This window comes from Sorex fumeus, unplaced genomic scaffold, assembly GCF_029834395.1.
Source record: "Sorex fumeus unplaced genomic scaffold, SorFum_2.1 ptg000111l, whole genome shotgun sequence".
Classification (NCBI taxonomy): domain Eukaryota; kingdom Metazoa; phylum Chordata; class Mammalia; order Eulipotyphla; family Soricidae; genus Sorex; species Sorex fumeus.
The window spans coordinates 7830071-8104337 of record NW_026606168.1 but is presented as its reverse complement, the minus strand read 5'-3'; the positions used below and the strand labels follow the sequence as shown (position 1 = coordinate 8104337).

At 41.1% G+C, this 274267-nt stretch overlaps 2 protein-coding genes and 1 pseudogene across 3 annotated transcripts; 2 read left to right on the top strand and 1 right to left on the bottom strand.

The window, feature by feature from the left end:
- Window positions 1-62042: 62042 nt before the first annotated feature.
- GALK2 (galactokinase 2) lies at window positions 62043-207311 on the bottom strand. Its single transcript, XM_056135382.1, has 10 exons — window positions 207204-207311; window positions 202447-202535; window positions 192323-192446; window positions 187548-187638; window positions 183456-183602; window positions 134176-134274; window positions 132665-132817; window positions 115005-115215; window positions 77018-77219; window positions 62043-62603 (listed from the first exon to the last, which is right to left on the bottom strand). Exons 1-10 carry the CDS (start codon window positions 207254-207256, stop codon window positions 62396-62398), a joined length of 1377 nt encoding a protein of 458 aa, XP_055991357.1. The 5' UTR covers window positions 207257-207311; the 3' UTR covers window positions 62043-62395.
- A 6287-nt stretch (window positions 207312-213598) lies between these two features.
- Window positions 213599-256741, top strand: COPS2 (COP9 signalosome subunit 2). Of its 2 annotated transcripts, none has more exons than XM_056135368.1 (13): window positions 213599-213712; window positions 231256-231369; window positions 232352-232429; window positions 235991-236116; window positions 238314-238403; window positions 238519-238596; window positions 241466-241640; window positions 242108-242286; window positions 242388-242440; window positions 247544-247641; window positions 250538-250620; window positions 251920-251978; window positions 253952-256741. In XM_056135368.1, exons 1-13 carry the CDS (start codon window positions 213659-213661, stop codon window positions 254094-254096), a joined length of 1332 nt encoding a protein of 443 aa, XP_055991343.1. In that variant the 5' UTR covers window positions 213599-213658; the 3' UTR covers window positions 254097-256741. The 2 variants fall into 2 exon arrangements, with proteins under 2 accessions (XP_055991343.1, XP_055991342.1); XM_056135367.1 differs by having other exon boundaries at window positions 238293-238403.
- Window positions 256742-273654: 16913 nt separating this feature from the next.
- LOC130043128 (uncharacterized) lies at window positions 273655-273754 on the top strand (annotated as a pseudogene).
- The last annotated feature ends 513 nt before the right edge of the window (window positions 273755-274267 follow it).

Genomic DNA, 274267 nt, shown 5'->3' with positions numbered 1-274267 from the left:
TACTCCTTTTGCTTGTACCCAGGCTTATATAATTGCTATGACCTTATTAAATAGTAAACTGTTCCTTTATCCTGGGTTTTTTTTTCTGTTGTTTGTCCCTGAAAAAAATAATAGCCAAACTTCGTGATTGGAAAGGGAAATAAGGAAGGGAAGGTAAATCTCATGAACACTTCCTGGCTTGATTAATTTTAGTCAAGCCTATATAATTCTGTTTGCTTGTTTTTAACTTCCTTTTATTTTTTCCACTTTATTTAAACACAAAATTTATCATGATGTTTTGTTACAGGCATTTTATATTCCAACACCAATCCCACCACCACTGTCTCCTTCCCCCCACCATTGTCTCGATTTTCCCAACCATCCCTCAAACCTACCCCTTTAGCAGGCCCACAGTAATTTATTATATATTTCTTGTTACCACTAAATGTCTGATGCAATGATCACAAAATGTTTCCATAGAAGAAAATGAGTGAAGTTGTTGTATTTCACTACGGGGACATTAAGCATTTATCTGCAGGTTTACTAAGCTGTTGTTGCAAGTTCAGCCTTCTGTGTTAATGTTTCTGTAGTCGAGATTGGCTGGATTTTTACATTACATTCCCATCCAATCTCGTATTATGCTGGGATGTTAGTATTCTAGAGTTTGAAGATGTCATGTGGTTGCAAATGCAGCTGCGTGCTCCAGAAAATTCAGAATATTTAATTAGGTAGTCTGGCCCAGAGTCTGCCAAGGCTTTAGTAGGATGAGAGCTGGCCCATCCCCCTCTATACCCATTTTAAAGAGTTGTGTTATGTTTTCTAAAAAAAAAAGGAAAAAAGAAAGCATGAAATGTCTTTGAGAAGTAGTCTAGGTAACATAGAGCCCACAGACCAAAGAACATTAAAAATAAAGTCTATTTAAGTAGCCAAACTCCTACAGTTCTGGTTGCAACCGAGAATCCAGCAGAACCAGAAAAGCTTCAGAGAGTAATAACTGCTCTTTGTATTTAAACAGAGGGGTCCATACTCCAAGATCTATAAATCACTCACAAACTCAACAACTAAAAAATGCAGTGACACCATTCACAAATGGAATGGAACAAGGAGATAAACTGACATTGTCCCAAAGAAGGTGTATGAATGGTCTACAGGCATATGAAAGAGCATTCATCATCACTCATGATTAGGGAAATGCCAATCAAAACACTGGAGTAACATCTTCCACTAGTGAGATTGGCACACACCAAAAGCCTAGAAACCATCAGTGTTTGAGGGGTAGTAGTAAGAAAAGAACATTCATTCACTATTGGGAATGTCATCTGGTCCAGCTTCTATGAAAGGCAATATGGAGATATACCGAAAAATTAGGAACTGAACTCCCATGTGATCAGTAATACTACTACTTAGCATCTATTTCCAAAACACAAAAACATTAATTTTAAAGGATAAATGTACACCTATGGAAACGACCCAAATACACAACTACAGATGACTGGATCAAGAAATGATAGTATATCTACACAATGGAACAGCATGCAGTTCTAAGAAAGAATAAAATCATATGATTTGCAGCAACATGGATGGAACTAAAGGATATTATGCTAAGTGAAATCAGTCAAAAAGAAAGGAATAGATACGGAATTATCTCACTCAAATCTGAGGGCCTAAAGATACAGTAAGGTAGCAACAAAAAACCAAAGGCAACACAGTGGAAGAACTATCCATACTATAGAGTTGGGAATGGAAGAAAGGGAGGGGTATTGAGGTCCTGAAGGGAGGCAGGTGGGTGCACTGGTGGTGGATATGGTGCTGGAATTATGTGCTTGGGAAACCACCAGTAATATTATTTTAAATCAAAGAACTTCAATCATAACAATAAACAGAGATGCCCAAAACCAGAGCTTCCCATGTTTTAAAGGAAATCTGGAAGCAGCGAAGAGCCTTTTATTTTTTTTAATTTAATTTTATTTTTGTAAGGTTGTTCATAGTAATTTATTACATTCAATATTCCAGCACCAATCCCATCACCATTACACCACTATTATTTCGAATTTTCCCAACCAACACCCAAGCCTTCCCCAATAGAAGCCCTAAATAATTAATTTTGTATTGCTTTTTATGAATCATTCTCTAAAAGTGATCAAAAGAGAGGTTTCCTTAGACTAAAATGTATGTTGTATCTCACCCTGGAGCCATTAAGCCCTTGTATAAGAGATCACTAACATGTTGTTACAGGTGGAGACTCTATGCTAATTTTTTTATTGAGATTAGTTGCCTTCTTCTTTACTTCCTATCCAATGTGGTGTGCTACTTCTGGTACATTTGTGGTATAGAGTATGAGATGTTGCATGGCAGCATTCACCTCAGGAATTCTAAAATTTTAAATAAGGTGGTACAGTTTGAGTTAAAATTTTAACTGAATGGTGATTTGGGGGTCTGGATGCTTCTCTGCAGCTTGTTGATCTCTTCCAAGATTTATTTGTGAGTCTCTGATCACGGTTGGTTAATGAGATTATATTGTGAACAGAGACAGTTTGTGGATGTGAATGTCAGGCTCTCAGAACAGAGGAGTGGGAGGAACTCGCTCATCCCCGACTCCATAAAAACCTGGAGATTTAGGTCACAAAACCCGCATACCTGAGTTTTTCAACAGATTCACTCATGGATGAGACTCATCCGAGCCTAAGGAGACTGGCCATGAGCAGAGGAGCCACTGAATTTGGGAGATTTTCGACTGTGGAGGCCCTATTACAGACTTAAAGAACTATTTGGCTAGTCATTGAACACCAAAAGTAACCAGAAAAAAAATACAAATGACTGAAGAATCCCTTGCCTTTCATCCTGAAAGCCCTCAAACCCTATTTCATCTTAAAGCAGAAAAGTGAAACTCACGAATTAAACATTTTATCATCTAGTGGGAAGATGAAATTCTCAAAATTCAAACTTAGTTGAACATTAATTTATGTGTTGTTCCTTTTACATTTGAGACTGTGGTACCACACTGATTTCTATTACATTCCCACATTATTTTCTCCCAGTGGATTTATCTTCGTCTTCTCTTTTGTTGCCTCTTTTCCATTGTTTTAACCTCAACTTTGGATCATGCCATTCAATGAATATTACCTCCTTTACTCATCCACTTAATAAATATTTATCAAATAGTTACTTGGTGCCAGATGCTGTCCTAGACTTTTGGAGATACAATCATGAATATGCCAAAAGTGGTCTCTGCCCTTTACTGAATGTGCATTCCATTGAGAGAACAAACATAAACACGTAGATCTGTGCTGTGCGTAAAGGAAGTAGTAGGTGGGGATTATGGAGAGAGATGGGGGGATATGTCAGATACAAAGAAAAGGTTATAGGAGGTAGTGGGATAAATGGGAAAATATTTATTTCAAATAATAAAGGTCTATCTGAAGACATAAATTCTAAGCTCCCTCCAACAGAAATTCTTTTGGTGTGTTATAAGAACTAGAAGGTAGCCAGTGTGAATGGAAGTTTAAGAGCACTGGGTAGAGGAGTAAAAGATAATTGAAACAAAAGTAATAGACAGGGGTCAGGTCATAAAGAACTTGGAATGTCTAATAATCAAACTTTGGGTTTGTCCTAAGTGAAATAGGAAACTGGAGTGTAAAATTGATGGACCTGCTCAAAGATAGTTGTTTAGACTCTGGAGTAAATCCCAAAAGTAATTGAGCAAGTCGCTATAAATCTGCCATTGTGTTTAAGCTGTGCTTACTCTTGGCATAATGCCCTAACATCTTAAAACTAACTGTATATAAGATTCAAAGTCTGAGTCACATGCTCAAAACTTTGGAATGCCTATGACTCAACTATATAAATATCTCAGTGTACTCTTTGTGTCTCTGTCTATAAACATTTGTTTTATTTAATTTTCTATATATTAAAAGTTCTCCAAAATTCTTTTTTTTTTAATTTTATTGAATGACCGTGAGAAAGTTACAAGCTTTCATGTTTGGGTTACAGTCACACAATGATCAAACACCCATCCCTCCACCAGTGCACATTCCCCACCACCAACCTCCCCAGAATACCCCCCACCCTCTTCCCACCTCCTTGGCAGACAATATTCCCCATACTCTCTCTCTACTTTTGGGGAGTATGGTTTGCAATACAGACACTGAGAGGTCATCATGTTTGGTCCATTATCTACTTTCGGCACATATCTCCCATCCTGACTGATTCCTCCAGCCATCACTTTTTTAGTGATCCCTTCCTTATTCCAGCTACCTTCTCCCCTCCGCTCTTGATGCAGGCTTCTACCTATGGGGCAATCCTCCTGACCCTTGTATCAATTATCCTTGGGTGTCCGCTTCATGTTATGTTATTCTATACCACACAAATGAGTGCAGTCCTTCTATGTCTGTCCCTCTCTTTCTGACTCATTTCACTTAGCATGAAACTCTCTATGTCTATCCTCTTATAAGCAAATTTCAGACTCCATCTCTCCTAATAGCTGCACAGTATTCCATTGTGTAGATGTACCAAAGTTTCTTTAACTAGTCATCTGTTTTAGGACACTTGGGTTTTTTCCAGATTTTGGCTATTGTGAACAATGCTGCAATGAACATATAGGTACAGATGTCATTTCTACTGTGCTTTTTTGCATCCTTGGGATATATTCCCAGAAGTGATATTGAGGAATCATACGGAAGCTCAATTTCTAGTTTTTGAAGTAACTGTCCATATTGTTTTCCAAAAAGGCTGGACCAGTTGGCATTCCCATCAACAGTGAAAGAGCGTCCCTTTTTCCCCACATCCACACCAGCACTGGTTGCTTTTGTTCTTTTGAATGTGTGCCAGACTCTGTGGTGTGAGATGATATCTCATTGTTGTTTTGATTTGCATCTCCCTGATGGCTAGTGATGTGGAGCATTTTTTCATGTGCCTTTTGGCCATTTGTATTTCTTTTTTGAGGAAACTTTTGTTCATTTCATCCCCCCATTTTTTGATAGGGTTGGAGGTTTTTTCCTGTACAATTCTACTAGTGTCTTGTATATCCTGGATATTAATTTCTTACCAGATGGGTATTGGGTAAATATTCTTTCCCATTCTGTGGGCTCTTTTTGTATTTTGGTCACTGGTTCCTTTGAAGTTCAGAAGCTTCTTAGTTTGATGTAATCCCATTTGTTTATGTTTGCTTCAACTTGCATGGTCAGTGCTCTTTCATCCCTAAAGATGCTTTTAGCTTCAATGTCATGTACATTTTCCTCTATGTACCTTATGGATTCATGTCTGATATTGAGGTCTTTAATCCACTTTGATCTGACTTTTGTGCATGGCATTAGACAGAGGTCAGAGTTCATTTTTTTTTGCAGGTAGCTATCCAGTTTTCCCAACACCACTTGTTGAAGAGACTTTCCTTGTTCCACTTCACATTTCTTGCTCCGTTGTCAAAAAGTAAGTGGCCATATATTTGCGGGTCTGTGACAGAATATTCAAGTCTGTTCCATTGGTCTGCAGGTCTGTTTCTAGCCCAATACCATGCTGTTTTAATTACTACTGCTTTGTAGTAGAGTTTGAAGTTAGGGAAGGTGATGCCACCCATCTATGTGTGTGTTTTCATTATAATTAGGAAATGTTTAATTATGAAGACATAATTATTTAAGTTAATATTGATTGCAGGGATTCCTATTAAATTGAAACGTGATTTTTGACAAAAAAAATCAATGTATTTTTTTCAGTGCTGTACGTTGGTGCCCAGTTTGGGCACCCTACTCCACTGTAACAGTTTAGAAACGTTATAATGGATGTGGACAGGTTTAATGTTATAATTGATATATAATACAATAATACAATATATAATATATAATGGATATATAATACATAATGGATATAATATACAGTTATAATGGATGTGGACTTCATTCCTAGAAGTGGAAATGTTATTACTTCATTCCTAGAAGAACATCTTGAAAAATTCAAATGTCTTATGTATTGCTTGACTTAATTGTCAATATTTGATTCCATATTTGTTGTCCACATAGCAAGCAGCAAAATGAAGGCCAAAACTGGCAATAAAAATTTTTAATGTCTCACAGATTTCAATGTGCTAAATAAAAGTTGTTTAATTTTCAAATCAATAGATTTTAAACTATGACTTTTTAGCACCAGGTGAATTTTTCAAAAGTGAGAATATTATATCGAATAAAGAAAATTTTGATAATAAAGAAGTTAAAGATAGGTTTGAGTTCAATATCTCTAGTACAAAAATACATTCTCAAAAAGTGAGATACCAGGGTCCAGAGAGATAGTATAACAGGTAAAGGTGCTTGCCTTATATGTGGTCAACACAGATCATATCTCTGGAATCCCATATGATTCTTCATGCTTGCCAGGAGTGTTCACTGAGCACAGAGCCAAGAGTAAGCCCTGAGAATAGCCAGTATGGATCCAAAACAAACAATAGCCAGGTTCCAGTTTAGACAGAAACTTGTGGAAAATTTGTGGCTCACAAATAATTTATGAATAAGAAAATAAAGGTCCTTGACTTCTCTTAAAACTAAGTATTATTGTTATATATTTATCATACCATATTATCATACATTTATAATATTTTACTTCACTGGTTTAATATTAACTCGGATATATTGACTCTCATTCTTCTAATCAGTTCTAACATTATCAATTCTCCCACAACTTTTTCACACGATTCTTCCTATTATAACTTTCCCATCCTAAATCAAGTAAGTTTTGTCTCTCATGTCAACTCTTTTCTTAATCCATCTCTTTTCCTTACATCTCTCTTCTCCAACCTCCAATCTAGTTTTTGTTGCTATCAAGTTAATCTCCTCAAAGCATAGTTATAACAATATTATTTTTCTGCTCAATTGTCTTCATAACACCCTCATCTGGCTTCTTTTCTGATGACCAAATATGTCCTATTTGTCACCTCCTCTTTGATCTTCATCACCAAACACTAGACTCTCTTGAAGTAGGTTGCAATGAGGGAAGATTCATCTGCTCCCCTACTTTTCCTTTTGGTAAGGAAGTGAAATAATAGGGAAGAACTTCTTACAGATCTTCTCCTTATTTCTATATTTTCTCTTCTAATCTCTTGCATCTTCATCTACATGAGGGACTGTAAGCAATTATTGGATATATCCTTGGAAATTTTGCATATTGAGTTTTCAAGGGTGCAGTAAAATATTGTTTTATTTAGTTGACTTTAAAGTTCTTTTAACTACAGTATTTCCTCTCGGAGAGCCCGGCAAGCTACCAAGAGTATTCTGCCCGCATGGCAGAGCCCGGCAAGCTACCCGTGACATATTTGATATGCCAAAAACAGTAACAATAATGAGGCTCATTCCCCTGACCCTGAAATAACCCCCAATACGCTATTGGACTACACTAGCATGCAACAGGGACAAATGGAGTCATTACTGGCACCTGCTCGAGCAAATCAATGACCAACGGGATGACAAGTGATACAAGTGATACAAGTGATTTATTTGACTAGCTTAGCTAAATATTTTACTTAACATTGTATTTACATGGTAGTCAATATGATAATGATGTATAGTAAGTGAGCAAGGTTTTTTGACTTCACGGAGCTAAATTTTGAAAACAATACAGATAACAAACATGAAAATTTCAGGAGAATGATATTACAGAAGGAACTAAATAGGTAACTTTAGAAACAATAAAAAGACAGGCAGAAAAGGATGGTTGGGGGAACACTTTTCTGGGAAAGGTGTTTCTGACATTTAAGATGAGGGCCTAGAGAAGAAAAATGAGCTACTAATGGAGTGAGAGGGCCACAGAGGGCTGGAGCTTGCCTAGCATGCAGTAGACCCAGGTGTGATCCCCAGCACCACATATAGTATCTTAAGCTCCATCAGGAGTTATCCCTCAGCACAAATCTAGGAGTAATCCCTGAGCATTGCCAGATGTGGTCCAACAACAACAACAAAAGTGTGGTTGAAGAACATTCCAGATAAAGGTAACAGGGAAAACAAAGATCTTAAGGTGAATATGAGTTGGTATGTTCTAAACTAAACTAAAAGATGATTTTATAATTGGATCATAGTGAATAAGGTGAAAGATATCACAGCGTTGTATGTAGAATCTTGGTAGCAATCAATTGTAGGAACATTGAATTTGATTCTAAAGGTCTTTCTGTAGCACTGTCCTCCCATTGTTCATCAATTTGCTCAAGAGGGTACCAATAACGTCTCTATTGTTAGAGTTGTTGTTACTGTTTTTGGCATATTGAATACGCCACGGTGAGCTTGCCAGGCTCTGCTGTGCAAGCATGATACTCTCGGTAGCTTTTCGGGTAGCTTGAGAGGGATGGAGGACTCAAACCCAGGTCAACCTTGTGCAAGGCAAACACCCTACCCGCTGTGCTAAAGGTCATGTGTGAATAATGTGATCATTCTGAAAAATTTGTGTATAATGGTTTAAAGGTAGCTAAAATTGAAGTGAGAGAACCACTTAAAAGTATAATCCAGTATAGTCTGCATAAAATCCAAATTGGAGATGGTGTCACTTTAAACTAGGATCATAGCAGGGAGATGAAAAGAAGCGGACAGAAAGGAGCTGGAGACAGAGCTTGATGACAGGTACAATGTTGGAAGAGCAAAGCCTTAATTACAGTTATCTGACACTTGTAACTGGATAAGTAATAGTGCCACATGCAAAGCAAAGGGCATCTGGGAAAATATCAGTATGGGAGGCAAAAAGCAGGCAAGTGCAAAGATTTCATTAGAGAAGTACTATTACCCAAAGCCCGACTTTGAAGTATGAATCAGAATCCTATTCCCTTGTTATGAAAAATAGAAAGCATTCTGAAAATAGATTATTACAAAAGTGTGGAAGTAGAAGCATAATCTCCTTTTAAAGAAATTATGTGCACAAATAAGTCTTTTCATGAAAGTAATAAGTATGTATTTTGATGAACTAATAATGTCAATAACATTTTATTTTCTCTTTTTTCTAATTAAGAATGTATGATAACCACAATTTTCTAGGCTCCCGTATTATATTACATGAAATTATCAAAAGTTAAGATGTTACTAATCTTAAGTATAAAACTTTCATTCTTTTACTTCATAAAAAATGGGTTTTGATGTTGTCAAAATATAGACTCATAGTGTCAGTCAATTCTTGTGACACTGAGGAAGAAGTTATTAGCAATAGCATTTTAAAAAGAAGTCAACATGGGGGCCAGAGAGATAGTACGGCAGGTAAAGTGCTTACCTTGTACATGGCCAACATGAGTTTGATCCTCAGTATCCCACATGGCCCCCTGAACATCGTCAGGAGTAATTCCTCTGTGCAGAGCCAGGAGTAACCCCTAAACATCGATGGGTGTGGACCCCATCCCCCAAAAAAGTCAACACAGTATTCACTTTGTTAATTAAGACAAAAAATTTTCTATGGCATATATTTTCTTCCATAGAAATATTTTCATTTTTATTTTTCATTATCATTGGATTACAATATTATGACATGTGGGGCCTTGGCTTCACTTTCCCTATGAATGTAATTGCCACATCACCACCAAAGTTCCAGTGCCATTCCACCCCCAAGAAATTTCCCTGTCTTTATTCTTCCTGTTTCATCCTCCCTCTTCACTCTGGTAACTACCATAATTTTCACTGATTAGAGAAGTTAATTCTATTAATGTTTTCCAGTGCATTTGCTTTAGTGATTCATATTCTACCTATGAAGAAACCCATCCTATGGTTGCCTTTCACTTCCTTCCTCACTTCACAATCACCAATTGTTTTGTCCCAAAGGACACAATTTCATCTTTTTGCAAGGCAGCACAGTATTTCATTGATTATATAAAAAAGTGTTCTTTGACCTGTTTACACCTACGCACCAGCACCTGTCCTGCATTTTGGTCCAAAGACTGGCAATTATAACCAAGATGGTAGAAAGTGCTTTTCAACTTTCTACTCCTGTGGACTAGCACTGTTCTGCAGACTGGCCAATAAGAAGATAAAGCGAATAAGGAGATAGAATCATAGTAGATAGAGTCCATAGCCTCAGCTTCTTTATCCAGTCATTTAATTAATCTGATTCCAAGTTTTGGCTATTGTGAATAACGCTGCTATGAGTATGTGGGTGCAAATATCCATTTGAGTTTTCATGGTCTTGTGAGTGGCATAGCTAAATCATATGCAATTTCCTTTTTAAAAAAAGAATTGCCTCTCATCCCCCAAAGTAGTTGCACCAAATTGCTCTCCCACAAACAGTTTTCAGAGTTCCATTATCTCCACATCCTCTTCGCTTTTGGAATTGTTTCCAATTGCTTGGCTAATGGCCATTCTCATCAAGGTGAGGTGAGCTCACATAGTGGTTTTGACTTTTCTTTCCCTATGGATAGGTGGTGTTGGGCTTCCTGCTGTAGGAGTGTTGTTATTTTTATTAGCATACACAGCATATTATACAATGAAAAGAACACATCACAATAATAAAAATCGTTGGCTGACACCAATGAAATATGACTAATTTTGAAAGGAGAGACTATCATAGTGGCCAAAACCAAGATGGACTAATTTCTTTCTAAGTTTTTGCTTCATGTGATAGTTTTGATTTCCTCACTTAAGAGGCTCAGAAGTTGAAAGCATAGCTCCATATGTTTAGAAAGCTGCTGAATAAAAAATTTAATTATAACATATATACATAGATGTATTGCAATGGCAAGTATCAAATTCAGGGCCTCAAACATTCAAGGCAAGTAATAGATATAAAGTTAGATAGATAGATATTTCTAGCCATGTAATATACTTTTAAATAAATTCTCTGTTAATTCAGTTCTGTATATGTAATAAATCAAACTAAAACCTGGATTAATTGAGCCAATAAAAAAAACAAAAAAACTTATCAGCTTACGTGATTTGCCACCCAATGTCTCTTCTGCAGACCACAGCACCCAAAAGGAGAGATAGAACAAAAGGGAGTGCCCTGACACAGAGGCAGGGTGGGATGGGGATTGGGGGGTTGGGAGGGATACTGGGATTGGTGGCAGTGGAGAATGGGCACTGGTGGTGGGATGGGTACTCGATCATTGCATAACTGAAACCCAAGCACAACAACTTGTAAGTCTACAACTGTATCTCATGGTGTTTCACTAATAAAAAAAAAGAAAAAAAAAGAATGATAGGAGAAATACCTTCACAAACTTGGAATTAATTCTCAATAGACAAAAAACACTAGTGAATTAATAAATCATATATATGAAATTATATGACTTTAATTAAAATAAAATTTGTTTAAAATTAAAAAAACTTATCAGCTTATCTGAAAATATAATGTCAAAATACTGAAAGATGTTTTAAAGTTTCTTCAGTATTTAAAAATTCCATGACAATTGATTTTTTCCAACTAAGTTGTCTGTGAAGTAAAATAACTTTCTAACCAGTTTCTACTGAATGGCAACAAATGATAAATTAAAGAACTCCAAATAAATGAAATTTTTACTATATTTTAAATTATTTAAAGATAGAATGATTTATTAGGGTAATGTTAATTTTGTTATTTTTGCCTGGATAAATAAAATTAAAAAGTATAATTCTACTTTTTAGTAATATTAAAGGAGTGATTAAAGGCTAGTTCAAAAATGTTAATGAAATTATTTATGAAGGATTGCTCCCTTCCCTTGGTTGCCTTCTTCATGTCTTCCATTCCATTCTGTTCCACACAGAATGTTGACATACTGTGGTAATAAATATACTTTTTTTCTATTATAATCAAATATAAAACCAGGAAGCAATCTCAGAAGCATCCAAAACATTATTGTTCTTTTTATCCCTCAAAAAAGATGGAAGAGAAGGGATGAAAATATAAAAGTTATGGATTATTTTACCACATCTAGACATGACATACTTCAAATGTAATAATTTTTCTTTCATTTGTGCCACTCACCTCATTAGTACTTATTATTCCTTTTAGACTAAGAAACCATCTTGTCCATTTTTCATTTTTCTGATTCACAGGTAAAATCAAATTAGCTTTTTTCCTAACAATACCAGATATTTACAAGTATATAGGAATTTTTTACCTCTGTTTTTGTCTGTTTGGATTCTGAAACTGTGTCTTATCTCTCAATCCTCCTTTCCTTTCTCTCTGTATTCTTTTCTCTTTATAATTCTTTACCTGTCTCTATCTCTCTCTTTTCAAATTTCTAGAAACTCCCTTAGTTCATTCTTATATTAATTTTCTACTTGTTTGCCATTCTTTTAGTCTTGTCTTGAAAAGCACATTTGTTTTCTATTAAAAGCAGAATTCTTCTGAGAATAGTTTCTTATTATATAAGACAAACAGTTCTCAAATAATATCCCATAATGGTGAAAACTCTGGTAATTTAAATTTTTATCCAATAATTTAAAAAGAACTATTCATGTAGTCTAACACGATGATTTTTTTAAAGATAAAGTGTGTTAAGGTGGATTTTGTATGAGTAATCATTCAAATAAAGTTAATATTTGGAAAATAATTTTTCCAAAATGAGAAATCTTGGAAACTAATCATGGAAAATGATTCACACTTTCATTAGCAATTCATTTTTGAGAGTTCATAAGTTAAACAACACACACAAGGTGCTATAGGAGCAAAGCAACAGCAAAATTCTGTACTGAAAAAGAGATGACAAAATAATTGGAAGTTCTAAGAAAGAAAAAATAAGCATTAAAGCAGAATTAAATTGAAAAATAGTTACAAAACTGTGGGCAATACGAGAGGACATGGTGTTAAGAGGTGAAGAATTTCGGGATTCAAATTACTTATTTGCAGTCAGACATAACTGGATTTGAGTTATTGTTCTGTATAATTTTGCGGTGTAGAAAAGTTACTTAATGTCTTTGAATCCATCATATGTAGTAGAATATTGACAATAACCACTTAAGAACAAAATAAGAGTTCTGCATGGTAGGTGGCATTATACTAGGAGATCTGTACTGGGCATTCCAGTATTTCTACTGTTGAAAAGAGTAGAAAAAAGATAGAGACCAGTTGCAAGAATCAAATAGGGTGTTTTGAAGACTTGTGAGTTTTGAATGAGGTATATGTTTATATCATTCTAGTAGCAGCAGGAAGGAAGCTCATGCATGCAGATAATCCTAAAAGAGACAAGAGCACAGGGGCTGGAGCAATAGCACAGCGGCCTCCCAAGCGGCCAACCCGGGTTTGATTCCCAGCAACCCATATGGTCCCCCGAGCACCGCCAGGAGTAATTTCTGAGTGCAGAACCAGGAGTAACACCTGTGCATCGCCAGGTGTGACCCAAAAAGAAAAAAGATAAGAAACAAGAGTACAGAAATGTTTACACCTGAAATGAACCAAAAAATATAAAAGCAGAAATGAATAAAATAAGAAACATAGAAGTTACTCTGCTGACATATATCTCTATTTCTGAAATACTTACACAGCAGTATATAAGACAGCTTTCTAAGCACTTTGAAACTTAAACCAGTATATTCCAAATTAACTTGGGTATTCTTATCCTTGAAACCTCATTTCTTCAAGTACGAAGAACTTCAGGTGAAGTAGTCCATTGAAATCACTGATTCAAAAGCAAGCAATACTTAAGCACCCTGACCCCAGTCTAGAGAGAAACTTGCTGAGAGAGAACATCTACCTTGTTTCAGAGGAAATTCACTGTTTTTCATTCTTAACCTCATCTTTAATTCACTCACTGTGAGGCAAGAATGGCAAATATTTGGAAAAAAACACAAAAAAGATGAATCAAGGAGAGAAAACACAGAAGTCAAGTAAATTTGCTAATGTATCTTATTCTTCTTACCAAAAAAGCCATAATCTCCTAGAAAAGTTAAAAATGAAAGGAAAATTATAATACTATGTAAATATTCACCAAAAGAAAAACAGTTTTATATTATACAAAAATTAATAGAATAGAGAATTTAAAAGAACAGAGATTCCTTACCAAAAATGAAATCAACAGAAGGCATAATCATTGTGACTATGTACCAAATACATTGCCTAGAAATAAAGCAGAAATGTTTAGATTCTCAATAATTAACTGATGTCACCACTTTTAACTTAAAATCCACACAATTTTAGTCTTTCTTACATTCTAACTAAATCTGACAAATATATAGCATAGAAACATTAGCAAGTTTAACATATATGTGTTTATGTTCCCAGGTGTATATGGAGCACTGAATTCAACACGTCTGAACTCTGCCTCCCTTTAAAACTTCTGAGTCACGTGAAACATTTCCAAAATGTTTCCACTAGTTAAACCATAAATGAAGCCCACCAATACATACATCTTCTTATCTTTCTACCATCCTTCATTCTACAGATTTCCCCAATTTCTTCTAACCCTAATTTAATAATTTAGTCAATAATTTTACTTATTTCTTTGTGTTAATCTTCAACACCTTCCAATTTTCCACTTTGTCAATTAGTTGACGAAGCAAAACCAATTAAAGACAGTGCCCCACCTTTTTCATCCTTAGAAATTTACATCAAGATATACACAGAGAAAACAGAAAATATATGACCATGGGAATCAGTCTCATTTTTTAATCATAATCATATAATTCAAATGGCTTTTAATTTTGCCAGACAAAATCATTCTGTATTCCTTAATACTTTATTTCCTTCCATATAGACTGCTTATTTTATTTTCTTATTTCCACATAGACTATTATTTCCACTTTCATCTCTACAAATTTTCTCTACCCAAATTCTCAGTCTTAGGTAATGATTTTGCTTTCTACTCAAAGAGGAACTGAAAGCAATGTGAATCTCAGCAGACCCCCACTATCAAAACTACCCAATTACCAACACTAACTGTTGGCAATATTCTCTGCTTTTCCTCCCTTGCTTCTAGAGTCCCAGCACATTGCAAATATAATTTTCGTGACTCCTTTAGTGTGTCTGGTATTGGTTTTCATGGTATCATTTTATGGCTGTGGGCATAGTTCCATTGGAGAGTGCAGCTGCAGCTCTGTGTAGCTCTATAATATCTCTCCTTCATTAATCACAAGCTGACTCTGTGGGCCAGTAGTATTTCCATATCCATACCTACTTAATCAAGACCTGTATTTAAAAAGAGCACTGCTGGGGGCCAGAGTAATATTACAATGTGTAGGGTTCTTGCCTTGCAGGTGGCTGACAAAGGTTTGATCCCCAGCACTCCTTATGATTCCCCAAGCACTGCCAGGAGTGATCACTGAGCACAGAGCCAGAACTAAGCCCTGAGCACTGCTGGTGTGGCCCCAACTCCCTGTACGAACATGAACTAATTGACAAATCTCCACTTTTGCTCTCTCAAGTAATAGGTGGCTGCTAGATGTGGCCCAAACCCCAACCACAAAGAGCACTGCTGTATCTATCATCTGCTCTTTCCCATGCGCTCTCTACTGTAATAGAGTTGTACCAATTATTTTAAAAATAAAATTGATCCCTAGTCATGTTATAGTTCTTAGTCTTTCTCCCTAAGAAAGTATCATTAAAAAATACAGGTCTTTTCAAGTTTCAACTAACTAGGTTGAATCAAATCAACCTTCAAAATTCTGTAGTGTCTTGTGGTCTTGCTTCTGATGCTATTTCATCTCTTGATATATGATTTGATTAACTTTGGATTCACTTACTCTCAGTAGTCAGGGTCAGAGCTTAGTGGTAGCCAGATCAAAGAATTTGGAAATACCAACCTTATAAGAGACAGTTCTTAGTCTAACATTCACTTTATTAATTTCTCATTCACTTAGAAATAGTTTGTTTTAATTAAAAGCAGAACCAACTTTTGCAAATTTGATCTCGGGATATGGACTTATTTTAAATCGTATTGTTAGTGGCAAACATTGAAAATCCTCTCATAGAAGAAGTTTGAGAGCCTATAATTTATTTTTTTTAAATAATGGGATAAAAATGCTAGTTTCTTTGTTCAGTACAGAAGTCTAACTTACAGTAAACATTCTGATGGAAAGATTTGGGTGAAAGGGTGGGGAACTGACACTGTGTCACAAGGGCTTCTGCTAACATTTTTCCTATTAGAGAACAATGACCCTTATGAAGAGGAAATGATATGGTTAAGCTATACACCCTCCATTGAACATGACATGAAGAGGAAAACACAAAGATAGCTCATGAGCTTTTTTCTCCTCCACATGAAAAACCTTTATTTCATCTACCTTTGACCTCTCCCTACACATTTTGAAAGAAACATATGCACTTCATGCAATTCAACTTTGACCTGACCAAAATATTGCTCTTTTACCTCTTTGATTTATTTCAAGGTTTGGCTGGGGTTGAAATGGATAAATCTCCACTTTAGCTCTCTTGAATAAGAGGAGGTGACTACACATTCTTTAATTCCTGCCTGTTCATCATTTTCATTGTGTTTGGGCCACTCCATTTCTGTTTCTATTACACAAGTGTCCATTCAACAAACAAAAAGTCAAGAGCCCTTGGAAAAAATACTGAAATTATTGGATGACAGTAAGTTAAAAAGATGTAATTGCTTTCAACTTCCAATAAGCTATAATGTTACCTTTCTCTTCTACAATTCTCCTTCTCCTCTCCTAAACAATTCACATAATGAAATTTATGACAGTTTGAAATAATTAGACTCATTAACAACTTTATGATTTAAGGGGGAAAACCACATCACTGAAATCATTTGTTAAGTAACTATAGTATTTAAATGAATTAGTAATTACCCACCAATTATTTTAATCATCCTCAAAGATTTGAATTCAATGCATTATTTCCTGACAGACACATAGTAGAAAAATCTGTTTGCACTAGGCTAATCACTGCATCTTAATCTCCTTTGCTCTTTTTCATATTCTCAGAATATTACCTAAAGTGACCTTGGCTGCTACCAGGGTGGTCTTCTCATAGTTCTACCCATGAAGTTGTTTCCCAACCTCACCCAAATGTACACTCCATTGCCCCAAATTCGTTTTCCATGTCTGAACTCCTTCAGACACTGTTCAGTATTTTTTATTTTTGTGTCACATCCAGTGATGCTCAGGGGTTACTCCTGGCTCATGCACTCAGGAATTAGTCCTGGCGGTGCTTGAGGGACCATATGGAATGCTGGGAATTGAATCTGGGTTGGCCGCCTGCAAGGCAAACACCTTCACCGCTATGCTATTGCTCCAGTCCCACTGTTCAATTTTTCAGTGAGCCTTTTCTAACAATCTCATCCTTTAAATCATCCTAAAAGTTGAATTTCTGAGAACCAGAAGATGGTTCAGAGGCTAAAAATACTGCTTTATGAGCCTGAATCCCTGAGTTCCATTCTAGGTACCACCACAAGCACCAAGCCTGATCCCAGCAGCTTTGCTGTTTGTGCCTGGCAGGGCTTCTGTTTATGCCTGGAAGATCTGCTGCCCAAGATTTCTCAGCACAAGTGATTTCAGGATGCACTATCATCTTGTATGTGTGAGTACCACAAGTAAAAGTGGTGTGAGCCTGCTTTCTCATTTCTATAAGTATATAATATTAAACCCATGTCTCTAACTGGTCCCTTCCGAGTGCTTTCTTTGAAACTGATAGTCATTAAATTATAGCTCTGGTCTTACACCATTATACTTATTACCAGTGTACAAAAGTGGTGAAGAACAGAATTGGACTTTCAGTAATAAACTGAGTGTAGTATATACACATTTGTTTTTTCAGACATGTCATCTGAAACTTAAACATAATGTTACAATGCAGTTTCCCTATTTACCCATCTCCTTTGCCAACTTCTGGTAACCAATAATTGGTCTTGTAGTCCAAAAGTTAGATTTTCCTTTATTTAATGGCATCTTTTTTTTTCTTTTTGGGTCACACCAGGCGATGCACAGGGGTTACTCCTGGCTCTTCACTCAGGAATTACTCCTGGCAGTGCTCAGGAAACCATATGGGATGCTGGGGATTGAACCCAGGTTGGCCATGTGCAAGGTCCTATCTGCTGTGCTATCGCTCCAGCCCCAAATGGCATCTTTTCTCTCTCTCTCTCTTTCTTCTCTCTCTCTCTCTCTCTCTCTCTCTCTCTCTCTCTCTCTCTCTCTCTCTCTGTCACATATGACTGAAATAATGTTTGTTTTCTCCATCTGGATTATAGCACTGAGAAGTATACCCTCTAGGTTCATCCATATTTTTGAAAATGGTGGGATTTCCTCTTATTATTTTAATAGCCAAGTAGCATTCTCTTGTGGATATATGTCGTGTCTTCTTTATGAATTCAGTTATTTGTGAGCACTGACGCTCTTTTCAGTTCTTGGCTCTTAAAAAGAATAGGAGTAAACATAGGAATACATACATCTCTTCAAGTTCGTGGTTTTTGTATTTGGAATATAGTTGAATCATATAGAATTTCTAATTTTTTCATTCTAACATATTACTTTCCAAATGGCTGCACAAATTTACATTACCATCATTTGTTCTCAAGGTTTAACATCATTTGAATAATAGCCGTTCTCACAGGTGTAAGGTGATACTTCATGTCATTTTGATCTGCATTTCCCTGTAAAAGATGATAGCCATCTTCTTTTTTTTTGAACATGTTAAAATTTATTTTACCTTTAGATAACCATCTTCTGTGATAAGAAGATATGCCTAGGGGCTGGAGCAATAGCACAGTGGGTAGGGCGTTTGCCTTGCATGCAGCTGACGGGTTCGATTCCCTGCATCCCATATGGTCCTCTGAGTTACCGCCAGGTGTAATTACTGAGTGCAGAGCCAGGAGTAACCCCTGTGCATTGCCACAGGGGCTTTTGGTGACCCAAAAAGCAAAAAAAAAAAAAAAAAGATATGCCTAGTGTTTATCTCTTTGTCTTCTTTGCAGAAATGTCTTCAGATTTTCTGTTCATTTTTAAAAATTGGATTATTATTTTGTTGCTATTGTTAACATTTATTTTTTTAAATATTTTATATTTTTTGGTTATATCTCCTTGTCAGTGGTATAATGTAAAATATCTTAAAAGGTAGAATATTTTTTAAAATACAAGTTTCTTTTAATGTACTGTTTAATTTTATTTGCTAAAATTTTTACATCTATATTATTTAAAGGTACCATATTTGATAGGGTTCAAATATGGTTTGAACCATGGAAACACCTGCAAGGGCTATTAGAGGCCGCCGCCCTAAAAGCCTCTATCCATCTCGGACAGCCTGGCAAGCTACCAAGAGTGTCCCGCCCATACGACAGAGCCTGGCAAGCTATTACAGGCATACTCGATATGCCAAAACCAGTAAATACAATAGATTTCATTCCCCTGACCCTGAAAGAGCCACGGATGTGGCAGCGTTAAGAAGGATGAGGAAAGAGTAGCTGATAAAATCTCAAGGCCGAACTAGGCTGCTGAAACGAAGAAATACAAAAATGACTGTACTTTCAATGCATGTACGCTGGCATCGGATACATCCATCGAAGACCTGATGGTACAAGCGCGAAAGATCAAGTACGACAACATTAGTCTGACCAAGATGAGAAGGCAACAATCACATTATGCTGTTTTTGATACTGGAGAAGAGCTGTTCCTCAGAACATGCGACAAAAGAGGCATCGGTGGTGTCGAGTCCTTGTCAAACCGAACTTCTCCAAAAGCATTGATTCATTTGAATGCAAATTGAATGATTACACCTGAATAGATCTGGCTCAGTTCCAGAAGTTTCTATCTTCATTGTCTATGCACAAACATCCAAGTATGGTGAAGGAGAAATTGAGAAGTTCTACATGGAGCAGGAGAACTTCTATAAAGAAGACCACACCTTCTACAAGATAATTGTTGATGATTTTAATGCCTAGATAGGACTGAGAAGGTCAGCCGAAGAACTCCACATCGGAAACCATGGCCTAGAATGAAACGAATAGGGTGAGAGACTGAGTTCATCATGTCGACCAAGACCTTCCATGATAACTCACAGTTCCAGAAGGCCGAACTTAAACGTTGGACATGGGAGTCTCCCGATGGATGGTTCCACAATGAAATTGATCACTTGATCATTTGATCCCTTGACTTCCTGTTAATCGTCAATTTGCTCGAGAGGGCGCCAGTAACGTTTCCATTTGTCCGTGTCACCTGCTAGTGTAGCCCAATGGCGTCGGTTCGTTCTAAGAACGCGAAGAGCCTCAAACTGGTCGTTCATGATCTTGATGAAGAAGTCTAACCATCTGGTAGGTGGGCATCCACGGGGTCTTTTGACGTCCCGTAGAATCCAGTGAGTAACAGCTCTAGTCCAGCTGTCGTCTCTAAATCTCATTGCGTGTTCAGCTCATCTCATTTTTGATGCCTTGGCAAAGGAGACAGCATCCCTGATTCTTGATCGTTGATGGAGGTCAGATTTCTGGATTCTTTCTCTCATTTGAGTGAAATGTGATACTTCAAGCATAGCTCTTTCGATTCCTCTTTGGGAGACCCAAATAGCGTTCTCTTCCTGTTTGTGTAGGGCCCAGGTCTCTGAGGCGTATGTTAATGCAGGAAGAACAGTGGAATCAAAGAGATGTGCCCAGAGCCAGAGTTTCTTCATCCTCTTAGCTATTTCTTCGATGCTCTTAATGGCGTTCCAAGCCGCTCTCTTCCTCCTGCACAACTCAGGTGCCAGGTGATTCATCATGTTGACTTCTCGACCTAGGTACACATAACTGTTGCATTCAGAGTTGATTGTTCTGTTGAGAGCAAAAAGAGCATCAGGAACGAGGCTGTTTCTCATAAACATTGTCTTCGTAAGATTTAGCTGTAGTCCGACCTTTCCACACTCACGGTCAAAGTCGGCCAGCATTTGTGTCGCTTGGCTAATGTTTGGTGTTATTAGAACAATGTCATCAGCAAAATGGAGGTGGATAGTTGCCGACCATCTTATCTTCACTCCCATTTCTTCCCATTCCAGTTATTGCATGATGTTCTCGAGGGTGGCACTGAAGAGTTTCCGTGAAATGGTATCACCCTGCCGCACCCCTCTCTTGACATCGATGTTTACTTCTTTGTACAATGGTGAGATCCTGGTAGTGAATCCGTAATACAGCTCACAGAGGATCCTGATGTATTGAGTTTGAATGCCCTGATTGGCTAGGGCTTCAATGACCGCTTCCATCTCAACAGAATCAAAGGCCTTCTTTAAATCAATGAACGTTAGACAGAGCGGCATCTTGAACTCCCGAGAAACCTCAACGAGCTTGGTTACCATGTGGATATGGTCGATGGTGCTGAATTCTTTGCGGAACCCGGCTTGCTCGCATGGTTTTCCTTCATCTAGTGTTCTACCAATCCTATTCAGGATGACTCGAGTGAACAGCTTGTAGATGACAGAAAATAGGCAGATCAGGCAATAGTTGTCAATGTCGTGGATGTTTCCCTTCTTGTACAGTAGTACAATCTTGCTGGTTTTCCATTGGGACGGAAACCTGCATTCAGACAGGTAGTGTGTGAAGAGCTGAGCCAGCATATTGATGAGTATTGATGGCAGGTTCTTCAGGTGTTCAGGTCTAACCTTGTCTGGGCCGGGTGCTGTTCGTTTCTTTACCGACGAAATGGCGTGTCAGATTTTGGAAGGGAGAACATTGGGAACGGCATATCCATCCTGTGGACTTTGGTATGTGGGCAGGTGGACATGGCTATCGAAGAGATATGAGTAGAAGTCATGGATAATCTTCTCCATTGCCCTTCTGGAAGATGTGATAGATCCACCAGGACGTCGGAAGGCAGTCATTTTGGTCATGCAGTTGGCGAAGGACAAGTGGGTGTTACGAAAGCTTTTCCTGGCTTCTGCTCCATCTGCCAGCACTGCTGCTCTTCTCTCTTTGAAGTCTTCCTTGATTACATCTCTGCACTGCTTTGTGAGCTCAGACGTTCACTTGCGGTTGCTTGAGGCATGCGCCAAACCACGTTGGTGAATAAGCTCAAGAGTTTTCAAAGACAAGCACATTTTTTCGCTATCTCTCTCTTGGCATTCCTCGCACAATCCTGGAGGTGCTGAACCAGTCGATCGTATTCCTCGTCAATGTTGTCAACAATGGCATCTTCCCATGTTGCAGCAATAATGCCAAAGAGCTCCCAGTTGGTGGTCGTTCTGGGAGTTCTCTTCTTAAATTTTGCAGCCCTTTCTCCCCCTCTATGAAGTAGAATTTTGCATGAAGGAGACGGTGGTCCTATCCTGTTTGGAATTTTGGGACAACAGTGACATCAGTCAGGCAAAACCATCGATTGAATATGATGTGGTCTATTTCGTTGTGGAACCATCCACCAGGAGACTCCCATGTCCAACATTTAGATTCGGCCTTCTGGAACTGTGAGTTACCATGCATGGTCTTGGTCGACATGATAAACTCAGACAGTCTCTCACCCTGTTTGTTCCATTCTAGGCCATGGGTCCCAATGTGGAGTTCTTCGGCTGATTTTCTCCGTCCTATCTTGGCATTAAAATCACCCACAATGATCTTGTAGAAGGTGTGGTCTTCTTTAAGAACTTCTCCAGTTCCATGTAGAACTTCTCAATGTCTCCTTCATCATAATTGGATGTTGGTGCGTAGACAACGAAGATAGAAACTGCCGGCAGTGAGCCACATCTATTCAAATGTAAATATCCAATTCGGGTTGTTAGGCATTCTAATGAATCAATGCTCATAGACAAGTTTGTGTTGACAAGGACACGGAAGCCTCCAATGCCTCTTTGATCGCATGGTCCGAGGAACGATTCTTCTCCAGTGTCGAAAACCGCGTGATGTGATTATCTACCTCCACTACCCAGCCACTGCCACGCTCCAGCATGCTTTCCAGATGATCCAGCTGAGACTCACGCACGACTGAAACCCCACAGAACAAGATAAGCAGAATTCTGAGACCTTGGACTCCAGGCTCAACAGAGCCGGGGACAGAGATTCTCTTTTTGCTCCCACCAATCACAGGTGACAAAGTGATTAAAATCAGGAGCCTCACCCTACCCTGACCTGTCTGCTTCCACCAACCGCCAGAGACCCAGGGATTGGATTGCGCACAAAAGACCCACACTACCCCTACCGGTACCAGATAAATACCTCATCGGCAGACCTCCACTACCTCCCCTACCCAGCCGCCACCACGCTCTGGGACACTTTCCAGACCGCGCAGCTGCTTTGCAGCTGCGCAACACATTATAAGGCACTTAATATCCACCTTCCAGAATTACTGTACCTTATTTGATAGGGTTCAAATGTTCATGGAAACACCTACAAGGGCAATTAGAGGCCGCCCCAAAAGCCTCTATCACTCTCGGAGAGCCTGGCAAATCTACCAAGAGTATTCTGCCTGCACAGCAGAGCCTGGAAAGCTATCCTTTGTGTATTCGATATGCCAAAACCAGTAATTACAAAGGGTCTCATTCCCCTGACCCTGAAGGCGTCAGCAATATGGCAGCATTGAGAAGGATGAGAAAGGAGAGGCTGATAAAATCTCAAGGCCGATCTAGGCTGCCAAAATGAAGGAAGACAAAAATGATCGTCTGTACTTTCAATGCACGTACGCTAGCATAGGATGCATCCATCGAGGACCTGATGGTACAAGTGCGAAAGATCAAGTACGACATCATTGGTCTGACCGAGACAAGAAGGCACAATGAAATTGACCACATCATATTCAATCAACGGTCTTGCCTGACCAATGTCGCTGTTGTCCCAAAATATTGAACGAGATAGGACCACCGTCTCCTTCACGCAAAATTCTACTTCACGGAGCGGGGAGAAAGGGCTGCAAAGTTTAAGAAGAGAACTCCCAGAATGACCACCAACTGGGAGCTCATTGGCATTATTGCTGCAGCATGAGAAGATGCCATCGTTGACAACATTGACGAGGAATACAATTGACTGGTTAAGCACCTCCATGATTGTGCGAGGAATGCCAAGAGAGAGATAGCCAAAAAAAAACACCTGTCTTCGAAAACTCTTGAACTATTCACCAACATGGTTTGGCGCAAGCCTCAGGCAACTGCAAGCAAACATCCAAGCTCGCAAAACAATGCAGAGAAGCGATAAAGGAAGACTTCAAAGAGAGAAGCGCAGCAGTGCTGGCAGATGGAGAAGAAGCCAGGAAAAGCATTCACAACACCTGCCTGTCCTTTGCCAACTACAAGACCAAGATGACTGCCCTCCAATGTCCTGGTGGATCTATCACATCTTCCAGAAGGGCAATGAAGAAGATTATCCATGACTTCTACTCGGATCTCCTTGATAGCCACGTCAACCTGCCCACATACCAAATTCCGCAGGATGAATATGTCATTCCCAATGTTCTCCCTTCCAAAATCCAACATGTCATTTCATCGGTAAAGAAGCGAAACACACCAGCCCAGACAAGGTCAGACCCGAACATCTGAAGAATCTAATGATACTCATCAATACACTGGCTCAGCTCTTAACATGCTACCTGTCTGAATGCAAGGTTTTGTCCCAAGGGAAAACCAGCAGGACTGTTCTACTGTACAAAAAAGGAGACATCCACGACATTGACAACTATCACTCGATCTGCCTATTGTCTGTTATCTACAAGCTGTTCACTCCAGTCATCCTGAATAGGATTGGCAGAACACTAGATGAAGGACAACCATGTGTGCAAGCCAGGTTCCGCAAAGGATTCAGCACCATCGACCATATCCACACAATAACCAAGCTCATTAAGGTTTCTCAGGAGTTCAAGATGCTGCTCTGTCTAATGTTCATTGATTTAAAGAAGGCCCTTGATTCTGTTGAGATGGACGAAGTCATCAAAGCCCTAGCCAATCAGGGCATTCAAACTCAGTACATCAGGATCCTTCGTGAGCTGTATTACAGATTCACTACCAGGATCTCACCATTCTACAAAGAAGTGATCATCCATGTCAAGAGAGGGGTTTGGCAGGATGATACCATTTCACCGAAACTCTTTAGTGCCACCTTGAGAACGTCATGGAATGGGAAGGTATGGAAGTGAACTACACCACCTCCACTTTGCTGATGACATTGTTCTAATAACGCCAAACATTAGCCAAGAGGCACAAATGCTGACCGACTTCTACTGTGAGTGTGGAAATGTTGGACTATAGCTGAATCTCACATAGAAAATGTTTATGAGAAACGGTCTCGTTCCTGACGTTCCATTCACTCTCAACGGAATGAACATCTCCAAATGTAACAGTTATGTGTACCTGGGTCGAGAAGTCAACATGACGAATGACCTGGCACAGGTGGAAGAGAGCAGCTTGGAATACCTTCAAGAGCATCAAAGAAATAGCAAAGAGGACAAAGAACCTCTGGCTCCAGGCACACCTCTTCGATTCCACTGTTCTTTCTGCATTAACATACGCCTCAGAGACCTGGGCCCTACAAAAACAGGATGAGAATGCTATTCATGTCTCCCAAAGAGGAATCGAAAGAGCTTTGCTTGGAGTATCACGCTACACTCAAATGAGAGAAAGAATTTGGAGTTCCGACCTCTGTGGATGGTCAAGAATCAGGGATGCTGTTTGCCAAGGCATTGAAAATCAAATGGGCTGGACATGTAATCAGATTTAGAGACGACCGCTGGACAAGAGCCATTACCCGCTGGATTCCACAGGACGTCAAAAGATCGTGTGGTCGCCCACCTACAAGATGGTCAGACTTTTTCATCAAGACCCTGAACAATTGATTTGAGGCTCTTCGTGTTCCTAGAATGAGCAGACGCCATTGGGCTACACTAGCATGCGATAGGGATGAATGGAGACGTTACTGGCGCCTGCTTGAGCAAATCATTGAGTAACTGGATGTCAAGTGATCCAGTGATATTATTAAAGATAGAGGGATAGCACAGCGGTAGGGCGTTTGCCTTGCACGCAGCCAACATGGCCGACCCGAGTTCGATTCCTCCACCCCTCTCGGAGAGCCCGGCAAGCTACCAAGAGTATCTCGCCTGCACGGCAGAGCCTGGCAAGCTACCCATGACATATTCGATATGCCAAACACAGTAACAACAAAATCTCCAATGGAGACGTTACTGGGCCCGCTCGAGCAAATCGATGATCAATGTGAGGGCCTTTACTTACTTACTTATTTAATATATCTTGACAGTACTTCCTGTACTAAGAAATGGAAACAGTGAAACATTAATTCCTTATGTTGTACTAAATTAATGTTAGAGGAAAAGTGTCTAGTGGTTTCCTATTAATTACAATGTTAGCTGTAGTATTTATATGATTAGCTTTTTTATTTGTTTTGAAGAAATTTTCTACTATATCTACTAAATGGAAGTTTTATATTGAATGTGAAACTTCGCCAAATGTGATAATTTTTTTTTATACAGGAGTACTGCTATTTATTCAGCCACTGATTAGCTGATTGAATTGGGCATAAACTCCACCTTACTTTTTTTTCCCATAGTTTTATTTATTTCTTTTTTCTTCTTATGTTTATTTATAGAATCACTGTGGGAAAAGTTACTAAGTTTTCAGATTTAAGTCTCGGTCATACAATGATCAAACACCTCTCCCTTCACCAGGACTCATTTTTCACCACCAAGAATCCCAATATATACCCCTCCCACCCCTGCCAATGCCTGTGAGGCAGATAATTTCCACTTAACTCTTCTCTACATTGATTACATTCATTGTTTCAACAAAAGATGCACGATTATTGTTTAGAATTCCCCCCCCCCCCCAACAATCAGAATTGCTGAAAAGGCATTGTGAAATACTTTGTTTTCTATAGCTGGTTATGAGAATCATATAATCTCGCATGGCCGCAAAAGTGGGCTCATGATTTGGGATTTCTGCAAAGAGCCAGATAATCAAGAGATTGGTTTCTGTCCATCTGGTGTTATGGCTGTGCAGAGAGCCGCTCGTGGTGGGCAACTCGTGATCTCGGCAGGGCGTGAAGGACAAGCTGGTACCGCCCCCCTTCCCATGAGACTGCAGTTGTCCCGTCACCACTGGCTCATACCTGGCTTTCCTATAAGCTCTGAGGCTGCGGCCACCTTGCTGTGGCGGGGGGGGGGGGGGGGGGGCGGAAGCATGGCGCTGTAGTTTAACAAATGGTCCATTCACTTTTCTGCCACAAGCCGCTGGGCTCTGGACTAAGTCCTTTTTCTTCTGGAGCCATGATTGTGCTGGAGAGCCGCTTGTGGAGGGCAACTTGTGACCTCAGTAGGGCGTGAAGGACGAGTCGGTACTGCCCCCCCTTCCCATGAGACTGCAGTTGCCCCATCACACTGACTCATACCTGGCTTTCCAATAAGCTCTGAGGCGGTGGCCACCTTGCTGCCAGGGGGGGGAAAAGGCGGAAGGGAGCAACACCCTTTCTCTCCCAGGGAGGCATGGCGCTGTAGTTTAACAAATGGTCCATTCATTTTTCTGCCATAAGCTGCCGAGCTCTGGATTAAGTCCTTTTGCCTCTGGAACCATGGCCATGCTGGAGAACCGCTTGTGGGGGGCAACTTGTGACCTCAGTAGGGCGTGAAGAATGAGCTAGTACCATCCCCCCTTCCCATGAGACTGCAGTTTCCTCATCACCACTGGCTCATACCTGGCTTTCCAATAAGCTCTGAGGTGGCAACCACTTTATATGCGGTCCAGATGCATTTCTGCCAAAAGCCGCTGGGTTTTGAGATTTGTTTCTGAGTCTCTGGTATCATGGCCATTAATTAGCTTGATCAGGAGCCAGAGAGGTTATTTGTAGGCTGTGACTCGGGCTCTCAATGGGATGGGGAGGAAAGGGCCGGTTCCACCCCCATCTGGTGAGGCCCCGCGTGTCTCTCATCACTGCGGGCCCAAACCTGACTGTCCAGTGGCCTCTGGAGGATGGTGGTCACCGGGACGCCAAGGGGAACAGGCCAAGGCACGAAACCTATTCCCACCTGGAGTGGCCCGGCACCAATAACCTACTGCAGGAACAGAGGCATTTCTACCAAAAGCCTTTGGGTTCTGAGATTCATTTCTGAGTCTCTGGGATCATGGCCGTTAAGCAGTTCGATCAGGAGGCCATGCCTCCAATTATATAGCTGAGCTGGAGGTGATTCGTGGGTGTGTCTTCCACATACCTTTGGCTGTTTACTTTCTTGGTAAACTTTGTCCCAAGTTTTTGGGGTCTGTCCAAAGGCACAGAAGCAATTCTGGGGTATCTGGAAGTCTGACGGTGCCATCAGGCTGCTGATGCACTCACCTCACAGGTACAGATTGACCTGCTGGCACCATACCCCCATGAGATGATTTTTGAGATTATTTATTATTGGTGGGTCTTCTGTTGAAATTATGTGGTTTCTTTATTTCATTCTGTTAATACATGAAGTTGATTTATTTGCTTGTGTTAAATAAATTTTGCATCCCATGGATCTTAGTTTGTCATAATGTATAACTTTTATTGCATGCTGTCTTCACATTGCAAGAGGAGGCTTTGGTATCCTTGTCCATCTTTTTCATAAACTGATGACACACCCAGATAAGTAAACAATTGGTATTTTCTTCTGCAGTCAGGGTAAATATGCATGAGTGTACCCAGGGAGAGTCTGATCTGATAAGTCTTCTGGTAAACGATGCAATGGTGTCAAAATCTAGTACAAGCCTCTCTGGTTATCATTTTGCTCGATTCTATGTTATTTATTTCTCACCTTTTTTTAAAAAATTTTTTATAGTTTTATTTATTGAATCATCGTGAGAGCAGTTACAAAGCCGAGTCACGAAACCTATTCCCACCTGGGTTGGCCCAGTGCCAGTAACCTACTGCAGGGACGGGACGCATTTTTGCCAAATGCCACTGGGTTTCTAGATTTCTTTCTGAGTCTCTGGGATTATGTCTATTAAACGGCTTGATCAGGAGCCAGAGAGGCCGTTCCTGGGCGGCTACTCAGGGTCTCGTTTGGGTGGGAAGGAAAGGGTCGGCTCCACCCCCATTCCATGAGGTCCTGCATGTCTCGTCACTGCTGGCCCAAACCTGATTGTCCAATGGCCTCTGCTGGATGGCGGCCACCGAGCCGCCAGCGGGGAGCAGGCAGAGGGACAGCATTCTTTTCCCTCTGGGGTGGCCCAGCGGCAGTTACCTACTGCGAGGGCTGGATGCATTTCTGCCAAAAGCCGCTGGGTTTTGAGATTTGTTTCTGAGTCTCTGGGGTCATGGTCATTAAGCAGCTTAATCAGGAGCTAGAGAGACCGTTCATGGGCAGCGACTCGGGGTCTCGTTGGGGTGGGGAGGAAAGAGCCAGCTCCACCCACATCCCGTGAGGCTCCGCATGTCTCGTCACTGCTGGCCCAAACCTGACTATCCAGTGGTCTGGAGGATGGTGGCCACTGGGCCCTCAGGGGGAACAGGCGAAGGCACGAAACATATTCCCACCTGGGGTGGCCCAGTGCCAGTAACCTACTGCAGGGACCGAACACATTTCTGCCAAAAGCCATTGAGTTTCGAGATCTGTTTATGAGTCTCTGGGATCATGGCCATTAAGCAGTTCAATCAGGAACCAGAGAGGCCATGCCTCCAATTATATAGCTGAGCCCAAGGTGGCGTGTGGGTGTGTCTCCCATGTAAATAACTTTTAGCTGTTTACTTTCTTGGTAAACTTTGTCCCAAGTTTTTGGGGTCTGGCCAAAGGCACAGCAGCAATTTGGGGGTATCTGGAAGTCTGAAGGTGCCATCTGGCTGCTGATGCCCTCACCTCACAGGTACAGACTGACCTGCTGGCGGGACCATACCCCCTTTATGTTATTTTTAATAATAGTTGGCTATTATTATTTTCTTTTTAATAAAAGATATACATAATTTACTAAAACATGCTTCTTTAAAATACGGTGACTCATTTTTGCCCATTTTTTAATTTTAATTGAATCAGTGATATACACATTTACAAAGCTGTTTATTGTTGGATTTCAGTCATATAATGTTCCAAAACCCGTTCCTTCACCAGTGTGCTTTTCCCACAACCAATGGTCCCAGTTTCCCTGCCCCCTCCACCATCCCACCACCTGCTACTATGAACTATGGAAGGCACTTTTCCTCTCTCTCTCTCTCTCTCTCTCTCTCTCTCTCTCTCTCTCTCTCTCTCTCTCTCCTTTTTCTCTATCTCTCCTTTTGGTTTTCCAATACAGATAATGAAAGATTATCAGGTATCAGGTATAACCCTTTACCTATGCCCTTCACCCCACACACTCACACTCTTATGGCAAGCTTTCAACCATTGATCTGTCCTCCTTGCCTCTGTTTACCCTCACCTAGGATAATTAGTCTCATGCTATATGTGTGTGTGTGTGTGTATCCAACAAATGAATACAGTCATTCTATACCTTTCCCTCTTCTTCTGACTCATTTTCACTCAGCATGATACTCTCAATGTCAATCCATTTATAAGCAAATTTTATGACTTCATTCTTCCTAACAGCTGCATAGTATTCCATTGTGTAAATGTATCATAATTTCTTTAACCATTTGTCTGTTCTCCAGTACTCAGGTTGTTTCCAGATTCTGGATATTATGAATAGTGCTGCAATGAACATAGACGTGCAGATGTCATTTCTGCTATGTGTTTTTGTGGCTCTGGGGTTTATTCCCAGAAGTGGTGTTGCTGGATTATATGGAAGCTCAATTTCCTGTTTTTTTGAGTAATACAGTATTGTTTTCCAAAAAACCTGGCCAAGTTGGCATTTCCACAATGAGTGAGAGTCCTTTTCTCCCTGCATCCACACCAGCACTGGTTGCTCTTGTTCTTTTTGATGTGTGCCAGTCTCTGTGGTGTAAGGTGATATCTCATTGTTGTTCTGATTTGCATCTCCCTGATAATTAGTGATGTAGATAATTTTTTATGTGCCTTTTGGCCATTTGAATTTCTTCTTTGAAGAACTTTTTTGTCCAATTCCTCTCTCCATTTTTCGATGGGGTTCGATTTTTTTTCTTGTAAAGTTCTACCAGTGTCCTATATAACTTTGATATTAACCCTTTATCGGGTGGGTATTGGGTAAATAATTTTTCCCATTCCATGGGATATCTTTGTATCTTAAACCATTTTTTTTTGAGATGCGGAAGCTTCTTAGTTTTATGTAGTACCATTTGTTTATCTTTGTTTCCACTTGCTTGGTCAGTGGTGTTTCAAGATGCCTTGAGCTTCAATCTCATGGAGGGTTTTGCCTATGTTTTCTTCCATGTACCTTATGGATTCAGGTCTGACGTTGAGGTCTTTAATCCATTTTGATCTGACCTTTGTGCATGGCATTAGACATTAGAAAAAAGTCTGAGTTCATTTTTTTACATGTAGCTGTTCCGTTTTCTCAGCACTGCTTTTTTGAAGAGACTTTCTTTGCTCCACTTCATACTTCTTGCTCCCTTATCAAAGATTAAATGTTCATATATTTATTGATATATTATCTACATAATGCTTTGGGGAGTATTGCCATTTTTATAGTATTAATTCTTCTAATCCATGACCAATGGTTGTGACTTCATTTCCTTGTATCCTCTTTTATTTCTTGGAGTAGGGTTTTACAGTTTTCTTTATATTGGTCCTTTACCCCTCTAGTTAAGATAATTCTGAGGTACTTGATTTTCTGAGGAACAATTGTTAATGAAATTGGTTTCCCCCCCAATATTTCTTTCTTCTCTTTCATTATTTGAATATAGGAAAGTCATGGACTTCTGGGGATTGATTTTTTTAGCCTCCCACTCTACTGTATATATATATATATATATATATATACATATATATTATATACATACATACATACATACATACATACATACATATTGTTTCTAGGAGCTTTTTGGCAAAGTCTTTAGGAGTCTGCCATCTGCAAATAGTGAGAACTTGACTTCTTCCTTTCCTATCTGGATGCCTTTGATAGCTTTCTCTTGCCTAATAGCTGTGGCAACAACCTCCAGTACTATATTGAATAGAAGTGGCAAGAGTGGACAACCTTTTCTTGTACCTGTTCTTAGAGGAAAGTTTTTTAGTTTTTCCTCACTGAGGACAATGCTTACTGTCGGTTTGTGGTAGATGGCTTTGACTCTGTTGAGGAAAGTTTCTTCAACTCCCATTTTGTTGAGAGTTTTTTTTATCATGAACTGGTTGCTGGATCTTGTCAATGCCTTTTCTGCATCTATTGATATGATCATATGGTTTTTATCTTTTCTTTTATTTATATGGTGTATTATGTTGCCTGACTTGCGAATATTAAATTATCCTTGCATCCCTAGGATGAATCATAATTGGAGTGACTCTTGTTTTAAAGCTTGAATATTATGGAATGTGGACTCAGAAATTAAAGATCCAAGTCTGTACCTATCACTCATGTTTAGTTAATGATAGGTGATTTAGACAAGCCACAGTTTCCTACATTTTATTTTCTTATTTAAAAGTTGTGAAAAATATTTTTCAGCTCACAAAGCTGTGAGGATAGCAGGTGGTAATGTAAGTGAATGAATATTGTAAACTCTCAAGTCCTATTACATAAAAATGAGGTAAAATATTCATTCCCTCTAACTGGGGCAAACTAAAAGAGTACTATAACCTTCCCTCATGCACCTTTCCCTCTCTTTGTTTTCAGGGTATGTTGCTAGGAGAAAAAAGAAAAAGGAAATATCATGCCTTTCGAAAAGATAATAACAATAAAATTAAAGGTTTTTTTTTTCTATTCTAGCTATACATGCCAATATAAAGATTTTAGAAGACCCAAAAGCGCATACAATGTTTGCATTACAGGATAAAGAAACAGTTTCAAGACACACAACAAAGGTTTGGAATATGGCTACTAAAATAATTTTTTAAATTTAGAATACAATTAGTTGAGCAGCTTTACATAAACAATATTGGTTAATACAGTCTTGATATATATTTTAGAAAAAAGATGATAGTCAAATACATTTATTCACCACTTGTAAATTTTATTATTCTTAAGACTTGAATGCTCATTTTTATCATGTTCAGAAAGATGTCTCCAAGTGGAGAATCTACAGAATACAAAGCTTTTTTGTTTCAGTTAAGATTTGATGAAGTCATTGAATGGAATGTTAGACAATGAAGTTTTTAAGTTTTTTAGTATCAATTGCTAAAATGTCTGAATTATCTAGAGAAGTCTGATTATTGTTTTAAAATTTAAAATAAGCTTTATAAAAATTTCTTTTGTTGGAGACTTGAGAGGTAGTATAGCAGGTATGGCTATGGCTGACCAAGGTCTGCTCCTTCACTCTCTATCAGTCCCTACCTGGCCCAACTCTCCAGCTGAGAATGTCGTTTTCATTAGCTATGTAGTAGTCACAAAGATTGGATAGATTATGAATATATTAAAAAGCCGAAAGATCACTGCAGGCTAGAAAATTGGCCTGCTGTTAGAAGAGACCCTATTGGGGACTAGAACGATAGCACAGTAGGTAGGCCTTACACTCGGCTGACCTGGGTTCTATACCTGATATCCCATACGGTCCCCCGAGCACCGCCAGAAGTGATTCCTGAGTGCAAAGCCAGGAGTAAGCTCTCTGCATCACCAGGTTTAACCCCCCACCCCACCCCAAATAAAAGGAAGAAGAAGAGACCCTATTTTTATGGGGGAAATTAAAAGGATGGATTTATAATAGCATAAATATAAAGGTAATAAAGTCTTGGGGCCAGGGTGATAGTACAGCAGGAACGGCGCTTGCCTTGCACATGATTGACTCAGGTTCAATCCCCAACACCTCAGTATCCAGGACTGATCCCTGAGTGCAGAGCCAGGAGTAATCCCTGAACACTGCTGAATGTGTCTCCTCCGAACAAACAAAAATTTTAATTATAAAACCTTGTTGAAAGGGATCTGAAAATATTTAGAAACTTTTTTACATCAAGCTGTATGTATTATCACAGTATAATGTTGTCGACCCTAATGTCTTTTGTTTTGTTGTTTATTTAAAAAAATAAGCGCTCTACTGAGTAGATAATAACTGTGTATATGGGATATACTCTATACTGACTAGATAATAACTGTGTATTCTTTTCACTGGAAATCCTGCATTGTAAAAGCACAAGTAAACCGAAGTGCTATGAGCACAAAATAATCAGGATAATTAGGGACTCTGAGTTATAATGTTTGAACAAAGATTAAAACATTTAAAGACTTCTAGAAGAAAAAATTCTGGAAGCCATGATAATTATTTACAAATAAATTGAGAGGTATTGGAGGCAGGATTAGACTTTCTGTGTGGCTCAAAAAATGTTTTTTATCCTGCTCCCGTCCCCCTCAAAAAAATCCAAATAGATTTAACTTTTACCAATAGGTGAATGCTATAGGGAGAAAGATTTCAGTTCAACATGAGAAAAATGTTTTAAAGCTCTGGAAGGACACACATTCCTGCCTCAAAAATCTAAATTCAGATTTCTCGTCATTGCCAGCAACCTTCCTTCAATAAATTAACTAAAACTAGGACACCAAAACCATCCCTTAGAAATTCTGGTCCATCCCTTGTGACCCTTCAAAAGTGTATAAGTTTACTTGATTCTTCAGATTTAGTATTAGGTTGGTTTTTAACTATAAAATTCTTGTTCCATAGAATATCAGTGTTCTTAACAACTTCATCCATTTTTTATAGGGGCTGGAGTGATAGCACAGTGGTAGGGCGTTTGCCTTGCACACAGCCGGCCCGGCCGAGCTGGGTTCAATTTCTCCACCCCTCTCGGAGAGCCCGGCACAATGCCGAGAGTATCTCACCAGCACGGCAAAGCCTGGCAAGCTACCCGTGATGTATTCAATATGCCAAACACAGTAACAACAAGTCTCACGATGGAGATGTTACTGGGGCCCGCTCGAGCAAATCGATGACCAACGGAGGACAGTGCAGTGTAGAATGAAAGCAATATTATTTTTATTCATTGTTTTTATTATCTAGGTTAGGCAAATATTTACATGTCTTCAGCAGGAGTTCTTTGAGAATCGAGGTCTTCTGCTTTCCAGTATCCTAGAAAATTACCATAGTTCTACAAAATACTCAATTTACATTTTATATCTAGTGCTGCTCTTGTCTGATTGAATGATCTTTTTAAAATGAGGGATGCTCCTTGTGTGTTCATTGCAGCGCTGTTTACAATATCTAGAATCTGGAAAAAATCTGAGTGCCTGAAAGCAGATGACTGGTTAAAGAAACTTTGGTACCTCTACACAGTGGAGTACTATGTAGCTGTTAGAAAAGATGAAGTCATGAAATTTATATACAAGTGGTACTATATGGAAGTCATGAAATTTATATACTAGTGGTACTATATGGAAAGTATCATGCGAAGAGAAATGAGTCAGAAAGAGAGGGACAGACACAGAAAGATTGATTCATCTGGGGAACATAAAGCAGCAGAATAGGAGGCTAACATCCAAGAATAGCCGAGATAAGTACCAGGAGGTTTACTCCATAGCTTGGAGGCCAGCCGCACATGCTAGGGGAAAAGGCAGCTCAGATAGAGAAGAGAGCACCAAATAAAGGGTGTTCGGAGGATCCTCCCAGGATGGGAAAAGCATGCTGAGAGTAGACTCTAGACCAAACATGATTGCGACTCAATGCCTCTAAACCAGAGCACCCAAAAAGAGAGAGAACAAAAGGTAATGCCCTGATACAGAGGCAGGGTGGGTTGGGGGGGATGGGGGTGGGAGGGATACTGGGATCAGTGGTGGTGGAGAATGAGCACTGGTAGAGGGATGGGTGTTCGATCATTGTATAACTGAAACCCAAGCACAAAAATTTGTAAGTCTACAACTGTACCTCATGGTGTTTCACTAATAAAAATTAAAATAAAATAAGATAAAATAAAAACTTAAACATAAAATAAAATGAGGGAGGCTCATAGAGGAAAAGCAATGTATAAATTGTGGGGTTTTTTTCCAAGTTGGCTGACAAATATAAGGACAATTATAAAAGCATCTTTTTTTCCCTTGAACTTCAGCAAGAATTTCTATCTTGCAGTACCCAGGTTAGAAACCATGGGAAATGTCATTAACACTCTTTCTGGACAGACAATTCCTTTTAATCAAGACAGCTTGATCTGATTTTGTGCGTTTTAATTTTTTTTTTCTTTTTTGGGTCACACCTGGCGATGCTCAGGGTTTACTCCTGGCTCTGCAGTCAGGAATCACTCCTGGTGGTGCTTGGGGGACCATATGGGATGCTGGAAATCGAACCCAGGTTGGCTGCGTGCAAGGCAAATGCCCTACCCACTGTGCTATCGCTCCAGCCCCCTAATCTTTTTTAAAGAGCATGTTAGACAAACTCTAAAGTGAATTTCCTGAGTTGTTAGATGAAGGAAATTTTTTACATCATTAAAAATACATATGATACTAACATTGTTCTCACCATCAAAGGTCTGTTTTTGATGATGATGATCCCACTGTTTGAAACGATTCTGGAGCATCTGTAAGACGAGGGCATGGAATTTCATTCAGCATAGTGAGAGGGGAGAGGAGATGGGTAGAGAGTAGAAATGAGAAAAAGAAAATGGGAGAGAGAAAAAGAGACTTTATGTCTTAGGAAAAACAAATAAGAATAAAATCCTATTTCCAAAAAAAAAGAAAAAACATAATGGGAGATCTGATTCACACAACTGAGTTGTGGAGGGTGGAGGAGGGCTTGAAAGGGAGGAGTGTTGGATCCTTGGCAAAGGAAGGTGAGTACATTGGTGATGACATGGTGTTAGATTATGTACATGAGAAATCATCATTAACAGTATTGTAAATCATAGAATCTCAACCAATTAAAAATAAAAAATAGAAAAATCATGCAAAAAATAAATTTAAAAAAAAGTTACGATTAGTATTTTGTTTTCCCCTTTAATATAATAAATTTAATACATTTAATCTGATACTTCTAAATTACTTCAATACATTTCAAATTATGGTGTCATAGTATATATAATTTCAACACATAATCAAATAAATAAAAGCAGCACTGTAGCATAGCACTGTACTCCCATTGTTCATTGATTCATTGGGCACCAGCAATGTCTCCATTGTGAGACCCGTTGTCACTGTTTTGTGGCATATCGAACATGCCACAGGTAGCCTGCCAGGCCTTGCCATGTAGGTGAGACACTCTCGGTAGCCTTCTGGGCTCTCTGAGAGGGGCAGAGGAATCAAATCCGGGTCTGCCGCGCGCAAGGCAAATGCCCTACCAGCTGTGCTATTGCTCCAGCCCATATGTTGTGGTAATTATGGAAAATGGGTAGGGAGTGTTTTATGATGTGTTGGCTTCATGGCCACATGGTCTGGAGAGGGCCTGGAGCATGGCAGCGGTTGGGTCGTCGTGGAGGTCGGCTGCCAGGGTTGGGTCCCTTGGGGTGGGGAGGGCTCTCACCCACCCTTCTCTGGGGTGCCCTGAGTGAAAACAGCGTGGCGTGGAGTCCAGTGGCATGGTTATGGGAGCCTCATTTTATGCTCCCTTCTGGGAGAAGTAGCCATGATTTTTAATGCTAAAAAAGCATAAAAAATGATAACAAGGGGCTGGAGCAATAGCACAGCGGGGAGGGCATTTGCCTTCCACCAGACCAACCCAGGTTCGATTCCCAGCATCCCATATGGTTCCCCCGAGCACTGCCAGGAGTAATTCCTGAGTGCAGAGCCAGGAGTAACCCCTGAGCATTGCCGGATGTGACCCAAAAAGGGAAAAAAAAAGCTAATTTCCTCTAAGGAGGTATAATAAAAAATAAATGTAAATAACAAATTTTCCATCAAGGCATTACAAAACTTGAGGAAAGACTAAACATACACAGGATTACTGTATTGACTTTGTACCCTACAAGAAGTCAAGAATGGAATCACGATACAAATATATTTGTGGTAATTGTTTCGTTAACAAAATATTCATGGCTCACAGTGGTTTGTTTGGTTTTTAATTTATTTAATCAGGATGAAATGACTGGCTTTTAGGAATACTGTGTTTCAACACCTTCACCAATGTTTACTTCCCTCTACCAAAGGTGGAGGGGGGGCAGGGGGGAATTTATTTCCCACCCTCTTTTAAAGATATTTTTCTGGATATATTTTGCAGTGTGGTTTACTATACTGTTGCTGATACAACCCTTTACCACCTTTTGGCTCCACCTCCTCCTCCAGGTTGAACACTTTGATCCACCATAGTCATTGCCCCCAGAATATCAGTTCTCATGCTCTTTATTTCTATTTTCTTTGGGCATTGTTATTCCCCCATTATGCTTCCTTATACTCTGCATAGGCACTCCATGCCAGGCTGTTTTCACTTGGGGCACCCTAAAGTGGGGCGGGTGAGAGCCCTCCCCGCCCCAAGGGACCCAGCCCTGGCAGCCGACCTCCACTACCCAACTGCCACCACACTCCAGGCTGCTTTCCGGACCGCACAGCACATTATAAGACACTTCCTACCCATTTTATATAATTACCACATCATATTTAATGGGGTTCATCCAGTAGGCAACAAATCATAGAGAGAAATATATAAATATATGCCTCTCAGAGAGCCTGGCAGGTTACCAAGAGTATTCCACCCTCACAGGCAGAGCCTGGCGAGCTCCCTGTGGCATATTTGATATGCCAAAACCAGTAATGACAACAGGTCTTATTCCACTGACCCTGAAAGGGCTTCCAATCTTGGGAAAAGATTAGTGAGAAGAAGCTGCTAAAATCTCAGCCCTGGGAGGAATAGAGATGTTACTGGCGCCCGCTCGAGTAAACTGACGAACAATGGGATGACGGTGATACAGTGATACAGATATTCAGACTCACACGTTTGGGGGATGTAGTTTGTTTTATTATTTAGTTTTTGTTGGGGATCACACCCAACTGTGCTCTGGTCTTACTCCTGGCTCTGTACCCAGGGATCACTGGAGGACCACATCCAGGTTGAGGGGCTTATATGGGGCCAGTTGTGTACAAGGCAAATGCCTTGTTCTATCTCTCTAGGCCCTAAACTCACACTTTTGTAAATTCCTTTAATTAAGGAGACACATTGAAGAATTTTCTTTTATTCATTGTATTGTCCGAAGCAGTAGTTTTATGTATAGTTATAATGCAGTTCTATTTTATTTACTGTTCTTTTAAAACACACATTTTTTTTCTTTTCAATAGTCTCATCCTGTTGGCCTTGGTCCAGAGTTCAATCGTTTTGTCCTCAAAACAGGAGTTCAGAGTCCACTAATTCTGTATTATCTTAAGACACATGACATAGTTGGCACTTCTAAAGTTCTTCAGAAAAACAAGATTACATTATCTGAAATATATAAAGAGCCATATCCTTTATAAAAGCTTTGTTTTTACATGGTCTACTAGGAAACATGTAAGACTTTTGATGATGTATCAATTCAGAAAAAAATTGCTACAAGTCTTTAAAAATGCCTTTATTTATTATGTTAGAAAGCATATTTGCAGTATGTTTGGCTAAAGAATTCTTATTTGGGATTTAAGAGTGAGATTTTGCATGTAAGAAAAATAGAACAAATATAAAACCCAAGAACTTGGTGTATTTTAGCTCCTTAGCAGAAGACGGTCTTTACAACTCTATTATTCAGTGTTCAATTTCACACATCTGTCACAGGTGTAGGTCATAGGCCCAAGCAGCATTGTATTGTTGCAGTTGAGCTTGAATACTTGAACCTCTGGCCCAGTTAGCTGAGGACCACTGGGAGTGGTTCCCAGGCCCCCTGAATACAACTTGAGACCATAAAAAAATTATGGTTTAGAAGTGAATCTTAAGCGATAGTACAGTGGGTAGGGCGTTTGTCTTGCATGCGACTGACCCGGGTTCGATTCCCAGGATCCCATATGGTCCCCTGAGCACCGCCAGGAGTAATTCCTGAGTGCTGAACCAGGAGTGACCCCTGAGCATCGCCAGGTGTGACCCCCAAAAGCAAAAAAAAAAAAGGGAAACTTGAAGGGCATCTAAAAATCGTCCACAATATATTACTTTTATTCTTTCCTTTCCAAGGAAAGGAAATCATTTATTAGGCACCATGATTTCAGTATTGTCCATAATAAAATTTCAGGAATTTAATGCTCCAACTTCAAATTTACCACCAAGTGTCATCATCCCTCCACCTATGTTCCAAGGTCGTTCCTCTTTCCTTGGGAATTCTTTTTCCCCTTAATGTTTTATATTTTGAGCAAAAATGGACGTCATAATAATCCCTTATATTTGAAGATATATATTTAACTAAAATTTATTTACTCAGTCCTACATGAAATCACCTTAGCAATTTTTCTGAAGACATTTTTCTAAAAGACTCTGCACATTGTATTTCAAAACTTGAATATTTTTTATCCTTTCTTAAGTAAGCTCAAATACAGAATATTATACTTGATAAAAGCACTTTTTAAATCAGTCTTATGGAAAGATGCATTTAAAAATAAATTAACTACCACATGTAAGCGTGTAGGGTGTTTGCCTTGCACGTGGCCGACCTGGGTTTGATTCCTCTGTGCCTCTTGGAGAGCCCGGCAAACTACCGAGAGTATCCTGCCCTGCCTGGCAAGCTCCCCTTGGCGTATTCGATGTGCTAAAAACAGTAACAACAAGTCACACAATGGAGACATTACTGGTGCCTGCTCGAGCAAATCGGCAAACAACTGGAGGACAGTGCTACAGTGCTACCATATGTAAGATATCATTTGAGTTCAGGTAATTTGACAAAAGCACAAGGAGGAGAATCAGTTCATTGTCTATGTTTTAGAATTTCTCTACTTATAGACCAGAGATGCAGAAAGCATAGCATTAAAATAAGCATTTCGTGTTACATACACATATGTACATGATCTCACCATCATGCAGACATTTGGCATGTCAAGACTGCCCAGAGGGATTATTTAAAATCCAAACTGAAAATAATATGGGAGATATCAATATTTATTCCAGCATTTAAAAGAAACTATACAAGGAAATCACCCATTGTGAATTATGTCATGTGAGAAATAAATAGTCAATGTTTTAAAAAATACAAGTAAAAGAGGAGAACTACCAGTGAAGCATGAAGGGTCCTGGCTCTGCTTGATGCCTGCTTCAGCGCCATGCACTGAGTCAAGCAGGAAACTTCAGAGCTGTGTGCAAAGTCTTTCTAATTTTATTTGTAAAAAAATTTCTAATAATCTTTGTGACACAGCCATACATCATTTTTTTCCTCACTAGTATGTGAATAATCATTTGTAAGTTTCCATGAAAATTACTGCCAATTACACTTTTTATTTCCTGGCAGACATTTCAACTAAGGAACCATATGGAACCCAGGGAACCATATGGAACCCAGGTTGACCCAGTGCAAGGTAAGACATCAAGCATCTGGTAGTCACATTTTAAAATAAATGAGCTTGGGGCCGGAGTGATAGTACAGTGGATAGGTAGGGTGTTTTCCTTGCACGCGGCCAACCTGGGTTGATTCCCCGGGATCCGATATGGTCCCACCAAGCACTGCTAGGAAAAATTCCTGAGTGCAGAGCCAGGAGTAACCCCTGAGCATCGCTGGGTGTGACTAAAAAAGCAATAGATAAATTAAATAAATAAATAAATAAAAAAATAAAATGTGCTACCTGGGTGAGAGGGGGTTTTATATTCCAAACTCCTCTGTCTAGTTGTTTTTCCAATAAAGGTAAAGTCAAACTATTTTCCCCTTCACTGCTAAAATAATCTGGATGAAGAGAACAGTAGAACCTATTTTGTTGGGAAGTTTGTTTCATTGCTAAGAAGATTGTATTCCAAAACTTTATTGTATTCCTCACTTTCCACAATAGGGGTGTAGATGTTACAATTACTATCTGTTCATGAAACTTTTCATATAACAGGAACCAGATGTCCATTGCTATAAGCAGGATGGTCTTGATGAAAACACCTGGCCCTGAAATCTGGTGGCACTAATATCAGCACAATAGTGATAAGTGATCCAATAGCAGGGACAGGAAATGGTGCTTTCAGGGACAGAGTCCTACCAAAGTGCTATGGTAGCAGAGGGGAACATCTTTACATATTTTTTTGGCTTTTTGGGTCACACCCAGTGATGCTCAGGGGTTACTTCTGGCTCTGCACTCAGGAATCACTTCTGGCGGTGCTCGGGGGACCATATGGGATGCTGGGGATCGGACCCTGGTCGGCAGTGTGCAGGGCAAATGCCTTACCCTCTGTACTATTGCTCCCACCCCCATCTTTATGTAATTTGAGACTATCCTACAGTAAAGGAGCACAGGTTACTAGACTTTAATAATAATCCTGAAACCTGCTTTTATGTAGTTCTTCTGTTACCCTCTTTTAAAATTGTCTGTCCTTGGGGCGGCCAGAGAGATAGAATTATGGGTAGGGTACTCTCCTTCCACTAGGTCAACCTGGGTTCCATATGGTTCCCTGACCCTGCCAGAATTCCTAGGCTCAGAGTCTAGAGTAAGTCCTAAGCCCAAGAAACTAACCATAAAATTGCCTGTTCTTGTCTCTGATCCCTAATAACTCCTTAAGACCAATCATCATGCCTTACCATCTTTGTTTCTCTCTGTCTACTAAGTCTTGGAAAATTCACTGACTGCTTTTCATTAAATCTCTATGTAATTTTGTAAACCGCAGTACCCCAAATAAAATTAAATTTAAAAAATTTTCAAGATAAAGAAAATAAGAGTGACACACAGACACACAGAGAGAGAGAGAGAGAGAGAGAGAGAGAGAGAGAGAGAGAGAAGTGTGCTTTACTAGACTCAGATATGAGCTAGGACACAACCACAGGCTGTGGCAGAAAGGACAGGGCCAGAGTTCCCACCTCATTAAAAGCCCATTTACACTTGCTACTTAGAACCTTTCTCCCAGGCAGTTAGCAGAGACCAGGCTGAGGGTGCCTGGCATAAGGCCAGTGATCTCCAGTGCCTCAGAAACCATAGACTGAAGGCATGCCTGTGCATGGTTAAAAGGTGGCTAAGAAGATAACTCAATGGACTGAACGTGTGTTTCGCAGGATGAAACCCCTAGTTTCATTCCCCTCCCCCCGCAGTGGAACTTCAGGGTGCCCCAAGCACACTGAGTTGGGAATAGATCAAAGTACCACCAAAACAAAGCACTATGGCACTGTAGCACTGTCCCTTGTTCATTGGTTAGCTCGATCGGACACCGTAACGTCTCCATTGTAAAACTTCTTGTTACTGTTTTGGGCATATCGAATATGCCATGGGGAGATTGTCAGGCTCTGCCGTGCGGGTGGGATACTCTTGGTAGCTTGCCGGGCTCTCCAAGAGGAACGGAGGAATTGAACCCGGGTTGGCCGCATGCAAGGCAAACACCCTACCCACGGTGCTATCGCTCCAGTCCAAAAACAAACCAAAAAGTGAGGGTCAGACTTTTTAGCTTTATATTTACCAATTTGCTGCTTTTGTTTCTTCTCCAGCCCCAAATTGCTCTTATTTATTTTCTCAAATCATCTTTATTGAGGTACTGGGATTTACAACACTATTGATCATACTTTTCATGCATATATCATTCCAATACCATACTCAAATTGCTGCAAAAAGTGAAAAAGAAAAGTCTCAACAAAGGAAAACTATAGAATTTCTGAATCTATGAAATGCTAGCAGACTATGAATGGGCAGGTTAATTGGACACAATTTAAAGAGGTCTGGTGGGTATTGTCTTCTGCAGTCCTTATGAAACATATGATTCATCTTCACACCTGGAACAGACTTTCACGACTGGGAAGCCCAGGCAGGGATCCGTCTGTCTGCACTTTCTCCAAGGTGTCAAATTGGGAATTTTTCCTTAACCATAAGCATATCACGCCACCTTTTCCAACTTATCGTGATGTTGTAAAGGAGGCCAAAGAGCAATTCGCAAGGAACCTCGAGGACTTAAATTTGTAAGTTGATGGTATGCTATTGTTAAATATAAAATCAGAGACACATGTAGACTGGAGGTGATCTTAGAAATCAGACTCCATGAAGTTCCTTGTTCTACTAAGGAGACGGTCAAGTCTGATCAGTTCATACACTCAGAAATTTTAGTTTATTTATTTTTAATGTAGACAAAAGCCACAACTGTTAATATAATTTGAGAGTTGAAATGTATTAGATAACAAAGCTCCAATATTAAAATTGATAAGTATAAAAAAATCCATTCTTCTGTGAAAATTATTAAATCTCATCAGGGAGTCATTAAGTCCTTATCTAAGAATGTATTGTTGCTAGTTGAGCCTGCTGTGTTATTGTTTTTGTTTGTTGAGATTAGTTGGCTTCAATATTACTTTCCCATCTAATTCAGTGTGTTCCTACTGGAATTTCAGTATTGGGGATTAGGAAGTGTACATGGCTGCAGGATCCAAAGGCTTCAGGATCTATGGTTGGCCATGAGTGAAACGACCAAGTTGAGCCGTTGGCCTGTTGCAGTGGTGAGGTGTGGGTGCAGTTGCCAGGACTTCAGCAGGGTGGGTATTCAGCTCACCCACCTTCTGAGGGTGCCCCAGAGTTTTCAGCCATGGGGACCAATGTGTCCATGAATTTTAGCTGCTTGACTTACATCTCCTCAGAGAGTCATGGTTAGTATAGCAGGACTGGTGGGTGAGCCAACATGGCGGCAGCTGTGGGAGGTGGGCCTACACTCAGAGTCTTGGGGATTGGTTTGTGTTTGTGGCCACACCTGATGATGCTCAGTGCTTACTCCCAGCTTTGTGCTCAGGGATCATCCTGACTGGCTCAGGGGACCATATGGGGTACTGGGGATCAAATGCATGCAGGCTGGCCACAGGCAAGGCAAGAACCCTACCTACTATTTTTCTGGCCCCAAGACTAAAACCACTTACATTTTTGGGTAAAGTGTTAGGGTTGTATGTGTCAGAGATTAGTCTAACACAGGGATTGGAAAGAAAGAAGTTTTGGTGTGATCTGGTTGGGGGTGTACATCAATATGGAGAGAGCAAGAGAAAGCACCAAGAGTAGAGATGGAAGAACTGTCCATTTACAAAGGTAAGTTCTGGGAAAAACAGAAGGTTGTTGGCTGTGATGGTTCCCTAGTTCCCAGTCTCGGCCACTGGGGTGGAATTCTGAAATATTTAGCACAGCAGGTAGGGCGTTTGCCTTGCACGCAACCAACACGGCTGACCCGAGTTCGATTCCTCCACCCCTCTTGGAGAGCCCAGCAAGCAACCAAAGCCTGGCGAGCTACCCATGATGTATTCGATATGCCAAACACAGTAACAATTCTCACGTTACTGGGCCCGCTCGAGCAAATAGATGAACAACAGGAGGACAGTGACAGTTTCTCACTGAAAATAATTTCAAGGTTGTTGGGATTTGGTGTGTGTGGGGGGGGGGGGTAGTTGTTCTTCTGAAAACAAAATAATTGTTTTACACATTTTTAAAAAAATTAGACACCATGATTTTTCACATAGACAAGGTTTAGCATACAGTGTTTCCAACAACACCCCACCAGAGTCTGTGTCCCTCCACCATGGTCCTAGGTTCCCTCTCAGCCTTCCTCCTCATTCAGCCAACTTGCAAGTTGACTCTCAGGATCTGTTATCCTTATTCAGTCCCGGACTATCTTTATTTGCCACTTAGAACAAAAATGTCCTTACCAGTATTTGTCCTTACCAGTTTGTTGTGCTTAATAATTCACATTAATTAATCAAGAGAATTTAATTTATATTTAGATTAACTGATTTAGATTAATTAATCTAATCATTTATATTAATCATTTATATTAATCATTTAGATAGAGCACAACACACTGTGGTGGCCAATTGTGTCGGGACACTAGAAATGGCATCTGGGACAATGTCCATCTGCTGTCCTGAGAGCAAATTGACAGGGTCCAAGTCTTCTGTCCTTGATAGCAAGGTTACTATTTAAAGGTTTTATTGTTCTGAAGTGGAGAAAAGATGGGTATACTCCTTTTTAGGTACCTTTTGCTGACCTAGTGAGTAGGTAGGACCAAAGCCTGAGCCTCTGCTTCCCATGGGCCCCTGGTCCTCACACAACACCCCAGCACATGAGCATGTGTACCTCAATACTCACCCACTCACATGTGAGCCCTCTCTCTCCTCCCCTCTCCCTCTTCCTTTCTCCCTCTCTTCCTCTCCCTCCTTCTTTCCCTCCCTCCCTCCTCCACTCTCACCTTTCATTTTTCCTCTCTCTTTTTTCTCTGTCTCTATTTCTGACTCTGCTGTCTCTCCCCTACCCCTGCCCCTGCCCCTTGGAGTGTCTCTGGTTGATAAGCAGCATGGGACTTGGACCCTGTCAGAGGTCCCTGTGGAAGCAGCAGGAATTCCAGACCACACTCTGTGGTCTTGGGTAGGGCATGTGTTATAGGAGGTGTGTGGAGGGAATCCCACACCAGCCAGAGTGCAGGGAGGAACTGTAAGGGGCTGGTTTCTAAGTTTTTTTTTTTTAAATCAGTGTAATGTTGATCTATTCTTTCCCAAACAGGAATGCCTAGTTTATTTTAAATTTTAACTTCAAACCTTGATTTTATAGGGTAAAGCAGGAAATTGATGAAGATATAAAATTCCTAAAACAACGGCAGAGAGAAATTAACAAAACACTTTATAGGTTTGTTTCTTAATTAACTTTGCTATGCTTTAAAACATTTTCATTGAACAAATGTGTGACATCAAACACAATGGATTAATTAGGGGAAAAAGACAACAAATAACTGCAGAAAGTCCTCTCTTCATCCCGAATGCCCTGCCGGTCTTCTTCCCATCCCAAGTCAGTTAACCCACCAGCATTCGAACCCAGGACTTGGCTTTCACCGTGCAAGCACCCCAGGCATCCTCTAGGGTGCTGGGACAAAAGCAGCCCTGAGCCTCTGTCTCTTCCTCTTTGTCCCCAATGCCCTGCTGGTCTTCTTCCCCATCCAGCCTTTACCTCCCCACACACCAGGTTCCTGTGGGGTGTAGCCTCTTCAGAAGTAGGAGTGACTTCTGCAGAAGTGGGAGTGCCTAATTTCAGGCGGGCCAATGCTCACGTGGCCACAGTTAGTTTACTCCTACCAAGAAATCTAGTGGAACATCTCAGTTCCCATACCTAACCACCAACATGAAGAAACAACACAAATCCCCATCACGTGGGGACAGAGATGAAAAGAGTCCAGAAGCTCCAGTAGGTGCTACTCACCTAAAGGACCTCTCTGAGATAGAATTCAGATATGAAGTCATGAAGATGTTCAATGAACTCAATAAAACAGCTAGAAAGATATCCAGTAACATGACAGAAAAAGTCGAACAAATTATGGGAAAAAATGAGAGCAGAAATGTCACAAATAAAAGACTCGGTAGATGAAATAAAAAACTCAGTCTGTGCCCTCAACAGTAGAATGACCATAGCTGAGGACAGAATCAGTGAGCTGGAAGATCAGCTGCACCAAGCCAACAGACAACAACAAACAATGGCAAGAGACCTTAAAATAGCTCTAGAGTGAATCAGACTCCAAGGAGATGATTCCAAGAGGAACAATATTAGAATCATTGGAGTATCAGAAGCTCAGGGAAACAATCCCAATGAAAGATCCACGATTAAACAAATCATTGCTGAAAAATTCCCAGAGCTGGACAGTGCAGCCATTCGGGTTCAAGGAGCCCGAAGGGTGCCAGCTGAAAGAGACCTTAACAAAAACACTCCAAGACATATCATAGTTAGAATGATCGATGCCGCTGATAGAGACACAATACTGCAAGCAGCAAGGGAAAATAAGCAAATCGCATACAAAGGAGCACCCCTTAGATTCACAGCAGACCTATCAGAGGAAACCCTCCAAGCCCGAAGGCAATGGTGGGATATAGTAAAAAACTCACTAAAATGAATGCTTCACCAAGAATACTCTATCCGGCTAAACTCTTACTCAAAGTTGAAGGAACGGCACACTGTTTTCTAGATAAAAAGCAACTCAGGAACTTCACAGACTCAAAACCAAACCTAAAAGAAAGGCTAAAGGGGCTACTATAAGACAAGACAAACCCTACAAGCACAACACACCCTTACATAAAGATGACACAAAACCCCATAACAATAATCTCTCTCAATGTCAATGGTCTAAATTCACCAATTAAGAGATACAGAGTGGAAATGGATTCAGAGACAGAACCCAACATTCTGCTGCCTACAAGAAACTCATCTCAACAGTCAGAGCAAACACAGACTCAAAGTTAAAGGATGGAAAACAATCCTGCAAGCCAACAGCCCCCTCAAAAAAGCTGGGGTGGTCATACTAGTATCCGACAACATTAATCTCAACTTGAAAAATTTCACATTGAAAAAGATTAGAAGGGACAGTGAAGGCTATTTTCTATTCATCAAGGGATATGTACAACAGGAAAAAAACATACTCTTAAATGTATATGCATCTAATGAGGGAACAGCTAAATATTTAAAACAACTGCTAACGGATTTTAAAGAGGACATTGCTAGCAACACAATAGTAGCCGGAGACTTCAACATTGCCTTATCACCTTTGGATAGATCAACAGGAACAAAACTCAGCAAGGAAACATTGGCTTTGAAAGAAGAAATAGGAGAAGGCTTATAGACCTATACAGGGCACTACACCCCAAAAAGAAAGAGTACACATTCTTCTCCAGTGCACACAGAACATTTTCTAAAACAGACCATGTGTTAGGACACAAAACATAACTCAATAGAATCAGGAAGATAGAAATAGTATCAACAATCTTTTCAGACCACAATGCACTGAGAACAGAAGTGAATCACACACAGACACTGAGAACCAAATCAAACACCTGGAAATTAAATAACTCAATGTTGAACAACAAGTGGATCAGGAAGGAAGTCAAGGACAAAATCAAAAGATACCTGGAAAGAAATGAGAATGAAGACACGAGCTACCAGAACCTATGGGATACAGTGAAAGCCATGTTAAGGGGAAAATTTATAGCTCTGCAAGCACTTCTCAGGAAGGAAGAAAGGGCCCACATAAACAACTTGAATTCACAGCTCAAGATCTTAGAAAAAGATCAACAAAAGGAGCCCAAATCAGGCAGAAGGAAAGAGATCATAAAACTTAAGAGCAGGCATGATTGCCACTCAATTCCTCTTTTGCAAACCACAACAAAAAGGAGAGAGAGAAAAATGGGAATGCCCTGCCACAGAGGCAGGGTGGGATGGGAGGGATGGGAGGTGGGAGGGATACTGGGACCCGTGGTGGTGGAAAATGGGAACTGGTGAAGGGATGGGTACTTGATCATTGTATAACTGAAACCCAAGCACAAAAATTTGTAAGTCTACAACTGTACCTCATGGTGTTTCACTAATAAAAATTTTAAAAAAAAAGAAAACTTAGAGCAGAAAATCAATGACATGGGAACCAAAGAAACAATCCGAAAGATCAATGAAACCAAGAGCTGGTTCTTTGAGAAAATAAATAAGATAGATAAACCACTAGCAACATTCACAAAGAAAGAGAGAGAAAGAACCTTATTAAACCAAATCAGAAATGAGAAGGGGGATATCACAACAGAAATTTAAAAAAATCAAAAGATCATCAGAGACTACTTTGAAAGTCTGTATGCCACGAAACAAGAGAACTCAGAAGAAATAGATAAATTCCTAGATTCGTATAATCTCCCAATGCTGAATCAAGAAGATCTAGAAACATCAAGGAAATTGAAACTGTAATCAAAAATCTTCCCACAAACAATAGCCCAGGTTCAGATGGATTCACTAGCAAATTTTTCCAAACATTTAAAGAGGACCTTCTGCAAGTTCTTCTCAAGCTTTTACAGGAAATTGAAGAAACGGAAACTTTCCCAGTTTCTATGAAGCCCATATCTCTCTCATACCAAAAAGAAACAAAGACAGTACAAGGGAAAAAAAAAACTATAGGCCGATATCCCTGATGAACACGGATGCGACGATTCTCAACAAAACACTAGCAAATAGAATTCAACAACTCATCAAATAGATCATACACCATGACCAAGTGGGATTCATCCCAGGGATGCAAGGATGGTTTAACATTCGGAAATCAATCAACATAATCCATCATATCAACAAAAGAAAAGATAAAAAAATCATATGATCATATCAATAGCTGCAGAGAAAGCATTTGACAAGATCCAGCACCCGTTTAAGATGAAAACCCTCGCCAAAATGGGGATAGAGGGGACTTCCCTCAATATAGTTAAAGCCATCTACCACAAGCCTACAGCAAGCATCATCCTCAATGGGGAAAAAGTGAGAGCCTTTCCCCTTAGATCAGGGACGAGACAAGGATGCCCACTCTCTCCACTGCTGTTCAATATAGTACTGAAAGTACTTGCAATAGCGATCAGGCAAGAAGAAGATATTAAGGGCATCCAGGGAAGAAAGGAAGAAATCAAGCTCTCACTATTCGCAGATGATATGATACTATATTTAGAGAACCATATAATCTCTACCAAGAAACTCCTAGAAATAATAGACTTATACAGTAAAGTTGCAGGCTATAAAATCAATACCCAAAAGTCTATGGCTTTCCTATATGCAAATAGTGAGAGAGAAGAAAGTGACATGAAAAAAACAATCCCGTTCACAATTGTGCCCCAGAAAATCAACTACCTAGGAATTAGCTTAACTAAGGAAGTAAAGGACCTGTACAAAGAAAACTACAAAACGCTACTTCAGGAAATAAAAGAGAACACGAGGAAATGAAAAGATATCCCCTGCTCATGGATTGGGAGAATTAACATTTTAAAAATGGCAATACTTCCCAAAGCACTGTACAAATTCAATGCGATCCCCATAACAATACTCATGACATTGTTCAAAGAAATGGAACAAACACTCCTGAAATTCATATGGAACAATAAGCACCCACGAATAGCTAAAGCAATTCTTGGGAAAAAGGAAATGGGAGGAATCAACCTCCCTAATTTCAAACTCTACTACAAAGCAGTAATAATTCAAACAGCATGGTACTCGAACAAAGGCAGAGCTGCAGACCAATGGCACAGGGTTGAATATACTGATATCTCCCCTCAAGCATATGCTCATCTAATCTTCGATAAGGGAGCAAGAAATGTGGAGTGGAGCAAGGAAAGCCTCTTTAACTAATTGTGCTGGCAAAACTGTCTGCCTAATACCATGTACAAAAGTAAGATGATTAGAGACCTCAACATCAGACCGGAATCCATAAGGTACATGAAGACAAAGTGGGCAAAACCCTCCATGATATTGAAGCTAATAGTATCTTCAAAGATGTCACACCACTGGCCAAGCAAGTGAAAACAGAGATAGACAAATGGCACTATCTTAAACTAAGAAGCTTCTGCCCCTCAAAAGAAACAGTGACCAAAATACAAAGATAGTCTACAGAATGGGAAAGGATATTCGCCCAATACACATCCGACAAGGGGTTGATATCAAGGATATCACTGGTTGAACTCCACAAGAAGAAAACGCCCAACCCCATCAAAAAATGGGGCGACAAAATGAACAGAAACTTTCTCAAAGAAGAAATCTGAATGGCTAAAAGGCACATGAGAAAATATTCTACATCATTAATCATCAGGGAGATGCAGATCAAAACAACAATGAGATATCATTTCACACCACAGAGACTGGCCCACATCCAAAAAAAGCAGCTGGTGTTGGCGCGGATGTGGCGAGAAAGGGACCCTCCTCCATTGTTGGTGGAAATCCCGACTGGTTCAGCCCTTTTGGAAAACAGTATGAACGATTCTCAAAAAATTAGAAATTGAGCTCCCATTTGACCCAGCAATACCACTCCTGGGAATATATCCTGATCACGATCACGATCACGACCACCCTGTTGTTCATCGATTGCCTCGAGCAGGTGCCAGTAACGTCTTCTTCGTCCTAGCCCTGAGATTTTATTTTTTTTAAAAGTGCCATATTCAAGGCTTTTTCAGGGTTAGGAGAATGAGACCCATCATTGTTACTGGTATTTGGCATATTGGGTATACCACGGGGAGTTTGCCAGACTCTGCCGTGTGGGCAGGTTACATTTGGTAGCCTGTCAGTTTGTCCAAAGTAGGAATGAGATGATAAGATGTCACGCGGCCTAGGAGAATCTGCCTTGTTCTCTCCCGGGAGCTGAGTGTGATAATCTCTGGATCCTGGCCGTTGTTGGAGTTACACGGCAGTTGGTGGGTGTAACTGTCTAGTTACTGGCAGGTCCAGTCCCAAACCGTGCAGGCTTGGAGATCTCAGCCCCGGGTCCCACACGCCTGGGTTCCTCTGCCAGTTCTTTTATGCGTGAGGCTCATCCAAGTGTGTGGAGAGTGGTCCCAGCATATCCCGGAGAAGCAAAAAAGTATAGTCGAAGTGACATCTGCACTTGTTTGTTCATTGCAGCACTGTTTACAGTATCTAGAATCTGGAAAAAACCTGAAAGCCCAAGAACAGATGACTGGTTAAAGAAACTCTGGTACATCTACACAATGGAGTACTATGTAGCTGTTAGAAAAGATGAAGTCATGAAATTTATATACAAATGGTACTACATGGAAAGTATCATGCTAAGTGAAATGAGTCAGAAAGAGAGGACAGACATAGAAAAATTGCATTCATCTGGGGAACATAAAGTGACAAAATAGAAGACTAACACCTAAGAATAGCAGAGTACCAGGTTTTAAGTACCAGGAGGTTTACTTCATGGCTTGGAGGCCAACCACACATGCTGGGGGAAAAGACAGCTCAGATAGAGAAGGGAGGGCCAAATAAAGGGTGTTGGGAGGGTCCTCCCGGGATGGGAGATGCGTGCTGAGAGTAGACTCTAAACCGAACATGATTGCCACTCAATGCCTCTTTTGCAAATCACAGCACCCAGAAGGAGAGAGAGAGAGAGAGAGAGAGAGAGAGAGAGAGAGAGAGAGAGAGAGAGAGAGAGAGAGAGAACAAGGGGGAATGCCCTGCCACAGAGGCAGGGTGGTATGGGGAGGTGGGGGGGGGGTAGGGATACTGGGATCAGTGGTGGTTGAGAATGGGCACTGGTGGAGGGGTGGGTATTCGATCATTGTATAACTGAAACCTACGCACAAAAATTTGTAAATCTACAACTGTACCTCATGGTGCTTCGAAAAACTGCACCAAGGCTTTGTCCTCCACAGTCCATCCGAAGTAATACACCAGCTTTTCTAACTCACATCAACTCTTGAAAATTAAGTTAGCTGCTGAATGTTTTATCTTTAACTCTACCAGCTATTAAGACTCAGCTGAAGTCTTTTGAAATATCAGCAGCAAAGGGATGGGTGGTGCAGAGTGATAGGACAGTGTATAGGGCACTTGCTTTGTACACACCTGACTCAGAGTCAATCCCTGGCACCCTATATGGTCCCCCAATCCCACCAGGAGTGGATCCCTGAGCACAGAGCCAGGGGCAAGCCCTGAGTACCACCAGGTGTGGCCCCAAATCAAACAAAAAAACAGAGTATAGAGGTTAAGGCGCTTGCCTTACATGCCACCCATTGTGGTTCGGGTCCCCTGCACCTCATCTCGGCTCCGGAGTAAGCATGCCTTCTCTCAGGAAGATGTCAGCTAGAAAAACAACCTACTGAGCTGACCTTTCCCGAGCTGATTCTTTGTTCTCTTGCTCTTCCCCTCCAAGTATAAAAATTGTCTCTACTGAAACAAGGAAAATCAAAACAGATTCATTTGCTTCATCTATTGTAAGTAGAAAATCTATGAAGTACTGAGACTGGACTGGAGTGATAGCACAGCGGGTAGGGCGTTTGTCTTGCACACGGCCAACCCCAGTTCTATTCCTCCACCCTTCTTAGAGAGCCCGGCAAGTTACCGAGAGTGTCTCGCCCTCACTGCAAAGCCTGGCAAGCTTCCCCGGGACATATTTGATATGCCAAAAACAGTAACAACAAGTATCACAATGGAGATGTTACTGGTGCCCGCTGGAGCAAATTGATGAACAATGGAAGGACAGTGCTACAGTTCAGTGCTACGGTGCTACTGAGACTAGCCCACTTATTCCATTGTATACACAAGCACAAGAATAAGAATCACTTGAGATCCCTCCTCAACAAGACCAGGGGGAGCAGCCCCGGGCAGTGGGGCTGCTGCTCCCCTGCTCATCACTGTCCTGGGTCTTAGCTCATTTTCCACCAAAAATCTTTTTGTTTTTTCTTTCACAGGACCTGAATTATAAGATCTAATTTCAGGTAACTTTTTGTAGATTTCCAAAAACTAAATCTACATAGAATAGGATTTCTCAAATTGAGGAAAAGAATGTGGAAGTTTTTTAAAGCAACTCAAGAAGCACTCAAATGCATTTCATCCTGTGGCACAGAGTTAGGGAAAAAGCAATAATGCCTCATTTGACTATTTAATTGGGAATTATCACATGCTTGTTAAATTTCTAGGCAGTCTATAAGTGTCTAATCTTTTTTAAGAGAAAGAAATGGAGAGGAAAAGCAATAGAAAACATGAGGACCAGGTAGTGGTGACAGTTTGCAAACTTTTTTCTGCTTCTTGGGTCACACCTGGCGATGCACAGGGGTAACTCCTAGCATTTGCACTCAGAAATTACTCCTGAAAGTGTTTGGGGGACCATATGGGATGCTGGGTATCGAACCTGGGTCAGCCATGTGCAAGACAAATGCCCTATCTGCTGTGCTATAGCTCCAGCCCCAAGTTTGCAAACTTTGGGAGTGTCTTAAAATACTCCAATACCTGAATTGTATTTAAAATTCAAAAATGTGACTTGAATAGTATGACACATTTCAATAAAAATATTATTTAAAAAAGACAGTGATTGTAAATTAGAAGGTTAGTTGAATGATGGGTTGATTTTAATAAAGTGCACAGAGCCAGATTCAAGGGATGATTTAGGATTTGAGATTCTAAGGATTATGAAGAAAGAGAGATTTTGAGTGTTTTTAATAAACCTGGGGGAAGAGACCCAAACTTTAAAAGTCAAATTTCAAAAAAGTGAAGAAAGACAGACCCAAAGGGTAAGCAGGAGTAAACAGAAAACTCAGTTCAGGAAATGATAGAGTAGCAAATGAATTGGTGGTGGGGGGGGGGGGCAGCACTGTCAGTCACAGAGCTTTAAAGCAAGAGAACCCTAACAGGGAGCTCTACTGTGTGCTCTTAAGGGTACCTTAGACCAAAATCTAAAGACACCTAAAAGAGTCCATAGCACTTCAGCAAAATATATTTTGAACTTACAGAAACTCTTAATTCTTACAAAAAAATTTTTGGAGGGGAATGCTTAAATGTTTAAAATGTTTCCCTTGTAATGCCCTGCCAGAGAGGCAGGGTGGGATGAGGGGGATGGGGGGTGGGAGGGATACTGGGATCCGTGGTGGTGGGAAATGGGCTCTGGTGGAGGGATGGGTATTTGATCATTGTATAATTGAAACCCAAGCACAAAAATTTGTAAGTCTACAACTGTACCTCATGGTGTTTCACGAATAAAATTTTTTTTAAAAAAGCTTAATTATAAAATACATAAAGTGCACAGAAATAAAGCATACAACTTGATTATTTAAAAAAAATAAAATGTTTCCCTTGAAAATTGTTAGTGAAATCAACAGCCATATGCCCATTTCATTTTTTTTCTCATCTGTATTTCTCTTGCTAATGCTTCTCCCTTGTCCCAAATCTCTGGTCTTCCTAGCCTAGCCTACCTGTCTCTCCCCTCATCCACAGATCTTTGGGAAGTTTCTGTTGCCTCCTGAATTCAATTATTCAGATTCTTCATAATTATTTATTCAGAGAGGGCTTGTGACAGAAATCATAAATTCTCGGATTCCTGCTCTCAGTGAGCAACCCACTCTAGCATTTTCAATCTTTTCTTGCTTCCCCAGCTATTCCTTTTCCATGTTCATTTCTCTCACTCTTATCTTCCCACTAAAACTCCCTGAAGTCTGTTCTACTGCTTGTTGAGCAGAACTGGTTCAGGAAATATTCTGGGCACCTTCTCACTGAAGAGACTGCTTGCTAAGATGCAGTGAGAGGCACTGAGGACCATGGTCATACTGCTCGAATTCAAATCCTGTTACATGCTACTTTTTGACGGTGTGCACTTGTCTAAGGCTATTTCCTCAGTTATCACAGAGGAGTAGAGGATTACAGTACTACCTAATTCTGAAGATTATTGTGAGGGTAAATGAATTTATGTAATGTGCTGTCCAATGCATAGCAAATTAAATACTTCATAAAAGTTGGCTATGAACTGTTGTCATTTGAATACAGTTTGGGACCTAATTTTCTTTGTTTTATGATTAGACTTCAAGAAAAGGCTTTGAAGGAACCGTATAAAACAATGGCTGAGTTTGAAGACTTTCTATATTCACTGGTATGTTTTCTTTTTAAAAAATACTAAGAATTTGGGGGCTGGAGTGGTAGCACAGCGGGTAGGGCGTTTGCCTTGTACGCAGCCAACATGGCCAACACAGGTTCGATTCCCAGCATCCTATATGATCCCCCGAGCACCGCCAGGAGTGATTCCTGAGTGCATGAGTCAGGAGTAACCCCTGAGCATCGCTGGGTGTGACCCAAAAAGCAAAAAAAAAAAAAATACTAAGAATTTATTGTCAAGCTTCTCTGATAACAGATGGGACCATTTTAATAGTAATATGTGATATCACACCCAAGTTAAAGTGACAGAATGGAATGTATTGATAAATATTCTTATATACTAATATAAAATGGAATGTTATTAACACATAACTGTATAAGAGAAAATGTATATATTGCCTAATATAGTATATATATTAGACATGCATGTATGCAATGTAATATAGCATGGTATAATACTGTGTTTTAGAACATATTAATCTTAATTCTTGTTTAAAATTTGTTAATCACTGGGGCTGGAGCAATAGCGTGGCGGGTAGGGTGTTTGCCTTGCACACAGCCAACATGGGAGACCCGGGTTCGATTCCCAGCATCCCATATGGTCCCCCGAGCACAGCCAGGAGTAATTCCTGAGTGCATGAGCCAGGAGTAACCCCTGAGCATCACTGGTGTGACCCAAAAAGCAAAAAAAAAAATTTGTTAATCACCCACATGCACACTTAGAATAATCTCTATTTTAAAACTGCATGCTCTTCTTTCCATTCCTGGCACTGGCCAGGGTTTAGTTTATGCAAATGAAGACTTTCAAAAACAGTCAGTATTAAAATACATATTTTTTGATATTTGAAATATTTTATTTTTAATCAATAATTCAACAAAGGGCTGGAGTGATAGCACAGCAGGTAGGGCATTTTCCTTGCATGCAGCCAACATGGCCGACCCGAGTTTGATTCCTCTGCCCCTCTCAGAGAGCCCGGCAAGCTACTGAGAGTATCTTGCCCGCACGGCAAAGCCTGGCAAGCTACTCATGACGTATCCCATATGCCAAACACAGTAACAAGTCTCACTATGTTACTGGGCCCACTCGAGCAAATCGATGAACAATGGGAAGACAGTGAATTCAACAAAACATTGGCTTCTGGTTGAATGGCTCCCTTAATTAACAGATGTAATAAGGACAAAGAAAACATAGAAAAAAGAAGATACTTCTCCACCTTTCCAGATTTGTCACTCTCTTCAATGACTTGTCTCCTCTTGAATAGCTTGTGGAAAATATGGTTAAATCTCTTTAGGGCCCTCTTCCCTCTCAGAGGAAAGACAATGTAGAGAATGGTTAATAGAGTGGTTAATTTATGTTTATTATTTTAAAATAATAAATCCAAAGGCTAAACTTTTGTTTTGGTGGGGAGGGGACACATCCAGTGGTGCTTAGGACTAATTCCTGGCTCTGTACTCAGGAATCATTCCTAGTGGGCTTGGGGTACTGTATGGAATGCTGGGGGTCCCACCCAGGTTGGCCATATGCAAGACAAGCACTCAGCCCATTGTATTCTCTCTCTCTCTCTCTCTCTCTCTCTCTCTCTCTCTCTCTCTCTCTCTCTCTCTCTCTCTCTCTCTGACCTCCCGAGGTTGGAAGAAGGGATAGGAGAGAGCTTTCACTTGAAAATCTAAAGCAACTCCCATTGCCTAATTAGCGTAAGATCAAGAAGAGGAATCAAAACTAATCAAACTCCCATATGAGCCAGGAAAGTAATAGAAAAAAGAAAAACTGGGTACATATTAGTAAGCCAATAGGGCATTCTTTACTTACACACACGCACACACACAAAAGAATTCTTTTCTCCCATTTGTATTGGTCTCTCTTCCGATAGAGACACGCACACATAGAAATGTTTATTGTGCGTAAGGTAACAGCTGGGGAAGAGTGCTGGGAAAGGCTAGCCCCGTGCTGACAGGCTATCAGAGAAAGCACATGGAGCTGTGACAGCGTCGCACAGCCGACAGGTCTTATGCACACTGGGAGTCGGGGCCGCCCAGGTGATTGCTGTTTGTTTGCAGGAATGGAAGCCCAGGGCTGATCAGATCTTCTACCATCAGCAATCTTCATTTCTGTCTAAAATCTTCCTGATTTGGATTCCAAGTTTTGAAAATATCAGGTGGGAGGGGGTGAGGTGGGACAGGGGACATGAAACGAAATTTCTCCAGGCCAGATGTGGCCTCTGTTTGGGCAGCTGCTTCCCGGCTCTAAACGCTGCGATAACACAGCAGGCAGGGCGTTTGCTTTGCACGCAGTCGACCCAGGTTCAATTCCCAGTATCCCATATGGTCCCCCGAGCACCACCAGGAGTAACTCGTGAGTGCAGAGCCAGGAGTAACCCCTGAGCATCACCGGGTGTGACCCAAAAAGCAAAAAAAGAATTAAAAAATAAAAAAATAAATGCTGCCTAATTTTGTAGCTCTTCAAAAGCTACAGGCAGTCTTATTCTCAAGTATATGCTGAGGCAAGTTTCTCACTCCTACAGACCCTTCTGAACATGCCATGTTTACCCATATTCATATACTTAGGTCATCTACAGTCTTTCTCTCCAGCTTCCAAATTCTACTCATCCTTCGGGGCATGCTCAAATTCCGTCTTCCGTATGAGGCTTTTTTTTCCAGTGACTCTAGCCCTCTCCTTTCCAAACAAAGTCTGTTATCACTCATAATGTCTAGACTAATACTTGGTGATGGTTTGATAGAAAAATAGTTCGGTTTCTTCAAACCAAACACCAAGAGAAATATGACCTGACTTCGAACAACCAAATCTTCCAAAGCAGAATGCATCATGGAAATTTTTACTCACCTATTACAAAGAAGGAATCTAATGGTGAAAAATGCAAATAAAATAGCAAAGCAATGGCAAGGGCCTTTGTTTTTTCTACAGTGATCCAGTTATCCCTAAATAATTACATATTGACAAATCTTTTGTAGAAAATAGCAAGCCATTAAAAAAACTGAGGAGGGGCTGAAGCAACATTACAATATTAAGCAGTTTAAGGTGCTTGCCTTGCATGGGGCCTACCTGAATTTTTTTTTTCTTTTTGGGTCACACCCAGCAATGCACAGGGGTTACTCCTGGCTCTACACTCAGGAATTACTATTGGCGGTGCTTGGGGGACCATATAGAATGCTGGGAATCAAACTCTGGTCTGTCGCATGCAAGGCAAATGCTCTACGCGCTGTGCCCTAACTCCAACCCCCTACCTGGATTTGATCCCCAGCATCCCATATGGTCCCCTGAGCTCAACAGGAGGGATCCCTCAGCACAGAGTCAAGAGTAAGCTCTTGGCACTGCCTAGTGGGGCCCAAACACCAAATAAAAATTTAAAAGAATTATAATTTTAAATCAATTAAGATTATGTATTGTAAAAAAAAAACAACCTAAAAAATATTTCAACAAAATTGACTCACACTTTCTAAATTATTTGGCTAGTAACAATGAAAATGTGACAGAAGTTTGTCTTAGAATAGATTTACCAGTACTTTATTTCTCAAGATTTGATATTTAAATTCAGGACACACAGTGAGAACACTGTGTGTCCTGAATGTAATGCCTTGAGCTGGGAAGAGCTCCAGTGTAGTGCTGACCTTGCAGTCTGAGACCCCGAATTCATCGAGCCCTTGAATGTGGCCTGAATACTTCACTGTCTGGTTCTGTGTCATTGGGAGTAGCCTTGAGACCACCTGAGTACTGCATGGGATGCCCCGTATTTTTTTTTAAGTAATGCACATATAAGAGCTTAAAAAATATGCAACACAGGGCTTAGGAGTGCAACTCACCTGGAGAACACTTGCCTTGAGACCCTGGGTTTGATCCCTGGCAATGCAGAAATAAACAAGTCATAGAGTAAATATCCCCTGATGCTGGAGCGATAGCACAGAGGTAGGGCATTTGCCTTGTGTGCAGCTGGCCGGCAGAGCCAGGTTCAATTCCTCCGCCCCTCTTGGAGAGCCCAGCAAGCTACTGAGAGTATCTCACTTGCACAGCTAAGCCTGGCAAGCTACCTGTGACGTATTAGATATGCCAAACACAGTAACAACAAGTCTCACAATGGAGATGTTACTGGGCCCGCTCGAGCAAATTGGTGAACAATGGGAGGATAGTGCAGTGCAGATATTTAAATGTTTTTGACAAAAAACAGTACAATGTTGTTGTTTTATACCTCTGGTGTTGCTGAACCATGCCCACCATGCCCACCAGAATGCCAGGATCCTTCCACCATTATCCCAAGGCTCTTTCCCTCTCACTGCCCATCCCCACACTCTCAGACCACAGTTCTACTGGTTGGATCTCAGGGTTGTTTCTACTGGGGACAGTTTATTCATGCGTTTTGTTTTTTTACACTTCTCAAACCAATGAGATCATCTGGTAAGTTTATCTTTTCTTTCTGAATTACTACACTTACACGACTTTCTCTGATTCTATCCAAGTTGCAGCAAACTGCAAAATTTCCTTTCTCACAGCTGGGTAGTATTCCACTGTATACCTGTACCACAATTTCTTTATCCACTCATCTGTTGTTGGACACCTGAGTTGTTTGCAGGTCTTGGTTTTGGTAAATAATGCGATGAACATAGGGTTCATACTTCTTTGGATTAATGTTTTTGTGTTTTTGAGTAGATGCCCAGGAGGGGAGTTACAGTTTCCCAGTATTTTATATGTGACTATTTTCCTTTGGAATAGATTACAACCAGTTTTTCCTTACCCTCTCTGAAACAACAGTTCAAATTGATAATATCCTATCTTTGTGGTGCACATTAACCAGCAAAAACAACCATAGAATAATAGAAAACTGTGACAATTTCCTGAATAATTCATGCCTTAAGATCAGTGCTGTCTCACTTATCAGCTTATATCAACAAAATGCTTTTTGGTCTGTCTTCATATACTTTACGTAATTCACATAATTGAGTGATAGCACAGCAGGTAGGGCATTTGCCTTGCACGTGGTCAACCCCGATTCGATTCCTCCATCCCTCTCAGAGCCTGGCAAGTTACCGAGAGTATACCCACATGGCAGAGCCTGGCGAGCTCCCTGTGGCATATTCGATATGCCAAAAACAGTAACAACAAGTCTCACAATGGAGATGTTACTGGTGCCCACTCGAGCAAATCCATGAACAATGGGGGGACAGTACTATAGACAGTGCTCTTTCATAGAATAGAAAATCCTCCTATATTTTAGCTGTAAGAAAAAATATCATTCATTTACCATTGCCGCATATCCAGATATTGCTGTCCAGTTCTGAGGAACACATACACACAGGTACCTACCAACATCAACCCCCATTTCAGATCCACTTTACTCTTTCATAACTCTTACCCGCACCTCCCAACCTGTTAGTCCACATATGTGCACTAAACTGGCCAGACAGGGTTTAAGGAAAGGGAGATGGGGAAGTTCTTGAACAGTTAGCATGCCTTGTGAATCTCTGCAGCATGTGGGAATTGGTAGTGCACAGGCAGGAAGAAAGTGAATTCATGAGCAGATTGGTAATCTGAATTGTCTTCCAGATATTCCTCAATTTCAATCTGAGTAGATATAAAGATTTGAAGTGTCTTACATTTAAGTTTCTCTGTTACATGACAGGAAGCTGAAGACAAAAGAATTGAAAATGTGATATAGCATGATTAAGACAATTTTTTAATGAGGCTGGGATTTTCATCATAAATTGACCTTTCACTGAAAAAAATTTAAGTGAAATTTCTTATTTGTTGATTGAGTGGTCCTCACATTCAAGTAAATGATGTCCTGGAATATTTTGTGATTCCTTAACATAATGTATTTTATATTATTTTAGCAGTGTCCTACAGCTTATATCGAGAGCAAACTCGATATTTTTGCATCACTATCACCATCTTCATCAATTATAGAAGACTACAACCTTGAAGAATTGCAAAAGAAGTCGGGATTAAATAATTAAGAATGTTGCATACATGCAGTTGTACTGGTTTAATTGCAGCAATATGTTTTATTCAAGGGCAATCCATGAGGTCAGTATTGAATGCTTTTTACCATTCATTTTAAAAGCAATAAATCTCAGTAAACCATCCTTAAGAGATCTGTCCAAGAATACTTTTGGCTCTTACTGGTAGAAAACATATTTTAAAATGGAAAAATAATCATTATGAAGCATAGAGAGCTTTCAACCATTTCTTTGGAAACAAATCTTGATAATAGCAACCATTCATCATAATACAAAACAGAAAGAGGATTAATTTACTGTGGCATACAAAGTCTTGCCAGTTTCTAAATGCCCTAAATAGTTTCTCTGAGATAGTTTGCATCGTTTAGGCCTCAAGGAAAACCAAAGCCCCACCTCCAGGTTTGGTGGCAAACAAACTCTGCTTCTCAGGTGCTAATCCTCGATTGCTTCTCTGATAATAAGCTTCATGGACATTTGCTAGGAAGCTGGACAGCTTGTCAGCAGGCACTATTGATACTGTACAGCCACCCCATCCTGCTCCGGTAAGTCGAGATCCTTGAGCCCCAAACTTCCTGAAACAATGAGAAAAAAGAAAAGAAATTAAAACCTTTAAGTGCAAGTGAGAACAATTTTCTTGGTGCTTACAGAACACAGAAGCTGCTCAAGTATACATAGTTCAAATGCCTGAAATTATAACATTTTACACTGCTTAAAAAAGCTTATCTAAAATTTAATTGTACCTAAAACTGATACTGGTTCTGACTCTAAGCCCTAAATGTTAGCAGTATGCCAAATTGATGAGGGCTCCACTGTTGTCTTGATTTAAAAAAACAACAATAACAAAAAAAGCTCCACTTGAAAATTTAAATAACAAGCCTAAAAATGATCAGGAGAAGATGTCTGAAAATTTTAAAAATAAAATAAAATAATTAATTAAAAATTTAAAAATTTTAAAAAATTTAAAAAAATTTTAAAAAGAAGAAAAATAGGCAATGGACATGATCAACATTATAAATCAGAAACTTTTTCCAAATATGGCATACAAAAATGTGAAATGCAAAGTCACTTGTACAAGTGAGGACTTTCTCCAGTGGCTATTCTTTTTTTTTTTTTTTTTGCCTTTTGGGTCACACCCGATGATGCACAGGGGTTACTCCTGGTTCTGCACTCAGGAATTACTCCTGGCGCTGCTCGGGGGACCATATGAGATGCTGGGGATTGAACCTGGGTCAGCCCCGTGCAAGGCAAACGCCCTACCCACTGTACTATCGCTCCAGCCCTACAGTGGCTATTCTTTAAGGCTGGCTATTCTACATGAAAGAATTGGTGCCCTCCAAGAGACAGCTGAGATTTGTGTTGACTAAGTTTGTTAACAAAGAACATGTTATTAAACTCTAGGTCAATTTGTCTATTTAATATCTAATGGGAAGCGATACAGACCATCCTGCAGATGGGGGTGGGCGGGGTGGGGATACACATGCCTCTCCAGGTTCCTGTGTCTTTGAGAGCTGACAGTTCAACTGAGAAGTTACCATCAGACAAAATGTGTGATTGGAATGGAAAAACTCTATAATCCACCACACATCGTCATTAACCAGGTACAGTTTCAAACCTAAGATTTATACCAAAGTGAAAGACCCTATACAAAGAATTGTTCATCTTTAAAAGGTATCTGGATTTAAAAAAAAATACGTACTTCCAATTCTTCCTGATAAAATTTACTACAAATTTATATCCAACTAAAAACTCTAGGGGTTGGAGCAATAGCACAGTGGGTAGGGCATTTGCCTTACACGTGGCCGACCAGGGTTCAATTCCCAGCATTCCATATGGTCCCCTGAGCACTGCCAAGGGTAATTCCTGAGTGCAGAGCCAGGAGCGATGCCTGTATATCGCTGTGTGTGACCCAAAAAGTCAAACAAAACAAACAAACAAAAACCCTCTATAACTAACATAGCACAATTTCTCCGTTTTCCCATCTAAATTAGCAATTTTTTCTTGGAAAATATCAGTAGACCTTACAGGCATCAGAATTATTATGTAACAGTAATTAATTTTACCCTCAATGATTTTCTCTATTGATTTCATTTATCATCTGTTTCATTCATTAAAATGTGGTTTTCCAGTGAAAATAGATATTTAATTTAAAAAGCTGCTTGTGAATAAATAAGGATTACTCAGCTCCTGTCCTATGACACAAAAATTTAACTGAGCCTATTGTGTAGAAAAGTTTCTTTGTCCCTGGGATTCAAGGATTATTCTGAGTTCCTACACTGACAACAAACCAGTTTGCGATCTGGCACTTAAACACACACACACACACACACACACACACACATACACACATAGAGACACACACATGAACCTTGGACCCAAGCAACCTGCTGCAGAGATGGCTCTGGACTTTGCAATAGGCACTTTCGCCGGACCACTCCAGACGGGGGCAGGTGCCATCCCTTTGCCTGCTCCCTAGGAATCCCAGCGGTGGCCATCTTCTAGAAGTCAGTGACAAGCTCCAGGTATGGGTGGCAGTGGCTGCAAACATCAGGCCTCACGGGACAGGGGAGAAGTGGGCCCTTCTCCTTCCCTCAGCCCCAGTGGGACTCTGAGATGACACCCACATACAGCCACCATCTACATAAGCTCCCACACGACCATGATTCAGAGACACACACATGAATCTTGGAAGCGAGCAACTTGCTGCAGAGATCTCTCCAGACCCTAATTATTAAAATTTTAGAATTCCTAGAATGTGCAGCCGCTCTCTGCGCAACATCATATTTTATCCATAACAAGCAATACAGAACAAATTGTCTAGCGTTGCCTTTTTGGCAGGTAAGAGTGGTGGTGGGACTGGTATCAAAATATCGAATGGAACCAAAGTAGCGCTGTAGCACTGTCCTCCCGCTGTTCATCAATTGCTCGAGCAGGCACCAGTAACGTCTCCATTGTGAGACTTGTTACTGTTTTTGTTTTTTTTTACATTTCTTTTTTTTTTTATAATTTATTTCTTTATTGCATCACTGTGGGAAAAGTTACAGAGCTTTCGGGTTTAGGTCTCAGTCATGTAAATATCAAACACATTTCCCTTTACCAATACTTATTTTTAACCGCGAACCCCAATAGAACCCCACCTCCCACCCCTCCCAATTCCTGTGAGGCAGATGAGTTCTAGTTAATACTCTATCTACTTTGACTAGATACATTGTTTCGATAGAAGATGCACAATTATTGTTTAGAGTTTACGACCCCCCCCCCCAATCAGACATGCTGAAAAAGCGTTATGAAATGATTTGATTTCTACAGCTGGGTTCAAGAATTAAATGTTGTCACGGCCGTGCGGTTTTGGATTTCTGCTATTTTACTTATTAATCCTGGAAGTATTTCTATTAAAAGTTAGATAGTTAAGAGATTGGTTTCTGTGCTCTGGAGTCGTGGCCGTGCCGGAGAGCCGCTCGTGGGGGGCAGCTGGTGACCTCGGTCGGGCGTGAAGGACGGCCCATTACGCCCCCCTTCCCATGAGGTCCCTGCCGCCCCCACCCCCGGCTCAAACCTGCTGTCCACAAGGCTCCCGTGCGGCCGCCATCTTTCTTTCCAGAGAGGATTGGGCGAATGGGTTGTTACTGTTTTTGGCATATCAAATACGCCACGGGGAGCTTGCCAGGTTCTGCCATGGGATACTCTCGGTAGCTTGTCGGGCTCTCTGAAAGGGACAGAGGAATTGAACCCGGGTCGGCTGCGTGCAAGGCAAATGCCCTACCCACTGTGCTATCGCTCCAGCCCAAACCAAAGTAGAGAGAGAGTACTGTGCAAATTGTCTGCCACACAGGCAGGGGAAGGTGTGGAATGAGGGGGCTGGGGGGCAGGCTACTGAGAATTTTGGTGATGGAAAACATGCACTGGTGAAGGGATGGGTGTTTGATGATTATATGACTGAAGCTCAAACATGAAAGCTTGTTACTGTACCTCACACTGAATCAATAAAAAGGGGGGGGACCACATATAGATCATGCTGGAAAAATAGCACAGGGGCTAAGGTGCTTGTCTTATACCCCATTGACTGTGATGAAATCCCCAGCACCATATATGGTTCTCTCCAGGCACTACCAGAGATGGTTCCTGAGCATCACAGAGTGTGGTCCACAGACCCAAAACAAATAAACAACAACAAAAGGTCACAGGCAGTCACATCAAACTATTTATTCTTCTGGAAGCTGCTAAGAAAAGCTGAGGTGTCACTAAAACATTTCTGGAAGATCCTAAAATTTAGGAGTCCACACTGACTGTGGCATGGTCTTGAAAACAATGTGCTTTCTCTACGCGACTTTCTAAGACCCCAAATCTGTATTTTGCATGGTCTTCACATGACTTTGAGACATATTTTCTTACACTTTCTCACGTGAATGGTTTTTGAAAGCTGTGGTTTCAAAACTGAACCTAAAGAAAGCTGAGAAACTAACTGGCTGCAAAGCACATAGGAATTGTGCCAGAGGGCCTATTTTCCTGAGTCTCCTGCCAGTTTCCAGAGAGCAGAAGCCAGAAGTCTTTCTAGGTAAATGCACTCACTTCTGAGTCTCCAGAGCTGCTCTGTCACCACCCTGCCTACTGCAGAGGAAAACGGACTGGATTGCATCAACTGCATGGTCTGAAATCATTAGGTCTCAGAGTCCCCAATACAGAAAGAGACGCACTATTATAAATAACCTTCTGCCCCTGAGTCAATGACACTCCTGATCACAAATCGGAGGGCTGCCCTAGGAGCTAGTCAGCAAGCAGTCCACCCTGCTCTCCACACCCAAAGTAGAAAGGTCCTGTCTGCAGACATATATTCAGAGTGCTTAATATGCCCTTTGGGATATGCCATGAAACTCCAAAAGAGATCCAACAGTTAGAGAAATGACGAATACTTGAGCCAAGTGTGTTTTCACCTTTGCATGTTTTCCCCTGGGAGAGTGGGGAAGACATTAAATATATAGCTCCTGAACTATTAGGGAATATAAGAGTTATGAAAACTCAAATCCTGAAATTCCCTGAATACGATGTGCAAGGATTGATCAAAACTGCACAAGCAGGGCTGAAGTGATAGTACAGCGGGTGGGGTGCTTGCCTTGCATGACTCCAACCAGGATGCCATCTCCAGTATCCCAGATGGTCCTCAATAGGAGTGATCCCTGAGCACAGAGCAAGAAGTATGTCCTGAGCACCACCAAGTATGGTCAAAACAAACAAACAAACAAAACACAAATAGACTCTACCTTAAAAGAAAACCTTTAACTACATGGGCTGGAGCTATAGCACAGCGGGTAGGGCATTTGCCTTGCAAGCAGCTGACTGGGCCAACCCAGCTTCGATTCCTCCACCCCTCTTGGAGAGCCTGGCAAGCTACCGAAGTATCTTGCCCGCATGGCAAAGCCTGGCAAGCTCCCTGTGATGTATTCGATATGCCAAACACAGTAACAACAAGTCTCACAATGGAGACGTTACTGGGCCCACTCGAGCAAATCGATGAAAAAATCAGTGACAGTGACAGTGACAGTGATCTACAACACAGATTAAGAAGAAAGACGGATAGTATAAAGAATGTTCCCTTTGATCTCCTGGTACTTATCTCGACTATTCTTGGGTGTTTGTCTCCCATTCTGTTTCTTTATATTCCCCAGATGAGTGCAGTCTTTCTATGTCTGTCCCTCTCTTTCTGGCTCATTTCACTTAGAATGATACTTTCCATGTAGAACCACTTGTATGTAAATTTCATGACTTCATCTTTTCTAACAGCTGCATAGTATTCCATTGCGTAGATGTACCAAAGTTTCTTTAGCCAGCCATCTGTTGTTGGGCACTCGGGTTTTTTTCCGAATTTTGGCTATTGTGAACAGTGCAGCAATGAACATACAAGTGCAGATGTCATTTTGACAGCTTGGAAGTTGGCAGTACATGCTGGGGGGAAAAAGCTGCTCAGATAGAAAAGGGAACACCAAGTAAAGGATGTTTGAAGGATTTGCTCGGGATGTGAGATGCGTGCTCAAAGTAGACTATAGACTGAACACAATGATCACTCAATACCTCTATTGCAAACCACTACACCCTAAAGGAAAGAGAGAGCAAAAGGGAATGCCCTGCCACAGAGGAGGGATGGGATGGGGGGGATATGGTAGAGGGGTGGGAGGGCTACTGGGATCACTGGTGGTGGAGAATGGGCACTGGTGGAGGGATGGGTATTCTATCATTGTATAACTGAAACCCAAGCACAAAAATTTATAAGCCTACAACTGTACCTCATGGTGTTTCACTAATAAAAATATATAAATAAATAAATTAAAATAAAATAAATTAAAAAAAGAATGTTCCCTTTGATCCCTGCATGACTTAAGAATATAATTAAATAATTTTCCGAACCTCCCTCTCAATATAACCCGCCTAAAAGGTCTTGTTCACTTGTTTTGGGCCCATATTGATGCGTAGCCAAGAACTACTCATGGATCAGTGCCTGGGGGTTGCTTCTGGTGGTACTCAGGGTACCATATGGTACTGGGGTCAAACGTGGATTTCCAGCATGCAAAGTATGCACCCACACCGCTGAGCTATCTTTCTGGCCCTAAAACATCCTTCTTTTAAATGAACTGATAATAAAGCACCTGCTAAGGTAAAAGGCACAGGACAGAGACTGGATAGAGACGAGATCTAGTCAAAGAAACCCAACCTTAAATGATCACTCTGGTCAAGAACTGAGTGCTGAAAATAGGTAAAGAGATATACATGATAACCTTCCAGTACCTGTATTGCAAACCCCAATGCCCAAAAGGTGAGAGAGAGAGAGAGAGAGAGAGAGAGAGAGAAGAAAAGTGGGGGTGGGGGGCAGGAGGGAAACTGGGGAAAATCGGTGGCACACTGGCAAAGGAACAGGTGATAAAACATGGTATAACTGAAACCCAGAACAACTTTGTAACTGTGTATCTCATGGCGATTCAATTAAATATATATATATATATTTAAAAACAATCACAAAACTTTAAAATATAAATAAATAAAACCCAACCTTGCTACACTATAAGGAAGGAAAGCAAGAGGTTTTCCTTTCTATTTCAATTAAATTCTACTTATTTTAAAATAAGTATACAGTTATATACTATAAAGTGAATACTGTATCAATTATTTCAGAAAATCTTGACTCAGATACAATTATATCTAACTCCCTAACCCTCATTCAACATAATTTCATATATTTGGTGGTTTCCAATGAATGGTTGATTATCAATAAATGATTATAATATCTGCTTTAAAATATCTATATATATATATTCAGACCACTTTTTTATTGTTAGAGAGACATTAAGTGTCAAAGTTAGATAACTTTAATTAGGTAAAGTATAATAATGAAGGGAGAAGTTGATGCTTACTCAAATATAATTTATCTCTTTTAACTGAAAAACACAAAAAAAGCAACTCTTAGACTCTATGAAAAATATGGGTCCCAGAGGGCAAGGAAAAGGTGAGTGAGAGGAATGACAAAAAGGGTCATTTATGTTACCCTAATGGCAAAGGAGCTTTGGGAGAGGGTGTGGTGAGATATATACACATACAGAGGGTTTTAAACTCTACTCCTGAAACTTTATGATACTGTAAGCCGATGGTAATTAAATTTGTTAAAAATAAAAGGTGGAGAAACAGTCAAAACAAAGAGATAGACATCTCACACCACAGAGACTGACACACATCCAAAACAACAAAAGCAACTGGTATTGTCATGGATGTGGGGAGAAAGAGACTCCTTCACTGCTGGTGGGAATGCCGACTGGTTCAGGCTTTTTGGAAAATAATATGGACGGTTCTCAAAAAACTAGAAACTTAGCTCCCATTTGACCCAGCAATACCACTTCTGGGAATATATCCTGGAGATGCAAAAAAAGTACAGTAAAAATGACATCTGCATGTGTATGTCTATTGCAGCACGATTTACAATAGCCTGAATCTGGAAAAAGCCCAAGTGCCTGAGAACAGATGACTGGTTAAATAAACTTTGGTGTACCTACACAATAGAATACCATACAGAAAAGATGTTATTAAAAGATGAAATTATGAAATTTGCATATAAGTGAATGAACATGGAGAGTATCATGCTAAGTGAAATGAGTCAGAAAGAGAGGGACAGACATGGTATGACTAAAACGCAAGCATGAAAGTTTATAAGTCTGTAACTGTACCCCACGGTGATTCACTAATTAAAAAAAAAAGAGATATGGAATGGCTGCACTCGTTTGTGGAATATAAAGTAACATAATAGGAGACTAACACCTAAGGATAGTAGAGATAAGGGTGAGGAGGTTTGTTCCATAGCTTGGAAGCTGGTCTCACATGCTGAGGGTGGGGTGGGGAGGTGTGGGGAGGGAAGGCAGCTGGGATAGAGAAGGGATGATTGGAGGACTCGCTTGGGATGGTAGATATGTGCTGAAGGTATACTACTATGGACCAAACATGATGGCTGCTTAGTACCTGTATTGCAAGCCATAACACCCAAAAGGAGAGAAAAGAGGGAATGTGCCTGCCACAGAGGCAGGGGGTAGGAAGGTGTGGGGTTGGTGGGAGGGATACTGGGAACATTGGTAGTGGAGAATGGGAACTGGTGGAGGGATGGGTACTTGAGCATTGTATGACTGAAATGCAATCATGAAAGTTTTTAAGTCTGTAACTGTATTTCATGGTGATTCATTAAAATACATTTTTAAAAAATAACACAAAGAGATAGAAACACAGAGGGTATAGTATATACCAGAAATCGCACATACCCAAATATTGGTAGCATGTGAGGTACACTGGCTCAGAAGAAACCAGCAGAGATCAATTCATCTAGGACAGTCAACTCTGTGGTAAGGAATTTAGATTCTGGGGACATGGGAGGCTTTTATAGTGACAGGAAAGATATGTCTTTAGAAATAACTTTAGTAACTGAGTGAATGATTAAATTAGAACAAGAGGGGACTTTTTAAAAATAAAATACATATATATATATTTTAAATAACAAAATGCAAATTTAAGAAATGGCTTGATTTTAAATTATAACTTAACAACTGTGAAACCAACTCAGTTATATGTGTGGTAGGCAGTACTATATAGGCAAGTATGTGTGTATAACTACAAGCATTTAGTAATATGCAGAATGTATTCTCTATGTGGAAGGACTTCTAAGTTCTGTTCTAAAATCTAGGATCATCTGGCAAAAATCTTAGGAAAATATAGATATTCCAGAATAATTACTATGATTTTTGGGGGAAAATTTTTGGTTCCAACTTATTCTATAAAATTCTACTGCAATAAGGTTTAAAACTAAAATACAAAGAATCATACTAAAGGTTTTTGCATACAAACACTGAAAACATGGATATGTCCTTCCACATAAAAATACAGTAGGTGAAGGGAGGGAAACTGGAGAGATAGTATAGTCGGAGGGGTGCTAGCCTTGCATGCAGGCAACCCAGTTTGATTCTTAGTACCTCATATGGTCTCCTGAGCCCATCAGAACTGACCCCTAAGCACTGCCAGGAGTTAGCAATTTCTTTCAAAAATAAACAAAAGCAATAAAGGACCAGAGAGAAATTTGGGTAATGTGCTTGCTTTGCAGGCAGTTGACCCCCATTCAATCCCCAACACCACATGTGGTCCCTTGAGCCCCACCAATAGTGATCCCCTGAACACAGAGCCAAGTGTTACCCCAGAGCACTGCTAGGTGTGACTCAACCACCCCCCTCCATATAATAAACACTCTCAGAAACATTCATTTAGTTAAAATTTTAGACTTTGCCTATCCTATAATTATTTTTCCATATACCTTTAGTGTGGGGCTGGAGCGATAGCACAGCGGGTAGGACGTTTGCCTCTCACGTGGCCGACCTGGGTTCAATTCCTCCATAACTTTCTAGAGAGCCCGGCAAGCTATGGAGAGTATCTCGCCTGCACGGCAGAGCCTAGCAAGCTCCCCGTGGCATATTCGATATACCAAAAACAGTACAACAAGTTTCACAATGGAGATGTTAACTGGTGCCCGCTCGAACAAATCGATGAACACCGGGAGGACAGTTCTTCAGTGCTACCTTTTGTGTGTAAGTTATTGCTTGTGTAAAATTATAATTTTAAATGCACGTATATTTATATAATTATTTAACGAATTATTTAATAGAATATAATTATTCTATTTAATGAATCGAGGCAATGAGCAGACGGCCCAAAGAGAAGTGAGCATCTAAGGGTGGCGGAAGTGGCTCTCTCCATTTTTCTTGGAAAACTGTGCAGATTAGTACTTAGCATTGGAAGGAAAGCATTCAACTGTGGATTTGCATCTCAGTCTCCTCAGTTCTGACCTGTTAGGAGAATGGATGTAGGAAGCAGAGCAATGTGGCTGTTGAATAAAGTGCTGGAAAGACTTCTGAGGAAGATAGCCAACTAACTGCTGGAACCTTTGTTGCTTGATTAAATTGTGTTATTCATCTTCTTCCTTCATAGCTTGGGCAATAAATAATTTTTCTCGGGCAGAGCTAGAACTCAGCCTTCCTCACATTGAGCCTCGCTTTCCTCTCCTTTGCCCACAGAGCAATGAATCTTCTCTAATTTCAGTAAGTGTCAAAGTAGAAATAAAAGGCATTAGCTACTTTTTCTTAAGTATAACCAGGGAAACCGATAGCAAATGAGTTTTCTCACATACAATTAGTCAGTTTCAAAATTGTTTTGTGTTCTCAATAAATTCTACTTTAAATTGTAGACATTTCTTAAAGTTTACATTTTACTGATTAAAAACATAATTGAGAAAGCTTCATCTTTTTCCTTCTTTATTATACTTTGTTTCATATAATTGAAGTTTTCTAGCATTAATTAATTTAAAAATAAATAACAAACAGCCAAACTGCATAAGGGTAGTTTTCTTCTCCCTCCCTTGTCTTGTCTTTGGATTCTAAACTGATTTTCTCTTAAGACTACAATTAAAAAAATTTTTTTATAATTAAAAAAAAAAGCAAGCATTTTGTTTGCTGTGGTCTCTTCTATTCTCTCAACCCCTAATCCCCTCTGTGTACTTGGGTCATGAAGCAGCTTCCTATGAGATGCCCTATAGTTACCTTACAGTATCCTCTGAACAGCCAAGCACAATCACAATAGGATTTAGCTTGTATATAAAATGACCTGAGTATCAGAGGCATCAGAGTCCTTCAATTAGGCTGCTTTCTCATGCAGGCAGGCCTTCAGAAAAACTAAGGAAATTTTCAAGTGCCACAAGTAAACCTACAGATTGTCTTCAAGGTCTTTCCCTCTGAGCATGCTTCAGTTTCCACCTTCTCACCTCTGGTCTCTGGGAGGTGACCATCTACTCGCCCACCCAGTCTTCATCAGACCCTCCTTATGGTACTAATCTCTCTCATGGGACCAGGGAATCACGGTAGTACTGATAATTCTTAGACTAAAAAATACTCTATCCGATGCGAAATTTATGGCAGCAGTGGCCCTTATATCACTTTGCCAAGGCCCTTCCCAGTACCTGCAGTACTTTTTCTGCCAGGTGAGAGAGTCTCAGTGTCAGGAAGAACTACAGTGAGTGCATTCATTTTCCACTTGAACTTGAAATTTTTTTTATTGTAACGTTTTCTCTTCCTACTCCTCACCTTGTGTTTTGTTTCAGGGGCACCCTGGTGGTGCTCAGAGACTATTCCCCCCAGTGCTGCTGGGTACTATGCAGACCTTGGAATTGAACCCAGGCCTCCCATATGCAAAACATAAACAACTGAGCTGTCTCTCTGGCCCCCTTTAGCCTTTCATTCTTTTTCACCATCACATGTTACCGTGTCTTGCATTCTTCTATTCTCCTCATGCATCTCTCTACAACCCCACTAAAGAGACCGCCAGAACTTTGGAAATGGAGTTTAGATTTCAGTTTCACAGGCAACACAGACAGTCTTTGAAAAAGTATTTCTAGACTTGAAGGGAGGAATAGTGTCCATGTTACACTGTCTATTTTATTCCCCTGGGTATCCTCATCTGAGGTGCTCTGTCACTGACAATCTTTCAAAAACCACAATCAACCTAGATAATTAGGAGAGTATTATCTGGTGGGTACAGTGGCAGCAAAGAAAAACTGAGAAGCTTAAGGAGTAGAAAATAATTCCAGCCAATATTTTCCACATGCCAAAAGATAGTCTTCCAATAACGGAAACTCAACCCCTATATGTCTATAAATAAGTAGAAACTAATTTAAATACTTAGTTGATTTGCCAAACAAAAACAGGATGAAAAAGAATAAAGCTCCAGAAACTAGACCCAAATGAATTTTCCTCAGAACCACATCACAATAGATGAAAACAGGCTGAGCAGAAATGTTTAAGCTGCCATGAAGAAACGAGTTTTCCAAACCAAGTCCTTTCCTTGATATTTGCAGCCTAAACCATGTTTTAGACACAATCACTATGTAAATTTTCACTCAAACCCTTTTTTAAAAAAATACATAGTCTTGGGGAATACCAGAAGGGGAGAGAGAGAGAGAGAGAGAGAGAGAGAGAGAGAGAGAGAGAGAGAGAGAGAGAGAGAGAGAGAGAGAGAAAGTAGAGAGCATTAAAACCAGGCAAGAGTCCAAAATCACAGAGCTCGGAAGGAAAACAGAAAGAGTTAGAATTCAACCCTCTTAACTTGCAGCCTACTTTTCATCCAACTCAAGGAACTGCTCCCCTGCTCAAAGTGACTTTGCTCACAGTTCAAACGCTGCAGATAGTGAAAACCGAAGCCTCCACCTTTACATTTTCAAATGAAGGCCAGTAATCACGTCTTAGAATAACTAAGGTGAGAAAGGCAGAATCAGAATCGCAAAACGCTGCCTGTGAGCCAGGCTCTCCTGCAGGATGCTAACTGCTTCAAATCACTGAACTTCTTCATGCCTTCCGGAGCCCGCAGGCCTCTTCCTGCTTTCCCAGATTGTGGTCTTATAAAAGAATTTTTACTTCGAAATGTGAGGTCTGGCTTCCAACACTGTGACTTTTACAAGAGGCGGGGAGGCTGGGGGAAAGCGAGGAGGAAATTTTCTCAAGTCAGAAACCAAACATCATCTCACCGTGATCCTTCTCTTCCCCGCCCTCGCCCCCCAACGGCCTGGAGCCTACATCCAGGCATACTGTACCTGGCATCACACTGTTTAGCACTTCCACAGTGCCTTCCTCTACTCAAAGCCTGACTCCTTTCTCCCCCCACCGCGCCAGAGGCCCAAGTGGTATGACTCCCACTCCATTCCCCGCATCTCTGACTATGCTCTCCTTTTCCGGCCCTCCAACCACATGGGTCCTGCAGCTACTCACTCGTGTTGCGCCAGCCACATATCCACCTCAGGGCCCGTGCACTTGCTGCTCTCATCTCTTCACTTCCTTCAAGTCTCTGCTCAAATAGCATCTCCTCAGAGAGACCTGCTTTGACCAGGCCAAATACCAACTACCACCCAACCCTGGTACTCTCTTCCCCCTTCTTAGCCTGCCCCCACAGGCATTAACCACTGCCACTGTTTCTTCTATACTATCATTTCCCTCCTTCCTTGATGAGAAATATAAGCTCCGGAAGAGCAAGAGTACTGATTGATCCTTAGAGAAAAGAGAGCTTGTAAGAGAATCCTGAGAAGCTGTCAAAGGTGCCTCCACTTTTCAGGAAGGATTCAAATTCCCCCTGCTGCCTTCCAGGCAAAGATGCTTCTTCCTGATTTCTGCACAAATCATTCTACTTCCTTTTACTTCCAGACTGAACAATATTTGTCCCCTCTATTTACTGGGCCCTTGATATTTTCAGAAAAGAGCATTTATAATGAAACTAACTGTGGAAGGCTTTTTGGCAATTAGTGAGCAAGCCCTGACGTCAGCATAGTAATTCTCATCAATACTATGACCAAGTCTGGACAAGTTGGATTACACATGCCACTTATGATCAGTGGAACTACTTGATTTAAACTTTTCAGGCTGGGAGTGTGGCAATGAGTAAAGCAAGCCACAGGCGCCAAGTTGTTAATTATATTTTCATTACTAATTGATGCAGTTCTGTATTATCTTTGCAGAGTGGAAAGAGCATTGGGCCAACGTGGCCTAATTTTCCTTTCAGTTCTCCTAAGATCTATGAGAGCCCTCGTCGAGAAAGGCCCTTCCATTCTATTCACCGTTCATTCACAAGCAATTGCATGATGCTCCAAGCATTGTAAGGGCTTTCCCCTATACATTTCTATCTCAACAGACCCACTATTAACTTGCCTTTCTTAGTCCTTATTTTTCCCAAGATGCCTAACTTAAACCTCAAAGGCCAGCAATGCCAGCTCTCTGGACATCTCATTCAACAGCCTTCTGCATCGTACCTCCTATCAAGCTTGAGGCCTCTTTCCGTTTTCTACCTCTTCTTGAAAAAAAGGAGCTAAACTTAGGACACCAGACAGGAATGCTGGCAAACCTGCTGTTGAGTGACACCAGTGATTAAAAATATCATGAGAGTAACAACTGGGCCTATGAAAAAACACCTCTCAGAAATGCCTACTCATCCAAAAATGGAAATGTTTTCTGATGGAGTTGTGAACCAGCTCCAAACCTCATGAAACCATTGTGCCTGACTCCAACCTCTCTGTCCTTCAGCTGTTCAGTAGGAAACAAGTTCAGCGTTCTCTCCATCATAGATGGCCTCTCACATAAGAAGTGGGAAGGAGGGGCTGGAGCAATAGCACAGCAGGTAGGGTGTTTGTCTTGCAAGCAGCCGACCCAGGTTCGATTCCCAGCATCCCACATGGTCCCCTGAGCACCGCCAGAGGTTAATTCCTGAGTGCAGAGCCAGGAGTAACCCCTGTGCATCACCAGCTATGGTCCAAAAAGAAAAAAAAATAAATGGAAAGGACCTTCTGTCACCTCAATTATGAAAACGCTGCAGATATGTCATTTGTTTAACATTTCCGTTGATAGTGGCATCCCCTGACCCCTCGACCACACTGCTCCTTCATCCTCACCGGCAGATGTCCACTAGCTGGTCCAGCTCAGGGCAGCTGCACTCAAACATGTCCCGGCAGCTTGTGTGGCTCTGGTTCATTAACTCTCCCAGCAGCTGGAGTGTGTTGTTGGGGGCTTCTTCACAGATCTTCTTAAACTGGAGCACCCGTGCAGCCTCGCTGTACACATGCTGTGCCCGCTGGTAGAGTTTGAAGAGTAGCACTTAGGAAGGAAGAAGGGGGAAGTCAAGGTTAGAAATAGCTGCTGGACAAGCCACTGCCAAGAAAAATACACATATGGAGAGTGAGGGAGGTTCAAGGAGAAGAGCATGTTCTACGTGTGCATGACTCTGGGTTCTCTCCTTGGTGTCATAGAGCACCCCAAGCACTTCTGGGTAGATACTAGGTGTATAATGTATACACATATAATATATATATTAAATACATATTTTAATATATGCTAAATGTAGATATTGGGACTGGAGCTACAGTACAGCAGGTAAGGCATTTGCCTTGAATGCGGCCAACCTGGGTTCGATTCCCAGCATCCTATACAGTCCCCCTAGCACTGCCAGGAGTAACTTCTGAGTGCAGAGCCAGGAGTAACCCCTGAGCATCACTAGGTGTGACCAAAAAGCATAAATAAGTAAATAAATAAATGTAGATATTGAGGCCTTCTCTTTTAGTTCCTGTTATCAATGCCTTAGAGTTTATTTATTTGGTTTGGGCGCTAATTCATTACTTCTCAGGGCTTACTAGTGGCTCTGTGCTCAGTGATCACTCTTGGCAGGGCTCAGGGCACACATATGCAGTGCCAGGGATCAAACGTGGCTCCAGCTCCCCACTTTTTTTAAGTTGTCTGATTCTCTTTTAGTTAGGAACATATATTTCTATCCTCTCTCTGCTGATCATTATTTACTATGATTTCAATTTTTAAATAATAACTCTTTAAAATTGTTTTTTAAAAAAAAGACCTTTCAACCCCAATTCATGCTAACCCCAGAGCCATCAGCCTCTCCTTCCTCATCGTTCTTAATGCTGCAGTATTGGGGGCTCTTTCAGGGTCAGGGGAATGAGACCCATTGTATTTACTGTTTTTGGCATATCAAATACAGAGCCTGGCAAGCTATCTGTGGTATATTCGATATGCCAAACTACTCCAAATTAGGAAATTTTCCTGTCACTTCACTCTATCAAGCTTCCTTTTTTTTTTTTACTTTTTGGGTCACACCCAGCAGTGCTCAGGGGTTAGTCCTGGCTCTGCCCTCAGGAATTATTCCTGGCGGTGCTTGGGGGACCATATGAGATGCTGGGGATCAAACCGGGGTCGGCCGAATGCAAGGCAAATGCCCTGCCTGTTGTACTATAGCTACAGCCCTTATTAAGCCTCTTTTTATTTTCTACATCCCCCCCTTTTTTGTGGGGTAAGGTCATACTATTAATGCTCAGGGGATACTCCTGGCTCTGCCATCAGAAATTATACTCCTGGCAGTGCTTGGGGTACCATAAGGGATGCAGAGTCTTGAACCCAGGTCAGCTGCATGCAAGGCAAATGCTCTTCTGCTGTATTATCACTCTGGTCCTATCTTCTATAGTAGATAACCTTCTTCTCTGATTTTTTAAATTACTGAATCACATAAGATACACAGTTACAATGTTCACGATTTGGTTTCACTCACGCAACATTCCATCACCTGTTCCTTCACCCACCACCAATGTCCCCAGTTTCCTTTCCTTTCCCTCCCCCATCCCCCCTCCTCTTTTATGCACTTCCAATAAAGGGGAGTGGGTGAACACTATTGATTGAGTTTAAAGCAAGCAGGGCAATAAAACAAGGGTTAAGATGTTCTCAGGTTATCAGGCACATCCTCGGCACGCCCTCCTGACATTCCACATCAGTAACCCCTTCCATGGGGCCATCTTCCTCATTGCTTTGCCTGTTCCCCTTGTGTCCCTAACTTTCACCCTCTTTATAATTTTTTTCTTATTTTCTGCTAAAATAAATAATTCTTCAGAATATATACATGCCTCTCTCTTCATACCCACAAGCTCTGGTGGGTATGAACAGACAGAATTGTCAGTATAAATATGTCCACTAGTCCTTTCTGGGGGGACATGTTCGGTAAGAATGCTGCTCTGAGGTCAGATGTCCTTATCTGTTCTGTTTCTGCATTTTTCTGGACATGTGATCTTAAGGCATATCCTTTAGCTGAGCCTCCTTCTCTTCTCTATTAATCACATCACACTACCCCCACCCACCCACCCCCGCCGCCCAGGCTGAAATGGTTGGAATCTACCACAGGTGTGTGTGGGGTGGAGGATAGGTAAGATAGAGAAGGGACCAGTATGACAATAGTTAAAAATGATCACGTTGGACAAGAACTGAGTGTTGAAAGTGGGTAAGGGGATATAGACGACAACAATTCAGCATCTGTATTACAAACCACAATGTCCAAAAGAGAGAGAGAGAGAGAGAGAGAGAGAGAGAGAGAGAGAGAGAGAGAAGAAAAGTGCCTGCCATAGGGGCAGGCAAGGGGTGGGGGGTGGGGGTCGATGGGAGGGAAACTGGGGACATTGGTGATGGGAAATTACATGGGTGCAGGGACGGGTGTTGGAATACTGTATGACTGAAACCTAATCATAAACAGCTTTTTAAGGATCTATCTCACAATGATTCAATATAAATAAATAAATAAATGAAATAAATGCCTCAATGTCATGCAGAATGTTGCTTATGTTTTCCTTATATACCTTATGGACTCACAACTCTTTCTAATGCCATGAACAAACATCAAATACAAATAGATTAAATAGCTCAAAAAATAAAAAAATATAGCAAATAAAATAAAATTAGACTTTGAGGAGCTAGAGAGGTAATACAGCGAATAAGGCACATCTGAATGACCCTATTTCAATCCCTATTTCATTCTCCATTCTTCTCAAAGAGCCCGGCAAGCTACCGAGAGTATCCCGCCTGCACGGCAGAGCCTGGCAAGCTCCCCGTGGCATATTCAATATGCCAAAAACAGTAACAATAACGGGTCTCATTCCCCTAGCCCTGAAAGAGCCTCCAATATGGCACCATTGGGAAGAACGAGTAAGGAGAGGCTGCTAAAATCCCAGGGCTGGGACGAATGGAGACGTTACTGGCACCTGCTCGAGCAAATCAATGAACAACAGGAACTGAGTGTTGAAAGTGGGTAAGGGGATATAGACGACAACCATTCAGCATCTGTATTACAAACCACAATGTCCAAAAGGAGAGAGAGAGAGAGAGAGAGAGAGAGAGAGAGAGAGAGAGAGAGAGAAGAAAAGTGCCTGCCATACAGTGATACAGTGATTTCAATCCCTGGTATCACATATGATCCCCTGAGAGTACAGGAGTAGTTCCAGAGTACCACTGGGCATTATCAGACTCCAAATAAAATAAAATATTCATTGAAATCTTTGGCATATGTCAAAATTTCCATTTTATACTTGTCTATTCTCTTTTTTTTGTCTGTTCTCTTTTAATTCTAAACATTAATCCCTTGTTTGATAAGTAATTTGCAGTATTTTCCTATTTGATGTGCTACCCTTTTACTGTTAAAATCTTTTGATGCTTAATCTTTTTTAAAAATCCTGGTACCCTGCTAAAATAAAATTACTGCTCTTAAAACTCATCTACGGTGGAGAGATAATACTGCAGATGATGTGGTCCTGGTTTGAATCCTAGCCCTATAGAGTCCCCTGAGCACTGCCAGATGCAGTCCAAGCCTCCTCTCCACCTTGCTCCAGGGCAAAAAGATCCTTTGGGCTCTAACATTTTAATTCTATGAAGTTCAACCTCCAGACACGGAGACTTACTGCCACCCATCCATACTATATTTTATAAAGAAGATGCAAACACCATTCACACCTCATTTCTATTCTCTGCCTTCCTACATGCCATTCGCTATGCCAGGAAACTGACTTGTATAAATTATACCAGTGCATTCCCTTGCCCTGTTGATCCGAGAACGGAGAACTTCCTCGGCCAAGGTGTTACCGAGGCCACCAGAAACCCTTGCGCTCTCCCGAACCCAGCACACCATCTCGCCTTAGACAGCATGTGGCTCAGCACGCCAGGCGTGGAACTCCACACGTGATCCCTGCTGAAACCCTACGCATGATTCCTGCTGGTCATTGCCAGCTGTTTTGCAAGATTCTGACAGAATGGCATCGGCAGGGGCACGGAGAAACAGAGGGGGCGGCCAGTCGCCACTTGCCCCGGACTGGCTGAATCACAGCGCTGTGGGGCATGGAGCCGGGGAAGAAGTGCGCGTGGTGGCTCAGCCACTGCAAGGTGCTGCCCACCAACCACCGGGTTCGCGCAGATATTCGACCTGGCACAGACCTTTCGCGATGGGGTCCTGTTCTGCCAGCGGCTCAACAACCTCCTGGGCGCACTTCATCAACCTCAAGGAGATCAACTTGAGGCCGCAGATGTCCCAGGTGTGCCCAGAGATGCAGGCAGGTGGGTGTTTGTCAGTGTACAGATGGTTACAACATGCCAGTCGCCCAAAATCTTGCATTTGGTAGACTGGGAACATCTGTAAAGGTGATTAGAGGCCACCCCAAAAGCCTCCATCCCTCTCGGAGAGCCCCGCAAACTACTAAGAGTATCCCGCCCTCGCGGCACAGCCTGGCAAGCTACCTGTGGTGTATTCGATAAGCCAAACACAGTAACAATAGTAAAAATAACTGCTCTTCGTGTTCCTGAAGTGAGCAGACACCATTGGGATACTAGCATGCAACAGGGAGAATGGAGACGTTACTGGCACCTGCTCGAGCAAATCAATGAGCAACGGGGACAACAAGTGATCCCTGGCTCTCTTCTTGCAGAGTCTGGAGCTGGGACTGTCCATTTACCACAGGACACTTAATCTCTTCTTGCAGAGTCTGCTTGGAGCTGGGACTGTCCATTTACTGCTTAAAACAGCCTTTCACTTTCCTGCAGGGACTGCCTCCAGAAACTACTTTTTCAGAAATGTTTACATTCAACTTAGGAACCAAGACATTCTTTTATATGCTTTGCATACTCTGCCCTATGTTTTAATATATCATACATAGCTTTAGATTTTTATATGCTCTACATATTTTGCTTGTCCACATCCTCCTACTTCTTGTGGACAGCCAAAACTAGAGGTAGCAAATAGCCACTTTTTTTTAATTTCTGCAAATGTTCACTGATGTTAAAGGTTGAGCTGGCTTTCCTATAATAAAGAAAAGCTTTCTTTCAAAGTTTCTCAACTGAGTCATGTTAGGAATTTAAGTTTACTTTTAACTGCTAGCATTAATAAAATGCAAATTTGTGTTAATTTTCCTACTGGCGTTCAAAGACTTAACTCCAGTCATCAAATCTAATCAGTTCCTCTTTTGCAATCTGTAGGGTAACCCTCCCTCCCTTCTATTCCCACTGTCATAGCTCAAATTTGCACTTATTCCCATTCCCATTTGGACTATTTTGCAGCAGCCACCCAATTGATTGTCCTGTCTCAATTTCTCCTCTCACCAAGCCACTTTGAGGTTGAGCTGAACTGCCAGATTGAGTCCCTGCCACACAGTTTTACTCAGATTACTACCCAAAACCTTTATAGCTTATAGGTCAGAGAGACAACTCAATAGAGTGGAAGTAAATGCTTTGTACACAGGAGGTATGGCTCAATCTCTTGTACCTCATGGCCCCCCAAATACACCAGGAGTGACCCCTGAGTACCCCCTGGGTGTGGCCCAAAAAATAAACAAACAAAAAAACATTTTTCACTCACCATGCTCAGTGGCAATAGGAATTTATCAAAACTGGCCTCTGCAGTTCCCCAAGCACACCAGATTTCAAGGTATATTCACTAGTTGACAAAGAAAAGGCAATAGCTGCTTGCCTTTTCTCTGTGTCTAAACGTTGCCTCTTTCAGAAGGTTCCATTTAACTTACATCTTCATGAAATTACCTCAACTTCAGTCTTTTGGCCTTAAATTTGTTCCACACTTTCAGTCTGACACTCTTGAACTTTTCATGCACTTGCCATAGGGCTTATTTCTCATATCTCTGCAAAGTTTGCCAACCATCAAAGAGAGAAACCAGGTCTTCTAGATCCATTCGTTCTACCATGGCAGCCTCTCACTGGCAGAGGTCAGCTAATACAATCAAGAAATTATTTTTCTTTCTTTTTTGGGGGGGAGGGATGGTAAAGGTAGGACTTGAGCCACACCCAAATGTGTGTGGGGGTCACTCCTGGCAATGCTTGGGGAACCATATGTCATGCTGGGGATTGAACCGGTGTTGGGCATATGCAAGGCAAGAACCTAAACTTCTGTACTATTTCTTGAGTTCCTCCTACGAGATTACTTTTAATCATGGTTCAAAATTAAGATACTTTTATCTAGGAATTAGGGAGATGATACAATAGGGGGCTGGACTGTATACAGCAGATAGAGCACCTGACTTGCATATGGCTGACTTCAAGCATCCCATATGGTCCTCCGGGCTCACCAGGAGTGGTTCCTGAGTGCAGAACTAGGAATAACCCCTGAGCACTGCTGATGTGCCTCCTCCCCCTCCCCCCAAAAAAAGTTTAAAAAAAGATAGTTTCATCTAGGAATTGTTTAAAAAACAGTAACAGTACTCAGATTACTAAAATCTAAGATGATTTTTGCTATTGAATTAGCAACTACTAATATCAAGCATGAATGGAAAAAAAAGAAAATGAGAAATACAAAGATGAAAGTAGGTGGGAATAAAGAAAATGTTTTGTTTTGGGCCCAGGTATCAAAATAACCCAAAGGAGAAAATGGCATACAAACATCCATTACTGGCACATAATGTCAGCAAAACTGTCTAAAGAAACAGCAAAAGTGGACTTAGCTATGAAAAACTCCTCAAAGGTCCTGCATAGAAAAGGTAAAAGATGAGCCACTGACAAGCACGACAGTCCTGAAACAGTACCAATAGCTTTATGCATGTAAATATAAACAGGTTGTAAAATATTACATTTAGAAAGAAGTAAGAGGGGCTGGCGATATAGTACAGTGGGTAGGGCATTTAGCTTGCATGTGTCCAACCTGAATTCAATCCCCAGAACCGTATATGGTCTCCTGAGACCCACCAGGACTGATTGGAGTGTAGAGCTAGAAGTAAACCCTTATTTAGCACCTGTAGGTATAGTCCCCACCCCCCAAAAAAAGGAAAAAAGAAAAGGAAGGGAGATAACTTTTGTAACTATAAGATTGTTTGTGTTGCTTTGGTTTTTTTTATTATTGTTTATTTAACAGTATTTCTATTTAGTGAATTGTGGTGGTGAATTGTGGTGATGGTAGTGGTTTTTGCATGTAGTGCCAGAGATTTCACCCAGGGCCTCCGACATGCTCTATATGTGGTGGGGCCTCCAGATGCTCTACCACATACCCAGTCCCTAAAATTGTTCTTTTTCTGTTGAGATTGGTATAATAAAGTATTTTAAATGCTTGCTTTAGGACTCCATATGTTTCAGTTTTACTTCTGAGCTATTTTACCTCTCATAAACATAGGTCAAGTTACAAAATCTGGGCATGGGGGTGGAAAGTAATGGGGAGTTATTAGTTCATTTTTACTGTAAAATCCCATGGATGAAGAAATCGTCTAGTTTCCAGGCAGAGTAAAGCAACATCCACCCTGATCATAAAGCAGTGTTACTCAGCTGATAAATCACTGGACTCTGCTCCAGTGTGCAAAGGCTTTTTCCCCCAAACTTTGAATTCCAAAAAAGTTCATGTGAAATTTAATGGACAATGGAGAAAAATACTCTATAAACCTAACTAGACTGAACAGTTTCAGCATTTTGTACTTTTTTGCATCAACTGATATTTTGCTGAAGTGCTTGAAAATATATTACAAATGTGGCTTATGTCCCTACCTATTCAATTTTGCATCTGTAATTTAAAGGTATATCCTTGCATAAAATCTGTATCATGATCATCTAAGAAAATGCCAGTGGTTTATTATATCACACAGTCAGTCCGTATTTAAATTTTCTCAATTATTTAGATATCTGGTGTCAATTTAACCAGGTCTCAAAATTCATACATTATATTCAATCATATATTTACTCTCTTTTAGTAACAATTTAGAGTGATTGTGCAACTGTATCTCATGGTGATTCAATAAAATAACATTTTTTAAAAAATTACAGTGATTGTTGACACTCTGAATTCTCAGTTTCAGAGCCCTAGACTGTAAGAAAATATCCCTTAGGAAGAATATGCTTGGGTTCTCTCCTAGGATTTCACGTTATTTTGGTATTGACTATTCTAAAGTAGAAACTGTCCAGAGACCTATCTTATATGAAATCCAAAGACTGAATTTTTGATATGGGACAAGAAATGGTCAGAAGACATTACAGGTCACCAGTCCAGGCCCCTTCTGGTATAATCTCTATTGCAGAGTATTTCACAGAACACTTGTGATCAGGAATGTCTAACGGGAACCCTCGAGAGGTCTTCTGAAGGTACATGAGATACTATCATGCTCATGCTCCCAGAACAGTAGTAACTCAGATGAGGGAGAAGGCAGAAAGGGCACCTGTTTTCAATTGTGAAAGAAAAACCTTGCCAATGGCTCCAAAGATTTGGAGACCACCCTTTGGGAAGGAAAGCAGGTCTGTGTTGGCTGGCCATTACAAAAACTCTCAATCCAGGTTTCCCACTTGTCATGTACTGCTCTCCTTGGGTCTCTGTTGTGTGGATATAAAAATCAAAAGCAAGAGAATATGAAACTGTCCATAATAACTGTCTTCTCTGTCCAGTTAACTTTAATACTGGATGCTCTAGCTGTCTCTAAGCTTTTATAATCCTTGACAGCAATTTTTTAATAAAAGATAAAGGAAGTTGCTTCTTACTATGTTTATTGCAGGTGTGATTGCTTTAAATTTTAATATGTAATGCTAGGTTGCATTTCTTACAATACTATTAGTTTCCTATTCCTATCCACAGGATAAAAAATGCTTCAAAGCTGGATACAGCACATGACTTTGCAATACTGGCTTTTTTCAGTCTTAGATAACTCCTGAATCTTATCCTGAAATGATGACACAGATTCTGGGATCTAAATGATCATGGTCATAGACTTTTTTTTGTTTTTTCTCTTTGGGCCATGCCTGACGATGCTCAGGGGTTACTCCTGGCTCTGCACTCAGCAATTACTCTTTGCGGTGCTCGGGGAACCATATGGGATGCTAGAAATCGAACCCGGGTTGGCCGCGTGCAAGGCAAACGCCCTACCCGTTGTGCTATTGCTCCAGCCCTCCCAGTCATAGACTTTTAAACATCAAAGTTGGGTAAATAGTTCTGTTTAAAATTATTCTATTTTTAGCTCTAAGCTTACCTTATTGTTTCTAACATTCTTGCTAGGCCTCAAGTCCATGTCTGAGAGTCCCTGTCTTGGGGCCACTGCAGTAGCTATTTTGTTGACCTGAAACGCTTTTCCATATCATGGGTGGCTGGACACCGGTCCTTGTCATTATTGTCTCAGATGTAAAATCTTCAAGGAGACCTTCCCTCAACTCCAGTCTAGGGTAACCCTTTCACATACACTTTCTCCTCATTCCTTCATTCTATTTTATCCTTCATTACTCATCACTGCCTAATTTCTTTATATGTCCATGTATTGGTTTTATCTCCTACTGCAGAGTGTCAGCTTTGGGCCAGCAAGGGCCTTGTCTAATTTCTTCACTATTCTATCCTCAGTAGCTAAAATCAACGTTGTTTGGTTTCTTGCCCATGTAACCTAACTTCATGGAAAGTCAGCTAAGAAAATAATTATGAGATAAATGCAATAGGGAATATAGAAAAAAATTCTATTGTGTCAACTTATGTTTACTAGCACCTTCACCAAAAAGTGGTAAAAATTTACTGAAATAAGGTTTGGTAAGTGAGTTTACAAGTAATAAATATCCAAAGTATACCTGAGACCCAGTATCACATATGACTAATAATTATTAATATTGCATTTTGCTTCACAAATGTGAAAGAAAAAGAGATTTATAAGACAAGTGTAAATAAAAGAGAAGAAATTGATAATATAACCAATATACGTTATTTTTACCTTTTATATTATTCTTGTAACAAGGAGGTATTTACTAACTTCAATCTTAAAATGAAGACTGTGGGGACCCAAAGTAAGTGGGTAAGGCGTTTGCCTTGCACACAGCAGACCTAGGTTCACTTTCCACCACCCCATCTGATCCCCTGGTGGAGTCCTGCAAGGAGTGAGCCCTGAGCAAAGCCCTGTGTGCCCCCATCAAAAATCTAAAATATAGAAAGAATAAAGCAAATGAAGACTGTAAGTCTTTATGATCAGAAACTCTCTAATTAATGACTCCAAACAGGGCAGAAATAACTTGTATCTGATGTGAGAAAGGATGAGAGCATGTCTATCACAGAAGAAACCTCACATGGGGACCAGTTTCCTCCTGAAAAAAAAGGGGGGGGGGCAGTAAGTCAATTTTCAATCCTTAAAAAAGCCCCACTGATTTCAATTCAAACTCAACATTCAGCCTCCTTTTCTAGCATGCTTCTGCTAGGAGTGACAGCGACAGCACTCAGAGAGCTGACCACCTAGCCACAATTACCAACTGCTCTCCTTGAGACCCTGGTATGTGTCCGGCATGGAGCTGCAAAGGACAGAAAAGACCTGCCCTACAGAAGCCCTGCCTTCCAATGGAAGCAGCCACAAAACAATGAGACGACTGGACAGCAGCAACTTCGGCGAAGAGCCGAGGGCTAGGGATGAATGCTACAGATGCACAAAGAAGCTGGGGCTTTGGTGGGGCAAAAGAGTGATAGGAAGTATCTTGAGAAAAGATTTTGCACCCCAGAGCTCCTCGACTGTGAAGACACATGCCTGTGCTGAGAAAGGGGAGAGTGTTTACCAGCCTGAAGAGAGCTACTGACCCGAACCAAGGCAGCTGCTCTGCGGCTAGGGCATTAACTTCCTCCCAAAGGTCACATACTAGCCATCTTCGTCTACATCCAGTCACAGTGAGGCTTTCTTTCCCCACAGAATTGTTTCTTTTATGTTGGGAAACTTTATGTAATAAAAAAAATCTATATTTCTGCTTTCCCTTGAGAAACTGAAAGGTCTGGTGGCACTAAACCATTTCTCACACAGCAGCTGCTGGTTAGAGCCCCATTCAGACAGGGCACGCACTCTTCATTGCCATGCGGTTCCCATCATTTCCAGTTATCTGATGCTCAGCCCGCCTCACAGGGTTTAATGCCGGCCTGGTCCCTGTAGGCATCGTGTGTGGGAATGCTGCTGCCATAAAACTTTCATAACAGGATTCTTGGCTGGAGAGGGAAGAGTGGTCAATTCTAGTGGATTGTCATGCCATAATGAGCTACTTACTGTTACTAATAAATGTCACTTCTATTAGGTACCCAGATAGTTCTGTATTGAGAACAAGTCTATCCTCTCATAACTTCTTTGGTCTTAGTTATATTATCTAGATATTTGTAAATATAAGCATAAAAACTCTAGGAAAAAATGTCATGACTTCAACTTCTCACACACTTAGGAGAACACACTATGTGCCAGTTTTAATACTAAGGAAACAGAATTGAATAGGAAATTTTTTTTTTAAGTAGTAAGAGTCTCAGGACCAGAAAGAGAGAGTTCAGCTTTGCATCCATCAAAACCGGGTTAGATCCCTAGCATCCCATATAATCTCCTGGAGTACCACCAGGAATTCTCCCTGAGTGCAGAGCCAGGATTAAATGCTGGGCACTGCTGGGTGTGTTCCAAAAACAAATCCAGAACAGGAATTATTAAGATTCTCATAAAAGACAAGTGGGAACAGGACAAAAGACAAGGAAACACTCACAAACAATAGGTAGATGAGCAAATGGCATGGCCTTATAGAAAACAGTATGGGGATTCCTTAGAAAATTAACACTAGAAACTACCATATGATCCAGCAACCCCCTTTCTATAGAACCAAAAGAATTCCAAACAAGATCTTAAAGAGAAACTAACACTCTCATATTTACTAAATCCCCATTCCCAAAAAGACTGTGAAAGTAACCAAACGTACACTGAAAGTTAGATGAAACTGTGGTATATACATATAACAGAATATCGTTCAGTTTTTTTTTTAAAAATGGGTATTGGAACACTGTATGACTGAAACCAAATAATAAATGTAACTGTGCATCTCACAGTGATTCAATTTTTTAAAAATGAAGTAACTTCTGCAATGTGTGATAATATGAATAGACTTTAAGGACATTATACCAGTGAAATAAGCCAGATAAAGAAAGATAAGAACTGGATGATTCTATTATATGAGGCTACTAAAATACTAAAACCCCTAAAACCAAAGACTGGGACGTGGTTTCCAGGAGATGAGAGGAAGAAAATGGAGGATTTGTTCATCTACTGGCATCACAGTTGAGCTAAATAAAACAAAGAAGTTCTAGATATCTACTATACAACATTGTATGTAAGTCAATATTACTCTATTGCACACATAAAATTTGTTAAGAGGTGAGATCCCACAGAAGAAGAAGAAGAAGAAGAAGAAGAAGAAGAAGAAGAAGAAGAAGAAGAAGAAGAAGAAGAAGAGGAGGAGGAGGAGGAGGAGGAGGAAGGAGGAGGAGGAGGAGGAAGAGGAGGAGAAGGAGGAGGAGGAATAATAGTCTTGGGTAGAACTTGTTAAATAAAAACAAACAAAAGGAAACAGATGTTAAGGCAGCTCTTCACAGCTAAACTGATGGCACAAAGCCAATAGGGCGTGCTGATCTGAGTTAAACAGAAAACAGAGCCTGAGGTTTGGGTACAAGTAGTGGATGGTCCTGGGCACTTTGGTGGTAATGGGTATAGTTACTCTGAACATCAATACCATATATATGTGTGTGTGTGTGTGTGTGTGTGTGTGTGTGTGTGTGTGTGTGTGTGTATGTATATATGTATATATGCACAAGTAGCAGAAATCCAGAAAGCAAGACCAAAGAAGAAGAAAATGAGATAAGAAAAAGGTCTTGAAATTCTTGCTTGGTAGTGGCAGCGCTGACACAGCAATGCTTCCACCAGCATGTTGTGACACCAGTGGTGGTGTCCACCACCATCACCCCATGATCCCTTTCCCCTTCCACCTCAGCCTCTTCACTTCTCAGCTATATTGTCCAAGTGTCAGGATTTGTTTCCATTGGACCTTGTCTAATCCATTTCTCTGTTTCTTTTTTTTTATCTGTGTGAGCGAGGTCATTCAGTATTTTGTCTTTTTCTGAGTCACTTCACTTAGCAGGACACCTTCCAATTTCATCCAAGCTGCAGCACATTGCAAGATTTTTATCTTTCTTCATAGCTGAGTACTGTTCTGTTATATACGTATACCACAATTTCTTGATCTGCTCATCTGTCGTTGCCATGTGGGCTGCTTCTAGATCCTGGCTACTGTAAATAGTGCTACAGTGAACACAAGAGTGCATATGTCCTTTTGGATTAGTGTCTGTATTCTTGGGTGTGGATGCCCAGAAACAGAATCTCTGGGTCATATGGAAGTTCTATTCATAATTTTTTGAGAATTCTCCAAACCATTTTCCAAAGAGGCTAAATCAGCCATTAGTCCCACCAACAGTGAATGCGAGTTCTTTTTCTAACCATATCCCAATCAGTTGTGATATTGCAATAAAAAATTAATGTAATGTAGAAAGGAAATTATACAAACACATACACAGACACATATATCTATCTATCTATATATATATATATATATATATATATATAGAGAGAGAGAGAGAGAGAGAGAGAGATAGCAGACTGACCCAGGGCTTGTAGTTTTTGATGATGTGAAACTCCTTTCTAAAAGCTTCTACTCTGCTTTGATTAAGCAAAAACTTCAAAAACCCCATTAGTTAAGAATACACATTTGAAACCACCTTGTCTAATACCTTTTTTTCTTATGACCATATTAAAGGGCTCTCCCTGGTGATGTTTCTCTGCTACATTCTTTATGTACAATGTATGATTATGCATTTCTATTGTATGGTCTTCAATGGCATATATTAACAATTCCCCTTCATAAATATGTATGATTTCCTCTGGAAAAGTCCTAAATATACACAAAATATTATGGCAACCCAACAATACTTGTCATAAAGCATTACTTTCTCTTCCTTTCTCCAAATCTCGCTCTACAATCTGTGCTGGAAAAAGTTGCTTCCCAACTAACTATAAACTGTTTCTTTGCCAGTAAAGTTACTCTTCTATGAAAGAGGTGATGTGGCTGGAGAGACAGTACAGCAGGTATGGATCTTGCCTTGCACACAGCGAACCCGGGTTTGTTCCCTAGCATCCCATATAGTTCCCCAAGCACTACCAGGAGTAATTCCTGAGTGCAGAACCAGGGGTAACCCCTGAGCATCCCTGGAGTGGCCCTCCCCCAAAAAAGTAAAGGGGAGAAAAGTCAATAATGGGTGCGTAGTGAGCAGTTTACCACTGTGAATACATCTTGCTCAAATTCTTGCCAAAAAAACAAAGATGATTGCATTCTCTGAGGCCAATAGCACTTTGATCCCCAAAACTTAAAAGGATGGTGTACCAAGAAAGAAAAAAAAGTAAGGAAGGAAAGAAGGAAGGTAGAAAAATGAAAGAAGAAACGAAAGAAAAGAAGGAAGAAAGAAAAAGAAAAAGAAAGAAAGAAAAAGAAAGAAAGAAAGAAAGAAAGGAAAGAAAGAAAGAAAGAAAGAAAATCACACCAATATCTAATATCTCTGTTAGAACATACATGCCAAAATTCTCAATAAATATTGGCAATTTGAAATTAGAAAATCATTAATTATTTGGAGCCAAGTGATAGCTTTCCCAAGATGCAAAGATGAATTCAAAGATGATATTTAAATTAACTAATGTAATATAACCAAATCAACAAAAAAGATAAAAATAATATTAAGGAATGTTTTAAACTCATTTAGAAAGACTTGATATACATTTATAATAAAAACTTAATAATTTGGAAATAGAAGGAACATAGCACTGTAGCACTGTCCTCCCATTGTTCATCGATTTGCTCAAGCGGGCCCAGTAATGTCTCCATTGTGAGACTTCTTACTGTGTTTGGCATATTGAATACATCACGGGTAGCTTGCCAGGCTTTGCCATGTGGGCGAGATACTCTCAGTAGCTTGTTGGGCTCTCCAAGAGGCGCGGAGGAATCGAACCAGGGATGGCCGTATGCAAGGCAAACACCCTACCTGCTGTGCTATTGAGGGGAAAAGTGGAGATACCACATAAATTACTTCAAATCATTCTGCAAATTTATTTTTCTTTGAATCATTCTATTTTCCCAGGCAAGTAATATCATTTTTCTTGCGAGTTTATGAAACTCTTATATTTATGTTTATTTTTCTCTTGTCAGAAAGAAATGTTTCCTCCTTGCCTATACCAAAATGTCTAATTATAGGCAGTTTAAAGTCAGTACATTTTAGATTTTCCTTAAAAGAATTAGCTCTAAATTTTCTCTTTAAAACACAATTTCTGGCCTGGAGAGATAGTACAGAAGGTAGGACACTTGCCATGAATGTGATCAAGTGGGGTTCAATCGCCGACACCCCATATGGTCCCCCACAGCCCACCAGGCGCAGTCTCGGAACACAGAGCCAGGAGAAAGCCCTGAGCACCACCAGGTGAGGCTCCCCTCCCCCCACCCAAAAAACTCAAACAATATTCACATTGTTCTGAAACAAGTCAACTATTATTAGTAACACCTCAATCATACCTTAGTATAATAAAGGCAATAAATCTGACAGATGCACAGCTAAAATCATACTCGGTGGGTGAAAAAGACTGAAAGCTACACCTCTAAGATCTGAAACAAAACAAGAATGTGCATTATCAACTCTGGAGTTCAGCATTCTAGGCAGAGCTAAGCAAGGAAAAAGCTATGAAATGGGTCCAAATTGGAAAAGTAGCTAAAACTGTTGTTATTTGCAGATAACATGCAAAGAAAGTTCAAAGAATTCACCCAGAAGACCTACTGGAAATGATTACTAAGTTCAATACTGTAGCAGGATACAAAACTAACATGCTGCATTTTTTCTTTTCCTTTCCTCTTCCCTTTCCTCCCTTTGATAATGAGGTGATAATGGCCAGGGATCACAGGTACATTTGACTGTGGTGCCCACACACTCAGAGATGGTACCTGAGCAGGCCTGAGAGAACTCAGCACTGCCCATAGCAGTTATTGGCTTTGAGCATCATCACAAACCATAGATATCCCCAGAGCAAGCCCCAGTCTGACGGGAAATCAGTCTCTCACTTACAGAAAATGTTAGACAGGCCTTAGAGTCTCAAAACTGGAAGAGAAAGGAAGTACATTATTTTGTACATACAGGTGAGTTGGTTTTCCTCATAGGGCTATGGCACTTTGGGATGAAGGATGGTGAAGGGAGAGGAGCACATTCCTTTAGTTGCAGTGTTTGCACACATGCTTACCAAGAATTGCACTCATACTCATCGTGTTCACACGCATTCTGGCTGTAGTGTTTGCCAGGCTGTAGTATAGTCAGAAATTGTTTGCAGTGCCAGAGATCACATACAGACAGCAGTACTACCAGAATGGTGTTCAGTGCAAAACCTGTAACAATTCTACATACACCAAAAAAATAGTTAGAGAAGGCAAAATCAGGAAAACAAATCCATTTCTGATTATATATATATATATATATATATTACAACTCTAGTAATTCCAACAAGAGGAAGTGAGAAACTTATCCCCCTAAAAACTTTAGGACACTGTCAAAATAAACAGACAATAAAGAAATTGAAAGCTACCTCATGTTCACACACTAGAAAAATAAACATTGTTAAGTTGTCCATCTTATTAAAGAAATGTGTAGATTCACTGCAATCCTATTAAAACATGAATGGTAGTTTTCAAGGCACTGGAGCACTGTAGCACTGTCGTCCCATTGTTCATCAATTTGCTCGAGTGGGCATCAGTAATGTATCCATTGTGAGACTTGTTGTTACTGTTTTTGGCATATCGAATACACCAAGGGTCTCTTGCCAGGCTCTGCTGTGCAGGCAGGATACTCTCGGTAGCTTGGCAGGCTCTCCAAGAGGGACGGAGGAATCGAACCCAGGTCAGCCATGTGAAGGCAAATGCCCTACCAGCTGTTCTATCACTCCAGCCCAGTTTTCAAGGCAGCAAAACAATTCTAAATTTTGTACAAAGCCACAAAAGATCTCAGACCGCCAGAGGAATACTGAAAGAAAATAAGAATAAAATAGAGGCACCATGATCCCTGATTTGATGTGGAAGGGAGGAGAGGGCTCCCAAGCAGTGCTCAGAAGATTCACCCACCCCCACCCCTACCTTATAGTTCTCAGTTTGACTGATGGGCTCAACCCTGTGGCACTGCTCTGGGACTTCTGGTGCTAGACATTGCCCAGACCACCCCAGCAATGCCCTCAAGAGCCAAATGCAGCAATACTCCAGGGCTGCAAGCAAAAAAAAAAAAAAATGTACCCCTCAGAACGGATCTTCCCTTCCCCGCAAAAAAAAAAAAAACAGATTATTATAGAATCTCAAACACAAAAATTAAGTGGTTAACTAGTGATTCTTTGCTTTTTAGGGTTATACTTTTAAGAATCAAATGTTTAAGTTATGGACCCTCTTCCCCATCTGAATGTACAAATATTCAAAATCCTACATAAAATACAACACGGATTCCATAGAATTATGCTTGAAGCCAGGTTAATAATTCCATTTAGAGGCAAGAGAGATGCCCTACAGCAGGTAGGACACCTGCCTTGCCCATGGTTGACCCAGGTTTGATCCCCAAGCCCCAACAGGAATTTGATCCCTAACCTCAGAGTCCAGGGTAAGTCCTGAGCACCACCAGAGGTGACACCAAAACAAAGAAAAAGAGAATACCAGTTAGAAATAATAAATCTATCATAGATTTTAGCACTTCTATTAGACAGAATTGTTAATGGCTACTAACAGAAACAATCAGAATAATTTGATCAAGGTAGGAAATTATTTTGGAGTATCAGGGAGCTCATGAAATCTATAAGGATTACATAGTCCCATCTTTTATTACAATATAAGAAACCAGGTAAATATGGGTCAGAAGCCAAGAGAAGCAGAGAACAAGGAACAGTACAGGGGTAGAGCAATAGTATAGCGAGTAGGCAGTTTGCCTTGCACACAGCTGACCCAGGTTCAATCCCCGGCATCCCACATGGTCCCTCAAGAACCACCAGAAGTAATTCCTGAGTGCAGAGCCAGGAGTAACCCCTCAGCATCGCTGGGTGTGACCCAAAAAAGCAAAGAAAAAATAAAAAGAAACACTTCAAAAGTTCATCCACGAGTCAAGATATGTCAGATTACAGATCCTTTATCAGTGGATTCTGCACTTGCTAATACTCAAGGTTCCAGACATAAACACCTGTCCGGACACCAGGGCAGCTCAGGACCCTTACAGTCAGGTGACAATAACCTGAAGAGGCAAGACTGACCCCTCGCAGACTTTTACCGATAGAAATACCAGATTTACCTTGCCCCACAGGCAGTGAAAAGCACAACTTTATTAGCATTTAATCTTTTCCCCAGATCAACAACCAAACAATCCATCTCTCCTTCCAGGATTTACTTTCAAGAATCCTTCACAGATTCTTTCTCTTAACACACGTTTGTCTATACATGCCCTTCCAAAAGAGTCCACCACCACCCCCTCCCCACCAGGTCCCAATCTAGTCTCAGAATCAGTTTAATGGGTATAAATTAGAGCTGCATCCGTGCCTCCTCGTTCTCAGTACTGTGAGTTTCTTCATGTTGCCTTATCATCAAATTGCACAAAGACTGAGGATATAGAACACACTGGTTTTCAGCTAACAAGAGAAAAAGTATAGAAGGAAAAGGAAAATAAATATTTTGGGAATCAATCTTAGCTTGGATAAAGACTTCATCTCGGGATGAGTAATCAACGCAAAATAAATAAATATGCTGGTCTGAAAGAATTGGAAACCTTTATCATGTAAGTTTATAATTAATCTTTCTGAGACTCTCCCACCCCCAAAGTACTTTCCCACTGTTTGGGTGAGGGGCTAAAAACAGTTGTGGCTTTAGCTGTCTTTACACAATCATGTAGCTGCACGCTACTGTCCAGTTCCTCTGCATAACAGAAAACTCCACAGGGATAAACCATGAGTTGGTTTCCAAGAACAGCAATCCAGAGGTAGATGGGTAAAACCACTTCAGAATCCACTCCAGAATTCTCTGTTTTCCTATGCAGCTAAGTTATAATAAGTCCCTGCTCTAAGGCATAGAATCTGTGGAGTATTTAAGCAGGAGAATGGAAAAAACACCATATAATCCTCATTGAAGTTGGACTGTGGTTTCAAATTTATTTTCCTAGTAATAATATTTTTCATAAATTTGAAGTTTCTGAAATGGTCAAACCCACAAAAAATAAACTGCTGTTTTCAGCCACATTAGTATCCCATTCCCAGGCTGCAAAGACTAAATTAAATTAGAATTTTACAGTTAAAAGGGAAAAAAATCTTTAACTACCTGCTTTTAAAAGCAAAACCACTGATGAAAAATACATACATGCACTTTCAACACAAACCACATTAATCCGTGGAAAACTACATTCCAAGAGACATTTGTGAATATTTTCAATCCACAGCATAATGCCATCTCATACGTGGAGAATAGTGGCACTCCATATGTTTATAGCTTTCCTTTCTCAGTTTCCCAAGAGTAATAGAAGGGAATACTGTGTCCTTAGCAATTGTATTCTGATCTAAGAACCTTTATCTTGTTTGCTGTAGTCACCCTGGCCTGTACTTTATACTCTGGCAAGGTACTATGTCCTATGAACTCCAGCGGCACTCAAATAAGACAGAACCCATCTCCCTACTTTCTCCCCTTTTTGATACTCTTGTTTTGCTGGTTCAGGTTCTTATCATCCCATGTCAAAACTATTGCACTTCTAACTTCTCCTTCTCTCATCGAATCAAGCAGTACCAGCTCCCAACTTGCTGTTTTAATTGTGGCATTCCCAAATATTTCAGTGCATCAAACATTGTCATATTTTCCTGTTGCTCAATAAATTAAGATCCCCACTTCCAATCCATTTAAGACACACTGAATGTGCTGAATGTGCTGAATCTCTTTCCTACCTCTTCAGTGTGTTTGTGCTATTCCTGGTGTAGATGCTCTGCACCATCACTGTTTACTTAAGAGTAGGGTAGAAGCCCAGATTCTATATCTAAAAGGCCCAGGCTGGTTCTATAACCCCGGAATCAGTTTGAAAGTAGGCCCAGATGCCACTTCTTCCATGAAGCTCTCCAAGAACACTGCAGTCCCTGATTATTTTATGTCTCCTTCTGATTACAATTATCAGTGCTCTAGAAGACCAGAAAATATCCTTCTTTGTCTATATAATTTCCTTAGAAGTTATTGAAGAAAGTATGTTCTCAGGAAATTCTTTGCATGCAGAAGATTTCAGTTTTACCCCCAGCTCCACACACAAGCACCACCTAAGTGATCCTCAAGCACCAGACTGGGAGTATCCCTTGAAAATCAACAGGTCTGGCCCCAAAACCAAAATATGGGAGGTGGGTAGGAATGAAGGCAAAGGAAATGAATGACTAATACCAAACAGGAGATAGTTTTGAGACCACGTCTTAAGATTATAGGATAATAGTCACCTGAGAAAATACCATGTTAACTCTGTAAGACAGGAGAGAAAGAAATAAACCCTAAGACTAAGGTGGCTTTCACCAACATGCAAACAAAATGCCAACATGAGAGAAATGTGTAAGACAAAAAGAAGTCACAGTGTGTCCTTGGTCAAGAGCAATATTTACTATCCCAGATGTCTATAAAGAACATCAACTTCATGTTTTTGTATGGGAGAATACATTGGTTTTCATTCTTATCACCAACATCTGCTGGGATGAGACTATTAGTCCCACAGAAGCATGAAGTGTGATGATCCAAGCTCCCCTATACTCTCCACTCATGGGAACACTGCACTTCCTCAACTTGGAGTGCTCATCACATCCACAGGACCTGCTTAGATCAGTGCAAGGAAACTAGAAATCACGAACATCTCTATCAGGTTCTTAGTGCCAGTGAGTGTTAGCAACGGACCCTTCTTCCAGTCAGAGTGGTCACTGGTCAACTCAGATGGGGCCCCCCTGAGCCTAGGTCTCCAATCACCACTGACAAATGGATCTTCCCCGAATTTGTGCTGGATCCACAGAGCGAGACATACATAAACTTCTGTCAGAAAAACTACTAACTCGAAATTGTTGTTGCCAAAGCACAAGTCCCTGTGAACACATTGACATAAGGGAGAATCGCTTTGGCCAAAATGAAAGATTTAACTAAAAGAAAATCACGTTTGAATACAAGAAAATGTCTGTTTCTATGGAAACCTAAAAATGTGGGAATGAAAACAGAAGTAGCAAAAAAGAAAAGAAGGAGTGGCAAGAGTGTGTTCTCCTGGGCAGATGAAGAGAATAGAAGCTGTTTCCCTAATTGGAACCAGCAGAGGGACCAGAGGGACGCCCGGGCTCACAGTGAGACGTCAGCTAGCCTCAGATCCTCAGAACCCTCCAAGCAGAGTGTCTGATAAATTTATGGCTGATCCTCTGACAATTTCATCTCTCAGAAGGCAGAGATACATCCTGAACAAATGCATGTGATCTTAGCCAGAAGGCCAAGAAGTGATACATCCTTGACAAAAGCAAAAAGAATGTTGAACAATGTCAAGAATATAGTCTAGGGGCTGGAGCAATAGCACAGTGGGTAAGGCATTTGCCTTGCATGCAGCTGATCTGGGTTCAATCCCCGGCATTGCGTACGTTCCCCCAAACACTGCTAGGAGTAATTCCTGAGTGAAGAGCCAGGCGTGATCCCTGAGGATCTCAGGGTGTGACTCAAAAAGAAAAAAAAAGAATATATCCCATATTTATGAAGAAATAGATATAATTAAAAGTTTCCAAAGTGTTCTTTTCCTTCCTGCACCTTGAGGCAGCTATGAATGTCAGGGTCAGCAAGACCAGGGCCAGGTAAGCAGCTGCAGCTGAGGAGTGGGATGAGAACTGCAGGCTCAGGGCCATGGAGACCAGCAGGGCAGAGAGCACAGGTGGCAGAGGAGCTGAGGAACCCTGGGGGACCTGACCCAGAAGACAGTAGTGATGGTAACAACCAGAGTTAAAAGATCACACTCAGGAACAATGAGCAAATAGATAACTGCTGGCAAGAGGAGAAGGCATGTTTTTTGTTTGTTTGTTTGTTTGTTTGTTTGGCTTTCTGGGTCACACCACCCAGCATTGCACAGGGGCTACTCCTGGCTCTGCACTCAGGAGTCACTCCTGGCGGTGCTCAGGGGACCATATGGAATGCTGGGAATTGAATCCGGGTCAACTGCATGCAAGGCAAATGCCCTACCCGCTGTGCTATGGCTCCAGTACCCGAAGGCATGTTTTTGTTGACTCTCAGTAGGGTCCAGGTGGCACCCAACCACTGGCTCACTTTGTTAACCGGGAGCACTGTCAGATCCCCTGCACCTCCATGTCCCATTGGCTCCTCTGACTTTGGGGTCAGGTTCATAATTAGCTTCTCCTGCAGGACACTGATTTGACACAGCTGGTGATCTGGTGGTGAGGAGGGTCTGAGGCAGCTGTCATGGATTCCAGCTTGTCGTGCTTCCTCTACTTCTTATCTACCACTGATCCCTTTTCTGTCGATTACCAGCTCTAGCATTTCTTTCCAAGGGATTTCAGACTCCAGCACTAATATAAGTAAAGATACAGTCTTGTATAAACTCTTGAAACAGATGCTACTATCCCATGTCATCCAATTTTTTTTTTTGGACGTGAGAGGGAGGGGTTGGTGCCATACCCAGGGGTGCTCAGGGCTTACTCCTGTCTCTGCCTCTATGCTCAGGGATCACTCCTAGAAGTATTCAAAAGAACCCAATCTCTCTCTCTCTGTCTCTCTCTCTCTCTCTCTCTCTCTCTCTCTCTCTCTCTCTCTCTCTCTCTCTCTCCCCCTCTCCCTCTCCTTCCCCCCCTTCAAATCTTTTTCTGGGTCAGAGAGCTAGTACAAGGTATAAGGTACTTGCCTTGCATGCAGCCAGCCCCACTTTGATCCCCTCTGTGTACAGTCTCTGAGCACAGCAGGTATGGCCCAACACCCACTCACCCACTCCAATTCTCTCTCTGATGAAACTCTTCCAAATACAGCACCTGATCACATACACAGTGATTAAAATTGTATAGGAAAAGAAAGCTCTAGAGTGATATTATGTGGGGACTAATCCTGACTGTGCTGGTGTGAGCTGAGGTAAAATGTCTCATTCTGTTCCTTAGGTCTCTTCTCTGAAAAATAGCAAAATACTGGAACTGACTTTATGGGAAGTTCCTAGTAGTTAAACTAACTGGAGCCAGTTCCCATAACTTAAGTTCAAATTCAAACCATATATGGGCTAGAGAGATAGTTTAGGAGGCAGGCGGGCACGATTTGCATGCATGAGGCCCACTTTCCATTCCCAGAACCACAGGGTCCCCTTAGCACTGCAGGGTTGGCATATACACAAACTTTAAACACATATGTCTGGTACTGTATTTCATTTACATGGATTTGAAGTGCTCCAAGGAAAAAGTACGTGTGTGGGTTCAAAGACAGCTATAAAAAGCATTGAGATGCAACTTAAAATATTCCATTAGCTGGAAAACTTTGGTATCACTGCTTGATTACAGAATGAAAAAGGTATATTCTGCATGTTAATTAACAGTTATGTCAATGAACATAAACCTAGTTAGTACTGTAAGGCAGCTTTCTCTTTTGAACAGAATTTCAAGCTGGAAAACCTACCAAAAACTTCCTTATTCTTTAGGAGCTGTCTAATTTGGGGGAGTTGACTCAAATCAACAGTGTGAAAAGTTTAGGAGGGTGGGGGAGAGCAGGAAGGAATGGCAATGAACACACAGATATTTGAATGCATTTTGACAGTTTACAATCTCACAAAGGATTGTTTCAGGCAGGTATTCTAGCCATCAGGACCATATAAATAAACAAATACAGCAAATGCTTTTGAATTTATTTACAAGTGTTTGGCATATAACAAGTGCTTAATGACTATTATAACTTAATAAATATTATAATAGTTAATGCCATTAACTATTATGTAGTGTAGCATTATAGCACTATCCTCCTGTTGTTCATAGATTTGCTCGAGCGGGCACCAGTAACATCTCCATTGTGAAACTTGTTGTTACTGTTTTTGGCATATTGAATAAGCCACGGGGAGCTTGCCAGGCTCTGCTGTGCAGGCGGAATACTCTTGGTAGCTGCTGGGCTCTTTGAGAGGGACAGAGGAATCAAACTCAGGTCGGCCACGTGCAAGGCAAATGCCCTATATTATAATTACATATTGTAATGTACATTGTAATATATAGTTGTTAGTCCTATTAAAATACTTTTAACTGATGTTTTTAAAAGTCAGATACTACCATCTTTTAGCTAGACTTTGCGTTCTATTTCTTCTCCAAATTGACAGAAGAAATTTTAACTCATTTATTCACTTAGCAAATGTTGGGTACTATAGAAATATAGAGATACACAAAACACATTTTTAGGATATAAATACAGTGATAATATGGTGCCTCATGTATCACATTTAGAACTTCTGACTCATTCAGGGTTTATTTATGGGAAATTCCACTAGAGTAAGAAACTATATGAGTTTCATGGTAGGCTGAAAAAAGTTTCCAGTTTATTTTCAGTGTATCCATGAGGCTGCTGTTGCTAGAGAGGTAGGTTTCTCTTCTCCCTTTCCAGCAGCATATAGGGCTCATTCTGAAGCTGAGGAATCTGCATACAGGAGGACTTTCCTAGAGAAAGGGAAACTCTCTTCCTTGGGAAAGAGGCCCAGAGAGTCTCCGACAGAGACAAATGTTCAATCTCATTGGTCTAAGTTTCTACCACATCCTGTGAGGCTGACCATATCCAAATCACATTAAGTCAAGAAACTTGGCACTCAAGGATTTGAAGATACAGAATATGAAGGGTGGTCAAGTCCATGGCTTCACTGTGAGCCTGTCTTGGTCCAAGATGGTCAATATTTCAGAGAACTACAGGAGCCAACCCCTCCTTGAAATGTGTTTCAAACATTTGTTTCATTATAGCTCTTTCAAAACTCTCACACAAGTAGATGAAAGTTCCATAGTTCTGCTTTTGTGGCTCCAGAATGGCCTCAGGAGTCTGAACCCGGGCCACCATGACTACCCTTGTGCAATGAGAGAAAGATTCTGAGCTCCAGACCACCCATCAGAGGGACAAAGCACACAGCATCAGTATGATTCCCACACTCTGGTACCGGACAGTTCTGCAGAAGTTGAACTGTTTGAACATATCATGTCCTTAAAATCATAAAGTATATTTAGAGGTTTTTAAAATATTTACAGTGAACCAGTGAATATGGGGTATAATGCACACACATCTTAAAGAAAAGGAAGGAAGCCTAATCTTTCTTGTTTGTTTGTTTTGGGGTCACACCAGCCAATGCACAGAGGTTACTCCTGGCTTTGCACTCAGAAATTACTCCCAGCAGTGCTCGGGGGACCATATGGGATGCTAGGAATCGAACCTGGGTCGGCCATGTGCAAGGCAAATGCCCTACCCGCTGTGCTATCGCTCCAGCCCCAGGAAGCCTAATCTTTAGTTTGAAGTTTGAAACATACACATATTAATTAAACACACACACACAGGTTGGAACCTTTTTCTTTTAATTTCAGTATTTTTTAATTTTATCTTTATGGGATTTTTTTTTTGCTTTTTGGGTCACACCTGGTGATGATCAGGGGTGATTTCTAGCTCTGCACTCAGGAATTACTCCTGGTGGTGCTTCAGGGACCATATGGGATGCTGGGGATCAAACCTGGGTCAGCCACATGCAAGGCAAATGCGCTAGCCACTGTACTATTGCTCCGGCACCACATTGGAATCTTTATTCTTAGCATTTTCCTGCCTTCCACAGTCATATAGTTGAGAAGCCAAAAGAAATTGAGAGGAGGAGAAGTAGAAATATGACAGAAGAGGGAAAGGGAAAAAGAACCATGTAAAAGCAAATCTTCCTAAGCCAGAGAACACAATAAGTAAGGTGCTTGTCTTGCAAGTAGTCAACCCAGGTTTGAACCCTGGCACTGCATACAGTCTCCCCAACACCAGTAGTAGTCATCTCTTAGCATAAAGTAAGGACACCCAAGTGCTGCCGAAAATTAAAAATAAAGCAAACATTTCCTACACTTAGCTTCCTAAACAACATAGCATGCTATTTTATGTGCCTAAGAAAAAGTCATTTGATTTGTTTTCTTATTCTGTGTTTCATTAAATCTTATCTTGAAAAAATGAAACAGACAAAATAAGAAAGACTTATTTTTGACCCAGATGGATTCTCTAGTGAATTCTTCCAAATCTTTAGAGAAGTCTTACTCTCAATCCTTTTTAAGTTTTTCCAGGAAATTGAAGAATCAGAAACACTTTCAAACAGTTCATATGAACCAATATCACCCTGATACCAAAAGTAAACAGAGATACTACAAAGAAAGATAATCACAGGCCGATATCCTTGATGAACACAGATGCAAAGATCCTCAATAAAATCCTAGCAAACAGAATCCAACAACTCATCAAAAAGATTATACACCATGACCATGTAGGATTTATCCCGGGGATGCAAGGACGGTTTAACATTTGCAAGTCAATCAACATAAAAACTCATATCAATAAAAGAAAAGATAAAAACCATATGATCATATCAACAGACACAGAGAAAGCATTTGACAAGATCCAGCACCTGTTTATGATAAAAACTCTCAGCAAAATGGGTATGAAGAAACTCTCTTCAATACAGCCAAAGCCATCTACCACAAGCCCAGAGCAAGCATCATTCTCACTGGGTAGAAACTAAAAGCCTTCCCTCTAAGATAGGTGACAAGACAAGGTTGTTCACTCTCACTACTCCTATTCAATATAGTACTGGAAGTTCTTGCCATAGCAGTTAGGCAAGAAAAATATATAAAGGGCATACAGATAGAGAAGGAAGAGGTCAAACTATCACTATTTGTGGACGATACGATAATATATTTAGAAAATCCTAAAGATTCTCCCAAAAAGCTCCTAGAAACAATAGGTTTGTATAGTAAAGTGACAGGCTACAAAATCAAAGCCCAAAAGTCAATGCTTTCCTATATACAAACAATAAAAATAAAGATATTTTAAAAAAACAATCCCATTCACAATAGTGCCTCAGAAAATCAAGTACCTTGGAATCAGCTTAACTAAAGAGGTGAAGGACCTATACAAAGAAAATACAAAACACAACCTCAAGAAATAAAAGAGGACACTAGGAAATGGAGACACATCCCCTGCTCATGGATAGGGAGGATTAACATTATCAAAAAGGTAATACTCCCTAAAGCACTATACAGATTTAATGTGGTTCCTATAAGGATACCCATAATATTCTTCAAAGAAATAAAATACTCCTGAAACTCATATGGAACAATAAACCTCCACGAATAGCTAAAGCAATCCTTGGGTAAAAGAAGAACAATAAACCTCCACAAATAGCTAAAGCAATCCTTGGGTAAAAAAAGGTGACATCACCTTCCCAACTTCAAACTGTACTACAAAGCAGTGGTAATTAAAACAGTATGGTATTGGGCTAGAAACAGACCTGCAGACCAATGGAACAGAGTTGTATATACTGTAACAGACTCTCAACTATATGATCACTTAATCTTTGATAAAGGAGCAAGAAATGTGAGGTGGAACAAAAAAAGCCTCTTCAACAAATGGTGCTGGGAAAACTGGACAGCTACCTGCAAAAAAGTGATCTCTGACCTCTGTCTAATGCCAGGCACAAAAGTCAGATCAAAGTGGATTAAAAGACCTCAATATCAGACCTGAACCCATAGGTACATGGAGGATACTGTAGGCAGAACCCTCCAAGATATTGAAGCTAAAAACATCTTTAAGGATGAAACAACACTGACCATGCAAGTGGAAGCAAACATCAACAAACATAAACAACCCGAGTGCCTGAGAACAGATGACTGGTTAAAGAAACTTTGGTACATCAACACAATAGAATACTATGCAGCTGTTAGGAGAGATGAAGTCATGAAATTTGCTTATAAGTGGATGGTCATGGAGAGTATCATGCTAAGTGAAGTGAGTCAGAAAGAGAGGGACAAACATAGAATGATGCACTCATTTGTGGAATAAAAAATAAGAATATGAGACTGACATCCAAAGACAGTAGAGGCAAGGACCAGGAATATTGCTGCATGGTAGAAGTCTGCCTCATGAGCTGAGGGAGAAGGCAGCTGGAATAGAGAAGGGATCACTAAGTCAATGATAATTGGATGGATCGTTCAGGATGGGAGATGTGTGCTGGAAGTAGATAAAGGACCAAATGTGATAGCCTTCGATATTGCAAACCATAATGTCCAAAAGTAGAGAGAGAGTATAAGGGAAATTGTCTGCCACAGAGGCAGGGGGATGTTTGGGATGGGGGTCATGGGATACTGGGGACATCGGTGGTGGAAAATGTGCACTGGTGGAGGAATGGGTGTTTGATCACCGTATGACTGAAACTCAAACATGAAAGCTTTGTATCCCATGGTGATTCATCAAAAACAATTTTTAAGACTCATTTTATATGATTTTATAATCACACAAATATAAGGATTCATACCCAACCAATATTAATTAATTCTAAGAAAGTTGATAATTCTACTTAGAATTTTTCTTTTTAAAAATTTCTTCTAGGCATTTTATGAAAAACTTTTAATTTTTTAAAAGAATTTCAACGGAATATTTTGAGATCATAGAACTTTGTGCCTGATATCTTATAAACTATTCATTTTATTAAAAATTGGGTTGATTTACAGTACTGTTAACTATAGGGTTTCAAGCATACAGTGATCCACACCACACCCTCCATCCACTCTGTCTCAGGGTCCCCACTATCCACCCTGGCCTCCTCCCCACCTTGGTAAGTTTAGTTCTGTAGACCATTCCTCATTTCTGTCGATCATTTCTTAGAACATTGTCTTTGATCATTTTTATCCCTATACTATGTACAAACTATTTTTACATCACTTAAATACCTGAGAATAATTAGGTACCTCTAAAATTTTTCACTCAGTTAAAAAAAAGACACTTTTTAGAGATAACTGAAATAATCTATGTGTGTCATACATTTATCAAATGAGAAAATTTAATTTCACAGTTATATAACACAACACCTTGTTTATATTCTAAATTTTCTTCTTAAACTAAGCAAGCTACTAGATGCAATGGCATCTTCTACCTTATAAAGTCAAAGCACTAGAATGCAAAGCAGTGCAAAGGAAACTCTTTCCACACCAAAAATCCCTATCTCCATACCCTCTTTTCCCTTGTAAGAGCCAAGCAAAGTCCAAATTCAGTATCATCCCCCTTACATGATACAGGATTGCAAAGGTTGGTTTATTAATATGCTAAAATTAAAAAAATAACAGCAGTAAGAGTATTTCATTAAATCAGAAGACCACCATTAGCAGCCTGATGGTGCCTTTAGACTTTCATATACCCCCAAGTTGCTGCTGTGACTTTGGCCAGACCCCAACAACTTGAGGCCAAGTTTACCAAGAAATTAAATGGCCAAAAGTTAGGTATGTGGGAGACATACCCACAAACCATCTTTGGATCAGCTATATAAGCTCAACACAGGAAGAGTAAAGGTTGGAATGGTTGGGGCGGGGGGCGGTAATACTGGGGATTTTGGTGATAGAAAATGTGCACAGGTGAAGGGATGGGTGTTTGATGATTGTATGACTGAAGATCAAACATGAAAGCTTTGTAACTATCTCATGGTGAATTAAAAAAAGAGGGGAAATAACAATAAATAATAAAATAAAATTAACATTCAGAATAGAATAAAAAAAGTAATGTGGAGATTGGCCACTGTCCAGATCACATGGCTGCTCCTCATAAAAGAGCAAAGCGTGAGGCCTCATCACCATGCCACTGGACTCCGCACCGGGCTGTTTCACACGGGGAGCCTCAAAAGGGGGCGGGTGAGAGCCCTCCCCACCGCAAGAGACCTTCACAACCCAACCTCCACCACACTCAAGGCCGCCCCCACGTGCTCGGGTCGAGCCTCAAACACGAGAGCAGTCCTACGGAAGCCAGGTAATGTGGAACTTTGTGACTTTGGACTCTGGGATCAACAGAACCAGGAGTGATGATCCTCTGCCCGCTTTCCCCAGTCCTCGGCAACACAGGAGTCACACCCAAAGTTACCTCCTGCCAGTTCCAGACAATCTCATCATCGGCCGCAGTCCAGATTACATGCGTGCTTCTCCCGAAAGGGAGCATAACATGAGGCCCCTATAACCATGCCACCAGACTCCACGCCAGTTGTTTCACATAGGGTGCCCCAGAGGGGGCAGATGAGAGCTCTCCTCGCCCAAAAGACCAGCTCCGGCAGCCAAAAACTTCCACAACCCAACCACCCCCACGCTCTCGGTCCGAACCTCACATATGAGTAAACATAATCCTGGACCATAAGGCCGCAAAAGCAGCTGTGCGACACATCATAAAACACTCCTTACTCATTCTCCATAATTCCCACACCACATTTGATGGGGTTCAGATAGTAGGCAACAAATCATAGAGGGAAATATATATATATGCATATATACATAATTTCAGATATATATACACCAAAGCTCACATCACCCAAACTTTAACAACATGTTAGTCACATCCTATAGAATGTCTTAATGGCTCCTGACAAAATAGAACAATCTTCACACTGCTTCCTATATGAACACTTCTTTGTAAGTATGTTCTTCATAACAGACAATATAAAATATATTCTTTCGGTTGCGTTTTGGGACAGGGATTGGGGGCCTGGGATGGAAACATCCCTAATTTGGTGGTGGGAAGGTGTAAGGGTGGTGGATTGGTGTTTGGATATTGAATGTAATCAAACATTGTGAACTAACTTATAAAATTAAAAAAATTTTAAGAAAAGTAATGTGAGCTCATGCCCAATTCAATCAGCTTAATCAATGGCTGAAAAAATAGCAGTGTTCCTACATTATAAAAAAAATGAGAAGACTAGGATTTGAGATCTGATTCTAGCTCATTCTACTGCTACAATCTTGACAAATCACGTAGCTCTCACTGACCTCAATTTCCTCATCTGTGAAGTGAAGATAACTTTGCCCCAGGTTTCTTGTGAGATTCAAATCAGATGATGTGGGTGAAAAGTAATGTGTAAACTATAAAGTAAATAACACGTTTTCCTAAAGAGCAGTCTAATGCCAGTATCCTGTGCTTGCTCAAAAGTCATGATCACGCGTGACTTTGAAAGTCGCCAGATCCAAACAAATTAGTCAGCTGCTGGCCAGCACTTTGTCAGCATGTGGTCACAGGCAAAGTTGGTAATCCACTCAATGAGAATCAGATCCAGCACTGCACAGTTCTGGGTACTCCAACAGGAATACTCGCAATCACATCTCTCTTTCTTAAAATAATCACTCTTCCTTAAACTAGTGCCCAAACCACCTCACCCATTCCCTAACCTCAATTTCCATTTAGTTCCTTGTGGACTTCTGTTTACTGTCCAACTGAATGCCTTAATTTAGCTCCTGTGCTAGATGTATGTGCTCATCCTCATGGCCCTGACCCAAAGCTTCACCTTTCCTTCTTAAATCACAAGAGAAAATACCTCTTCCAAGCCAACCTGACCCCAGAGAGTGCACCACACTTCTAGATAATTCCCACTTCTGGAAAGACCCTACAATAATCTCTGAGTTATTACTTGTCAGTTCCTAGTCATAGACTATAGCTACTCTCTTTCTTTCTTTCTTTCTTTCTTTCTTTCTTTCTTTCTCTTTCTTTTTCCGTTTTGCTGTTTAAGAAATACCAATATATTTAAGATGTAATTCACAGTGTAAGAAGATATTTGCTTCAAATATTTTGTATATAACAAGTATTAAGCAGGTAAGGGGGGGAATATCTGATTACCATAAAATTTGTATGCATTTTCTAAAGATTTCTGAAATCTTTTAAAACACAGTATTCATTTTTTAAAAAAATAATGTAGGAGTACTGCTATTTGTTCAGCCATTGATTAAGCTGATTGAATTGGGCATGAACTCCACATGACTTTTTTTTTAAATTGTATTACTGTGAGATAGAGTTACAAAACTTTTGTGTTTGAAATTCAGCCATACAATGATGGAACACCCATCCCTCCACCAGTGCACATTTTCTACCACCCACATCCCAGTCCTCACCCTGCCACTATGGCAGACAATTTCCCAATACTTTCTCTATTTGCTCGAGCGGGCCCAGTAACGTCTCCATTGGAGACTTTGTTGTTACTGTGTCTGGCATATCGAATACGTCACGGGGAGCTTGCCAGGCTCTGCCGTGTGGGCGAGATACTCTCGGTAGCTTGCCGGGCTCTCCGAGAGGGGCGGAGGAATCGAACTCGGGTCGGCCATGTTGGCCGCTTGTAAGGCGAACGCCCTACCCGCAGTGCTACAGTAACAACTTTCTCTATAAATTTGGGTATTATGATTTACTCAAAATGTCCCACCACCTACCTGCCTACCTGCCAGGGGCAGACACCAGATAATTTATTTTCCATTGCTATTTTTGAATATCATGAGAGCTTGCACAGCTGTGATTGTACATGTAAATTTCTAAATTGTAAATGGTTGGGTTCCAGAGACATCTCTGTAGGGCACTAATTGATTTTGGGATTCAACTGGAGTCTCTGGGCCAGGGCTATTAGCGTGCTAAGATGGCACTCAGAGGCAAACTGGGGGCGACAGTCAGTCAGCTGGGTGGATGGGACAGCCAGGGAGGGACAGCCAGAGATTCAGTCCTGGAACCCGCACACCTGGGCCATGATTGTGGAAGCTCTTGGTCACCGGCATTCCCCCGGAAGATTATAGCTATTCTAAACAACTTTTAAGAGATATGAGGATTTTGCAGTTTGTGAGTTGTATATAATTAAATGTATATAATTTTAATGGCCTCTATGAATTTATAAGCCTAATTATTATAAGTTTGGGAAAAGTAAATGAAAACTACATATGGACCTTTAGTATTGTGGTTAGTTTAGCAGAAACTAGAAGGTACAGATTGAGTTAAGCATCTCTCCCTACATTATCAGCTCAAGGTCAATATATTCCAACTCAAGTCATATACAGGTAAAGAAAACAATTTTGGCATATAGAAAACATCATATTCTGTGTTCCTTTGGTCAGACTCCAGCTGAATCTCACGAAGACAATGTTTATGAGAAACAGTCTCGTTCCTGACGTTCCATTCGCTCTCAAAGGAAAGACCATCTCTAAATGCAACAGTTATGTGTACCTAGGTCAAGAAGTCAACATGATGAATCACCTGGCATCTGAGTTGCGTAGGAGGAAGAGAGCAGCTTGGATCGCCTTCAAGAGCATCAAAGAAATAGCTAAGAGGATGAAGAACCTCTGGCTCCGGGTACATCTCTTCGATTCCACTGTTCTTCCTGCATTAACATACGCCTCAGAGACCTGGGCCCTAGGAAAACAGGATGAGAACTCTCTTTGGGTCTCCCAAAGAGGAATCAAAAGAGCTGTGCTTGGAGTATCATATTTCACTCAAATGAGAGAAAGAATCTGGAGTTCCAATCTCCGTTGACAGTCAAGAATCAGGGACACTGTCTCATTTGCCAAGGCATCGAAAATCAGATGGACTGGACACGTAATGAGATATGGAAATGACCGCTGGACTAAAGCCATTACCGACTGGATTCCACAGGACATCAAAAGACTACGTGGCTGCCCACCTACAAGATGGTCAAATTTCTTCGTCAAGACCTTGAATGATCAGTTTGAGGCTCTTCGTGTTCCTAGAATGAACAGACGCCATTGGACTACACTAGCACGCAACAGGGACAAATGGAGACAGTACTGGTGCCCGCTGGAGCAAATCGATGATTAATGAGAAGTCAAGTGATCAAGTGATCTGTGTTCCTTTGAAAACATCATGAATTATGATAATGGGAAAATTTTTTCAACTAGGCATGTTAAAGTGTAGATGCCTAGAATAAAAAGGGCAATAGCACCCACCCTCTGTGGGGTGTGGAGAGGTGATATTATCATCTTTGCCTCCAATCACACAAAGCCACAGAGCCACACTCAATAAGAATCATGTTTTCCAATGTGCTAGGATTAAAATGTGCTTAAGGTCTTTCTTAGAACAACTAAAGCACAAAATCAGAAGAACCTAATCAACAATATAAAAAAGTTAGATCCCCAAAGTTATAACTGAGTGCCAAGAAAATTCAATTGGAAATTTGGCTGAGGCTAGTCTCTAGTGACTCAAGAGAATAAATCAAGAGACATTTATCTAGGAAAGTCTAGAATCCCACCAACTAATTCATTGCCATAGAGGGTTGTTTTTTATTTAATTTCAAAAGCTATCCCCTTTGAGGACAATAGAATTACAGAATGGATTCATTCATTTAACATAGATTTATTGAGTGCAAAAATATATAAGCCAATTATAGAAAGTGATACAAGTGTGCAGCAGGGAAGTTGTTTTAGATAGTGAAGTAAAATTAAGCATCATTTTTATAAGAACAATGAAATCATTGTTCTTGTAAAAATTAATAATAAGTGAATAAATGTATACACTTATTGCACTGCATGTACTGTGACTAGAAAAATAACCTTTTGAGAGAGAGAACAAAAGGGAATGCCCTGCCACAAAGGCAGGGTGGGAGGGGGGAGATGGGGGGTGGGAGGTATACTGGGACCCGTGGTGGTGGAAAATGAGCACTGGTGGAGGGATGAGTACTTGATCATTGTATAATTGAAACCCAAGCACAAAAATTTGTAAGTTTACAACTGCACTTCATGGTGTTTCACTAATAAAAATTTTAAAAAAGAAAAATACCTTTTTTGTTTTCCAAGATTTCTGAGAAATTAACTTATTAAAAATTGTGAAAAAGAAGAGGAGTGCTGGAGCAAGAGTACAGCAGGTAGGGCACTTGCCTTGCAGGTTGGTTCAATCCTTAGCATCCCATATGGTCACCTGAGCATGCTAGGGGTGATTCCTGAATGCAGAGCCAGGAGTAAGCCCTGAGCTTAGGTATGGCCCCCCAAACAAACAAGTTAAAAAAGAAGAGAAAGAAAAATAGGTAGAAGCAGAGGGAAATAAATAATGTAAGTAAAGAGAAAGAGAGTCAGTTGTAATTTAAAACGATAAGAAAATATAAGCATTACTTGAGCTTCTAATAAGTTAGGAACTGTATTTCAGAAAGGGATCCAATCAGAAAAAGACAGTAGTATTCAGGATTAAAACATCAAAGACAAAACCATCCTTTTATTTAAAAAGTGGAAAGGCAAGACAAAAACGTCCATGTGGACTCAAAGGAGTATTAGGATAGAACAGAATTCAGGTGAAATTGAAAATAAGTAAACTTAACACTTAAGAAATGAGGTAGCTCTACTGCAACCACAATACTCATAAGAAAAGAGATAGAGCAAAAGGGAATGCCCTGACACAGAGGTGGGGGGGCGGGGGGGAATACCAGAATCATTGGTGGTGGAGAATGGGCACTGATGAAGGGATGGGTACTCGATCATTGTATGACTGAAACATAAGCATGAAAGTTTGTAAGTCTGTAACTGTATCCCATGGTAATTCATAAAATAAAATAAAATAAAAAGAAATGAGGTAGCAGTGAAGCTTCAAAGATTCTATTCTAAAAGTGATCTCAAAAAAAAAGTGATCTTATGAAAATACTGTTTTCAAGAAGACAATTTGACAGTAAGTAATCTCAATTTTACTAAGTTTCCTTCACCACTTAGTAAAATCTCTCAAATCTAATTATATAACCTGGATATTTACATGTCTACAATCTTTATCTAAATGCTTTGCCATATCACCAGATGACTCAAATATATTATTAAATGAATTCCACATCTTGAACTAAAATTAGTTCCCAAGCTATAATTCCCTAACTTAGTATCTATGTCATGACCTTCCTTAACTTCTTTTTCCTCTACTTCCCTTTCTTTCTTCCCTTCTTTCCTAGACACGGGTAATTATCTATTTCAATTTGAACTCCCCTTTACAATATCAAGAATCAATCCTTTGTAATATCTACCAATAATCTTCTACTTCGTTTAAAAATAGCACAGTGGGTAGGGCATTTGCCTTGCATGAAGCCAACTGGTCCGCCCAGGTTCCATTCCTCCGCCCCTCTCAGAGAGCCTGGCAAGCTATCGAGAGTATCTCGCCCACATGGCAAAGCCTGGCAAGCTATCTGTGATGTATTCGATACGCCAAACACAGTAACAAGTCTCACAATGTTACTGGGCCCACTAAAGCTACTCGATGAACAATGGGAAGACAGTGCTACAGTGCTAATCTTCTATTTCAGGCTCTTCTTCCCTCAATGCATGGAACTATAAACTCCTAATGGCCGTTCTTTTTGGCTTCCAATTCACGCTACATATAATACATCTTTAGTACATGCTTTCAAATGGTCCTTTCCTAGTGTCTGCTCAGATTCTACTTTTTGCCTGGAATGCCTGCTATTCCTGTTAGCCTACAGGTCTATAAATTCCTTTTAAGATCTAGGTAAATTAGAGCCAATATAAATCAACTTAGAAACAATTTCTTTAGGCATTTAGTACTCTATCCTCTACAGTCTCAGGACTCTTCACAAAATTACCCTTTTACTACAGGTATTATTTATTGTGACCATTATGTGGCACTCTCCCTCTGGGACTCCAGGTCACTATGAAATAGAAATTATATCCTGCTCATCTTTATGCCCTAGCATCCAGCACAATACTCAGCCCTGAGTAGTCAGTACACACTTGCTGAGTTCAAGATATTAGACAAGGAGAACTAGATGGAATGAATTCAATCTACTATGTGGAGGGATATTGGCTACTTTGGTAACGGGCATGATGTGGTAACATTGTACCCCTAAACCATATAGAATATATACTCTTATAAATACATTGACTTATATCAATGTCAGCTCAATCTTTTAAAAAAGAAATCTGGCAATGCCTAAAATCGAATCTTTAAGGATTAGTGCTTTGCGAAGGGAAATGTCCTGTTCAACTTTTTCATTCAACTCATTTTATCAACTCTCCCATTACTTATAACACACACACACACACACACACACACACACACACACACACCTTGTTAAATATAACAAAGTCTTTGGTCACCTGATCCTGTCTAGAAGCTCAGTCTAATTTAATCTCTTCAAAAATAAGCAGCCACTCCCAAACTCCCTTCTGTGGTTCCAGTTTTCACATGTCTTTCTTCTCAATAAAGTGAGCCATCGTGCCAACCTAAGCAGTGAAGACTTCCTGGTGTTCCGGGTGTTGTTCCACTCTACAGTTATGATTGTTCTAATCTAGACCTTTCTACTGAAGTGGTATGTAAGGTATAAAAATTACTACAGAATATGAGAAGATAGAACCTAAAAGAATACACACTTCTTAAAACAAGAATAATGTATTACTCATATTTGCCTAGCTGATGTACATGGGTAAATTCCAGATCAGGAAATGTTATGATTGAACAAATTATTGAAGTTTGCCAAAACACTCATTTTCTCCAAAATCCCTCAAGCATGCTTAAAAAGCAGTAATATTCTGGCCCTGAAGATGACACAAAGGCTGGAGCATATGCTTTATATGTAAGAGGCCCTCATTCGATCCCTGGCACAACCACCACTCAGGGCAACTCTCCAAGAACCTCCTACTAAGGAGGCCTCAATCACCATTAGGTGTGACCCCCCAACAAAACAAAAATCAGTATGATTCATGATGAAGTTAGAAAGTTTCCACTCGCATGTGGGGAAGCAAAGTATATCCCTACTTTACCCAACAGACTCACCATCTTGTGTGTTTGGACTGAGGATTTGGCTGCGGAGTTCCTGTAGGCTAATTCCCAAACACCTGCAGACCTCCTCAGGACTATAGGGCTCAGGATGAAGGGCATCCTCTGTGATTAACAGCATTTCTTCCAGACTTACACCTAGTTCAGCCTGCACCTCCTCCAGCCGCAGTACTTTATCCCACTGCAAGCATTTGTACTTAGCCAGGAGCTGTAAATTCAAACCAAGATAATGGTGATCTTTCATTTCAGAAACTGATATGTGCTATTTTAATTAGCCAAATTCAACTTTAACTTTTCCATTCAAATGACCCATTGTTTAAATTTTGAAATCTCCCACCATTGCTTGAAAACGTACAGATGTTTGGAATTAATGTGTCCTAAAAAACTAACCATCCACCAATTTTTTTTGTCTGTCACCACTTTCCCTCAGGGCTGTTTCTTTGAATAATTTTATTCTTTCATCCCTCTTCAGTTCATCCCTAATGCACTGCACTCTATAAAGTCTACAGAAAATGGCTCGAATCTCATGTGACCTGAATCCTGAGGTGGACACTGTATGCCCAATTTCATTAAAGCACTTCCTGTTTACTACATGTCTCTTTGAAAACGGCTAATGAGTTTAAGGATATGGGCGTTTGAAGGAAAGTCCTAGATTTTAAATGAAAGCCTTATTGGTGACCTTATGAAAACCATTTCACTAGAACGCTGGTAGCAGCAGAGCTCTAAGTTTCTCTGCTCTCAAGAGAAAAGTTTGGCTTCCAATTACATCATGAGACCTCTTCAATATGATGAAGAAGGTTAAGCTGAAGGTTTGGTGACTTAGGGACACTCAGAGGAACCCCAATCCAGATTGTTTCTTTCTCCTTAAGACACGTACTGTGCTCCTTGGAGCAGGTAACACAGAAGACTTCTCTCATTCTGAAATTTATAAAATTCATTTCCAGGGTGTGAGGGTGGCAGGTGCAAACAGCAAAAAAAAAAAAAAGCAAGCCAAATTAAGGAGCTTCCAGAAAAGGAATTAATGTTCTAATGGTGAGATAAGGCGATTCTCACAATCTCACAATTTTTTTTTTATTAGTGAAGCACCATGAGGTACAGTTGTAGATTTACAAATCTTTGTGCTTGGGTTTCGGTCACACAATGATCAAATACCCATCCCTCCACCCGTGCCCATTTTCCACCACCCCCCCTCCCACCCTGCCTCTGTGGCAGGGCATTCCCCTTTGTTCTCTCTCTCCTTTTGGGTGTTGTGGTCTGCAAAAGAGGCATTGAGTGGCAATCATGTTCAGTCCATAGTCTACTTTCAACATGCATTTATTTTTACTGAAGTAAAAATTTTTTTATCATTCCATGAGCCATTTAGTGGTAATGAGCAATATAAGGGCTAGAGCGATAGCACAGCAGGCAGGGCGTTTGCCTTGCACGCAGCCAACATGGCCGACCCGAGTTCGATTCCTCCGCCCCTCTCGGGGAGCCCGGCAAGCTACCGAGAGTATCTCGCCCGCACGGCAAAGCCTGGCAAGCTCCCCGTGACGTATTTGATATGCCAAACACAGTAACAAGTCTCACAAGGTTATTGGGCCCGCTCGAGCAAATAGATGAACAATGGGAGAACAGTGACAGTGACCGTGAGCAATATAAAATAAATTATCACTGGCCTGCTATGAGGGCAGACTTGAAGGGTGGTTAGGAACTTGGAGACAATGGGAGAGGGAAGGTCTCTTTGAAAAGGGCTGGGGTGGTGGGGTTGGGGTTGGAATGTTCAATGCCTGTAACAAATCACCTTGAACAACTTTGTAAATCATCATGTTTAAATAAAGTGGGGGGAAAAATAAGGGCGGTTTATTTTTAAGGAAATGTGCATCTGATTTACTGTTCTATTATACCGATAGTTTTATTTGATTTCTTTTCAACAGGAAGCAGGATTTACCATAAGACTATTGCATTTTGGTTAAGGCCATTCACTTCTAAGAATGTTAATAGCATAAATTCATATAGTCATTATCCCCCTTTAAAAATGCTGGCTCATTTACTTAAAAGGAGTTAATGAATTTATGCCAGAATGGGAAAAAAAGAAATGGTGTTATATTTTTCTGTCCAATTATCTCACAGAACATGGTACTATCTTTAAAGCAAAGAAACAAGGGCTAGAGAGAGCTCAATGGACTGAACACATGCTTTATTTTCTGGAGACCCAGCATCACTGGAAGGTACACCTTTGTAGAGAGCCAAAAGTTTCCCCTGAGCCCTGGTAGGTGTGGCTGAAAAAAAAATTCAGGGATTGGAGATAGTAGAGCAGTTAGGGCATTTGCTTTAAAAGTGGCAGACCCCAATTCGTATCCCTGATATCCCATCTGGTCCCCTGAGCACCGCTAGGAGTCAATTCCTGAGTGCACAGCCAGGAGTAATCCCTGAGCACTTGTCAGTGTGGCCCAAAATCAAGCAAACAAACATATATATATATATATATATATATATATATGAAAAGCAATAAAATAATGAAAATCAAGAGAAACAAGTTTTCTTTTGATTTTGTTTTCTTAGCACATTAGGGTAGTATTTATTAGTATGGTTGGATTGACACCTCCTACACAGATGGACTTCTTAATTCATTTCATTAATTCATTCATGTTCTATATTCTAGTGTATATCCCAACAACTTGAGAAGTTTAGAAAGACATACATACAGCAGAAATATACAATATATTTTAAATTTTGATAGAAGCCACTGCCAGTGGCCTCTAGTATATGCCTAATGGTTCTCAGCCCTGTAGTATATGCCTTCTGGTTCCGACCCAGTAGTACTCAAGGGCCACCAGGGCTACAAACAGTGATGTTGGGGGGTTTTGGGGGGGGAACAAGGGAACATGAGTTGTCACCAGGGATTGAACTTAGGCCTTCTACATGCCCAGAATGTGTTCTACCACTTGAGCTTATCTTCAACTCATAATATTTCTTTTTTTTTTGAGGGGAGGGGGGAGGGGCAGGTAAGAGGGAAGGTGCACCTGACACTTGATAGGACTTACTCCTGGCTCTCAGAGAGCCTGGCAAGCTACCGAGAGTATCTCGCCCGCATGGCAGAGCCTGGCAAGCTACCTGTGATATATTCGATATGCCAAACACAGTAACAACAAAAGTCTCCAATGGAGACGTTACTGGGCCTGTTCGAGCAAATCGATGAACAACGGGAGGACAGTGGACAGTGGACAGTGGACTCCTGGCTCTGTCTCAGCAGTCACTAAGGTGGTATTTGAGGAACCAGATCCAACTTGAGCCTCCCGTATGCAAAATATGCAGTCCAGCCCTCTGAGCTATCTCTCCAGCCCTGATATACTGATTTTATACAGAAAATAGAGCTAATGTACATATCCACCTAGAATGATACTTGCTCGAAACTAAGATCCAAATCTACCTGAAACAAGCCAAATGAATTATACTGACAAATAATATTTTTATTGTGCTCTATGGTTTTAGATGTTTTTACTTCTATTGGTTGTTTGGGTTCTACTGTTTTCTTTCTATTATTTGTTTCTCGATGACGAATGACCGAGATCTGTTATTGACACTACTTCAAATCTCTGCTGGAGTCTTCAAAATGGGTTTCTAAATACAAACTAAGATTTCGATTAGAAATGAAGATTCCTATGATTTTTAAAACACAGAAGAGAAAATAAAAACACCAAAGAATTGCCCCCAGAGATGAGAGTATGCTCTTCCTAAGAATTTTTCAGTTAACACTGATTCCCAAACTGTCATCCCTGGCCACGCTTAGACAAGTCACAGTGCCTAGGGCCCTTGATCCCAGGAAACCAGGCCAGGGACGCAATAGGAGAAAGGGCTTCTGTGAGGGCTTTGACCAGGCAGCCCACGAGGCTGTTTGCAAAGGCAGCCCTCTCTATGTGGTTTTTCTTCTCCAGGATCACTAACATACAGAAGTTCACATTCACTTCAGCAGTATCCCAGTTTACTGCTGGGTCTACTCAACCCTCAGCTGGAAGGTTCACACAGCCAATTTGGTGAGGATTTGAATTCATGATGAATATGCCACATGTCCCCAAGGACAGCTGCACGGCCATTGAATAGCCACTGAATAGAACACTTCATCATGGGCATAAAACAGGAAAGCTGTTTAAGCCCTTTGAAAGTTGGCTTGGGAAACAGAAAGATGACTTGCAGAGCAGGGAGATGGGTGGGTAAGATTGCTGTAACTTAGAAAGAGAACTTTATGGGGCAAACTGCAACTTGCAGCCCTGGTGACTGATTGACTGAGCTCACTTGTAAAGCTGGTCTTCGAGTGAGGATGATGGGGGCATTTCATCGCAAGCTACTCAGTAGCAGGGCAGGGAAATAAAGGAAAGCAGTTCTCTGCCCACATTCACCATCTTCTTTTCATCACTGTAAACATTAACCATGCATATTCGATACCACTTCTGGACTTCTGGGAGCTTTCTAAACTGTTTGACACTCTGTGGACAAGAAAGGAAGCAGCAAGTGTTCTCTTCATTCCTGGAAAGAGGCAGACAGAGTGAACCTATTTAAGCTGATTTTCCTCAAAGGCAGGCCCTGGGGAACACAGATGAGAACAGGTGAGACAGGACTGCAGCCCCTGAGACTTGTGCGAATAACCTTCGAGATGAGCAAGAAATCTAAGCTGCGGGTCCACTTACTCTCCTCCATCACTAGGAGAAGAGTTGAGGCCTGCTTCCAGGAGTATTGAGTCCTTCCATGTAGCCCCAGGTGCAAAGTAAGCACTTTGCAGCAGCCAGAAAAAGTCCCATCAGAAAAAGTTGCTAGGGTTTCCAGTAAGAGGGTGTGGTAGGAAAGTACTAAAATGTGGGCCTAAATCAAGAGCCTATTTGTTAGAAACCTCTTTTTGACTTTTGCTGTTGCATTTAGTAGCATTAACAAATCAATGGCTAAAGGGCCAAGTCCTCTCAACAGATCAATAAAAATTTCTGATTTTTCCCTGAACTAACACTACAAACAATAACTCCTTCAACAAGTTGTTTTCCACACAGCAAAAGCAGCTGTGTTGTTGCTTCCGGTTATACCAAGCACAGATGCTTATTTTAATTTGAAAACACACACATTTTTGTTTGATTTGAAAAAACAGCAGAAAGGGGTTAGGGTACCGCCAGCAGGGCAGTCTGTACCTGTGAGAAGAGTGCATGAGCAGCCTGATGGCGCCTTCAGAATTCCAGATACCCCAGATACACATTGCTGCTGTGCCTTTGGCCAGACCCCAAAAACTTGGGGCAAAGTTTACCAAAAAAGTAAACGGCCAAAAGTTAGGTATGTGGGAAACACACCCACAAAGCACCTCCAGCTCAGTATATAATTGGAGGCATGGCTTCTCTGGTTTCTGATTGAACTGCTTAATGGCCATGATCCCAGAGACGCAGAAACAAATCTCGAAACCCAACGGCTTTTGGCAGAAATGCTTCCGGTCCCTGCAGTAGGTTACCGGTGCTGGGCCAAGCCAGGTGGGAATAGGTTTTTTGCCTTGGCCTATTCCCCCTGGCAGCCCGATGGCCGCCATCCTCCAGAGGCCACTGGACAGTCAGGTTTGGGCGCACAGTGACAAGACATGCAGGGCCTCACAGGATGGGGGTGGAGCCGGCCTTGTCCTCCCCACCCCAATAAGACCCCCAAGTCATTGCCCACGAACGGCCTCTCTGGCTCCTGATCAAGCTGCTTAATGGCCATGATCCCAGAGACTCAGAAACAAATCTCGAAACTCAGTGGCTTTTGGCAGAAATGCATCCGGACCCCACAGTACGTTACTGTCGCCACGCCACCCCGGGGAGGAAAGGGTGTTGTCACTCCGCCTGCTCCCCCTTGGCTGCTCAGTGGCCATCATCCTCCAGAGGCCATTGGACAGTCAGGCTTGGGCCCACAGTGACGAAACTTGTTGAGCCTCATGGGATGTGGGGGGAGCCGGGTCTGTCTTCCCACCCCAACGAGACCCCAAGTCATCGCCCACGAACGGCCTCTCTGGCTCCTGATCAAGCTGCTTAACAGCCATGATCCCAGAGACTCAGAAACAAATCTTGAAACTCAGTGGCTTTTGTCAGAAATGCATCTAGACCAGGCAGTAGGTTGGGCCACCCCAGGGGGGAAAGGGTGCTGTCCCTCCGCCTGCTCCCCCTTGGCGGCTCAGTGGCCGTCATCCTCCAAAGGCCATTGGACAGTCAGGTCTGGGCCTGCAGTGACGAAACTTGTTGGGTCTCACAGGATGGGGGTGGAGCCGGTCCTGGTCTCCCCGTCCCAAAGAGACCCCAAGTCATCACCCACGAACGGCCTCTCTGGCTCCTGATCAAGCTGCCCAACAGCCATAATTCCAGAGACTCAGGAGCAAATCTCAAAACCCAGTGGCTTTTGGCAGAAATCCCTCCAGATTTAAGTGTTAAAATTTCGGAATTTCAAAATCAGGTGGCCCTACTGCAGCCACTCAACATCATATGTTATTCATAACCAGCAATAGAACACAAATTGTCTACTGTTGCCTTTTCAGCATATCTGAGTGTTGGGGTAAAATCTCAAATAATAATGGTGGGTCTGATGTTCAAATACTGAATGTGATCAAAGTAGAGAGTGAGTAATGTGGAAATCATCTGCCTCACAGGTAGGGGGAGGGTTTAGGATGGGGGTATACTGGGGTTTTTGGTGGTGGAGAATGGGCACTGGTGAAGGTATGGGTGTTTCATTGTATGACTGAGACTTAGACCTGAAAGCTTTGTAACTGCTCTCACGGTGATGCAACAAATAAAATTATAAAAAATGAAAAAAAAAGTAAGGTGGAGTTCATGCACAATTCAATCAGCTAATCAGTGGCTGAATAAATAGCAGTACTCCTACATTAAAAAATAAAGCAGGTACACACAGAAGAAGGACCACATGGAGGGCTGGCTCCACAGCTCCCGGAGAAGAAACCAGGTTCCAAAAAGAGCCGAGATCACCGGGAAGTCCCAGATGGGGTAGGTGCCGCATCCCGCCTCCCCCAGATGGAACCCCAGTGACCAGAAGCCTCCACAAGCATAGCTTGAGTATGCAGGAACTAGGGCTTTTCCTGGCGGCTTATGCGGCCGCGCGACATCTCTGTATATACAAAATGATCAATGGGAAGTAAATCACCCAACGTTTCTCCCTGAAAATCAGAGTTAAGTTTGGAGCACGGCCACAGCCCCAGAAGCACAAGGACTTAATGCAGAACCCAGCAGCTTGGAGCAGAAAAGTGAACGGGCTATGCGTTAATCCAGGCCATCATGTCTGCCCGGAGGGGAAAGGGTGTTGTCCCATTCGCCCTCTCCTCTCTGGAAAGAAAGATGGCGGCCGCATGGGAGCCTTGTGGAGAGCAGGTGTGAGCCGGGGGTGTGGGGGCGACTAAAACCTCATGGGAAGGGGGGCGTTCCAGTCCGTCCTTCACGCCCTACCGAGGTCACCAGTCACCCCTCACGAGCAGCTCTCCAGCACGGCCACGGCCCCAGAAGCACAAGGACTTAATGCAGAACCCAGCAACTTGGAGCAGAAAAGTGAATGAACTATGCCTTAATCCAGGCCATCATGTCTGCCCGGAGGGGAAAGGGTGTTGTCCCATTCGCCCTCTCCTCTCTGGAAAGAAAGATGGCGGCCACATGGGTGCCTTGTGGAGAGCAGGTGTGACCCGGGGGTGTGGGGGCGACAAAAACCTCATGGGAAGGGGGGCGTTCCGGTCCATCCTTCACGCCCTACTGAGGTCACCAGTTGCCCCCCACGAGCGGCTCTCCAGCACGGCCACGGCCTCAGAAGCACAAGGACTTAATGCAGAACCCAGCAGCTTGGAGCAGAAAAGTGAACGGACTATGCGTTAATCCAGGCCATCATGTCTGCCCAGAGGGGAAAGGGTGTTGCCCCATTCGCCCTCTCCTCTCTGGAAAGAAGATGGCGGCCACATGGGTGCCTTGTGGAGAGCAGGTGTGAGCCGGGGGTGTGGGGGCGACTAAAACCTCATGGGAAGGGGGGCGTTCCATTCCGTCCTTCACGCCCTACCGAGGCTGCCAGATGCCCCCCACAAGCGGCTCTCCAGCACGGCCACGACTCCAGAGCACAGAAACCAATCTCTTAATTATCTGACTCTCAGTAGAAATACTTCCAGGGTTAATTAGCAAAATAGTGGAAATCCAAAACCAACATTTAATTCTTGAATCCAGCTGTAGTAAGCAAATCACTTCACAGTGCTTTCTCAGCATATCTGATTTGGGGGGAGGGGGTAAACTCTAAATAATAGTGGTGCATCTTTTATTGAAACAATGAATCTAACCAAAGCAGATAGAGTGTCAACTAGAATTCATCTGCCTCACAGGCATTCGGAGGGGTGGGGGGTGGGGTTTTATTGGGGTTCTTCGTGGTAAAAAATAAGTATTGGTAAAGGGAAAGGTGTTTGATATTTGCACGACTTGAGACCTAAACCTGAAAGCTTTGTAAATTTTCCCACAGTGATTCAATAAATAAATAAATTATTTTTAAAAAAAGCAGAAAGTACAATAAACTACAACCTACTCCAACCTTCCCTGCACCCTCAGCACAGGCTGTTTTCTGCCCTAAGCATCCTCATGCATAGTATCCTGGATCTCATTCGTGTGTAACTCCCATGGGCCACAATGAAAAGAGTAAGGCTAAAACAGACCTGGGCTCATCTGCACTTATTTAAACCAAATTATACTTTCTTCAGTCTGAAATGGCCAGTATGTAAAATGGGGGTTATATTAACGATATCCACTTTACAAACTACTGTGAAGATAAAGATAATAAAAACAGTACTGTCTGGTCCAGAAGAGGCACTCTATCAGGGCCCTTTTCTTCTTCTTGATAGCTCCATGCCTCTAGGTTCTTTTTTTCCCTCCCAACACCTTCCCTGCACCTTTATTTCTTTATTTCTGGGTTTGGGGGCCCCACCCAGTGGTGCTCAGGGAACATTCCTGGCTTTGTGCTCAGGGGTTACCTCTTGAAAGTGGCACCACCATATGGCACTGGGCACCATCATCCAGGCAACATCTAGGCCTCTAGTATGCAAAGCATGTGCTCAGTCCACTGAACCATCTCTCCAACTCTTGCCTGTGCCTTTAAACATAGCATGCTTCCTATGTTAAAGTTCTTTATTCCTGAAATTGCCACCTTTTATTTTCTCTCTTTTCTCTCTGTCCAACAACCAGAACCACTGCCATTAATCACCACTTCCAGGTCCCACCTTTGAATCAAATAAAGCCTTCCATGGTTCTTCAATATTTCTAAACTACTTGCAGAGCCTCTAGATTTTCTCAGTTCTCTTAACTTTCAATGAATCAGTGACTTTGCCACGCTACAGAATGCTACTTCCTTCAAATTCCATGTTACTAACTTCTATAGCACTAAATGTTCCTGGTGTTCCTCTCACCTCTCTGGTCCGTATACCAATTCCTTTCTTTTTTTTTAAATTTTTTTATTTTATTTATTTATTTATTGAATCACTGTGGGAAAGGTTACAAAGCTTTCAGGTTTAGGTCTCAGTCATGCAAATATCAAACACATTTCCCTTTACCAATACTTGTTTTTTACCATGAAGAACCCCAATAAAACCCCACCCCCCACCCCTCCCAGTCCCTGTGAGGCAGATGAATTCTAGTTAACACTCTATCTGCTTTGATTAGATTCACTGTTTCAATAAAAGATTCACCACTATTATTTTGAGTTTACCCCCCCCCCGCCCCCAAATCAGACATGCTGAAAAAGCATTGTGAAGTGATTTGCTTTCTATAGCTGGGTTCAAGAATTAAACGTTGGTTTTGGATTTCTGCTATTTTACTTATTGACCCTGGAAGTATTTCTACTGAAAGTCAGATAGTTAAGAAATTGGTTTCTGTGCTCTGGAGTCGTGGCCGTGCTGGAGAGCCGCTCGTGGGGGGCAACTGGTGGCCTCGGTAGGGCGTGAAGGGCGGACCGAAACGCCCCCCTTCCCATGAGGTTTTAGTCACCCCCACACCCCCGGCTCATACCTGCTGTCCACAAGGCTCCCATGCGGCCGCCATCTTTCTTTCCAGAGAGGAGAGGGCGAATGGGGCAACACCCTTTCCCCTCAGAGCAGACATGATGGCCTGGATTAACGCATAGTCCATTCACTTTTCTGCTCCAAGCTGCCGGGTTCTGCATTAAGTCCTTGTGCTTCTGGGACCGTGGCCATGCTGGAGAGCCGCTCGTGGGGGGCAACTGGTGGCCTCGGTAGGGCGTGAAGGGCGGACCGAAATGCCCCCCTTCCCATGAGGTTTTAGTCGCCCCCACACCCCAGGCTCATACCTGCTGTCCACAAGGCTCCCATGTGGCCGCCATCTTTCTTTCCAGAGGGAGGAGGGCGGAAGGGAGCAACACCCTTCCCCCTCCGGGCAGACATGATGGCCTGGATTAACACATAGTCCGTTCACTTTTCTGCTCCAAGATGCTGGGTTCTGCATTAAGTCCTTGTGCTTCTGGGGTTGTGGCCGTGCTGGAGAGCCGCTCGTGGGAGGCAACTGGTGACCTCAGTAGGGCGTGAAGGACGGACCGGAACGCCCCCCTTCCCATGAGGTTTTTGTCGCCCCCACACCCCCGGCTCATACCTGCTGTCCACAAGGCTCCCATGCGGCAGCCATCCTTCTTTCCAGAGAAGAGAGGGCAAATGGGGCAATACCCTTTCCCTTCCGGGCAGACATGATGGCCTGGATTAACGCATAGTCCTTTCACTTTTCTGCTCCAAGCTGCTGGATTCTGCATTAAGTCCTTGTGTTTCTGGGGCTGTGGCCGTGCTCCAAACTTAACTCTGATTTTCAGGGAGAAACGTTGGGTGGTTTACTTCCCATGGATCACTTTGTATATAGAGAGATGTCGTGCGGTTTTGAGGAAAAGTCCTAGTTCCCGCATACTCGAGCTGTGCTTGTAGAGGCTTCTGGTCACCGGGGTTCCATCTGGGGGAGGCGGGATGCGGTACCTACCCCATCTGGGACTTCCCGATGATCTCGGCTCTTTTTGGAACCTGTTTTTTTTTTCCTCCGGGAGCTGTGGATCCCGCCCTCCATGTGGCCCTTCTCTTCGGCTGTATGCTGTAAAGATGGCGCTGGGGGGCGGGCTGTGGGCGTGACTTCCGGAATTAGAGGTTACCTGGGAGCTGTAGTCCTGGCAGATTTGAGGAAAAGTCCTAGTTCCCGCATACTTGAGCTGTGCTTGTAGAGGCTTCTGGTCACCGGGATTCCATCTGGGGGAGGTGGGAGGCGGTACCTACCCCATCTGGGACTTCCCGATGATCTCGGCTCTTTTTGGAACCTGTTTTTGTTTTTTTTTTTTCCTCCGGGAGCTGTGGATCCCGCCCGCCATGTGGCCCTTCTCTTCGGCTGTATCACCAATTCCTTTCATGACTCATTTTTCTCCTTTTATGATTTAACTGGGGCCAGAGCGATAGCATAGTGGGTAAGGCATTTGCCTTGCATACGGATGACCTGGGTTCGATTCCTCTGCCCCTCTTGAAGAGCCCGGCAAGCTACCGAGAGTATCTCGGCCTCATGGCAAAGCCTGGCAAGCTACCTGTGACATATTCCATATGCCAAAAACAGTAACAAGTCTCACAATGGAGATATTACTGGTGCCCACTCGAGCAAATCGATGAACAACAGGAGGACAGTGCTACAGTGCTATGATTTAATTGAAGTTGTCTCCCAAATATAATCCCTGACCTTCTGACCTTTAATTCCATGCCCTCTCCCTTAGTAAACTGAATTTAGTTCTTGGTTTCTACTGTCACTGTCACTGTCCTCCTGTTGTTCATCAATTTGTTCAAGTGGGTCCAGTAACACTATGAGACTTGTTACTGTGTTTGGCATATCAAATACGTAATGGGTAGCTTGCCAGGCTTTGCCGTGAGGGCGAGATACTCTCGGTGGCTTGGTGGGCTCTCCGAGAGGGGAGGAGGAATCAAACTCGGGCTGGCCACATGGGCCGTGTGCAAAGCAAATGCCCTACCCGCTGTGCTATCACTCCAGCCCTTGGTTTCAAATATTATCTCAAAATAAATACATGTAAAGTCTAATAGACATACCAGGTGAGATCCATTCTAAGGTGAAATTTCTAACCACTCGTAGAAGATTCCATAGGGAAATGCCATCAGCTCCCACATTCCAGTCTCCTGCGAACCTAATTCCTGCAAATCTGTCAATGGTAGCATTGTGCTCTTTCCCAAACATTCCTGCTTGAAATTAAAGCCCCAGTGGACTCACCACTTTGGCTTCACTCAAACACATATATCTGCAATAGTGTTTCCTGAGTTCCCACTACTTTGCAGGGCTTAGGCCAATAGCAGTGGCCAAGGCACCCACATTTCCTAACCTCATGGCACTCACAGTCTGTCCACTCAAGAAGAGAGATGTTAAACAGCAATTACACAATGAATAACTTAATTGTGATAAACTGCTAAAATGGAAACACATAAGATGTGGTAACAGCATATAAAAGGATGATACTTAATGGGATGAAAGTGGGAAGGGAAGTCAAGGAAAACTTCCTCAAAGTAATGATGTTCATGCCAAAAGGAAAACAGAATCCCAATAATAGTGTCTTCTCCCCACTCCTCTCCTGAGTCTAGTCATGCTCCCACTTCCTCCCTTTTAATCCCATCTCCATAGACACTCTTTGAACCACTTCTCCTTAACCAAGGGGCTGCTGCCAAATTACTATTTCTAAAATACCTTGCTGCCATAATTAGTAGCTTCCCACTGTTGTAGCCTTGAACACAGCACTGAAAACTCTGCTACAATCTGATCCCCCTAAATACAACCACCCTATCCCCGAATATGTGTGTCTTCTGTCCTGCAGTTTGGACTCCCATCCTCTGAATACTCCACACTTAGAAGCTTGATCCAGCATGTTTTCCTCCATCAACAGGCTAAATGAAATTGGCTACATTCTTGGACAGTTGGCTTTTCTCCACTCAAAACTAAGAAAAACTGTCAAAGCCCTGAGACTATTATGCCCACTTCTCACAATCTACCCCCAGACGGAGAATAAGTTCCATACTGACTACTAAGTGACAGGAAGTGAAAAACTGGGTGAGCAATGGTCCCTGACCAGACAGGCTCTGTGAAGAATCCCTGCAAATCTTTCTTGAAGTGCCAAAGGACCACAAGAAACTCTCTCCTTCATTGTTTTCCATTTGCCACAAGTTGCTCAGAGAGTGCAAAGCAGCCCAACTCCTCTTTGCCTTTTGATTTACTGTAATATTTATTATCAGCATCACACATTTTATCCCACAATGTAATTAAGAAATACTCTCTTTTGTAGACATTAACATTTATGGAAAAGTGTGAGCCACTTAATCTGTGCAAAATTTGAAAAACTTGGTGTTCATTAAAGATTTCTGGCCACTTTGTTAATTTAAGACCATACAAATGTGCTTTACTTTAAAGTTTCATTTACGCAAATACTGTAATCACTATGACTCTCTATTGAGTTTGCTTTGAAATGTTTTTAATTTTATTTCAAATAAGTCTATAGACTGAATTTTTAAAAATCTGCATCAATTAGTCTTTGGACACTGAGGGAAAGAGGTTGGGAGGTGAGGAGTGAGAACAAACAGAAGCTTGAGAATAGGTCAACTGTAAAATAAAATAAAGGAAATTCCTCTTTATTGGATTAGTATATTTCCCTGTGTAACATACATACAGGCACTCCCAACGGAGGAGGTTGTGGAGAGAATAAAAAAGAAAGTGTTAGGGGCTGGAGCAATAGCATGGCGGGTAGAGCATTTGACTTGCACACAGCTGGGCCGGGTTCCAATCCCAGCATTCCTTATGGTCCCCTGAGCACCACCAGGAGTAATTCCTGAGTGCAAAGCCAGGAGTAACCCCTGTGCGTCGCTGGGTGCGACCCAAAAAGGAAAAAAAAGTGTTAGTCATTATATTTTGCCATGTGAAGCATTCTATCTAATTATGCTTACTTTCAAAGCTTTCATGGTTAGCCATTTCTTCACTAACCACATATTTTTATTGCCTGAAAAAGAAATTGTCTAGACTGAGATAAGCTTTACGTTTCTCACTTGAATTTATTTCCTAACTTAATGAGAACATTTTTAAACAAAAATTAAATTCATGCATATGTTGCTAAAACAAAATCATCTTATTAGGAAAATATGCTTAGCAGGACAAGACATATTCCTAATATGAATATGTATGTATACAGTCCACATTGGTGAGGTTTTTTTTTTTGCTTTTTGGGTCACACCTGGCGATGCTCAGGGGTTCCTCCTCGCTCTGCACTCAGGAATGACTCCTGCCGGTGCTCGGGGGACCATATGGAATGCTGGGAATTGAGCCAGGGTCAGTCGCGTGCAAGGCAAATGCCCTACCTGCTATCGCTACAGCCCCACATTGGTGAGTTTTATCCTTACTTCCCTTTTGTATATAAACTGGGATTCTGGTGGTTTGTAGCAACATGATTTAGAGAACATTTTCCATCTTGATGACGTTTTCTGGTTTTCCTTTAGTTTGCTTTGGGGTCACACCCAGAAGTGCTCAGGGCTTACTCCTGGCTCTGTGTTCAGTGATCACTGCTGGCAGGATTTGGGGGACCATATGGGGAGCCAGGGATTGCTAAATCAGGCAAGCATCCTTCCTCACCACTGTACTATTGCTCCAGTTCCAAGTTCTCTGGTTTTCTATCTTACGCATTTTAAAAGAGAAAAAAAATGAGATTATTTAAAACACTGTTTTATCTTGGAAGGAATGTGTAGCAAAAGCCGAATTAAGACACCATTTTTGTTTGCCAAAATGCTTCTAAAATGATGTGTAGATTAAAGGGTTAAATTCAGAAGATGTCCTCAATAAGGTAACAGATGACTCCAAGAACCTCAGCCTTCTAAAGTAGATTAAGGTTTTCAGCTACTATACTTCCAAAAGAGACACCTGGTTCTAACTAACTTAAGATTTTCCTCCCCCTCACCTATCTTGCATTCCCAGAAGAGAAGGTCACAGCATGAACTCACTTCACATGCCTCCTCCTTGTATAAACTCACCTATGGAATCATGGACGATAGTTGACTTCATGATTAAACTTTGAAAACAATATTGTATATGTTTGAAATCTCCTCAGGAAGACAACAGTTACTCATTGACCTCTGAAGAAATGCTCAACAAGAATAAGCCTTCAAACAAATAAGACACTAATTTCTTCCATCTCCTCCAAAAGGAAATGTGTCCTTAAGGAAAACAAGTTCACTGAAGCCTGGATAGCAAAAAAATGTACTCCCCCCCCCATATATGTACTACTTTGAGTTTAATATTAAAATGCTCTAGTAAAGCATTTCTTTTACATATTTTTAAAAATTATCTAAATGCATCCAAATCAGCCTCTTGCTTTTGGGCTGGAGCGATAGTACAGTGGTAGGGCGTTTGCCCTGCACGCAGACAGCCCGGCCAAGCTGGGTTCGATTCCTCCACTCTTCTCAGAGAGCCTGGCAAGCTAACGAGAGTATCTCACCCGAATGGCAAAGCCTGGCAAGCTACTGATGATGTATTCGATATGCCAAACACAGTAACAAGAAGTCTCACAATGGAGACATTAGTGGGCCTACTCGAGCAAATCAATGAACAACGGGAGGACAGTGACAGTGACAGTGATTTTTTAAATTGAATCATAGACATTACAAAGTTGTTAATGACTGGATTTTAGTCATATAACTTCAGTCATATAATTTCATATTTTCAGTCATATAATTTCCGCTCTAACACCTGTCCCTTCACCAGTGTACATACATTTCCTACCAACAATGTCCACAGTTTCCCTCCCGTCCACCCCCCTATCCCAGCCTGCCTCTATGGCAAGCGTTCTCTTCTCTCTCTCTCTCTATCTCTCTCTCTTTCTCTCTCCCCTTCCCCAAAACCCATCCCCCTTTTTGGACCTATGGCTTGCAATACATATACAGAAAGATTATCAGATATATCCCTTTACCCACTTTCAATACTCAGTTCCTGTCCAAAGTGATCATTTACAACATTATTGTCATACTGGTCCCTTCACACCACACACACTTGTGGCAGGCTTCCAGTCACTGACCAATCCACCTGGCTCCTGTTTTCCCTGGTCTTGGATATTAGTTTCATACTATTTTCTTTACATCCTACAAATGAATGCAGTCAATCTGTGTCTGTCCCTCTCCTTCTGACTCTTTTAAGGCCAAAAGCAACAAAATCCAAGAACTGGTCTACAGAACTAGTCTACAGAACAGTGAGATGGGGTAGGGGAGTGAGATAGTGATTAAGGAATGAGGGAGGACCCAGAGACAATGGTGGAGGGAAACACATTGCAGGGATTGGTGGGCGGGAGGGCGGGAGGAAGGGAAAGGGGGAAATCACTGTCACTGTCACTGTCACTGTCCTCCCGTTGTTCATTGATTTGCTCGAGTGGGCCCAGTAATGTCTCCATTGTGAGACTTCTTGTTACTGTGTTTGGCATATCAAGGTGGGCCGGGGGGGGGGGGGGGGGGGAGGGAAGTTGTACAATTGTAAGAAATGCCATAACTAGGAGTACAAGTGCTGGGAAAAAGGAGGAGGCCCTGCCTTCATTTGGGAGTAAGTATCAAACGTGCTTCCCAGAAAGGCATTTAGACTGCAACTTCTAAAAGGGATAGGGGAACAAGCTTCCTGTCAGGAGTGTACTGGGGATGGGAGTGTTAAGAAAGGAAGAATGAGGGACCTAGAAATCAGAACTTACAGGGTTTTTCAGGCAGTGTGTTAAGAACATTTTACATTAGTCTAATGAAATGAAGGGCTTTTGAATGAAGTTAAGCAGAGATATTACCAGATCCGATTTAAATTTCTAAACCCTGATCCTAAGTGCTCTCTGAAAGATGAGTGGGTGGAAGCACAGTGAAACATCTGATCCACAATCCATTTCCAAGTTTCCCATTCTCAGTTCTGCAACTTTCTAGTAATATCAAATAACATTTGGTGCCTACCATATTTAATGTCACTTATTGTACATGATCACACACCACTTAATCACTAACCATCACTAACAATCACTAACAATTTCATATTTCATGTTACCTTTTTCAAACCTCCTAATCGTGACATTTTCCTCTCTTCTGACTCATTTTACACGTCTTTATGCTGTGAGGTATTCAATAAATACTTCCTTGACTGGCAAGGGTCTACACTATGGAGAAGTATCAAATTTCTCATATGGCTGGCATTTCCCTAGTAGACATGTAGAGGCTTTATTGGGATGGGTGGGGTCATACTAACTCTATATATTTAAATAGAATCAGAAAAAGAATGCATCTTAGAGAGCCAGTGGGAGAGGCTGCCATCACTTTTGTTGAGAAAACAAGACCAGTTTTGGTTACTTATTAATTCCCTCCAACTACCTTTCTCCACCCATAAATCTATCCCATGACTTGTACCTCACAGATCAAGCTGTCGTCTTCTCCCAATTATCATCCTAAAAGACATATATCTTCCAAATAGCAAGAAGTTGTAGAGCAAACTATTAGATTTATTTATTTCCTGTATTTGGAGCCACATTTTATTCTTTACTGCCATAGGAATGGTACCCTGAGATTTAGGAAAATAAAAAAAAAAGTCAAGAGAAGGGCTATTTCAAGTTTTAGTTGTGTCCCAAGTTCATACCTTCGCAGCCAGCCGACACTCCATCACTCTGATATTAAAATGGGATGTTGCTGCCTTATTCATTTCCACACAACTGTTGGCAATCACAAACACTGCTCCATTTGGAAGTCTCACATCAGTTGCCCTCAGAGGACTAAATTCTATTAACTTGGCCTATAGGAAGAAAAAATAATTCATTCAAATTTAGAAAATGTTTAATGGTTTGTGCATTTACTTGTCTTAGCAAAAAATTTCCCCAAAGTGCATTCATTTATTCAGATGTTATTCATTGACTTCCATGTCCTGGAGAAATAACATTAAGGCTGAGAATAACCTGCTCTCACAGATCTTATATTCTAGAGGGAAAGACAATCAAGTAGATATCCATTTCCAGGGTATAAGTATCATTATGGTAGGAAAGTGTAGGGCACTATACAGACACATGTTCGAATGGAACATGCTGACCAGATAGAGCCTAGTGTAAGCAACTTTGAAAGAGAGGGAAATCTAAACGTGAGTCTCAATGAATGAATAAGAATAAGAGTGGGACAGTTTCTTTTCCCAATTAGGATCTTGAGAAAAGTGAAGTGTTTATGCAAGTTCAAAGGCTGAAAAAAAGTGGGTGTTAACAATATTTTGGGTATTGAAATTTGCCTGAAACGTAGAGTTGGAGAGGTGAGGAGTGGCAGGTAAAGTTAGAGGGGAAAAAAAGTCATACTATGAAATGGCACCATGACTGCTTATAGGACCTCATCCAATACAACTAGAGTATTTTCTCAGCATTAAACCAAATGTCCTCCTGCCTCATATATTTGGCATAGTGATATCAACAACAAATATTCTCAATGTAAAGAAATCCACATATTTGTGGGGGGGAAAAAGCCTAGTCTGTAAAAATCTAATGAGACATGAAGAAAATATTTTAAAGAAATGTCTGCTTCTATTTTGGAAATGGGCAGTTTATGGACAAAGACCAAAACCTTCGCTCTGCCTAAAAGAGTTGATAGCCAAGGGGAAGTGGTATCAAGCTAAGGAATTCATTCCTGGCTTACTATCAACATTCTTTTTCCCACCACTGAAGCCCCAAAAATGTTGACAGAGAAAAATGATACCAAAGAGTAAATTATAAAAAGAGAGGTTGTGAATATATGTGGTAAGAGAAGTAACCTTTGGGTTTCAAACCAACAAGAGATTATGAAAATGCCATGAGATCAAGTGATTTGAGACAAGGGCAGGAAAGGAGGTCCCAGTAACTAGAGTTGGGAAACCTCATATTAACAATGAAGAGAAATAGAAGAGGGGCTAGGGGACTAGAAAAGAAAAATAAATAAATCTGAAGTGCAATTTTGGAAAGTTTGGTAGAAGTGATTAACACAAAATAGAATAGGTACCCTTGGAGTACAAAGCAGCTGAGAAATGTTATCCTACAGTGTGGTGTCCAAAATCAAACATTCTGAGGATTTTAATCAAGGTTTCGTGTATCATGAAAATTTTCCCTAGTTGGTATTTCAATATAACCCAATGTCACCTACAGTTCCTTCTTCGGCAAGAAATGATATGGACTGGTCCATCCCGCCTCCTTCAGTGCCAATGTAACGTTCACTCTTGGCACATATTTCAGCAAGTTCTACCTGGAAAAGTAAAATTTGATTTGCACAGTGAGTACAGTCATAAGCTATTTCTCATTCATTGATTACTCCAGACATGGTAAATAGGTCTGGATGCAATTCCAGTGCTGATCAACCTATAGCAGCTACATGAAGAACCGTATTAACAAGGATTTCCAGATTACCATGGGATTCAGTATAAAAGTATAACAACTGTGGGATGGAATGAGATATTATCTATGCATGGCCTGAAACTATTCCTAAAACTCTCTGAGATAAGCTAGGCTAGGCTGAGAACATGTTTAACATGCAAGAGGTCTGGGTTCAATTCCCTGCAATACATCTGGTCTCTCAACCACCACCAGGAGCAAGTCCCAAACACAGAAATAAAAGTAGTTTCTGAGCACTACCAGGTGTGCCTTTCCCCACTTAACCACATGGCAAATGGTTTCTCTTGCTCCACAAGGCAAAAAAAAAAAAAAACTGCTCCCACAAGCTCTACAAAGCAAGCAGTTTCTCTCCTATTTCTATGTGTTCCATTCCTCTCTATACTGTTATCACCCAAAATATCTCACATTGGCACTCATTCATTTCTGTTTCAACTTCCTTTGTGCCCCTATAGGGAACTATTCCATAATCTCTCCCAAAGGCTAACTGAGGTTACCAACTTTTTTTTCCCAGCCCCAAAGCAAAGCTGCTTCTGTCCTTTCCTTTAATATTAAGAAATTAAACCAGCATCATCATCTCTCCAGAAACAGTTTTTCCTCAATTAAGATAAAGAGAATCGATACACTAGTACAGTTTAGTTAGATCTGAAAATGTCAGATTACCTGTTTAATAATCTCCAATAACCTCTTATTGGTCAATAAATTCAATTCAAGCTCCCCAATTGGGGCTTTCAAATCTTCCAAAATATAGGACCGCTTTTCACACGAAATAATATTATCTACCACTCTTTTCTAATTAGTTTTGTCTTCTTGGGAATCTCATTTGTTCATGCAACCTTGTATTACTTCCAATCTTCTTTCAAATAAATACTAGTCCTGCTCAACACCTGATTTACTGGCCATGTTACCTTCTATGGTCAAGTCACAGGGCCGACAATTTAAATCCTCCTCCACGTCCTCAAATATTGTTCCCACTAGAGCAACCCTTTCTCTGAACTTATAGAACATTTACAGCTATTATCACCCATTTATTTCTTTGACTGGTCATTATTTGTTCATTTTTTCCTTCACCTTAAGACTTAATTTAGGGGCTGGAGCGATAGCACAGCGGGTAGAGCATTTGCCTTGCACATGGCCAACCCGGGTTTGATTCCCAGCATCCCATATGGTCCCCAGAGCACCGCCAGGGCTAATTCCTGAATGCAGAGCCAGGAGTAACCCCTGTGCATTGCCGGATGTGACCCTCCCCCCAAAAAGACAATTTAGTGGGAAATCCTCCTAGAGTGATCATTCCCAAACACAGATACAGTTATCTTGTGCCAGCTTAGATGCCAGAGTCATGATGCTCATACTTCTGAGCAGGGCTAGCATACGTGACTTTAGCAATTTTGTCCTTGATCATTTTCCAACAAGCAATATCCCACCCCTAGCCACGTAAAACCCAAGCTCAGACCATCATGAATGCTGAATAAATGCTGTTCTTCATCACTTCCAGGCACTCTCATGTCAGTGCCTTTTAAAGTGTTATTCTCTGTCCTCCCCACTAAGCACTCCTCTCTCCTTTCAGAAATAGATAAAATTAGGTAGTCTTTTTGTATCCCTGACCTCACACAATGCCAAGTATAGAATAAAGATTGCATAATCACCTACTTCGCTCATCCTACAAAGACAGCTGCCCTAACACCATCCTGCAGATGCAGTGCCATACTCAATCACAGCCATGTGGATTCACTAAAAGTATCTTGACCTGGGGCTGGAATGATAGCACAGCAGGTAGGGCATTTGCTTTGCACGCAGCCAACCCGGATTCAATTCTCAGCATCCCATATGTCCCCTGAGCACCGTCAGGAGTAATTTCTGAGTGCCAGAGCCAGGAGTAACCCATGTGCATCACCTGTTGTGACCCAAAAAGAAAAAAAAAAATATCCTGACCTGTGGTATAAGATAAACTTGGGATTTTGATGTAATTAATGGTCATTGTATGAGACCTATTGAACATACAAGGCCAGAAACATGTCTACAATAGGTACATTAAATATAAATTAGTCACCAAATATTCAAACACTTGGAATTTATTTTTTAAAAAGTTGCATTTCGTGGTTTACTATGCTATTAACAATGGTCTCTCGTGCACATAATTCCAATACCACACCCATCACCAGTGTACCCACATCTCTATCCCAAAGACCCTAACCACCTCTCGCTCCCAAGCCCCACCCTAATTTGATTGTGTAGATCACTTCTCCCATTGCACTATCTTTGGATCTTTGTTACTATCTTGCTATGTATCTCTAATTCTCACATATGAGAGAAATCTTTCCTTCCAACTGACTTCACTCAGCATGATATCCTCTAGTTCCATCTAGGTTGCTGCAAATCGCATGATTTTATTCATTTTTAAAGCCACACAGTATTCTATTGTGCATACATAAAACACAACTTCTTGATCCATTCATCTGTAGTTGGGTGAACACTCAAAATTTTTTTTTAAATTTATTTATTTATTTATTGAATCACCATGGGAAAGGTTACAAAGCTTTCAGGTTTAGGTCTCAGTCATGCAAATATCAAGCACATTTCCCTTTACCCAAACTTATTTTTTACCATGAAGAACCCCAATAAAACCCCACCCCCCACCCCTCCCAGTCCCTGTGGGGCAGATGAATTCTAGTTAACACTCTATCTGCTTTGATTAGATTCATTGTTTCAATAAAAGATTCACCACTATTATTTAGAGTTTACCCCCCCCACCCCCAAATCAGACATGCTGACAAAGCATTGTGAAGTGATTTGCTTTCTATAGCTGGGTTCAAGAATTATATGTTGGTTTTGGATTTTTGCTAACACTCAAAATTTAAAATGTGAAAAAAACAATATGCCCAGGTGAAGAAGTCCACACAGCACTCCAGTGAGAAATCAGACCCTGGCTTACACTTCAGCAATGACTTTGAGTCAGTGTGAAAATTGACTCCTATCCTCCCCCTCTCCACATATAAGCAATAACACTCATCCACACATTATCTCTTTAGTGAGGGTTATCACCTTTAAGCTTTCAAACATTATTAACATCATTAACATACAGAAGAAGAAATGGTATACATAACAAAAAGTGGTGGAATTAGGATTTGAACTTCACTGTCTGACTCCGGCCTATATTCTTTCCATTAAAAGAATATAGAACTTTAATTACTCCCCCACAAGCATCCCCATTAGAGATGATATAATTTTTCACCACTTCAAAGGGATGCAAAGCAATAAATACAATTACCAAAATATAAGTATTCCTAAGTATTTTCCTAAGTAATATATCCTAAGTATTTTCTCCTCTTCAATGATTTCCTCCTCTTAGAAAAGAATCTAAAAGGGGCTGGAGCCATAATACAGTGGGGAGGGCGTTTGCCTTGCATGCAGCCCACTCAGGTTGGATTCCCGGCATCCCATATGGTCCCCTGAGCACCACAGGACTAATTCCTGAGTGCAAAGCCAGGAGTAACCCCTGAGCATCATCAAGTGTGACCCAAAAAACAAAAAAAAAAATCTGAAGTCTAGAAAGATATGCATTGACTCAATGTTTTGTAAATTGTATGGCCAAAACTTCATTGTTTTGTAAAATAGGGTGTTGATTTTCCAGAATCTTGATCTGGAAATAATTCAAAATGGTCCCAGCATCTCTGTTAAGGACAGTTCACCCACATGGTTAGGGACATCCTTCCATTTTGCTGTATCCTCCCATAAAGATTTCAGACCCACGGATCCCGTGATTGAATGGGCAGTACCCCAAACTACTACATGTGATGAAACCAAAAGCAAATTAAATAAAGTTGAAAGAATGACTCATTTTACAGTTGCCACTTCTCCCAGAATTCATAACGGATTCAAAATCCATACCACAAGCGTCCAAATCTTTGGTAAAGGCCAAACTCACCTACTAACTAGTTATGTGGCTTTAAAGAGATTGTTTGATTTTTCTGACTTTTCACTTCTTCCTGCACTGTCACTGTAACACTGCACTGTCCTCCCATGGTTCATCGATTTGCTCAAGTGGGCTCAGTAACGTTAAGACTTGTTACTGTGTTTGGCATATTGAATACGTCACAGGGAGCTTGCCAGGCTTTGCTGTGCAGGCGAGATACTCTTGGTAGCTTGCCAGGCTCTCCGAGAGGGGCAGAAGAATAGAACCCGGCTCGTCCGGGCCAGCTGTGTGCAAGGCAAATGCCCTACCTCTGTGCTATTGCTCCACTCCTTTCTGCAATGTTAATAATAATAACTCTCAGGTAATATTATATGCCAGGTACTGTTATGATTATTTACCTCTCATAGCTAGTTATGAAAAAAATATTTCTTCATTTGAAGATGAGTAAAATGAATGAGCTTTGTGATTGAGACTAGGTTAATAATTAGTAAAACTGAAATTCAAACTCCAATTGTCTAACTCCAGAATACATACTCTTTGTTGTTTTGTTTTGGGGGCCAAATCCAGCAGTGCCTAGAGCCTCAGGATCACTCCTGAAGGTGCTGGGGTGAGGGGTTGGCGTGGGGCCCATACAGTGGTGTGATCAAAACTGGAACTCTTGCATGAACACATATCCCTAATTACAATGCTCTATTGCCTGTCATTCATATGGAGCAAAATACCCACCTTCCCGGGATTACTCTGGGAATCCAGTCATGGGATTACTCTGATGACTAAATTTTTAATCTGATGAATATAAAATCTGAATTTTTAATCTGATGAACTACATTTTTTCTTTAAAAAACACCTCATTGGTGGTGGAGAGTGTGCACTGGTGGAGGGATGGGTGTTTGATCATTGCATAACTGAAACTCAAACATGAAAGTTTTGTAACTGTATCTCATGATAATTCCATAAAAAATATACAAATATATAAAAAAAAACTCACACTCAACAAAGAACTACATGCAATTATTAATTTTAATATTTTCATATTAATGAGGAATTTTTAGCAGCAGAGTGTGTAAAGTCTAGAGGGGTATTGATATACATAACAAAAAGTGGTGGAATCAGGACTTGTTGGTGTGCCTTTAACAGCTATTTCTTATTTCCATTAAATCCATTGATACTTTACACAAGTTAAATATGTATGGAATATAGATTTAGTGCCTCTGCACTAAATTTGATTTACACAATTGAATAGCAGAGTCACAAATCAAATATGAAGACAGGTATAAATATTCTGAAATACAAGCTCATTTTCCAAAGTGTTTAGGGAAAGAAAACTTAAAGGATTCTGAATACCTTCTAGGAGAACCAACTCAACAATATGAAATAATGGAGCCTAAGGCAAACAGGAGAGTGGGTTCTTTGTTTAAAACATTTCAGTCTAACTTGGAGGAAAAACTCCCTGCCTGCCAAACTAAACATGCTTGTAGTATAAACTTCAGCAGCAGGCCCACAGGCTGGCTTCCCCAATAGCCCTAGCCATCCACCCCCAGACTAAAAGCAGAAAGGTCAGTCCTAAAAGATGAGACGTGAAGAAACAAGAGCACATTGTTTGTCTGTTTGCTTTATTTTGAGTTCTGTTTAAGGAAGAATTTGCTTCCGACCATAAGCAAATATCAGAGCTAAGTCATAGTCTTCATCATAGTCTTCATCAGAGTTTACATGTCCAGAAGTCAGAACCATTAATAAAGGCATTTTTAAGTGGCAGAGCACATAAATGACAAGAGCAGAGACTGTCATTCTGAGACATGTAAGCCTACTACATCTTTTCTGTCTTTGGGAAACTAGAAATAGAATCATAAAATGTCCTCCAAGAATTTTAATCAGACACAGTAAAAGGCAAAGGCACCAAATCAATATTCCAAACATATTTAAATTATGTAAAGTATCAGTGAATTTAGTGAAAATAAGAAATTGCTATCAAAAGCACACCAACAAAAGTATATGGAGTGAGGCATACTGAAAGTAAACCTCAAGAAAAGTGGAAGACAGGGCTGCAGCAATAGCACAGAGGGTAGGGCATTTGTCTTGCATGCGGCCGATCCAGGTTCAATTCCCGGCATCCCATATGGTCCCCCGAGCATCACCAGGAGAAATTCCTGAGTGCAGAACCAGGAATAACCCCTGTGCATCACCAGGTGTGACGCAAAAAAAAAAAAGTAGGACAAATTCCAGGACCCAACTGTACCTTAGTAAAGAACAAAGCCAACTTGCCTCCTGATAGCTTCTGAGCCTCAAGCATTTCTCCTATCTTTCTCACTTCTCTCATCTCCCCTCACCCACAACTTCCCCAACCCACACTCCACCTCAACCTCCCAGCACGCATACATACAGCGGAAGAGCCCCAAGAGAGGCAGAACAAACTCTAAGATGAACTCATTTCCCTCCCTATCCATCTATTTCCTCTGCCCTTGTAACTGAGCACTTCAAGAACCCCAGGAATCTCCAAACCCGCAACTTGTGATTTTTAGTTCTATCCTTCCCTGGAAAATATGTCTGATAATTATTAGAAAAGACCATTTGACTGCATGAGAAACTTTCCCTAAGTTTGCAGCCAATAAATCCATGCCTATTCTCATTCTTGCCCTCTGGATAGTTTGGAGAAACCTGACATTATTCATAGACTTTCTTTTAAAGCTACAGAAATAAGTTAATGAGGTTAATTTAGCTCTTTGTGTGGTTCTGCTCTTGAAGCAGCCTGGGAAAGAACCAAAAGTCACATGTGCTCCCAAGTTAAATGGTTCACCCCTCTGCTGGCTAGTGGGTCCCCAGTAAGAGGAGTAATAGCAGAATCCAATAGTTGTGAGAAGGGCTAAGAATCCCTGAACACACTGACTTGCTAAGCCTGGATATTTATAAAAACCACTGATTAAAACACCAAAAAATGTCTGCATTAACAAAGTAAACTCTTATCTTTTTTCTTTAGCAGGTTTGCTAATGAGGTTGTTCAAAATAAAATAATTCCATAGGTGGAAAATGTTAATCTCTTTAAGTTTACTAGTCTCACCCATAGAAAACCTTATTTACTAAGCAGTACCCAAGACAAGACTACCCAGCTATTACTGGCTACCGTAAGTGCAAGTTAAGAGAAAGGAGGAAATAAATAGTTCCTTTAAGTAATTCAACCAACAATCATTGAACATGTTGATGTTGGCCCTACAATTTGTATAAGTTAAACCAAATTCAAGAATGAGTCCCCACTAGTACATGCTGGCATCAATATGTAAAATTATGCCCTATAAATTGGGTATTTAATGGTGAATTTAACATAGCATGTGCAAGTGTTGGTTTTCAATGACACACTACTGAATTTCATATCATGTTAAAGTGCAATTTTACTTCAATTAAAAAGTCAAAATTAAAAATAAAATGCCCACAGGCCAACAGGCCAGTAGCTTCTCTCAAAGAATATTAATAATTTCTTTGGCCTCTGAAAACAAAATGATAAACTCATGTGCCGGACAGCACCTGTTTGCACCGCTAGATAAGCTATCTACTCACCTTCACCCTACACCTACCCACAGCAGTGGCCTAGTGTGAGCAATATCAAGAGACTCCAAGAGCACTTCTTTTGCAGAAGCAAAATGAAGAATTGAGGATGGAAAGGTAGTGAGGTCACCATCAGGTCCAGGAGCAGTAATATCTCAGCTACAACTAGTCATGGTTTCCCCTACATGTGGATGTGGCTATACCTTTATGAACAGTTTATATTATCTTTTATTTTATATATATAGTGCACATATATACATATATATCACAACTTCTTAGTCCATCTATAGTTGGGCACTTGGGTTATTTTATATCTTGGCTATTTTAGTAAGTACAGTTGTGTATATATCCTTTCCAGTGAATGTTTTTGTGTTTTGGAGATGATGCCAAAAAGTGGTATCGTTAGATCATGAAATACTATGCATATCTAAGAAAGAACAAAATCATGCAATTAGCAGCAACATGGATAGAGCTAGAGGGTATTATATTGAGTGAATTCAGTGAGAAAGGGACAGATACAGAATGATCTCTCTCACAACAGAGATCCAAAGGCAACATAATGGGGGAACTGACACACAAAACTGAGGTGGGGGTCAGGTAAAAAGGAAGAAAGATGAAGTCCCTTGGGAGAGGGAGACAGGAACATTGGTGATGGGTGTGGTGTTGGAATTATGTCCATGAAAAACCATTATTAATAGCACTGTGAAACAAATAATAAAATAATAATATAATTTAAAAATAAATATATTATTCTTTATTATTGATCATGCATTTTGTGTTTTGATGTTGTCACTGTCACTGTCCTCCCATTGTTCATCAACTTGCTCGAGCGGACACAGTAATGTCTCCATTGTGACAATTGTTACTGTGTTTGGGCAAATTGAATTCCTCATGGGTAGCTTGCCAGACTTTGCCGTGCGGGCGAGATACTCTCAGTAGCTTGCCGGGCTTTCCGAGAGGGGCTAAGGAATCGAACTCAGGTCGGCCATGTTGGCCACTTGCAAGGCAAACACCCTACCCACTGTGCTATCGCTCCAGCCCATTTATCTAAATAAAGAAAACATGTCAATGAATCCTTTGTGGGTTTTTTTGTTGTTGTTGTTTTGCTACCTCACAAATTTTCTCTATTTTCTTCCTCTGTATTCTATCTCTACACTAACTTCCAAAATGTCTGGGTTCTTACCTGGGGCTAATTTTAAATTCATCTCAAAACTGGCAAAACTATTAGGCAGAATCTAGCTAGGTAGGATAAACTTCATGAAACCGCACCAAAAAAAAAATGCCTATAAAGGGCTGTTGTAGACTTGTGTTTTGCAACATGACTAATGACCAAGCTTTAACTTATAGATACTTTGGACTGTCAAAGAGGAAAATAAAGTAGGCTTGCTTTAATTAAAACAGAAGAAGGGGGTAGGGTTTATTGTTTCTTCTTCATAACTCTAACTCAAAAAGACCATTAATTTTTGCACTTCAAGAATAATTGCTTGAGAGTAATGACAGCCAACTCCTAAAATGATTATAGCAGATGCAAGTTACCCTTAGGGATGAAGCAGTAAGGTTCCAGTTAGTAATATGAGAAGGGAGGGGGGTGGGAATAGTTTGCATCTTTAAAAGATAAGAAACAATCACCTTATCAAAAGTAAACCTGCTAGAAACTAGAAGTATGAAACACATATTAAGCATTCGTGGGCCTAGAGAGCTAGTATAGCAGGTAGGGTGCTTGCCTTGAATGCAGCCTATCCAGGCTCAATCCTCAGCATCCCATTTGGTCCCCCAAACACTGCCAGGAGTAATTCCTGAGTCAGAGCAGAAGTAACCCCTGAGTTTCCCTTGGTGTGGCACAAAAAACACAGTGTATATATAAGCAAAGAAGAATACAAGTATAGGAGTTGGATATCTGTTGGAGTGAACACAATCTTTTGAACCTGGGCAAGACCAATGATTAGCACAGTTAGCATGCATAGCTCTGAAAAGTACCTCAGGTGCTTTGTGAGAACAGAAGCATAGCCTTTGAGTCAGTTCCCTCCATACTCTACAATGGAGACCAAGAAAACGTCCTTTAATTTATCTAACCAGCAGTTAGAATTACAGGAGGAACCAGATTCTGAAAGGAGGGAAGGAAAGAAGGAAGGAAGGAAGGAAGGAAGGAAGGAAGGAAGGAAGGAAGGAAGGAGTTTTAGTGGCTGGAGCCCTGAAAAGCTTTCCCTCACATGTTTATCTTTCACTAGCATAATTAAATCAATTGGAAGGAAGGAAGGAAGGAAGGAAGGAAGGAAGGAAGGAAGGAAGGGAGGGAGGGAGGGAGGGAGGGAGGGAGGGAGGGAGGGAGGGAGGGAGGGAGGAAGGAAGGAAGGAAGGAAGGAAGGAAGGAAGGAAGGAAGGAAGGAAGGAACTATTTTTGGTGAAGGGGAAGAAAGGAAGAAAACGAATCCCAAAATGAGTTACGATAAGACAGAGGAGGCAGAAGTCTGGCATATTGATGGAATCAGACAAGAATATGACCCAAGTCACTGCTACTAAATACCAACGGGGCCTCCAACATCTGTGGTAAAAGCTGGTGTCACTCCCTTGGCGGGCAAAGTGTTTATTTTGGCTCTGACCTCTGAAAAACATTAAATAATGATGATAATAATGGATGGGCAACAGGCCTGCAATCTCTCTGGTTTGGCAAGTATGTCCTAGAACTGCACGTACCTTCCAGTGGTCAGAGGGACACTCCCACGCCCCAGGGACAGCTCTTCATACTGAGACTGAAGCGACACAATACTGGTTCCACCCTGAAACTTCAAAGTGCAGGCCCTCGGTAAACCACTCTGTACTCTCCAAGAGAAGGCAAAGAAGAAGGGACATTAAATAACTACTCTTTTTCCTCTAGCATGACCAGAACACCTTCATAAACCAATTCTGATTGTAAAGAAATTGATTCCAATCCAAGAGGGAAAAAACAACTTCCATGGATTGTCACCAATAGCCAAAACAGTAGCCAGGTGCTAGCTCAGTGATAGAACAACTTCTTCATCGGCATCAGATTTTGAGTTCAGCCCCAATAGCTGCCCAGATGCTGAATACGATCCCTGTGACTCTGCTATTTGGGACCCACTGGAGCACAATGAATGGTCAATCCCTGACACACTGCAGCCACGTGTTTATAAACAACACAACTAAAATGTGCACGCCCAATGAGCCAGAGAGTACCACAATGAAGTATATGAGCACCACAATCAAGTGTGGGATCCCCAGCAAGGACTGCAACCAAAGTATGCTCAATTATACTTGTGCAAGTGTCCAGGGATTGCAACTAAATGTGTGAGTACTGCAAACAAGTGTGTGAGCACTGTGACCAAACACATAAGAACTGCAACTAAAGCAAAGAAAGAGAAAAAAGGAAAAAAAAAAAACAGGACAAGGCATGTAGTTCCTTGCTAAAGCACTTGTGCTAAATGTAAGAGGCCTGCATTCATTCCCAGCAGCTCCTCCACCCGACACACAAGGCCCCAAAATAAAATCAATCATATCCACAACTGACTGCATGTGTGCCTGATATATAGGAGTTTATATGTACAGTTTTAGAGTCAGGAAATGCTGGAGAGTTGTTGAATGAAGAGATATTACAATTGAAATAAGTTTTCTTTACTGAACTCTGCTCAAATGTTAGACCAAGAGCAACTACCAAAGTTCATTATAAGAAATTGACTTGTCATGTAGGGTGTTTGCATGCAGTTGACCCGGGTTCTATTCCTGGCATCCCACACAGTCCCCCAACCACCATCCACCACGAATAATTCCTGAGTGCAGAGCCAAGAATAAGCCCTGAGCACCACTGGGTGTGGCCCCAAAACAAAGAAACGAACAGAAGAAATAGTCTTATAACATCACTTTTGCGTTTGCGTTTAAAATGCTCTCAATAGACCCAGCAATAGCACTCCTGGGAATATACTCCAAAGAGGCAAAAAAGTACAGTCGAAATGACATCTGCACTTCTATGTTCATTGCTGTACTATTCACAATAGACAAAATCTGGGAAAAACCCGAGTGCCTGAGAACAGATGACTGGTTAAAGAAACTTTGGTACATCTACACAATGGAGTACTATGCAGCTGTTAGAAAAGATGAAGTCATGAAATTTACATACAAGTGATACTACATGGAAAGTATCATGCTAAGTGAAATGAGTCAGAAAGAGAGGGACAGACATAGAAAGATTGCATTCATTTGAGGAATATAAAGTAACAAAATGGGAGACTAACATCCAAGAATAGCAGAGATAAGTACCAATAGGTTCACTCCATGGCTTTGAGGCCAGCAGCATATGCTGGGAGAGAAGGCAGCTCAGATAGAGAGGGGAGCACAAGTAAAGTGTGTTGGGAGGATCCCCCCAGGATGAGAGATGCATGCTGAAAGTAGACTATAGACCGAACATGATTGCCACTCAATCCCTCTTTTGCAAACCACAACACCCAAAAGAAGAGAGAGAACAAAAGGGAATGCCCTGCCACAGAGGTGGGGTGGGATGGTGGGGTGGGGGTGGGAGGGATACTGGGATCATTGGTGGTGGAAAATGGGCACTGGTGGAGGGATGGGTACGCGATCATTGTATAACTGAAACCCAAGCACAAAAATTTTTAAGTCTACAACTGTGCCTCATGGTGTTTCACTAATAAAAAAAATTTTTTTAATTGCTGGATAGAAGGGGGTAGGAATGTGGCTCGGCAGTAATGCAAATGCCTGGCATGTGTGAGTCATAGGGTCTTATCCTCAGCACTGAAAAATAAAAAAAAAATAAGCAAACAGAATAGCATTATGTTTTGTGTAGATAACTGATTTGAGTGGGCCAGGGGATGTGGCTCAGTGGTAGAGTATTTAATGTGCCTTGGATGTGAACGACCTGGGGAAATTTGATCAAACAAAAATAACTAGGTGAAGTAATTACAGTTGGTGTGTCTTCATTCTTATTTCCTTTTCTCTGTTTTTAATTTATTAACCTTATTGAATTTCTAGAACAACTGCTAGAAATTTTAAAAAAATAAACAGGCACTTGATAATATGGGGGTAAAGGCACTTATCTTGCATGCATCCAACTCAAGTTTGACCCTCAGCACCACATATTGTCTCTTGAGCACCACCAGGAGAGAACCCCAAACACAGAGCTAGAAGTAATCCCCAAGCATTACCAAGTGTGGCCCCCAAGCCCCAAAATAAAAAGTCACTTGCACATGTGAACAGAAGAATTGAGACCTAGAAGACAACAGGTGAAACAGATAGTTAAGAGGACAAAGAGAAACAAGAGCACATGCTAAGAAGAGAAATTAAAAATAAAGAACTTAGGAAAACAATATTCCAGAAGGTTATGAAAGGTCTATCTATTCCTTACTAGCAAAGTTTTTATAATTTTAAACAAAGAATGCTTCATTCACTTTTGATATTCTATGTCTATTCAGGTGTTTTAAAAATATCTATAGCAGAGTTTACTGATTAATGAGGATATTTAAGCATAATATATAATATTTTAATATAAACCAATATTACTATTATAATTTAAAATATACCTTTATACTTTTATAAACACATTTATATTTTCCTTTGATTTTTTAAAGTCTCTTCATTCTTGGGGGCAGACACCCTTTTCACAAACCCCCCTCCATGCTTGCAGAAGGCTGGGAACCCAAACCCACATCACACAGCCACCACCATGTAAACTCATTCATTGGCCCAGTTCTACAGATCCTAAAGTTCCTGGAATGCTCAAGACCTCCAAATTCCACAAGACTGACATCCTAGTAGGAGCACACCAAATTAGATGGGAAAGTAACATCGAAGCCAACTACTATGCTCTATAAGCAGTAATACAGATGGTTCAACTAGCATCAAACAGCTTAGAAAACCCTCAGACAAGGACTTCTTATGAAATATAAAAATTGTCACAGTTTTTCTATTACTGAAGTATTTTTTTATAATTCCATTGGAGTTTTAGTTGTTACAAGCAACATAAAATAAATTATTTTTGCCTACTAAGGGGACAGGTTTGAGGTGAGGTTGGGAAATAGGGACAACGGTGGAGGGAAGGTCACACTGGTGCAGGGATTGTTGTTGAATGCCTGCAACAACTGAATTATGAACAAATTTGTAAACCATGGTGTTTAAATAAAGTTAAAAAAAACTCTCTTGTTAGCAGGTAGGGCGTTTGCCTTACATGCAGCCAACATGGCTGACCCGAGTTTGATTCCTCCGCCCCTCTCGGAGAGCCTGGCAAGCTACCGAGAGTATTCGATATGCCAGACACAGTAACAACAAAGTCTCCAATAGAGACGTTACTGGGCCCACTCGAGCAAATCGACTATCAACGGGAGGGCCTTTTTTTTTTATATATATATGCATGCAATGTTTTTCTTCATTTTTCTTTTTTCTCCCTTTCTTTCATGTAAATTTAAAATGCATTACCATAGAAATATTAGTGCTGATTTTTAATTTATATCTGTTTTAAAATATTAAATTTTTGAAAAAATTATCAGCTTACCACTTTGCATAAACTGATTTACAATTTTGTGGAATTTCAGGGTTTTATTTCATTCATCAATGTGTGTAGCTGTAGCCACCCCCACAATTAAAAAATAAAAACTCTCTCATAAGAGGATATGAAGAAACATAGTAAGCGAACAATAAATGGCCAAATACTATAGAACTATAGAGTTTGTCTACAAAACTGAGCTTACTTGTGGGTGGTGGAGTGAATTAGAATGGTTTTTGGGACACCAGTGAAGAAAAGTGGGAACTCTGTCAGCAAGTGTGGTGTTAGAATTATATATGCATGAAACTATCTTGAATAATAATATAAATTGCATTATCTCAATAAAAATGGGGAAAAATTACTTAATAAATAGTTAATCCATTTTTCTAGGTTTGAAAAATAGAGGGAAAAAGAAATGCCTGTCGATGGTTTAATGAAACATTTGGCAGAAAGCTTAGCAGAAAGTTTCAAAGGAAGAGGAGAGCAAACAATTTCCAAGTGAACAGGGACTAGCCTAGACCAGGAGATCTGCCCCACTGGTAAAGTAACTTGTAACAGAACACAAATACTTTACACTTCCAACACATGGAACAAGCATTGTTCATCTCTATAAGCAATCTTATTATCAATATTATCTTCTCTTAATGATTACAGGACTAGGACTTCACGCACTACTGAAGCCCCACAGAACAAGATAAGCGGAACTCTGAGACCTTGGACTCCAGGCTCAACAGATCCGGGGACAGAGATTCTCTACTTGCTCCCACCAACCACAGGTGACGAAGGGATTAAAATCAGGAGCTCCACCCTACCGTGCCCTGTCTGCTTCCACCAACCACCAGAGACCCAGGGATTGGATTGCGCACAGAAGACTCACCCTACCGCTACCGGTACCAGATAAATACCTCACCGGCAGACCTCCACTACCTCCACTACCTCCACTACCCAGCCGCTGCCACACTCCAGGACGCTTTCCAGACCATGCGGCTGCAAAGCAGCCACGCAACACATTATAAGACACTTAATATCCAACTTGCAGAATTGCCGTATCATATTTGATAGAGTTCAGATATGGCTTGAACCATGGGAACACCTACAAGGGTGATTAGAGGCTGCCCCAAAAGCCTCTATCCCTCTCGGAGAGCCTGGCAAGCTACTGATAGTATTCTGCCCGCACAGCAGAGCCTCCCAAGCTATCCATTGTGTATTCAATATGCCAAAACCAGTAATTACAATGAGTCTCATTCCCCTGACCCTGAAGGTGTCACAAATATGGCAGCGTTGAGAAAGATGAGGAAGGAGAGGCTGATAAAATCTCAAGGCCGAACTAGGCTGCCAAAACGAAGAAAGACAAAAATGATTGTCTGTACTTTCAATGCAAGTATGCTAGCATCGGATGCGTCCATCGAGGACCTGATGATACAAGCGCGAAAGATCAAGTACGACATCATTGGTCTGACCGAGATAAGAAGGCATCAATCACATCACACTGTTTTCGACACTGGAGAAGAATTGTTCCCCGGAACATGTGATAAAAGAGGCGTTGGAGGCGTCAGTGTCCTTGTCAACACGAACTTGGCCATGAGCATTGATTCATTTGAATGCCTAACAACCCGAATCGGATGTTTACACTTGAACAGATGTGGTTCACTGCCAGCAGTTTCTATCTTCGTTGTCTATGAACCAACATCCAATTATGATGAAGGAGAAATTGAGAAGTTCGACATGGAACTGGACAAGTTCTATAAAGACCACACCTTCTACAAGATCATTGTGGGTGATTTTAATGCAAAGATAGGACCAAGAAGATCAGCCGAAGAACTCCACATTGGGACCCATGGCCTAGAATGGAACTAACAGGGTGAGAGACTGTCTGAATTCATCATGTTGACCATCATGCTGACCAAGACCATCCTTGGTAACTCACAGTTCCAGAAGGCCGAATTGGGACATGGGAGTCTCCCGGTGGATGGTTCCACAACGAAATAGACCACATCATATTCAATTGATGGCTTTGCCTGACCAATGTCGCTGTTGTCCCAAAAATCCTAACGGGATCGGACCACCGTCTCCTTAGGGCAAAATTCTACTTCACAAAGCGGGGAGAAAGGGCTGAAAAGTTTAAGACGAGAACTCCCAGAATGACCACCAACTGGAAGCTCTTTGCACTATTGCTGCAACCTGGGAAGATGCCGTTGTTGACAACATTGACGAGGAATACAATCAACTGGTTCAGCACCTCTATGATTGTGCAAGGAACGCCAAGAGAGAGATAGCCACAAAAAAAAACCTGTCTTCGAAAACTCTTGAGCTTATTCGCCAATGTGGTTTGGTGCATGCCTCAGGCAATCGCAAGTGAACATCCGAGCTTGCAAAGCAGCAGAGATGCAATCAAGGAAGAAGTGCTGATAGATGCAGCAGAAGCTGGGAAAAGCATTCGTAACGCCCACCTGTCCTTCGCCAACTACAAGACCAAGATGACTGTCCTCCGACATCCTGATGCATCTATCACATCTTCCAGAAAGGCAATGGAGAAGATTATCCATGACTTCTACTCAGATCTCTTTGATAGCCATGTCCACCTGCCCACATACCAAATTCCACAGGATGAATATGTTGTTTCCAATATTCTCCCTTCCAAAATCCGACACGCCATTTCATCAGTTAAGAAACGAATAGCACCCAACCCAGACAAGGTCAGACCTGAACACCTGAAGAACCTGCCGTCAGCACTCATCAATACACTGGCTCAGCTCTTCACACGCTACATGTCTGAATGGAAGGTTCCATCCCAATGGAAAACCAGCAGGACTGTACTACTGTACAAGAAGATAGACATCCATGACATTGGCAACTATCACCCAATCTGCCTATTGTCTGTCATCTACAAGCTGTTCACTCGAATCATCCTCAATATGATTGGCAGAACACTAGATGAAGGACAACCATGTGAGCAAGCCAGGTTCCACAAAGGATTCAGCACCATCAACCATATCCACATGATAACCAAGCTCACTGAGGTTTCTCAGGAGTTCAAGATGCCACTCTGTCTAACGTTCATTGATTTAAAGAAGGCTTTTGATTCTGTTGAGACGGAAGCGGTCATTGAAGCCCTAGCCAATCAGGGCATTCAAACTCAATACATCAGGATCCTCTGTGAGCTGTATTACGGATTCACTACCAGGATCTCACCATTCTACAAAGAAGTGATCATCCATGTCAAGAGAGGGGTTCAGCAGGGTGATACCATTTCACTGAAACTCTTTGGTGCCACTCTTGAGAACATCATGCAATGATTGGAATGGGAAGGAATGGGAGTGAAGATAGATGGTCGGCAACTACACCACCTCCGCTTTGCTGATGACATTGTTCTAATAACACCAAACAGCCAAGCGGCACAAATGCTGGCCGACTTCAACTGTGAATGTGGAAAGGTCAGACTACAGCTGAATCTTACGAAGACAATGTTTATGAGAAACAGCCTCGTTCCTGATGCTCCATTCACTCTCAAAGGAACAACCATCTCCGAATGCAACAGTTATGTGTACCTAGGTCAAGAAGTCAACATGATGAATGACCTGGCACCTGAGTTATGCAGGAGGCTTGGAACGCCTTCAAGAGTGTCGAAGAAATAGCTAAGAGGACGAAGAACCTCCAGCTCCGGGCACATCTCTTTAATTCCACTGTTCTTCCTGCATTAACATACGCCTCAGAGACCTGGGCCCTAAGCAAACAGGATGAGAACACTATTCAGGTCTCCCAAAGAGGAATCAAAAGAGCTATGCTTGGAGTATCATGTTTCACTCATATGAGACAAAGAATCCGGAGTTCCGACCTCCGTCGACAATCAAGAATCAGGGGTGCTGTCTCGTTTGTCAAGGCATCAAAAATCAGATGGGCTGGACACATAATGAGATTTGGAGATGACCTCTGGACTAGATGACTTCTACTCAGATCTCTTCGATAGCCATGTCCACCTGCCCACATACCAAATTCCACAGGATGAATATGTTCATTACCGATTGGATTCCACGGGACCTCAATAGACCACGTGGCCGCCCACCTACCAGATGGTCAGACTTCTTCATCAAGATCATGAACGATTGGTTTGAGGCTCTTCATGTTCCTAGAATGAACAGACACCATTGGGCTACACCAGCATGCGACAGGGATAAATGAAGACATTACTGGCACCTGCTCGAGCAAATCGACGATTAATGGGAAGTCAAGTGATCAAGTGATCAAGTGAATGATTATAGGAGGGGGTGCATGATTTTTTTCCCAAGAGAAACCAATAAGCATAGGAGTCAGGGCCAGAGAGATACAGCAGTGGCAGGGGGTTGGGAGCACTTTTCTTGCATGCAGCCACATACCTGGTCTGACACCCCTACACTCCTGAGTATAACCAGGGGTTAATTCTGAATAGAGTAGAAATAGACCCTGAGCATCACTATATGTACCTAAAAAACCCAAAACATAAGCTTTCTCAGTATACTATCGGGGACTCCCCCTACATTTATTGAAGGAATTACTATTTCCTTGTTTAAGTGGAGGCCCAGAATTTTTATCTTTACCCCACTGCTTGCTCCAATACTTCTCTCCATATACAGGTGTTAGCTCATGATAACTTTTGTAAAACTCTTAGAACAATGTTTTCAAACAATTGTTAGTAACCCACTATCATGATCGTTAAATCAATTCAGTGGTTTGAAATAAGCATTGTAAATAGAAAGGAATGGGATGGAATAAAATAGAATGAGTGGTAAAGAAATGGAAAGCAAAGCAAGTAGAGAGTTGGTAAGCATTATTTTGTGAAACTTTTCAGTATAATTTTCCATGTGTGTGACAATGCATTAAAACTTTATGTTACCACGTTATATTACAACTACATATTGCGGCCAACACGGCCGACCTGAATTCGATTCCTCCGCCCCTCTCGGAGAGCCCGGCAAGCTACCGAGAGTATTCGATATGCCAGACACAGTAACAACTACATATTACATTAAAATATTTCTTTTTCTGTGTCAAAAAGATTAAGAGGGGGCTGGATCGATAGCACAGTGGGTAGGGCGTTTGCCTTGCATGCAGCCGACCCGGGTTCAATTTCCAGCAACCCAAATGGTCCCCCCGCACTGCCAGGAGTAATTCCTGAGTGCAGAGCCAGGAGTAACCCCTGTGCATTGCCAGGTATGACTCAAAAAGCAAAAAAAAAAAAAAAAGATTAAGAAACTCTAACTTATAGTAATTAACTGACAGTAGAAGAAATCTCTCTTACTGTAATTTATGGGTCAATTCTTATTTGTGAATCCAGCTTTTCTTTATATAAATATTAACAAATGTCCTATAACTTACCTAGAAAAATATAATTCCTAATAACATCTAACCTAAAACTATGCTGTTATTATCAATAATTTCAAATGAGGTTAAAAGTCCCTTACCATTGAATGGTAGTGGAAAAGTATTAGCAATGGGTGATGATCATGGTATGGTAACATATTTTAAAGAGGCATAAATTATATCCCAAAAGATATAAAACATACAACATATAAATGAATATGTTCTCAATAATAATAAATAAAACTGATAATAGTCTAACGCTCAGAGTCAGGTCAAAGCAGCCATGTCTTCAAAGGCATTACCATTTTTTAACTCCTCCCCAATCTCTCTTTAATAAGTCTCTCTCTCCCCTCTCCCAGAAAAGAAATCCTTTTTAAATCATTCCTATCTGGTAAGAGCACCTGCTTCCCCCCCCCCCCACCCCAAACCTGTGTTGCCCTCCAAATATGATAACCTTTCAGTATCTGTTTTGCAAACCATAATGCCCAAAAAGAAATAGAGGGAGGGAGGGAGAGAGAAAGAAAGGAGAGAGAGAAAAGAAAAGTGCCTGCTATACATGTAGGCTAGGGACGTTGGGGGTGTGTAGAAAACTGGGGACATTGTTGGTGGGAAATGTACACTGGTGAAGAGATGGGTGTTGGAACAGTATAGGGCTGAAACCCAATCACGAGCAACTTTGTAACTGTATCTCTCTGTGATTCAATTAATATATATACATATATATGGACATCTAACTTTTCTTATACATAGACGTAAGAAAAGAAAAGGTGAGGGGTTGGAGCGATAGCACAGCAGGTAGGGCGTTTGCCTTGCATTCAGTCGATCCGGGTTCGATTCCCAGCATCCCATATGGTCCCCCGAGCACTTCCAGGAGTAATTCCTGAGTGCATGAGCCAGGAGTAACCCCTGTACATCACTGGGTATGACCCCCCCCCAAGAAAAAGAAAAGAAAAGAAAAGGTGATAGCTATTTCATTGCTTTCAGTCAATGCCTATAACTTAACTATCACTTCAATTATAAAATACTGATCATCAATTTCTGGTCAACCAGTAAACACACACCTAACTAAGTCATAAAAACTATACCTATCACTTTTCTCCAGAACAAAGAAAATTAGGAAGCAGAAAAGAAAACTAAGAGAGCAGAGACTTTAAACAAGTATGAAGGAAACAATTAGAGATAAAAGAGATGTTTCCACATTCATCAAAAGATTTGCAACTTTAAAAACATTTCCATTTTGGGTAGCCAATTCTGCTTCCAGTTTCATTGCCTCTTTTGCTCTTTCAACACCTCCCTAAGCATGAATTCCTTCAGCTAAGAACATAGAAGGCAGGAGAAAAAATTCAGAAAGTACATATTGGTCCAAGGGGAACTCTCTTCACTAGAACTGTAACAACTCTACTAATGTACATGCTTAGATCTATGAGATCCAAGCTTTATACTATCTATGTACAGTATGGACCAGCCTATTACTACAAAAAAGAGGATTTTACAAAATGCCTAGAATACAATCATATTTCAACAACAATTTTAGCACAAAATCTAACCAATAAGAATGAATATTAACTGTAAAAGAGAGGAGATATTTAGTATGTCAGCTCTACCTAGAATATACTAACTTCAAAAAACACAGATGAATAAATATAAGTTCCTGTATACTGTCTTTAAATTTTATAGAATCTCAAGTAGTTATACCAAAGAAAATCTCAAATACTTATAGTTTCACCAGTAAATTATCGTGCTGCAAATGAAGTAAAATTTTTTTTTCTTAATTGAGTTAGATACCCAGACTCTACACTGTAGATTCAAAGATTTAAAAACAGGCCATCTCTCTGCCCAGAGACCTCTCACCACACCCTAGGATGGAAGGACCTTTACAATAAAAAAACAAGAAGCACTTTAATGAAGTTAGAGATTATAGTAAGATTCCATAGGACAGGGAGTTTTAATCAAGTGGTGAGGGAGAGTGAAATCCATTAAATTGCTTTACTAGGAACTTACATCCTGGTAAAGTTTGCACAGAAACATGCTTGTTGATGTGGATGGTAAAATTAAACAACAAAAAATGTTTATTTGGGGGCTGGAACAACAGTACAGTGGGTAGGGTGTTTGCCTTGCACGCGGCCGACCCGGGTTCGATTCCCAGCATCCCATATGGAGCACCACCAGGAGTAATTCCTAAGTGCAGAGCCAAGAGTAACCCTGTGTATCTACAGGTGTTACCCAAAAAAGAAAAAAAAACATTTAATTTTATTTTATACACCATGCTTTACAATACTGCTAATGAGAGGGCTTCATGTATACAATTTTCTAAGAGTATGTCCTCCACCTATGTGTCCACTTTCCTCTACCATTGTCTTTGTACATGATCTTCCACTTTCCTCTCCTGCCCCTGCCCTGGTAAACACAGTTCTACACACCAATTCATAAATATGAGAATGGTTCAGAACTAAACAGTTCCGCTAACCTTGTATCCATCTATGGTTGAGGCATAAGCCTCACAAGCAAAGGACAAACACTGTTTATCTTTTCTGTCCTATAACATGCCAACTGGATGACTAAAGAAAATTCAATAATAAAATGATCACCCTAATTTCTATCAACACCACCCACCTGGGAAAAAACAAAAGGTTGATACAAATAGGAGGCCAGCACATGACAGGCATACAGCTGTCCATGTCCGGCCCTTCAATCCACCTGTTCCCTGCAGAAGCTCTGGCTTAAATTCAACATTTATCTAGACAGGCTGTGGTATCACTATTACCGTTGGATATACCACTGACAACCTCTTTTAATCTAACACAAAACTTAAAAGAATTAAGCTTGTGTAGCATAACCCCCTAAAAAGATTACAATAATTAGAGATACAGAGACATGTAAATATTTGTTAGTCAGACCAAATTCATGTTGCCTGGTATTTTCTTTGGAGCCTGCCCATGTCATTACACTGAAATGTGATATATACAAACCCTGAGTGACTGCAAGCAAAATAATGTGACCCTATATACACAGTGACAGTTTAAAATTACATTTGCTTTGGTTATTTTTATGTTAGACATCTCAAACAGTTTATTCCAAGCTTAGTACATTTTGTTTCCTAAACAAAACAATGAAAGAGAACATAAAAATACTTTTAAAAAGCAGTATAACAATGAAGGATTTAAATTTCTTGACAAAGCTGAAAATTTGCGAATTTTAATTCATTGGTATTTCATTCATTCAACCAATATGCACTGAGTGTTAAAGCATGTAATACAAAACTAAATACATTACAGTGCTTACTTTTAATGGAATTTTTAAAACTTTTTTTTAACTATTATCAGTTGAAGATGATTTTTTTTCTAATTTAGGCCACACATTGCAATGCTCAGGGGTTTCTCTTGGTTCTGCACTCAGGAATTATTCCTGGCATTGCTCAGGGAACCCCATGGGCTGCAGAGGATCAAACCTGGGTCAGCTGTGTGCAGCAAGTAGCCTGCCCACTGTACTCTCACTCCAGACCCATCTATCTTTTTTAAAAGGAAATTTGTATCACCTTAAACTGAGGCTTTCTTCTGAATAGGCAGCCTCTCTCTAGCTAGATGTATTTTTTAACTGGTATGTATAATGAGATAAACAACACTCATGTGATGTGATTCACGGAAAAGGATATCATTGATATAATGTTGCCAGGGAAGAAAGTTAATAATAAGCTGCCAGGGAAGAAAGTTAATAATAATAATAATCATCTGTCAAATCCAAATTGAGGGGAAAATACTGGTTTGGGCCTTTTAAAACATAAATGAGACAAAACCAAAGCAGGGGGAACCATTCTACAACAAAAGAAGCTAAAGCAATATGGTGATTAAAGGCAATGACTAGATCATAAAAAGAAAAAAGAAAAAGTCGGGGGAAAGGGAATTGGAAAGGACATTATTACTGCGGCAATTATCATTTTTTATTATGGACCACATATTAAACAGAGGGATAGCACAGTCGGTAGGGTGTTTGCCTTGACGCGGCTGACCTGGGTTTGATTCCTCCTTCCCTCTCGGAGAACCCGGCAAGCTACCAAGAGTATCCCGCCCGCATGGTAGAGCCTGGCAAGCTACGCGTGGCATATTCAATATTCCAAAAACAGTAACAAGTCTCACAATGGAGACATTACTGGTGCCCGCTCAAGCAAATCGATGAACAACAGGAGGACAGTGACAGTGACAGTGATTGTATAATGTGATAAGTATACTGTGGTTTGTTAAATAATGCCTTGTACTTAGGAGATCATGCTGAAGTAGCTAGAGGTAGTATCAGCAATTAACTCTCAGACAGCTTAGGAAAAAAACAGTAGAGAAAAAGAAAACCATGGTAATATACCTGCATGGATCTAACAAATACACATGCCTATTACCTACATTTCACTTTTTGTTTGTTTGTTTTTGTCTGAGAGTCACACTCGCTGCTGCTCAGAGTTTACTACAGACTCTGTGCTCAGGGATCACTGCTAATGGACTCGAAGAACCCTATGTGGTGTTGGGAATCAAACGTGGGTATCCCGAATGCAACGGAAGCAGCATAACCACTGTATATCTCTCCAGCCCCTACTTTTTCACTTTTTATTTGAAATTTCCCAAGAATAAAAGTTAGTGCTACATTAATAATCCACCTAATCATTTCCATGTGATATTTATCACTGTTTTCAGTTTGTAACAATGTACCATACTCTGTGTTATCCCCCAAATTTAAGGCAAATCAACAAAAATTCTAAATCTAAAAAAATTATACATTAAAATTCCATTCAATTTCCTTGAATTGCCCCTAAGGGAAATGTATTTTTAATTTTTTTCTGATAAAATTCTGCTTACATATTTTCTTGCCCTATCTATAGCAACATTACTTAGAGAATTAAAATACATGCAATATCTACTATTAAAAAACAATGTCATTCCAGACATGATTGCACTCAATATTTCTTTTGCAAACCACAACACCCAAAAGGAGAGAGAGAACAGAGGGGAATGCCCTGCCACAAAGACAGGGTGGGATGGGGGGGATGGGGGGTGGGAGGGATACTGGGATCCGTGGTGGTGGGAAATGGGCACTGGTGGAGGGATGGATATTTGATCATTGTATGATTGAAACCCAAGCACAAAAATGTGTAAGTCTGCAACAGTACCTCATGATGTCTCACTATTAAAAAATTTAAAAAAAAAGAAATGAGAAGTCCAATGTAATTGCAACCTATAACACTGTTATAATAAATTATTTTGTTTCCATCCAAAAATTGTCATTAAAAATTCATTAACTCGACTAAATATTTTTTATTGAACTTACACACAACCAAGCCAGGTTTGATTCCTGGTACCCATATGTGGTCTGGCCAGGAGTGATCCCTGAGCACAGAACCAGGAGAAGCCCTGAGCATGACTGAGTGTGGTGAAAAAACAAAACAACAAAAAAGATGTTATTGCACTAACCAACAACTAGTACGTCAATATCTCTCCACCACTGTCCATAGGTCCCATCTTTTCCACTTGACAGACTCAGTTCCACAGGCACACTCTCAGGGTCTATTTTCCTTGGCCATTATCTAATCTCTTATTTTGTTTCTTTATATCCTACATATAAATGCAATCATCCAGTATTTTTCCTTCTCCTTCTCACTTACTTTGCTTAACATGATATACTCCAATTCTATTCAAGTTGCAGCAAACGACAAATTTTTATTTTATCTTATAGCTGCATGACATTCCATTGTGCAGACATATCACAATTTCTGTATACACTCACCTATTACTAGGAGCCCTTCGGTTGTTTTATATGGATAATAGTAAATAACACTAACGTGAACATAGATGTGCGTATTTTTTTTTCAAATTAGTGTTCTTATGTTCTTGGATAGATCTCAAGGAGCAGAAATGCTAAATTACTTTTAAAAGCACTTTCATCCCTGGGCAAAAGCAATATTACACTGGGTAGGGTACTTGCCTGACAGCTGACCTGGGTTTGATCACTGGTACCATATATGGATCCCTGAGCACCAACAAGAGCCATCCCTGAGGGCAGGATCAGGAATAAGCCCTGAACACTATCTGGTGTGGCCCCCAAATCAAAACATACATAAAGATAAATAAAATATTTTCTTCTCTTAAGATGATAACAAAATGATAGGTATCAAATGGTGATAAATCCTTAGCCCTGGACTACAGAAATGAGAAATCCAAGTAAGGGATTGGGGACTGGGGGGAGGAGTTGGGGGAGGGAATGACAAAGAGGATCAAATTAACATAAGGACATTGGTCTAAGATTTGGGGTACTTTGGTAGTTTAGAGGTGAGATAATTGTCGCCTTCTCCTCTCTGGAAAGAAAGATGGCGGCCGCATGGGAGCCTTGTGGACAGCAGGTATGAGCCGGGGGACTGGGGGCGACTAAAACCTCATGGGAAGGGGGGCGTTCCAGTCCGTCTTTCACGCCCTACTGAGGCCACCAGTTGCCCCCCACTAGCGGCTCTCCAGCACGGCCACGACTCCAGAGCACAGAAACCAATTTCTTAACTATCTGACTTTCAGTAGAAATACTTCCAGGGTCAATAAGTAAAATAGCAGAAATCCAAAACCAACATATAATTCTTGAACCCAGCTGTAGACAGCAAATCACTTCACAATGCTTTGTCAGCATGTCTGACTTGGGGGGGGTGGTAAACTCTAAATAATAGTGGTGAATCTTTTATTGAAACAATGAATCTAATCAAAGCAGATAGAGTGTTAACTAGAATTCATCTGCCCCACAGGGACTGGGAGGGGTGGGGGGTGGGGTTTTATTGGGGTTCTTCATGGTAAAAAATAAGTTTTGGTAAAGGGAAATGTGCTTGATATTTGCATGACTGAGACCTAAATCTGAAAGCTTTGTAACCTTTCCCATGGTGATTCAATAAATAAATAAAAAATAAATAAATAAATAAATAAAAAAAAATAGAGGTGAGATAATTGTGTGCATCAAAAGCAAAAAAAAATCAGCACTATTGTAAGCATGTGACCCAAACTATAAATAATTTTTTTAATTTTAATGATTTTGCTAAGGAGATGGGGGGGTGGGAGGGAGCCTTGAGACACTCACTGCTAGGGGATGCTAACGGTGGTGGTGAGTGTGCTGTTAGGATACTGTATGCCTGAAACTCTATTATTAGCAGTTCCATAAAACACTGTGCCTAAATAAAAATTAAAAGGAAAAAACACTTTCATCTCTTTATAGTCCATCACAACACGTACAATAAATTTACATTTTAAAAAATTGATAGCATGAACTTTTTCCATTTACTTTACAAAGCAATAACCAAGTTTTATCAAAGGAAGAAACGAAAATTACATATTCTCTCAATACCCTTGTAACTTCCGAAGTCATGACCAATTTTATCTTCCTTATAACTTACTTAAAATTATAGGAGATTATGGGCTTTGATGACCACACAGAGTCCTGATTCCACTTGATTTAAATAAACACAGTCAAAATTAACAGCTGGTTAATAGCCCAGAATGCTTTCTTATGTGGGATGTTACCCAAGACCTTTGCAACAATTACATTTTATTTGCATGCTTAAAATAATTAAATCAACATATTGGTCAAAGAGTAACCTGGGTGGCACTCATTAAAATCTACCATTTGAAAGTGATACCCCCCTTAAGATTTTTTTTTGGAAAGGTCAGCCTCCTCTTGTGTACAATTCTTAAGAAGACCAGATCAGTACTGATACAAAGCAGGGCACTCTGAGAAAGTTAACAGCACAATCAGGGTTTTTCAAGGATGAATTTAAGAACTTTCTCTACTCATTTTCAGAAACCAAATGAAGTGGAATTTCCCACTCTTGCTCCCAAAGAAGTTACAATTTTCCTTTAGAAATAATCTAATTACAGGGTAAATTATTTTAACATGTTGAATTGCCAAACTGACAGTTGAATAGCCTACATCTGCAAAGAAACTTGAGCAAATGTTAACTTTGCTTTTTAGACACCCACAAATCCTCTGAAAAGTTTCATTAAAGTTTCATTCTTTAAAACATATATGTTTGAAGAAATTTTGAAAAGAAAAATAATAGGGAATCTGGCTTTTCACTTGCTCATTTTAGTCACTTATTGCCATACTGGACAATAGAATAGGATTGAAAATAAAAATTAACTAAAAAGCAATTGGCATCATTTACAACACCTACTCTGACCAGTGTCAAACCATTACCCAGGGAAGTAGACGTATCATCCAATATTCTATAGCAAGGTAAGATGTTAAAACACTATCCAACAGGGCTGGAGAGATAATACAGTAGTAAAGTGCTTTCTTTGCACACAACTGATCTGGGTTCAAATCTTAAGGACAACATATAGTTACCCCAGACCCCATCAGGAAGGACACCTGAGCATAAAGTCCAGAGTAAGCACTGAGAACTGTCAGCTGTGGCCCAAAAATCAAAGTAAAATAAAATAATACTAAATAATAATTTGGTTGAAAAACTCAATAAGGACAGTTTTTCCTCATTAAAGTTGTTTTTATTCTAAATATTAAGGCAATAGTCTATTAATTATCTGTGACTTCCTAGACAGAGTGAAGAAACTACAGGAATTTTTTTTCTTTTTTTCTTTTTGGTTTTGGGGCCACACCCAGACATGCTCAGGGCTTACTCCTGGCAGTGCTCAGGAGACCGTATAAGATCAAAATCAGCCACGCACAAGACAAGCACCCTACTCTCTGTGGTATCTCTCTGGACACCAAGGAACTAGTAGTTCTATCCCATACTATTCAGCTCCAACTAAAACTTCCATGGAAAATGGGAAAAGAGACAAGAAAAGCAAAGTTTGGAAAATCATTAACAAAGCCCAATACAGGAACATAAAAAGCTGCTCCCAAAACCACTTTCATTTGAGTTCTGATATCCCAGAGAGAGAGCAGCGTTTCCCCGGGCTGTGGAGCATCACATCCTGCCGTATCTCCCTGTACTTTATTGGCAGAATTCACAAGACTTCAACCAGAGAGCATTACCAGTCCACTCTGAAGGAAAAATTATTAACATACAAGTAAGGCCTTATCCAGAGAAGTCACTGTCACTATCACTGTCCTCTCATTGCTCATCGATTTGCTAAGCGGGCCCAGTAATGTCACCATTGTGAGACATTGTTACTGTGTTTGGCATATCAAATACATCACGAGTAGCTTGCCAGGCTTTGCCGTGTGGGTAAGATACTCTCGGTAGCTTGCCGGGCTCTCTGAGAGGGGTGGAGGAATCGAACCCAGGTCAGCCGCATGCAAGGCAAACACCCTATCGCTGTGCTATCGCTCCAGCTCAAATAGTCAAACAATGAAACATTTAAAAGCTATACTTCAGGTTCACAATTACTCCCTATATTCCATTTTATTGGTAACCTCCATAAAATTCAAATTACCAACAACTTATCATTGTTTTAAGCCATATTCTTTCCTCTTCCTCATTTTTTCACTTTAATTCTTCATAATAATCATCAACCTAAAGTAATCTTTCTCCAGCTAAAAGCATCTTTAAGGATGAAACAGCACTGACCATGCAAGTAGAAGCAAACATAAACAAATGGGACTACATCAAACTAAGAAGCTTCTGAACTTCAAAGGAAACAGTGACAAAATACAGAAAGAGCCCACAGAATGGGAAAGAATATTTACCCAATACCCATCTGATAAGGGATTAATATCCAGGATATATAAGACACTAGTAAAATTGTACAAGAAAAAAACTTCCAACACCATCAAAAAATGGGGAGAAGAAATGAACAGAAGTTTCCTCAAAAAAGAAATACAAATGGCCAAAAGGCACATGAGAAAATGCTCCACATTGCTAGCCATCAGGGAGATGCAAATCAAAACAACAATGAGATATCGTCTCGCACCACAGAGACTGGCACACATTCAAAAGAACAAAAGCAACCAGTGCTGGCGTGGATGTGGGGGGAAAGAGACACTCTTTCACTGTTGGTGGGAATGGCCACTAGTTCAGCCTTTCTGGAAAACAATATGGACAGTCCTTCAAAAACTAGAAATTGAGCTTCCATATGACCCTGCAATACCACTTCTGGGAATATATCCTGAGGATGCAAAAAAGCACAGTAGAAATGACATCTGTACCTATATGTTCATTGCAGCACTGTTCACAATAGCCAAAATCTGGAAACAACCCAAGTGCACTAGAGCAGATGACTGGTTAAAGAAACTTTGGTACATCTACACAAAGGAATACTATGCAGCTCTCAGGAGAGATGAAGTCATGGACTCCACTTATAAGTGGATAGACACGCTGAATATCATGATAAGTGAAATGAGTCGGAAAGAGAGGGACAGACATAGAAAGACTGCACTCATTTGTGGAGTACAAAACAATATAGCATAAGGCTGACACCTAAGGAGAGTAGATACACAGGACAGGTAGATTGTTCCATAGCTGGAAGCCTGCCTCATGAGCAAAAGGGAGAAGGCAGCTGAAATAGAGAAGGGATCACTAAGAAAATGATGGCTGAGGAATCGGTCAGGATGGGAGATGTGTGCAGAAAGTACATAAAGGACCAAACATGATGGCCTCTCAGTGTCTGTACTGCAAACCATAATGCCCAAAAGTAGAGAGAGATTATGGGGAATAATGTCTGCCATGGAGGCAGGGGGAGGGTGGGAAAGGGAGGGGGAATACTGGGGACATTGGTGGTTGGGAATGTGCACTGGAGGAGGGATGGGTGTTTGATCATTGTGTGATTATAACCCAAACATAAAAGCTTGTAACTATCTCACAGTGACTCAATAAAATAAATAAATAAATAAATAAAGTAATCTTTCTCCAAGTCGTTCTCCACCATTCCTAGGCTTAATTTACCTTTCAAAAGTTAACTCTCTCTCATGTGAGAGAGATAATTCAGTGGACCAAGTACATCCTTTACTTTGCATGCGGGAGACCCATGTTCAAGCACTGCCAGGAATGATCCCTGAGCACCAGTATGGGAGTACCCCTTAAGCACTGCCAGGTGTAGCCCAAAAACAGAGAATCTAAAATTAAAGAGAAACATTGTTGAATAAGTAATGAAAAATAAGATTTATTTACTAACCCCAAACATTTGGGGTCCTTGCTCCCTTGAAGTTCAGAATGAAAAGAAATATAAAAGCCTTTAAGTGGAACTAACATGACCATTTTCCAGTATCCCAGAATGCCTCACTTGAAGAAACTCTCTCTCATTCATTGTGAAAATTATAAATATTACTTTTTATTATCACTATTATAATGTAGTGATTATAGTAATGATTACTGTCAATTATTATTTAGGCCCTATACATTTTTTACATTACAGCAATTTTATTGAACAGACGTTACTATTGAACAGAGAGAGAGAGAGTGAGAGAGAGGAAAAGTGCCTGCCATAGAGGCAGACTAGGGGGTTGGAGGTGGGGGTGATGGGAAGGAAACTGGGGATATGATGCTGGGAAATTACACTGGTGGACGGATGGGTATTGGAACACTGTATGACTGAAATCTAATCATAACAGCTTTGCAAGGGTCTATCTCACAGTGATTCAATTTTGAAAGTCTCACGGTATAGCACTGTAGCACTGTCCTCCCGTTGTTCATCAATTTGCTCGAGCGGGCACCAGTAACGTCTCCATTGCAAGACTTGTTGTTACTGCTTTTGGCATATCGAATATGCCACAGGTAGCTTGCCAGGCTCTGCCGTGTGGGCGGGATACTCTCAGTAGCTTGCCAGTAAAAATACATAAATAAATAAATTTTTAAAAGTTACTATTCCGTTTTACAGACAAAGAAACAATTTTAGAGACATTAGGTGCCCAAGATCCCATAGCTACTGAAGGAATGAAAGTCTAGGAGTCTTAGGTCTGGTTGACTTCAGGAGGCACGATCTCCACATAATATGCTGGGAGATAATAAACTGATACCAACTTCTAGTAATCCTGTATTTCACTCTCTATCATCAAGCCATTATTTTCCAGTCTTCATTTCCATTCTGCCACTATTCAAATTTTAAAATTATATCCACTCAGCCAAATTTGAAATAATCTTCAATATACTTCTAAAGCACCTGTATACTCTGTAACCAAAGAAAATCTAATTTATAAACAGTCTTCACCACAGTTAATACATTTAGGGGATAACTGAATAAAATACTTCTAAAATTTTTATATGCCTATAGGCTTCACTATAATATTTAATAGATATATTATTTTTCTAGCCTAACTCTTAGCATTGTCACCTATACTTTAACACCAATCCCTTACTTTTATAAACACCAAAAGACTTAAAATTGAATTGGAGGCAGGGCAACACAATATATTTGATAAAATATAACCCAATTTCTACAGAAAAACAAAAATAATGATACTTATAAACTGCTCTACATACTTTTCAAAAAGTGAGCTACAAAAATTTAAGAGGGAAAAATACTCAAAAGGGAAGACAAAAATTACATCTATAAATACTAACTCTAAAAATGAAATTTAAACAAAAAAACTGAAAGAAACTTTCTTATGAGTTTTTTAATGTTTTTCAAAAGTAGTATATTGAACACAAAGCAGGACTTCAAGTCTAGGTATTTGCAAATTAGATCAGTGTACTTTTTACTCATTTTTTATTTTTATTTTTGTTTTGTTTTGGGGTTTTGGGCCACACCTGGCAATGCTCAGGAGTTACTCCTGTCTCCCCACTCAGGAATCACTCCTGGCTGTGCTCAGGGGACTCTATGGGATGCCAAGGATCAAACTTAGGTCGGCCGTGTGCAAGCAAAGCACCTTACTCGTCGTACTATCTCTCTGGCCCCAATACATTTATTTTTAGTGGCAGGAAATATACAGTGCAACTTTGAAATGCTTCCCAATGATTTACAGAGCCACTGACTCTTTCCTTGGAGCCAAGAGAAGCCAGATTTCAATTCCATGCTTTTTCTGTTGTGTTCCTTTTTCTTTTTAATTTAATTTTTATTGAGATAACAGTTATTTATAGAGGTGTAAATGTTAATGTGCTGGAGATACAATGTTACCATATCACACCCCAATTAAAACTAAACATACCACTCGGAAGTAAAAAGATGTATGATCCATTTAAGTGCTTGGTTATTCCAGTATCTCCATCTAGTGGACATTGAGATTATGAAGTTTATTTTATCCAGTATATTTCTGATTGCCAATTGTATTAAGCTAACTAACTGTGTGAAAAAGAAAGAAGTTCAGCAGATATTGATTCTGAAAATGAAGCTGTCAATTAGTAATGCCAAAGAACGGTATTACATCACTACATTCTAATTGAAATTACATCATTACGATGTTCCAATATTTCTAATATAACTCTCTAATGTAACTTGGATATAACGTTCCAGAGTCTTTTGTCTTTGTTTCCTTTTTCTTTTTTTGCAATAATGATCTTCTTGTGATTTAATATATAATCTTGAAAATCCATTAAAGTATTTAGATGTCACAAAAGCATGAGTTTAGAAAAATCTTTTTAAAAAATGATAGCCTTAAGAAAAAAAGCTTTAGGGACTGGAGCAATAGCACAGCGGGTAGGGCATTTGCCTTGCATACAGCCAACCCAGGTTCGAGTCCCAGCATCGCATATGGTCCCCCGAGCACAGCAAGGAGTAATTCCTGACTGCAGAGACAGGAGTAACCCCTGTGCATCACCAGGTGTGACTCAAAAAGAAAAAAATATATTTATATCTTGGAGGAGTGAAGCTTACTGCAAGAGTCTGCTTATTTAGTGAGAAAATCAAAAAATAGAGACCATTCTCTCAGTCACAAGACTAAAGCATTCAGCCCGGTCAGTTTTTCAAGTTCCACATTCCCTTGAAAAATAAATAACTTCTCCAAGTACTACTATCTTTGGAGCGAGGTTTCATTTTATGTCTTTCTTTGACTCATCTAAATATAATTGCTGATGATATTTCTCTAATCTGTAGCACTGTAGTCCCATTGTTCATCGATTTGCTAGAGCGGGCACCAGTAATGTCTCCATTGTGAGATTTGTTACTGTTTTTGGCATATTGAATATGTCATGGGTAGCTTGCCAGGCTTTGCCATGCGGGCAGGATACTCTCAGTAGCTTGCCAGGCTCTCTGAGAGAGGCTAGGGAATTGAACCTGGGTCGGCCTGGGTTGGCCCATGTGCAAGGCAAATGCCCTACCCACTGTGCTATGGCTCCAGCCCATTCTCTAAACTAATCTACTTAATTGCTTCTTTTATGTTAAACATTGTAAAACCGCTCACAAGAAGATAATCATGTCTTTCTGCAGTCACGGTCAGGTCCTCCCGTTGATCATCGATTTGCTCGAGCGGGCCCAGTAACGTCTCCATTGGAGACTTTGTTGTTACTGTGTTTGGCATATCAATACGTCACGGGGAGCTTACCAGGCCCTGCCGTGCGGGCGAGATACTCTCGGTAGTTTGCCGGGCTCTCCAAGAGGGACGGAGGAATCGAACTCGAGTCGGCCATGTTGGCTGCGTGCAAGGCAAACGCCCTACCGCTGTGCTATTGCTCCAGTACGGGCCAGTGGCGCAATGAATAACGCATCTGACTACGGATCTTTCTGCAGTGAGAAACGTTTTTAAGGTCATTTACTATTTGCAAGACTGACTGCACTTCTATTGCTTTTAATGGATTTATATATCCTTCAAGATATATATATTTTTTAAAGGGGTATTTTTAAAAGGGGTATTTCTACTATCTATTACTAGTGTCTTGTTCAAAATTATACGAAGATTGGATAAACCTCGACCACATCCGCCTTGCATGTCCTTCAAGCAGTTGAGTATTGCAGCTGCTATTGTTTTAAGTTTTTTTTCTTTGTGGGTTTTTTGGGAGTTGGAGACACCCCAGCAGTGCTAAGGGTCACTGGGGCTTTACCCAGCAGTGCTTAAGACACTCTGGAGTACCAGAGATCAACCCCACAGCTGTAGGCATTCTAGGCATGTGATAGCATATCTGCTGACCGATCTTCCCAGCTCTGGTGCTATTGTTGTTCTTTAATATTTTTAGGTCTGAAAAGTAGTGGAGGCAAAACTGACATGTTCTAAAAATGAAAATCTGCCATTTCTCCTTGCTTTGCCATAGAGTACCAAGTAAATAGTCCTGTAACTAGGCTCCAAGAAGTTTCCAAGAGGCAGGAATCTAGTCTTAGAAGCTGGCAGCTTATTAGTTACTTTATAGAGTTAAGTATCCTGGCATATGAATCATCGTAAGTTCCTTGAAATTTCCCAAGTGCTAAGCAGATGCTAGGTTGCATTATTTGTGATTTACAAAGTACATATCATGCTGCACATGCTATTAGGAAAATATCCCTACATACAGTATAAATCAAGTCATAATGTTAGTCCCTCTGAGTAAACTCCTAAGGATAAATAGTCATATATGTGTTAGACCTGGGGTACACTTAATAGAACAAGTGACTCATTCTTGAGAAACCCTAGGCTATTTTGTCTTCAAGAACATTACTACAAAATTAGAGAATGTTAATTTTCAACTCAAGGAATATAAATTGAATGTATATGTAATAAAACCATTCTATATATAATCTTAATAATGATTTAACTGATTTTTGCTTCAGTATTATTAAAGGAAGTTGGACCAAAAATTGTTTTGAAAAAGTAGATTTTGAAATGCAATATATTTTTTTCTTAATTCTTAGTATAAGAATTCTTACAGAATAATAGAAATTAGTAACACTTCAGGAGAAAACAAGTTATGAAGACATATAATGAAGTAAAAAAATCTAGTAACACTATAAGAAATGGAAAGGAAGTTTAAACTAAATAACAACAAATTATACCAATGACAGCATGGGTAGCTATGACGGAAATTTTGAGAAGATTAATAGAGTTGTTATTAAATATATGGACACTTATGCAATGCTGATGTATATTCACTGACAAACTATCCTCTTTCTAAAGGATAATTTGGCAATGAATTTTCAAAAATAAAATGATCCAGAATAAGACAAAGATATTTTCTTACCACTTTTTTTTGGAGGGGGCAAAGGACATAACCAGCAGTGCTCAGGGTTTACTCTTGGCTCTGTTACTCAGTAATTACTCATGGCAGTGCTGACGGGAACTATATGGGGTGCTGGGGATCAAACATGGGTTTGCCATATGTAAGGCAAAGGCCCTTCCTGCTGTATTATCACTCCAGCCCCCTGTTTTTCAGTGTACCTTTCAATATTCTTAATATGCTTCTCTATACTACAAGTCCTAGTCAGTAAAAAACATATTTTATGCCTGGAAAAGAAAGGATAAAGCTGTTTTGTTCACAGATAAACAATGATCATCTATGTAAATAATTTAAAAATATACATGTGAAAATCAGTGCATATATGAATATTCATCAGAGCCTTTTCTTACAGTGGAAACCTGGGAATAACCTAAATTTAAACCATAGAAGTCTAGTTTTAAAATTACAATGCATCTTTCAGAATGACCTCTCACACATAAGGGATATAAAAAAGTATATCATAAGGGAATAACAAATGGCCAAAGGCAACAGAGCCCGAGAAGTGGTTTATAGAACTGAGTTTACAGCATGGGAAACGGGTGAAAATTGGTTGAGAGGGGGACAATCTTGTAGAGGGTGAGGTGTTGGAACATTGTGTGCCTGACACCTTATCATTAACAGTACCACAAATCATGACATCTACAATTTTTAAATAAATAAAAAATGAAAATAAAAATTATGGTGCATCTTTATAAAGAAATATTACTAAGCATTAAAACTGGTATTATATTAGCCCCTGAAAAAACCTGAAATATCAAATTATGGGATCAAATTAATTACAGTGTGATATTTGTTTAATACAGCATTAAATAAGGCCATCATCAAAAAGTAATCATTGACTGTGCTGATATGAAATAATTCTCAACTTATATTTCAAGTGAAAAATCAAAACAGAGGGGATATATGAGTTGAAAGTCTTTTTTCAGGGTAACAGATTGTATGCTCTTCATTAAGATGATTATCTTGCCACAAATAAGAGAAATGGATATATATTATTACCATGAGCAGAGTATTTCTGGAAGGATCCATTAAAAAATTGTTTAACAGTGGTTGATCCAGGGATTGAGCAAAATAATTATAAGATAGACGGGCGAGAGCGATAGTATAGTGGGTTGGGCATTTGCTTTGCATGAGGGCAGGCCTGGGTTCGATCTCTGGTATCCCATATGGGTTCCCCCAAGCACCACCAGGAGTTATTCCTGAATGCAGAGCCAGGAATAACCCCTGAGCATCACCGAATGTGACCCAAAAAGCAAAAAAATAAAATAAAAAGACAGAGAAAAGTATATAAAGCATTTCAAAAGTCAGTGTTATTACAAATTGAACATCTATGTAACCATCAGTCCACTCATTCCTCACCAAACCAATCCCTTTCTCTAATTCCCTGAGAAATTTACTCTAACAAGTTTTATTTCTAATTTGTTAAGTAGCACTGTCTGCCTTGTCCTCCCATTGTTCCTCGATTTGCTCAAGCGGGCATCAGTAATGTCTTCACTTTGAGACTTGTTACTGTTTTTAGCATATCGAATACACCACGGGGAGCTTGCCAGGCTCAGCCGTGGGGGCAGGATACTCTCCGTAGTTTGCCAGGCTTTCCGAAAGGGAAGGAGGAATTGAACCCAGGTCGGCCGCGTGCAAGGCAAATGCCCTACCCACTGTGCTATCGCTCCAGCCCAATTTCGCTAAGTATTTTTTTAAATTATGATCAAATGTTAAATTTACTAGCTGCCTTCCTCTAACAAATACTGTCTTATACTGATTTCAATTAATCTAACTAAACTTTAATTCCTGGAATAAAAATAAAATTGGCCATGATACATTACTACAGTATATCACTGGGTTAAATTTGCTAATATTTTATTCAGAACCCTTTGCATCCAAGTTATGAGAAAGACTGACCAGTTGTTTTTCTTTTCTTGTAATGTCCTTGTCAGATTTGTTATGAGAGTATCACATTTGGTTTGGCATTGAGGTTATAATAGCCTCATAAAAGAAGTCAGGAAGTGTTCTCTTTTCATATTCTTTGGAAGAATTTATGTGTACTACTTTTGTATTTTTATGTTAATTCAATCTCCCCACTAAATTCTAAGCTCATTAAATCCAGCATTTACCTCATTAAACCTCATTAAATCTAGGGTTTTCTGCATTTTGAGCATCTAATCCCTTGCTTTGGATGTTAACAGGAATTTGAAAAAAATAACTGTTACAGTGACAAGGAGTATAAAATCTACCAATCTATTAAAAATTTCAACTTAAATATTTTACTACATAAACAGTAAAAACTTATCATTAACATTCATCTATTTTAAGACATCAGAAAGATCCCAGAATGTTAGAATTCATAACCAGAGTGATTTTATGATGCCATAGGGACAACACAGCTGTGTGGGAAAAGCATCTACTTGAATTAAATCTTTATGAGCTGAAATCAGACAACTCCACTCAAACCCAGTTTCTCTTTGGTCACAGTGTATAAATTCTCTCACCCTCAATATCCTTTGCAATGTTGAAATGGTGCAATTCATCTTTTAAGCCCAGCATGTATGGAAAACAGTGAAGGATGAGCCGATAAAGCACATGCCTCTCATGTGTGAGGCCCTGAGTTCAATCGCTTGCACCACAAAAACAACATCTAGTTGCTTAAAAGTCATGGAGGAAAGGGCATCTTTGCTCATCACATAAAGTTGATGTGACATTATGGTCATATTCCTCAGAATAAACTCCAAATCTTTGTTTCACCAGAACAGCAACATGTGCCTAAACAGTCTCTACTAACTTTTTCCCTTTGACATACTTTCGTCTCTATTCACACAGTACAGTTTGTCTCTTTCCTGTTCCCGTGATCACCAAAAGACTTTTAAAGGGCACTGGAGATAGCTCAAAGGACTGTATCCAGCACCTCCTGTGCCCCAAGCACTGCCAGGTGTGGGGTCCAAAACAAAAACCAAAAAGACCTTTTAAATCTTCATACAGTTATTAAAAACTTCCCTGTGGGCTGGAGAAATAGTACAGTGGGTAGGGGACTTGCCTTGCATGCAGTGGACCCAGTTGGATCCCTGGCATCATACAGGATCCCCTGAGTGGCTCAAAAACAAAGAAACAAAATTTTGTTAAGAAAAAATAAAACTTCCCTGGTGACGTATTTTTCCTCCTTTATCTACTTGGGGCCTGAGACATAGTATAGACGTTAAAGCACTTTCTCTCCACCCAGCAGACACAGTTCAACCCCCAACACTGCAAATGGTCCCCCAAGCCACCAGTCAGGAGTGAACCCTGAACACCACTAGGTGTCCCCCTGCCAAAGGGAAAAAGAACTATAAAGTTTTAAAAATCTTACTTATCACTTTTTTGCTAACCTCTTCATCTAACTTCCAAAATCTCCTATTAGGAAAGTCAGAAAACTGGGGCAATATGGAAAAACATAACTGATTTGTCCCCTAGTTTACAGAAACAGCTATTCTTATTCTTATTTTAGAAAAATAAACTGAGGCATTAGGAAGTTTACAAGTTAGAGCACATTGGTCACTGAGAGGACTCTCTCACTAGAGAGTCTTTAATTTTCCTTCCTCCTCTATCAAATATAGTCATGTAATTCTTGATCGAGATGGTTACTATTGGGGGCCAGAGCAATAGCACAGTGGGTAAGGCATTTGCCTTGCATGCGGCCGATCTGGGTTCAATTCCTGGCATCCCATATCCCCAAGCACCACCAGGAGTAATTCCTGAGTGCAAAGTCAGGAGTAACCCCTGAGCATTGCTGGGTGTGACCCAAAAAAAGAAAAAATAAATAAATTAAATAAATTGGCTTCTTAAAAAAAAAAAGATAGTTACTATTGGGCCAGAGTGATAGTATATCTTGTAGGGTATTTGCCTTACATGCAGCCGACCTGGGTTTGATCCCTGGGATCCTATACGATCCCCAGAGCACTGCCAGGAGTGATTCCTGGGTATAGAGCCAGGAGTAACCCCTGAGTATCACCGGATGTGAACCCCCCCCCAAAAAAGATGGCTGCTATCACTTCCATGAAACACAAAAGTATGGGAATAAATGACAAACGTCTCTGAATTTGGGGGGAGGCGTGTTTATCCTTTCGTTTTCATCTTTTAGCTATTTTCGTTGCACCAACGAATGTAGTGGATGAGGTAAAGATGCAGCATACTTCATAGTGCCGGCATTGTCCCAATTAATTAAATATTTACTGGTGGGTGCAAATCGAAGACTGTAGGTCTCAAAACATAGTGACTTTATAATGATAAGGATCTAAGAATCATGATAAAATTTCAAAGCACAACTAAGCATGCACAGAAATCTGCGGGAATAGTGGTTTTATTTGAAACCACTTGGAAACAGTGACCAATATTCCTCCAATCTGCTGCTCCTTAATTAGACTTGTTTGCCGGGGTTTATGCTAAAGGTAAATATGTATTTAGCCCAGAAAAGAAAATGGAGAGAGAGAGAGAGAGGTGGGGGGAGGACCTAAACAACTCTACAAAGCAAGGCTTTTTATCATGCAATCAAATAGGTTGGTCATTTTGTCCAAGTGAATCCAAGTTACTCAAAATCATTAAATAAATGATTCGGTCTCAATAAGACTCCTACAAAAGAATATGCTATAATCAGAGATAAAAAAGAAAACGACCATCAACAAAAATTAAAGAAACATGACTCTTTTTCTTATTGATAAAACTCTAAAAATTGTCATCTTATTTACATGGGAATGATATTATCTTGACGCTTCACACATTTTTAAACATAGGCCACCCAAGGCTAACACTAAACCCTCCAGGTTTTTATACCAGTGAGCACATGGCTTCAGTCCATGTTCAACACTTATTAAGAGATTGTTTTTAAAGATTGTATTCTGGATTTACCATCTTCTTAAAGGCTATGCTGCTGCAGTTCATTAATCGCCAACATCTGGCTGGAATGTGTTAAACTACTATTTTCCTTAACCATTATATGGATGAGTTTTTTGTTATTCTAAGCAAACTGAAACAATGCCCTTGTATGGACTTCTAAACATAATAATTAATTAGTGACGGTGCAAATTGTTTTCTGATTTTTCTTATACATACAGTAAACTGCTATTAAAACATTTAAATCATAGTTTAAACTTAAGTCTAAGTGTGAGATTCTTTTCATTTTATAATGTAGACCATGTCTTCACTTTTTAAGTACAGGGTTTCATTCTGAATGTCATGAAATATTTAACATAAATATAGCTATACACAAAGAAAAATACAGCCTTAAACTTTCTCAAGGGAACAGCCCTTATAAACTCAGGAAAGTGAAATCTTGGACAGACTTGGCACAGAGTTTTTGAACATTCCATTTATTCTCCTCCGGAACCTCAAAGGTCCCTTGCACAGTATGGATTTCAAAGTTCAAAAAGACTCCTCTGAAAAGAGTATCAACCCATGTCTATATAACTAATTTTCCCCTGAATTTAACTTAACTAAATCTGTTCAGGGATTTAAGCAACTTGAAAACATCCCCGTAGTCTAATAAGTTTTTAAAAGGAATTTCATGAGACTGCAGAAGAATTTCTAGGCCTTGCTGACACATATTTATAAGTCTGGCACAGGGAACTGTTATAATACACTTATGGGTTCACTCTGCCTGAAATGCCCTGGGGGCCCTCCTAGCACTTTGTGTCAAGACACAGCCTTTCTTCCCTTTCAAAATGTTTTTAGAACTCACCACTTACTTGCTTTGTAACTTTCCTCATTTAACTTCACCAAGGGACCATTCCTTCAACCTTATTCCCCACTTCCATAAAACACTTCACACCTTGTATGAGATAGATGTTCCATCAATGTTAGTATTCCACTATGTGCCTTTCCCTGGAGGGAGCTGGGATGTTGGGTGATGCCTAGCCGTGCTTGGGACTTATTCCTGACTGCACTCACATCACGCCTGACAGAGCTTGGGAGAACCATGTGGGGTCAATCCAGGATTGGCCGTGTGTAAGGCCAAGTACCTTACCCGCTGTACTATTTTATTCATATATACCCTTAGTGCCCAGAAAGTAGATGAATGTCACTTAATCTGTCTCCAAAGCAGTGGCTGAAAACCCTCTCTTCCCTAAAAGGGCATTCCCTTACAAACTCAGTATTATTCCTGTTATTTCAGGATTTCCAGCAACAAACGAGATTCTTCTTGTTTTGTATTACTCTGTTTGGGGACCACACCCGGCAGTGCAGGGCACACATCTGGCAAAGCACTCAGGAATCACTCCTGGAAGTGTTCAGGGGACCATATGGGATGACAGGGATCAAACCAAGTGCCTTAGATCTCTCCAGCCCCAACAAACAGGATTCTTGAAGTCTATGAGCTCCCAGCTTCCCCTGTGGACTACAAACCTCAATGGAAGGTTCTATACTCAATCCCTCTTTTGTGTTACTCAAAGTCATATGAATGGTACTATTTATTTTATTTTATTTTATTATTATTTTTATTTTTTTTCACAAAATGCCAAAGACAAACATACACAGAATCCCCTTCTATACCACTACTCTCTACTGGTGATGTCAACCTCCATCAACCAAAGTAATGAAGTGGGTGGGGGAGGAGGGGAGGTGAAGGGAACAAGAGTCAGGCAGAGGAGTCCTCACCTTAAACTTCAGTATGATGGGGGCTGGAGTGATTGCACAGCGGGTAGGGTGTTTGCCTTCCACCCGGCTGACCCAGGTTCGATTCCCAACATCCCATATGGTCCCCCAAGCACTGCCAGGAGTAATTCCTGAGTGCAGAACCAGGAGTGACCCCTGTGTATCGCCGGGTGTGACCCAAAAAGCAAGAAAAAAAAAACCTCAGTATGATGGATGAAATTCAGCTCTATGGTCTTCTACCAAATTTCCCAACCCTCCTATGTGGATCTTCTGAATATCATCATTCTCAATCCATCATCTCATGAATTCAAAATCCATATCCAACCTCATCCCACCCACGCCAGTAGAGGGAAGAATTAATGAGTATAAGCTAACCTAGTTTACTACTAGCTTTTAGAGTTCCAACCTATCTCTCAAGTCAACTGGCCACTTCTAATCTAAGGCCCAGAAAGGAAACCTGGTTGTTTCTTCTTCGCCACCCAGAACAGACAAAACTAAACCCAAGTCATAAGCTAACCAAGTAACAGGCATACCTTTTGGCTCCTCTCTAGCTAATTCTCTACAGGTAGAACAACTCTAGGCTTTCCTAGACTAGATATATCTCTTAATACACTTTCCAAAATATGTTTATGTATGAAAAGAATATATGCATTTCCCCAAACCTCAATACCACAATATTAATAAAATAATGTGCAGAATACTGGAATACCAGGCACAAATTATTTGTTAAACATATTAACTGATGTTGAAAATTTATTTTTCATCATATTTCTGTTCTACTTGGAGAAATTTTCACTGTTTTGTAACTGTCACTATCATCCCGTTAATCATCGATTACTCAAGCAGGCGCCAGTAGCATCTCCATTTGTCCCAGCCCTGAGAGTTTAGCATCATAAACTTTATGTTCTCTCTCGGCGGATGCAGCATGCCAGCTGGATGTCCTTGGGCATAATAGTGACTCGGTTGGCAGGGAATGTGCAGAGGTTTGTGTCCTCGAAGAGCCCCACCAGGTAGGCCTGCCCGCCTCCTGTAGTGCCATGAGAGCTGAGCTCTGGGAGCACAGGTCGGTCTTGAAGTCCTGCGTGATCTCTCGAACCAGCCGCTGGAACCGCAGCTGGCGGGGCTCGCATAACACCATGGTGTCGGGCCAGCAGAGGTGCTGCTTCTTCATGCCACCCGTGGCTGGTGCGCTCTTGTGGGTCACCTTGGTGGCCAGCTGCTTGCGGGGCACCTTCCCGCCCGTTGACGTGTGCGCCATTTGCTTAGTATAAGCCCTTTCTTCCCAACTCAGCTGGAGACTCCTTCAGGGTTAGGGAAATGAGGCCCATTTTAGCTACTGTTCTCAGCATATTTGGTACATCACGGGTGGCTTGCCAGGCTCTGCCGTGCAGGCTGGATACCCTCAGTAGCTTGCTGCATTTTTGTAACATTGTAGGTAATTAGAGTTATTGAGTTGAGGAGCAATGCATTATAATTTTTTCTATTTAAAAATAGGGCTAGGGCTACTCTTTCTGAAGTCTTGGCCACATTCTGACTCCTAGAATATGTACTATTACTTTTCATATTTCTTAATAAATCCTTCCTATTCTTTAAAAATAATATGGTGGTGGGATTTCTGTTGGAATATTAAATATAATAAATTACTGTGAACAACTTTATAAAAGTAAAATAAAATTTATAAAAATAATAATAATAAATAGACCTGCACTTGATTTTGCGCAGAATGTTTGATTTCTGGAATGGACTTCTACCACTAAGTGGAAGATGCCTATATTTTCCTGGATTCTTTTACCTAAAATTGATCAACAATCTTCTCCCTGGATCTTTCTACTTTGATAGAAGCACAGCAGCTCATCTATTTTCAACTTCTGACTTTGATGCATTGAATTCTTTCTTCCCTCTTCAGATTCCTATTCCCCAACTTCAGCACTCAGGCCATACCTTGGTCACTTAACTTTCTTTCCACTCACCCCTTCTTTCTATCTTTTATTTAAAATTTTACTTTCACTGTAAAAAGATAAAATGAAGAAAAGGCTTATAATAACAAAAACAGTCCCTAGTTTTCATTGCTTTGTTTCCATCCTTAAATTAGCACACTCAGAGACAAATGCTTCATATTTTTCACACTTGCTCTAAATGATTGAGTACCCTAAGAAAAATGCTATTACCTGATTTTTCAGATTAAATTTTATCTTCTACCTTCCTGTTATGGTAAATAAGAATTTTTAACTCCTGCCATCTCTGTACCACCCTCAATATTTCTAAACTAATTTAAATTGAAAATTTTAGTTAGAGCCATACACAGTTTATTAGTAAGACTATTGTTCAGTTATAAACTAAAGAATGAAGAATTATTTATCTCCTTTCTGGTACCAATTTTGGTTTTCCCATATTTCACAACTGCCTCATTTCCTCATTTCTTTTCTCTGATGACCTATCATATTTTAGAGTTACTAAAAAGCCAATGTTTAGTAGCTTTGTACAGTGGGTTTCTGTTGGGATCATATAGTAGTTGGGGGATTTTTGTGGGAAGGTGACACCAAATGTCAGTATCTCGAGATGCTCTCAATAGGGGAATTCAGTTTCCTCCGAGAATGATCTTCCACTATTCCTAGTGGCATACAGAGTGACAAGGCTGCCATGCCAGTGTGCCAGAGAAGCCTAGAAGAACAAAACTGAACCTGGACATTGCACTGTCCAGATATAGGATGTTCTTTAATACTCCAGTTTTCAGTTTTATTTTCACCTTACTATTCTCAGTCCTCAGTCTCCTCAAGTCCAGATGATGCTTTCTGGCTATTTCTCCAGAGATTACCTACGAAGGTGAGGGGAGCTATTCTTAACAAGCTGGGTAAACTTTGTTGGTCTAACTGCCCCTCAGAAAGGCTTTCAATAAATGTCTACTTGCAGCGTCACCCTGCTCCCCTAGGTATTGGTGCCTCTCATTCCTAAGACTTTCTGGAAAATGGTGAGTCAGTTTACTTTCCATATACACCCCTCCTGAGGCACTTGGTTCTGACCTTTTTCTACTCCGTTAAATCACGTCCTGTCTTTCCACCCATTTCCATATTTGTTTCTTGTGGTTATTTGTGTCTCCTTGATTTATCAAAGATGGAACTCATGACTCCTTTCTCATTTTCCCTGTTGTTTGGGGATGGTTTTTCAGAAAAGATGAGTAAGGAACAGAAAGAGAGAGTAGCTACGTCTTTATTCTGACGTCTTGAAACCAGAAGTCTCTGACCTTTCCCATTTTACACATCTTTTATCACACCAAACTCTCTTCTGCCAATTCCTGTCTGATTCATAAATTCTAATTTCCAGACCTTCTGAGAGACTAGTCATCTTACTGTTTTCAGTCATGCAATGTCTGGCTTATTAATGAATTAACAAGTTCTACCAATACCAATATTTGCAGCAATTGGTGTATGCCTATGAATGGGATGTACTGAATGTGTGTATATATGTGTAAACATATAATGGGTGTATATAAAATTAGGAATAAGTTATTCATCAGAGGAGAGACCATTTTTAATTATCAAGTACACTGGTGCTTGCTCTGCTGACTCTCCATTCTCACAATTCTCTTCCTCTAGGAGCTTGATCTCTATGGACAACTCCCCTCCTCCATCTTCACTCACTGCTATACCATCTCCCCTCCTTACCCTTTCCCTGCTCTGTGGCACTTCTGGTGCCATTACAGTCATAGCCCCTGAAATGTAATGAAAATCCTGCTAGTTGGTCCCTTTGAGTTTGCCCTCCCCTGTGCAAATTGTCTAGTAAACTCTCTGGTTATACCCTGTCTGCCACTTGCTTCCTAGTGGGAACACTGATTGACATATGGATAAAAAGATCATTCTTTTTCAGTTCCTGAGTCCTTTTGTTCTACAATTTTTACAAGAGTCATGTCATAAAATGGCTTCTCAGCAACATTTCACACTACTACTCCTCTTTTCTTGAAATATTCTCTTCCTTCACTCTTGCCACACCCTCCTGGTTTCCCTCTTATCTATCTGGCTGCACTTCAGTCCTTCCATCTGTCGAATACTCAGAGTTGCCATAGGTTTGTCCTTAGTTTTCCTAATACTTTCACTTACACTTCACCACTGAATGGTCTCACTCATTCCTATGGCTTCAAACACCAATTACACGCTACATGACCCTCAAAAAGGGTGTCTTGAGTTCAGATCTCTCTCCTGACCTTAAAAAATATCATTTCTGAGTAAGCACTGTAGCACTGTCCTCCCGTTGTTCATCTGATTTGCTCGAGCTGGCACCAGTAACATCTCCATTGTGAGACTTGTTACTGTTTTTGGCATATTGAATATGCCATGGGCAGCTTGCCAGGCTCTGCCGTGAGGGTTGAATATTCTCGGTACCTTGCCGGCCTCTCCAAGAGGGATGGAAGAATCGAACCCAGGTCTGCAACGTGCAAGGCAAATGCCCTACCCGCTGTGCTACTGGAAAATTTCATCTTTTTTTTTTATTATTGAATCACCGTGAGGTACAGTTACAGACTTACAAACTTTTGTGCTTTTGTTTCAGTCATACAATGATCAAGTACCCATCCCTCCACCTGTGCCCATTTTCCACCACCAATGGTCCCAGCATCTCTCCCACCATCCCCACCCCATTCCACCCACTCCACCCCGCCTCTGTTGCAGGGCATTCCCTTTTGCTCTCTCTGTCCTTTGGGGTGTTATGGTTTGCAATAGAGGTATTGAGTGGCCACCATGTTCAGTCTATAGTATACTTTCAGCATGCATCTCCCATCTCGAGCAGGTCCTCCTAGAACCCTGGGTGGTCCCTTCTCTATCTGAGCTGCCTTTTCACCCAGCATGTGAGGCCAGCTTCTACGCTGTGGAGTAATCCTCCTGGTACTTATCTCTACTATTCTTGGGTGTTAGTCTCCCATTCTGTTACTTTACGAGAATTTCATCTTTATGCCCAAATGATTCCTCACATTAACTCCTTCAGCTTTCCTCAAAACTGATTTTTCATTTATATAACTTATTCCAATGAAAAACAAGCCTATAGTCCTTAACTCTTCACTGTCCCCCTATTCCCACACCCAACCAATAATCAAGTCCTGTTGACTCTGTCTAAAATATCTCTCTCTCACTACCACTTCCCTTGACCAAATTGTTATCCTCAAATCTAGATTTTATAACAGTGTCACTCTCCTCTTACTATATCAGTTTTTCTCAACTTTTTCCCCCCAATCATGACTCCTTTCCAAACTTGTTTCCTTCCTGTGGTACCTCTCCCCTACTGGTTGTTAACCTGGTCTCATGCCATAACTCCCATTTATGCAATTTTTGTCAGTGCCCCTGACCCTGGAATATTCTGAGACCCACACCAAGGGCTGTTTGACCCCCCAGATGAGAAAATGTTGGTTTTCCACAGTTCCTGGAATAAAGCCTGAATTTCTCAACATGACTTACCAGGACCAGCATCAATTCTGTTATCTTTCATCCAAATTACTACATGCTCAAGGGACCATACTGAAGTAGTGGGGCTCAAACTGGGATGGGAGTATACACAAGACAAGTACCTAAACTCACGTACCATCTTGCCAACACTTCAACAATTTTTTAAGGCACTGTGATTTAAAATACAATCTGTGATAGGGTTTCATGCATAGAATGTTCTGGGACTATACAAAACTTGAGTGTCACATTATAACATTATGTAAGTTCCAGGTATCAATACTGAAAAATCAACATGTATGTTTACTACTTGCTACTAAAGTCCAATTCTATCCTTCTGTATAGAATTAGCCTCTTTGGGAACAAACAAAACCAGATGTAAACAAACCCCTGAACTCTAACTACAGAACTGATGTTACCAGAGAAGAATAAAAGATAGGGGGGGCCCAATGGACAATAGGAGGTGTAGTGTGGGTAACACATATTTTTAAGAGGTGTAAAATTACTCCTAAAACATCTACAGTCATATAAACCAACATTATCACAATTAAAAATTTTTAAAAGGTAAAGGTAAAGGTAAAGGCCCTCCCGTTGATCATCGATTTGCTCGAGCGGGCCCAGTAACGTCTCCATTGGAGTCTTTGTTGTTACTGTGTCTGGCATAAAAACAGTAAGAGCCTAAACCAACTGCATCATCACTTTTAAAAAAATCTATCCCTTTTGATGTGATTTACCCACCACATTAAAGATAAAAATATGGAAGCATATTTTACTTTCTTTCCTTTGCTTTCTCTCCTTACAAAAACAATAGTAAGTTACTCTCCCCATCCCCATAAGCCATTGCTTATAAAGGACAATTAAGCAGCTTTATTTTTCGTCTCTTCTTCTTAAATATAAAATTTTCAAAGTGAAAGTTTAAATAGGCTTTTTAAAGATTTAGTATGTGATTGACTTTCTCTTGATGCCTAATCTTTTTTCCCAAATTATCTATAAATTTGGCTATGTGCATATACAAGATTAAAAGTACCTATCATAACATTTTATTTGAACCAGAACTCCAACACATTAATTAATCCTGAGCACACCTGCTCAAAGCTGCAAAGTCAGAGATTTATGTGAACTTCTGAAGCTGAGGCTTTCTGACCTCTTTTCAAAACATAATGTTTCTTTCCTTTAAATAGGCACTTGTTCTTTGCAATGCAGTATAAAAATACACATATTTCAATTATTAACCTCCTGGCATAAGCAGAGTGCTATTCTTATTCTGTTCTTTACCGCCTGGTCTTTTCTTATTCTTTTTTTACCCTCTGCTAGTCAAATATTTAATTTAAATTTTTAGGAGAAAATAAGCAAGCTCAACTAGAAGGTCCAAAATTTCTTAAACTCAAGCTTAAGTTAGCTTGTCATCTAGGAATATATGCATGCATGCACTCAAACTTCACACTGAATCTAACAACATTTCAGTACAGTTATTCACAAACCTGTTCAATGTGGGGTGACTACCAGCTGCCTCCCAGTGTTTTATCACAAGCAGGATTTCTCAGGCTACGATGCTTGGCCAGGCAGGCATCCCTAGCAACTAAGACAGAAGTTTTTCAAAGGATGGAATTCTGCTTTTGAGAGCTAGGTATTGATGTTTTTAGAAATAGAGAACCTGTTGAGGCTCACACCATTCCAAATTGGTTACCTTGGATAGGCTCATCCCCAGTACTGTGAGTGTCACCAAGCCAGCGCAACAGACCAAAGCACTGGAACTGGAGAGGCCAGAGCTCGGTGGGATATTTCCATCCACCAGGCAATTCATTCCAGTCAGGTCACTAAGACCAAAGTGTTCCTAAAATTAGAAAGAAAAAACAGTGCTAGTAACTTCAGTGTTGGATTCAAGGAGTAGCAAGGCTCTCTTTCATTTCCCAAGAGAGCAAAAGTCTATCAATGAACTTATTATGCTATTTATAGAAACTACTTGTGCAATTCAATTTAACGGAGACTATACATGAGATTTTATTTAAAGACTCTTGACCACAAGGTATACCAGGTATGAGATTACTTTTTTCTTTGTCCAACAAAAAGTTACTGATTCATTCCCATAAATTGCTTTCAATGATCTTTTTCTTGAATATCAGTTGACCTGAACAAATATGGAAAAATGTTAAGCATTTTTAACTAAACTTCGCAAGTAGCAAGATGAGAAATATATGATTGTTAATGAGGCAGGTTAAATTTTCATGCAACATAGCCCAACATTGTTATTACAAAAGTCAAGCATTAAGTGGTGGCTTGTTTCTATGGGATGTCTTTCTTCAGAAGTTTCCCCCAATCCCAATACTGAAGAAAAAGCATTCCAAACTTTCTCCATTCTGTTTTATTTATAAAAAAAACTTGAGTACCAAAATACTAAAAAAAAAAAAAAAAAAACTTCCCAAGATTACACATAGGAAACTGGGAGTAAGGCCCAGGTTTTCGATTTGGCTGAGAACTTCTCTATTGCAGGCAGAAACCTGGGCCAGCATACTTGTCACTGTGATTTAAGGCAAGTCAACTTTTTGAGTAAATCCAGACTTTTATTTGAATTTATAGATACAATTGAGCCATATGGTAGCTTTCAAGATAGACAAATTACAATTTAGCTACAAATAAGGAAAATACAGACTCTAAAAGAAACAAGAAAACTCTATTTCTACAAGCCCAAAGAAATAATGAAGCTCTGACTCAAAGATGGAAAACTTGTGTTGGAGAGATCATCCCAGCATGGCATGATCATGAACACAGTCAGGAGTGACCAGAAAAAAACATACAAACAGAAAAATAAAGAAGATGAAGAGCAATAATTTACTTTGATGGATATCTAAGACAAAGACACTTGGAATGACAGCATATATGGTTCAGGATTAAAAATGCTTCAAGGGGCTGGAGCAATAGTATAGCAGGTAGGACTTTTGTCTTACACACAGCCCAGGTTCAATCCCTGGCATCCCATATGGTCCCCTGAGCACCGCCAGGAGTAATTTCTGAGTGCAGTGCCAGAAGTAATCCCTGTGCATCGCACCCAAAAAGAAAAAAAAAATGCTTCAAGAGCACTTCTTCCTCAAGGAAACCTACCATAATGCTTGCAAATTTCCCTAACAGGTCAACATCAGGTATAAAATACTCTTCCTTTACATAATCAGGAGCAATCGTGGAAGAGATGTCAAGCTGATGAAACTCCCAGGTACACAGGTCTTCAGGTTGAAAACTCTGGAATCATCTTGGGAGAGGGGTAGCCTGAGTCTCCACCCTGTCAAAGCCCAACCAGCAGCACCCACACCCTACAGCCTCTAGCATACATTACATAATCATTCATTTTGTCAGACATATTATTCTAGGAAAAAATTGTAATAAATCAATTAAAATAACAAAACTATAAATAAAAAACTTTTCCCATTATTTTTGTCTCTTTTGTTTGGGGTTCTCATCTGTCAGTGTTTAGGGATTACTCCCTGCTCAGTGCTCTGAAGATTACTCTAGGGATCACTCCCAGAGATACTCTTAGGGCCATGTGGAAGCAGAGATAAAATCCAAGGCACCCTCATGCAAAGCAAACTCACTAGCCCTTTGAGCCATATCCCCAAGACCCCCGTGATTCTTTGTTCTTTCTTCTCTAAGCTGACAAAATTCATGGCTCATAAAAGATAAAATGTAGTTGGATGTACTTCTCTGCTTGATTTTAAATCATGTGAAAATTTCCCTTTCCAGAAATACAAATTATAAATTAAAACACTGCTGCTGCCAATGTCCTTTCATATGGAATATCAGACAGCATGTTTAAAACAAAGGTCCTTGGACAATGCTATATATTTAACAATAAAATGATCCACAGGGTGTCTTGAATGTGAATCATACTTGCAAACTTATCACATAATGTTTAAATTAAAATGTAGAACAACTTAAAAGAATGTGAGTGGGTTTTGCCAGTTTTGTAGTAGCTCTATCCCAAAGGGAGATAATCCTTGTTCAATTAAATAAAAGTAAAAGTAAAGTAAAGGCCCTCCCGTTGATCGTCGATTTGCTCGAGCGGGCCCAGTAACGTCTCCATTGGAGACTTTGTTGTTACTGTGTCTGGCATATCGAATACTCTCGGTAGCTTGCTGGGCTCTCCGAGAGGGGCGGAGGAATCGAACTCGGGTCCGCCATGTTGGCCGCTTGTAAGGCGAACGCCCTACCGCTATGCTATCATCCTTGAGAACTTTCTGGCATTTGAATTTGAAGAACCCTTGGGAGCTAGAGAGATAGTTTATCAGGTAAGGTGCTTGCCTTGCACGCGAAAATCCAGGTTCAATCCCTGGCACCCCAAATGGTCCCCCAGCACTGCCAGGAGTAATCTCTGAGCACAACTAGGTGTCACACACACAAAAATTTTTTTTGAAGTACCCCAAACAGACTAACATTTAATTACTTTTCTGCCAGAAGTACAAACCTGGTTCTGCTTATTAGTAAGCTGTCAAACTGAAAGAGAAGAATTTAATACCTAAAAAAATTTAAAACAACTTAAAGCAACATGTATTTTTTCCACCTTTTTACACACAACCTACAAAAAAGGCATATAGCCATAAGAAAGATCAAATTGCACGTGTAAGAAAAATGCTTCCAAATACTGAAATCTCACTAATTCAAATGACAAGACAAATAATAATACTGCCAATAACTTTACTTATAAATGACTGCTATATGTCTGGGAGGTCAGAGGGGTGAGGAAGAAAGAAGAAGAACTTTCAAGCCAGAAACATCAGATTTAAGAGTACACGTCCATACATTAGAAATAAATGTGACACAGTTCGGAATTGGACAGGCTAATCATGAGGCTATTCAAGACGAAGTTCCAAAGAGGTAAAAAACACAAGCTCCCTAAAGCATAGGTTAGTTCATTCACTTTTTTTCTGTACAGGCAAAATCCACCTCTTTAATTTCTTTTATAAGATAGATCTAAAATAATCACTGTAATATAGAAGTGAGCTTGAAAATGGCTAAGCTAAGTTTTCTCTTTGCCCTTCATGTTTTTCAAGTAGGAGAAAAATTAAAATATTTATGATTAATTAAATAAATGTGAATGTGAATTACCATTTCTAGCAAAAAAACTTGTACAGATAAATTTCACTACATCTTTTTTTATTCTATCTAAGGTAGTAGTAACAATAGACTACTATTTATCACATGCCTCCATGTTAAATTAATATAGCTAAATAGAGGTCAAATTTCAATCAGGACTGTCTGATGCCAAAGCCCATTAAGAATAGATCTACACGTCCTTCAAATAAAATGTGAACACCACCAGAATGTTTCCTTCAAAAGAAAATTTGAATAAAGTTTTAAAAATCAAGCAGGTGGTTACTGGGTATATCTGACTTATAAACAGATATAAACTTATAAACTGCTTCCCCCTGTGAACATCAGCCAGTAATAGTCATGTCTGCCCCATTCACTAAAATATGGGGATTAGCAATATAGGACAGATATTAATTAGTATTAATTGTTTGTTTGGGGGGGGCCACACCCGGCAGCGCTCAGGGCTTACTCCTGGATCTGTACTCAGGAATCACTCCTGGCAGTGCTCACAGGATCATAAGGGATGCCAAGAATCAAACGCTAGTTGGCTACATGCAAGGCAAGCTCCTGACACATTCTACTGTCTCTCCAGCCCCCCCAGTTAGTATCAAAAGGAGACGAAAAAGACAAAAAAGAAGACTCTTAATATAACACACATCATAATTCCAACTACACCTAAGTGTTGTATAAACCAATTTACCTGAATTCCTTTAAATCCACATAGGAAATAATTATGCCACAGAGGCTTGGTTTTGTCAATTTGAATGTTCTTGACATTAGTCGTAAAGTCCCTGCAAAAGCAAGAGAAACTGTTAAGAGGCCCTATGCAACACAATCCTGGCTGACTGCTGCCATCTTGTGCCAAAACAGTGATACTGAAATCCATCAGCTCAGATTATATACTCCACAGTCTACTTGAAAACAACAAACATTTCCAGCTGCTAAAAGTTGAGTCCTTGTAGTGACTTTGTAACTAAACTACTTCCAACTGTCTCTTTTATGCCCTGAAATAGAGAGTAACCAATAATTTTTAGCATAATATACACCATTTCTTATTTCTTGATGGTCCTTGTTAAACTGGTTGTGAACCACATTAAGACTCATCCTTAGGCCTGCTGTTTGGCACACCTCAAACTGGAGCAGAAGTACTCAAAGCTGTCTTTCCTCACACTCGCTACTCTCCCATCTGACTTTACAATCTATACAGTAGTGGAAAAAAATAGAAAGGAACAAAATAATGTATCGAAATTCATTAAATGGATAAAATTCCATTCATCTATGCTAAATACACATTAATAAATTAGTAAGTGAAAGAGAAGGAAATATTCTCCTTTAGAGAATATTTCTCTAAATATGCTATCGCTCCAGCCCAGCGGGTAGGGCGTTCGCCTTACAAGCGGCCAACATGGCCGACCCGAGTTCGATTCCTCCGCCCCTCTCGGAGAGCCCGGCAAGCTACCGAGAGTATTCGATATGCCAGACACAGTAACAACAAAGTCTCCAATGGAGACGTTACTGGGCCCGCTCGAGCAAATCGACGATCAACGGGAGGGCCTTTACCTTACCTCCTTTAGAGTAAAATGCCAAATAATAGATGGAAAAATACATGATGGGAGTTCTTCAAAAAAGAAAATATTACTTGTCAAAACACCAAAGAGTGCTGCAAATTGTTTGTGGAAAGAATTGTCAATGGAGCAGAGTTCATGTCCAATTCAATCAGCCTATTCAATGGCTGAATAAATAGCAATACTCTTACATTAAGAAAAAAAGAATTGTCAATGGATTGGTATATTTACATAATATAAAATATATCATAATTGAAAATATAATAATTGTCAATTATGATGCTATTGTTAGTGATTTAAAATTGATAGGAAGAAAGATATTCACATAGACTCAAAATATTTCCCCCAACAGACACTTATGACAAAGAAACCTGGAACAGAGGCTGGAGCGATAGTACAGTGGGTACGGCTTTTGCCTTGTATGCAGCCAACCCAGGTTCGAGTCCCGGCATCCCATATGGTCCCCTGAGCACCGCCAGGAGTAATTCCTGAGTACAGACCCAGGAGTAAGCCCTGTGCATCGCTGGGTGGGACCCAAAAATTTTTTTAAAAAAAAGAAACCTAGTACATACCACCCTTACCAAATGACCAAAATTAGCATCACTAGAAAAAGGACATCATGTCTCTCCTGAGATGACACACTGAGACACATCAGTGAGTATGTGGAACTCCTCTGTACTGTTTTTATGACTTTCAGGGTTGAAGGCGTATACCCATCTGTAAGTAGGACTTACTTTTGGCTATGTGCTCAGAGATTACTTCTGGTGGTGCTCAGGGGACCATATGCTGTGCTGGAGATTATACCAGGGTCAACCACATGCAAGACAAGTGCCATTTTAACCCCTGGACTATCTTCTCTGAGCCAATGTTCTTGTGATTTTTTTTTTTGGTCAGTCAAAAATTATTTAAATATGAGACAGAGAAAGGCTTCCAAATCAAAATATATGTCACGGGGAAGGTGGAGGATTTATTAAGAAAAGTTGGAAAGGAAATTTGCACAGATATAGGAAGCCAGCCAGGGGTGTGACTCTGAGGACTAGATCACACGCTCTGCATACAGGAGGCCTGAGTTCAAGCCGGCACCACACAGTATCCTGAGCACCAAGGAGAAAAACTCCGCAATATTCTGGGTGTGCTAAAAATAAAATAAACAAAATAAAAAGCAGGTACAGGAGACTCAGCAATGAATCCCAGAAGACAACAGCTCAACAGAGATTTCTTTGGACCCCATGCAGTTACCAGGAGCACCTCAGATGGAGCAGACATTCTCTCTCTGCCTACTCCAAATGAACCCCAGGTGGCCACAAACTTCCAGAAGAAAAACCCAGGTACCCGGGACTAGGGACTCAAGACTCCCGGCCACGTGGCGGCAGGGATGGGCTGCCCCTTCCCATCCCTTTCCCCGCCCCTTTGGGGATCCTGGCTGCCTCGTCCACGAACTGCCTCCGGATACCGCTTAAAAGCATAGCCGGCCTTGATCCAGAGACTTACAAATGAATCTTGGAATGGATTGGCTCGCTACAGAGATGTCTTCGCACTTCAATCATTTACAATTTTAGAACTGCAGGAGCGTGCAGCCACAAAAACAACTGTGCAACCTCTTATGATATTCATAATAAGCAATAGAAAATAAACTATCTACTATCTGCCTATGGCAGGCAGTCTAGAATGGTGGTGGGAAAATTCAAAATAATGGTGGTGGTAAGTGTAATGGTGGTGGAACTGGTTTTGAAATATTGAATGTAATCAACTAATGTGAACAACATTTTGAAAATAACCTTTAAAAATTAAAAAAAAGAGAAGTTAACAACATAAACAAAACCAAAATCATATGTGAAACACAATAGTGAAATAACAATTTAAATTTAACTGCAATTAATTTGTTTTCATTGACTAACCTGAGTTGTGAACCAAAACAGATGAATGGACTAAATTAAATAAAAATTTCCCCTTGAAAATAAAAAATAAATTTAAAAAAAACAGAAAATAAAAAAAAAGCAAACAGGGCTTATCCCAGAAATGCAAAGAGAGCTGACCAATTTAAAGCCCATCAATGCAATTAATCATATTTTTTAAAACTAATTTTCAATACTGAATAGACCTTTGAAAAATTTAATACCCTTTAATAAACTTTTAATCTTAGCAAACTAAGAATTTTATAATGCAGCTAAAAATGTCCTCATCTTGACAAAGCATATGTTGTAAACACTGACATCCTTTATGCGCCAGACTCATTTGACGGTGAGGTTAGATCATTAAAGAAAGGCAACAATATCTAAAGTCACATTGCACACAACCTACTGGTTATACTAGCTAAGTAAGTAAATAATGGTAATATTCGTAGTAAAATGGTAAGCTACCATGACAGGGAACAGAGAGATAGTAGAGTGGGGAAGATACTAGCCTCACATTCCACTGATCCGTGTTTAATCCCCAGAACCGCATATGGTTTCCTGAGTACCATCAGGACTGATCCCTCATCACAACGAACTGTGCCCCGCCTCTCACACACACACACACACACACACACACACACACACAAAGATGCTATGATAAGAGAATAAGATGGCATCATAAACAAAATAGGCGATTAATACCCATGAATAGCCGAGATCAGTACCAGGAGGATTACTCCATGGCTTAGAAGCCAGCCGGGCATTCTAGGGGAAAGGGCAGCTCAGATAGAGAATAAAGGGTATTTGGAGGATCCTCTCAGGATGGGAGATGCATGCTGAAAGTAGACTATGGACCGAACATGATTGCCACTCAATGCCTCTTTTGCAGATCACAACAACCAAAAGGAGAGAGAGAACAAAAGGGAATGTCCTGCCACAGAGGTGGGGTGGGATGGGGGGGATGGGTGTGGGAGGGATACAGGGATACATAGTGGTGGAAAATGGGCACTGGTGGAGGGATGGGTATTTGATCACTGTATAATCGAAATCCAAGCACAAAAATTTGTAAGTCTACAACTGTACCTCATGGTGTTTCACTAATAAAAATTTTTTTAAAAAAAAGGTGGCATCATAATGAAATACAAGAATGGAATCAGTCCTAACTTAGCTGGAGAGAATTAACTCAATACAGGATAAATACCTTTTGGGAAAGGACAGAGTTTGCATTGTCCAACATCTGAAACAATGTCAGGTGTATGGAACATCTTCAGTAATTGATTTTTCCTTTGTTTTTCTGATTGTTTTTGTGGTACAGGGAATCAAATCCAAAGCTTTATACCTGTACAGCAACGTTCCACCACTAAGCTACATTCCTGACCCAGTAAATATGTTCTAAATGAGTGGTTAAACAAACGTGAAAATATGCCAAGATTCTTTTAGAATGCAGCTGCAAACTTACAATAAATTAAATCATGATAAATTCAATGTCTTCTAAAGAATTTTTTGATATAACAAGAGACTGACACCCAAGGACAGTAGACACAAGGGCCAGGAAGATTTCCCCATAGCTGGAAGCCTGCCTCATGAGCAAAAGGGAGAAGGCAGCTGAAATAGAGAAGGGATCACTAAGAAAATGATGGTTGGAGGGATTGGTTGGGATGGGAGATGTGTGCTGAAAGTAGATAAAGGACCAAACAAGATACTCTCTCAGTGTCTGTATTGCAAACCATAATGCCCAAAAGTAGAGAGAGTAAGGGGGAAATTATCTGACATGGAGGCAGTGGGAGGGTGGGAAAGGGAGGGTATACTGAGGACATTGGTGGTGGGGAATGTGTACTGGTGGAGGGATGAGTGTTTGATCATTGTGTGACTGTAACTCAAACACGAAAGCTTGTAACTATATCTCATGGTGATTCAATCAAATTAAGAATTTTTAAAAAATTTGTTTGAATACAACTACAAACACATGGACACAGGCTCACACACAATTACACAAAGCAATACTAAATACTCACGGGTACAAGGGATTTGTGTTGGCCAACTGGAGAGTGTGTGTTTTCACAGGTTCCACGGCTATTAACATATCCTGTTCTACTGCCATTGGAAGAACAGAATATCCACAGTAATCTATATGTTCCCCTAAAAAATTTTAAAAAAGAAATTTAATCATTGCTAGCATATGAAACCAGAGAACCTCAAGTGATAGATAAAAGTGATGGGAAACACTAGACTATGAGCCAGATGTTTTCTGTTTAGTTTTGTTTCATTTAGCTTTGTTTTGTTTTGGAGTCTATACTCAGAGGCCACTCTTAGTGCTCAGGCACATCACCTGCTGGTGCTCAGGGACCATCGATGGTGCCAGGATTTGAACCAGTGTCAAGGCTGCAGCTGCATACTAGGCAAGTGCCTTAACCGTTGTATTATCTCTGCAGCCCCACAACCCAGGTTTTAACAGAAATAAAAATACTTATGGGAAGAATGTGATTTGATTTTCTTTCCCTCACCCCACCCCAGACATCTGATCCAAGAACTTCTACTAACAAGTACATCAGTTTTTAGTTTCTGTTCACTTTTAATTTCTTTAAATTTTCACAAGTTTTCTCCCTTTCTGGGCGGGCAGGGGGGCTCATGCTCAGGGATTACTCCTGGCCCTCCACTCACAGATTATTTCTGCTGGTTCTCAGGGGACTACAGGGGATGCTGGCTTGGCCGCGTAAAAGGCAAACATCCTACTATCACTCCAGCCTCATTTCCCCCCACTTTCTATCTCATAATGATCATGTTGAAATACCTATGGTTATGACCACTTAAATGAAATACCAAATGTTATCTTTTTATCTCTTTTGCTCTTTTGTATTTTTCTGTAATAACTTTTTTTTTTTTTTGCTTTTTGGGTCACACCCAGCAATGCACAGGGGTTACTCCTGGCTCTGTACTCAGGAATTACTCCTGGCGGTGCTCAGGGGACCATATGGGATGCTGGGAATCGAACCCAGGTCGGCCACGTGCAAGGCAAACGCCCTACCTGCTGTGTTATTGCTCCAGCCCCTGTAATAACTTTTTGAATACAAATACTTTAGCACAATCTCTTTCATCTCAATGGTATGTGTTTCTTACTAGCCAATAAGCTCAATAAAGGTGAAGATTTTGCTTAATTTATCTGTCACTTAACCAAATGTCTAACAAATTAAGTGAGCACTGATACGTTATGTTAAATTTATTTGACAGAGGTAGGCAAAGTAAAATTAGAATTCAATCTGTACTGTTATATATAAAATAAGCAAAAATAAAATGCAAACTATTCTTTTTATTCTAAATCCCCTATTCATCACCAGAAGCATTTTCCCCTGTTATTCCACAGTGTTTCCTCCAAATTTAAGCTCAAGGTTGTTGTTTATAAGATTTAAATACAAGAAAAACAAAATTCAAGAAATTTGAGCAAAGCAAGTTCATTTATATTTCCCCCAGGTTTTCATCTTTGATTTTTTTCTGTGGCAACACTGATCAACCAAGAAACATAAAATGAATAGAGAGTAATTCAAGTACATAATTATACTTTTAAATCACCATATCTTATTAAAAGTAGCCAGTCTTCCTTCTACATTGATATGTTTCTTAAAATGTGGTGTTTCTGGAGAAACAGACAGGGGTTTGTTTTATTTATTTATGTCCAAAAAAACAAATTAATTTAATTTCATATATTAATAGCAGGCTGGAGCGATAGCACAGCGGTAGGACGTTTGCCTTGTACACAGCTGACTCGGGTTTGATTCCTCCATCCCTCTTGGAGAGCCTGGCAAGCTACCAAGAGTATCCATGGTAGAGCCTGGCAAGCTCCCTGTGGCGTATTCAATATGCCAAAAATAGTAACAACAAGTCTCACAATGGAGATGTTACAGGTGCCTGCTTGAGCAAATTGATGAACAACGGGAGGACAGTGCTACAGTGCTACAGTATTAATAGCAATAGAGATCATGCCTCACATGTGTTCCATACCCAGGACTGCAAAATAAGTAAACAAAAATGAAAATTAAAGGCTGGAATGTGGCTCAGTGGTAGAAGAGCCAACTGCATCTGTGGAAGCTGGGTGCTATCACCTCAACTAAATAAATAAAAAGTTTAAATAAAATACAAATAAACAAAAAACAATTTTTTTTTTTTTTTGCTTTTTGGGTCACACCTGGTGATGCACAGGGATTACTCCTGGTTCTGCACTCAAGAGTTACTCCTGGCGGTACTCAGGGGACCATAGGGGATCCTGGGAATTGAACCGTGGTCAGCCACATGCAAGGCAAACGCCCTACCCACTGTGCTATCTCTCCAGCCCAACAATTTTTTTAATGAGATAACAAAACGAGTTTTCTTTGTTATGGATTGACAATGAGAGACAGAGAAGCAATTTTCAAAGTTGTCTTTCTCCCCAATTTTCTTTTTTTTTTCTTTTTGAGCCATACCCAGCAATGCACAAGGGTTACTCCTGGCTCATGAATTCAGGAATTACTCCCAGCGGTGCTCGGGGGACCATATGGGATGCTGGGAATTGAACCCAGATCGGCTGCATGCAAGGCAAATGCCCTACCCGCTGTATTATCACTCCAGCTCCCCCAGCTTTCTTTAAGCAGACCACACTAAAAAACAGAAGTTCACAAATAGAAAATCCACAGTAATAACTTGGGCTGGAGCAATAGTACAGTGGTAGGGCATTTGCCTTTCGCACAGCCAGCCTGGCCGAGCCAGGATCGATTTCTCCGCCCCTCTCGGAGAGCCCGGCAAGCTACTGAGAGTATCTTGCCCGCACAGCAAAACCTGGCAAGCTACCCGTGACATATACAATATGCCAAACACAGTAACAACAAGTCTCAGAATAGAGATGTTACTGGGCCTGCTCGAGCAAATCGATGAACAAAGGGAGGACAGTGACAGTGACAATAATAACTTCAGGCTGTAGATATAACTCAACAGTAGAGCACGTGTCTTGCATGTGTGAGGTCCTGGTTTCAATTCCCAGCATCACAAACAAGTTAGAAAATTAACTGTCACTGTCAGTGTCCTCCTGTTGTTCATCAATTTGCTCGAGCAGGTCCAGTAACATTGTGAAACTTGTTACTGTGTTTGGCATATCGAATATGTCACAGGTAGCTTGCCAGGCTTTGCCGTGTGGGCAAGATACTCTCGGTAGCTTGCCGGGCTCTCTCATAGGGGCAGACTAATTGAACTTGGGTCAGCCGGGTTGGCCCTTTTGGCCACGTGCAAGACAAACGCCTTACCTGCTGTGCTGTCGCTCCAGTTCATTCAAAAACTGAGAACTCAAGCAGTGTCAGATTCTAGTTGAAAGTCTACAGCATGTATGTAGGCAGTCATGTGAGAATAAATGATTCCTCCCAGAGGCAAAGGTGATAGAAGCACCCCCAGGAAGGGGAATGGAGGAAGCAGGAACTGCTGGCAAGTAAAGATAATTCGATTTTTTTTTTTTTTTGCTTTTTGGGTCACACCCAGCGATGCACAGGGGTTACTCCTGGCTCTGCACTCAGAAATGACTCCTGGAGGTGCTCAGGGGACCATATGAGATGTTGGGAATCAACCTGGGTCGCCCACATGGAAGACAAACGCCCGACTTGCTGTACTATTGCTCCAGCCCCAGATAATTAGATCTGAATACTTTAACAGAAAATATAATGATGCTTTTAAGAGAAGCTACAATTAATTCAATCCCCAGCATCAAGTTTACTTTATTGGAAACATAGCCCTATTCTTTTTGAAAATGAAAAAAGAGGCAGGAGAAACGAAACAGGGGTTAAGATGTAGTCAGGCCAGGTTCATTCCCTGGTATCACATATTCCCCAGCACTGCAGAGAGGTAACTATAACCCCAAGGAACACCAAGCACAGAGACAGAAGTAGCCCCTGAGCATCACTGCTATTACGAAAAAAAACAAAAAACAAAATGAATACACACAATATCAGAAAATAGTCCATCAACTATTAAAGTGTGAATTGCCTCCAAGGACAGCCCCTAATCTGGAATGCTTAGCCTCAGTGGTTGGCGCAGCCTGACCCTCCTCATGTAATGGGGTGCTGAGCTGTTCTTCAGCAGTGGGGCAAACCCCCACTTCCACTGTGCTGCTGCCAGACCTGTTTACCATCTAGTCTTGCAGAACTCAGGCTGCATTCTCTCCGTCTCCACCTCACTTTCATCTCCTGCTCTCAGGCTCCTTGTCCCAGGTCTCCATCCCTACTACCACCCGAATCACATGCACATAGAGAACTTCCCAGGGGCTGGAGAGACAGTACAGTGGGTAGGGCATTTGCCTTACACGCAGTCAACCTGGACTCAATCTTCAGCAACCCATATGGTCCCCCAAGCACCGTCAGGAGTAATTCCTGAGTGCAGAGCCAGGAGGGGGGAAAAAAAACAACAGAAGAAAAAAGAAAACTTCCCAGACACAACCATCTGCTCCCATGGCCTTGACAAATCCAATAATAACCAATAATAACAATCTTATCTCTTCACTACCTATGAAAGCTTAGTTTCAAATATCATGTACTACTTTCTTTTTCCTGACACTTCGTGATTTGCAATACAGTTCATGGTAGGGTTTCATGCATACAACGTTTTAACACCAGCTCAGTATTGTATTCATGACTAAAACTCCCATTTTCTCCTTTGCCTTACTTAGTTTACCCCACTTCCCTGTTTTTCAGACTCACTTCTTTGTCCTCTGCCCTTCTTTCTTTCTTTACACAGCCTAAGTGCCACGTTCATTATTACACAGGACTTTTCTGCCAGTACAATGAACTTCCTTATACTGTTGTCCTTCTCTCGTAACCTCCATGCAAAACCAAACCCCACTTAGAAATTAATTTTACCTCAACAAATTAACAAAAAAAAAATTTAATCTAGGCCAGACATTGGCAGCCTACTCCAGCTGAGGGGACTGGAAGAAGTTTCCAGATGGTATGACTTTACAGATTGTTCTCTTCTTCCTGCGGTCTCTAGCCCTAACCAAATCTCCAAGCTACCAAGCAAGCCTTTTGTTTATCCCTCTTGCACCCTTTCACTGGCCATTCATCATTTTCTGACTTCTTCAACCTTGACAACTCCAACTCCCCAAGAACTCCCTCCCTTTTGGTACCTTCTGAACCAAAACTAAACATTTCCCTACACAAGCCTGCACCGTTTTTTCCTTGGCTGCTGCTAGAGTCAAAGACGGGATCTGTAACTTAGTGTGCAATCCCTGGCAAGAACCATGACCAAATGTTTGAGCACTACAGATCAGTGCGTTGGACCCCCAGTCATCACTCAACACGGCCCCACAGAAAAGTGCCAGCCCCTCCTGACTCCTACAAAATCTGAATCTAGTAGTTCCTTCCTCCTCAGCTCTGTGCTTCTTTTTCTTCAATGGCTTCACTCCTACTCCCTCCCATAATTTTTTAATTTTGGGCCTCACTTGATTGTACTGGGGTAGGAATGGGGTATCTCCTTCAAGCACAGTGCTCAAGACACTTCTGACAGTGCCCAGAGGACCAGGTGGTTACCAGGGAAAAAACCAAGGGCTCCTGCTTACAAAGCACATACTCCAGACCTTTGAGCCATCTCTCTCCCTCAATTAACCCTGGTCAAACAGCTGCTTTATTTTTCAAATCCTCCATTATTTGGTTCAAAATAAAATTACAGTGTTTATAGTAACTGAAGCTGGTTGTTGGGCTTATGGAAGTTCATTCATTATATTACTCCAAAACGTTTCAAATATTTTAATATTTTCCAATCACTTGAATGACTTGACTTCCCGTTAATCATCAATTTGCTCAAGTGGGCACCAGTAACGTCTCCATTTGTCCCTGTTGTGTGCTAGTGTAGCCCAATGGCATCTGTTCGTTCTAGGAACATGAAGAGCCTCAAATCGATCGTTCAGGGTCTTGACAAAGAAATCTGACCATCTGGTAGGTGGGCGGCAACGCGGTCTTTTGATGTTCCATGGAATCCAGTCAGTAACAGCTCTAGTCTAGTGGTCATCTCCAAATCTCATTACATGTCCAGCCCATTTGAATTTTGACACCTTGGCAAACGAGACAGTGTCCCTGATTCTTGACCATCCATGGAGGTTGGAACTCCGGATTCTTTCTCTCATTTGAGTGAAACATGATACTCCAAGCACAGCTCTTTCAATTCCTCTTTGGGAGAACTGAATAGCATTCTCATCCTGTTTTCATAGGGCCCAGGTCTCTAAGGCATATGTTAATGCAGGAAGAACAGTGGAATTGAACAGATGTGCCTGGAGCCAGAGGTTCTTTGTCCTCTTAGCTATTTCTTCGATGCTCTTGAAGGAGTTCCAAACCCCTCTCTTCCTCCTGTGTATCTCAGGTGCCAGGTGATTCGTCATGTTGACTTCTTGACCTAGGTACATATAACTGTTGCATTCGGAGATGTTTGTCCCGATGAGAGTGAATGGAACATCAGGAAGGAGACCATTTGTCATAAACATTGTCTTCATGAGATTGAGCTGTAGTCCGACCTTTCCACACTCACGGTCGACGTCGGCCAGGATTTGTGCCGCTTAGCTAATGTTTGGTGTTATTAGAACAATGCCATCAGCAAAGCAGAGGTAGTGTAGTTGCCGACCGTCTATCGTCACTCCCATTCCTTCCCATTCCAGTCATCCCATGACGTTCTCGAGGGTGGCACTGAAGAGTTTCACTGAAATGGTATCACCTTGCTGAACCCCTCTCTTGACATGGATTATCACTTCTTTGTAGAATGGGGAGATCCTGGCAGTAAATCTGTAATACAGCTCATGGAGAATCCTGATGTATTGAGTTTGAATGCTCTGATTGGCTAGGGCTTCAATTTCTGCTTCTGTCTCAACAGAACCAAAGGCCTTCTTTAAATCAATGAAAGTTAGACAGAGTGGCATCTTGAACTCCCGAGAAACCTCAATGAGCTTGGTTATCATGTGGATATGGTCAATCGTGCTGAATCCTTTTCAAAAACTGGCTTGCTCGCATGGTTGTCCTTCATGTAGTGTTCTGCCAATCCTATTGAGGATGACTTGAGTGAACAGCTTGTAGATGACAGACAATAGGCAGATCAGGTGATAGTTGCCAATGTCATGGATGTCTCCTTTCTTGTACAGTAGTACAGTCCTGCTGGTTTTCCACTGGGACGGAGCCTTCAGACAGGTAGCGTGTGAAGAGCCAAGCCAGCATATTGATGAGTACTGATGGCAGGTTCTTCAGGTGTTCAGGTCTTGTCTGGGCCAGGTGCTGTTCATTTCTTTACCAACAAAATGGTGTGTCAGATTTCGGAAAGGAGAACATTGGGAAAGACATATCCATCCTGCGGAATTTGGTATGTGGGCAGGTAGACATGGCTCTCAAAGAGATCTGAGTAGAAGTCATGGATAATCTTCTCCATTGCTCTTCTGGAAGATGTGATAGATCCATCAGGACGTTGGAGGGCAATCATCTTGATCCTGTAGTTGGTGAAGGACAGGTGGGCTTTACGAATGCTTTTCCCGGCTTCTGCCGCATCTACCAGCACTGCTGCTCTTCTCTCTTTGAGGTCTTTCTCGATCGCCTCTCTGCACTGCTTTGTGAGCTCGGACATTCCCTTGCAATTGCCTGAGGCATGTGCCACACTACGTTGGCGAATAAGTTCAAGAGTTTTTGAAGACAGGCTTTGTTTGTGGCTATCTCTCTCTTGACATTCCATATAAGGTGTGGTCTTCTTTACAGAATTTCTCCAGCTCCATGTAGAACTCCTGAATTTCTCCTTCATCATAATTGAATGTTGGTGGGTAGACAACACAATCATGGAGGTGCTGAACCAGTCGATCGTATTCCTCGTCAATGTTGTCAACAACAGCATCTTCCCAGGTTGCAGCAATAGTACCAAAGAGCTCCCAGCTGGTGGTCGTTCTGGGAGTTCTCTTCTTAAGAGAACTTTCTCCCCACTCTGTGAAGTAGAATTTTGCATGAAGGAGACGGTGGTCCGATCCCGTTTGGAATTTTGGGACAACAGCGACATTGGTCAGGAAAAACCATCGATTGAATATGATGTGGTCAATTTCGTTGTGGAACCATCCACTGGGAGACTCCCATGTCCAACGTTTAGATTCAGCCTTCTGGAACTGTGAGTTACCATGGATGGTCTTGGTTGACATGATGAACTCAGATAGTCTCTCACCCTGTTTGTTCTATTCTAGGCCATGGGTCTCAATATGGAGTTCTTCGGCTGATCTTCTCGGTCCTATCTTGGCATTAAAATCACCAACAACGATCTTGTAGAAGGTTTGGTCTTCTTTGTAGAACTTCTCCAGCTCCATGTAGATCTTCTCAATGTCTCCTTCATCATAATTGGATGTTGGTGCGTAGACAACGAAGATAGAAACTGCCAGCAGTGAGCCACATCTATTCAAGTGTAATCGTCCGATTCAGGTTGTTAGGCATTCAAATGAATCAATGCTCATGGCCAAGTTCATGTTGACAAGGACACCGATGCCTCCGACGCCTCTTTTATGGCATGTTCCAAGGAACAGTTCTTCCAGTGTCGAAAACGGCATGATGTGATTGATGTCTTCTTGTCTCGGTCAGACCAATGAAGTTGTACTTAATCTTTCGCACTTGTACCATCAGATCCTCGGATTCATCTGATGCCAGCATACGTGCATTGAAAGTACAGACAATCATTTTTGTCTTTCTTTGTTTTGGCAGCCTAGTTCGGCTTTGAGATTTTATCAGCCTCTCCTTCCTCATCCTTCTCAATGCTGCCATATTGGTGACGCCTTCAGGGTCAGGGGAATGAGACCCATTGTAATTACTGGTTTGGGCATATCGAATACACAACGGATAGCTTGCCAGGCTCTGCCGTGCGGGCGGAATACTCTCGGTAGATTACCAGGCTCTCCGAGAGGAATAGAGGCTTTGGGGGTGGCCTCTAATCACCCTATATTTTCCATTGAAATATGAAAGATTTTCCATTAAACCTGCCTTTAACTCAAATGTTATTTAGTTCCCTATTCTCTTTTGTCTTCTTTGCACGTGTAGTGGCCATACTGGGGAAAAATCTAGCTTGTAATGTTCAGGAGCTAACTGGCCAAACAGGCAATACCATGGGGAGCTGGGGGTATGCAGTACTGGGAATCAAACAGAGTATCCCACACATAAGGTATGTGCTCTGCCTCTTGAGTTGCATCCCCACCCCAAGCCATCCCTTTAAAGGCAACAAGTCAATAATAGGGATATCCAGTGTTCTAATCCAATAAGTAAATCTAAAACATTGTAAGTACTCACTAGTCTCTAAAAAGTTAAGCCACAGCACAGAAAAAAGATTTTCATCTCTCTTGAAACAATATTAACACTGTCTAATAAATTTACCAATTAAAAAAATAACCACACATGGCTGGAGTGATAGCACAGCAGGTAGGGCATTTGCCTTGCATGCGGCCGACCCGGGTTCAATTCCCAGCATCCCATATGGTCTCCCAGCACCACCAGGAGTAATTCCTGAGTGCAGAGCCAGGAGTAACCCCTGTGCATCACTGGGTGTGACCCAATTTAAAAAAATATTTAAAAAAATAATCACACAAGGTCAGGGAGAGAGCTCAAAGGGTTAGGATGCATGTCTTCATGTTTGAGACCCTTAGTTTGACTCCCAACACCACCGTGCCTCCCCGCAGTGCCACTAGGAGGGCCCCTCATAGCCCCACATGCATTGTGGTCCCAAGAAGTATTGCCTCTCAGCGGCTCAAGGGTTGAACCATGTAGTAGTTAAGACTGAGAATAAATAGAAGTGGGTCCCACACTTGCTGAATGTAGCTTGAAAGGGTCCTAAATAAATAAGTGAACAAACTTTAACATGTATAGATTAATCAGTAATAGTTCATTGGAAAGATGAAAGTGTATTTGTGTTCCTTATGCAAAACTTGCTTTAGTAAATATATAGGAAATGCTCTATTTTTGCAGTTTTCCAAGGAAAACAGCTTAACACTATTTTTAATCTTGGGCCAGGGATGTGGCTTAGCAATAAGCACTTACCTTGCATACGTGAGGCCCTTGGTTTCATCCCCAGCATCGCACACACGAAACACACACACTAAATCTCATCAAAAGGAAAAAATTAAGAAGAGGAACTTTTGAAATACCTATTATGTTGACTCTTCCTGGTGCTCGAACATAAAACTTGGGGATGGATCCAAACTTAGAATTAAACATCTCCTTTAGCTTCAGCAACCTAAAAACAGTATTTAAAATATCCATATAATGAAATGGATAATGAAAACTCTCACACACACTCACACACACACACACACACACACACACACATTTCATCACCTCAGAGTACTTATCTTGCATGCAGAAGCCCAAGTTCAATTACAGGTACTGCGTAGGCCCCCAAGGATCAGCAAGTTTATCCCTTGTGGTACTCACCACTGGATCCAAGTACCACTTCAGCACTGAATACAATCACTAAACCTTCAGATCTACACAACTAGCTGAATATTGCCAAGAGTGGCCCAGGACTCCTTAAAACTTTTTGGAAGATATCCCACACCCCAACTGCTGGTCCAAAAAAGAAAAAAAAGAACCCACTGACAGTCCTTCTTAAACGTCCTAGGATGAAATAATATGGTGATCTCCCACATGACTTAAGGGTGTAAATTATGTACCTCACAGAAAAAAAAAATGTTTTCCTTCAATTACAAACAATGTAATTTTTTTTATAATTTTTCTGTGATAGCTATAAAAGATTCCCTTTTAGGACCAGAGAAATAGTAGAGGGGTTAAAGCACTTGTTTCTGGTACCTCATATGGTCCCCAAGCACTGCCAGGAATGATGCCTGAGCACAGAGCCAGGACTAAGTCCTGAGCCAGTATGGCCCCAAAACCAGAAAAAAATTTTTTCTTTAAACTGAAAGTAGAGCATAGGATATTGTATCAGATTCCTAGGATCATTGTAACAAAGTACCATAAAGTGAGTGGCTTATAACACAAATATACTCTCTGGGGGCTAAAAAATACAAAGTCAGAGTATCAGCTGGACCATGCAATTGCAAAACCAGCAGAGAAGAATTATTTGAGGCAGGTAAGAAATAACAGGCAGGAGGGAAGTTCTCTGCCTTCCTCTATTTAATGGACATCTCCCCTTCCTTTCCAGTACTTATCATTGAGGATCCCAAAGACTTAAATATGCACAAACAAGACTAAAATAATTCTTCACTTGGATTAGTTACCCCAATCCATACATTTACTTTACCTGCCTAGCTGTCCAAATCCTATTTCTCTCTGTAGGTCACAATTTACCTTTCATTGTTAAATAGGTATATAAGCTTCCAGAGTCTACAACAATAAATCACCTGAGTAAATCAGAAAATCTAATTGACTTTATTAAATGATTCATGAGGAATTGATAGCGATAGTATCATAGCAATAGTACAGTGTATAGGGCATCTGCCTTGCCTGTGGCTGACATGAGACTGATCCCCAGCATCCCGTATGTCCCACAAGCACTGCCAAGAGTAATTCCTGGGTGCAGAGCCGGAAGTAACCCCTGAGCATTGCCGGGTATGACCCAAAAACCAAAATAAATAAATAAATACATAAATTATTCATGAAGCAGTATTCTATACTGAAAAAAATTTTAATTCAATCACCATGAGATAGAGCATTACAAAACTGTTTATGATTGGATTTCAGTCATACAATGTTCTAACACTCATCCCTCCACAAGTGTAATTTCCCAGCACCAATGTCTCAAGTTTCCCTCCCACCCACCCCCAATTCATCCCCCCCCCCACAACCAAGCCTGCCTCTATGGCAAGCACCTCTCCTCTCTTTCTCATATTAGGCACTATGGTTTGCAATACAGATGCTTAAAGGTTATCATGTATACCCCTTTACCCACTTTCAACACTCAGTTCTTGTCCAGAGTGATCATTTCCAACTATTATTGTCATATTGGACCCTCCTCCATCTTAACTACCCTCCACCCCACACATACTCATGGTAATTTCAAACCATTGACCAGTCCTGGCCCCCATTTTCCCTGGCCATAGATACTTGAAACTTTAAAAAATTTTTTTCTTTTGGAGGCCAGAGCATTAGTATAATGAATAGGGCACGTATCTTGCACAGGGGACACCCAGGTTTCCCCAGTACCTCGTATGTCCCCAGAACTCACTGGGAGTAATCTGAGTACAGAGCCAGGAGTAAGCCCTGAGCACTGTCAGATGTGGCCCCAAATAAATAAATAAACAAAAATGAAAGGAAAAAGACATAACAAACGAATCACACAAAATGGGAGATTCTTATTGGCAAAAAAAAATATGGGATAAGGAGGTTATCAGCAAAAGAAAAAAAAAGATTCTGGCAAAATTTCCTTCCATTAGGGGAAGGGTAGAGAATGGCCCAGGGACACTACAGGACTGAACAGATGCTTCTAGTCTACTACCAGCAGCCCTCCTCCCCCCCCCCCCAACAATAAATCACCTGAGTAAATCAGAAAATCTAATTGGCTTTATTAAATGATTCATGAGGAATCCCTGCCTGCACTCACCGTATGACCCACAAATGTTTTTTATAACAGGATGGGCATTAAGGAAAGTTCCCACCTCTGCCTTAGAGAAAGCAGGGAGAGTGTTTATAACAAGGTGGATTACCTTTCTGTGAAAGGAGAAAATGCTAGGCTGATAGGTTTAAAATTCCAGTCCAGGGGTCCAGAGAAATAGCACAGGGCTTATCTAGTAGTAGAATACCTGCCTCACAGGCATGAGTGTCCTTGGAGCACCACTCCATATGCTGAGTTCCATCCCAGCATGACGAAGATCTGAGATTTCCAACACATCAAGAGCCCCACAACCGGTCATTATCACAACAAAGGAGGGGGCAAACTTTTATTTTAAAAGATGTTAATATTGGGGCTGGAGCAATAGCACAGCAGGAAGGGCATTTGCCTTGCATTTGTCTTGCTGACCCAGGTTCAATTATGGTATCATATGGAATCATATCATATTATAATAGCCCACATGGTCCCCTGAGCACCACCAAGAGGAATTACTGAATGCAGAGCCAGGAGTAACCCCTGTGCATCACCAGGTGTGACTCAAAGAGAAAAAAAAAAGTTGTCAATATTTTTAAAGTGTAAGAGATAAAATTCCATTATTAGGGGATAAACTACACTCAAATTATATTGTCTTCATTTTATGGGTTGGGGAATTGCACAGTTACCCCATTTTAGGCCTACTGTGTGCTTCTAAACAATTCTAGTAGTTGAATGTGAAATAAATAATGGTATCCATACTATGAAATACTTTAAACTCTTAACAACAGATGGGGAGGATATATATAGATGGTAATACCAGGTCTCTGAGAATTACTACTAAAAAATAATTAACAGGAAAACAACTAAGATTCCACTCATGTTAATATATCATTTTTGTAAAAATGGTATTATAAGGATTAAATGATAGTATAAAAATCAAAGCTTTTTACTTATATCTAAACATATAAGGGAACAATAGTACAGTTGGTAGGGTGTTTGCCTTGCATGAAGCTGACCTGGATTCAATACCCAGCATCCCATATGGTCCCTGGAGTACTGTCGGGAGTGATCCCTGATCACAAAGCCAGGAATAATCTCTGAGCATCGAAGAGTGTGACCAAAAAAGGAAAAAAAAAAAAAAAACAAGAGATACAAGCTAAAAAGGGTAACTTCTAAGAAAGCAAGAAAGCATATGGTGGCATAGGAAGAAATCAGAAGCTATATAGTAAGGAAGGGATTGTGGGATTTTTCAAGCTTTATAGAATATATTTTAATATATATTCAGCACTATTATTCACAGAGCCAACAGGTAAAAACAACAACAACCCAAATACCCATCAACTGATAAACAAATTGAAAATGCAGTATATACATGCCGTGGAATAACTGATCATAGAAAAATGAATGACATACTGATAACATTTAATAACAGGGGTGGACCATAAAAACATTCAGAGACAAATCACAAAAAAAGAATATCATATGATTTCATTTATTTGAGGTATCCAGGAAAGCAAATCTATAGAGATCAAAAGTACATTAATCATTTCTTAAGGATGAGGGTGGGGAAAGTGAACGTCGGAAGTGATTAAAGAGGAGTGAGGTTGAGTCTGGTTGATGGCTTAAAGAGGAAAGAACATTAGCAAGTTTTAGAAAGCTATACTATTGTCCATTGTCACATGACAGGCATAAATTAAGAAGTAGGGAGAGCTTGTGGACTTGATATTAGAGACAAAAAGTCAAGGGGGGAGTAAAATTTAGATAGTAAATGGGGGTGCGGTGGAATTTAACTCAACTCTAGACAATCTCAGTGGGGCAGGTTAGAAACTTTTGGAAGCTTTTGGGTCTTAATGTCAGAACAAAGTATGAGTTATTCTGTAGCTATACACAAGCAGCCAATCAATTCCCTGTATGACTAGCCACAGAGTGGAAGATTGGTTTAAAGGGATGCATAAACTGAGAAGTTTGTTTGATGAGGCAGGGATGTACTGGGATAGGCGTGGAGAGGTTGTTCTTATCTTCGTTTTTCGGTTCGGGGCCTGCTTCTTTTGAATGAAACTTCTTTAGAAAGGGTGGTTAAAAAAAAAAAAAACTAGCAGATGAGACAAAGAAAGAAGGGCTGGGATTAAATCGGTGTTTCTGCGAAGGCCCCGTAGAGCGAGGGAACGGGACTGCACGGACGAAGCGGAGCACAGCTCCTGGAAGAGCTCAAACTGCAAGTGCCGGGCGGTCTTGCCGGCCAGCCCTGCCTGCGGCCTCACCAAGGGCTCGGTCCGCTCCCCGGGACAAAAGCTGCGTCCGGGTAAAGCGGCGGAAAGCCTGGAACCCAGCTCCCGCACCACTGCGCCTTCTCTCCCCCACCTGGAATGTTCTGCCAGCTGGACTCGACGCGTGGCGGGACCCTCCGTGGTCATGTTCCGCCTGGTGCTTCTGGCTCCTGCAGCTCGCGCTGGCCAGCGGGACAGGCGAGTCACGGGACATACGCACTAGCAGCCCTTTCTTCCGGGGATCGCCGGCCCCGTCCCTGCGGAAATCCTGCGGCAGCGCCGAGGTGGCCGCTCGCAGTCGGCCCGCCCCGGCTCCTCCTCCCGGGGCTCCGGGGACGCGCGCGCGGGTGCAGCCGTCAGGTACCACCGCGGTGCCGCCCGGGCTTCCAGAGACCGCCACCAGCCGGGCTTCTGCAAGCGAGCCAGGCCCGCTAGGAAGGTTTTCTCGCTGCACGCTGGGGCTCACAGGGTCAGTAGGGAGTCCTAGCACGGAGCCTCGGCTGCCTTTATTCTTATTTTTTTTTAATTAGGTTAGGGATTTTTTTTAATGGTCAGCAAGAACTGCCCCCCACCTCCCGTCCCAGTTAACACTACTAATATTTAAGTTATCACTTCTTTTTTTTTTTTTTTTTGCTTTTCTGGTCACACCCAGAGATGCTCAGGGGTTACTCCTGGCTTTGCGATCAGGAATTACTCCAGGTGGTGCTCGGGGGAACATATGGGATGCTGGGAATCGAACCCAGGTCAGCCCGTGCAAGGCAAATGCCCTACCTGCTGTGCTATCGCTGCAGCCCCAAGTTATCACTTCTTAAGTGGATTTCTTCTAAACCGGATGGTGCCTAATCGAAATTGCATTTGCTTCTAGAATAGAGGCATCTTGCGCCTTCCTAGAACCCAATAGTGAAAAGAAAGTAATGATGGTCTCAAAACTGCAAGAATCCTAAGCATCCAGTTCGGTTCCCTCTAGAAAGCACAGTTACCAAACCTCCAGAAGCACACCCCCCCCCCCCATTCCTCTACTGTATTACTCTTTCCTCTCCTTCAGGGTTTTTACAAGTTCTGCATAGTTTCTTCTGTCTCTAACAGTCACTGCCTCCACCCCATCCCCACTATGAGGCCAGTGTTTGGAGGACACAAGTGGTGCAGCTCTAATATGGTACCCGGAAGAGTGGCTTTAAATATTTGTTTGTTTTTATTATTATTGTTAAGACTGGAGCAATAGCATAGCAGGTAAAGCGTTTGCCTTGCACGCAGCCTACCCGGGTTCGATTCCTACGCCCCTCTTGGAGAGCCTGGCAAGCTACCGAGAGTATCTCACCCGCCAGCAAAGCCTGGCAAGTTCCCCGTGACGTATTTGATATGCCAAAAACAGTAACAAGTCTCACAATTTGTTGTGAGACGTTACTGGTGCCCGCTCGAGCAAATCGATGAACGACGGGATGACAGTTCAACAGTGCTATTGTTAGGGTCATGTCTGGCTGTGCTAAGGATGGGGTTAGAGTGGCATGGGGGGGGCAGGATAAACACTATTTTTTTGACACTTGTAAGTATACAGGCAAGATATGTCTTGTCAAAGATCACACTCACTGCTAACCAGCAGGAGAATGAAATAAAATTGATTTCTAGTAGCGATCTAGTGCACTTTGTACCTCAGAGAATGCTGAGATTAAATCCAGGTCAAGCCAACTAGCAATCCTACCTATCCCAAGGTCTCCTAGTTGAGGAATTTTCAATCAAGTGCCTCTCCAGACTTTCCCTGTGTGTCTGCTGGGGAAGGAAAATGGGGAGATGAAGGCTAAAACATGAATCGACAATATTAGCAGAGCACATTTGACACTCCTTTGGGTATCTACCTAGAATATACAGAACAACATGGAAACAAAGTTAGACCTCAGAGCAACTTTCCTCTATTATTTTAGTTCCTCATGACTTTCAAAGGAAGTGATAATGCCTTCTTTTTTCTGAATCCCAGTAAATCCAAGATGTTGCTTATTGTGCTTCATTCTTTGCAGGGAGAGGGGACTCCCAAGCACTGATCAGGAGGCCCAGCAGTGCCCCAGCCTTGTTATCAGATTCTCTGTAGCCTTGTTATCAGAGAATGCACAATGTACATTACAGTATGTACATTACAGTAAATGCAAGAGCCAGAGGAGGCGGTGCTGTTCTGGCTCAATGGTGCCAGAGATTACCAGGGTCATCCATGTGGTAGGCAGGATTCCTCCAAGACTACCCCCAGTAATATTCAGGGAAGCATGTGGTAACCAGGATCTAACAGGGTTGGGGACATGGTGCTGTACTACCTATAGGCCTCATTTCTGATTTTTTTAATAAACCATACCAAGCAGTGCTGGGGGTCCAAAACCACTCGCAGTATGTGGGGCATGTGGAGTAGAAGTGGGGACATGGGGTCACACCCATGGGTACTCAGGGATGCCATGGGTACCATGTGGTGCCATAAGCAACATAGGAAGAGAAAGGAAAACTAAATCAGGAGGTAAAATTTTTATTAAAAACAAAACAAACAGAAAGAAATAGGTACTTTAACCCTTAACCCAGAGATCCAATTACATCTAAATACTATATCTAAGGGAACAGTGAAGTATGCTTAACAAGCTACTGAAATAATTGGAATATAAACATACACGTTATAATTTTATAACAAGCTTTTTTTGAAATAACACTCTTTCTCTCTCTCCGTTTTTGGGGCACACTCGACAATGCCCAGGGATTACTCCAAGCAGTGCTCAGAAGGGGCATCAGAGATTGAATCCTGATCAGCCACATGCAAGGCAAGTGCTTTACCTGCTGTACTTTCTCTCCACCCCAAAAAAACCTATTCTCAAGCTACTTAAGGACCCTGAGTAGAAACTGAAAACAAATCTAACATTTACTTTCTGATATTATATCTCTTAGGCCATCCCTCATGTTAAGTACTTTACATATGTTGTATATGTCACTGTCACTGTTCTCCCGTTGTTCATCGATTTGCTTGAGTGGGCCCAGTAATGTCTCCATTGTGACAATTGTTACTGTGTTTGGCATATTGGCATATCGAATACATCACAGGTAGCTTGCCAGGCTTTGCCGTGCGGGCGAGATACTCTCGGTAGCTTGCCGGGCTCTCTGAGAGGGGCGGAGGAATCGAACTCGGGTCGGTATGTTGGCCGTTTGCAAGGCTAATGCCCTTTCTGCTGTGCTATCGCTCCAGCCCATTATATATACATAATGTATGTAATACGTATATTACGTATATAATACATATGTTACATATATGATGGGCTGGAGCGATAGCACAGCGGGTAGGGAGTCTGCCCTGCATGCAGCCAACATGGTTGACCCGAGTTCGATTCCTCCGCCCCTCTCGGAGAGCCCGGCACGCTACCGAGAGTATCTCGCCCGCACGGCAGGGCCTGGCAAGCTACCTGTGATGTATTCGATATGCCAATATGCCAAACACAGTAACAATTGTCACAATGGAGACATTACTGGGCCCACTCAAGCAAATCGATGAACAACGGGAGGGCAGTGACAGTGATGTAAAAGACATAACTTACAAGTTCAGTGTCCTTAGAAGGACCTGATCTTACAGGTTAACAGAATCTGATTAGGCGGAAAAGGTGACTAGCTGGTTGGGGAGGAGGGCACAGAGAAGAGTTTACAGATAAACAGAGGAATGGGAGTGTCTCAGGAGCTCCATGATAGGTGTAACCGGATAGACCTAAGCTCCCAGGGCAAAAGAGAAAGGACAAACCAATGTTACCCTATGGGGGGGTTGCATACCTGGTGGTTCTCATGGGCTACTCCTGGCTCAATGCTCAGGAGCCACTCCTGGCTGTGCTTAGGGGTCCATGTGCTTTGCCACAAATTAAAACAGGGACATGTAAGGCAAGCACCCGTACTATCCCTCAATCCCATAAAATGACATTTAAATTTAATTACAATAGAAAATATGCTGATGTAAGTGCAAATATTAAAAATTAATATAAAACCTCCAGGAAGAACCTAAGCATAAATATTTGGTTATTTCCTGCTCAGAAAGATTGAAGTAACATATGCATTCATAAGTTATGTTATAAAGCACTGTGCTAAGCACAGTGAGGATGATTTTCATTGCTCTTATAAATTTCCAGACTTGGTTTATTAAATTTGGGGATGACTAAGGATATTATGCTTAAATTTTAATTGCCCTTTTTCTTTCTTTCTTTTTTTTTTATTAGTGAAACACCATGAGGTACAGTTGTAGATTTACAATTTTTTGTGCTTGGGTTTCGATTATACAATGATCAGATACCCATCCCTCCACCAGTGCCCATTTTCCACCACCATGGATAATATCCCCCCACCCCCATCCCCCTATCCCCCCCTGTCTCTGTGGCAGGGCAATTCCCTGTGTTCTCTCTCTCCTTTTGGGTGTTGTGGTCTGCAAAAGAGAATTGCCCTTTTTCTTAATGTTCAGAAACTAACTTACTTGAAAAGTTCTTTCCCTGTTGTAAGAATGCACTAAAAGTAAAAAAATCATATAAATTCACTATAAATCTTTATCTAGTTCAATATTAGTATCTTCAATATTAGTATATAGTTAATAGAAATTTTTTGTTTATTTTTGAGCCACAGTGTTCAGTCCTTATTCCTGGCTCTGGTCTCAGGAAGCACTCCATCCGGGATTTGGGGGACCACATGTGGTGCTGGGAATCAGATCCTGGTGGGCTGCATGCAACACAAATGCCTTACCCATTGTACTATCTTTTCATCCTGTTTAATAGGAAATGTTCACCTATTTTTAAAACTTTTCTATGGGGAAAGGCTCTCCAGCAGGGATAGGAACCAGAAGCTGCTCTCCAAAATACTTGGCTAAGTGATGGGCCTGAGTTTGGTGCTCAGTGCAGGGAGCCACCTGGGATATACTAAGCAGTGCTGGGGAGGGACAAATGTGGTGTCTAGGATGGAACTCACACTTCTGCATATGTTTGCTCTATCTAGCCCTCTCAGAGCAAAGCCCTTCTGGACTATTTTCCCCAGTCCTTTAATATGTTCATTTTTAAGTTGCAATTTTGGCTTACAAACAAGACTATGTAGCTCTGATTACTCTGAGCAATTAAATCTCTTAAACCCCACTGGGATTCTAGTTTACTTCTGAGAAGCTGTGATTTTCAGGCAGAGTATATTATTACTATTGTTCGGATTTCTGTTGAGTGCTACATACTGATTAATGATTCTGTGACATTACTCAACCAGTGCTGCTCAAGGTAACAGTGCCTAGAGTCACTCCATTTACAGGGAAGTTTTGCTTTAAATTTACAGATTCCTGAGTTCTATCCCACACTCAATGAATTAGAATTTTGGTTGTGGAATTTGGAAGATAAAAAACTAGTAAGATCTGGTGAGATAGTACAGCAGGGCACTTGCCTGACACATGGCGTACCCGGGTTAGATTCCTGGTACCCCATATGGTCCCCTCATCCCCACAGAAGCAATCCCTAAGTGCAGAACAAGGAGCACTGCCAGGCTTGGGTTCCACCCCCCCCCCCAGCCTAAAAAATAAAGCAATAATTTAATAAATATTAGAATGGAAAGTTTTAAAAAATAATAAAAATTAAAATCTAGTGAATTTCATGTTAGGGAAGCCTTTGACTCTGATCCTTAAAGACTCTCCTAATTCTGGAATTCTGTGTTTAATGAGAATTTTGAGTATGGACAGGATTAGGGATACATTAGGGAACTATCAGGGAATGTGGTTTGTAAAGGCAGATTATCCCCTTACTTGTAATTCATTTTTCGTTTTACAATTCTAGTGATTTTCTACAATCGAAAAAAAAACCCATTTTCAATACACCAGTCGTGAACTTATACTTAATATGGACCCCTGGGCTCTGAGGTCGGTTCGTAACTCAATGCACAAATGATTAAGGCTCCTCAGTCGATTGACTCTCAGCCCTTTTGGACTTAAGCACAAGACTCCGTGTGCGGTCTACAAATACAACAAAGTAGCCCGTGTGAAACTGGGCGGTCCTCCCTCCGTCCAGGAACGCCCGCCGCCAGGCGTGGGCTAGATGCAGCCGGAGAAGGATGCAGAAATTCTACCTGTCGTATAAGACGGGCACGCGAGCTTCATCTACGCGAAAGCTCTCGGAACCCGGGTTGCCGCTTCCTTCCACCAGAACGACGGGTTCCAGGGTGGCAGGCCTCGGGAGGGCGGAGCCTCCCTCCGCCCCAGGAGTCTGGAGCCCGCGGGCCGGGAGCGCCGGGGCCTTCCGCCGAGGCCGCAGCTCTCCGCGCGACGCGCCCGCGTTGCTAAGGCCGGGTTGCTAGGGCACCAACCGTCCCACCGGAAGTGGGGGCAGTGCGGCGCCCTTTGGCGTCGTCGCGGAAGCTCTCGCGGGCTGAGCGCCTTGGTTCCGCGAGGCGGGCGGGGGGGGCGGGAAGTGGAGGCCGTCGGCGCCTCGCGGAGCGCGAGCGGACGGCCGGCCGCGAGTGACGCCGCGGGCCGCGGGGCATTGTGGGAGGAGGTCGTCTCCGCTTTCTCCTCCCTCCCCGCCCCTCCCGGCCAAGATGTCGGACATGGAGGATGATTTCATGTGCGACGACGAGGAGGACTACGACCTGGTGAGGCGCAAGGGACGAAGCCCTGGGGCTCGGGGAGACGGGCCCGGCCGGCAGGGCCCGGGGCGCGACGGGGGCGGCGGCAGGGCCCTCGCAGGCCGCTCCCGCTGCAGTGACAGGCCGGCGCTTCCCTCCGCCCCTGCCCGCCCGGCCCGGCGGCCCTCGCACGGCGGGAGCGGACCGGGCCGGGGCCGGCGTCGCGGCCCCCGCCCCAGCCCGTTCCCAGGGACCCGCCCCGCCCGCCCCGCTCCTCCCGGCCGCGCCAGTCGGCTCCGGGACGGGGCAGCGACCTGGGCCCCGCGCGGGACCCTCCTCCCCCCAGCCCTGTGCGGACGCGCCGAGGCAGGGGTCTGGGGCGAGGCGGCGGGGCCGCGGCTGTGCCTGGGGGGCCTGGGGGCGGGGGACGCCGGGGCTGCGGGGTGGGGCCTGACTGCTGCTCTCGGCGGGGCCTGTGGGCGAGACCTCGCTTCCTGGCCGGTGTTTTTATTTTTTATTTTACTTTGTTTAATTTGGGCGGGGGGGGGCTCTGGAAGATCGAGGAGCTGTGGGTGGAGAATTCCGAGCCGGGAACCCGAAGGGGAGAGAAAAAAGAGACAAAATCAAATCATTAAAGAGAAAGAGTCGTCGAGCTCGACTCGTCTGCAGGGCAGAGAGGGGAACGCTCGGGAGGAGGGTCTCGCCGTTGGTTGGGGTTGGGGTGCGGAGTGGCCCGACGAGGCTCCAGTCTGGCCCTTTTTATTTTATTTTTTACCCTCCCCCCCCCCCCCTTGACTTCACACATTTGCCAGTGTCTGGAGTTAAAAATATCCGCAGTGTACAAATTCGTCGTGTGGAGGGGGGACGGTGGGGGGCAGGGTTTTGGCTTTTTTTTTTAAGTTGAACTGATGGGGATGGGTTGTTTACTCGCCCTTCGAGGGAGCTTTTCAGAAACGTTATTTGTGTGGGACTGAGCACGTGCCCGGTGGAGGGTTGGCGTCACCTTCGCGGGGTGTGTGTGTGTGTCTCGATTTGGGGCGCTGCCAACGCATGGCCCCTGGGCCTTGGAGTGGTGATGCTGCGTTACCGCCGTATCCTCAGGTTGGGGCAGGGCCCCTCTTAGGTTTTTCGTCGTCAGGCTGCGTGACAGCTTGGCGTGGTCGTTGCCAGTGAGTGTCGCCGTTTGAAAAGAAGGGAGCGGTGCAGAAACTCTTCAGGTGCACGCTACTAATATTGAGGTGACGTTTGTTGCCATAAAATTGTATTTGGTAAGGCTTATTCTCGCCTTTCTTGGGATTTAAAAAGCGTACAATTGACTTTTGGGGAGCACAGCTTTATTATTCCGTTGTTAAAAGGCGTTTTGGTTTTATTGGTTTGGTTTTTAATTTTTTCATCTCATTTTTGTCAAAATCATAACTAGAGGACTGGATGTGTGGTTCAGTGGTAAGACTGCCTGCATGCAGTCTTCCAAGGAAGAAGCTTAGCTAGTGTCATGGATACTTGGGGCTTAAGGGGTTTCTTTTTTGGGGGGGGGTATCAGGAGGTATATCCAGAGGGGCATATTATGGCTTGGGCCCTCTATTTTTTAACCACAGATAAATCCAGCGTATGTTTTATGGGTAATCTTTTGATAAATTGCTACTATCGCAGACTCCTTTTTGGGATATGAATCTTCCCCAGTCAAGTAGGAACAAGTAGATTATCACCAGGAAAAAAAAAAAAGCAAAGTCTGAGGAGAGAGTGTAACAGGTAAGGTCCTTGCCTTGCACACAACCGCTGAATTTCTGGTACCATTTGTCTTTCCTGGGCCCCAGCATGGAATGATCCCTGAGCATCATGGTTGGGGCCCCAAAATAAAAATCCGTAGCTGAACTACTGCTTTTATTCAAACAACTAAATAATGTTATGTGCCCATGATCTAAACGAAAATGGGATAAATTTGGCTTTAAAAAATTCAAATTCAGTATGTTTGAACTCTTAGTAGAGACAGAAAAGGCATTTTCTAAGCATACAAATTTATATAACAGTAAAGAAGTTAATGGTACTGCCAAGTGTCTTAATCCATTGCTGATTTTTACTGCTTTGTATTTTTGCCAGTGTGATATTAATAACTGATGCTATTTATAGAGTTAATAAAGCCATTGATGGGTCAACCATATTATAATTCCACATTCCCACCTCTGTAGCATAAAATTGATTGGCTCTGCTCATCATTTTAGAAAGGCTTAAGATTGACTTCCAAAAATTGTTATGTCAATCTTAATACAGGTACGGCATTGTATATTCAGACTAGGTGTATTCTTTGGGGAAATGTTGAAAGATAGCATAATTCCACTTAGTTAAATTTATTGCCAGGCTGTAAGTCTCATTTTTATCCCTAGTCATGCTTGTTGTGATTAGTAAATGAATGCTCACTGGTACTGCTTTTATTATTTTAATGTATAGCAGCTTGGTTGCCTTTTTTTTTTCATGTAGGAGTACTGCTATTTATTCAGCCACTGATTAGGCTGATTGAATTGGGCATGAACTTCAGCTTACTTTTTTCATTTTTTACAATTTTATTGAATCACTGCGAGAGCAGTTACAGGTTTAAGTCTTGAAAGACTTCTACATTGTACATTTCATTCTTCGTTGAAACACCCGAACCTTCACCGGTGCCCATTCTCCACCACCAAAAACCCTAGTATACCCTCATCCCATACCCTCCCCCTACCTGTGGGGCAGAGGACCTCCACATTACTCTCTCTCTCTCTCTACTTTGATTGCATTCAATATTTTGACACCAGACCCACCTTTATTATTTGGGATTTTACCCCAACACTCGGATCTGCCAAAAAGGCAATAATAGATGATTTGTTTTCTGTTGCTGTTTATGAATAACAGGCTGGAGCGATAGCACAGCGGTAGGGCGTCTGCCTTGCACGCAGCCAACATGGCCGAGCCGAGTTCGATTCCTCCGCCCCTCTTGGAGAGCCCGGCAAGCTACCGAGAGTATTCGATATGCCAGACACAGTAACAACAAAGTCTCCAATGGAGACGTTACTTGGCCCGCTCGAGCAAATCGATGAACAATGGGACGACAGTTCTACAGTGCTGCAATTAATAGACATTAATAATAAAATTAACTCGGCCGACCCGAGTTCGATTCCTCCACCCCTCTCGGAGAGCCCGGCAAGCTACCGAGAGTATTCGATATGCCAGACACAGTAACAACAAAGTCTCCAATGGAGACGTTACTTGGCCCGCTCGAGCAAATCGATGAACAACGGGAGGACAGTGACAGTTGATTTTGAAATTCCAAAATTTTAACAAATCTGGAGGGATTTCTGCCAGGACCTGCTGGGTTCCAAGATTTGTTCCTGAGTCTCTGGGATCATGGCTGTTTAGCAGCTTGATCACGAGCCAGAGAGGCCGTTTGTGGGCGGCAACTCGGGGTCTCATTGAAATGGGGAGGAAAGGGCCAGCTCCACCCCTATCCCGTGAGGCCCTGTGTGTCTTGTCACTGAGGGCCCAAACCTGACTGTTCAGTGGCCTCGAGGATGGCGGCCACCAAGCGCCAAAGGGGAGCAGGTGAAGGGACAGCGCCCTTTCCCCCTTGGGGTAGCCCGACAACAGTAACCTACTGCGCGGTACAGATGCATTTCTGCCAAAAGCCTCTGGGTTTCAAGATTTGTTTGTGAGCCTCTGGGATCATGGCCATTAAGCAGCTTGATTAGGAGCCAGAGAGGCCATTCGTGGGCAGCAACTCAGGGTCTCTGGAAGATGGCAGCCACCAAGCCGCCAAGGGGGAGCAGGCGTTGGGTGCCTTAAAAATTATTTTGTCTACTCTCAGGGAGAATAAGGGTGAGTCTTTATTACATGGTATCTTGGAAAATCTCCATTTGTCACCATTTAACAAGCTCAATAGATAACTACTTTGATTTTCTTCATAGAGAAGTAAAGAACCTTAAAATACAGTTTAGAAAATGTAAGACACTACTTTCAATTTCTTTAAAAATGTCTTTAAGTGGATAGAGCAATAATACGGCAGGTAGGGCTTTTGCCCTGCATGCAGCCAACCCAGGGTCGATCCCTGGCACCCTATATTGCCCCCTGAACTCACTAGGAGCGATCTCTGAATACAGTCAGGTGTAAACCCTGAGCACCAACAGGTGTGCCCCCTAAAAATAAAATGTATTTAAGGGGCTGAGGAACAAGTTCGAAAGGCTAGTCCATACTGCAAGTAGAGTTCTGGGTTTGACTTGTCACAGGGTCCTGCTGGGAATGAGCAATGACCCTAGAGTAGTCCCTAGGCACTGCTATGTGTGTAACCAAAAACAAAAAAATTATGTTTAATTTATGCAAATAGAGTAAGTGCATTTGAAAAAAAAAGCTAGAATACTATAGGGTGAGGCCAAGAAAATAGCTTTGTATGTTTAGTATAAAGGCTTTCTATTGTCCTTTGTTATACATATGTCGTGGAAGATTATAGTTTCTTTTTCTCTGATCTTTGAGCTTTTTTGGGGTGGGAGATGGGGGGGGCGGTGGGAGGAAGGGGAGGAGGCATTGGGCTACACCAGGCTTTGCTCAGGGCTTACTCCTAGTTCTGCACTCAGGGATCACTCCTAGCAGCTCAGGGGACCATATATAGTGCCAGGGGTTGGACCCACGTAGGTTTTGTGCAAGCAAGTATCCTGCTTGCTCTATTGTCTCTCTAGCCTGCTTTTGTGGCCTCAGCAGGTTCCCTTCTACTACCCCTCACCCCCCCTTATAAAAATAAAACCAGTGACCCAGAGTAGCTCAGTGGCAGAAGCACTTGCCCTCCACGACTGAGGCAGTGAGTTCAATACCCCTGCCATATTCCTGAGAAGAAACTGCAATCAAGTGTGTGTGATTTCTGATTTTCACAATTTTCACAACATTGACTATAATAAAATCAACATTGGGAAGGGAATAAATAACTAGCTTCAATTTGTGTATGTGGTGATGGTGGTAGTGGTGGAGCTCCCAAGAAGGGACGGGTGACACTTCCAATGACGCTTGACCAGATGGTTCAATTCTAAGACCCAGGGGTGCAGTGCTTACTGGGGACCTGCTCCACCCTGTGCTGCCAGGGGTTCATGCAATATCCAGGATCTTACCAGTGTCCCGTGATTGCAACACACGTGCTCCTTTGAACCATCTCCCTGGCCTTTTTTTTATTCTTAATGAAAATAAAATGCTTAACTATAAAACTGGGTACAACCCCAGGTTATCAACAATAGTGAAATACGTTTTCAGTATTTCAGTCCAGGCTTCTAAAATATAGTGATACAAAAAAACTGTTGATAAGGATGGTTGGAAGGGATCACTCTGCATGGAAGATGTGTGCTGAAAGTGGGTAAAGGACCAAACATGTGGACCAAACATATATACAGTATCTGTATTGCAAACTTATTCAGAAAGGGGGGGGAGGGAGTGGGGAGAGAGAGGGGAGAGGGAGATGGAGAGGTGCCTGCCATAGAGGCAGGCTGGGTGGGGGAAGGGGTGGCAGGAGGGATACCAGGATATTGGTGGGGGGTGGGGGATGTACACTGGTGGAGGGATGGTTGTTGTATGACTGAAACCTGATCACAAAAACTTTGCAACTGTATCTCACAGTGATTCAATAACAATAAATTTTTTAAAAACTTGATTAATTGTATTGGTCAGAACTCTGCGATAACACAGCGGTAGGGTATTTGCCTTGCATGTGGCCAGCCTGGCTGGCCCGAGTTCGATTCCTCCACCCCTCTCGGAGAGCCTGGCAAGCTACCGAGAGTATCTCGCCTGCACAGCAAAGCCTGGCAAACTACCCTGACGTATTTGATATGCCAGACACAGTAACAATAAAGTCTCACAATGGAGACGTTACTGGGCCCGCTCAAGCAAATCGACGAACAACGGGAGGACAGTACTACAGGTCAGAACTCTTACATAGAAGGGACAAGAGTACATGCTGAACTATAACTTGGAAGTTTAGGGGCTGGGGCCACCCCCTTGATAATGCTGTGTGTCTATTACTGGTTCTGCTCACAAGTGTCCCCTTGTGGTGCCAGAGGAGAAGGGGGTGGGGGGGTACCACATGTGGTGGCCAGGATTTGAACTGGGGGCAACTTCATGCTAGGTGAGCGCCTTGACTCTTGTATGGTCCTCCGTTCCTACATACTGCACTGCATCATTAAACTAACAAAGAATATATAAGTGACTCATCATTAGGAAGAATAAGTAAAAGGTAAAGGTAAAGGCCCTCCCGTTGATCATCGATTTGCTCGAGCGGGCCCAGTAACGTCTCCACTGGAGACTTTGTTGTTACTGTGTTTGGCATATCGAATACTCTCGGTAGCTTGCCGGGCTCTCCGAGAGGGGCGGAGGAATCGAACTCGGCTCGGCCATGTTGGCCGCTTGTAAGGTGAACGCCCTACCCGCTGTGCTATCGCTCCAGCCCTATAAGTATGGTGGAATTAATGGGCTCAGATGAAGGATGCTAAATATTTTTGTTTCCCTTTTCTTGTTAGCGAAATTGTCTTCATGTTAAATCACAAGATATAATGTAGTATCTTCCTCATAATATAATCCTAGAGCCAAGAGGGTCTTTTCCTGGCTGTTGCTGCGAGAGTACCTCAAAGAACTGTAGCTTGCCCAGCTCAGATCTCGTGAGCTATAGGGCGATAGATGAGTTTCTTGGCATTCCCTCCTGACAGGATGCTGTAACTTAAAACTTACACCTGAGATGATGTGGTAGGGTCTTCACCAGTGCTGCACACACAGGAGAACTTGTGTCCAATATCACTTAATCACTTAATCCCCGTTATTCATCGATTTATTCGAGCGGGTGCCAGTAACGTCTCCATTCATCCCGGTTGCGTGCTAGCGTAGCCCAATGGTATCTGTTCGTTTTAGGAACATGTAGAGCCTCAAACCGATCATTTAGGGTCTTGACGAAGAAGTCTGACCATCTTATAGGTGGGCGTCCATGTGATCTTTTGATGTCTCGTGGAATCCAATCAGTAATGGCTCTAGTCCAGCGGTTGTCTGTAAATCTCATTACGTGTCCAGCCCATCTGATTTTTGATGTCTTGGCAAATGAGACAGCGTCTCTGATTCTTGAGCGTTGACGAAGATCAGAACTCCGGATTCTATCTCTCATTTGAGTGAATCGTGATATTCCAAGCATAGTTCTTTCGATTCCTCTTTGAGAGACCCGAATAGTGTTCTCATCCTGTTTTCGTAGGGTCCAGGTCTCTGAGGCATATGTTAATGCAGGAAGAATAGTGGAATCAAAGAGATGTGCTCGTAGCTGGAGGTTCTTTGTCCTTTTAGTTATTTCTTCAATGCTCTTGAAGGCATTCCAAGCCGCTCTCTTCCTCCTGCGTAACTCAGGTGCCAGGTCATTCATCATGTTGATTTCTCGACCTAAGTATATATAACTGTTGCATTCGGAGATGGTGGTTCCGTTGAGAGCGAATGGAGCGTCAGGAACAAGACTGTTTCTCATAAACATTGTCTTCGTAAGATTCAGCTGTAGTCCGACCTTTCCACACTCACGGTCAAAGTCCGCAAGCATTTGTGCCGCTTGGCTGATGTTTGGTGTTATTAGAACGATGTCATCAGCAAAGCGGAGGTGGTGTAGTTGCCGACCATCTATCTTCACTCCCATGTTTTCCCATTCTAGTCGTCGCATGATATTCTCGAGGGTGGCACTGAAGAGTTTTGGTGAAATGGTATCACCCTGCCGAACCCCTCTCTTGATATGGATGATTACTTCTTTGTAGAATGGTGAGATCTTGGTAGTGAATCCGCAATAGAGCTCACGAAGGATCCTGATGTATTGAGTTTGTACGCCCTGATTGGCTAGGGCTTCCATGACCGCTTCCGTCTCAACAGAATCAAAGGCCTTCTTTAAATCAATGAACGTTAGACAGAGCGGCATCTTGAACTCCCGAGATACCTCAATGAGCTTGGTTATTGTGTGGATATGGTCAATGGTACTGAATCCTTTTCGGAATCCAGCTTGTTCACATGGTTGTCCTTCATCTAGTGTTCTGCTAATCCTATTCAGGATGACTCGAGTGAATAGTTTGTAGATGACAGACAATAGGCAGATTGGGCGATAGTTGCCAATGTCGTGGATGTCTCCTTTCTTGTATAGTAGTACAGTCTTGCTGGTTTTCCATTGGGATGGAACCTTGCATTCAGACAGGTAGCGTGTGAAGAGTCGAGCTAATGTATTGATGAGTACTGATGGTAAGTTCTTCAGGTGTTCAGGTCTGATCTTGTCTGGGCCAGGTGCTTTTTGTTTCTTTACCGACAAGATGGCATGTTGGATTTCGGAAGGGAGAACATTGGGAACGACATATCCATCATGTGGTATGTGGTATGTGGGCAAGTGGATGTGGCTATTAAAGAGATCTGAGTAGAAGTCATGAATAATCTTCTCCATTGCCCTTCTGGAAGATGTGATAGATCCATCATGATGTCGGAGGGCAGTCATCTTGGTTTTGTAGTTGGTGAAGGACAGGCGGGCATTACGAATGTTTTTCCCAGCTTCTGCTGCATCTACCAGTACTGCTGCTCTCCTGTTTTTGAGGTCATCCTTGATGGCTTTTCTGCACTGTTTTGCCAGTTCGGACGTTTGCTTGTGGTTGCCTGAGGCACGTGCCACGCCACGTTGGCGAATAAGTTCAAGAGTGTTCGAAGAAAGACGGTTTTTTGTGGTTATCTCTCTCTTGGCATTCCTTGCACAATCATGGAGGTGCTGAATCATTCGATCGTATTCCTCATCAATGTTGTCAATGACGGCATCTTCCCATGTTGCTGCAACAGAGCCAAAGAGTTCCCAGTTGGTGGTTGTTCTGGGAGTCTTCTTCTTAAATCTTGCATTCTTTTCTCCTCGTTCTGTGAGGTAGAATTTTGCACGAAGAAGACGGTGGTCTGATCCCGTTTGGAATTTTGGGACAACAGCAACATCGGTTAGGCAAAACCGCCGATTGAATATGATGTGGTCTATTTCATTGTGGAACCGTCCATCGGGAGACTCCCATGTCCAACGTTTAGATTCAGCCTTTTGGAATTGTGAGTTACCATGGAAGGTTTTGGTTGACATGATGAACTCAGACAGTCTGTCACCTTGTTCGTTCCATTCCAGGCCATGGGTTCCGATGTGGAGTTCATCGACTGATCTTGGTCCTATCTTGGCATTAAAATCACCGACAATGATCTTGTAGAAGGTGTGATCTTCTTTATAGAATTTCTCCAGCTCCATGTAGAATTTCTCAGTTTCTTTTTCACCATAACTGGATGTTGGTGCGTAGACAACAAAGATAGAAACTGCCGGTAGTGAGCCACATTTATTCAAGTGTAATCGTCCGATTCGGGTTGTTAGGCATTCAAATGAATCAATGCTTGTGACTAAGTTTGTGTTGACAAGGATACCGACACCACCGACGCCTCTTTTATCACATGTTCCAAGGAACAGTTCTTCTCCAGTGTCGAAAACAGCATGATGGGATTGATGTCTTCTCGTTTCGGTCAGACCAATGATGTCGTACTTGATCTTTCGTGCTTGTACCATAAGGTCTTCAATGGATGCAGCAGATGCCAGCGTACGAGCATTAAAAGTACAGACAATCATTTTTGTTTTTCTGCGTTTTGGCAGCCCATGTCTGCCTTGGTGTTTTATCAGCTTCTCCTTCCATATCCTTCTCGACTCTGCATAATCAGGGTTAGGGAAATGAGATCCATTTATTACTGGATTTGGCATATCAATTTGGTCTATTTGGCATAGATCACGGATAGCTTGCCAGGCTCTGCCGTATGGGTTGGATATTTAAGGATATTTAAGGTATCCTGAAAATTATTAAATAAATAGCTTGTTGTGATAATCTTTGGATCCTGGCCTTTGTTGGGGTTACACGGCAGTTGGAGGGTGTAACTGTCTAGCTACTGACAGGTCCAGTCCCAAACCGGGCAGGCTTAGAGATCTCAGTCCCGGGTCCCACACACCTGGGTTCCTCTGCCAGTTTGGTTATGTCTGAGGCTTATCCAAGTGTGTGGAGAGTGGCTCCAGTAAGGCCTTGGTTGGGGCCTGGAAGTCTTCAGCTGTTGGGCCCTGGCAAGGATAGTCAGACACAGGGTAGGAGACTCTGCCTTGTGCTCTCCCGGGAGCTTGTTGTGATAATCTTTGGATCCTGGCCTTTGTTGGGGTTACACGGCAGTTGGAGGGTGTAACTGTCTAGCTACTGACAGGTCCAGTCCCAAACCGTGCAGGCTTAGAGATCTCAGTCCCGGGTCCCACACACCTGGGTTCCTCTGCCAGTTCGGTTATGTCTGAGGCTTATCCAAGTGTGTGGAGAGTGGCTCCAGTAAGGCCTTGGTTGGGGCCTGGAAGTCTTCAGCTGTTGGGCCCTGGCGAGGATAGTCAGACACAGGGTAGGAGACTCTGCCTATATATATTGGATATATATATATATATGTGTCCAATATATATATATATATATTTAATCTGTATAGCAGATTAGTTGAGCAAGAGTAGAGTGATTTGTTGGTTAAGAAAAAGAATTATTTCTTGCACCTCTTCACAATGAAACCTTTGTTTTCTTGCTAAAAGGAGAGGGGTTGGTTACAGAATTAAAATGATGAACATAAAGGATACATACAAGTGATTCTGAAGCATAATATGTAAAAACAAGGTTTTGTTTGTGTTCCTGTTCCCCATTTGAACAAATTCCCTTTACCCATTTATAATCAAATACTTGCTGCCATTCCTTTTATAAACTAGGATACTGCATATTATATTTGTACTTTGATTTTCCCCCCTCTCTCATTTTATTGAGGTGCTGTGATTTACATATTGTTAATGATAGTTTCAGGCATTCTAGCACCACACCCATCCCACCAGAGTGCCTGCCTCCTTCACCATGCCCCAAGGTTTTCGCCCATCCACGCCTCCACTTTCCTGTTTTTTAATTTATCTTGGAGATTATCCACATAAGTATGCAAAGAATTTCTCTTTGGGGTTTGTTTTGGGGTGGTTTTTTTCCCATTAAAATTTGAACTGGGAATGACTAGGATTATATCTAGTTCTTAAATAATGGGATGTTTGCCTTCTATCTATGTTCCTAAAATATAGCATAGCTATATAGAAGTGGTCAAAGCTCAGAAGCATTGTTTTTTTTTTTTTTTTTTTTTTTTTTTTTGGTTTTTTTGTTTTGGCTTTTTGGTGGTAGTTTGGCCAGTTCCAGTTCTGGCCCTTTTCTCAGGAGTGACACCTGTGTGTGGTGCCTATTATAGAATGGGTCAGCTGCATGCAATGCATATGCCCTGTCTCCTGTGGGTTTCACTCAGGCCCCAGGGAACATTGTTAAAATAAAATCTAAATGTTGGTTTTTTTGAAAAAAAAAATTTTTTTTTAAACTGGTGGTGTTGGCAGTTCTAATTCAGAATCTTAGGTACGTGTCTCACCCTTGGGCTCTCCAGTGCCTAAAGAGCACATTTCTTAAGAGCTCTGCGAGGAGACCAGAACGTTCCTAGGGCTTACACCTGGTTCTGTGCTCAGGGATAACTTCTGGAGGTGGTCAGGGGACCATTTGGGGTCCACGGAGTGATCCTAGGTTGGCGACGTGCAAGGCAAATGCCCTACTCCCTATACTATAGCTCTGGCCCCATTCCTATCCCTTTCCTTTTATCCCTCTTATTCTTAGATTACTCTTTTGATCAGATTTGTAAGATTATCTAGTAGGTTTCTTCAATTCCTGCAATACAAATCTGATTATTTCCTTGTAAATTCTTTTCATTCTCTCCAGTTGATCCAAATACCTTGCTGGATTTTTATAGTCTTGCTCCTCTGTCTGACACTAGTTCATGGCAAATCAATTCTTTCCATACAACCTGTTTTTCAGCTCTGATTGTTCAGAATTCTTCCAAATAAGCAAAACCTTTCAAGTATCCTTTGCATATAATTAGTGGCTTTATTTCATAATTCCTTCCTCATCTCTGACAGCTCCTCTCCATATTTTAAGACCTGATTTGGGTATCTTTTTTTTTCTTCTGTTTACTCAAGAGTACTTGATTATTTTGTGTGTGTCTACAGCTACAGTGCATAAATGTATCTCTGTTATTTGTAATTTTAATTTGCTGCTTTGTTTACATATGAATAGCTTGAAGGGAAATAGTTAATTTCATTTGTTTGAACAACATATAATTGCTGCTATATTAAATACTACCATTGACTATAAATAAGCAACAGAATTTCAAGTCTTCACAATGCCCTCAGTTTTAAAAGATATGTCACACTAGGGGCTGGAGTGATAGCACAGTGGGTAAGGGGTTTGCCTTGCACGCAGCCGACTCAGGTTCGATTCCCAGCATCACATATGGTCTCCCAAGTACCACCAGGAGTAATTCCTGAGTGCATGCACAAGAGTAAATCCTGTGAATCGCCGGGTGTGACCCAAAAAGCAAAAAAAAAAAAAACAACAGATGTCACAATAGCTAAATAATACTTTGCTGTAGTCCACAGCTGGTGGTGAAAGTGACAGGTTCATGGTATCATGGAGACTGGTTCAGGCTGTAAGGACATGGTGTTACAGATCGTAGCAAAGGATTCCTAGTGATAAAAAAAAAAATAACCAGTTACTTGTGGCAGTTCTCATGTACTGCAGTAACACTTTGAACTGCAGTTATCCAAGTTACTATACTTCATATACTATGAAAAACCCAAAGAATATGGTCACAAAATGCTTAGGACTGGATTAACTCTTACCTCACATCATTGTGATCTGGGAGAGTTAAAATATCTAAAATGTAATAAAATTGCTTATAATTCATAAAGGTAAAGGCCCTCCCGTTGATCGTCGATTTGTTCGAGCGGGCCCAGTAACGTCTCCATTGGAGACTTTGTTGTTACTGTGTCTGGCATATCGAATACTCTCGGTAGCTTGCCGGGCTCTCCGAGAGGGGCGGAGGAATCGAACTCGGGTCGGCCATGTTGGCCGAGTGTAAGGCGAACGCCCTACCTGCTGTAATTGAAGATAATTATAGGGCTGGAACAATAGCACAGCGGGTAGGGTGTTTGCCTTGCACGCAGCCGACAGGGCCAACCCGAGTTTGATTTGTCTGCCCCTCTCGGAGAGCCCCACAAGCTACAGAGAGTATCTCACCCGCACGGCAAAGCCTGGCAAGCTACCCGTGATATGCCAAACACAGTAACAAGTGTCACAATGGAGATGTTACTGGGCCCGCTCGAGCAAAACGATGAACAACAGGAAGACAGTAACAGTGAAGATAATTATTAATTATTAATCTAGAACCAGTTAGGTCCCAGAACTTTTTAGGTAGCCAGTCTTGTACTGCAAGAGGGAATCATCACTGTTCAACATAGTAGGAAATATGAAGGTTCTTGTCTTTAATAATACTATAATCAGTTGAGTAATTTCCAAATTAGCCTTTTAAAATTTTTATTTTTTTAACTCCAGGGGAAGATGCTTTGGAAACATACCCAGCAGCACTCAGGCACTGTTCCTGGCTCTGTGCTCAGGAGCACCCGTAGCATCCAAGCAACCTTAGGATGCTCAGGATGCTGAGGTTTTAGAGCAAAGTTGTTGGGATGCAATACAAGTTCTTAACCCCTGTACTGTCTTTCCAGCACAACCTTTTGAACTGTTAAAATAACTGTTTACAGTTTCCCCTTTGTTGTCCTACTGTCATATTTATCTATAAACTTCCCTTTTCTCATCCTTGCCCACTTTTCTAATAAATGGATTTTGTGTGAGAGTTCATTCAGATTCATAGACTTCGTGATAGCTCTAAGTTAAAAAAAATTATTTTCAGTTTCAGAGGTTCATTCTAATGATTGAGGTTACAAAAAAAGCAATTTTCTGGTTCAGCTAGCTATTCCTGTAATGTTATTGAACAATTAACTGGAGAAGACCTGATTTCCAAAGGTATAATATAGGTTTTGCAGTTCCGCTTCTTTACTCTGAATCTTCCCCTCAAGGGAACAGAAAGGTAACTCAAAGGATTGGAGCCCATGTTTTGCATGCAGAAGCCTCACTTTCCATTCCTGATACTGCATAGTGTAGTGAAAAGAGAAGGGAAAAGGATTTAAAGGTGTAAAAGAACTTAGCCACTTGCAGTGTATGACCAGGGTGGCTGCCAGAGTGAATAAGGAAGAGTGCTTGGCTGGACCTGTAACTTTGGTTGCATAGAAAGGAATCAGATGTTTGATGATGTTCTTTCCCTTTGTTGTCATTGTTGCAATGTCCAGGGTTAGAATACTTGGTTGCAGGGCACTGGAGATCACCCACTTGTGGCACCAGCGGTAGCAACAGCAGTGACACTGGAATCTCAGCGGTGTAGGGCAGCCTTGAACACCGGCAAAGCTGTTTTCGGTGATTTTTTTAAACTTCGATTTTTAAGACAAAGGAAGGCATTTTTAAAATGAGGAATGAGAATTTATATTTTATGAAGATTATCCTCATTGCTGCCCCTGAGAAGATTGGTATCTGAAAGTTAAAAAGAGAATTGGAAAGAGAACTGGAAAGAATTCTGGAGACTGGAAAATAGCTTGGGAGATGGATCAGTGTTTCTCAACCCTTTTCTTTTTATGTTTCACTTTGACCACTTTTAGGTTTTTAGTTAACTCCTATTTATGCTGGTTTCTGCGCTTTCTGTTCTTTTCCTTGTCAGAACCTAACTCAGAAGTCATCACTATCACAGCATCGTCTGATGTACAGTTGGCTTGTTCTTTTTAGATTTGATCCACTTCATTGTAATCCTGAGTAACAGGATTAAAAGTAAATGCAGGTCAGAGAAGAAAGCTCAACAAAGCCTGCATTTGGTCCTTTGACACTGCAGGCTTCCCAAAGCACTGCCAAGTGTGGTGTGCCCCCCCCAACCCTCCCCAAAAAAACGAAACAGGAAAAAGATAGTGATTAAGGAGAGATAGTACAATGGGTAAGGCTCTTGCCTTGCAGGAGTCTGACCCAGATTCAATCCCTGGTGTTGCATGTAGTCTCTCAAGCATAGGAGTAATCCCTGAGCACTGCTAGCTGTGCCCTCCCCTAAAAAAGTAATGAATAATTTTAAAGTTTATTCACCGTGTAGAATTTCATATCATCTTTAAGAAAATGTACAGTGGGATTTTCATATGTTAAACATTCCTGAATCTTAAATTTAATAGCGTGAATGACAATGCTTCGTGCCCTTTTTACTAGGAAAAAATTGTCCTGCAGGGGGCGCACATCACAAAGCCACTAGTCCCAGGTACAACTGGTAGGTTTTACTCTATCAAACATCTCTTTCCACTTACTCTCACAATCGTGCTTATGTATTGTTAAAGTTCACCTTGTGCTTGTGTATTTTTGAGTTTTCACCTTTTTATTATTGTGCCCTTTTGGAACATTTCACATTTATTGTTCCTGATAAGATGATTAACTATAGTTTGATGTAGAAATAGCTAATATTGCTTTTATCTTTCTGTGTTGAATTTTACCTTGTAATGACATGTAGCACTGCACTGCACTACACTACACTGCACTGCGCTGTCCTCCCATTGTTCGTCGATTTGCTCAAGGGGGCACCAGTGAGACTTATTACTGTTTTTGGCATATCCAATACGTCACGGGGAGCTTGCCAGGCTCTGCCGTGCGGGCGAGATACTCTCGGTAGCTTAGCTTGCTGGGCTCTCCGAGAGGGGCAGAGGAGTCAAACCCGGGTCGGCCACATGCAAGTAACTGAAGAAATAATTTATCTTAAAATAGTAAGTTTATACTAATATATGCATAATTTATAATCATGACATTAAATATTCTGTAACTCTTTTAAGCTCATTTACATTGCCCCACAAAATAATTAACTTCATTCCAGTTTCCTTTTTTGCTTTACTGTTTTAGTACTAAAATTGAATTTGTGATGAAGCATGTATGCAGTTATATTAATTTATTTTGATTATTTTTTTATAATGCTAAATAACATTACTAGAACTAAATAGCTATTAAGTAACATGGAATGCTCATAAGACAAATATTCTTACTAAAATAATTGTATTTAGCATAAACTATTCTGTATATAGATTTCCGTCCTGAATAGAACATGTTAGAATAATGAGATTTAAAACTTGCAGAGAAGATTAGATTGTAGAACTAAAGAGGAATGATTATCATTCTTAGGATTTTTTTTTTAGATTCTGTAACCATCAAAAGGTTAACCACTATAGAACTAAGGGGCCATTAACCAATACAATTTTTTTTAATGTAGGAGTACTGCTATTTATTCTGCCATTGATTAAACTGATTGAATTGGACATGAATATTACTGCTTTTAAAAAAATTTTTTTAGGGGCTGGAGCAATAGCACAGCGGGTAAGGCATTTGTCTTGCATGTGTCCAACTCGAGTTCGATTCCCAGCATCCCTTTTGGTCCCCTGAGCACCGCCAAGGGTAATTCCTGAGTGCAGTGCCAGGAGTAACCCCTGTGCATCACCGGGTGTGACCCAAAAAGCAAAAAAAAATAAAATAAAATAATTTTTTTTAATTTTTAATTGAATACCCATGAGATAGACCATTACAAAACTGTTCATAATTGGGTTTCAGTCATACAGTGATTCAGCACCCATCCCTCCACCAGTGTATATTTCCCAACACCAGTTCCCCTGTTTTCCTACCATTATCCCCCAACATCTCCACACACCCCTACCCCCATCTCCCTCTGTGGAAGGCACTTTCCTTCTTGCTCCCTCTCTCCTTTTCCTTTTGTACATTATAGTTTGCAATACAGGTGTTAAGAGGTCATGATGTTTGTTCAGGGCGTTTGGTACTTTTGTCAGGATGGTAAGGCTGGAGTAGCTTTTTAATTGGGTGGCCACTTTGGGATTTGGATTTTACTGCACAGGCTTCCAGAAGTACAGGGAGGTGGAGTAGCCCATCCTAACCCCAAGAAAGCCTGGAGATTTCAGTTGCAAAACCTGCATACCAGAAATTTCAGACTATGCCTCTGTGAGGTCTGTCCTGAGATGATGGAGTCAGGCCAGGGGCATGGCAGCGATTTTGGATTGTGGAAGCAAGCAGCTGCCGGGGGCTCTGTTTGGTTGGGCACCAGGCTGACCCGCCCCCCTCCAGTTTACCCTGGTTGCCAATATAGTTTTTTGTACTAGGCGTTTATGTTGATTCTATGGGGATATTTGGGTTTGTTGTTGTTGTTGTTGTTGTTGGTTTTTTTGCTTTTTGGGTCACACCTGGTGATGCTCAGGGGTTACTCCTGGCACTGCACTCAGGAATTACCCCTGGCAGTGCTTGGGGGACCCTATGGGATGCCGGGAATAAAACCCGGTTTGGCCACGTGCAAGGCAAACACCCTACCCGCTGTACTATTGCTCCAGCCCCCTGTTCCTTGATTTTGAATTTTATTTCTCCCCCATATTTAATAAAAGTATGGTTTATATATCATGTATTCATTGAAATGGTTTTGTTTTGCTTATGTGTAGGTTTTCTATCTTAATTTTTTCTTTACAATCAGTATGTGGGTTTCTTTGCTTTCCAAAAATTAAAAATGTAACTCTCTTCTCTCCAATACAGGAATACTCTGAAGACAGTAATTCAGAGCCAAATGTGGATTTGGAAAATCAGTACTATAATTCCAAAGCATTAAAAGAGGATGACCCAAAAGCAGCATTGAGCAGTTTCCAAAAGGTTCTCTCCTTCTCTCTCTTTTTCTTGATTCTTTGTCTTAAGTTTTTTTATCAATTGTGTCTTAAGTCAAGTTCCAAGTGATTTTCGTAAAAAAAAAAAACAAACCATTTTAGATGCTTGATGGTAATCTTGTAGGTTTTCCTTGTGCTTGCATATGAAAGTATTTCCTGAGGCCTAGCCAGTTTTTCATTTAAGAACCTGGATCACATCCTAAAACAAACAAATTAATGTAGTTCTGGTACAAATCATTGTGATGCTATAAGTATTATATATGCCACCTTGTTCCTTTTGGGGAGCATATGGTTTCACTATTAAATAGTGTGATTTCTTACTATTTACACCCTCTTGCATTTGTACCATTGAGTTATTCAGATGGGAAAAGTAGTTCAAGGACTGACTGCATAATAATCAAGAATTAGTTCATCTTAAAAAAAAAAAAGAATGCATTCATCTTTGGTTTGTTTTTGTGTTCAGCCATACCTGACTGTTGTCAGGAGCTCCTCCTAGCTCCTTGCTCAGGACTCTGTGGTGCTGGTGATGGAATTGGGCTCCTGTGTCAGAAGCACATGGGTAGCTCTTTGAGACATCTCTCTAGCTTGAGAACCAGTACTTACTTAATCTTTAATGAAGGCATCTTTAAGTAAAGCATTTTAAGACTTAAGATTATTTTTCCTTTGTTACTGTTGCTTTGATGACAAGGGGTCCTACTCGTGGCCAAAGTACTCATACACACCTGTTGTACATTGCTTTGGGGGTTACACATTTTTGGTGTAGGGGTCTAAGGTAACACAGAAATGCCAAAACTACATGTCATCAGGGATTGAACTTATCAATACCCCCTGCTTACAAGACAGGTATTGAAAATGTTTTTCATGTTTGTGATATAAAATTAATTCAAAACTAACTCTTAATGACATTGGTCTAGTTGGGTCTAGTTGGAAAAGAACAGTACTAAATTAGACTAAAATGTTCTTATTTTTAGGTGTTGGAACTTGAAGGTGAAAAAGGAGAATGGGGATTTAAAGCACTGAAACAAATGATTAAGATTAACTTCAAGTTGGTAAGATTTGTTTTCAATGGAATTAAACTAGAAGTGAAGTAAAATCTGCAGGTACAGATGTCATGGCAACAAAGTGGCATTGTATCCAACTCTCTGAATACTTCATTGATATATTTTCACACTTAGTCTAATTTTCTTGTAATGTAAAACAACAATAACACACAGTTAAAATTTTTAAATAGCAGTTTTCTGATCAAGAAAGTATTCCTTTTTTATGGATGGTGTTGGGCTGCATGATTGAGTGACTTTGCTTCAACTATTAGTGTTATTTTTTTGAGTTTGAAAATCTACTTTTGGTGTAGATTTTTTTGTTGTTGTTTTTGTTTGGGGGCCCACAACCAGTGATGCTTAGGGCTTACTTCTGGCTCTGCATTCAGGAATTACTCCTAGCAGTGATCAGGGGACCACAGTGGATGCCAGAGATTAAACCCTGTTTGCTTCATGTAAGGCAAGCACCTCACTTACTGTCAGGCCCCCCAAATCCAAAAACTTACTTTTTATTGCAGCTTCTTTTCCACTGATTAGGGCCAACCCTTAGAATTGTTTGTTCCCCTTTCCTCCAGCAGGGTAAAAGTGAAGGAATCATCAGAAAACAGTAATTGAAAGAATTAGGCATAGACATGAAATTAGCTTAAGACCACTAGTAGGGCCAACTTAACCTCTTTAGCGAATCACAACACCCTAAAAGAGAGAAAGCAAAAGGGAATGCCCTGCCACAGAGGCGGGGTAGGGTGGAGGGGACGGGGTGGGGGTGGTGGGAAGGATGCTGGGACCGTTAGTGGGGGAAAATGGGGACTGGTAGAGGGATGGGTACTCGATTATTGTATGACTGAGACGTAAGCACAAAAGTTTGTAAGCCTGTAACTGTACCTCACGGTGATTCACTAATAAGAAAGAGAGAGAGAGAGAGAGAGAGAGAGAGAGAGAGAGAGAGAGAGAGAGAGAAGGAAGGTAGGGCCAGGTATGTGGCTCGGCAGTATAGCACATTCCTTGAACATGGGAGGCTCTGAGCTGAATCTGATGTACTATGAAGGAAAAATATCATTGAGAAGTTGAAGTGGTAGTACAGTGGGTAAGGCACTTGCTTTGAATGCAGCCAACCAGGGTTCAATCCCTGGCACCCTGAGCCTACCAGGAGTGATCTCTGAGCTCAGAGCCAGTTGTAATCCCTGAGTACCACCTGGTATGGCCCCCAAACCAAAAAGAAAGCAAGGAAGGAATTGGATACATACTCTCTATAGCTAGATTAATAATGCAGAGGGCTATGAGAAAACATAGTTGTCTATAGGAACTTTTGATTAAACTGGGTAATATTAGGGACTCAGCGCTCAACACTTAAGACTCTGATAATAGGACTCGGGAGATGGCACAAAAGGCCAGAGTGCAGGTGGACATACATGAGCCCTGGGTTCTATCCCCAAGCAGCACTCGTGGGTGCAAGCCCCAAACCAAAGTTTAAAAAAAAGACTGGTAATACCAATAGCACTGTATCACTGTCCTCCCGTTGTTCGTTGATCTACTTGAGCGGGTCTAGTAACATCTCCATTGTGAGACTTGTTGTTACTGTATTTGGCATATCGAATACATCACGGGTATTTATCTAATAAGTCACGAATACCAGGCTTTGCTGTGAGGGCAGGATACTCTCGGTAGCTTGCCGGGCTCTCGAAGAGGGGTGCAGGAATTGAACCCGGGTTGGCCGGGCTGGCTGCTTGCAAGGCAGAAACCCTTCCACTGTGCTATAGACTATACCCAGTGGAAATCTGCCCTTTTATAAATAAATAAATAATGGTTCTAATTTCTAAGAGCATTTAAACATACACTTCTCATAAAATTTAATTTTACTATTTTACCTTAAGCCATAATGGGAAGCAAGAAAAGGAAAATATAATTTATATTTTATATTATTACTGTTTATATTATTCTCTACCTTTTTGTTCCAGTAACATCTGAATAAATCATGGATCATTAAGGGCAGTTCAGTTTCTATCCTCCTTGCCCACCTCAGTTTTCATTTGGATTCAGAATTGGACCCGTGTTGGTAGAGCAGTGTTTGGGGGACCATATGGGATGCTGGGGATCAGACTCGGGTCCTCTAAGGCAGGTGCCTGTCCCACTGTGTTATCTCTTCAACACCCTCCCTCCCCACCCCCGCCTGTGGAAATGGTTTAAGGAAACCCTCCTGACAGTAAATGCAGAAGGATTTATTAAGAACTACTATGCATTTCATGACAGTTAAAACCTACATATATTTTTCAAATCTTTTCAAGACCTTAAGTGATAGTAAAGTCTTTGAAAAGTTAGATTTACATAGCATAAGGAAATTAATCAGACTTTCTGCAAATACACTTTTTGCTAAATTGCTTTTTTAGTATCAAGATAGAATCTCAAGTTTAGGACAGTCATATTACTGGTTACCTTTCCCCCATGAGATGTTTTTGTTAGCTTGGGCTTTAGTAGCTCACTGGTAAGATATTACCTATTATATTTACCCCCCACTTGGTATAGGTATACTTGGAAACAAAAGTAGTTTGATATGTGCTGATAAAGCATTTAATTTTTCTCTCCGGTGGAGTTGGGGGTAGGGGAGTATGCTCACACGTGAGGCTTGGGCCATATCCAGAGGTGCTTGTACTACTCTTGGTGTTGCGCTCAGGGTTCATTTCCTGGGGGTGCTTGGAGTAGTGGAGATCAGATTGGGGTTGCCTACATTTAAGACAAGTGGACTTAACCCCCATATTATCTCTGACTGCTTATTCTGTTCCTTTCCTTTCCTACCTACTCCTGCAACTGTTTTTATTATAAGGGCTAAATATTACTGGTTCATTATTCACCCTAACAAACATGTTTCTGTATTAATCAAGAAAAAAGAATAGTCTTCCAATCCTGCATTTTCCTGATTAAAAGTAGGGTAGAACCGAGTAAAATAGAGAAAATAAAAGCAATTAGAGATTGTAAAAATTGTGGATGCAATACTGAAGTTTTAGATTTCTAAATTTACTTTTACACTATCACTTGGATTAGATGCTCCATTCAGTACCTAAGTGTGGTCAATTTCACCCTTAAGTAGTTCTTTTTTTCTCAGATCTTTCTGTTTCCTGGAATAACTACCCTAGTATAAATAGTCCTGCAAAGAAGAGCAGCATTAGCTGTGGCCACTAACAGGAGAAAAGATATGTGTAATTATTGTTAGAAAGCTTCCCAATGAAGGAGTGAAATGAGATCTGTTTAGCTGCTGTCCAAAGCATTTGAAAAGTTGAATTCCTATTTTTCCGTCTATGAATATTTTAGTGGGTTTTTTTTTTTTCGATTTAAATATCTTTGGGTATTTGAAATTTGGAAGTCTGCAAATTAGCCTTTTTACATGCTAACTTAATTTGGCTAATACAATGTGAGTAATTTATTTCAAATTTAAGATAGAATTATATTTTTCATGTATATTTATTCTATTACAATGTTATGTTTCCTTTTGGTTAAGTAGTAAATGTACTATAATCATACTCATTTACGTATGTCTGTACATAAATAACAATTCTAATAATGTATTTTTTCTTCCCTCAGACAAACTTTCCAGAAATGATGAACAGATATAAGCAACTATTGACCTATATTCGGAGTGCAGTCACAAGAAATTATTCAGAAAAGTCCATTAATTCTATACTCGATTATATCTCCACTTCTAAGCAGGTTAGATAAGATTCTATTTCTCCCTTCCCTGCCCTCCCCCCCCCCACCTTGGTCCTTCTCAAGTGTTTGTTTATATTAAGGGCTTTGTTCAATTTTCAATTTTTGTTTTTTTTTTTCTTCGTGGGTCACATCCAGCGATGCTCAGGGGTTACTCCTGGCTCTACACACAGGAATTACTCCTGGTGGTGCTTGGGGTACCATATGGGATGCCAGGTCAAGCAAGGCAAACACCCTACCCACTGTACTATCACTCCGGCCCCTGTTCTTTTTTTAAAAAAAATAGGTTTAATGATTCTTATTAGATTATTAGTATGTTTTTAGAATATTGTATATTTTCTTGGAAATAGTATTTTGTAATATTAAAAGGTAATATAACTCTAGCTCTTTCTTAACTTTCAATATTCACATAATTTACACATACGGCTTCTACAGATTTATCTCCCATTGTTACTATCCCAGTTCCTTTTAATAAACTCATCACTATTTCATCTATCCATCCTTGAATGCCAAATACAATCACAAGTCATTTGTGTAGATTTATCAGAATATAAAGATTCTTGAAGAGAGATAATTGACATTACTCTTTGTTCAGTAAATGTTTCTACAACAGTGGTGGATGGTGGGTGATGAATGGAGGACCGATAAAGAGGAAACTGCACGGGGCATGGGCAGTGATGGTGCTCTTTGTCTTAGTTTTTGTTAATAGGAAAAGCATTTTCATTACAAAGAACATTTTTTGTTTATATCCCTTAAGCAGCATTGTCCAAAGTTTCAGCTCTTCTACATTATGATATTAGGGTAGAAATAGTATTCTCATTTAATATTCCTTAGGCCGCTGGATGTGCTTGTAAGAAAAGCAGTTTCTCTCAGAATCAGTATCTTTCATCATACCTATTCTACTGAATGGGCAGTTTATTAAATAGAAGGGAACATCTTTTGTTACATTAGTCTTTAATTGTACTAAACCTAGATGTGGGCAATATTAGAAAACATTTTCTCAATGGGGAACATGTTTTCTGAGTTTTACAGACAACTGTCATTGAAACATTGGTGTACTATTTTAATTTTAAATAGCATACCAATAAGATACCTATGCGGATATATACCTGTAGAGATAAGGATTTAGAATTAATGTTTAAGTTTAAAGGTTACAAGTTACTACTGCATGCTTTTATATGTTAGCATTTATGTTTTTTGAAAGTAAGAATACATAGTGGGTGACAGCTTTTATTTACTGGGCCAACAGGAGTAATGAATTAATAGGCAGTCTTTATTGAAAAATAGTAAACTTCCTTATTCTCATAACCCAGATGCCTCTTGATTCTGTTAAATAGAAAGCCAAAGTAGGAGAAATTCAAACAACTGTAGGACCAGAAGTAGTAGAAGGGGAGTGTCTGGGCAAGGAGGCTTATAAAGCAAAAAAATAGTGATTTCCATGGGAAAAAAGTCACACATTGGTGGATTGATGCTATCTAATTTGCGCAAATTATCTCATAGTGTGGGTTTGTCTTTTCCTTTTGCTGTCTAATACACAGCTAAAATACTTTGGTTCCACCCAATTTTTAGCAGTTTGATTAATCGTGTTTATTAAAGTGGTTTTTTAGAGGAAGAAATCTATTTGTTTCTTGTTTTGTTTGGTGTTGGGGTCATGGTGCTCAGGGCTTACTCCTTACTTTGTGCTTAGGGATCACTCCTACCCCATCAGAGTCAGGAGATCATACGTGGTGCTGGGGATCAAATAACTTGGAAGGCAAGTGCCCTCTACTGTACTTACTCTCCGGCTCCTGTTTGTTTCTTAAGTAGTTGCTTAATGTTTGCCATGTGGTAGTTGTCAAATAAGAGTTGTGTGGATATGGTAAACACTTAATAATAATTAATCTGGTTCTCTGTACTTCCATTAATATAAAATGCATTGTTGGATTGGAAAAGACAAACCTATACTGTACGAGCCGTAGATATTTTCTGGGGTTTATATTTAAAGTTCACATTAAAATTGATTGTGGTGCTTACTATAATTTGGTCTGTATTTTGTAAAGGCTTTGTTAATTTTGTGGACTGTTGCATTTGATAAAGTAAAGGTAGGGTATCTTATGTGTATTTAAAATTCAAAGATGCACTTTTAGTTTGCTCAAATTAACTTTATTAACAGGTACAAATTTGCTGTTTACAATTATAGAATTCTGATTTTTTATGTCAGATGGATTTACTGCAGGAATTCTATGAAACAACACTGGAAGCTTTGAAAGATGCTAAGAATGATAGACTGTGGTTTAAGACAAACACAAAGGTAATAATTTTGTTATTTTTTTTCTTTTGAAGAGTGAGTTGATATCCTTAATAAACTCCTAAGATTTTACTCCTTTTAAAATATTTTAATTTTAATCATGATTTTTTTCTTACAGCTTGGGAAACTGTATTTAGAACGAGAGGAGTACGGAAAGCTTCAAAAAATTTTACGCCAATTACATCAGTCCTGCCAGGTAAAACTTTTTCTTTCCTTTTTTTGGTTTAGCCACACTCAAGTGATGCTAAGGGCTTATTCACGGCTGTGCTCTGGGATCACTGTGGCAGGGCTCAGGGGACCGTAGATGGTGCTGCAGAAGGAACTGCAGTGGCAGTCTTGTGCAAGGCAACAGCCTTAACAAACCCTTTACTATCTCTCCAGCCCTTTACATTTTTTTCTAATATTTTTTCTTAATAAGAGGATAAGAAAAAAATGTACTTGAAACATTAGAGTTTGATTTTTTTTTTTCTTTTTGGGTCACACCCGGCGATGCTCAGGGCTGACTCCTAGCTCTGCACCTCTGCACTCAGGAATCACTCCTGGCGGTGCTCAGGGGATCATATGGGATTGGGATGCTGGGAATCGAACCTGAATCGGCCGCATGCAAGGCAAATGCCCGACCCACTGTGCTATTGCTCCAGCCCCTGTTGTTGATTTTTTTAAACATCAAGCCCCACAATAAATTTGGAGACTATAAAGTGTAAAATGCTAGGGTTTTTTTCCCCAGAATATTACATTTCTTCTTGTTTTGATCCTAATTTCAATCCTTTGAGGAATGAGGTATAGATATTAATGAAATAAGCAAATAGGCCAGTCGTGAATACTAAAAATAAACCTTTTATGTCTAGAGCTATTGCCCAGACATATTGAAAAATGATGATATAGGAATGTGTAATAAAAATACTATATATTATTGTTTATATTGTGACTCATCTATGATAGCACTGTCTAGTAGAATTTCATGTAACAGTGGAAGCTGCCTGTGGTACTTATTGTGGTAGCCCTAGTTACATCAGATATTTAAAATTGTCAAATATGAAGTTTTTTTCCCCAAATTTAAATAGCCACGTGGTCTGCACAATGTATCTCTGACTTTTAAGTGGAATTGTAATTTTGCATTGTCTTTTATGTTTTGATAAGTTATTTATGTAATGGCTGGCGCGATAGCACAGCGGGTAGGGCGTTCGCCTTAATACTGGTTTAAATGTAATGTAAAAATACTATTTTAGGGGCCAGAGAAAATGGGGCTAAGATGGTAACTTTGCATGTGCCTGCCAGGGATTGGTCCCTGGCACTGTATATGGTCTTCCAAGCAACTCCTTAGAATGAGCTGAGAATAGCCCCTAAACATTGCTGGGTATGGGATTGTCTGTGTGTGTTTTCGGTGTGCTTGCAGGCACACATGTGCAGTTTGAAGAATTTTAAGCTCTTTCATTATTATGTACTATTTAATACTGTGAGGGAAAGGAGCACAGAAAGTGTTATAAATAACTTGTTTTCATTTAATAGGTCTATCCTTTTGTTTTTAAGAACAGGTTCTTCATAATTTATCTTTTTAAATAGTATCACTTATAAATGGGATCTTTACATGTTCTGAAGTATAATCTAATAAATATATAAATGAGTTCAGTTCCATGTGAAGTAAAAATGGTCACTCAGAAATGCCATTTCTGAGTGGACATCTTTTAGTGAATAAATAATAAAATGGGAGAAGTCTTCTAGAAAAAACTTGCTTGGTTTATTTTGGAACATAAAGAAAATGTTTAGTAGCATTATCATATAGCAGAGATATGTGATAATAATTTAGATATGTAAGTTGTCCTGCATATCATAACTTTTATTCTAATTATGATTCATTAGTGAATAAAAGTTTGATTTGGAGATCTTATAAATAACTGTAGGGACTGGAGAGATAGTATAGTGGGTAAGGTGCTTGCCTCGCAAGTGACTGACCTGGGTTCAATCACCAGCACCACATAGGGTACCCTGAGCTCCTCCAGGGGTAACCCCTGAGCGCAGAGCCGGGAGTAGTATGACCTGAGTACCACTGGGTATACCCCAAAACTTAATAAGTAACTTTCAGTTTTATGTTTGTCAACATTTTATATATGATTACTTGGACTTTATGCTGTTTTTTATTTATTTATTTATTTGTTATTTTGCAGTGCCAAGGATTGAAAGGAGTGGTAGTGCCTGCACTTGCCACTGAGCACACACCCCTAGCTCTGTACTCAAGGGCCACTTATGGTAGTGTTCAAGGGATGCAGTCCTAGGATTAGAACCTACCAGCTGCATACTGACCTTAACTCCTTTGCACTCTCCGGCCCCATAGGCTGTTTTTAATGGCCTATACTTGGGGCTGCTGTTCATCTTTCAGAGTCAGATTCATGTCATTGCCTTTGTTTTTCCCTTTGACACCCCCAAGAGGGTGAGTCTCTCTCCCTCTCTTCTTCACCCTATCCACTCTTTCCTTCTCCCATTTTTTGCTACAGCCATCAGTGCTTGAAGGCTATTCTGGGTACAGTGCTTGGGGGTAGCTCCTGGTCATTGTTTGGGGTCCGCGCATATTCAGGGATCTGACCCTGGGCTCCTGCATATAGAGCATGTTCACTTGCCCTGGGAGCCATCTCTCTGATCCTTAAGAGTTAAAAACCTTATTATTAACAGTATTGTAAACAGTGGTTCCTAAAACTAAAATACATTTAAAGACAGTATTATAAGTTATACATATCTCCTGGGCCAGGGGTGTAGCTTATGTTGGAGGCCCTCTTTTTGATTTCTGTTACCAAATTGTCCCCGTTGCACCATTGAAGCAAAATCTTCGAGCAATTCCAGACAGAACCTAGAAACAAATATTACCCCTGGTCACTTCCTTATCTGAAAACTAGAAAGGATCCTTTTTGTCCATTAAAGGTGATATTCTTAGTACGCTGGTTCCCAGTTAAAATGTGTGGTGCATTTTTCAAACAGTATATTAAATACAAGGTTTTTAGGCTCACTTGAAACAAAAATTACTTAGTTGACTTTGAATTGTTTCTATTAAAATTCATTACTTGCTTTTGTAGACTGATGATGGAGAAGATGATCTGAAAAAAGGTACACAGTTACTAGAAATATATGCTTTGGAAATTCAGATGTACACAGCACAGAAAAATAACAAAAAACTTAAAGCACTCTATGAACAGTCACTTCACATCAAGTCTGCCATTCCTCATCCACTAATCATGGGAGTCATTAGAGGCAAGTTCGGTGTGGAGTGGGTGGGCAGTGATGGGGAGACCTCAGACTATTGTTAGTTGTAAGTTGGGGAGACCTCAGACTATTGCCTTAGTGAGTCTACAGTTTGTTTCTGTTCTAGTGAAAATTAATGACAGGGTTCTAAAATCAATTCAGTGACCTACACTAAGAAAGAAATTAAATTTTTAACTTACAAATATGTATCTATAGAGAAAACATTAATTGAAAAATTATCAGAATTCTGTTCTTGAATTGTAAGGGTACACTTAAAATTAGTTTCTGCTTCAACTGAGAATGAACATTTGTAAATGCTTTTTTAGCATTTGTTAATGAAAAGCTTAATTTTTTAGAAACTATGTACTCAGTGACTAGTACTGTTTAGCTTATAGAATTATAAGCCTACAGGTTATTAACATATCTTATTGCTGAACTTGCAACATCCTTATTTATTCATGTTTTATTCTTTATAGAATGTGGTGGTAAAATGCACTTGAGAGAAGGTGAATTTGAAAAGGCACACACTGATTTTTTTGAAGCCTTCAAGAATTATGATGAGTCTGGAAGTCCACGACGAACCACTTGCTTAAAATATTTGGTCTTAGCAAATATGTTAATGAAATCTGGAATAAATCCTTTTGACTCACAGGAGGTATGTATGTGTTATAGTAATTTTTTGTCAGCTTCTTTTGTGATAGTGCCTTTCTTTTTTGTATACATAAACACAGTTAACTTCTTTTTTATTGTATTTAGGCCAAGCCGTACAAAAATGATCCAGAAATTTTAGCAATGACAAATTTAGTAAGGTAAGGTTGGTTATTTATTTTTTATTGAGTCACAGTGAGATGCACAGTTACAAGGTTGTTCATGATTGGGTTTCCGTTATATAATGTTTTAACACCCATCCTTTCACCAGTGTAAGGTAAGGTTTTATATTTCATTAAAGGTAAATCTCCTTTAAACAGTTATCAAAAGGCGAGGAAAGAATTTTTCGGAATTCAGATACTACTCAGTATTTTCTTTTTCATATTTTGATTTAAAATGTATAGGTTTCTAAAATCTTCATCTTTGAATAATTTATCATGTAGTTTATTAGTGAATACTGCTTATTTGAAGTTTATATGTAAATATTTTTCTGCAGAAAACTTTAGATGTTTTTAAAGAATTTATATCATTTTGCCTCTGGGGAATAAAACTTTTTATTAAAAAAAGTAATAAAAAGTCCAGAGAGATATTACAGGGGTTAAGGCATATGCCGTATATATGCAGCCTACTCTGGTTCAATTCAAGTGTATTGTTCCCCGGAATAAAAGAAGCCTTAACTCAGGTAATTTTCTGGGAGTACCAGTGGAGTCATAATTTTGAAAAATAACAAAGACGTACTAGTGGCTTCTGTAGAGAAATATGTAACTGGAAAACCTATAATATTAACCACACATAATTTTAATTGGTAAAACCAAACAGTCAGACCTGAAAATAGCTTATGAGAGCTACCTAAGATCAGTGAAATGGAGCATTTGATCCTTAACAATACCCCACATGCCCAGGTAGATGTGTGTTAATATCACAACTAACAGTATGTACCCCCCCACCCCCACCCGGGGAAGCACTGCTAGTGTGTGAGCAAAAGTAGGCAAGTCCTGCAGCAAGAGTGTTATAACCCATAATCATTGGGGTAATCATGACAGTGAAAGGAAGGAAGAAGTGTGTTCAGATATATAGATATATTTTTTCAGTTTTGGAAAACTACACCATAGGAAAGGAGGCCTATTTTCCTAAAAACTAAAAATCAGTAAATAGGGCCCAAGCGGCAGTACATTGGATAGGGTATTTGCTTTGCATGCAGTCTACCCAGGTTCCCCTTATCAATGCAGGTGTAATTCCTGAGTAGCCAGGTATTACTGAGGATTAGCCAGGAATAATTCCTGAGCCTTGCCCAAAACAAACAACAGCAATAAAAGCAACAAATAGCAAAAATCAATGAGCAAGAAAATTTCTCCTCTAAACCAGGGATAAATGGAGTCTTAAGCTTCAATGTGCTTTCTTTGTAGAAAAGTATAGGAAACATTAGGTTTCTTTAAGTCCTTTGTTTCAGATTGTACAGTTGAGTTTATCTTGACAGTATAGTTAACATGCATAAAGTAGATCTTGGTGGATCTGTATAGATGATTTTAAAAGGGACTGTTAAGCACATGTAATTCAATAATAGAGCACATACTTTACATGTATGGGACCCTAGATTTGAAAAAAATCCCTAGTACAAAAATTTTTATTTATTCAAAATCAGGTGCTGTAAGATTATAAATTGAATCATTTACATATAGACTTAAATAATTGGAGAAAATAGCTTATTGTATAATATTATCCTGTATAAAATATCCTCATTTACTTTTTTTTTAATATGGCTGTACTTTTTTTTTTTTTTGCTTTTTGGGTCACACCTGAGGGTGCACAGGGGTTACTCCTGGCTCTGCACTCAGGAGTTACTCCTGGCGGTACTCAGCGGACCATATGGAATGCTGGGAATCGAACCCGGGTCAGCCGTGTGCAAGGCAAATGCCCTACCCGCTGTGCTCTCTCTCCAGCCCCTATGGCTGTACTTTTATGTTGCTGTGATTTATTTTTTGAAACTGTAATTTTAAATATCACTTTAATGACTGATGTGTTAACTCTACTTGCAAGAACCCAGGATTTGATTTTTGGCACTGTATGGCTCTGTGACCATCATTGGGAGTGGACCCCCACCTGAATATAGAGCCAGGAGAACCCTCTGAGCACTGCTAAGAGTGGCCCAACCCTCCACCACCAAAAAAAATTAATATCAATTTATTTTATGGGTACTAGGAATAGTTAGGGTGTTAAAAACCCTAAATTGATATACTAAGAAATCTCTTTACTTCTTTAGTTTACTTTAATTTGAATTAAGTTGATGGTAATTGTAGAAGTTGATTTCTTCATCTTAGTTCATCCCTCCTGCATTTAGCCATATAAGAGATGTCGAATTAATTTGATTAGCTAATACTTTTTAAAGATAATTTTAAGATCTTTTAAAACTCTTAAAAAATATTGAGGGAAATTTTTACTGTAGATATTAATCTCTTGTCTGAATTAAAATGTTTAAGTAGATGGGGCCTTAGAGATAGCTCAATAGACTAAATTTATGCAGAAGGCCCAGTGTAATCCCTGATATTGCATTGTCCCCTGAACACCAGCAGATGTGGCTCAAAATAAAACAACTTTCAAAAAATTTTAAATACATAAAAAGTGAGTGAAAGAACTGATTAGTTTTTAAGATATTGGTTGTATTTATATCAATATTTCTAGTGAAATATGTGTCTTTTAACTTGGACTTACTATTGTAAATTTTGACCCAAATAATTGTTCCATACTTGTACAAGACTTATTCATTCATTCATTCATTTATTTTATAAATGTAGGAGTACTGCTGTTTATTCAGCCATTGATTAAGCTGATTGAATTGGGAATGAACTCCACATTACTTTTTTTTAATTGAATCACCGTGAGATAAAGTTACAAAACTTTCATGTTCAAGATTCAGCTGTACAATGATCAAACACCCATACTTCCACTAGTGCACACTTTCCACCATTAGTGTCCCCAGTATATCACCCCCCTCGTCCCAGACCTCGCCCTGCCTCCATGGCAGACAGTTTCCTCAGTACTCTCTTCTTTTGGGCGTTATGTCTTGCTCAAATGTTTCTACCACCATTTAAGCCAGCCTGCCAGGGGCAGATGCTAGATCATCTATTGTCCCTTGCTCATTTTAAATATCATGGGTGCCACTGCCACACGCTTCTGGAATCCTAGATTGTAGATTGTTGGGTTCCAGAGGCATTTCTGCAGGGCACTAATCCATTTTGGAGTTCAGTTGGGCATTTCTGGACCAGGGCTGTTGGTGTGCTAGGGTGGCGCCCGGAGGCACATTGTGGATGTGACAGGCAGGTTGACGAGCAGGTGAGGAGCTGGAGAGAGACAGCCCAGCTCCTCTGCTGCCATGCGGCATGGATATTTAATCCTGGAACCTGCATACCTGGGCCTTGCTTGTGGAAGCTTTTGATTGCGGGGATTCCATCTGCAGTAGGTGGGGAGATTGTACCTGCTCCATCTGGAGTGACCCAGTGAAATTGACTCAGTATGGGGCCTGGAGAGATTTCCAGCTCTGTGGTGTCTTCCGGGATTCCCTGCTGTGTCTCTGGACCAGGGCTGTCGGTGCACTAAAATGGCACCTGGAGGCACATTGTGGGTGTGACAGCCAGGCTGACAAGTGGGTAGGGAGCAAGGGAGGGACAGCTCAGCACCTCTGCCGCCATGTGGCATGGAAATTTTGTCCTGGAACCCACATATGTGGACCTTGCTTGTGGAAGCTCTTGGTTGCCGGGTTTCCATCTAGAGTAGGCGGGGAGAGTATACCTGCTCCATCTGAAGTGCCGCTGTGAAATTGGCTCAGTATGGGGCCTGGAGAGATCTCTGATTCTGTGGTGTCTTCCGGGACTCATTGCTGTGTCTCTGGCTTTTCATCTCTTTCGAGATTTATTTATGGGTCTCTACAGCGAGACCAGTAATAGAGTTTACAGGGTGACGCTGAAGTTGATTCATGGAGGTGACTGCCTGTGCTTCCATGTGTATTGGGAAGTGGGGGAAGGTAACCCACCCCAACTCTGAAAGCCTGGAGATTTCAGTCACAAAAACTGCATACCTGAATTTTCAGCAGATTATATCTTGGGGAGGTTCATTCTGAGATGGTGGAGTCAGGCCAGGGGTATGGTGGCAATTTTGGATTGTGGAAGCCAAGCAGCTGCTGGGGACTCTGCTTGGGTAGGCACATACCATACCTTGGTAGGTATGGAATCCCAGGAATCGAGCCCCGGTTGGCTGTTTGCAATGCAATCGTCCTCTTCAGCCCAGGAAAAGTTTTTCTTGGTTAAAATAGATAGGTGTACAAATGTTCTCAGTACTTGAATTTGTCCCCCTATAGTATATTATAATAATGTATTTGGGATAGGTAAGAATGTAACACTTCCCAATTTTATCTTCCTAGTCAGTTGCAGCAGACTAGAGGAAACTGATTCCTGTTGAAGCACATGAATCAGCTGCCCCTAACATGAAGTTACATTGCGGCCCAACAGATGGAAGCACAGCAGAGGGCGTTCAGAATGGCTGATGATATGTCTTACATATAAAGCAGACAGTGGTGCCATATCCAGAAGGTTGGCTTCTTCCTTCTCAGCACCTTAGCAATTCGCATAGTCTCTGAAAGCATTTTTTCAAAAGTAGATACTAAACTCAGAATCATCAACATATATCAGCCTTTGGCCTTCTGCAGCAGGGTCCTTCATTCTTTGTGTGTTTTTCCCCTTTGGTTGTCTTCCACTATAGTTTCTGCTTAGTTCAGTGGAATTTCATGACTAAGAGAGAATTGAGACTCAGCTACTTCTGTGAAAAGTCTTGGCAGTTGCTGGTAAAAGTTAAGAAGCTACATATATAAATAACCTTGAGAGAAGGTACACTATTGTATTTGAAAGTCTGCAGGTGACATAAAACCCGTGGGGTTTTTTTTTTTTTTAGGATTAAATACACAATTTAAATAGCAAACATCAAGTTATTAAACTATTGTCAATTCTTAAAATGCTAGGGCTTTGAGGTTGTAATTAGCAGTGTGTAAACTTTTAACTCCCTGAAAAGATTTGATCTTCCCTTACAAGACCAAAAACATTAAAAAGAAAATTATTTTATTTGCAGAAGGTTGTGTTTATCTACAATTTCTCTGACACAATCTATGATTAAGTTTTTGTATATGAAAATTGAGAAAAAGACTTTGTGAAATTAATCATCTCATTTGCCACCTATCTTCTATATCTAACAAATGTATACTTTTCTTTTTCTTATAGTGCCTATCAGAATAATGACATCACTGAATTTGAAAAAATTCTAAAAACAAATCACAGCAACATCATGGATGACCCTTTCATACGTGAACACATTGAAGGTGTGTGTTTTTCTGGCAACTGCATTGTGTTTGCTTTGCCATTGTTAGATGATGCTTCTCATAGAGTCACTTTGAATTGAGCTGTTTCTCTTCTGTTTGTTGGAAAGTAAAAAAAATTTCCTAAATGCTGTCATGAAATAGATGCTCTCTAAATTATAAGCTGTTTTAAGGAAATCATAAACCAGTGTTATGTTATTATAATCCAGTTTTTATAATGTCCACTTCATTTAATGTGTCTTGTGGGTCTTCTCCACCTTTATGATTTTTTTGTTGTTGTTGTTCTGTATTTACTACTGATGTTAGGTTAGTTTTTAGGAATTATTTCAGACAAATAACAAAAAGACTTGAAAATATCCTGCTATCACAGTACTGCAGTGCATTTACTATGTAAAGTATGCTAACAAAGTAGGAGAGAGAGTACCTGGACTAACTTTTCCTATTACATAGCCAGTCCTGGTTCAGTGCTCGTTATCACTGTGTATCACCTCAAAATGAAAAGAATCAAAATAAAAAGCTGAACAACGTATCAGTTAAATATAAATATGGGCTGGAGCGATAGCATAGCAATAGGGTGTTTGCCTTGCACGTGGCCGACCCGACCAAACCAGGTTCGATTCCTCCGCCCCTCTCAAAGAACCCGGCAAGCTACCGAGAGCATCTCGCCTACATGGCAAAGCCTGGCAAGCTACCTGTGACGTATTGGATATGCCAAACACAGTAATAAGTCTCACAGTGGAGACGTTACTGGACCCACTCAAGCAAATCGATGAACAACGGGAGGACAGTGATAGTAATCCGTAAATATGAATATCAGTAAAAATAAAATAAATTCTATCAGTTAACAAACCAAAGAAAATTATCCCTTATGCTGGGGTTTCTTTATTCCTGTATGTTGCCTGTTGTTATGCAGTTGTATGAGGATTTTCCTTTTACACTGTTGGGGACGGGTTGTTGCGATCCCAGAGTCAATGATTATACTCAGGGCATCCTCATGCAAGACTTGTGGTCTGCCACCTGAGCCACATTCTTGACTCATCAGAAGGTCTTTAAATGGCCATTTGAAACAAGTCGTTTAAATACAAAAATTGTAGTTGAGAAAATCTGTTCCTTTGGAAATAACATTATATTTGGTGGAAGGAACAGCATTCCTGGTGGTACTTGACAGACCATCTAGTGCTGGGAATCAAACAGGGCTTGTCCATGCAAAGTATGCACTCTGCTCCTTTGAGCCATCTCCCAAGACTGGAGATAGCATTCTAGCATTCTTCCCCCCTCCCCCCCCTTGTCTGTCATAGCAATTGACCATGATAAAAACTTTTGTATTACGACCAGTGATAGAGCACAAGCCTTGCATGTATTAAGCCCTTCCTGGGTTCTGTGGTACTTCGTGGTCCTAGGTAGTACTGAATGTGTCCCTGCTCCCTCTACCCCTGCATCCTATCCAACCAGATGTGGGGCTAGGCACCGAGTACTACACCACAGCAACAGCAACAGAAAAGCCCTTCTATGTATGTTGCCTAGAATGATATTGTACTTTGTGGTTATAGAAAAGTATAGAAACCTTGTGTATGAAGTTGTCTGTATCACTGTAGCACTGTCCTCCATTATTCATCCATCGAGCGGGCACCACTAATGTCTCCATTGTGAGACTTGTTACTGTTTTTGGCATATTGAATATGCCACGGGGAGCTTGCCAGGCTCTGCCGTATGGGTGGGATACTCTCGGTAGTTTGCCAGGCTCTCCAAGAGGAACGGAGGAATCCAACACCGTCAGCCATGTGCAAAGCAAATGCCCTACCCTCTGTGCTGTTGCTCCAGCCCATGAAGTTGTCTAATTCACAAAAATAGTAAGATATTTATATATGAAGAAACTAGAGAAAATTGTAAAATCACTATAAAAGGTATTGAAAGTAGGTATTGAAAATACAAAATTGCAAACTTAGTTGCTGTTCACCAAAGCTTCTTAAAAGATGTTAGCTATGGGCTGGAGCAGTAGGTTATAGGGCATTTAGCAGAGCCTGGCAAGCTCCCCGTGTCGTATTCGATATGCCAAAAATAGTAACAATAATGGGTTTAATTCCCCTGACCCTGAAAGAGTCTCCAATACGGCAGCGTTGCGAAGGACAAGTAAGGAAAGGCTGCTAAAATCTCAGGGCTGGGACGAATGGAGACGTTACTGGTGCCCGCTCGAGTAAATCGATGACCACTGGGATGACCGTGACAGTGTGATAGTGACAGATTATAGGTTATAGGTTATAGGGCATATACCATTGGCTTATAGGACATACGCCTTGCACACGGCCAACCCAGCTTCAATCCCCAGCATTCTGTATGGCCCCCTGAGCCCTCCAGGAGTGATTCCTGAGTTCAGAGCCAAGAATAAGCCCTGAGCAACATTGGGTATGGCCTAAAGAAAAAAAGCTGTTCGAGGACTGCGATATCACTCAGGTAATAGTACATCTGCCATGCATGTGTGAAGCCCTCTGTTCCATATTCTACACTGCATAACCCTCAAGCACCTTCATATGCCCAAAGAAATTACTAACTGCAAGGGAAATACTGACCAGTGAGAAGGCAAGAGAGTATTTTAGATACAGTCACTGTCACTGTCACTCCCATCATTCGTCGATTTGCTTGAGCGAGCCCAGTAACATCTCCATTGTGACACTTGTTACTGTGTTTGTGAAACTTGACAAAATTCAGTGTAAGAGAGAAGCAGCCTCTAACCAAATTGCGGATATATGTTGGATATTTTTGTGTAATGATTATTTTATGCCCTTGTCAAGCAGATGCATTTTGAGAAGATAGCTGATATGGACAAGATGATTTAGAACTGTATGATTTATGTAGAAATCATTAAAAACAAGTGTTTTTTAATTACTGTCTTTTCTTTCAGAGCTTTTGCGAAACATCAGAACACAAGTGCTCATAAAATTAATTAAACCTTACACAAGAATTCATATTCCTTTTATTTCTAAGGTATTTATATTTACGTATTTTGATGTTGATATTTTGTGTTTTAAAATGCCTCATGTCTACCTTCCACTTAAGGAAGAATTTTAAGGACTGGAGAGTTCAGTGGGCTGGATTGCATGTTTTGCATCCAGAAAGTCCAAGTTCTGTCTGTAGTAATGCCACTGTAGTCCCAAAACAAAAAAAAATAAAATAAAAATAGAATTTTTAATTTGATAGCATTTGTAATGCTACATTTAAGAATACAGCATATCTAAAGGGATTTTTTTTTTCAAAGAACATTTAACACATGCCTTTGTTTTATTCCCAAATTGAGTTCATAAAAAATATATATATATAGGGAATTCTTTTGTGGGGGATGGGAGGGTTGTGGTAGAGGGTTTGGAGCTACACCTGGTGGTACTAAGGAGTTATGATCTTGACTCTGTGCTCAGGGATCACTCCTGGCAGGGCTCAGGGGACCATTTGGGGAGCTAGGAGTTGAACCCGGCTCAGTCACATGGAAGGCAAGCGGTCTACCCACTGTGCTATCACTCTTGTTCCAGATTTTTCTCTTAAAATACTCCTTCTGAGACTGGAGAGATGGTACAGTGACCCATGAGCATAGTCACGAGTAGCCCCCAAGCATTGCCACTTATGACCCAAAATACCCTTTGGTATTGCTATACCTGTAACACTGTAGCACTGTTCTCCAGTTGTTCAACAATTTGCTCAGTGACCAGTAATGGGCACCAGTAACGTATCCATTGTGAGACTTGTTACTGTTTTTGTCATATCGAATATGCCACAGGGAGCTTGCCAGGCTCTGCCGTGCGGGCGGGAAACTCTCGGTAGCTTGCCAGGCTCTCCGAGACGGGCAGAGGAATCGAACTTGGGTTGGCCAAGTGCAAGGCAAATGCCCTACCCACTGTGCTCCAACCCAAAATACCAAAGTAAGAGAAGAAAAGCTATGTGTAAAAGAAAGAAAATTTTTAAAAACTATATAAGACTGAAGTATAAGCCCAAATAAAATTATGGTGTTGAAGAAAAATTATATGTATAAAAGAAAATTTTAAAAAATACTATGCAAGACTGGTGAAGTATAAAGCCCAAATAAAATTATGGTGATAATTATACTTAAAAAGTATAGTGTAAATTTTACCTTTGGCCTTTTATATTTTCAAAGAATCTTTTTAAGTGATAATGAAATTCATTTTAGATTTTCACTGACTGTCCTGTTAAGTGATAGAAATTTAAATTAATAATTATATAAAATTTTATTTTGTAAGTTTATTACGTAGAATTATAATGAGTATTTTGTCTTAGGAATTAAACATAGATGTAGCTGATGTGGAGAGCTTGCTGGTGCAGTGCATATTGGATAAGTAAGTACTTGGCTACTTTCTAAATCATAAAATGTTTAGAACTACAGATAAAGGTGACAGATGTAGAAATTCAGTTCTTAATTTCTTTTTGCTGCACTATTCTCTGTTTTTGATAAATGTTAGCTTTTTTTTATTTTTTAATTTTTGTTAGTGAAACACCATGAGGTACAGTTGTAGACTTACAAATTTTTGTGCTTGGGTTTCAGTTATACAGTGATCGAGTACCCATCCCTCCATCAGTGCCCATTTCCCACCACCACAGATCCTAGTATCCCTCCCACCCCCCATACCCCCCATTCCACCCTGCCTCTGTGGCAGGCATTCCCCTCTGTTCTCTCTCTCCTTTTGGGTGTTGTGGTTTGCAAAAGAGGCATTGAGTGGCAATCATGTTTGGTCTATAGTCTACTTTCAGCATGCTTCTCCCATCCTGGGAGGATCCTCCTAACACCCTTTATTTGGTGCTCCCTTCCCAATCTGAGCTGCCTTTTTCCCTAGCGTGTGTGGCTGGCCTCCAAGCCATGGAGCAAAATTCCTGGTACTAATCTCAGCCATTCTTAGGTGTTAGTCTCCTGTTTTGTTACTTTATGTTCCCCAGATGAATGAATGCAATCTTTCTATGTCTGTCCCTCTCTTTCTGACTCATTTCACTTAGCATGATACTTTCCATATAGAACCACTTGTGTGTAAATTTCATGACTTCATTCTTTCTGACAGCTACATAGTGTTCCATTGTGTAGATGTACCAAAGTTTCTTTAACCAGTCATCTGTTCTCGGGCACTCAGGTTTTCTCCAGATTCTAGCTATTGCAAACAGTGCTGCAATGAATTATTAGCTTTTCTTAAGCACACACACAAAAAAATGTTCTAAATGTTTTTTTAGAAGAACTTTTTAATCAGTATTTGACCCACTTGCAGCTAGTAAAAAGTAAAGGCCCTAGAAAATTAGTGAGTTTTACTTTATATTTTAAGTATGATGATGTTCCGTGAGTTTAAAAATTCTATTTTTAAGAGCAGTATGTTAAGCCTTTACAACTTATATTTGCTTTGAGTTTTTTTTTTATTCCATTGAACCACCATGAGATACAGTTACAAAGCTTTCATGTTTGAGATTCAGCCATACAATGATCAAACACCCATCTGTCCACCAGTACAAACTTTCCACCACTAATGTATTACTTCACTATCCACTCCCCAACCCCAACCCCCCCACCCCACCCCAATCCCAGCCTGCCTCTGTGGCAGACAATCTCTCAGATACTCTCTACTTTGGGGCATTATATTTTTCTTGAATTTTCCCACCACCATTCAAGTCTGCCTAGACACTAGATCACTTATTTTTCATTGCTCAGTTTGCATATCATGAGACCTTCTGAAATTCTAAGATTGTAAATGGTTGAGTTCCAGAGACATCTCTATAGGAAGCTAATCCATTTGGGGATTCAGTAGGGAGTTTCTGGCCCCGGGCTGGTGGCAGGCCAAGATGGCACCCGGAGGCAGGTTGTGGGCGTGACATCCAGCATCAGGAGTAGATGGGAGCCTGGAAGAGACTGCCCAGCTCCGCTGCTTGGAAATTTAAGTTTGGAACCCCATACCTGGGCCTTGCTTATTTAAGCTCAGGGTCGCCAGGATTCCATCTGGAGTAGGAATTCCATCTGCACCTGCTCCATCTGGTTCACCTGGGGGATACCGACTTGGTGTGAGGCCCAGAGAGATCTCCAGCGCTGTGGTGCCCTCTGGAACTCAACTCTGCTGTGTCTCTGGGTTGATTGACTTTTTGCCCTTTAGTTCTTCAGTGAAATTGTTGAAACATAGTTGTAGCTCGATTGTATCTGGTTTCAGAGAAAAGATATTAATGCCAAACTCAGTAAAAATAGGCAGTCTTTTTCTTGCATTTATTAATAATGTGAATATTTCATGAACATGTCCAGGCGAAAATGGTTTGTAGACATGTCCTCTTATTTATTTACTTCCAGCACTATTCATGGCAGAATTGATCAAGTCAACCAACTCCTTGAACTGGATCATCAGAAGAGGGGCGGTGCCCGGTATACTGCACTAGATAAATGGACCAACCAACTAAATTCTCTCAACCAGGCTGTAGTCAGCAAACTGGCCTAACAGAGAACAAGCTTTTACAGACGTACTTAAGGCAACAGTGCAGAGATGTAATCCTTTAAAGAACTGGGAATGGCAAAACTACTGTCGGTTGATGTGTCCTGAAAATTATTGGAGTTATGGCAGAAGTGCTTTTTTTGATCAACTGGTTTGTGTTTTGCTGCTGCATTTATCCCAAGAAAAACAGCTTTAATCTCCAGAAGAAAACCAAAATGCCATGGGATTTATGCATATTGACATCTTGCCCTAAACATACAACATCATAGTAATTTGTCATGGGCAACATGACCAGAGAGAAGATTTTTGTCATGATTTTAAATACACTGACACGCTACTGTTGGTTAAAATTAAACATGTTTTACCTGCAGAAATTCTCTCAAAAATAACCTGCAATAACTTGAAATGCATATTCTTTTGAACATTTCCTTTTCTCATGTATAAATTAAAATGTTTGCTGCATTTTGCAAAATGTCAATTCTCCAAAAATGTGTCCGTATATTTCTGTACCTGCAGTGTAGTAAAGGTTTAGAAGAAACCCCATAATTATAGTGGCATACTGTCACTTAGGTTTCAAGCAGCAAAATAAACAGTGCAGCTCAGAAATTGTAGTTTGGTTCTTGATGTGTTTTATTACATTTTAGACTTTTGTTATTTAGTACCATAGAAGTTTCTAATTATTTTATCTTCAGTTAATGCTTTTACAAAGCCTGGGAGCAGATAAATTATTTGCTTTCAAGTCTTAAAAAGTAGTCTTTATTGCTATAGAGAGGATAACTAGTTTCTAGCAAAACACTTGCATAATACTTTGACAGTGATGCTCTAAAGGAATAAGATTCTTCATTTGTTGTTGGGGTTCTTTTCTTTTTAGGAATGATATTCCTTTTTAAAAGAAAAAAATTCTAACTCTCCGAATGTTCACTTTAAACAAATATGACAGAACGTAGACAGCTAAATGAATGTTGCCCTATGGTGATCATGCTGGAAGATTATTTCACAATTACAGCAGTCTGCCAGTGCTCAAAACCCTTTTCTCTATTTTAGAATTGCATTTAGAGCTAAATTGAGTCACAAATACTATTGATTACAGATTTTTTTTTAATATTACGCAGCTTGTTTTATGGCTATCATTTGGTACCAAATGACTTATGACAGTGTCCCCAAATTAAATGTTGTTGGGGTAATGATAAAAAGTATGCATCTGGTTTTGAAGGCAATCTCAACAAGTATTTTGAGTAGTGGTAGCCTAGTCAGAATGCGCTGCATCCTTCCAAGATCACACAGCTCATTTGAATGTATTGAGTTTGGGGTGTGTTTGTTTCATTTTTTATTAAAGTTCACATTATTTTATAACATCAAAAGGAAAGAATTTAAGATTAAGATTATTTCATTTTTCTATTGCTTGTTATTATGTTAAAAAGTGAGTGACAGTTCAGAAGGAAAACTCTTGGAACTGAAGAATGACAGCCAATAATTTTTGATCACTAAATCAGATTTTATAAACAGAGGAAGGAGCATGGACTTTTAAAAAAAAAGGCATGCTTAATCGGTTTTATTGAAATTTACGAAAATATGTGCTATATATTTATACTAAAACTACATAATCCTTAGATTTAGGAGAGCAATCATTTACTGTCTTTAGCAGATTAAAGCAATAGTAAAACAGATACAGGTTGAAAATTGTAGAAAAACGGAAAGAAAACAAAAGACAATGTCTCTGGTAGGGAATAAAGTTTAAGACTTTATAAAATTATGTGTATTTTCTTCTCTTTTACATAAATCTTTTGTGAAAAGCGTGCTAAATTTTTTTTTACAGGAGTGATAAGCTAGGATTTATTTTTCAGTATTATTTTGAGACCCTTTGTTATTCAAATAAAAATGACAAATTTCTGTGCCTGTATTCAAATATGTATGCATGTGATAACTGGAAAGCCCTCCTTAACTCTTATTTGCTGGCATTGAAATTCCAAGGATTTGAATGATGTGAACCTTTAATCCTCCAGCTCATACCTATGATACCTTTGTTGTGTGCAATAGTGCATCTTTAGTTTCTAGAGAGAATGTACACTTGTTATTCTTTGGGAAATAAGGCTAAGTATATAACAGTGTACAAAGTCTTTAATATGATTGTGTATGTGTCACATAGGCTTTGTCTAATATTCTCAAGATCTGTTCTATAATTTGCCACATTTGTTCTAGAAAATATTTTGACATAGCCAACAGTCTCACTAACTTGAAACAATATTGCCCTTTAAAAATTACGTTTTTGTACACTGTCTTGTTAGTTGAAATTGTGGATTGGTTATCAAAAAATAACTAAATTTAAGGGATTTTAAAAATTGGCAGATTCTTAGCATTTACATTACTGGCTAAATCTGTTTGTGAAAACTGTAACAACAGTTTACATCAAACTGTAATGTGTTCGATGTGTTTATCTCTTTTTCCTTTTTACCCCTAAAGTTGGATAAACTCACTCCTTGGCAAACGTTGACTGCCACAATGGTGTCTGTTGCAAAAGCTGAATTTCCATTCCTCATTATAGCTTTTACATTTAATTTTAAAGCTAATTAAAGTTTTTTTCTCCACGTCTTTATGTAAATAACAACTTTTAAAGCAAAGTAAATATATATGTATAAATAGTGTTTTTATTACATGAATCTCAATGATCAGATTCTTATTGATACTCTCCTTTCACATTGAGGGCTCAGTTCTAATGATTCTGTTTTAAGTGGGCTGCACTGTGGAGAAGAGTACAGAGCCACTTGTTCACTTACAATTCAGAGTTTTGTTACAGACTAAAAAACAGCTATTGGTATTTGAAATATCCATGATGGAGAATTTTTTTAATCAGTAGTTTTCGGTGAACCAGGTAAGTACATTTTTCATTTAGTGCAAAGATAGGGATGGGACTAGCTAATCAGCATTTGAAGCAATTATATTGGGACACTTAATCATTTTAGGCCTTAGGATAGACGTATTTGCCTAGTTAGAGTTCTCTTAACTTTTGTGAGGTTCTTGGAGATGTTCTGTTTAGCAACATGTTCTTAAGAATTAATATTACGACTTTCTAAATAATATAAAATTTTTTATTTGCTGTAGACTTCTTGTTTTAGTTTTTTGGGAGTACCAGTAATTGAACCCAGGACCTTACATGCTAGGCAGGAGCATAGCTGAGCCATATATCCAACACAGATTTCAAATGTTTTGGTCCACATCCAGTGGTCCTCGGGGATCATAACATTCATTCAGAATCTGGCCTTCTGGATGCAAAACATGTTACCTCCTTTGGCTCCCCACTGCTGCATCTATTAATTGTGCTGGGGGTCAAAGCCAAGGTCTCCCAAATGCAAACACTCTTACCACCAAACAACCTCTGGCTCTCAGCTATAGATTTGGCGGGTGAGAGAATGCGGGGGAAGGCGGGGACATAGCTGACAGTGCACCGGGGACCACATGGGGTGTAGGGATCTAACTTGGCTCTGCTTGGTTCAAGGCTCTAGCCCTGAGCTTTAGATTTTTTTTTTTATTATTTATTTATTGACTCACTGTGGGAAAAGTTACAAAGCTTTCAGGTTTAGGTCTCGGTCATGCAAATATCAAACACCTTTCCCTTTACCAATACTTCTTTTTCACCATGAAGAACCCCAATAAACCCCCACCCCCTGCCCCTCCCAATGCCTGTGAGGCAGATGAATTCTAGTTAACACTCTACTTTGACTAGATTCATTGTTTCGATAAAAAATGCACCATTATTATTTAGAGTTTACCCCCCCCCCCCCCCAATCAGACATGCTGAAAAAGCGTTGTGAAATGAGAAATGATTTGCTTTCTACAGCTGGGTTCAAGAATTAAATGTTTTGGATTTCTGCTATTTTACTTATTAACCCTGGAAGTATTTCTACTGAGAGTCAGATAATTAAGAGATTGGTTTCTGTGCTCTGGAGCCATGGCCGTGCCGGAGAGCCGCTCGTGGGGGGCAACTGGTGGCCTCAGTAGGGCGTGAAGGACCAGCCGGGAACGTCCCCCTTCCCATGAGGTTTTAGTTGCCCCATCACCACCGGCTCATACCTGGCTTTCCACAAGGCTCCCAAGCGGCTGCCATCTTTCTTTCCAGAGGGAGAAGGCGGAAGGGACCAACACCCTTTCCCCTCCATGCAGGCATGGTGGTGTGGATTAACGCATAGTCCGTTCACTTTTCTGCTGCAAGCTGCTGGGCTCTGCATTAAGTCCTTGTGCTTCTGGAGCCATGACTGTGCCGGAGAGCCGCTCGTGGGAGCTTTAGATTTTTTATAGTGAAACCAGAGCTTACCAAACCAAAAGCTAGTGCTGAGATTTTCATTGTTTATGTGGATCTAAGGGCTGAAGTGATAGAACAGCAGGTAGGGCAATAGCCTTGCAAACGGCTGCCCCCAGTTCGATTCCCAGCATTGCATATGGTCCCCTGAGCACCGCCAGGGGTAATTCCTGAATGCAGTACCAGGAGTAACTCCTGAGCATCACCGGGTGTGACCCAAAAAGCAAAAAAATAAAGTAGATTTAAGTTTTTAACTCTGAGATGTAACCCAGATAAGGAACTGACTTTTTGCGGTTTTGTTTCAAAGCATTAATGCGGGAACTTGGAATTTTTCTTTTTATCTTTTTGGGGAGATTTTCTTTGCATTAATTTTTTTTCCCTCCTAATAGTACCTCAAACGTGTGGGGGAGGGGACACACCCAGCAGTTTTCTGGCGCTGTTTCTGGGTTTACTCAGGAGAGGTCCTTGGTAATGCTGGTGGACCATGTGTGATACCAGAGATTTATATCAGGATTGATAAGGTGAAAAGCAAGCACCTTAACCTCTACATTATCTTTCAGGTCCCTACCCCAGGGCTGGAGTGATAGCACAGCGGGTAGAGCTGTCGCCTTACAAGCGGCCAACATGGCCGACCCGAGTTCGATTCCTCCGCCCCTCTCGGAGAGCCCGGCAAGCTACCGAGAGTATTAGATATGCCAGACACAGTAACAACAAAGTCTCCAACGGAGACGTTACTGGGCCCGCTCGAGCAAATCGACGATCAACGGGAGGGCCTTTACCTTTACCTTTACCCCCAGAGGTGTTGTTGGTTTTTTGAGGGCCACACGCAGCAGTGCTCAGGACGTAGTCCTGCTCTGAACTCAGGCATCACTCTGGGAAGGACTCTGGGAAGTATCAAACTCAGGTCAGCAGCATGCAAGTCAGAAGCCCTCCTTGATGCACTACCCAGCCCCATCATCCTTTTTCATACATTAAGGATAATTTGTCATAGTTTCCTTAAGATAAATATTGAATTTTCTAAGGCATATCAGGAACTCTTGCTAGTATGTACCTTTCATGGGATGGATTGACCAAGTGTGTTGTATTTTGTGTTGAAAAGCTTTAACTTTAGGCATTTCAAGGGAAAAAAAATAGTAATGCTATTGGAAGGATTTATATTGTGGCAGTGTTGTTTTGCTTGGGGGCCACACCCAGCAGTGCTCAGAGCTTACTCCTGGCAGCGACCCTTATGTGGTGCCAGCGGACCCGGTCAGCAACATGAAAGGCAAGCACCCTACCTGCTGTATTATTGCTTTGGCCTTGGTGGTGGTTTGTTTGGAGGCCACACCCAGCAATTCCCATGGGTTTACTCCTGGCAGGCTTAGGGAATAACATGGGATGCTGGGGATCAAACCTGGGTCGGCCACATGCAAGGCCAATGCCCTACATGCTCTACCACCCTCCAGTGCCATTTTTTTTTTGACAAAATTTGGAGGATTTAAACACCACAAATTTAAAAAATTGTTGGTGATTCTATTTCTCAAAAAGCTAAAATTTAGTTTCAGTTTGCTTTTGTGGGGTTGGAGCGATAATACAGCAAGGGAGGTGTTTGCTTTGCGTGTGGCCGACCCAGGTTCAATCTCTGGCAACCCATATGGTCCCTCGAGCACCGCCAGGAGTATGCCTGCATGCAGAGCCAGGAGTCAGCCCTGCGCATCACCGGGTGTGACCAAAAAAGGAAAAAAAATTTGCTTTTGAATCTAAAAGAAATTTGTGTAATTTTGATATTATTCCAGAAAAAAAAAACATTGAGTTTTATTTTTATTTTATCCTTCTCCCCTTCCTCTTCATTGTTGTTACAGTGGTGGCACGATCTGTCGTCCATGCCTGGCTGTGGTGTTCCCGTGGGCCTGCAGCATCATGGATGCAGTACTCGCTCTGCCTTGGTATCACCAAGGTTGGCCCTTCCTTACCTCAGTGGTACAGTAGGGTCATACTTTGTGGTCCTAGCTTCAGGAATCATAGTTCCTGTGCTTGCTCACCAGGGATTGCATTTCTTTGTTGTGTTTACACCTGGCTGCTGGGATCAAGTTCAGCATGTGTGAGGGATTGAACTAAGGCAAAACAAGTGTTCTAAGCTAGGAAGCCATTGCCCTAGGCCCTTTGCTTCTTGATTGTCATATACCAGGTGACATATACCTTTGGTCCTCTGAGGTTTGAGGTTTGATGGCATATAAATCAACATGCCATCAAACCTCAGAGGACCAAAGGTATATTTCAACTGCATTAAAGCCCAGTGGTTTTGTGTGTGATTATTTGAGACTGAAATGAATCTTATTTGATTATGGAACATCTTGTGGAAGACTGAAATAGAAAACCCTGTCAATGAAATGCTGGGGCTTCTGGGGATTCACTGGTCCTTTAGAGTATGGTTTATTTTTGTCTTTAGATACACTTTTTGTACTCTGAAGAAATACTTGAACTTGAAGGAAACATAATGCAAATAGTTGCAGTCCATAGAAATGCAAGTTCTGGCTGGTGCGATGCAGTTGACAGTCGCCTGTGGAAATTTAACAGCTTTCCAAAGATGCCATCAATTTATAAGTTCTTACCAGTATTTCTTACCTGCTTAGAATTCGCATTCTCCTTTGCACGGAAGCACAGAATCCTGATTTAAGAGTAATCTTTCCCCCCCCACACACACACCCCTGTTTCTTGGACCACACCCAGCAGTGCTCAGGGGCACTTCCAGCTCTGTGCTCTCACTATTGCTTGGGATCCTGGGACGTGTGGCTTGGATCTGGGCCTCTCTCGTGGGAAACGTGTTCCAGCCCATGAGTTATTTCTCTGTCCACTCCCAGGTTTTTATTCTTTCCTCAGCTGCGTGTGATCTCTTAAACCTATTGTGGTGAAGTGAGTAGTGTTTTGAAATCCATGTATGAACGTATAGACTCCAGAATGTGTCCTATTCTGAGCAGAATATCAGCAGACAAGTCACTGAAGAGCTCAACCCAGAAACATCCTAGATTTAAGATGAACCCCAAATCCAGTAACTGGTATCTTCACAAGAGAAACAAGGTCTTTTGGACATACACAGAGACAGACATATTTTTTATATGTCTTATTTTTTCCTTATTTTTTATAAGGAAAAAATAAGACAGTTCAAATACAAAGACAAACATTGGCATGATGCTGCCACAAACCAAGGCAGGAAGGCCCAGAGACAGCAGCAGTTAGCCAAAGGAGTGGTGTCCTCTATTGCCATTGAAGGAAAGTGTGGCCCAACCAAGACATTTGACACCCAAACAATATCTGGAAAATCAATGTAATAGTTACATGTGCAATATATAACTACATAACAAGGCACTGCACTGTAGCACTGTCCTGTTCATCGATTTGCTCGAGCAGGCACCAGTAATGTCTCCATTGTGAGACTTGTTACTGTTTTTGGCATATTACATATGCCACGGGGAGCTTGCCAGGCTCTCCAAGAGGGACAGAGGAATGGAACCCGGGTTGGCCACGTGCAAAGCAAATGCAGTAATACAACGTGTTCATTTTAGTACTAGGCAAGAGAACTTGGGAGGGCTGGAGCAGGCTCCATGTGTGGAGGCCCCAGGTTTATTCCAGCCTCACATGTAGAACTTTCTGTCCTCCAGCAGCTCAGAAGTGGCCCCTAAGCACTGTCGCATGTGGTTCCTAAAACACAAACAGAAAAAATAGTGTGTGAGTGAAGGGTTATGTCCATCATAGGGGAAAAGATAGTGTGTGAGTGAAGGGTTATGTCCATCATAGGGGAGAATATTTACTGCAGACTTCTACAGACAAGGTTCTCTGCCTGCTTTTGAAGGACTCCATCCCAGAAGGCGGTTTCCAGAAAAGGATAGGAATGCTTGTCCTTAAGGATTGAAACACTTGTTTAGGTCTTAATTTGGACTTTGTCATACAGTGTGGGGGCTTTTCTGTAATGTCATGCTTTAGCTCAGATTACTTAATGACTTTACATAGCAAAAGACTGTTAAGTAGGAAATTAATTTTATTAGTTAAATATCCACTTTTGTATAATACAGAAATTTGGTTATAAACAAACATCTGTTGGGGATGGGAGTGTTGAAAGGGCCCCTACATGATGCTCAAGTCCCCCAGGTTCACTCCTCAGGATACTCAGCCAGACTGGTTACTCAGTGTGGATCCAGAGGATGGGTGCTGATTGGAACCTGGGATGTGGGCACCTCTGACCAGTTGCACCCGGAAGTGCTTAGAAGTCAGTAGGGCTATACTCTGCCATGCTCGGGTACCATTGGTGCTGTATAAAAGCTGGACCTATGCAAAAAGTCTCCCTGGCCCCTGTGCTCCCTGCCCCAGGTGTTTGGGTTTTTATCCTCTTCCCTTCCCTATTGTGGTATGGGAGTGGGGTAGGAGTCATACACTACTTTGCTGCAATGCTCACTGGAAAGTGTGAACTTTGTGGACACATAGCTGTGCTCACTGGGATTTGCATGCTTCAGTTGCCATGCTTTCACAATTGATTATAGTGAGTCAGAGATCACATACTTCGTGGTGCTGGGGATTCCAAATAGCAGTGATACCAAGATTGTGCTAAGCATGGAGGTGGGGTGGGGGTGGGGTCCATGGCATCGAACTCTGAGCCTCAGGCCTACAAGGCAGGTACTTTACTGTGACTTTACCACTGAGCTATCCCTGAATCCAAAATATTTGTTTTTCTCTGACAATATCCCTCTCGGAGAGCCGGGCAAGCTACCAAGAATATACCACCCGCATAGCAGAACCTGGCAAGCTATCCGTGGCGTATTCGATATGCCAAAACCAGTAAATACAATGGGTTTCATTCTCCTGACCCTGAAGGAGTCCGCAATACAGCAGCGTTGAGAAGGATGTGGAAGAAGAGGCTGATAAAATCTCAAGGCCGAACTAGGCTGCCAAAATGAAGAAAGACTAAAATGGTTGTCTGTACTTTCAGTGCACGTACGCTGGCATCAGATGCATCCACTAAGGACCTGATGGTACAAGCGTGAAAGATCAAGTAAAACATCATTGGTCGGACCGAGACGAGAAGGCATCAATCACATCATGCCATTTTCGACACTGGAGAAGAACTGTTCCTCGGAGCATGCAACAAAAGAGGCATTGGAGGTGTCGGTGTCCTTGTCAACACGAACTTGGCCATGAGCCAATTGATTCATTCAAATGCCTAACAACCCGAATCGGTTGATTACACTTGAATATATGTGGCTCACTGCTGGCAGTTTCTATCTTCGTTGTCTACGCACCAACATCCAATTATGATGAAGGGGAAATTGAGAAGTTTTACATGGAGCTGGGGAAGTTCTATAAAGAAGACCACACCTTCTGGGGCTGGAGCAATAGCACAGAGGGTAGGGCGTTTGCCTTGCATGTAGCCGACCTAGGTTCGATTCCCAGCAATCTATATGGTTCCCCAAGCACCTCCAGGAGTAGATCCTGAGTGCATGAACCAGGAGTAACTCCTGTGCATTGCTGGATGTGACCCAAAAAGCAAAAAAAAAAAAAAGAAGACACACCTTCTACAAGATCATTATCGGTGATTTTAATGCCAAGATAGGACCAAGAAGATCAGCTGAAGAACCCACATTGGGACTCATGGCCTAGAATGGAACAAACAGGGTGAGAGACTGTCTGAGTTCATCATGTTGACCAAGACCATCCATGATAACTCACAGTTCCAAAAGGCCAAATCTAAACGTTGGACATGGGAGTCTCCCAGTGGACAGTTCCACAATGAAATTGACCACATCATATTCAATCAACGGTTTTTGCCTGACCAATGTCACTGTTGTCCCAAAATTCCAAACGGGATCGGACCACCGTCTCCTTCGTGCAAAATTCTACTTCACAGAGTGGGGAGAAAGGGCTGCAAAGTTTAAGAAGAGAACTCCCAGAATGATCACCACCAACTGGGAGCTCTTTGGTACTATTGCTGCAACCTGGGAAGATGCAGTTGTTGACAACATTGACGAGAAATACAATCGACTGGTTCAGCACCTCCATGACTGTGAGGAATGCCAAGAGAGAGATAGCCACAAAAAAATCGTCTGTCTTCGAAAACTCTTGAGCTTATACGCCAACGAGGCTTGGTGCATGCCTCAAGCAACCACAAGCAAACGTCTGAGCTCACAAAGCAGTTCAGAGATGCAATAAAGGAAGACCTCAAAGAGAGAAGAGCAGCAGTGCTGTAGATGAAGCAGAAGCGGGAAAAGCATTGGTAAAGCCCTCCTGTCCTTTGCCAGCTACAGGACCAAGATGACTGCCCTCCGACGTCCTGATGGATCTATCACGTCTCCCAGAAGGGCAATGAAGAAGATTATCCATGACTTCTACTCAATCTCTTTGATAGCCACGTCTCCCTGACCACATACCAAATTCCGCAAGATGGATATGTCGCTCCCAACGTTCTCCCTTCCGAAAACCGACATGCCGTTTTGTCAGTAAAGAAACGAACAGCACCTGGCCCAGACAAGGTCAGACCTGAACACCTGAAGAACCTGCCATCAGTACTCATCAATACACTGGCTCAGCCCTTCACACGCTACCTGTCTGAATGCAAGGTTCCGTCCCAGTGGAAAACCAGCAGGACTGTACTACTGTACAAGAAGGGAGACATCCACAACATTGGCGATTATTGCCCTATCTGCCTGTTGTCTGTCATCTACAAACTGTTCACTCGAGTCATCCTGAATAGGATTCACAGAACACTAGATGAAAGACAACCATGCGAGCAAGCTGGGTTCTGAAAAGGATTCAGCATGATTTACCATATCCACACGATAATCAAGCTCATTGAGGTTTCTTGGGAGTTCAAGATACCGCTCTGTCTAATGTTCATTGATTTAAAGAAGGCCTTTGATTCTGTTGAGACAGAAGTGGTCATCAAAGCCCTAGCCAATCAGGGCATTCAAACTCAATACATCAGGATCCTCTGTGAGTTGCATTACGGATTCACTACCAGGATCTCACCATTCTACAAAGAAGTAATCATCGATGTCATCAGGGTGATACCATTTCACCGAAACTCTTCAGTGCCACCTTTGAGAACATCATGCAACAATGGGAATGGGAAGGAATGGGAGTGAAGATAGATGGTTGGCAACTACACTACCTCTGCTTTGCTGATGGCATCGTTCTAATAACACCAAACATTAGCCAAGCGGCACAAATCCTGGCCAACTTCGACTGTGAGTGTGGAAAGGTCGGACTACAGCTGAATCTCACGAAGACAATGTTTATGAGAAATGGTCTCGTTCCTGACGCTCCATTCGCTCTCAACAGAATGACCATCTCCGAATGCAAAAGTTATGTGTACCTAGGTCGAGAAGTCAACATAACGAATGACGTGGCACCTGAGTTGCACAGGAGGAAGAGAGCCCCTTGGAACACCTTCAAGAGCATCGAAGAAATAGCTAAGAAGACGAAGAACCTCTGGCTCCGGGCACATCTCTTCAATTCCACTGTTCTTCCTGCATTAACATACGCCTCAGAGAACTAGGTCCTACAAAAAACAGGATGAGAACGCTATTCGGGTCTCCCAAAGAGGAATCAAAAGAGCTATGCTTGGAGTATCACGTTTCACTCAAATGAGAAAAAGAATCCGGAGTTCTGACCTCTGTCGACGATCAAGAATCAGGGAGGCTGTCTCGTTTGCCAAGACATCGAAAATCAAATGGGCTGGACAAGCAATGAGATTTGGAGATGACCGCTGGACTAGAGTCGTTACTGACTGGATTCCAAGGGACATCAAAATACCGTGTGGCTGCCCACCTACGAGATGGTCAGACTTCTTTGTCAAGACCCTGAACGATTGGTTTGAGGCTCTTCAGTTTCCTAGAATGAACAGAGGACATTGGGCTACACTGCATGCGACAGGGGCAAATGGAGACGTTACTGGCACCCACTCAAGCAGATTGATGAGTAACAGGAAGTCAAGTGATCAATATCCCAGAAATGGAGTGAAGGGAACAAGGTAAAGGGTAAAGTACTGGCCCAGAGATGTCAGTGGTAGAGCACATGCCTTGCGAACACAAGGGGAGCAATCCATTCATTCCTCTTATGATGTGGCCCTTGAAATCATTACGACTCAATAAAGACAAAGTTACGAATACTTTTCCCGGCTTCTGCCGCATCTACCAGTACTTCTGCTCTTCTCTCTTTGAGGTCTTCCTTGATCGCATCTCTGCACTGCTTTGCGAGCTCGGACGTTAGCTTGCGGTTGCCTGAGGCATGCGCCAAACCACGCTGGCGAATTAGCTCAAGAGTTTTCGAAGATAGGCGACTTTTTGTGGCTATCTCTCTCTTGGCGTTCCTCGCACATTCATGGAGGTGCTGAACCAGTCGATCGTATTCCTCGTCAATGTTGTCAACAATGGCATCTTCCCATGTTGCCGCAATAGTACCAAAGAGTTCCCAGTTGGTGGTCGTTCTGGGAGTTCTCTTTTTGAACTTTGCAGCCCTTTCTCCCCGCTCTGTGAAGTAGAATTTTGCACGAAGGAGACGGTGGTCCGATCCCGTTCGAAATTTTGGGACAACAGCGACATCAGTCAGGCAAAACCGTCGATTGAATATGATGTGGTCTATTTCGTTGTGGAATCGTCCACCGGGAGACTCCCATGTCCATCGTTTAGATTCTGCCTTCTGGAACTGTGAGTTACCATGAATGGTCTTGGTCGACATGATGAACTCAGACAGTCTCTCACCCTGTTCGTTCCATTCTAGGCCATGGGTTCCGATGTGAAGTTCTTCAGCTGATCTTCTCGGTCCTATCTTGGCATTAAAATCACCCACAATGATCTTGTAGAAGGTGTGGTCTTCTTTATAGAACTTCTCTAGCTCCATGTAGAACTTCTCGATTTCTCTTTCATCATAATGAGATGTTGGTGCGTAGACAACGAAGATAGAAACTGCAGGCAGTGAGCCACATCTATTCAAATGTAAACGTCCGATTCGGGTTGTTAGGCATTCAAATGAATCAATGCTCTTGGCCAAGTTTGTGTTGACAAGGACACCGACGCCTCCAACACCTCTTTTATCGCATGTTCCGAGGAACAATTCTTCTCCAGTGTCGAAAACGGCATGGTGAGATTCGTGTCTTCTTGTCTGGGTCAGACCAATGATGTCGTACTTGATCATTCGCGCTTGTACCATCAGGTCCTCGATGGATGCATCTGATGCTAGCGTACGTGCATTGAAAGTACAGACGATCATTTTTGTCTTCCTTCGTTGTGGCAGTCTAGGTCGGCCTTGAGATTTTGTCGGCCTCTCCTTTCTCATCCTTCTCAGTGCTGCCATGTCGGTGAAGCCTTCAGGGTCAGGTGAATGAGACCAGTTGTAGTTACTGGTTTTGGCATATCGAATACACAGCGGATAGCTTGCCAGGCTCTTCCGTGCGGGCGGAATACTCTCGGTAGCTTGCCAGTCTTTCCGAGAGGTATAGAGGCTTTTGGGGTGACCTCTAATCACCCTTGTAGGTGTTACCATATTTGAACCCTATCAAATATGGTACGACAATTCCAGAAGACGGGTATTTAGTGTCTTATGATGTGTCGCGCGGCCGCTTGCGGCCGCGCGGGTCCGGAAAGCGTCCTGGAGTGTGGCGACGGCTGGGTAGTGGAAGTAGTGTAACGCCCGCCTGTCCTTCGCCAACTATAAGACCAAGATGACTGCCCTCCGACGTCCTGATGGATCCATCACATCCTCCAGAACGGCAATGGAAAAGATTATCCATGACTTCTACTCAAATCTCTTCGATAGCCATGTCCACTTGCCGACATACCAAATTCCACAGGATGGATATGTCGTTCCCAACGTTCTCCCTTCTGAAATCCGACACGCCTTTTTGTCAGTAAAGAAGCAAACAGCACCCGGCCCAGACAAGGTCAGACCTGAACACCTGAAGAACCTGCCGTCAGTACTCATCAATACACTGGCTCGGCTCTTCACTCGCTACCTGTCTGAATGCAAGGTTCCATCTCAATGGAAAACCAGCAGGACCGTACTACTGTTCAAGAAGGGAGACATCCATGACATTGGCAACTATCGCCCGATCTGCCTATTGTCTGTCATCTACAAGTTGTTCACTCGAGTCATCCTGAATAGGATTGGCAGAACACTAGATGAAGGACAACCATGTGAGCAAGCAGGGTTCCGCAAAGGATTCAGCACCATCGACCATATCCACACAATAACCAAACTCATTGAGGTTTCTCGGGAGTTCAAGATGCCGCTCTGCTTAACGTTCATTGATTTAAAGAAGGCCTTTGATTCTGTTGAGACGGAAGCGGTCATTGAAGCCCTAGCCAATCAGGGCATTCAAGCCCAATACATCAGGATCCTCCGTGAGCTGTATTGCGGATTCACTACCAGGATCTCACCATTCTACAAAGAAGTGATCGTTGATGTCAAGAGAGGGGTGCGGCAGGGTGATACCATTTCACCAAAACTCTTCAGTGCCACCCTCGAGAACATCATGCGACGACTGGAATGGGAAGGAATGGGAGTGAAGATAGATGGTCGGCAACTACACCACCTCCGCTTTGCTGATGACATTGTTTTAATAACACCAAACATCAGCCAAGCGGCACAAATGCTGGCCGATTTTGACCGTGAGTGTGGAAAGGTAGGACTACAGCTGAATCTTACGAAGACAATGTTTATGAGAAACAGCCTTGTTCCTGACGCCCCATTCGCTCTCAATGGAACGACCATCTCCGAATGCAACAGCTATGTGTACCTAGGTCGAGAGGTCAACATGACAAATGACCTGGCACCCGAGCTGCGCAGGAGGAAGAGAGCGGCTTGGAACGCCTTCAAGAACGTCGAAGAAATAGCTAAGAGGACGAAGAACCTCCGGCTCCGGGCACATCTCTTTGATTCCACTGTTCTTCCTGCATTAACATATGCCTCAGAGACCTGGGCCCTACGCAAACAAGATGAGAACGCCATTCAGGTCTCCCAAAGAAGAATAGAAAGAGCTATGCTTGGAATATCACGTTTCACTCAAATGAGAGAACGAATCCGGAGTTCTGACATCCGTCGACAATCAAGGATCAGGGACGCTGTCTCATTTGCCAAGGTGTCGAAAATCAGATGGGCTGGTCACGTAATGAGATTTAAAGACGACCGTTGGACTAGAGCTGTTACTGATTGGATTCCACGGGATGTCAAGAGACCGCGTGGCCGCCCACCTACCAGATGGTCAGACTTCTTTGTCAAGGTCATGAACGATCGGTTTGAGGCCCTCCATGTTCCCGGAGCGAAGAGATGCCATTGGGCTACACTAGCACGCGACAGGGACAAATGGAGACGTTACTGGCGCCCGCTCGAGCAAATCGACGACTAACGGGAAGTTAAGTGATTAAGTGAAAGACAAAGTGTCGAGCTGAATTGGGTGAGGCAGCAGAGAGATATCCAGGTGAACAACTAAGTGGGATGACTTGATGGTGTTGCTGTCACCAAGAAGTGTGGCTGTCACCTTTGAGTCAGAAGGTTTGGTGTCTCTTGAACTTGGCTGGGTTGCCTCATCTTAATGGAAATGCTCTAATAAAACACTTTGTTGATCCAGGAGTGACTGGAGGTGATTCTTTGTGGAAACTCTGCTTTACGCAGGAATTAAGCTGTAACTGCCGAAATATTCTCTTGGTTATGTACACACTTCCACGTATATTTCACAATCACAATCACAACCACAACTATCCTGTTATTCGTTGATTGCCTCGAGCAGGCCCCAGTAACGTCTCCTTAGTCCTAGCCCTGAGATTTTTTTAAAAAGTGCCATATTCAAGGCTCTTTCAGAGTTAGGAGAATGAGACCCTTCATTGTTACTGGTGTTTGGCATATTGGGTACGCCATGGGGAGTTTGCCAGACTCTGCCATGTGGGCAGGCTACATTCGGTAGCCTGCCAGTTTGTCCAAAGTAGGAATGAGATGATAAGATGTCGCACGGCTGCATTTGTGGCCGCGTGCTTCTGGGAGCTGGGTTTTACAGTCTCTGAGTCTTGGCCGTTGATTGGATTACACGGCGCCAGGGGGCCAATTGGTGGGTGTGACCACTGCCTACTGGAATTTGGAGGATCTGGGTGGAGGATGCTCAGCCCCGATCCGAGTAGGCTTGGAGATCTCAGCCCCGGGACCTGCGTGCCTCTGCCGGTACCTTCATGTGTGCGGAGAGTGGTCTCAGCATGGTGGTGGCTGGTTCTGGAGGTCTTCGGCTGCCGGAGCCCTGGTTGGGGCGGGGAGGAAAACTCAACCTGCTCCCCTCCACGTTTATTTAGCTTTGTCTTATCTTAAAGGGTAACAATTTTGCGTGACAATTTTCCCCTTCCCCCTAAATTACACCTACAGCAGTAAGAATCAGGTAGTGAAAAGGTTTTTCTGTAAGAATGGTTCCATCGCTTAGAAAATAATCCAGCAAATACAGCATGCTCATGGTCTTACATGTTGACGCTCGCACAGCAATTTGTGTTAATTAAACCACATCCCAGTGTGAGCTACCAGTGGCATGAAGGGCATCGGGTACTCCAGGGACTGGGGATGGCTCAGTGACTGAAAGTACCTGCTTTGCAAGGCTATGAGTTCAGTGCCTGGTGCCAGCAGCTCTGCTGTCTAGAGCCCCCAGTGTGATTTGTAGGACACAGCCAGGTGTGTGCAAACACTGCTACTAACATGTTCAAATATGGCCACCAGAGTTTGCAACCACAGGCGCAACACCCAGAAGATGTAGCACAGTGGTCAGGAGTGTGATTTCGCGAGCAGTGGATGACTACCACTTGCGATTCCCAGCCAGCTCTACAACTGCTCAGAGGGTGCAACTCCCAGAGAGAGTCCCAGCAAGCATTATAGTTAAGCATGCACCACTACCAAGGATGCAAGCACCACATCCAAGATGGTGCAACCCCTGGTCATTTCAACAATAGCAGCAATGAAGGGAAGAACAGGTGTTGCAGTGGGAACTAGTACAGAGCATGCCAGGGTATACACTAATGAGTAAAAGCCTGATGTTAGGGCTGGAGAGAACTCAGAGACTGAGCATGTGCCCAGCACTGCATGGTTCCCCAAGCACCGCTGGGAGTGGGCCCTCTACCACAGAGCCAGAGTAGCCACCTAAACACAGCCAGATGAGCGAAAAAAATTTTTTTCAATCCTGATTTTAGATATGCTACCAGTACTTATCAAATTACCCTATCAAAAAATCATCTGTACATAATTTTTGAATAAGTGAGGCAACTAAATGTTCTTCCTCTCACTTGGCTCTTAATATATATATATATATATATATATATATATATATATATATATCTGTCACTGTTCATCCGTTGTTCATCTATTTGCTCGAACGGCCCAGTAACGTCTCCAACGTCAGACTTTTTGTTACTGTGTTTGGCGTATCGAATACATCACGGGTAGCTTGCCAGGCTTTGCCATATCATCCCATTGTTCATCGATTTACTCGAGCAGGCGCCAGTAACATCTCAATTCATTTCAGCCCCGAGATTTTAGCAGCCTCTCCTTACTTGTCTTTCCCAACACTGGCATATTGGAGGCTCTTTCAGGGTCAGGGGAATGAGACCCATTATTGTTACTGTTTTTGACATATCAAATACACCACAGGGAACTTGCCAGGCTCTGCCGTGTGGGCAGGATACTCTTGGTAGTTTACCGAGCTCTCTGAGAGGTATAAATATATATATGTATATATATATTTTTTCCTCTATGATTTGTTGCCTACTGTCTGAACCCCATCAAATATGGTGTGGTAATTATGGAAAATGGGTAGGGAGTGATATATATATATGTATATATATACATATATATTTAAGCCATTATCCAAAAGGCCCAGAAAGACAGTGTCCATCAAACTCCAAAATGCCATTTCACAGCATTATATTATTTTCTTTTGTTCTTGACTATAACATAAAGTGCCTGTCAAGTGACCTTTGGTATGCAGAACAGGAACACAAGAGTTTTACAATAAACAGTATCTCACAATAATGACTCATTCTTTGGAGGGGAAAAAAATCCAGCAAGTATCTTGGGGAAATGTCATCAAGTATCTCATGGTCAGCAAACTCTGCAGAGTTCCATCTAATTCTACTGCATTCCAGATGCAGTCTTACAAAGAATGGGATTGTGAAAAACCTCCTTTCACCAGTGGGATGTTAAAGAGAAAAATTCTTGACTGAGATACTCCTACCATTCTCAAGCCCTAGAAACTAGTTGTTAAAAATTTTAAGTTGTAATATGGGCCAGAGAGACAGAACAGTGGGTAAGGCACTTGCCCTGAACATCGCCAACTCAGATTCAATCCCTAGCACCCCCTGGAGTCCCCTGAGTATTGCTAGAAGTGATCCCTAAGTACAGAGCCAGGAGTAAGCCCTGATCATTGCTACATATGGCCCCCAAATACACACACAAGTGCAATAAAGTAATAATAATAATAATAATAAAAAGCTGAGAGAGCTTAAGGTGTACTATTTTTAGCACTGTAAATGTTCTTTTCTCCTTGGGATTAACAATCACTACAACTTCCACCAGTTAATTAGCTTAACACCTACTATGTGCCAAGCTATGCTAAGCTATGCTTTATATCCATGACTTCATCTAATTTTCCCACCAACTATTTTTCCCCAGGTCCCTTTTGAAGAAATGAAACAGATACATCAAAGCTAAATCATGTGTTGATAGTCACAGCACCCAGTGGGGAAGCCACAATCGAAATGTGGGTCAATCTGATTGCAGAGGCTCCGACCAACTTCTACTCCCATGCCAGACCAGCCCTCCTCCCCAAGAGTTGCTTCACTTCAGTGGTGTAGACTATGCTTGCCGCTGCACCCCAAGGAGCTTCTCTTCAGTAGTGTAGACTATGTGTTGACTGTCTTGTCTTTTGACTGATCCTTCAAAAAATTTCCATCCTCATACTACTCCGCTGTAGCAGAGGAGACACTTCCTGCCCTCAGGAGTGAAAGTAAGCTGGTCACCTTGGTCCCAGCCTCTTCACATAGGTCTGAACTCAGAGCATTCACTCTGTTCAGAACGTAGATCTGAGTGTGGGACATTGACTTTCAGTAAAACATAGACAGAGTAGTGGGAAATGGTTCATTTGGTTCCTACAAATAGGTAGAAAAGAAAGCATTGCATGCAGTAGTGAACCCTCTCCTGGCTCCAGGAATCTCAACTCTGCTGTCTTTGTCATGGTCTTAATTCTCCCTCTAGTCTCATATCTCACACATATTTAGATGATGCTCTGCTGGTTTCAGCTGCACATATATTTAGAACAATATCAAGAAGATTAGCACAGCCCCTGTGCAAGGATGACACATGAATTCGTGAGGCCTTCTGGATTTTTAAAAAATTTATTTTGTAAGTTCATTCTTTCTATTTTGCATTTGTACCTTAAATTGTTGTTTCCTCAGTGAATACAGGTACTGTGCCATTGGATGTAGGGAAGTGAAGCCCATAGAATTGATGCCTGGGTGTGTCTGTGGACTTGGCACATTCTGACATATTCTATGATACATGGGCAACAAATATGAGAACTAGATGGGAGTAAGAATATAAAAATTCCTCTTTTTTAACACAAAAGGAATAGCAGAGCTTGAGAACTCCACATGGGTCATCTCCTCCTGGTGAAATAAACTATCCGGCCTGAGTCAAGTCTTGCCGTGTCTTATATTCTGATCTATGATATCAGTATGTTCCAACCTTACCCTCTAGCTTCTCAAGGACTCCTCAAGACTTTTCTCCGTCAGTTCACTGAGGAGCCAGTAGCACTATGGTCTCTCTGAAGCTCTTGTGCCACCACCACTCACCATCCCATCCCCCCAAAAAAACATATGTTGACACCCTAAACCCCAATGGG

Coding starts and splice junctions, on each gene's coding strand:
- GALK2 (XM_056135382.1), bottom strand. CDS start 207,256: ATGACCACGGAGGGTCCCGCCACGCGTCGAGTCCAGCTGGCAGAACAT. Junction 134,275..183,455: donor TGGGGATGAGCCTATCCAAG/GTAACCAATTTG, acceptor TTACTTTTCCAG/GTAGAACTTGCTGAAATATG. Junction 77,220..115,004: donor CAGTCCAAACACACAAGATG/GTGAGTCTGTTG, acceptor TTCCTTCCTAAG/TGCTACTCTTCAAACTCTAC.
- COPS2 (XM_056135367.1), top strand. CDS start 213,659: ATGTCGGACATGGAGGATGATTTCATGTGCGACGACGAGGAGGACTAC. Junction 232,430..235,990: donor TTAAGATTAACTTCAAGTTG/GTAAGATTTGTT, acceptor TTCTTCCCTCAG/ACAAACTTTCCAGAAATGAT. Junction 242,287..242,387: donor ATCCTTTTGACTCACAGGAG/GTATGTATGTGT, acceptor TATTGTATTTAG/GCCAAGCCGTACAAAAATGA.